We start from the raw sequence: 266,286 nt of genomic DNA, 5'->3' as shown, positions 1-266,286 counted from the left end.
AAGAGTGCTTTAAATGTTCATTTTAAATTGTGCAACTTCTGATGGACTCAACAATATCTGGGGCGGGTATTGACAATGGTGTCTTCCTGGACTAGCTCCGTGGAATGGGAATTGGGAGGCCCTGTGCTAGAGTCTCACACAGAGACATTTTTTCCAGCAGTTTTTACAGCCTGGCACCGGGGTTTTTTTTGAGCAGGAGCTGCTGGAACTGCACCCCACCGGCAGCTGCCTCATATCAATTCCCTTCTCTCCAGAGGTCTCCTTGAGAGGAGGGGATTTCCCCCAAGAATTTTGCTCCAGACAGGCACTTCTCTAGATAGAGCTTGGTTACCATCTGTTTTGGGACTCATCCTCATTGCAGAATTCTGGCTCCTTCCCCAAGATGGAGCTTGAGCCACAGAGCGCTGTAAGGCCAGGTCGTTCTGGTCCTCATCTGATGAGGACTCCCCTTGCTGGGGAACGACACCTACAATCTTCCAGTGACAAAACAGCCCAAAAAAACTTTCATCAGCCAGTAAAGGATGCATTTCGTCAGGAGTGTGGTGTTATCAATCTTCTCAAGGATGCTGGTATCAACTGGATGGGATTTAACAAGACTAATAAGTTGAGATGGTCACTCAACTGGTATCTCATGTTCTGACAGACATTTACCCTGTTGTTTAATTGTTTTGGTATTGATGCATATGTTCTTCAGCTCAATCACAGTACCATTTTCATATTTTGCATCTTGTTGTTTATGTACTGCTTCCCTGATCTTTTAATGCTAAACAAACAGCGCTGCATTTTGCAACTCATAACCAGATTTCCCCAAGAAAATACTGAGCCAGTGGAGAATTTGAGGGGTGGTTTTTGCACTTGCAGGATTGGAAGTATGCCCTGACGCATTCAGTGGAACTTAGTCCTCCCCCACCCAAAAAAGATGCATAGGATTGTAGACTAACAGTGCAGGATCTGAGTGTCAGGACTGGACCACCTGGATCCTTAACTGACACCAGACAGCAGTTGGAGCATCAGGCCAGGACGAGGGAGCTGGGTTCGAATTTACACTCAGCCATGAAACTTCATGGGTGACCTTGGTCCTGTTGTCAGATAGCCCCTTGCTGTGATTCCTAGCCTCAAAATGGATTTACCACAGATAAATCTACCAGCCTAGCCTACCTCCAAGGACTGTTGTAAAATAGGGAGGATGGGAACCTTTGGCCCCACCAGATGTTGTCGGACTCTTAGCTCTCATCATCCCTGACCATTGGCCATGCTGACTGAGGCTGATGAAAGCTGGCACCCAACAACATCTGGATGGCTGCAGGTTCCCCATCCCTCAATAAAACTGTGCTTTGTAAATGGATAAAACTCTGGTAATACAGCGTCGCCACGACAACCTCCAAATGCACTTGCCCCATAAACAGACTAATAGGAAGCTGTTTGTCCGGATAGCATGGGGCTGCAATGATGATGAATTAACGTGGCCAGCTTCAACTCAAGTTACCACAGAGTGTCCTCGCTTATTTTATTGCAAATGGTTCGAGATACTTGCAGAATGTCATTTTTCATTTCAGCCACATCAAAGCTGGTCTCAGTCTGGGCACAAGCCACAACTGGGCTGTCCACACCCCACCCCCACCCTGGGATTAGCAGCGACCACAGCTTTTCCCTTTTGTTTGTTTTTTTTAATTAAAGAGGATAAGGGGGAGAGAAGGAAAAGAGACAAGATTCACATAATATTAAAAATAATTAAAAAATGTAACTCCCCAAATGCATATTGGGGTTAAAAATTAGAGTTTATTTCTCTGAAATGCAACCTTACTCATGTTTACTCCAATGCTTGACAGAACTTCAGAGGCCCTTACTCTCTGGTAAGTGCTCATTTTACACTGAGATATTTTTATCACGTAAAAGTGGTCTATATTTTTAAAAACGCACAACTTTTTTTTAAATGACATGTTGAGGTGAGGGGTGGAGGAGAAATTCAATTCAGTTTGCCTTTAAAGGCAAACCCACATAATTTGCACCTTCCAAGGCACACAAAAAAAAGTGAACTGAAACATAGACATCCTTCAAAATTTGCTGAGAGTTGTTAAGAGACCCCTTTCTCCCTCACAAAGCTACAGTTCTCAGTGGTTTAGCAACCCAATCTCTCTTCAGAAGCTCTGGAGATTGTAGCTGTGTGAGAGGAATAGGGGCCTCCTAGCATCTCTCAGCACCCTTAAGAAACGACAGCTCCCAGAATTCTTTGGGGGGAAGCCGTGACAGTATAAATGGATGGCATGGATGTGGCCATTATCTAACCTCCCCCCAAGCTCTGTGCAAGCGAATCGTGTTGAATGCTCAATAACCAGGTCATCTAGAAGCAACCTTAGAATATGGCCACTCAGAAAATGGTGCTTTATATGGTTTTTTTTTAATGGTTGTGTCCAGTCCATTCACAGCTACCACTTTCTGTCTTCATTTGATTCCTGTGTTACAGGCTACCATGTAGATTCTAAATTGTAGCATCAATGGCCAAATAAATGTTCGAGCTACAGCTCTTAAGGCCTCTGCATCATCTCGCGAGATATTCGATTATGTTTCTAAAACTGGAGATCAAAACATATCTGTGTTTCAACCCATCCCAGTGGGTTGGTTTCGTTTCTCATCTCTGAAGCCCATAAATTAATTAGCATTCAAACTCAGAAAACTGTCCCAAGTAATCTGCCACACCTTTTACTTAAACAAAAATTCAGCTATATTTTCCCATCTCCCTCTACCTGTCAAGTGTTGAACTTTTTGAAAATATGAATTTGCAATACATACATCAAGGCAGCGTCATGGTACCCTGGTTGGAATTTTTAATCTCCCCAATGTAAAAAGAAGCGGTTTGAAAAAAATGACTATGAATATTAAATCAACAAGAGAAAGCACAGCATATCCCATATGTAGACCAATCAACTCAACTCGCAGCTACCCAATTTAAACAGGTGATTTATGAGAGGAGGGGAAGAAAGCAGTCTCCGCTTCTTTTAACATTAGACAGATCTGTCGTGATCCAAACAAAACACTCGCTTCCTTTGACAGAACTCAAGCTCCTTTTGTTTTCTGTTTTTTCTTTCTTTCAAATGTTATTCCTTTGTTTAAAAATCCAAGAGTTCAGAGTACCCAAGTTTTGGCACAGAAGGTTAACAGTATTGCTATCAGGCCTTAATATGGGTCTGTGTTCTGCCTTAGATGGCAGAATGCAGCCCTGGAAGAATCCAAGTGTGAGCCAGTGTGGTGTAGTGGTTAAGAGCGGTAGTCACGTAATCTGGGGAACTGGGTTCGCGTCTCCGCTCCTCCACATGCAGCTGCTGGGTGACCTTGGGCCAGTCACACTTCTTTGAAGTCTCTCAGCCCCACTCACCTCACAGAGTGTTTGTTGTGGGGGAGGAAGGGAAAGGAGATTGTTAGCCGCTTTGAGACTCCTGAAGGGGAGTGAAAGGCGGGATATCAAATCCAAACTCTTCTTCTTCTTCCAAGTAACAGCAACAAGGGTGTCCCTGAGCGCGTGCAGAATGCCTCTCTCCCCAGAGCAATCACAGCCTACTCTCGGCACATCTGGAATCGAGAAGCAAGGCTTCTGGGCCGTTGTCTTGAGATCTGGCATCCTTTCCATTAAAAATTAACACACTAGCTGTTGCTACGGGTCAGCGATGTGTTCATGATTGAGCAGTAATCCAAAAGTGTCTGTTTAATAAATGCTCGCTTCAGAAGGCGAGGCAGCTTCTCAGTCAAGTCCTCCACCCCAAGCAAATGTTCTGAACGTTCTTAATTGTCGCTTTTAACTTTAAAAAACAACAAACTGGTAATTTAATTGTCTTGTTCTCTTTGTAAACCACTTTCAGGTTTTACTGTGATCAAGCAGTATATAAATCTTGTGAAATAAATATGCAATTTCTGCCTCTTGCGAGCAAAGTGTTTTTATCACTATCGATATGCTTTTTTGGGGAGGGAAGCACAAGCCACCTCCTCTTGAACAGATATCCAGGGATTTTTCCTGCATCTCTCAGAAGTCTTTTCATCCCCTCTAGCGTACTTTTAAGGAGATTTGCATATATATGTATATAGGCAATATATGTATATATGTGCATATATATGTATTTTTTTTAAAAAAAGGATTACAGGTTACATGTGCCAGAGGCTATGGAGTGATAAAAAGCCAGTAGAAAAGAAGTATTTCTAAACCCATACCACTCCCTAACTCAAATCAAGTTATATTTGTTGAACTTTTGTAATAAAAAAATGAACTGGAACAATGGCCAAATTATAACCAGGGTAGATGATTAACAGCTTCGCCTACACGCTGGTTGACCCAGCTGTCCCTGCCTGAGGCCTTCTGCTACCCCGTGAAAGGGGGGGGGCAGGATTATGAAAATGCAATGTGAAATTTTTGGGAAATTTCATCCAAGGGCAACATTATCTCACAAACACCCAGTGCCGCTGCAAGAGAACTGGGGCCGGGCGTGGGGGTGACCAGCGATCCCAATGCATTTCTTTCCCAGAATGCAAACCAGAACAGCTGTATTGCGAGGGAGGGACACATCTGTCTACGTGAAACAAAACTTTGGTGGGGTGGGGGAGCCACATGCAATGGGGAACACAAATAGGAAATGCCAGTGGAAGTGACTGTAGCTCTGTTGCCATCAGCAAGCATTCCTTGCAGGCCTCGACAGCCTTTCCTGGCCCTGCCACGCCCCCGAGGGCCATATTCACTCCCGGAAATCTCACATGTGGCCCCCCAAAGCACACCCCGAACCCCACGGCCCCCCACCTGTTGCAGGAGCCCCCCCGACAGCTGGCAGGGGACATTAGAGGTCCACAGGAGAGCCTGCCTTCCTCTCCCATGAAAATACCACCCATCCCCAGGGATATCTGGGTTGTTTGTGGCAAGAATGGTAAAAGGTGGGCGATGTCCCCCAAGCAGGGGTCCCAGGGAGGCAGCAGTGATGGATTTTATTCCCTCAGACCCTCTGCTATGTGGGGAGATGCTCTTTTTCACTCAAAGGTAGGCCATTTTGTGGAGCCTTTGAATATTCAAATTGAAACTATCGCGCAATCATTGATTGTCAAATCATTGGATTCTTGAGGTTTTAAATACTTGGCTTGCGGGGAGAAAAATTCAAACTTATATCTGTAGGTATAAAACATTAATATTGTTTGTCTCCCACTCGAGATCTCCACAAAGGGTTTGGAATGATTTTTTAACTGAAAAAACCTTGTTTTCTTCTCTGTTTTCCTCTTGAATTAGGAAGCCCAGCTGAGGATCCCTTTTTTTGTCCACAGAAGATCCCTGGGTGTAAAAGGAAAAAAAACACAACCCAGAATAAAGACTTTTTCTTCTTCTTCTTCTTCTTGCCCTGGAAAATGTCAGGTAAGTTTGATTTCATTCTCTCTCTTTGTGGGGTTTTGGTGGGGAGGGTGGATTAATTCTCACCCGTGTAGTTTGTTGGGACAGTTTGCTTTCAAATAAAACAGGGTGGAAGAGGAAAGGGTGGGGAGAGTTAAGAACAGGAGAGCACCAGTGGCTCCAAAATGCAGTGAAATCAATGTTTCTTTAAGTGCATGCAAGTTAAATCTAACCAGATGCAAACTCATATACATAATAAATATATAAATATATACACACAGGCACACACAACACATCAGAGCAACAGGGCTACAGGAAAAAGAAGCGTCTCAGCTGGGAATGTTCTGGAGTGCAGCTGCTCCAAACTTCACTGTGAAAGGCAGCATTTAAATATATATATGTATATGTATAAGTATATTTTTAAAACACATATTACTTATGTGGAATTTTCACCTCCAAAGCCAGCCTCTCTGCCCAGGCAACCAGGGGCTACGGATCTCCAAATTACAAACATTTCTCCCCCTCCATCCCCGGGGTGCAATTTAAGACTTCAGCCACGTAACTTGCCAGGTGATTAGTTGTGGATTTTAATATTCAGGGAACGATCAGAGCCCACCCACCACGACAGCGGGGCTTAGCCAGCCACCTGGCTCTCCCCACTTCCCGGGAGGAAGAGGAGAGGCTAAATGAATGCACCCCTAATACAGTAGGGTGGGGTGCGGTGGTTGGGGGGGGGGGGGAAGATGCGACTTTTTTAAAAATGGAGTGCGGCGCTCAATAAGGGTCGCTTGTGCCCACAGGTCCCCCGTGCTATTCCTTTTGAGTCCAGCGGCGGCGCTGCCGCGCAAGAAAATCCACGCGGGGAAAAAAAACCCCCGCTGCGCTCCCCACGCGCGATCGCTTTCCATTCTTCCCACGCGCAATATACGCTTTCCGTGCACGGCTTGGGGAGGCAGGCAGATATGCGAGGTGGAAGGAAATGGGTCTCTCAGGTGGGTCTCTTGCGGGTGGGGTGTAAAGTAGGGGCAGGGAGATTGTCGGTTGGGAAGAGAAGCCGGATACTTCCGAGTAAACAGACATAGGATTGCGCTGCACGCGAGTCCCCTGGATTGCGACGGCTCTTTCTCCGGAGCCAACGTGCACAAGGTTGCAATTGTTATTTTTTTGGCGGGGGGTGGAATAAATGCAAGCTATCAAAAACCGTGTATAGAGTTTGCAATTGCTGTGCACGTTGACTCCGGAGTCCCGAAGCCGGATCCGGGCCACGTTTTACTCGGAAGTAAGCCCCACCCCCCGCCGTGCTCCACGGCGCTTCCTTCTTTCCAGGTAAGTAAGGGCAGCTTGGCAGGCGAGGAATCGCCCGCCGCTTTGGCAAGGAGCCTGGCTGGAGATGGCGCGGCACCTTTACTCCCCAGCAAGAGGGCTGAAGTCCCTCCTAACCCGACCTCGGGAGCCACCCGCAGCGAGATTCCTTGGAGCGGATCCGGCCTGCCCCCACCCGCTTTCCCGTTCCCACGTGCGGGTCGTGCAGGCCTCGGAGCGCGGGCCTGTTGGCAGGCGGCGCGGACAGGAGGCAGGCGCGGAACGGAGCGCGGCGGCCCGCAGTTACTCACGGCGCTTACGAGGGAAGCCCGGACCAGGCTCCCTCCGGCGCAGCCAGCCTAGCGCAGGGCTCCGATCCGTGGCGCGCTTACTCCGGAGTAAGCCCCGTCGAACTCGGCGTGCCGTGGAATCGGTTTGCAAACGGCTTGCAGCAGCCCGCTCCCCGTCTGTCCCCCCTGCTCTTCTTTTTCTTATTTTTGAGGAGCGGGGAGGGATCAGAGCCCCCCTCTCCAAATTTCACCGCTTTCTTCTCTCTCCCCCCCCACTTCCTAGTCCTCAGATGCCTCTGCAAAGCTCCCTCACACACTCCCTCCCAAAGCAAACGCGGGATTTACTCACGAAAGCAAGGGTTCTTGGGCGAGATGTTTGCACCACCCAGAGACATGAAATGGCAGGATTCTGAGCTGCGGAGAGTGAATAGGCTTTTCCTGCAAAACTACCCTTCCTAGGCGGCCCCGCAAGCCCTGACATTTAAATCGGATTGGGGATAAACGCATTTGTGACCTAGGCGCGCCTTGTGCAAAAGGGACAGTTCAGGGAGCTGGCCAGACACCAGTTGTTCCTCTCCCTCGTGGGAATCGGCTCTAGTGTAGGTGGTTGGTGGGTGGCAGATATGGAGTAGCAGGAAAACATCATAAAGTTGGGCAGAAGAACCCATTTCATCCATACTTACCGCTGAGTTTAGAGGCCCACTACAATTTACAGAGTTGGTTTGCAAAGAATTACACAGGGTTGTACCCAGTGCTGGTCTTAAGAGTAGACCCATTGCCGTTATTGGACCTGACATACTTAGGTTCATCGATTCCAGTGGGTCAGCTCTAGCATTGAATCCAGCCCACAATAGGAAGAAAGGAAGCTGCCTTATATTCAGTCAGACCAATTGGCCCATCTTGTGTGCTGTTGTCTAGACACTGGCAGGCAGCAGCTTTCCAAGGTTGCAGGCAGAGAGTCTCCCCTAGCCCCATGCAATGCTCTAAGTTGCAGCTGCTCAAAAGCTCTTCTGAGTGCTTGCCTTGCCTACCCATCTGGGTAGCTTTTTAAAAAAACCAAGGGATGAACTTATTTACTGATTGCATTTATATCCAACCCACTTTCCTGGTAACGCCAGGTGGCAGGCACGATTCTCCACCTCCTCCTTTAACCCCCACAGCAACCCTAAGCTAAGAAGCAGTGACTAGCCCAAGGTGAACTTCATGGCTGAACGAGGATTTGAACCCAGGTCTCCTGGGTCCAAGTCCAACACACCAACAACTACTGTATACCACACTGGCTTCTGGGTATTGCTGGTCTCAGCAGCAGGGCCAATGGTAAGGGGTGATGTACATTGGAGGCCCCAGAGAATTTGGATGGGCACAGGTTCTTCACCCCTCCTTTAGACAGTGACCCTTGATTCCGGAATTCCATTCTGCATGTTTGCAACACTTTGAGCTGGCCAATCTTCTAGAAGCCATATAAGTTTTTGGTTTTTCAGAAAGGGGCGTCACGCCCAGTGGTGGGGTGGGTACCACCTGCGTAAGAGTGGGGGCTAGGACACCAGGATTGAAATTCCCTCTCCACCATGAAGCCCACTGAGTTTTCAAACTCGCAGGGTTGTTGTTGTGAAGCTAAAATGGAGAAGGGGAGAAGAAGTGTGTACTTTCTGAGCTCATCGGAGGAAAGGTGGGATATAAATGTCGCCATAACCAGATTACTACTGCTCTGTGGTGCAGCTGGGTAATTTTATACTGTACTTTGGACTTACACAGGGGCCCACCTCTTTAGATAAAAGGTATAAATTTACTCGAGTCTTACTGCACCATCGCATGTAATGCACACCTAAATTTTCAGAACCTTTGAAGCCAAAAAAGGAATTTGCTGGCGAATGTAAATGTGCTGTCGAATCTAATATGCACCTTAATTTTCGCAATGTAATTTGGCCAAAAAAGGTGAGCATTAGATTCGAGTGAATACGGTACTACTCCACCAAAATGTGGTAACGCAACCTTGCTGTGTGTGTGTGTGTGTGTGTGTGTGTGTGTGTGTGTGTGTGTAAATTTCCTAAAATCCTAGCCTGATGGCAACATTCCTACTCCCGCATAATGACTGCACTCAGTGTAAGCAAGGCTGCACAGAATCTTGAAGCAACTCAGTCTGGGGTTTTTTTGGGGGGTGGGGGGGTGGTACTTCCACCCAATAAGGCCAGCTAGCACTGAAAATAGTAGTGAGTTCCAGTAAAAGAAAGGCCTCTCGTTTTCCTTTTCCCCTGGCACAAGATACCTTCCTGAAAATTAAAAAAAAAAAAAATACTGCCACTGATTATATACATTTAGGCATTTTGCAGTGGAATGGCATGGTCTCAGATGGTGCCAGATGCACAAGAAATATCCAGCTTTCTCCCCCTGCTCTGTTTCCCAAACCTCTGCAGGGAAATAAAATCGTTGCAGCTTCTCATCTGGCAAACTCATTCTAGGAATTGTCAGTGCTGTTCGTCAGGGCAGGACACTGGACAGATGCCTGTGGTCCCCTAAGCAGAATGAGCAGGTGCCCCCACCACCAAAAATAACATATCGGGGCTCACTGACCATCCCTGGAAATCAATCTGTAACGCATTACTACCTAAGGACCCCTCTGTTCCCTGCAAACTGTCCTGCCCAGTTAAGACCATTAAATCCAGAATCTAACATTATGTAGCTGCAGCACTGAACGTTGTTGGCTGAAACTTGATGCTTCTGTTTTCTCAGGACAGGTATCACTTGTTTGGCTGTTTAATACATAGCACTTGCATAGCACTTTTTGAGCGTTGTGGAAGACCTTCACATTTGCTCTCCTAGGCAAGCTTCACAAGAGCCCTGTAATGTAGACTGGTATCATTCTTCCCACCCCATGGATGGGAGTGAGAAAGACTGAGACTAACGCTGTGTACACATCGTACATTTAAAGCACGTCTCCCACTGCCCAAGAATCCTGGGAACTGTAGATTGTTAAGGGTATCTCTCTGAGGTGTGTGCTTTCGATGTGCTTACACAGCCTCTAAGCGTGAGCTAGAGTAAGCAGGTGGAACTATGGCAAAGGTGAGGTTTGAATTAGGGACACCCCGGTTGCAAGGAATTCACAGCCAGGCAGCATAAGCACATGCAACTGGGGTAGCTCAGTCAATAGAGCACGCTACTCTTAATTTCAGGGTTGTGGGTTTGAGCCCCACATTGGGCAAAAGATTCTTGCATTGCAGGGGGTTGCAGTAGATAACCCTTTTTGTCCCTTCCAGGACTCCAGGATTCTGTCATTCTATGCATGTCTGCTAGGGACGCGGGTGGTGCTGTGGGTTAAACCACAGAGCCTAGGACTTGCTGATCAGAAGGTTGGCGGTTCAAATCCCCGCGATGGGGTGAGCTCCTGTTGCTCGGTCCCTGATCCTGCCAACCTAGCAGTTCGAAAGCACGTCAAAAGTGCAAGTAGATAAATAGGTACCGCTGCGGCGGGAAGGTAAACAGCATTTCCATGCGCTGCTCTGGTTTGCCAAAAGTGGCTTAGTTATGCTGGTCACATGACCCGGAAGCTGTACGCCGGCTCCCTCGGCCAATAAAGTGAGATGAGCACCACAACCCCAGAGTTGGCCATGACTGGACCTAATGGTCAGGGGTCCCTTTACCTTTACCTATGCATGTCTGCTAGGAAGTAGGTCTCACTTTGCTCAATGGGGCTGACTCCAAGGTAATCCCGCACAGGATTGCACCATTAATGACAACTGTCTACTGCCGGGACGAGTGCTAGTTGTATCTGTATAATTGTGCAGCGCTCACTTCCTGCTGTTTAATGACCAGCTGTATTTTGTTGTTTAATGACTGTTGGTATTTATTTATTTATCAAGGCAAATACACCGCTTAATTTTTTTTTAAAAAAATCTCTTGAGCAGTTCACATAAAATGATATAAATATTAGTTTAAAGTAGCAATAGACAGGATTTATACTGGGCTGTCCGCACGTCATTCCGCTTGGGGGAAGAACCACAAGAAGCAATGGGACATGCACTGATCTGAAATGAAGTAGTGTGCCCTGAAAGCAGGATTGTACATAACTGCCCCATCATGAGCACAAATTGTTATGAATGCAGAATTTAATAGATGTGCCCATGAAGTATAACCAAGGCTCACAGTATAACCAAGGCTCTTGGTTACTATAAGAAAAAATATGGTGCGAAATATCGGGGTGTAGCCCATGGCTGTAGCCAGGATTTTTGTTGGGGGGCAGGACTTTTGTTGTGGGAGGAGGGGCAGAACCAACGTGATTGGTCAGTTAGTTATGTATTTCTATTGTTTTACTTGATGGGGGGGGTAGCTGCCCCCCTGTCCCCTCTTGGCTACACCAATGGTGTAGCCATCGCTGGTCCCTATTCAGACTGTAAGTCAACCCATTGACATTAACGGACGTGGCGCAACTCATTTAAGGGTTATTGATTTCAGGAGGCCCACTCGGAGCAGAACTTTGTTGGAGACACCCCATTAGTTCTGCAATAAGCTTCTAGGATAATCTTCCAGCTTTAAAATTCTACTTGCATCTCCCCAGTCGTGCTGAAATGTGTTCTCCTCTCTGTCACCGCCCTCCCCGTAAGAATCAAATGGGAGGGTGCCCAAAACTGAGTTGCTGTTATATGAACGGGAACTCCTACTGGGTCACAACAGGGCCATCAGGCATGACAAAAAGATACTGAGCGCCCTCCCTGCGGTGTGTGTCGGGGGGGGGGCAGATTCTTCAGACTTACTGACCAGAATGGAATGAGACCTCCTTGAGTGTAATCTGGACTTAATAGGTTTATCGAACTCTAAACTCATGTTGGGGGAAGCTTTATTTGACAAATGTTTGACAACATGCGTTCTATCAGGAAGTGTTTACAAATTAAGGAATGGTTGCAAGGCCATCAATAATATATTCAGAGAGATATACTGACATCAAGTTTTCCTTAAAAAAAAAAAAATGCTTTCGATCATTCCACTCATCCAACAGTCTGCCATTGACCCCCTCTTTCTAAAGTATTTATATGTTATCCATGAAAGTCTGATAAAGGGTGCTATGTAAAGTGTAATAAGAATAAGAATAAATGCTATGTTGTGCTCAAGCTGATGTAAAAAATCCAATTGAAACATGCAAAGGCTCAAACCACATTTTAAGGCTTTTCCCCTTACAAGTTTATTTTGACTTCCTGTTTTGTAATTCAGCATGACTTTCAGCTCCCTGCTACCCAGAGGTAAGTAAACCCTGTAAAGGAGGAAATATTTCAAGGTAGCGTGGTCAGGATTAGAACCCAAGTCTCCTAATTCCTAAAGTGTAGAATCACTTGCTTAAGCAATTTATGACTCCGAGCTGGTAAACCCTAAACTCACTTTTTACTTTTCAGAATATAAAATCCTATTGTTAAATTGATTCTTTTAGGAAAACCAAAGGTCTATCAAGGTGTCCGAGTCAAGATTACAGTGAAGGAGCTTCTGCAGCAGAGAAGAGCCAAGCAGGCTGTGGCCGATGAAGCCGTAAGCACCTCCTCCTCTTCCCACAGTTGTGGCCCTTTTGTATCATCATAATAAACAACTTGTTATTTTCTTCCTTTCAATTAGTGACGTGGCCTGCAGCATGCCACTTGGTTGTGCAACACTTGAACGTGTGTGAACTAGAACCTGGGGTCGTGAAACAGCTGTTCCCACATTGCACCACTTCAGATTGAAGGGGCGGTGCATTTGAATCCTTTCCTACCAAACACCAAACCCTGCATGTAGAAAACTAGCTTGTCAGTGAGAAATGTGGGGCTTAGAACCCTTCTCCTTAGCATATTAGCTTTCTATTGCAAGGATTAAAATATACGCAAGAGCATTCACCATTGTCACCCTCCACTTGCAATCTGAAGTGGTGCAGCCCAGTAACAGTTTATTGCTCGTTTAGACTGGGTCTGACTATAGAAGAAACATTGCACTGGAGCTGATGCAAAGCCATATGAAAGTCTTCCTGCAGTAGTTCATTCATACATACAGTGGTACCTCAGGTTACATACGCTTCAGGTTATAGACGCTTCAGGTTACAGACTCCGCTAACCCAGAAATAGTACCTCAGGTTAATAACTTTGCTTCAGGATGAGAACAGAAATCATGCTCCGGCAGCACGGCAGCAGCAGGAGGCCCAATTAGCTAAAGTGGTGCTTCAGGTTAAGAACAGTTTCAGGTTAAGAACAGACCTCCGGAACGAATTAAGTACTTAACCTGAGGTACCACTGTACTACCAATCACCCCCAAGCATTGAACATTTATCTGTAAACCAGCTATAAGGTGCCCTCTTTGTTCTCGTAAATTAATGCATGACATTTTTGACCAGTATTTTCTGACCAATCAAGTGTCAAAGTGCAATCATCATCTGGGGACCTTCTTTGTGTGCTTCCTCCACGAGAGGTCTGGAGGGTGGCAACATGAGAACCAGCCTTCTCTGTGGTGGCTCCCTGTCTGTGGAATGCTCTCCCCAGGGAGGCTCACCTGGTGCCTTCATTAGACACCTTTAGGCATCAGGCAAAAAGGTTCCTCTTCAATTGACATTAGCATTCTATGGCCTTTAAAATGTCTTTGTGGGAGGAGGGTTATTGGTTTGTTTTTGTTTTCTTACGCCTTTTCAGTTCGCCTTTTGTATTTTTATGTTGTGGACTGCCCTGTGGTCTTCAGAGGACGGGCGGCATGCAAATTTAACAAATGATAAGAATGAAAGCCTAATCTGCTAATTTTAGCATAAGAACATGGGAAGCTGTATTATGCAGAGACCATTAGTCCATCTGACTTAGCCCTGCCTACAATAAATGGCAGTGGTCCTCCAGGTTCGCAGCTGTATCTGGAGATACAGGGAGACTTCTGCATGCAAAACTTGGGCTCTAACATCTCAACCAGAGGACCTTTCCTTTCTGTGGGTGGGTTGCAGAAAGTGGAAGTTTTTGGTCCAGAAGAAAGAGGCAGGAGGGGGTGAATTCAATGCTGAAGGACTGCTCCAGACACACCAGTCTGGATGTGGCACCACAAGCCAGCTTTTGCAATGCATAAACTGTGGAGGTGGAATTTTTCGGGACTGTGCTTCAATTTCTGCTGAGTTGCTGCTCCAAAGCATCAGGGAGGGTTATGACACAGAGACCTGGGTGTTTCTGTCACTCTCTGATGCCTCCACTCTGGATGTTAGGCCAACGCAAGATTCCAGGTTACACCCATCCCTGTGTTGCAATTTAAACCATGGCTAGTCTTACATGGTCTCTCTCTTTTTTAAAAAAAGCTACAACTCCCATTTTCTAATGGTGCGAGTAGGGTGGGGAGGCTATAGCTCAGTGCTGCAACACCTTCGCCTTCAGAAGGACCCAGGTTTTAATCCCTGGCATCACCACCCGAAAGAATCAGGCAGCAGATGATGTGAAAAGGTTTGTGTCCGAAACTCTGGAGAGGCGCTGCCAGTCAGAGTGGGCAATAGTGGGCTAGATAGGCAAATAGTTTGACCTTATATAATGTAGTTTCCTGTGTTATCATTTGTTAAATTTACAAAGCAAGAGTGCGTAGACTTTTGAGTTTCCAACATTTGTCATCTTTGGAGTAGACCCATTGAAATTAATGGACATGGGTCGTTTAGATCTGTTAATCTGATGAGAGGAATTTACTTGGGTGCAGCCTGTGATCTCTTAATAATAATAATAATTTATTATTTATACCCCGCCCATCTGGGCGGCTTCCAACAAGAGTTAAGGTGTAGCTAAAAAAGGTAAAGGGACCCCTGAAAGTTAGGTCCAGTTGTGGACGACTCTGGGGTTGCGGCACTCATCTCACTTTACTGGCCAAGGGAGCCGGTGTACAGCTTCTGGGTCATGTGGCCAGCATGACAAAACAACCAGAGCACTACACGGAAACACCGTTTACCTTCCCGCCGGAGCGGTACCTATTTATCTACTTGCACTTTAGCGTGCTTTCGAACTGCTAGGTTGGCAGGAGGAAGGACCAAGCAACGGGAGCTCACCCCATCGCGTGGATTTGAACCGCCAACCTGATCGGCAAGTCCTAGGCTCTGTGGTTTAACCCACAGCGCAACCCACGTCCCATAAGGTGTAGCTAATCGGGCTCAAATGCTGATTATGGTAACACAGAACATCCTATAGCTCAGGAATGGGGAACCTGAGGACCTCCAGATGATATTGGACTACGTGGCCCATCATCCCTGATCAATGGCTGCACCGGCTGAGCCCAGATTCCCTGCCTCTGCCATTGCAGGAAGGTGGGAAAGTGTTAACTGCTCTTTGAGAGGAGGAGTGATCAAGCAGCCACACACAGCACATTGCACTATGTGCAAAGAGCTCCCCTGGCTTTATGTTGCTTTAGTGATTTGCATAAAGAAAGAGCCAGCCAAATACTGCTTCCGGGTTCACATCACTGGAGGGCTGTTTTCCACCTTCACAGATTAACTCTAGTACCCACCTGTTGCTGTTCCTTGGAAAAGACATTTGCCCTTTGTCTAAGAAACTGGGCAATCTGGGAAGTATGTGTGTGTGAGAGAGAGAATCAATCCCTTCAGCACTGAAATGACCCTAGTGAAGATACGTCTTCTGATGACATAAAAATGTGTGAATGTAGTTTAGTTTTCTAGCTGTGCTGTAAGAAAACAACAGTCGCGTTCTTATCTACTGTAAGCGGGAGGTTTTAGAACACAAGCAAGGCAGCTGTTTAGATGATCCTGCGGGCAGCCTGCAAGGGAAGGGGAGAGAAGAGACGGCAAAAGAGATTTTATGTATTGGGGCACGAACAATATGCAGACTGAAACACAGAATCACCATTGGGAATTTGCACTTCTCCAAATTTGGCAATGCATTTCTTCTATCGAGTAATGCGTGTGCGATAAAGTGTGCATAAAAATGCATATATTACATTAAAAAAGCATACAAAAATGCTCTATGTTAGGGGAAATTGTTTGCTTGCTGATGTGGAAATGTGTGTTTAAGAGTGGAAAAATGAGAAACGGAGAAATCAAAATTGATAGATTTGCTCACCTGTCATTTCATATCATATCCTTCCTCATGCAGGAAAGAATTTAAGCTTTCCTCAGTTTCTACTGACAGTGGCTCATGATGCTGTTTCATGTTTGTTCCTGAGACTTTAATGCCATTTCATATTCCTGTTTCTGCTTTTTTTAAAAAAAATGTTTCTTAGCTGCCTTGGGAGTGTCCAAAGCACTGTGTGTCAAAAATGGAATGTTATAAATAGTTAAATAATTTTTAGTGTAAATACACAGATTAATAGCAATCCCAGAGGGACCTCTCCCCAATATTTAAAACCAGTGGGTAGAGGGTTGTTGTAACATGCAAGATCTCATCTGAGAAATTTCACTAGCTTTCTTTGTGACTCAGATGGCTTTCCTCAACATCGTTTTGGGTGTTTGAAACTGCCTTCGGATTTCACTTGAGTCGAAACCTGGCAAGGAGTGGAGGGACTGTGAAACACCCCCCCCCCTTGGGGGGAAATTTCGTTCATCTTATGGAGAACCCCTCTGTTTGTGGAAGACCCATCCCACTTGCTTTGAGCTGCCCTCGAATTCCTTTTTAGGTGAACTCTGTGTGTAGGCTCTAGACTTCTGGAGTTCAGTTGGAACAGCTGCTGTTACAGAGCCGGCCTTTATGGATTTAACTGTGATCAAACAAAGCAAGGTTGTAAATTCCAGTGGGGGAATGCTTTGCAAATAGGGGTGACCTTCCAGTAACTTTAAAAAAATATTTCCTGCTCTCGGTGGCGCTTCACCCTAAACACAGGCATGTTGATAGCAGGTTATTTTTTTTTAAAAAAGCAAAAACGTTGAGAGCCTGTCCCATGGCAAAACAGTGCGTTCTTAACAGATTTCAGGAATTGCATGTTTCTTATATGGGAGCATGCATCTTATGAGTTAGGTAACCGACTAACTAACATCTAACTAAGTTATTGTATTTTAGTGTTTTGTTGGAAGCCGCCCAGAGTGGCTGGGGAAACCCAGCCAGATGGGCGGGGTATAAATAATAAATTATTATAAATTATTATTATAACATGGCCACAACTTCAACTTACACAGATAAAAGCAGAATCAACCTGCATTGCTAACCCCCTGCATGTTCCTCTTGGAGAGAAAGGCTGGACTTACCTCCACCGTGTTAAGGGGATGAAGGAAGGGGGGAGGGAAGGAGGCAAGGAATTCCTTCTGCTTTATAAATGGAGAATCACCCAGCTGTGCTTTGCTTTATTCCTTGTGTTCTCAGGTTTCCGGAGAAGGCAGTGGCAACAATGTCCAGTTCACGGAGTCTTTCTCCCCTCCCTGTGCAGGTTGGTACAAAAAGAGAGAGAGAGAGAGCCTTTTTTCCTCTCCCCTCCCCCACCTTTCCCCTCTTCTCCCAAAACACATCCCACTTCTTTCCCAGACTTCCTAAACTTGGTATTTAATTAGGAACCTAGCCAATCAGAACTTTGCTAAATGCAGAGGAGGACACAAAGAGGGGGAAGCCAGCAAGGATGTCCTCGCCCCACCTGGCAGCCTCTTCATCTCAGTTTGGTGCTGGCCTATAGAGCAATCCTCTTCCCAAAAGGAACTAAAGGACCAAGTTTAGTGGCTTGCTTTCTCTCCCATCCCTTTCTTTCCCCCCCCCCCTCTCTCTCTCTCTTCCTGTTAATCCAGCGGGGGGGGGGGTTAATCTTTTCACATCTTACATCAGCTCCTTCCTGGTGTGCAAGAACTCTTACTGTCAGAAAGTCCTTCCTGATGTTTAGTCCTTTCTTGTAACTTGAATCCATTGGTTCGGAGCAGGAGAAAACAAGTTTTCTCCATCCTCCACGTGACAGCCCTTGAAGATGGTGGTCATATCTCCTCTCAGTCTCCTCTTTACCCTAAGGCTACCAGATCCCCCCCCCCCCAATGAATCCACTTTTCAACTTCAGTAGGAATGATAGGATTTTGTCAGGGGACTGATTTGTAAATCTGGGGACTGTCCCTGGGAAACGGGGACGTCTGGTAACCTTACTTTACCTGGCTAAATATACCCAGGTCCTTCAACTGTTCCTCATAGGACGTGGTTTCCAGACCCTTGAAGATCTTGGTGGCCCTCCTCTGCACACCTTCCAGCTTGTCAGTAATCCTTAAATTGTGGTGCCCAGAATTGGACACAGTACTCCAGGTGTGCTCTGACCAAGGCAGAATAGAGCGGTACTATTACTTCCTTTGATCTGGGCACTATCCTTCTGTTGATGCAGCCTAGAATAGCATCAGCTTTTTGCTTTTTGCTTTTTATTCTGCTACTGCTGCATTGCATTGTTGACTCATATAAAGCCTGTGGTCTGCTAAGACCCCTATATCCTTTTCACGTGTACTATTGACAATCCTGGTGTCCCCCATCTCCTATTTGTGCAGCTGATTCTTCCTGCCTTGTGTCGAACCTTACATTTGTCATGTGTTCTTCAAGAATTGTGTTATTTTAATGGATTTTTTTCCTTTTCTTATTTGCTTGCTTTCGGCTGCCCTTTGGCTTGTATACCGTATTTTTCGCTCTATAAGACGCACCAGACCACAAGACGTACCTAGCTTTTGGAGGAGAAAAACAAGGAAAAAAATATTCTGAATCTCAGAAGCCAGAACAGCAAGAGGGATCGCTGTGCAGTGAAAGCAGCAATCCCTCTTGCTGTTCTGGCTTCTGGGATAGCTGCATAGCCTGCATTCGCTCCATAAGACGCACACACATTTCCCCTTACTTTTTAGGAGGGAAAAAGTGAGTCTTATAGAGCAAAAAATACAGTAAATCATCTAAATGATGTAACGTAACTAAAATGACAGCTGTTTGTCCTTGCGTCCTACTGTCTTGTTCTCTCCTCTCCTTCCTCTCTTAGCCCCTTACGTAGACACAGAACTTGCCTCTTCTTCGTCTGGCTGCGTACAACCCTGGCAGTTCCAAAACTGCACTGCTTGCGAGGAGATCCCCAGTTACTTGGAGCAGCTGGTTGATTCCTGCCTTCAAACTGAGCTAACTTTGGATGCTACTATGGGGACTACCCAGGGCAACATGCCTTGCTCGCCCGACAGCTTCCAACTAGGCCCTCCCTACCTCAACCAAAGCCTGGTAATTGCACTTCAGTTTTTATGGGTTGGGGATCAGGATTCTACAAAGCACCCGTATGCTTGGGGGATTTATACAGCAGGAAAGTAAGAGCACGACTGCAGGATAGAAATTGCCGAAAGCTGTAAATAGCTTTGGGAGAAGCACAGCTGCTCTTATGGAGCCCTGCTGTGGGGCCTCTGTTAAAGCAATTAAAGAAAGCCAGTGTGATAGTGTGGTTAGATCATGGGTAGGCAAACTAAGGCCCAAGGGCTGGATCCGGCCCAATCGCCTTCTAAATCCGGCCCGCGGACTGTCCGGGAATCAGCGTGTTTTTACATGAGTAGAATGTGTCCTTTTATTTAAAATGCATCTCTGGGTTATTTGTGGGGCCTGCCTGGTGTTTTCATATGAGTAGAATGTGTCCTTTTATTTAAAATGCATCTCTGGGTTATTTGTGGGGTATAGGAATTCGTTCATTCTCCCCCCCCCAAAAAAAATAATAATCCGCCCCCCACAAGGTCTGAGGGACAGTGGACCAGCCCCTTGCTGAAAACGTTTGCTGACCCCTCAGTTGGATTGTGTGACTAGGGCTTGGGAGACATGGGTTCAAATCCCCACTCAGCCGTGAACCTCACCTATGCCAGTTGCTGTCTCTCAGCCTAACCAACCTCACAAGGTTGTTGTGAAGATAAAACAGAGAGGGGGAGAACAGTGTTTGCCACCTTGGGCCCCTTGGAGAAGAGGTGAAATATATAGTGGTACTTCAGGTTAAGTACTTCGTTCCGGAGGTCCGTTCTTAACCTGAAACTGTTCTCAACCTGAAGCACCACTTTAGCTAATGGGGCCTCCTGCTGCTGTCGTGCCGCCGGAGCACGATTATTGTTCTCATCCTGAAGCAAAGTTCTTAACCCGAGGTACTGTTTCTGAGTTAGCGGAGTCTGTAACCTGAAGCATCTGTAACCTGAAGCGTATGTAACCTGAGGTACCACTCTAAAGGGAATCAATAAATGAAGCCTGAAGCCTTAATTATTATTGACTTTTTCCCTTAGATGCCTCCTTTTCTCTCTCCTCTCCCTTCTCTGTAGGGTCCTGGATCCCCGGATTCCTCTGACCCCTCCAGCTCATTTGATTACAGCTACTCTCCACCGCAGCCTCCTCCTTTCACCCCACTCTCTTACAGCTCCCCTTCCCCTCTGGATGCCAAGAGCTGCATGTATCCATCGTCGGAAGGAAGCCCCTATCACCAGCAGTCCCAGTTACAGTACAACCACGCCCCTTCTGCCTGCTGCTGTACGTCTTGCGGCTCCCAGCACTTGGACGCTTTCAGAGTACCGGAATATTTCCCCTACGCAAACACGGACTGCAGGGACTATGCCCCTTCCGTCTCCGTAGCAGATGACTTCTTCCGGAGAGATCGGAGCTGGGATACATGCTACAGCTAATGGGGGAGTGTCTGGTTGGCGGCCGCTTTCCTAAACGCAGGAGATCAGCATAGACTCTGGTTGCCATTCTGGTTGGAGGAGGGTGCAAGCATCCCAGCTTCACAGAGTTCTTCATCAGGTGTAATGGAAAAGGGGTGACATTATTAGACTGTTTGTTCTCTGCGCTAAAACACACAAACCGGAGAATCAACATTCTTCTGCACAGAGAAAAGCTGAATCCTGCAAGCGACTTAATTGATGTGAATGTCACTTATTTTGCCTAATTTGCTTTGCCTCTGCTGGTTGTGGGGAGGATCAAAGGGGCTAGGCAGGGCGCTGCCGTTGTACTCCTGGCCCACTGGGTATCTTACTCAGCACCATGTCTTATTTCATCAAGCACTGCCTGTATACTTGCAAGCACATCTCTGTAATCAAAAGTACTAGAAACTTCTTTTTTTAAAAAAGGCTTGAGCTAAATTGTGCATCCAGCAACACATTTTGCAGTTCTTCTGTACCCGATTGGAATTGTGGCATGTGCACAGCCCGTTGTTTAACACCCTGGATTAGTGGCATGTTTTACTCTCGCAACCCGGCGTGCTCAATATATTTAAAACTTTAGTCCCCTCCAGATGAAGGGTTCTGTGAAACGCAAAAGCTTGCATACGCCTATCCATAGAATATATATTCTGTTTCCTTCATCTCTTTCATAAATACAGCATGTATATATGTTTGTGCTCGGATCAGATAAGCCAGTATATTGCCTCCACGAACATAACCCAACCTTTTCCTTCTTCTGGTGGTGTTTTCTGTAGGGTTCATTTAAGGGTGCGCACAACGTTTTAAACCACATCACAGCATTTCTTCCGCCATCCTGTCATTCTTGTATCTTTGATTCCATTAAACAAACGTCAGCCAATTTGCCGCAGATGGGTGTGTTTCCCCCCCTTTCATTCTCGCAGCACAAACTGATAGCTGGAGGCGTATTTCAATGCATTGCGTTCACACAGAATGAAATAATTGTAGAGTGGGCTGGGACCTCGGTGGCTATCTAGTCTGACCCACTCTTCAGTGCAGAATATGCAATTACAGCACCCCTGACAACTGCTTAAATGCCTCCAGTGAAGGAGAGAGGCCAGCATTTCCACTGTTGAACAGGTCTTGCCATTAGGAAATCCCTCCTAACACTTAGCTGAAATCTGCTTCCCTGTAGTTTCCAGGTTCTAGATTTTTGTCCTGATAAAATTTTGATTTTTGTCGTGGGAGAGATACTTTCCATTTCCATTAAAGGCTGAGTGGGGAGGTTTCTTGGATAGTCCAGGGTAGTCCTATAGACTTTGTCTGTATATGGGTGTAATCTACCATTGGGGGTCAGTTAGTCAAACCACCCCATCTTTCCTCACTTATGGCTAGCAGCATGCAAAGCCTGCAGAAACAAAAATTCACCAATAAGCCAGAATTTGAAGTCCCAAGTACAGTAATTATTCTGTCTTTGCTCATCAACATGAAGCACTTTGGACGTCGGAAGTGTGGCTCAGTCTTCTGAGATCTGAACCACACATTTTGAAGCCTATGTCTACAAGGACCGTAAGAGGCAGACCCACATAGAATTCATTACAGTAATCAAATCTAAAGGTTACCAGAGCGTAGATGACAGAAGTTAGGCTATCCCTGTCCAGATAGGGGAACAGCTGAGCCACCAGCCAAAACTGATGGAACAATAAAACAACAGGGTGGCGATACAATGACTACTGCAGTCGAAGCAAGCTAATATCTCCAACTGTCTGTAAACAAACAATAAACATCCATAAAAATGGCAAAAGTAGTTTCCCCCCCAAATAGATTTTATCTTTATCAGTAAATAAAGAGTTCACTTGTATTATACCAGTGGTTCAGTGCTCATTTCTTCTCTTTCCAAAATAGATTTTATCTTGAACAATTGCAAACACAGTAATAAAGAGTCCACTTGTGATATACCAGTGGTTCAGTGCTCAGACGGTGTTCCGGTAATCAGACGTTTCGTCACTAAAGAGCTTAGTCATCGAGCTGTCAGAATCAGTTGTATCAGAACTGCACAGAATTAACAAGTAGAATAAGGAAAATTAAAAATACACTGAGAATGCATAATTAAGACATACCTTTGTAGTAAATAATATACAAGGTAAGACAGTATGTATACAACTTAAAGCAGGGGTATATCTACAAGCATAAAGGCGAGACAATAACTAGTCCATTCACACATACATAGTTAATACCCTTAGTCTCACTAATACAAAAAATCTCTGGAAACTTACCTGTCCCCATCTGTATGTTTCCATAGGGAGGAAATGTATTTAAATTTGTGAGCCCTACCCATGTTTCTGAAGGGGGCTTAACAAACTGAAGGACACTGTCCTCTTTCTATGCTCCTCCTGATATAATTGGTTTTGACAGTTTGATGACTAATCTCTGTAATGATGAAACACCTGATTACCAGAATCTTTATTTACTTTTTCCCCCTTCAATTTTTTTTATTGATTTTCCAAATTTATAAACAAACGCACATAAATCCTAACTGTAATTATTCCACTATTATTAACATTGTTAGGTGACTTCCTCAAATCCCCCTGGCTGAGTTTCAATGTATATCATTGTAACGGATTTCCTAAACTAATTTCTCATAAAATTTACTTAGTCTCATAACATCTTTCTTTCTTTTCATATTAACTTTAAATGTATTATTCTATAAGATCACATATTTAAATCCTAAGCCAATCTGGTACTTGCAAGTATTTCTGTTTAAGTTATCTTAGCATATTTAGTTAAATAGTCTTTGAATTTCATCCATTCCTCCTGGTACTCCTCCTCCTGGAACTCTTTATTTACTGTGTTCACAATGGTTTAAGATAAAAGCTGATGGAAGGCACTCCTCATCGCTGAGGCCGCCTGAGCCTCAAAGTGGTTGCAAGGGATCCAAAAGTACCACCAAGCTACGTACCGCTCCTCCAGAGGAAGTGTAATCCCATCAAGAGCAGGCAACCTCCCAGCCCTCCGGTCTAGGGAACCATTCACTAACAGTGCCTTTATCTGGATTGAGTTTCAGTTTGTTAGCTCTCATTCAGTCCATTACCAAGGCAAGGCTGGTCCAGCGCTTCCACTTCTGCACCTGCACTTGTAAAGGAGAAGTAGAGCTTTGTGTCATCAATATATTGCTGACGCCATACTGCAAAACTCTGGATAACGCCAGTAAGCAGTTTCATGTCGATGTTAAACGGCACAGAGGATAAAATTGAAGCCCGAGGAACTCCACATTAAAGGTTCCACAGGGCTGAAGAGCACTCCCCAAGCATCATCCTCTGGAAACGACCGTCCAAGTAGGACCAGAACCACTGCAATGTGGTGCCACCTACCCCTAACTCGGTAGCCAGAAGGCTACCATGACCAATGGTATTGAAAGCCACTGAGAAGTCGAGGAGAATTAACAGGGACACATTTCCCCTGTCTCTCTCCCAACAGAGGTGACCAAAGCAATTTCTGTTCCAAAACCACACCTAAACCCTGATTGGAATGGTTCTGAAAATTCATTTCCTCCAAGAGTGCTTGGATCTAGTCTGCACTCACCCACTCCAGAACCTTGACTAAGGAAGGGAGATTAGCAACAGGCTGGTAGTTACTTAGATTTTCTGAATTCAGGGAGGGTTTATTAAGAATGGTGTGGTTTACAGCTGGCTCCTTCAAGCAGGCAGGGACCACCTGCTCTCAAAAGGAGGCATGTATCGCCTCCCTGGCCCAGCCAGCTGTTTCCTCCCTACTAATTTTTATCAGCCAAGAGGGCCAAGGGTCTAGAACACAAGTGGTGGCCCTGACCAATCCAAGCAGCTTGTCCACATCCTTAAGCCTTACTAACTAAAACTCCTCCAACACAACAGGACTAGACAGTGCTCTGAACACCCCTTGAGAGTCATCTGCTGTAATAGCGGAGTCAAGATCCCAGGGGACGCAAGTGATTTTGTCCTCAAAATGCTTCACAACAAAGCACAGCGAGCTACTGTTGGTTCTTTGGGGCAGCCTGTAAGAGGCCCCATACTACCCAGAAAAGCTCTGGCACAATGAGGATGCAATGGAGGCAGCAAAGTACAGTGGTACCTTAGTTTATGAACTTAATCCGTTCCGGAAGTCCGTTCTTAAACCGAAACTGAGGAACGCTTTCCCTAATGAGGCTTCCCGCTGCCGGTGCCCTTCCACCATTCGACTTCTGTTCTTAGACCGAGGTAAAGTTCGCAAACCGGGACACTACTTCTGGTTTTGCGGAGTTCATAAACCGAATAGTTCGTAAACAGGGCTGTTCTTAAACTGAGGTACCACTGTGTGCCTTCATTACTGCCTTCGCTGCCACATGGTAGACTAGATGATAAGCCCTCTCCAGGGTTTGATTGCATTCAACTGGACTTTTCCTCCACTTGCGTTCCAGCTGTCTCCCAGCTTGTTTCCTTGCCCTAAGCTCTGGAGTATACCAGGGTTGAGACGAAGTGGGCTCCACAAAGTGGGAGAGGCCGCTCAGGGGCGCTCATATCAACGGCCTGAGCCATTTGGATGTTCCAGAGGTGGGTCAAGGCTTTGACAGACATGCCAGTCAAATCAGCCAGAAAACACCCCAGAGTCATCTGAAAGCCCATTGGATCTATCAAGTTGGATCATCCGACTTGGTTCTTCACCTCTATAAGGTGCTGAAAGCCTAAATCTCAGCAGGAAGTGATCTGATCATGACAAGTGACCGATGTCAATATTTCACACTTTTCCTGCCCAGTTGAGAAAATAAGGTCCAGAATGCGGCCTGCCACATGTGTTATGTATTTGCATATTAACATCTGGATTTGAAGGAATCTTGTATTTCCACCTCTAGAAGCCCATAGTGACCCCTGCTGGGCGTTTGTTAAATGTTCCACTTTCCCCCATGGCCTAATAGTAAAAAAATGCAGTGCCTTTGAGGATATGTTCCTGTTATTCCATTTAACAGAACATGCGTTTGGTTCAAAAAAGAGCTTTTTCCTTAGGTGAAGAGCATGGGGTGATTTTTGTTCAGCTTGTGGCTGCGGGCAGGGGGAGGCTAACCCTAAAACTACTGCTATTGGTGTCATTATTTTAAAACTGCCCTGCTTAGTTTGCTTCTGACAAATAAGCTTCCGAAAGGAAGTCTGTCTTTGCACAATGCAAAAAAACTTAATTCTGTGCTTGCGCTATGCATTCAGAGCTACTAAAAACCAGTGGCGTAGCGTGGGTTGTCAGCACCCGGGGCAAGTAATTTGCGCCCCCTAACCCGTGGATTTGCGCCCCCAGCCCCCAGATGTTGTGCCCGGTGCGGCCGGCCCCCCCTGCACCCCCCACGCTACGCCACTGCTAAAAACAGCTATGGCTTCTTCTCCCAAAGAATTCTGGGAGCTGAAGCTTGTTAAGGGTGCTGAGAGTTGCTAGGAGGCCCATATTCCTCTCACGGAGCTGCAATTCTCAGAGTGGTTTAGCAGTCAATCCCTCTTGACATCAGTCTCTGGGAGTTGTAGGGAACTGGTAATTACAGAGTTAAACATTGTTTCCGATTACTATGGGTTGGAGCTTAGGTGCCATGCTTTAGCTTTTTTAAATTGTGGTTACTTTCATTTTCCTCTGCAGTTGTGCCTTAGCCTGTTCCTCAGCAAAGAGCCTCTTTTGTCCTGGGTCTCCAAAGTGAGTAATCTTGCTTTATATTCACAACACCTGTCATCTCCATCGAAAAGTATTCTGGGCAGCAGGCGATGGGCAAGATCCTCTCTGCCTGAGGCTCTTCAGGAACCCCACACTGTCTGAACAGACCAGAGGTAGTCAGTGTGGCGCTCTCTGGATATGGTGAGATGACAGCTCCCACCATCCCTGCCCACTTGCCATGCTGTCTGGAGCGGATGGGAGTTGTAGTCCACTAACACCAACACCGCTGGAGGAGACACTACTTGGCAAGAGGGATGAATAGTCTGACCTTGGGGAAGGGTCGTAGCTCTGTGGTGAAACATCCACCTTGTATGCAGAAGGCCTCGGGTTCAATACCCAGTTGCACCTTCAGGTGGGGTTGGGAGAGACTCACTGCCCAAACCCCTGGAGAGCTGCTGCCAGTCTGTGCAGACAATACTGAGTGGACCAAAGCTCTGACTCTGTGAAAGGCAGCTTCCTGTGGACCTGCGACCTGGAAGGAGGTTGCTTTCTCATGTATGGCCCGAAAAAAAGCAGGATTTGTGTTGCCTTTTGTGCCCCCTGCAAACACTGGCGGAGGAAGGGGTGGGTGGTGGATGCGGCCCAACCCGGGTGTCATCCCTGAGGGGGGTGACATCGCTGCATGGCCCCCCTGGGATGCTTGCCCTGCCCCTGCGGGCAGCTAGCCCCGCCCCCAGGTGCACAGCATGTGTGCCGCTCAGGGTGCAAGAGCAGCTAGCTCCGCCTCTGCCTGCAAACAGTGCGCCTGCCAAAAGTTCCTTTTGTAGCGCAAGAAGCCATGATTTATAGACCCAGATAGAAGAAGCCCCATTCCTCGCCTGTTGTTCCAAGGCCAAGCCTTAACAGACGGAAATGAGATTAATCTTTATGGGTGTTTTGTCTTTACGTACCTGCAATCAGTTGGCCGCATAAAGCAGTTGCCTCGCCATAACAACTTGCCATAATTTCTCTGATTCCACCGCTAGCAATATGGTTTTCAGAAGAGCTGTTGTACATGGGAATTCTTTTTCTGTGTTGTTGTTTTTTTAAAGTCCTCATGAAAATCCATCAGCATTTTACTGGAAATTTCTCCCAAGATTCACATTTATTTATTTTTTTGCAAGCAAGTTCCTCTGAGAGAAGGCATTTTATATTTTCACCAATTGCACCACCCAACTCGGCGAGGTGCAAATTTTGAGGGACAGCTGTGCAGAGATTGGTGTATTGTTTTCAGAAAGTGTGAACTGGATGGGGAGGGTCCTGGATTAAAATCCTAACTGGATTTATCCTCCATTCCTAATTCAAACTCAGCGCCCTCCCTATGTGTTAAGGAAACAGGAATTAAATGTGTGAACTCTAAACCTCCCGCCCAACTCCTGCCCCACAAAAGCTGGACCAAATAAGGAGAGCCAGATGCTGGTTCAGAAATTATTCAAATTCTTCTACTGGAAAAGAAAGATTGTATTTTCCTTGAGGGGGGTTGGTGGGGGCAGGAAGGATGGTCCAGAGACACTTCAGAGATAAACTAATAATTTGCAGGCGACTCTATCAATGTCAACAGTGAACTTATGGAATTATCAGGAGACAGTGGCAGGAATGTTTTTTTAAAATGGAAGACTATTGCCCCATACAGTGGCTCCGGAAAGATAAAGGGAAAATTACAGGGTGGAGGTGGCAGATGAGCTTCGAGACTGAGCTATCTTGGATGAGTGATGTGAAGTGAAGATAACTGTTTTTGGCCCATTTTTGCAAAGCGCAAAGCACAGACGCTGTCCACAATCAACCTGACTTCGGAAGAAAATGCCTTTTAGAATTTTTGGCTCACATACCTGTGGTTTTGGGAAAGACGGATGGCCAGAGAGATGTTCAGATTACTATTTTCCAAAGATTGTGGCAACATGTTTTACACAGAGAGGCAAAAGAAAGAGAGAGGGCCGAAGCTTGAAATGTTGACCGTGTGCACTGAATTTTAAAAATTCCGAGCATGATAATTTGGGAGAGAGCAGATTATTTGTGATAAAGATGTTGAAAGTTTTGTGGCATCCAGAGGTCACAATGTATAACTTGGATTGTAGGGTAATGCAAGTACATGCATTGATTTCAAAAATCCTTTGGTGGACTCAGCTTTTGAACCCAAAGGAAATAGTTTGCTGTTTAAGCTTGCTCACTTTCAAAACATGGACGTAATTTTAATAGAAACGTTACATTTACCTGTGAAATTTTAATAGTAGAGTCACTCAACAGTCTGGGGCCCATGGGCTCATTTGTGAGCATCTTATGCACACTGTCACAGTGCACAGACTGCAGTCACAGATGTGCATGTACACTTCAACCACGCATACTAACTCTTCCTTGCCCCCACCAACAATTAGCCATGAAAATGGCCCTTCTCCTGGCAGCAATAGAAGGCTTCTTTCAAACCTCATTTCAGTAGGGGAGGGATATGTGTTCAAGGGCTGCTTATGTCTTTAGGACCATAGGCCACCTTCCCTTGCTTTACAAGATGCATCTTCCTGGGTCAGACCAAAAAAAAAGGACCCCTGGACGGTTAAGTCCAGTCAAAAGGCGACTATGGGGTTGCGGCACTCATCTTGCTTTCAGGCCATGGAAGCCAGTAATTGTCCACAGACAGCTTTCCAGGTCATGTGGCCAACAGAACTAAACTACTTCTGATGCAATGGAACACTGTGATGAAAACCAGAGCGCACGGAAATGCCGTTTACCTTCCTGCTGCAGCGGTACCTATTTATCTACTTGCGCTATTGTGCTTTCGAACTGCTAGGTTAGCAGGATCTGGGACAGAGCAGCGGGAGCTCATCCCATTGTGAGGATTCAAACCGCCAACCTTCTGATTGGCAAGCCCCAAAAGCTCAGTGGTTTAGACCACAGCGCCACCAGCCCATCTGGTCCAGCATCAGAAGCAATCAGCAGGAAACAACACCTTCCACCGTGGTTTGCCCTCAACACCTGTCACTCAGAATCTCTGTACACTGAAGTTATTGGTTCAGTATTGCAGCTCATGTCATCACCATCACCATTTTATTTGTATGTCCATTCATAGCCTTGTCCTTCATGAATTTGTCCTATTTATTTATTTTTAAAATCTAAGCCAGCCCGTCCATCACTGCTTCAGTATAGTGTTAGTTCAACAACCAAGCCCCAAGCAAACAAGTTCACGGCTGCTTCGCAGACCTGCTGTCTCCATGGTCAGGAACCAGGTGTTATCCCTATCAACAGCTGCAAGGGCTGGTAGGTAACCATCTGCAAAACCATTTTTCAAAAAAGAAAATTGGGGGGAGAGACAAGAATCTTGCCTCCAGCCTGGTGATTTTCTTGTACCTCTTGTAAAATGTGACTTGAGGCCACACGTTGCTTTCAACCGCTCACCTCCCTATCTTACTCTTTTCCTACTTAAATTGCTTGTCTTTATAGCTCTCAGGTTCCGGAGCAATTCAGTAAATATTTGTATGCTCCGGGTCCACGGATCAAACACTTTGATTAGCAGTGGCATTTACTGGGGGACAGAATACACACACCTGGCTTTTCTTGAGTGGAAGAGAGAATCTGCAGTAAGGGTAAGGACGCGGCTAAACCCACAGATCTGATTTCTGGTTTTACACAGAGCAATAACTAGCGATATAGGAAGCTGCCTTATCCTTGGGCCAGGTAGCTCAATACTGTCTACATTGGCTGGAATTCCAGGATTTTCAGCAAGGGACATTCCCAGGACTCTGGAGTTGCCGGGGATTGAACTTTCGACTGTCTGCATGCAAAGCAGGTACTCTGCCACTGAGCTACAGCCCTTCCCTTAATACACAGGAACATAGAAAGATGCCTTATACTGAGCCAGACCATTGGCCCATCTAGCTCAATATTCTTTAAGCTGAGGGACCAAAGGCAGACAGAATTTCAGGCAGAGTTTTCTCCCAGCCCTGTCTGGGATTGAGCGTGGCACCTTCTGCATGCAAAACAGATGCTGTTGACCATAGTCCAGTCACAGCAGAATGAAAGTCTGTCTAGCATCCTGCTTTTGACAGTGGCCAGCCAAATGCCTTCAGGAAGCCTACGCTCCCATGCAGTGCTATTTTTCTAGAAAAAGAGGTGCCAGAACTCACAATGAACACCTCCTTCATTCTCTTAGAATAGCAATGATGCCCACCTGAGAAGGGCTGGAACTGAGTTCCTCCTGTTTGCATGGCATGTCTGTATTGCATTGTTTTGCTCCATATATTAATTGGTGACATTTCATCTTTGATGCCTACCCAGATCAAACCTGCCAAGACATGGCAACAAGTCTAAAACACTTATACCAAGTTAAATCCTACATTAAGAGTTCATGCTCCAAAACGGAAACAAACCCAAATGTGAAAGATCTGCATTTACCACTGGCAGGGCAAAATTGGAACGTTTGCCAGGTGTGGGATATTTAATTTTGACAGTGATGAAAGTGAATTCTACCATCCTGTAGGCAACCCAACGCCCCTTGCACTCTTCAGGAACCTGAAAGCTCTGCATTGCAATTCTAAGTATGGGGTGAAAAAGAGGCTCCCATCCTGTAGGGCAAAGCTCAACATCACTTTGCTGCTCTTTCACATCCTGTTAATACAGACATCAAAGCTTTTGCAACACAGCTGTCCTGGTACGAGTGTGCACAAAGGCACATACCCAGAGTTGGAACACTGGTTTACTTGTGAACAGCTCTACTAGCTTCGGCCAGAAATAATATTTCCCCTCTGTTTGAAGTCCATGTTCAGAGTTCAGCAGATATGAATTTTGCTTTACAGTGGTGGTGGGAAACCTGGCAATAGAAACAGATGCCATTGGACTCCATTTCCCATCAGCCCCAGTCAGCACAGCTAATTGTCATGGGATCATGGGTGTTGTAGTCCAGCCATATCTGGAAGGCCACAGGCCCTCCACTACTGCATTGCAACTTAGGACCAAGGTAGCTGGAGGATTGCCTTTCATATTGCTTGTGGATAAAGCTTGGGGCAAAGGAAGGAAGGAGAAAAGAAACACACAGAGAAGAAAACTGGCAAATGCAATCGCTGAAAATAGCATGATGCTTCCACTGGTAGGGTAGAAGGCAGGGAGGCCAACAGTAGGTGGCGCCAGAGCTAACGGCAGGCAGAGGCAACTGATTATAGTTTTGTCTCCATCCTCCTCCCTACTGAGTGCCACAAGGGCAACTCTAGGGGGATGGTGACAGGTACTACCACTCCCTGGACTAATTGTTAAGTAAGAAGGCAAGCGGGTGGGGGCTGGGTTTTGCTGAATAATGTTGGTAAGGCAGTGCTCTGTTCCTCCCAATAAAGTGGCCTTCACTGTGTAAGGGGTGCCAAAAGAGAGTAGGTTTTAGACGGCTGAAAAAGATTTGGGCAGGTGAGGGTGTCAGGCTTGAAGGAGCAAAGGCCATAGGGTTACGACTGCGTGAGCATGCTGGATAATTCAGGTTCTGCCCTACAGAACTAGACCTGACTGCTTCCATTTAGTCTCCCAGGCTTTGTTGATCTTTTAGATGAAGAATTGCTACACACAGCATTCAGTTAAAGCAACGTTTTCCCCGTTCCCAGACAAAGAGTCAGTTGTTTCTCTGGCAGTCGAAATCCAAGCCAAAAGAAGGGGAAAGGTGCAGAGGTGTGTGTATCGGGGGTGGGGAGAGAGTCTTAAATTGCCTTTTTTTTTTAACTGCTCCGCTTGGCCCTCGGATCCTGCAGACAATATTTGTCCCCAGATTGTTATACTGTACACACGATAAAAACTTTATAGCACTGAGTGCTCAGAATGTTGACAGTCCTTTCGGAAATGAAGCAATGCCATTTGCCAAGATAATGTTGAGTGTACATTGGAAAAGTGTCCTTTCTTTAACAGGGTTTGGCTTTAAAAGGTGCTCTCTGCAGCATCTTTCACAGGAGGGATATTCCTTGCATGGGAAATCATTCTTAGGAAAATGCGTATGCAAGCAGAGCCATTGGAACACTGGGAATGTGCTACATCAATGCTAAGTTTTATTATGATTTTTGCCTAAAGAAATAACAGCATCCAGCACGAATCCCTTCTTTAAAATATAACAACAAGCCAGATTTCAAAAACAGCAGAGACCCAGCTTGCCTTTCCGTTATCTTCATTGGTTTATCCTGACTATTACTGTATATACAAAGAACTGGGAGAGCTCCTCCAGACAACTCTGTGCATACTTTACTGAGCATACTTTCTGATTTGTTTACAGGGTGGTTATACGGCAGTAAACTTTCATCCTGCATTCATCCTTATTTGCTTGTGGGCTGTTTGCTGTGAGTCAGCCACCCATCCCACATTTGCCTGTCACTTTCCAAGCTGCAAAAAGTCTTTTTTTAAAAATGTGGATTTGGGGTGCTAGGACAACACTTTTAATTACACAAACCCATGTGCTTAAATCTCTCCTGGAAAATAGTGACATTCTGGGGGGGGGCACTCTGAGTATCTTGGAGCTATAAAACACAGAAGGTACACTCTTCATTCAAACATTGCATTATTATTTTTAAAAGTGTATCCAATGCTATTCCTACTCAGAGTAGGCCTATTGAAGTTAATAAGGTAAAGGTAAAGGTACCCCTGCCCATACGGGCCAGTCTTGACAGACTCTAGGGTTGTGCGCCCATCTCACTCTAGAGGCCGGGAGCCAGCGCTGTCCGCAGACACTTCCGGGTCACGTGGCCAGCGTGATGAAGCTACTCTGGCGAGCCAGAGCCGCACACGGAAACGCTGTTTACCTTCCCGCTAGTAAGCGGTCCCTATTTATCTACTTGAACCCGGGGGTGCTTTCAAACTGCTAGGTTGGCAGGCGCTGGGACCGAGCAACGGGAGTGCACCCCGCCGCGGGGATTCGAACCGCTGACCATGCAATTGGCAAGTCCTAGGTGCTGAGGTTTAACCCACAGCGCCACCCGCGCCACCATTGAAGTTAATAGACATGCCTAATTTGGGTTTGTAATTTTTTATTGGCTCTACCCTGAATAGCTTGTGATAATCCAGTGTTTCAAGAGATAATTGACAAAAGACACTTAATATGACAGGATATTTCTAAATATGTTTCGTAAGGGCTGAGCGAATCTCAGAAGAATGTGCGTCTTTAACGGATTGAGGGAAAGGAATGTAATGAGCCTTTCTCAATGTGGCACCCTCTACATGTTTTGGACTACAACTTCCATCATCCTGAGTCAACACAGCCCAATGGTCACAGATGAAGGGAGTTATAGTGGAGGGTGCCAGGTTGTGAATGGCTGGTGTGAGCACTTGGGGCTCTGTTTGTGCCATGATTTCTAGGCACAGGTCCGAACAATTTTGGGGGTTTATTATCTTGCTGCTTCCCCCTGGAAAACCAATGCTTTACTGCTGAATTGGAACAAACGTCAGGTTTTCCATGAACTTCTGTTTGTTCTGATCCAGTGATAAACAGTGGTTTTGCTCGGGGAACACAAAGGTGTGACCAAAACAAAAAACCACCCATGCCTACAAATCATGGACCTATAGAAATTGTAGCGCAGATGAAAGTGTGGATAAGCCCTTGATCTACAGGTGAGGGACTTCCATCCTGGGAGTCAAATACGGCCTTCCAGGCCTCTTTGTCTGCCCCTTGAGACTCCGCCCAGACCACAACTTCTCCTTAGGCTAGCAACACTCCACACCTTCCTTGAGCACTTCTTCTTAGAGTGTGACAACTGTCACCTGCTTGCCTGGAGGGAGGGGGTGTGAGTGGGAATGGGCACAGAACCCCAATTGTATTCAGCCTATGGTACATTCCTTGCAAGGGAGTTGTGACCCCGTCTGCTTCTTGCCCCCTTGAAAGATTTTTCTAGAGGAGCCCATTAGCAGCACCTATTCAATTCATGAGTTCCAGGCAGCCTCCTGAGCCACTCATGGAACTGGGTGGGCTAAGCCATACAAATTAAGGTGCTGTGGGGTTCCCTGGGTTGTACTTAAGCTGAAATAGGGTTGTTGTGGCCTGCCTTACCACTGTTCCCCTGTTTCCGCACTTTATTCCACCATCTAGAAGGAAAGAGCCTATTCACAGTGTGGTATTCCTACTTGTGGGGCTGGGCTGCTGTATTTCTTTTGCCAAAACACGGGTGCTGAAGAACTGCCCCGATAAACCGCCATTTCTCTGCATACACAATATGGAAAGGGGCTCAGCACACAGAAGACAAACCAGGTTTTCACACCCAAAGGAAAGACACACAGAGAGAGAGCTGGGTTGTCCTTGAGCCACAAAGACTTGAGACGTTTCACACTATCCCTGTATGCCGAAACTCTGGCTTTAAAGGCCTTCAACTGGGAGGCTGTTGCTCAGATCGTATGTGCCGTTGTTTTCATCCTGCAGAAGAAGCTTCTCGATGGTCAGGGGGCCCATTTCCTTCCTTGAGTCCTCCAGCTCCTCGGGGACCGGATCTGGGATTGAAACGGGAAGAGGTAGAAACTGGGGTGCAGGGAGGGTGGTTGAAGCTGGTTGGTACTGCAGGGACGGCGCTGGTAATGTTGAGATTGGCTGAGTCCATGGGAAGTAGCTCAGAGGAGCTTGCTGGTCCATGACATCCAAGTGAGGCACAACAGCTGGTGTGGAAGTGGGTCTTGCCTGCTTGATTAAAAGGAAAAAAAAACAGATTGACCCATCACTTGTGTTTCTCTGGAGCAGGAGAGGCTAAACTTTGGGGGCCCCCAGATGTTGTGGGTCTCCAGATCTTACCAGCTCCAGCCATGATGCCTCCATTCATTTATTAAAAATAAATAAGTCAAAAACAATGGTCAAGATTTAAATCCTCCAGACAAAAAACTGCAAGACTAGCAATGAACCATTACAAATAATGAAGGATACAGTATGGAAGTGAGAGCTGGACCACAAAGAAGGCTGATCGCCAAAGAATTGATGCTTTTGAATTATAGTGTTGGAGGAGACTCTTGAGAGTCCCATGGACTGCAAGAAGATCAAACGTATCTATTCTTAAGGAAATCAGTCCTGAGTGCTCACTGGAAGGACAGATCGTGAAGCTGAGGCTCCAATACTTTGGCCACCTCATGAGAAGAAAAGACTCCCTGGAAAAGACCCTGATGTTGGGAAAGATGGAGGGCACAAGGAGAAGGGGACGACAGAGGATGAGCTGGTTGGACAGTGTTCTCGAAGCTACAAACATGAGTCTGATCAAACTGCGGGAGACAGTGAAAGACAGGAGTGCCTGGCGTGCTCTGGTCCATGGGGTCACGAAGAGTCGGACATGACTAAACGACTAAACAACAACAACAACAGTGTGGTTGAGTAACTGGCCACAGATGGGGAACGTGGGTGTTGTTGAGCTCCAACTCCCTTAGGCCCATCCAGGAGGGCCAGTAGTCGAGGTTGATGGGAGCTCTAACATCTGGAGGCCCTTGGGTTTTGCACCCCTGCAGTACAGTGTTGGCCTAGGATTGGGAAGACCCAGGTTCAAATCTCCAATCAGCCATTAAGCTCCCTAGGCAACCTTTGGCTAGGAATCTGGGAGGATACCATCAGAAATGGAAATTGCCACAATTTGCTTGCTCACCCACAGTCCAGGAGCAGAAATTGCACAAGCGAATAAGAGCAGAATCTGCTATCACTGGATTATTTTTTTTAGTCTGCAAGGGTCATATAAATAATTCTGTCATGCCAATGTGTCCACATGGCTCCAACCTCACTGCCACTCTGCTAAAGAAGCAGCAGCCTGCCTGAGCCTCGTCCATATAAACAGTAATGCCGCTCGCGTCAGGAAGGGTCCTGCGACTTTGCCCCACACCCCACCAACTGCTGCTGGGCCAATCACTCACTCTCAACCTCACCAGCTTCATGGGGGGCATTGCCGGAGGAGAAAATGGGAGTTGGCAAAAAACCATGGCAGCTGCCCAGGGCTAATGAATAAATAAATTCTGCTAACTGATGCCATGAAATACCTGGGAGGAGAGGGAAACAACAACAATGGCAGAGCACTTGCTTTGCATGCAGAAGGTTTCGCATTCAATCCCCGGCAGCTCCAGTTTTAGAAAAGGTCAAGTAAGTGTTGACAGGAAAGATCTCTGCTGGTGTGTCACTGCCAGCCAGTGTGGTCGACTCTGGGCTGGAAGGACAAAGAGTCTGACCTTGGTATGAAACAGCTTCCTTTGAGCCTACAGCCTACTCCCAATTAACTCTCCTTGCATTACTTTCTTAGGTTCTCAACTTCTGGACATGCCAAGAGAGACGGCAGAGAAATCTGAGGATTTCCAAACTGTACCAGAAACTACCTCAGTTTGTGTGTTCATTCCCAACCCAGAACAGAAAACCTTCCTCTTCCCCACGCATACGAATGGGAGAGTTATGTACAGTGGTACCTCAGGTTAAGTACTTAATTCGTTCCAGAGGTCCGTTCTTAACCTGAAACTGTTCTTAACCTGAAGCACCACTTTAGCTAATGGGGCCTCTTGCTGCCGCTGCGCCGCCGGAGCACAATTTCTGTTCTCATCCTGAAGCAACCTGAAGCACTATTTTAGGGTTAGCGGAGTCTGTAACCTGAAGCGTATGTAACCCAAGGTACCACAGTATTTGTTAACTTGCATGGTGGGAAATAGGCTGGATTCCTTAACACGGCTGGTGGGGTGAGAAGCCCACCTGCTACTAGGCACCCTTGGAATAACAGGGTCCTTGCTGTGGGGCAATGAGATTCCTCCCTCCCCTCAGCTGTTTCTGTTTCTAGCTGCCTCTTCCTTCCCCATATAGAAATTAATGGAGGCATTGTGGCATTAACTTGGATCAATCATTTGTGGAGGTGTGCATACCCATAGCTGAGTAAAACAACTACAACAGAAGAACAGAACATGTGATCTAAGTTCCTCCCATTTTTGATGGCACATAGCATGAGGCAGTACTGATCTCTGACAGCAACAACTACATTTGCAAGAAATTCCAGCCCCGTGGGCTTCAGTGTGGAAGACAGCCCAGTATCTGCAGACTGTCCCTCTTGATCGTGTCTGAAATCAATGGGTGATCAGGTCTTTGGTTGGGAAATAGGCCTCACTGCTTCTTTTGATATACAGTTGGTCTTGTGCAAAGTGTTGTTTTTTTAAAAAAAAAAACGTAAAACACCCTGAAAGCCATCAAATCAAATAATTATTCATAGCATTTGAAATATAGCTACAAACAATGTTGTAAAAATATTGTATGGAAACATACCAGGAAGAAAAGGCTCCAGGTGCTCCCTGCGAATATTCAGATCCGATATTTGATATTTTGGGTAGCAAGACAGAACAATGCAATTTATGGCACTCTTCAGTTACAGCAATTCAGACGCTGCCAGTCGGAGCAATGAGATTCCTTGCTAGTCAAAGCCAATACTAAGCTGATGACTATACTCTCACTTTCTCTCTCATTTTTCCCCCCTGAGGTGCACACAATGATCTTAATTTTTTACTTCTCACATGAGGAAACTTAATTCTATAACAGCCTGTGCTTAAATTAGAGTCGAAGAGGATTTGCATCAGGAAAATAATCCCTTTGTGATGGTCTTCTGAGAATTGTGATGTCAAACATTCACTGTATATTTAAATATCTGATGAATGCTTACTGGATATTGCATACAATGTGCATTTGTCACCCAATGATACTTGATTTCAACAATACTTAATGTGCAATCTTGAGGGAAATATTTCACCAAGCCATCAGCAGCCTGACACCAGCTTGCTTGAAGGACCACCTTATCCCACTTGACCACTTTGATCTATGAAACTGGCATTCTTGCAACTGCCACACACTGTTTGCTCTGCACTTGTAAAAATAGAATTGCCCCTTCAAAGTAGCAGCATCTTCTATTTGGAACTCCCTGCCCCTTGATATGAAGCAGGTGCCTTTGTTGCACCCTTTGCTACAACTGCTAAAAGCTTCATTGCTTAGCCTAACCAAAAATGTAATTTTACTATGTGTATTTGTATTTAAAACTGTTGCTTTTCATCAGTATTTTGATCATTTTATTGTCTCTGTGTTTTAAAAGTTTGCTGATTTTATCTGTGTCATCTTATGAATGGCTGATATTGTTTTAAGTTAAACCACCTAGAGGCTGTTGTGGTTGTTAAAGGTAAAGGGATCCCTGACTATTAGGTCCAGTCGTGCACGGAAACGCTGTTTACCTTCCCACCAGAGCGGTACCTATTTATCTACTTGCGCTTTGATGTGCTTTCGAACTGCTAGGTTGGCAGGAGCAGGGACTGAGCAACGGGAGCTCACCCCATCGCGGGGATTCAAACCACCGACCTTCTGATCGGCAAGCCCTAGGCTCTGTGGTTTAACCCAGAGCACCACCCACGTCCCAGTGTTGTTAGGAGGTATATAAATCATGTTCAATAAAAATGTAAAAATTAGTAGAACTGGTCCATACCAGTGACCCAGCCAGACTCACCGCAAAGTTTGTGATCAGTGGCTGAGATGCATAAGTGAGCACAGAAGACGTTCCGACGAGTGTGTAACTTGGGCACACAGGCTGGACATACATGTCTGCTGAATAAGGACAGCTGACAGCTTCATGGGAGACATAATCTGGGTAGGTGGTCCACTGGGTCAAAGGCTGCAGAGAGGCTGGAGAAGGTTGTGTTAACCACCCGGAATACAGCGACCCATCATCCATCACTGGCAGTGCAGAAGTGACAAAATCCGAATCTGTGCAGACTTGGCCTGTGAAGAGAGGAGAGTCTTGAAGGTAGGGAGAGGCAAATCTGTTAGTTTCAGCTTCTCATTTTTTCCAATCTTAAGTCATTTCCACTTAGGGTTGTTTTTTTTTAAAGGTCCTCAGAATTCATCAGCATTTTAGTGCAAAGGTTTAACATACAGATTTTCCTATGCAATTTTGCCTGATAGACACATTATTTTTTTTCAAACCGGTTGAGTTTCCCCTGCATATATTTTGTACACTGTTTTCGCCAAAATATTCATTTTTAGAAACACATTACTTGACTGGGAGATCTGCATAGCACAAAGCGGAAAGGTGCAAATTTCAAACGATGGTTGTGTTTTGGCTCACAGCTAGCTTTGGGAAAAGGCCAGTTAGGAAGGTTCGCTTCTAAATACGAACCAAATAGAATTTCTCCCCCAGCTGTACTTGAGAGTTAAGCTGTGAGAAGGTGAGCAAAGAAGGAGAAACAAAAGCAAAAACTAGAATAGAACAGAATACTAAGACACTTACCAGTGGGTGAATAGGAAGGGACAGGCTGATGGGGGAAAAATACCTAAAGGAAAATAATAGTTTGACATCAGCTATTTAAGAAAACGAAATACCAGAGAAAATATTACTCAGAGGCCAACTAGGAAACTCATTTCAGTGATATTTACACTGCGATCAAACTTCAAGGGCAGCTAATGAGCTTTCAGGAACAGCATATGGACAGGGCACTAGGGTGCTCTCTTAGGCCACCCATACACCTTACATTTAAAGCACTATGATGTCACTTCTCCCAAAGAATTCTGGTAGCTGTAGTTTGTTAAGGGTGCTGAGAGTTGTTAGGAAGCCACCTCTCCCCCCGCCCATTCCCCAGAGCTCCTTGTGAAGAGGAGTTGATTATTAAACCACTCTGAGAATTGTAATCGCTCTTAACAAGATGCATCTCCCAGAATTCTTTGGGGGAAGCCATGGCTGTTCAAAGTGGTACCACGATGCTTTAAGCGCAGGGCGTGAATGTGGCCTTGGTTATTCTGCTACCCTCAGAAGAGCAGGGAATGACAACCTGGGAGAAGGCTTTCTCTGTGGCAGGACCTCAGTTGTGGAACTCCTTTCTGGCAGAAGTTTGTCTACCATCTTTGTTGTACAGCTTACCACAACAGTTGAAAATGCACCTCTTTACCCTGGCCTTTGACAATTAAGGTGTTGTGTTTTGCGGGACACACCTCATCAGTTTTGATTAATAATAATAATAATAATAATAATAATTATTATTAATAATAATAATAATAATAATAATAATAATAATAATAATAATGGTTTTACTTGCTCTTGTAACTGTATTATATTGTGAGAACACGTCCCAGGTCCTGATGGTGAAGGGTGGGTAAGAAATCTTATGACCAAACCAAATAAAGGCTTTTGTTTGGAGAACAAAAGGGCAGAAGGAGTGGGGTGGGAATTCCACAAGCCACGCTGCCCCACAACTGGCCACCTTTCATTTCAGCTGTTTGCAAGTGCTGCTTCTCCTGGCTCAGTTTTTAAAATCAGATTTTTGCCACGTGAGCTTTGTACAAAGCTCGATTTCAGGTCTGCTTAGCCTGCCAGCTCCGAGCATAAGACACCAAGCTTGGCGTAGGTGACATCATGATGGAAACCCATATGAATCAACAAGGAGATTCAGAGAGGAAGAGGATCTTGCCCACAAATTGTGGTTTTGCCCACAGCTCTTCTTACCGTCGTCGCTGCCCCAGCAGTGGCCACGTTTGCATTCTGAACACTGCCACGCTTTCGCTTTAGGAGTTCCTTTACGGGCTCTTTGACACGGACACCTTGATAGGGGCGGGTTGGGGGCGGGGGCTGCTCGGGTGCAGAACCTGGGAGGGGAAGATGATAATTATTTCTCTCTCTCAGTGCTTCAAATATTGGATGAGTGGAACACCTTCCACTTATGCAATAGATTTTCTGCTTGCTCCCTTCCACACGCCCCCCCTACACCCAGTTTGAAGTTGGATAATATGTGCAGTGTAGACATACCCTGACCATTCCTTCCTCTCTCTTTTCTAGCGAACTAAAACAATTGCAAATCGTGAGGTCTGAGCCCATGGCTTGCTATAAAACCTCCTCTGAATAATCAACCCGGCAGTCAGCCAAGAAGCCACTCTGAAGCCTTGCGATAGTGTGAGTCACAAGGAAACACAACTCACTTCTGTATCTGAAACAGGTAAGCTTTATCACATGCAAAGTATTTGGCGGCAATGACTTGACACCGTATCAAAGCTTACGGGCGTAAGGAAATATTGATAAATCCATTGACGGCAGTAATTTCCGCGGCACAGGGCTTTGACTGCAATCGGTAGGCATACCTGAGCTGATAACCAGTGCTTCCTTCCCAAGCAAGTTCTAACTAACCAAACAGGTAACAGTCCCGTTCCTTTTCAGAGGAGTCCAGCTTCACCCTCTCTCATTAAAGCCATATCAAAACATAAACAACTTGAATGGTTGGATGCAGGAAGCAATCTGATTTATACATATTCTGGCCCATCTAGTTCAATACTGTCCATACTGACTGGCAGCTGCTCTCCAGGGTTTCAAGCAGGGGTCTCGCCCAGGTCTTTCTGGAGATGCAGGGGATGGAACCAGGAACCTTCTGCATGGAAAGCAGGTGCTCTACCACTGAGCCACAGACCCAGAGGGTAGTGAGCAGAAATGGGGAAACACAGATATGTGCCATTCCACATAAAAATGCTGCTTATTGCCTTTTAACAGAATATGCGCAGCTTGCAGACTTAACATATAGAATAAAAGAATAAGAAGAACATAACATTTAAAGAAGATTGGAAAAGGTTTGTTGAATATATGGGAAATTACTGTGTACAGCTGAAAATGTTGGAAGCATTAAGATAAATCCAACAGTGTAAGTAAGTTTTGATGGATGTAATGATGGAATACTGAACAGTATAGTTTTTGTAAAATATGCAGGGATTTATGATATGTAAAATGAATCATGGAAAGAGCAGAAGGGAAGTCCATGATATCTTAAGATGCACTTTAAATTGTAAAACAGAAAATTTAATAAAAGTTATATTAAAACAAATAAAAGGATCTTTGCCTTTAGCAGGTATAAGGAAGATCTCTAATGGTAGCTAATTTTTAACAAAGGCCTCCACTGCCAGAGGTGGCACCTTGTTTATGAATTGCCCCCTTCAGAGAGTTCCACCCAGCACCTTCAATCCTGAGGGGAGGGTATGTCACCCAGTGGTCAAACACCAACATTGCACACAGAAGGGCTTGGGTTCAATTCATGGCATGTCCAGTTTAAAGGGCCTCAGGTACCAGGCAACAGGAAAGAGCTGGGGTTGATGGCTATGCTGCATAATATCTGGATGGTACCAGGTTGCTGGTGGCTGATAGAAGGCAACATATGAGTTTAAGTTATTGGGTTAAGACCTTTCCACCTGCCAGTTGTATTGCGAGAGAGGCCAATTTAATAGGCTGTTTAATTTTAACTTATTATAGTACCTTTATGCACCGTTTGCCACAAAATATCTGTCTACAGTACAGCCCTTCAGATATCAATGGAGTAAGCTGACCAGAGACAGCTTTTTGAGAAGTAATTGTGTGTGGTCTGAAACATGAGAATGGTCCAAGGATGCATTGCACTCCCATAATGGCTTCCTTGCTGGATAGTCCCGGCTTTACAGCAGGGCTGGAGAGCTATTTTCAGCCCAAAGACACCATTCCCTCATAGGAAACCTTCCCGAGGGGCTGAATGCCAGCTGTGGGTGTGGCCAGAGGCAACATTAGGCACAGCCAGAGCCACAGATCTGACTCTTAAAAAGGTAAAGGTAAAGGGACCCCTGACCATTAGGTCCAGTCGCGACCGACTCTGGGGTTGCGGTGCTCATCTCACTTTATTGGCCGAGGGAGCCGGTGTACAACTTCCAGGTCATGTGGCCAGCATGACTAAGCCACTTCTGGCGAACCAGAGAAGCGCACGGAAACGCTGCTTACCTTCCCGCCGGAGCGGGACCTATTTATCTACTTGCACTTTGATGTGCTTTTGAACTGCTAGGTTGGCAGGAGCAGGGACCAGGCAACGGGAGCTCACCCTGTCGTGGGGATTCGAACCGCCGACCTTCTGATCGGCAAATCCTAGGCTCTGTGGTTTAACCCACAGCACCACCCTTACTTTTGCACAATAGACCAGTGTTTTTCAACCTTTTTTGGGCAAAGGAACACTTGTTTCATGAAAAAAATCACGAGGCACACCACCATTAGAAAATGTTAAAAAATTTAACTCTGTGCCTATATTGACTATATATAAAGTAATTCTCTTGAATAGGAATCAAATAAACACAAAGAAAGTATTTTATAATTACTTTATTATGAAATAGTAAGTAAACAGAAATATGAAAAATTTTAAAATACTTTATTCAGTGCGCAACCTGGGCCTGTTTGGCTGAACACAAAGCTAATATTCTGGCTGAAATCGAACGTTGCGGACCGTTCTCTGCTCAGCGGGGATTGATCCGCTGATCCCCGCTGAGCCGGCGGATGACAGCTCTGTCTCCGCACTGTGTGCGGAGAGGGAGATGTCAGAGCCCCGCTGCTCTCTATGGGGAATCGGATGAGAGCGGATCGCCTGTCTGCTCTCATCCGATCCCATCCGATCTGATCCCCACCCGGATGGATGGAAAATAGGGTGGACACAGTCCGGCGCCCGCCTAGTGGGCGAAAATTTGACTTTTTAAAAAAAAATCTTTCGAATTTTTCAATTTTCTCCACGGCACACCAGGCAACATCTCGCGGCACACTAGTGTGTCACGGAACAGTGGTTGAAAAACACTGCAATAGACTATCTGCCAACTGCACAAGATCAGATGGTTCTACATCGAGCAGCCCCACCCACCCACCTGTCCATCTTTCATCCAGGCAAGCCAAAAGCATAATCACAGCCGGAAGACAGTTTCCACCAAGGCAAAGCATTCAAAGTGTAAGGAACATGGCCTGGGAGAGGTGTAGCTTCAGTAGAGATGTGGCCTGGAAAGTACGCTATAGACTGGGGAGCATCCTCAGGGCCAGGCAGAAGTCTTTGGAGAGCACATTCAACCCCAAGGCCTGTGGTCTTCCAATTCCTGCTTTACAGCCTCAATTCAAAGCCCATTTGAGTTGAAAGCGGCGTTTCAAGTCATAACTTTGAATCTGGACCACCAGCAAAAGCTTTGCAAAACACTAATCTACCAATCTGCTACACACTGTTACCTTTCACCCTCATCTGTTCTAAACGCAAGCACCAGGAAACCGCCTTGTCTTTGCCAGAGATTGTTCTGTAAATATTTCTACTGACCCACACATATTTTAAACATTTTGCAACTGACGACAAATACCTGGCTGGAGGAAATAAAACCATCTGCCAGTTTCAAAGCCATCCAGCGAAAAGCCTGTTAAGGCAATGTGGTTGGCTCACTAATCCTTGGACAAAAATTATATCCAATGAGCATTATTTTATACTTGTCTGAAGATTCATTCCCCTGAGGTTTGGGTACAGTTTTACAAGGTGCTGCTGTGGTCTGTCATCCAGTCCTTGATGGAGCCTGCCCATGGGCTTGTGCCCAAGTCCATATTAACCCCATGCATTTCACCGCATCAGACTCTTGTGTTGCTGGCCAATTCCAGGCAGATGGAGTTTTGATAAAGATATCTTGTTTTAAGCTGTTTCTGTCCAGCAATGTGTTCATTGTAACCCATGCCAAGACTAGCAACACAAGGAAATAGCCAGCGCCTCCCCCCCCCCCAATGAATGGAGTAAATATTTCAGGAGTAAACAAAGTGTGCATCTAGACAACCCACCAGAGATATATGAAGTTTTTGGACCAGCACTTACTCCACATCCCCAACAAAAACATAGGAAAAGTATATATGACTCTACTTGCTCACAAATATTCCCTGTCACTCAACCCACCCCATATCTTCTATTGACCATCAACTTCCCTGTGTCCCCCCATTGATCCTCAGTTTTCCCGTGCCTCGACACTGACCCTCTACTTTCCCACAGCCTCTCATCTCTCTCCCTCCTCTTCACACCTTTGTCAAAAATCACATTGTAAGTTCTATAGGGCAAGAAACTGTTGCTTTATCTTATGTTCTTCTGCAAAATGCCGTAAACATTGATGCCTGACTGCACAAATAGTGTGATCTTCTGATAGATAAACAGACAAGCACTGCCAGAGAATGAATGAATCACACTCTTGCACGCCACAAAACAGAAGCTTGGCTGGCAGGTAGGAGAGGCCAGGTTCTTAGTTCCTGCGGTCACCATTCGTGACTAGAATTCATTTATACGGGGAAGGCTATAGTCTGGCCAGGGCAAATTGTGTCCTATGCCCCTGTCATTGACAGGCTCCCATAACAGGGATCCTTGGAGAGGCTGTACACCCAGGAAACCATGAAAAACACAAGCCCCATCTCTACAAAACACCTCATCTTAGCAAAACACCGTTTGCTAAGTCTGTGATGACAACTTTAGGAACTGGGTCCCATCATCAGAAAAAAATTGAGACAGAGAGGAAGGGGCTGTATTCATATTATTGCTGAGTAACACATCTCATCAGCAAAAGGATTTCCACTTGTGCAATGGGACTTCTCCACTCTCCTCCCCCACCCCCATAAATCTGCTGCAGGGGTTCCTCCAATTCTCCAGAGCAGATCTGGGGACAGTGCAGGGCACATGGCAGGGAGAAGAGTGCAGGAAGACCCATTGCACAAGTGGAAATTCTTGCACTAATGGGATGCATTAGTTGCATACCACCCATAGCCCCCCAAAATATGGAAAAACAACAACAGACAAAGTCACATTAAAAAAACCCCTGGTGAAATTGGTATGAAAGAAATTTATTAATTGACAAAACAAGACTGCATGTAAAATGAAAATATATGCACATATGTGGTAGCTACTGTTGGGAAACAATTACAACAATTTCTCCAAACACAGCAAATGATCTCCTGGGTTGCACCTCTTTTCATGCTCCATCAGAACAAGTAGAGAGTTTCTCACAGATGGCCGCTGAAGACCACTCCCTTAAAATGTCTGGTTGATCTTTTCAAAACTATGTTGATCTTTGTGCTTTTCAAAACTAAATTCATCTGAGCCAGGGGTCAGCAAACTTTTTCAGCAGGGGGCCAGTCCACTGTCCCTCAGACCTTGTGGGGGGGCCAGACTATATTTTGAAAATAAAATAAAAAAAATGAAGTCCTATGCCCCACAAATAACCCAGAGATGCATTTTAAATAAAAGCACACATTCTACTCATGTAAAAACACCAGGCAGGCCCCACAAATAACCCAGAGATGCATTTTAAATAAAAGGACACATTCTACTCATGTAAAAACACGCTGGTTCCCGGACTGTCTGTGGGCTGGATTGAGAAGGCGATTGGGCCGTATCTGGCCCCTGGGCCTTAGGTTGCCTACCCATGCTCTAAGCTAAGCTCTTCCTCAAGAACTTCATAGATGGAGCTACTAACAATGGATGTATTGTTCTCCAAAACTGTAGTTTGTGGGGACTCGGGGAGAGAGTGCCAGCCTATATTGTCTCCTTAGGGAAAGATGAAAATCAGTGAACAACCACATGCCCAATTATTGACTAGAATGTCGTCACAGAAAATGGCAAAGCTTATGTAAGCAAGAAAGGGTAGACACAGATAAAGAGCGAGAAACAAAAGCAGAATTGCAACTCAGGATTTTAAAAAAGACAGAAATAAAAACGGGGTTGTGTTTTGCTGAAAAAGGAAAAAAGAAATAAGTTGGAAGATTACTGGGAGAAAGATATTTAAAAAGTTGTTAAGGCAACATTTGAAAACTCGCCAGTCTTTGTAATGACAAATGTTTCTGGGGAAATGAGCAAGACAGGACACTGAAACATACTAAAGCTGCTGGTGGTGTGAAGGGAAAGAGAGGAGGAAACCCAGAACCAAAAAGGTTCCTCAGATGGTGATGTTGCAAAGAATGTGGCAGAGTTCAGCGCAGATAACGAAAAAGAATAAAGAACCAGGAAATTCTCAAAGGTGGTGGAAAATGCTGCCCAGGTGTATGGATGGTGGTGTTTGAACTGGTTGGAGAAAGACTGAACATGCACCACAGGAAGATATGTGAGATCAGTTTCAGAAGCTATTATAAGATGCACAGGTTGGGAAGCAGAGAGGGGGAATCCTCAGCAACCTCACAAGCTTATTTTTTTTAACTTAGTACCAACTTCATGGGCACAGAAAATTTCCCAAAGATGAAACCAAGCTATGACACCACAAAGAAGGATATAGGCATGTTGGAATGTTAGTAATTCAGGGGCATTGTGGAAAGGGGAAATACTCTTGCAGGAAATGTTGGCAGACTAAGGAATTTGGAGTTTATGGGAGAGGGCCACATGGAACCATAATTAAGACATTTGTGGGGAACTGTAAGTAAGAGGTGAGAATGTTCTTACTCAGGGAAGTATCTGAGAATGTACTAAGGAAATCTGGGAGCATAACATGATAGATAATATATCTATTCAACTTGTTTTGCTATGTTGTTTAATGCTCTTTTGCTTCAGTATGTTTCATAAGGCCAGTTGTTTGGGGAAACAGGGAAGAAATAGAAATGTAACAAGTGGGGTTGAGGGTAGGGATGCAGGAGAAGTTCAATTCAGTTTGCGTTTAAAGGCAAATCCAATTCTCACACTATACAAATGGAAACACCCACCTTTTGAAATTTGCACTCTGAATTTTGCGATGCAGTTCTTCAGCCAAGCGATTTGTACACAAATGATTATATTAAGCAGTGCATATGATGTATATATTATAAGAAATAACATACAAACATGCATTATCTTAGGGGGAAACTAAGTATTAAGGAAAATATACTTTCAAGAAATCGTGTATTAGGCAAAAATGAATACAAAAATGTGTATATTAGGAGAAATTAGCACTAACACACTGGATAATTTTCATGAGGATTTTGCTTAAAACAAACCAACCACAAACTGTTGTAGAAATGTGAAAAAGCTGGATTTAAAATTGGAAAAATGAGAGAACCAAGGTTGACAAATCCTTCCACCCCTGCTCACAACAGTTTCACACATGAGCCCGTAGGTCCCAAAACATGGGTGACCCATGTCCTGGCGTTTCACATATAATAAAAAGGTTTCTTTTAAAACAGCATGGCTGTTATGGCAGTGAGTAAGCTTCACCAGTAAGCTCTCTGTCTGATGCTTTAGCCCACCAAATAATTTTTGAAATCAATGCTTGTGCTCTCATCACTCTGCAGTCCAAGCATTCTCACAACTGGATGTCACAAATAATTTCCTCTGCCTATTTTCTCTCTCTGCCTCTCAATTTCGCTTCTGTCTCTGCATATGTAAAACATGTTGCCACAATCTTGTGAAATAGTAATCCGTGCCTCTCTCTGGCCAGCCACCTTTCCCCAGCCTGCAGATATGTGAAGCAGAAATTCTAAAAGGTATTCTCTTACAGAGTCCTGTTGATCACAGATGGCGTCTGTACCTTTCACCTTGCAGAAATGGGCCAGAAGCATTTATCTTCACTTAACATCACTTGCTCATCCTCACACAGTCTCCCGCCACAGCCCCCCCCCCCCATTTCTTCATTTATCTTTCTGGAGCCACTGTATGAGGCAATGGCCTCTTCTGTTAAAGAATTTGTGTCTCCAGAGAATTACCTGTATGTAAGTTCACAGTTGACATTGACAGAATCACCTGCAAATTGTGCATTTATCTCTGAACTGTCTTTGGAACATCGGGGAGTAGCATGGGATGTAGGGATGGTGGTGGGGAGAGAGAAATATGATTCAGACCACATTTAAAATGAATCTATCTAATTTGTACTTTCTGAAACAATATGAGACCAAGACACAGCCATCCTTCAAAATCCCCTCTTCTCTTAATTTTTCAGTGCAGTTTTCAGCCAAGCACAAAAGTGCATTTGCTAGGGTACAGTATGCATGCAATTGCATATATTGGTGAAAATAACATACAAAATGCATTCTGTTAGGAAGAAAATGTGGATATTAAGCAGAACTGCATGCAAGCATTAATATTAGGAGAAATGTTGATGAATGTTCATGAGGACTTAGAAGAAAGTGCAAGCTGATGTTTAAACATGAGCTGAACTTTTTTTTGGGGGGGGGGAGGAGAAATGGGGAGAAGCAAAAACTGTCAGATTTGGCCATCCTTGCTCAGAAGAACACTTGGGCAACTCCGTATTATCAGCAGGGACAAGGAAAAAGAGACAGCAGTGTTGATTCATCTCTCCAGAAAAGAATACTGCTTTGTAGGGGAGGGGTTATATTCTGGGGAAACGGATCCTTTCCCCCATTTATAATAAACACAATTTAACCAAACTGTTGTGTAGTCAGCTCTTCCCAAATGGCATACTGGGAGTGTAGCTTTCCACCTGGCACAGACTCAAGGGACCCCTGATGTCTTACTTGCAAGCGCAATTGCAGAGGGGAAATGCATTTAAATCTTACAAGGAAAATCAGCATGCCCTAGAGGATCTGAGATTATGAGAACCTTAAGAACAGACGAGGGAAATTAATGCCAAGCAGATTGATGGCACAGCCAGAGGACATTCTCTCTCTCTCTCTCTCTCTCTCTCTCTCTCTCTCTCTCTCTCTCTCCAGAACCTTGGCTCCTGAAGCAACTGAGATGCAACTCCTTCCAGCTCTCTTGGCTTCCTCCACCACAGAAACATGCTTATCGCTGTTCTGTGTGTTGCACCAAGCACCACGGCAGTCATAGGAATGATAGACAGCCAGGAGGAATCTTGCTTTGGGAGGTTCAAATTAGTGTGAGGTCTTTCTCCTCCCTGCTCTGCATCTTGTCAGGGGCTGATTCTTACCATGAGATAAGAAATGTTGGCACATGCCTTCCAGAACTGAGGAAGGGAGCATGTATTATTATTATTATTATTATTATTATTATTATTATTATTATTATTTTGTTTTTAAAGAGAAGTGATTTAAACGCAAGCCAGATTTCATTCTTCACCTCCAGCGCATTCACGGTCTCACCTGCCGACAAGCTTCAAGGGCAATTAATGGTTATCGAGGAAAGATAACGTGCCCAGTAATTTTAATGTCCACAATTGTCAGAAGTCTTCATAAACACGCCTGCCCGATTTTAACCTGTTATTTCATGTCTCTCTCCCTGGGTCTGATGCTGAAAACTGATTGCAAATATGACCTCTGACACTGGCCTGGTCTATCCTTGCGACAGAATGAGGTGGTGTTAGTTGTCAGAATGTATTCAGAAATATGATACCTGTGGGATGTTAGCATCCAGAATGCATATGCAAAGAATTGATTGCAAGGGCTACAGAACTCTATGATGTCAAACACTCTGTGGCAGTTATTTTCAGTTGGTACAGTTATGGCAGTTAATAGAACAGTCTTAACAGTTGTGCTCTGCTGCTTCCGTCTACCTCAGAGTTAGTCTGCAACAGTTTAATCCAGGCATAGGCAAACTCCGGCCCTCCAGATGCTTAGGACTACAATTCCCATCATCCCTAGCTAACAGGACCAGTGGTCAGGGATGATGGGAATTGTAGTCCCAAACATCTGGAGGGCTGGAGTTTGCCTATGCCTGGCAATCTATGTAAGGCATATTAGCATCTTAAGAAACATCCACCTGCATTGTATATATTTTATCTGCCACTGAAAGTACAGTAAGTAAAAACTATATGTTATTTAAACTTTAGAAGAGAGTGTCTTGCATAGTTTTCATAAGATGAAAAAAGAGAACTAATTAAAGAGTCAAACAACCCAGGGCTGTCTTCCACATTCTCTGCAAATGGGAACTAGAGTCTAATTCCCACCATTCTACTTAAAAATAATAAAAACTTTACTTAAACCTAGGAAACGGCCTCCCACCAGGTCAGAACATTGGTCTATCCAACCCAGTATTGGACTTCCCAGTTGGCAGTCTCTGAGGCACAGCGTGATCCACCTGATCCCTTTAACGATAAACACCAAGGACTGAATTTGGGGTCCCCTGCATGCAAATTCTATGCCCTGACACTGAGCTATGGCTCCTACCCTGTTGTTCACCTTTATTTATTTCCTTACATTTGTATTGTGCTTTTCTTCTCTCATGGGACACAAGGCAGCAGACATGTGGTTCTGTCAGGGACTGGACAGAGGAGAAGAAGACAGTTCAGAATTACAAGAGGGGTCAATTTGAGGGAGATCACAGCTCAGAGGAAGATGAGGAGGAAAGCTTGGAAATAATGGGAGAGGAGGAGGCGGCAGAGCCGGAGCAGCTGGCTGACATGTTATCACTATTTTATTTTATTTTATTTTACTTTATTTTGGTAATAATATTTATTAAATTTTCCATTTTAACAATCCAATAAAAACCACATTAAAAACATTCCAAATTATAAAATAATAAAACAATCCAAATTTAATGCCAAATTATAAGTCTTTGGTTGGCTTCCCATGCTCTGAGGTTGAGGGGTGAGGCTGACATGTTATCTCTAGAAAGCATTCCAGACCCACCAGCTCCCAGAATCCTGGTGAACCTTAAAAGTTGGAGACCAAAGGACCCAGAGACCCTAAGCGGCAACCATAGCGGGGTGGTGCTGTTGATGAAAGGAGAAGTGGAAGAGAAGGGTGTGTGTGGAGATTACTCGGGACAACGCCATTATTCCAAGCGGCTGCATTCCCAAGGCTCTCTCTGTAAATATTGAATAAATAAAGTAAGGCAGCTGCCTCCTGTACCATCTTCAGACCAGCCTTCCCCAACCTGGTGCCCTCCAAGATGTTGTTGGGCTCCAACTCCCATCAGATGCCCCCAGCTGGAACCGCCAGTGCTTAGAGGATGGTGGGAATTGTAGTCCAGCAACATCTCATGGGCACGGCGTTGAAGGTGGCTATTTCAGGTGGCTATTTCAGACCTTGGATAAACTTCAGAGGCACCCAAGGTTTCTTCAAAAGCCACAGTGAAAGGCAACGTTAACCAAGGAGAAATGTCCAAGGGCCCCCGAGAGTTTGCTGAGGGATTTTGAAAGGGTTTATTGGCAACAGCCCGTCACGGATATTCAGCTCACAAAGGAGCTGAGCCCTCTTTTGAGAGCATGCCAAGCTTCACTCACACTACCTCACACTACCTCTCCAAGTTAGTTGGAAAGGACTTTTTTTAGATGAGTCACTAGGACTGTCCACTGAGCCAACTTTCCACTGAAAAGAGTTTGTCACCCTGCAAAGGTTTGCATGGCTGACTGGTTGCCTTTCAACCCCCAAAGTGCACACTTTCCGCTAGGCCTTTCCTTTCCCCACCCCCTCCGACACTCTGGCAGGTGAGAAATCTATCAATTCAGAGGCGCAAACCAGAACACACAACTGTTCTCCTTCCCTCCCCCCGCTTGCATTTCTGGTATAATCACAAACACACACAGTAAAATAATAAGCTCTTGAGGAGATACAATGGAAATCCTTTTCTGTTTGCAGAAGTATGGAAAGCAAACATTCGCTTGATAACAGAAACCCCAAGGAGCATAATTGTTATGATTCAGAAAGTGTTTCCTTCTCAAGGCAGTTGGGGATCTTGGCTTGTATCTCAAAAAATGAATTACACAAAATATTTTCTCACACTTTGGCACACACTGTGCACATATTTTTTTTTTAAAGAAAAGAAACCATTCGAAACTTTGTACTCATGCAGGCCTGATTCCTTGTGCACTACAATAACGTACAGTGGTACCTCAGGTTAAGTACTTAGTTCGTTCCGGAGGTCCGTTCTTAACCTGAAACTGTTCTTAACCTGAAGCACCACTTTAGCTAATGGGGCCTCCTGCTGATGCCGCGCCCCGGAGCACGATTTCTGTTCTCATCCTGAAGTAAAGTTCTTAACCCGAGGTACTATTTCTGGGTTAGCGGAGTCTGTAACCTGAAGTGTATGTAACCTGAAGCGTATGTAAACCGAGGTACCACTGTACACTGTGCATACACCAGGACAGCAGGAGCTTTCTTGAATAGCACTCACAGGCATGCTCACATTACAGACCACCACCTCCTCTTCCCAGAGAACCATAGGAACTTAAGAGCCCTGATGGATCAGGCCAACGGCTCATTTAGTTAAGCGTCCTGTTCTCACAATGGACAACAAAATGCCTATGGAATGCCTATGGAAAGCAGGACCCTGGGAATTGTAGGTCTGTGGAAAACACCTTGCCAAACTACAGCTCCCAGGATGCCCTGCGGGAAGCCAAACTGCTTAAAGTGGTATAAAACCACTGTGCATTTGTAATTTAGATGAAATCTTAGCGTAGGCAGTGATTGTGCTATGCCCTCTGTACAGTCAAAGAGGAAGTATCAGAAGGCGAAATCGTTTGCATGTGTGATTTGAGGTCAGAGCGCAGACTACCCTGTGGTGTGGTAAACGGAAGCCCCTTAGCATTTGACAAACACAGAAGCAAAACTGAGACCCTGGACTTTAGACAATCATGCATATTATTTCAGTTGTGACACACAGTTCACACTTATTCTGCCTTCTCTCGCCGCCATTCCAGCTTGCTTCTACGTTATTCCCTTTTTAAACTCATTTAAATCAGAGCACCATCACAACTGCAGGAATAAAACAGAGTTTGCACCTGCTGAGCACATTTACTCCGGAATAAGCGGCAGTTTGCTGTTGAAAATGGTGTTTCAAAAGTAATAAAAGGAGCACCTGTCATCAAACCTGAGTTTCAGGTGAAGCATCCTTTTGCGGTTAGGCTCATTTACATGCAGGGGTGGGTGGGTCCCAATACATCTGGCTGCAAGAAGTCAAGGACAAAAATGGTGTCTTCCTCCGATGGTGCATTCAGAAGCAAATTGGACCAGCAGCTGAATCTTAACATCAGCAGGGGCAGTGGGACAATGTGTCTCCTCCACACTTCCTTTGTTGCTGCATTTTTAGCCACAGGCTGGCACTTTAAAACTCCTTGTCGTGTGTGTGTGTGTGTGTGTGTGTGTGTGTGTGTGTGTGTGTTTGCCCTGGTACTTTCCCCATAAAAACTCACCCTTTTGCCACTGAATCAGACCAAACTCAAATTGCTGTTTGTTCTGATTCAGAATGGGTTTTCATGGGGAAAATGCCAGAAGAAGAAGAGTTTGGATTTGATATCCCGCTTTATCACTACCCTAAGGAGTCTCAAAGCGGCTAACATTCTCCTTTCCCTTCCTCCCCCACAACAAACACTCTGTGAGGTGAGTGGGGCTGAGAGACTTCAGAGAAGTGTGACTAGCCCAAGGTCACCTAGCAGCTGCATGTGGAGGAGCGGGGAAGTGAACCCGGTTCACCAGATTACGAGTCCATTGCTCCTAACCACTACACCACACTGGCCAGGAGGAAGAAAATTGCTTTAAAGTGCAGACTTGTGCCTAGGAAGCATGGGGCAAAAACAAGTGTGGATGAGCCCAATGTCTTCCTGCTGACAGCAGCAGGCTCGTTGAGGGGTATGCAGAGCATGTGCAGGCCATGTAATAATAATAATAATAATAATAATAATAATAATAATAATAATAATTTATTATTTATACGCCACCCTTCTGGCTGGTTTTCCCCAGGCACTCTGGGTGGCTTCCAACCGAATATTAAAAACAATACAGCGTCAGACATTAAAAACTTCCAATAATAATAATTTATTATTGGCCCATATGGCTCTGTCATCCTCCAGCATCTCACTGTCATTCCCCATTTCCCAGAACCAGCTGCTTGAGGAAGCTTCCTCACTCTGGCTAATGGTAGGACTGGCCCTATTTATATGCACTTAGGGTGGGGAGAATGAGCCTGATTGAGTCTGGGCTTCATGTTGATCTTGGGAAGGAGGATAAGGACAGGGACTTGGGAACACCAGGAACAGAAAGTAAAAGAGGCAAGCAGGCTGGGATCAGGAGGACCACAGGATGGAAAGAAATTGGGAGCCAGAAGAAAGCGGGTCTAGGAATCAAGACCTCCAGCTGAACCATACATGCTGGAAGCAAGTGCAAGAGGAAGCAATGAGTATGGGGGCAAAAAGGGGAATATCTGGTAGACATGAATGCGAGGAGGAAACCTATAAAGCTGGCAGTGTGAGGAAGAAGCTGTTAAGCTGCTCTATCTTCCTTCCTCTTGGAGAGACTAACTGGAAGCCGGAGCTGATCAGACAAGATCACAGCTGGGACTATTTTGGGTAGGTAATCTCAGAGCAGGTGGCTGGGTTGAGGAGGCGCAGAAGGACATCTGGAGGCAGAACAGCCTCTGCTTTGAAATGCTATTTTAGATGGTTTTGAGTGTGGGAGGGAAACGGTAATATATTTCATATTAGCAAGGGAAAAAATAACTAATTGCCAGTCTGCATGACAGGTTATTTACCCATCGAGCCCAGTACTCTGACTGGTAGCAGCTTTCCAGGCTCTCAGGGAGGGGCTCTTTCCAATTCCCTGTTAAGTTCATCTTCTCTCAGCTTTCCAGTTTTCCAGTCTTCAGTCACACCCATAGCACACTTTTAAAGTGCTCCCTTGAATCCTGGGAACTAGAGTTTACCCCATCACAGGGCTATAATTGCCAGCACTTTGAACAAACGACAGTTTCCAGGATTATTTTTTTTTTGGGGGGGGGGCGAGCAATGTGCTTTAAATGTACTTATGGTGTGGATGAAGCCTGCATTGGGTTTGTGGTCTACCATATTTTTCGCGCTATAAGATGCACCAGACCATAAGACGCACCTAGTTTTTGGAGGAGGAAAACAAGAAAAAACAATATTCTGAATCTCAGAAGCCAGAACAGCAAGAGGGATCACTGCACAGCAATCCCTCTTGCTGTTCTGGCTTCTGGGATAGCTGCACAGCCTATATTCGCTCCATAAGACACACACACATTTCCCCTTACTTTTTGGGAGGGAAAAAGTCTTATAGAGCAAAAATACGGTATTTATTTTTTAAATTTGTAAGCATTTTAGTGCAAATCTCTCCTAATACACACATCTTCATATGTAACGTTACCTACTAGAAACATGTTTGCTAGCTGTTTCCCTAATATGCGTTCTGCATGTTATATTTTCACTAATTAAATGCATTAATAAGCACACATTACTCTGGTATATGCATTTTTATACACATTATTTGGCTGCAGAACTGCGGTGCAAATTTTGGAGAAGTGTGAATTTCAAAGAATGACTGCTTTCCTTCACGTATTCTTCCAGAAAGTGTGCGTTAAGCATGTGTGCATTAAAATGTGAACCAAACATAATTGCTCCCCCATGTCTACCTACTACCCCCAACCCTTTTAACTTGAGATGCCAGGGGTGTAATGCAGGGCCTTTGACACCTAAAGTGTGTCACTGAAAGATAGCCCATTCGCATCAAGGAGGGCCCTGCCAAGCAGAATTGCCTGGGATCAAACCAGGGGGCCTTCAGATTTCTAGTCTAATGCTCTCCCAGCTGAGCTACTTTGGCTCCTGTGTTCACAAGGACGTTGCCACATCAATGCCCTCTCCACACCTTCCTGTGCCATCAGGGTAAGACTTGGGGGCAGACATTCAGGGTCCTACTCAGCATAATGAGCAGAGATGAGGGGCCCAAATGCAGTATGATGGGCTCTGCCACTTGTTGCACTAGGTGAATTAATATTACACATTATCATCGAGAGAGAGAGAGAAATGCCACACAAAAACTCTGCAGTCTAGGACTCTGCAGTCCCAGAGGATGTCTTTGACTCTAGTAAGTACCGTATTTTTCCGTGTATAAGAGGCCCCCATGTATAAGACGCTCCCTATTTTGGGGGACTCAGATTCAAGAAAATGGGGGATGTATCAGTGTATAAGGTGTCCTCTAATTTTTGACATTATTTTTAAGGGGGAAAACCTAGTCTTATACATGGAAAAGTACGGTACAGTGGTACCTCGGGTTAAGAACTTAATTTATTCCGGAGGTCAGTTCTTAACCTGAAACTGTTCTTAACCTGAAGCACCACTTTATCTAATGGAGCCTCCTGCTGCTGCTGCGCCGCCAGAACACGATTTCTGTTCTCATTCTGAAGCAAAGTTCTTAACCCGAGGTAATATTTCTGGGTTAGCAGCGTCTGTAACCTGAAGCATCTGTAACCTGAAGCGTATGTAACCCGAGGTACCACTGTATAGGCTTCCTACAACTTCATGCTCTGTGATTCTCCTCAGTTGGTGGGAAAGTGGGGACACAAGAAGAGCCAGGTGCATCCTGGGACTCGAAGTCAACAGCCCTCTTCCATTGCTTGCCTCTCCCCCGCCCCCAGCAACCAGTAGTAAGTGGCGCAGGCTGTCCCTGAACATGGAGGTTCTACTTTGCCATCATCGTGAATTTGACAGTTTGCATGAACAATAACATGGAAGCCACACAGCCGTCGTCCCCCCCGCCGCCGCCCTCAAAGAGCTATGCTGCCATGTTTGTCCCTGCAGCCCTCAGAATCTCAAGAGGAGCGCCAAAAAATGACACTACCTTGGAAGGGGTCCTGAAGAGGGATCTCTCTGTGACCTCAAGAGTACCTTTTTCCTCCTTGGCTGCTGCGCAGTTGTGTAAGAGGTAGCTGGCCTGTGGGAATGCCTTGTGCTTCCTACTGCGGTTGTCAACTCAGTGCTGGGTCAACACGCAGAAGACAACCCTTGTTTTCCTGATTGTCAATTGCTCCCATCGCCCTGTCAGTGAGCTCGTGGCCTCAATTTGACGCTGTGTGTGTCACCACGATCCCCCAACAGTGTCAATTATCCAGCAACGCTCACCCACCCACCCTTGGTGCATGCTGAGGCCTGTTTGTTGGAGAGACTCTTGCAGGCTCCCTTCTGAAATTGACACGGGTCTAGCTTTTTCCCAGGGTGGCATTTGATTTTCTAGAGCGAAGCTGTCACTTAAAGCTGGCAAGGAATGGATCCAACCCCCACCCCCACCCCCGCGCCCTCCCCATCTCTGGTCACATCTGGGTCAGGATGTTTCAATAAACATTTAACCCTGCGCAAAGATATTAAGCAAACACCAGGCTGGGAGTGTTTACTCAGTGATCAAAAGCCCTTGAGCAAAAGTAGAGCTGGTTATAGCACTGGAGAATTCAGAGTATATGGCTGACAGAGCATGTGGGAAAGCGTTTTGCACGGGCCTTATTGGCGCATGTGGCAGAAAAGAAAAACCCCACCAAGACAAAGCAGTAGTGGCCTATGTCCAGTGCTTAGCTCTCAGTGCTGGAACGGTTAGGTTGCAACAACCAGAAAGGCTGCAGACTCCTGGATACTGAGGACTCCAGCCATGATGGTGTTTGCACAGAGGGAATGATAGCTGTCAGTGGTAGGGATGAGCAAATCTTGTCAATTTTTGTTTCTTCCAGTCTTCACATTTCCACATCAGTTGTGATTAATTTCTGTGCAATTTTTTCATAATAGACACTTTCTTTTCTGTGCAATTATGCCTGATACGCATATTTTTTGCAAAACAGCTTCCTCTAACATACTGCGTTTATGGATGCTATTTTCATTTATGCACCTTTTTAGGCATGCAGTTCCTTAGTTTGTGCGTTTTTGTACACATCGCTTGGTTAGAGAACTGCACTGCAAAATCTGGTGTGCAAATGGAGGTGTGCAAAATGCCGAAGGCGGCTGCATTTTGGTTCTTGCACTGTTTCAGAAAGTGCAAATTAAATATTAACTGAATTGGATTTGTCTGCCAGAAGGTCCCAGATTCAGTCCCTGGCATCTCCAGTCATAAGGACCAGGTAACAGATAATGGGAAAGCCCTCTGCTGTAGATCCTAGAGAGCCATTGTCTGGCCAAGTATGCAAAGATACTTGCCTTTGTAGAAGGCTAATACCTCAATGGCAGAAGTCCCCGCTTCAGTCCCTGACATCTCCAGGTAGGGCTGGGACAGATTCCCTGTCCGAAACCTTAGAGAGCTGCTGCCAGTCAGTGTAAGCAACACTGAGCTAGATGAACAGGTGAGCTGCCTCAATAGATTGCAACTTCCAGTTTTGTGACAAGATTGGCCTAAATGGGCAAGGTGTCTCTTAAAGCAGGGTCTTTGCTTATATGTATATCCTAGACATGTTAAGACAGCATCTCAGTTCATGGACTTGAGCTTCCTGGCCAGGGAATTGATGAAGAGGCAGGTTTGAGAGGCAACAAGGGGTTGGGCAGCAGCCAAGAAGTATAGCTCCAACAAATATACAGTGGTACCTCGGGTTAAGTACTTAATTCATTCCAGAGGTCTGTTCTTAACCTGAAACTGTTCTTAACCTGAAGCACCACTTTAGCTAATGGGCCTCCCACTGCCCCACACCACAAGCGCATGATTTCTGTTCTCATCCTGAAGCAAAGTTCTTAACCTGAGGTACTATTTCTGGGTTAGCAGAGTCTGTAACCTGAAGCGTATGTAACCCGAGGTACCACTGTACGCCACCCTGAGGGAATGCGAGTCACTGATGCAATATAGTGGGCCGTGACCTGGGATTGGCTCTTCAGGATCACATGACATACTCCCAGGACCAAGAGGTCTCTGGTCCATGATATGATTTTATCCTGGTTTAAGCTACAGTTTTAAAAATAAGGAGAAGGAAGTTGGGATCCAGAGGATGCCAAACTCCGCTCCAGGCATCACATGGTTTGGTCACTCTGCCATGATGGCAAATACACATGAAGTGAGAAAATGTCACGCTTCATGATGGGCTCTTTCTGCTACCAATCATAAGAGTGTATGAAGAGCCTACCGGATCAGGCCAATGGGCCATCTAGCCCAGCGTCCTATTCTCACAATGGCCAACCTGTGGGGAAATCGCAAGCAGGACCTGAGCACAAGAGAACTCTCTCTATAACAACAACCACAACAATTTATTATTTATACCCCACCCATCTGGCTGGGTTTCCCCACCCACTCTGGGCAGCTTCCAGCAAAATATTAAAATGCAACAATTCATCAAATATTAAAAGCTTCCCTAAACAGAGACTGACCAGTTAAAGATTTGCTTCACTACAGAGAATGGGGCCGGTGCCAGACCTGAGTCGGGGGGGGGGGGACTTTGGTAATATGGCACCTTGAGCGAGGACAAAATTTGGGGGCCCTTCCAATATTTCTTATTTTTACAGTAATTCATTTTTGTACAGTTGCTTTTTTATGAAGCTTATCAATAGGTACTGTATAAATATTATTATTATTATTATTATTATTATTATTATTATTATTATTATTATTATTTTGCGCCCTCTTGGATTGGTGCCCTGTGTGGAGGAACCACCTCCGCCACCCTAAATCCAGTGTTTAATAATAATAATAACAACAACAATACCCCACCCATCTATTAAATATACAATACAGAATTAAACATTAAAAACCTCCCTAAACAGGGATGCCTTCAGATGTCTTCTAAATGTCAGGTAGTTGTTTATTTCTTTGACATCTGATGGGAGGGCGTTCCACAGGGCGGGCATCACTACTGAGAAGGCCCTCTGCCTGGTTCCCTGTAACTACGCTTCTCGCAGTAAGGGAACCGCCAGAAGGCCCTCAGAGCTGGACCTCAGTGTCCAGGTAGAACGATGGGGGTGGAGACACTCCTTCTAGCAGCTGGTATTCAAAAGCATTACTGGATCTGACCATGAAGGCAGAGCATAGCCACCCCCTGTGCTACAGTTAGATATGGGGCAGAAATTTGATTCAGTTCACAATTTAAAGACAAACACATCAAATCTACGCTTTCTGAAGCGGTATGTAAATTGAAACACAGCTGTCTTTCAAAATTCAAACGTCTCTGAATTTTGCAGTGTGGTTCTCCAGCCAAGCTACGTGTTCAAAAATGCACATGCTAGAATAAAGTCTGCATATATTAGTGAAAAGAACATGCAAAGATTCCTTATATTAGGGGAAATTGATTTGCAAAACTGTGCATGGTAGGCAATATTGCATATAAACTGGGAGAAGCCGAAATTGACAGATTTGCCCATCCTTAGCTGCATTTTACCTTTCAAGGTGGGGAAATCTATTAAGAACCCTGCTGATGTTGTTAGCAGTCAAGCAGCTGCCTTACGAAGCCTCGCTGAAGTTCGTTCCCCCCACCAACTTTTCCCAAGGTGGCTTCGCCTGAACGGAGGCGCACATGATGGAACACATCACACACGACGGTTTCATCTTTCAGTCTTACTTCTCAAGAACTCTTAGAGCTGGGTTCTTAACCCTCACCTGCTGCAGAATCAGTGAAGGATAAACATTTGACACCCACCTTTTCATTTCAACTGGCTGTGCTCGGGATGTGCAAGTATTTGGTGTCCTGAATTTCCGAGAGGACTCATTTGCACAGTGGCAGTTTAAGAACTGCGCTAAATGGATCCGTGATCCTGCATCCTTTCCTCAGCAGTCACCAACAAGATGCTTCTGGGAAAGCCCCAAACCAGGGTGTGAAGGACAGAACCCCCCCTCCTACTGTTTGTCCCCAGCACCTGGTACTCAGAGTTTTAAGTTGTGGGTGAACATATCAGACGACACAGCGATTCTTCAAGCAGCTCTTGTTTATTCACAGACCCAGAACAGAACTGAACTGAAGGGTTCAGCCAGCCTGCTTATATAGAGCTCCACTACAAAGCAACAGTAACCACTTTCTGTAACTATCCAATCACTGAATGCCACTTTCAATCCCTTATTTGCATATGTGGACCTGAGTGAAAACTATCTACAGTATCCCCCTGCTGGCCCAGGGTGAGAACTTCAGTACATAACACAGAGGGACACTGCTTTTGAACCTGGGGTTCTATTTTGTGTCCTTTGATAGGACTCCATGAATTTGTTTAATGCTTTTTAAAATCTCCCTAAGCCAGTGGCCATCTTGTGGCAGCAGATTCCATAAATTAACTGTTGGTGGTCCGTTGGGCATTTCCACAAATGCCCCAAATAAGAAAACACTTCCAAGTGTGTGTTGGTTCACAGCCAGAATGTGGCTGGTTAAAAGTTCGTTTTTTTAAAAAAAGCATTCGCAGTAATGGCAAACCAAATGGAGTAGCAGCCTCCAGTTCCAGTTGGGATGGAGGAGAAATTCAGATAGCTTAATTCATACTTTTCAAAACAACACATGGTCCAAAACACCACTATCCTTTGAAATTCACACTTCTCCGAATTTTGCAGTGAAGTTCTCCAGCTAAACAAGGCATACAGAAATACATGTATTTGTATAAGATAGGGTTGCCATACATCTGGAATTTCCAGGACATAGCCAGGATTCGGTCGTTGGAAACGGTGTCCAGGCAGAAATCTCTGAAATGTCTGGGGAAATTCAGAGGAATGGCAACCCATGTCAGAAGTGTAGATTTTGGCGAATTTCCTTAAAAATAGCTCAAAAGCTTCATATATATATTTTTCAGATTTTTCCATAAAAAGCTAAATAACTTTTGCGTCTGGATTTTCACTTTTAGAAATATGGCATCCCTAATATAAAACGTGCCTATAAAGGCATATATTAGTGAAAAATAACAAAAGTACAGTAACATTTATTAAAGGAGAATTGCATACAAACATGAGTTTAATAGGCAAAATTTAAGTGCGCTTAAATGGCACTTAAAGTTCATGAGAACTTTAAAAATAAATAAACATAATAAACGAACAGAAATGAGGAGAACTGTGCTTAAGATTTGGGAAAGTAAGAAACAGAGAGAACCAAAGCTGAAAGCTTCATCTGTCCCTGTTGATGGATGTACATACTATACTTTTACCTGCTTTTTCTGATTTGTCAGCCACTTTGAATTTATGCTATATAGAAAAGAAGGAGTGAAAGAAATAAAGGTGGTTGGGTACCCTGTAGTTACTCTGTGTTAACAGGCATTCTGCACATGCTCAAATGCAATAGCCCAACAGCAGCTGCCAGTGGCCTGATCGATGCCATTCCCCTTAACTCTTTGCTGATTATTTGACATTTTTTGAAGGCAGATGCAAAAGATAAGATTCACTTTCTAAAATGGAAATTGTTTGGTTGGCAACCACTGTTGTCATTAAAAAAAAAAAAATAGCATTGCTGCAATTGTGAATCATTCAGTGACATTTGATTCATGGTGACTAATCTGACAAAAGCATTGGAAATATTCTCTCTGCATTATACATGCTGGAAATTTGCTTGCTCCACAGAAAGTAAATCGACTCGCCAAAAAAGGTGAGTAAAAAAGGGACGTGACAGAGGTAAATGATATTATGCATTGTCTAGAGAAAGCGGACAGTCTTTATCCCTCTCTCAAAGAAGCTGAATGTTGGAAGAAGGTTCAGGACAGACCAAAGCAGGTGTTATCTCACATAGTGCATAGTTAACCCATGACATTTGCTCCCACTGCCTGCAGTTACAGCCACCAACTTGGATGGCTTTAAAAGAAGGTTGCATAAGCTCCTGGTGAAGAAGGCTACTCCTGGCTACTAGCCTGCTGTCTATACTCTACTTGCTCTGTCAGAGGCAACATGTCTCTGAATAGCAGTTGGTGGGATTCACAGTTGGGGAGTGTTGCTGTTGCACTCAGGTTTTGCTTTTGTTGTTATTGTTTACATTGAAGAAAATTAGGGTCACATTAGATTTGATGGCACATTAGATTTGCATAAATACGGCAGGTCTTGCAAGCCTGAAGCCTGTCAACCCCGGCAGTAAAGGACGGCACTGTTATTCTCTAAAAACCAAGGTACATGGAATCCCAGGAAATGTCATAACATCGTGTTATCTGCCTGCAGCCGAGCAAGCTTTCCATTAGGAGCATACAGAGGGTTCCCATTTCTCATATGAGGAACTGAGGCTAAGAATGAATACAGTGGTACCTCGGGTTAAGTACTTAATTCGTTCCGGAGGTCCGTTCTTAACCTGAAACTGTTCTTAACCTGAAGCACCACTTTAGCTAATGGGGCCTCCCGCTGCTGCTGCGCCGCCGAAGCATGATTTCTGTTCTCATCCTGAAGCAAAGTTCTTAACTCGAGGTACTATTTCTGGGTTAGCGGAGTCTGTAACCTGAAGCGTCTGTAACCTGAGGTACCACTGTAACTTACCTAAGGCTTCCAAGGATAGTGGTGAAGTTAAAGCACTGTTTTACAGAGATGGAGGATGAAAGAATGTTACGAACGTAATGATCTAAGAAGAGCCCTGTTGGATCAGACCAAAGTCCCCTCTAGTTCAGCATGTTGTTCTCAGAGTAGTCAATTATGAAGCCCTAATGGTGCTGGAGGAGACTGTTGAGAGTCCCATAGACTGCAAGAAGATCAAACCTCTCCATTCTTAAGGAAATCAGCCCTGAGGGCTCACTGGAAGGACAGATCCTGAAGCTGAGACTCCAATACTTTGGCCACCTCATGAGAAGAGAAGACTCCCTGGAAAAGACCCTGATGTTGGGAAAGATGGAGGGCACAAGGAGAAGGGGACAACAGAGGACGAGATGGTTGGACAGTGTTCTCGAAGCTACTAACATGAGTCTGACCAAACTGCGGGAGGCAGTAGAAGACAGGAGTGCCTGGCGTGCTCTGGTCCATGGGGTCACGAAGAGTCGGACATGACTAAACGACTAAACAACAACAAAAACAACTTAGCAGGACTGGCTTCTAAGTAAACCTATGCAGGATTGTGCTTTAAATCGCACTGTGAATTTGTATGTGTGCCAGAAAACAAGTGATGGTTCAGATAATTTGCCTTTCCAGTACACAAAAGCCAAACGTCTTCTCTGAAGGCATTGCCACAGATCTGTCAGCCTCAGATCTGTGGATTCTTAGCAGGCACACTTGAAGCAAAGCTGAACGGTACCAAGGTGAGAGTTAAAAGAGTAAGAAGAGTTAATTCTATTCTGTTGGTTGCCAGCCAGGATTCAGTGACAAAACGTTGCAAGGTAGTTCTAGAGAGCAGTGTTCATCTGAGCATATGCAAAGTGCTCACCATTTATCACCCGGTAAGCACTGCTTGTTCCAAATATGCCAGAGGGCAAGAGGAAAAGGCTTCAGCCTTGCACCTCCTTCTTTTTATGCTGTGAATGATTTAATCTGGAAGAGCTCCAGGGCCATCTCTGCTTAAGTCACAAACTCTCAGCTTCAGTCGCCCCCCCCCCCCAGCTGCAAAATGTGAATAAGAATAAAGACCTACCTCAGAGCGGTTCCAATACAATAAAAACTGAGAAGCACTTTGGAAAATCCAAAAGTATAATTAAAATTAGCAGTTCTTCCTCTATAGTTTTGCTACAGTACTGTTCAACAGTGCAATCCTAACAATGTCTACTCAGCAATGCATCCTATTGAATTCAGTAGGGCTTACTCCCAGAGCCTATCTTTGCATTCTAGTTATTATAATTATTTTAAAAAAAGAAGAGTCCAGAACTCACATTTTTGCCAGTGCATATTCTGGGGCAGGAGGGGGTCCTTTCCACCCCTCTTGGGCTTATTAGCTGCTCTTTGCACCTTGATGTGATAACAGGCCGTCAAGATGTTCCTTTCAGCTTTTTTTTTAAAGACCAGGTTCCCGCTGAACGGCGTGACGATGTCACATCCTCTAACCACAAGCACTTAAAAAAAAATCCCTCCCTTTTGCACAGTGCTGTTCTTCACCACAACATACAGTTCCTCCAAAGTTACTGTAATGTGAAAGATGTTGGGCACAAACGGCACAAATTTCTTATCTGAGCGTTAAAAACAACAATCACCCCACACAAAGAACTTCGCATATTTTAAGCCTAATAAAGTGAGCTGTTATTTATGGGAGGAAGGCACTGTTGTAGGATTCTTAAGGCCAGTCAACCCTTTTATTAGGGGAACTTCAGACCCAGGAACTAAATGTGGCCCTCTGGACCTCTCTGTCTGGTCCTCGGAATGCTCCCCTGGCCACACCCACTTTCCCTAGGCAACATATCCCACAGGCCCTGCTGTGTGGTCTGAGTGCTTTTTGCCTGACTGGAAAGTATCCTTGAACTCTGATAAAGCATTTTGCTTGTCTGAATGGAGGATAGTGTCGAAACTAGTCTGTAGTACAAGACTAAAATTTACATAGGTCACTCCACCCACTTTTGCCTCTGGCTCCACCCACCAGTCGGATGTGGCCCTTGGAAGCTTGCCCAGAAGGGAATGTGGCCCTCTGACTGAACCCATCACTTAGATAACCTTGTGAGTGCCTGTTCACAAAGTGGAAATTAGCCGGGTGAGTCATGAGGAGCCCGTCCGCTCATATTCTGATGTGAGCTAGGGGATTTGGGTGAAGAATTGCAGCTCAGAAGTGGCTGCTCCTTTGAGTGCATCAGCTCCTGGGTTCAGTCCTTGGTGATTCCAGTAAAAAAGGACCAGGCGACAGGACCTTGCCTGAGACCCTGCCAGGCAGTGGACAAAATCTGATGCTGGAGACTGGGTCTGTTTTAAGGTAGCTTCCAGGATACTTTAAATTCTCTGCTAAAACCAGTTGGCGGTTCTCCTCATTTATTTACACCAAATGAAGGACTTGTCTCAGTAACAATTCTCAATAATGTAAAAAGAAAGGTGGCTGGTGCTCATGTGTGCACCCTCTCTCCAGTTTCTTTACAAGAATCTGAAGTCCCTGGGGTCCCTATGTCAGAAATTGGGAGGAAACACCTGTAAGACTGTCATGCCTCATCGGACAAAGGCGACCGATTCCTTTCGGGTTCATGCATGTGAAAATATAACATTTCCTATAAGGGTCAGAGCACGGTTAGTCATTTTAAAATCAAAAATGCCACTTTAAAGTGGATAAAGACTGACAGATGAAACAGCCCCAGCCGTTTCAGTGAAGTCTTGTTTTTAGAACATCAGGGCAGCCTGGCTGCTGGAGCAGACCAAAGGCCTATCTAGATAGCAGCCTGTTTTTGACAGTGGCTGACCAGATGCCCGAAATGCAAAGCCCATGGGCAGGAGATGAGCCTAAGAGCCCCTTCTTTCTGGAGGTGGTCTAGAGGAGAAATTCAATTCAGTTCGCATTTAAAAGTGAACCTGCCAAATTCTCGCTTTCCGAACCAAAACACAGCCGTCTTTCAAAATCTGTTCTTCTCTGAATTCTGCAGCGCAGTTCTCCAGCTACATAATGTGTACAGAAATTAATATATAGGGGTAAAAAGAGTGCATAAAATGTGCATATTAGTGAAATATAAGCCTTGGGGTTGTAAGTTCTGCTCAGAGTAAACCCACCTAAATTAATGAGCTTAAATTAGTCATGACCAAGAATGACTATGAGTCTCCTTAGAGTAGGAGCAGCATTTGAAAGAGGCCCTGGGAGTGTTGACACTGGGCATTCCATGTTTGCTGTTGCAAAATGGTGATTGACAGCCATTGATGGGGTCCATTCCAAAGTGCCACCAGTGAGAAGACATGCCCAGGGAGGGGAGGGGAGGTGGGTGACTGGCGGCCGTAGAAACATTCTTCAGTAGATGCAACACAAGGGGGTGAAGCAATGCCAAGCAATGGTTCAGGTTGTTGCAGCTCCAAGCTGTGAGTCCACTCAGGGAACAATTCAAAGTGTTGGTGCTGACCTTGAAAGCCCTAAACGGCCTCGGTCCTGTATACCTGAAGGAGCGTCTCCACCCCCATCGTTCAGCCCGAACACTGAGGTCCAGCTCCAAGGGCCTTCTGGCGGTTCCCTCACTGTGAGAAGTGAGGTTACAGGGAACCAGGCAGAGGGCCTTCTCGGCGGTGGCACCTGCCCTGTGGAATGCCCTCCCATCAGATGTCAAGGAAATAAGCAACTATCCTACTTTTAGAAGACATCTGAAGACAGCCCTGTTTAGGGAAGTTTTTTATGTTTAATTCTGTATTGTATTTTTAATATTTGATTGGGAGCTGCCCAGAGTGGCTGGGGCAGCCCAGTCAGATGGGGGGGGGTATAAAATTATTTATTATTTTTATTAATAATAATTTTAATTATTATTATTATTATTATTATTATTAAACACTGGATTTAGGGTGGCGGAGGCGGTTCCTCCACACAGGGCACCAATCCGAGAGGGCACAAAATAACAACAGCAACAGCAACAATAACAATAATATCTATATTTATACAGTACTTATTGAGAAGATTCATAAAAAAGCAACTGGACAAAATTGAATTACTGTAAAAATAAGAAATATTGGAGCCCCCCCCCCAATTTTGTCCTCACTCAAGGTGTCATATTACCAAAGCCCCCCCCCCCCGACTCAGGTCTGGCACCGGCACCATTTTCTGTAGTGAAGCAAATCTTTAACTGGTCAGTCTCTAGATGGGATATTGGTGGGCAACCGGCCCTGAGTTCCATACAAGAGAGGATATGCAAATGTAATGAAATAAATGAGTAGTCATGCAGCACAAACCTACGCCTGCTTCATTAGAAACCAGCCCCCCCCCCGTGTTTGGTGGGTGTTACTCGCAGGAAAGTGTGCATAGGGATTGCAGTCTTGGTCCGTTCATTGGTGCCCTTGACTGAAGTGATGGCTTTCACCGCAGCTCGAGAGAGTCTTACAACTGACAAATGTAAATAATGCCAAACTCCTCGTGGTATTTCATTAACAAGTCTGAGTGCATTTGAAGATGAATGGGAAGACATCAGTTTGACTAACAAAATAGTATTGTTTTTATAAAGATCGCTTCGTTACCAGGTTATGACCAATTTGAATGTTAAATCTCATATAGAGGCTAATATTCCGGCTTCTGCACATGTATGCAGAAACGTGCCTTTATTTAATAATACCTTTTTCTCCAAGGAGCTTTTTCTCACAACCCTGTGAGGTACGTTAGGCTGAGAGGACAGTGACTGGCTCAAGGTCACCCAACAAGCTTCATGGCTGAGTAGGAATTTGAATCCTGGACTCTCAGGTCCTTTTCAGACACTGTAACTGCTACACTAACACACTGACCCTACACTATGTGTGCTTTTAACTCTTGTGTGTCCATTGATGATTTCAATTTATTAAGATTTGTATACTGCTTAGTTTAAAAAAAATGAAGTTTACATAAAATAAACAATTACATAAATTGGGATAAAATCAGAGATAAAACAATAATAAAAAGACCAAAATAAAGATAAAATCTATCATCTATCTATCTATCTATCTATCTATCATCTATCTATCTATCATCTATCTGTCTGTCTGTCTATCTATCTGCCTAATGTTGTTGTTGTTTAGTCGTTTAGTCGTGTCGGACTCTTCGTGACCCCATGGTCCAGAGCACGCCAGGCACTCCTGTCTTCCACTGCCTCCCGCAGTTTGGTCAAGCTCATGTTAGTAGCTTCGAGAACACTGTCCAACCATCTCGTCCTCTGTTGTCCCCTTCTCCTTGTGCCCTCCATCTTTCCCAACATCAGGGTCTTTTCCAGGGAGTCTTCTCTTCTCATGAGGTGGCCAAAGTATTGGAGCCTCAGCTTCACAATCTGTCCTTCCAGTGAGCACTCAGGGCTAATTTCCTTCAGAATGGATAGGTTTGATCTTCTTGCAGTCCACGGGACTCTCAAGAGTCTCCTCCAGCACCAGAATTCAAAATATCTATCTAATACCAAGCACCAAATTTCATATCCCAAACAGATCAGAGATGGATGAAAAGGAATTTTTATGCATGTGAGGCTCCAAAACTGGGGCATTTTCTTAGAGATGGTGTATGGGTTTTTTCCTTTGTGCCCCCACAAAAAGCCACTTTAGAAAGTCAGAGGAAATGCAAAATCTGTGTGTGTTATGGTGCGTGGGAGGTCCTGTTCAAAGAGAAAACTCAAAAGCTCATCCCAGGCACCCTTTAGGGTTTGGGGTGGATAAATTTGTCTGCTTCCATTTCTCCTTTGCCAATCTTAAACTCAGTTTGCCCCAATTTGCCAACTTTCTTCTCTTGCACATTAAAATTCACGTGCACTTTGACATACTTCCCCCCTGAATATGTGCATTTTCACAAGCTAAATTCCCATATAGAATCTGTACATTATTTTCAGAAATACACACCTGTTTGTGTACCACCTTTATTCCCTGTCTGCATCTTTATTGGATTTGAAATCTTTTGTTAAAATATGAAATTGCTTTAGTATATATGGAATTTATATATGGAATTGTCATAGCAGCTTTTAATAACATCAGTATATTTTATAGGAAATGATTTCAAGTGGAATGAAAATAGATTATATATGCCTTGGAGAACTGGCACCACAACCCCACACCCCAAGAAGGGTGAATTCCCATCAGACCAAAAAGAAGACTCAAGACAAATAATATCATGCACCAAATCATATGCACAATATTTTATTCAAGTTGGCACCCCTGGCCAATAGCTCCATTTTGGTTCTGGAATTAAACTGCTGGTTAGGTTTGTATTAAAATGCCAAATGGACAACTTTTCCCCCATTCCTGCTTCAGGAAGACCTTTGAATCCTGGATGAGATACTGTATATATCATCAATAGTGTTGAAATGATGGCTGTAGTTCAGTTTGGACTCTTCTAGTGCACTTTGGAAAGGAGGAAGTTTGCAAAGGGCATGTTATCTGCAGCAGCACAAAGCAGTCCATGCTTCTTCTTCTTTTCTGGCAGCTGACGGTCAGTCATCCATTTCTATGCTGTAAACACAGCGATAAGATAAGCCCTGAGGTAGAATGCTAAACAGAACGTCTCCCCACCCCACAAACACAGGCCTGTAACCGCTCTGCAACGCTCATTTAAAAAAGAAAAGGGAAAAAATGTTTGATGGAACAGGAACTAAAAGTTTGCTCTTCTCTCCCATGAAAGGAACACTGGCTCCCCTCAAATGCATTAGGGGTTTATCCGATGTTTGGCAGAGAATATGGTCAAAATAAAAAAATTCCTTCCAGTAGCACCTTAAAGACCAACTAAGTTAGTTCTTGGTATGAGCTTTCGTGTGCATGCACACTTCTTCAGAGAAGAATGTGGTGCGAGAGATGAGACAGGCTGGTACACTTTGGAATTGGCTAGGCTGCTGCTCACATTGTGTGTTCAGAGCCAATGGTTCGTTGTCCACTTGACATCACACAAAACAGCTGCTGGCCGGAAGCAGCTTGAAATGGCAACGTGCCCTGGCTTACTCATGCTGGCAAGGCGTTTGTGTGCAGCACACTGTGTCGTCTCCTGAACCTCAAATACTGTTTCATGTTTCACACAGGTGCTGGGAGCACATACAACATTGAACGGGGCTTTATACCGCTCCCAGGCAGGGCTCTGTAGCAGGCCTAGAGCAAGCTGTCCCCTGGTGCTCCATTTACAGGGGGGCAGAGCAAGTCTAACCCCACCCATTAGCTTTTCAGGCATCCCCTTTGGCGACTGCAAGATGATGATGATGATGATGATCTGCTGCTCTGCCTTCAAACTTTTCTGGATTTTTACTTCCCAGTTTTGTGTGCAGAGAGAAAACACACCTCCAGATACATATTTAGAGAGAAAATGTGCACTTACCTGCACACTGATATTCTCTTATTAGAAGAATTTTAAAATGTGAAATAAATGTGGAAATGAAACAGAATTACAGTGGTGCCTCGCAAGATGAAATTAATCCGTTCCGCGAGTCTCTTCGGCTTGCGTTTTTTTCGTCTTGCGAAGCACGGCTATTAGCGGCTTAGTGGCTTAGCGGCTATTAACGGCTTAGCGGCTTTAAGAAAAAGGAAACAAATTCGCAAGAACTCGCAAGACGTTTCGTCTTGTGAAGCAAGCCCATAGGGAAATTTGTCTTGTGGAACGACTCAAAAAACAGAAAACTCTTTCGTCTTGCACATTTTTCGTCTTGCGAGGCATTTGTCTTGCGAGGTACCACTGTATGGATTAAAAACAAACATTGTCCAGGCCAGAAATATTAATTCATCCTTCATACAAGGCCAGCCTATTTGTCCTTCGAACCTAGTACTGTTGACTCTGAATGACAACAGTCTTCTCAGGATCTTTCCCATCACTTGCTGCCTGGTTCATTTAGTGCTGATGCTAGAATTTGAGCCTGAGACCCCCCCCCCGTGCCTTGCCATTGAGTTGTGGTCTCATCCAGGTGCAGACAAGGTGGTGAAATAGTGCCACAAAACCACTCTCCTGACACTATCATTGCTGCCACGTATTTGGATAATGTGGTGTTGACATAAAGCAGCAACAAGGTCAGGGCTGCACAGGTACCACATTTTGATTTGTTTTAATTTGATTTCGACCATTGTAACCCACCTTTCCAACAACAATGTTGAGCTCAAAGCAGCATCAAGAATTAGCAAACATAGCATTCACTATCATCATATCGAAAACATCCGTCTGTCTCGGGAGGCACTGGAAAAGTGCACCTTTGGGGGTTAAGTCAAACTGTCAGAGAGTTACAGCGACCTGTATAAGGCAAAAAAACAAAAAAACAACCCCCCCCCCACAAATTCAGCAGACGATTCATGCAATTCATTGCAAATGCATAGTGATTCGAAATATGGTGGTACCTCGGGTTACAAACACCTCAGGTTACAAACTCCGCTAACCCAGAAGTAGTACCTCGGGTTACGAACTTTGCCCCAAGATGAGAACGGAAATTGCCCGGCGGTGGCGGCAGCAGGAGGCCCAATTAGCAAAAGCGCGCCTCAGGTTAAGAACAGTTTGGGGTTAAGAACGGACCTCCAGAACGAATTACCGTATTTTTTGCACCATAACACTCACTTTTTTCCTCCTAGAAAGTAAGGGGAAATGTCTGTGCGTGTTATGGAGCGAATGCCTGCGGGTGGCAGGGGGATCTGCTGCAGTCGTGAGCAGAGGATCCATGGTTCCCCTTCCTTCCCTCCTCCATGGTTACAAAGCATGGATCCACATGGATCCTCAGGATTTTTGCATTGGGCTACTCCAAACTCACTGTCAGATCACATGTCTGTGGCCACAGCATGAACCACAAAAATCATATATCCACTATTTCGTTTAGAATATTTTTTTTCTTGTTTTCCTCTTCTAAAAACTACATGCGTGTTATGGTCTGGTGCGTGTTATAGAGCGAAAAATACGGTAAGTTCGTAACCCGAGGTACCACTGTATCAGAAATGGCTGCTGAGCAGCAGCCCTCTGCATCAGGTGACAACCTCCCTTTGGGAAGGGGCTTCTTCACTCCCAGGCTGGAGGACCTTTCATAGTTTTCCAGCTTGACTTCTTTTTCGCCCTCAGAAAGGGAAGTGATCACTTCTATGTTGTTTTCGGAGGGATGGGGAAACAGGCTCCACAGAAGATCCAGATTGGCGCCATCAGAGTCCTTACAGAGCCCTGACTTTGGTTGCCCCCTCCCTAGGGTGGCTCTGCAACGTTGTCCCACCTCATCAGGTGCCCCTCATCCCTTCTGCTCAATATATGCTGTTTATCAGTTAAATATTCCCTTTACTCTGCGGAGGGTTGAAAACATTATGTTGAACTTAAAACTGGTAACGCTCTGAGATGTGTCTGCGTAAGAGAAAGTCTTTGTGTGAGAGAATGTGTTTTTTGGGGGGGAGGGAGAAGAAGGCTTCTGTTTTATTTCCACACCAGCACTAAATTTTGGAATCTTCCCTCCCTCTGACTTAGGAATGAAACAGCCAAAGTCAATTTGTAGCTTTGGTGAAAATTCAATTTCTGGCCACTCCCTCAGTGGAAGGAGAGGTGCAGACAGCTGAGAATTAATGTCTCCTGTTGGAATGGGATTTCTCTCCCTCATGAAAATGAAGCCACTTATCGGGCCAGCTGGTTTAAAAAATAATATGCAAACCTCTGTGTTACACAGAACTCTTCAGCAGGATAGATGGAAAAGCTGAAAATGAAAAATTAAAAGCTGCACAATCCAATGCAAGTCTCCCTGCTTTCGATGGTGCTTACTGTCCCGGTAAGTGTGTGCTTTGGACAGCAGCCTCCAGTGCTTCATTGCATGTGGAAAAAGTCAGATACAGTATTCAAACATCCCAGCTGTCATTTACCGTTCATTGTAACACCTTTGGAGGTTGATTGTATTCTTATTACAAGTTAGCAAAGACGTCGGTTAAGAGCTGAGATAATAGGCAATGTCTTTCTTTAAAAAGGAGCAATGCTGTGGACAGGTGTCTATTTCTACAACAAGCACATGTCCAAATATGGAAAAACATTACTCTCTTTTTTTGATGATGTTACTCTCTGTACAACAATGGTGCCTTGGGAAGAGGAGGAGGAGGAGGAGGAATACTGGAGTGCTTAGTTAATTAAGGCTGTAATCCCATAGTCCCCTACCTGGGAGCAAGTCCCTTCAAACTACGTCTGGCTTACTTATGAGTAGACGTGGATTATGTCAAAGCTCCAGTCTATGAACTTGATGGACCACTGATCTGATTTGGTGCAAGGCAGTTTCCTATGCTCTTATTCTGTCTCTATAACCAAATTTATGCAGATGCAATTAACTGGCCCCTTAATCATCTCGATGTTGGGAACCTGAAGTGTGATACCCATGTAAGTGGAAGTTCCAGTCACCACACAGAGGCACCAAAATAAGGTTCAAAAAAGTTTACTGCTGCAGAAGATCAGGCTTCACTAATACCATTCCAGATGTTTATATACACATACAGCTTGTAGGCTTTGCAGATACAGATACGGATATATGCAAGCAGAAAGTATATCTGTTGCTTCTAGCAATTCAAGACATAACACAGACTCCGACTCACAGACAGACTCGCGGACTGACTAATAAGCCGACATGCCTTAATCATTTATATAGGCCGTTGCCATAGCAACTTGCTTGGCTGACCTTATACCTGTTGGCTTGTCTCATACATGGGGTGATTTGTGCCCATGAAAGAAATTAACCCCTCTCTCCATGTCCAGCTCCTCTAACAACCAACACATATGATCAATCAAAGAAGATTTCTTTAATTGGATGACTGGTACCCCTTATAACAACAGCAACAAATGAGTACCGTAATCATTTTTACCGCCCAAAGTCTTTGCAAGTCTTAAGAAATCTTGTTCTTTATGTTGCTATGAAACTACCATTTTCTCACACCATCTCCAGGTTTATGTAGGGGACAGAAAAAGCTGTTCTTCCTTTCTTTCTTTTAGTTTTCTAGAGTAATATGCTCCCCCCCCCATGCCCCCAATCATGGTTAATGCTATGGCACATTAGGGATTTGCCACCTTAACCATTCAATGACTGTCTGTTAGCAGAGTGAGGAAAGTCAAGAATTTTACGTCAGCGTATCTCAGTTTGTTTCAAAACACATCCTTTCCCCCCACATGTTTCTACAGGAGCAAGGCATTTACTTTGTTTCCATGGCAGGGAACAATTTTTATTTTTAGAAAGAAAGAAAGAAAGAAAGAAAGAAAGAAAGAAAGAAAGAAAGAAAGAAAGAAAGAAAGTTATATACATCTCCTTTCTGGAAATAGATAGTCTTTAAATGCACAGAGGCGAATATACAGAAGCAAGACGCATTACTGAAGGCCGTGTAGGGAAGTTTTTAATGTCTGATGTTTTATTATGCTTTTATATTTGTTGGAAGCTGCCCAGGGTGGCTGAGGCAATCAATCAATCATTCATTCAATCAATCAATCAATCAATCAATCAATCAATAATAAATTTAGCTGCTGCACATGGCCAACCTAAGACATTTGCTGTTTGCAGCAAAATAAAACATGGAAGCTCCATTCCACGGATGAGACTGGAAGTTGAATCTGATGTTAATATTGGCAATTGGACACTGTCCTCCATTGCCCCTGATGGTATTAGGCTAGCTAAGGAAATTCAGGATAGGCTCTATGGCATATACAGCTCTGACCTCCAGCACCTTGCCATCACTCCAGCATCTGCTACCTCACTCTGCCTAACGGTAGGGTCGGCCCCACTGCTGATTTTGTACCACCTGAAATTTCTGAGTAGTCTTCCTAGTGTGTGCATGAGACTTTTCCACACATCCTTCTAAATTGCACATTCATGGTCATTTGTGCTTGTGATACTATCGGAGCATTAGCACCTGATTGTGCTTGTGAAAGTTTGGGTGCTGTTCAGTTCCAATAAGTGCATATCCTGTAACCCGTTGAAATCCCATAATTTTTTATACCGCAACTCTTCTGGGTTTTGGTTTTTTTTGTCCTGCTTTTCATTTGTGCTATAACCTCTCTGGACAGCAATAAAGCAGTAACGTCAGGGAATCAAAACAACCTGAAGCAGAATAAATCAAATATATAAAAGGATGTCACATAGAGGAGGGAGAAAAGTTGTTTTCTGCTGCTCCAGAGAAGCGGACACGGAGCAATGGATCCAAACTATAAGAAAGAAGATTCCACCTAAACATTAGGAAGAACTTCCTGACAGTAAGAGCTGTTTGACAGTGGAATTTGCTGCCAAGGAGTGTGGTGGAGTCTCCTACTTTGGAGGTCTTTAAGCAGAGGCTTGACAACCATATGTCAGGAGTGCTCTGATGGTGCTTCCTGCTTGGCAGGGGGTTGGACTCGATGGCCCTTGTGGTCTCTTCCAACTCTATGATTCTATGATTCTATGAACTCCATCGCTAATGCACTCTTACTGTTGTTAAGAGCATGTTGCAGAATCTGCCTGTGAGAAAACACCAGGCTAGAGGGGCCTTATATGTCTAGCAAGCTGCTTTCCTTCATCCGGCCTACTTACCTGGCTTCCATGCAAACTTCCTCCTGTCCTCTCCCCAGAAAGTGATGGATGATTCACCTCTTCAAATGGAGGGAGTGCGGAAGAATGCATTGCGTGAGAAACTTTGCATAATGCTCTGGCATCTTTGGCAAGAGGAAGCAGCATCCAGGGCTCACACCAATTCATCAGCAGTAATAATCATGCTTTTTTTTTTTTAAAAAAAGGAGCAAACCCATTGTGAGGGTCAGAACGCCAAGGTGTTCCCACAGGGCGAATAAATACCTAGTAGAGATTGCAATTATTTGCTCTTTGAATTGCAGCAGATCTGCATACCATAATAAGACAAGGTTCATAAAGCCTTCGGCAGTTTCAGAAGTGGCGTTTCATGCAGCATCGAGAAGGAGCTGTTAAAGAAAGAAAAGTCCTCCTCTGCTTCGGCAGACACAGAATGAATTGTTTGGGTTCTGAGCATCCTGGCCTCGCCTAAGCTGCTTTGGTTTTTTGCGGGGTGGGGAAGATTTTTGCCATCTTTGTTTCTATTTCTTTGGTATTTTTCTTGATTTACAAACGTATCCATGCAGTGCTGAGGGCCAGAATCCTTTTGGTAGCAGGATTCCAATGGCCTCAAGATCACACCGAACCTCTCTTCTTAGCTTTTGCCTTCCACCCCCAAGAGAGCTCAGGACTGCAAGAACTCAAGGACCGCCTCTCCCTGTATGAACCAACCCAGATTCTGCAACCATCATCTGAGACCCTTCTTCCTGTGCCCCCTCTGTGAGAGGCTTGGAGGGTGGCAACACGAGAGTGGCAACACGAGAACAGGCCTTTTTTGTGGTGGCTCCCCAACTGTGGACTGATCTCCCCAGGGACCTGGCACCTTTGTAACATATCTGTAGGTTCCAGGGGAAAACGTCCCTCTTCTTATTAGCCTTTGGCTAATAAACAACCTATGGACTTTTAAACTGTTTGGGGCGGGGCGGGGGGAATATCATTTTCGTTTGTTACCATGCTACGCATTTTTGTGTTTTTTATATTGTAAATCCCCCTGCGATCCTCAGGTGAGGGGCAGTATAGAAACGTAATAAATAAATAATTTAAATGCTAAAGTATTTGGCAAAAAAACCAAAGGCTGCACTGTTTCTTGGGATGAATCTGCCACCTGCTGGCCATCTCTTCCCTTGACTTCACAGTCAGGAATGTGAGGCTGGCTGGCTGGCCCAACTGCACAGGGTGTTGCTCTTGGTGGCACCGAACTCAAGAAACCCCTGGCCGCTGGATCAGGCCCAAGGTCCAATTAGTCCAGCATCCTGTTTTCACAGTAGCCAACCAGATGCCTCAGGGAAGTCTGGCAGCAGGATTCCTGAGCACGATAATCATCTCTTTGCTTGCGATTCTTCGTTTCTGGTATTCAGAAGCCATTGAGAAAGATAGCCATTGTGGCTAGTAGCTGATGACTGACTTTGACTGACCATCTGGTTGGCTAGATGGTCCATTGGCCTGATCCATCAGCGGATCCCAGTGCCTTTTGGCTAGCGGAAGAGGTGGTGGGGCACCCGGGGGGGGGGGAACCACCTTGAGGTCTTCCTCTGTCCAAGGTGGCTATTTCACCCTGCCTCATGGATGAGCTGACCCAACTCCCTCATGAAGTTGCTGTTCCCCTGCAGGGCGCCATTGAGAAATCTTGACCATGCCTTCTAGGGTCAATATGTGACTGAGCCGATCCTGCAACATTGCCTCCCAGGATTAATACCAAACTCAAGACTTTTGGGTTACTCAGACCCCATCTGCAGTTGCCAGCTTCAGATACAGCTCCTCTAGCCTGTTATGCAGACTTTAGCGGGTGGCGATGTTCAAAAGATTTCTGCAGATCAAGTTGTCATGTTTAAGAAGTCACAGCAGCCGTGTCCAGGCCAGTTGTTCCCCCCCCCCCCGTTAAGCCGGCTGCCTTATCTATTGCTTCCAGGTCGTTCTTTCCGGTTTCTTTCTGTCTGATTTTGTTGTTGTTGTTGTTGCTGCTGCTGCTGCTGTTTCTATCTCTGTCTTTACTGGCAATGTGGAGCGCAAGTTCTGATTTCAGTAGTGAAAACTTGGGGGCAGGGGCTGCGGGGGAAGAGAGAAAGATATTTTAGTAGAAAGGGTACATCTTTCAGTACGACCCAAAAGACCTCTGGAATCATTCAAGGTTAAATTGCAAATGAACAAAAAGAGCAACAACAAAAAAAGGAGTGCATTTTTTAAGAAGACTCAATATAAGGCAGGGTTTTGTTTTGTTTTGTTTATACCTGAATAACTCAGCCTTTCATTCAGAACCATGAAGATTGGAGTTCTTTATTTTTAGATGCAGGACAATGGCCTAACAGCAGAGGACAAACCTTGCAAGCAGATGGTCAGATTCATTCCTTGGAGTCTCCAGGCATGGCTGGTAGAGAGCCTTTTCTGAAACCCTGGAAAACCTCTGTCAGTCAGTTTAGATGATTCAGAGCTAGATAGATCAGTGCTTTGACTCTGTTTCCTAAGAATCTCCTAAATATTGGGGTGTTTGCTTATGATACCACCACAGAAGAAACACACCTCTTTTCTTTCATACAGAGGAGGAAATGCCTCTGCTATGACATGGGAACGTATCTAAAAACAAATAGTCTATTGTTTTCATGGACATGTAAATTTATGCAGGGTTAATCAATCTATTTATCAATGAATCAAATGCAATTTATATGATGCATCCGTTATAGAATTCACCTGGCTGAGTGCAGAACAAGAAATCACCCCACGGAATTTTGAATGATATGGGTGAAATTGGATGTGCGTGGGAACGATGATGTTGCATTCATTAGGATTCTGTCCATTAAAAAAACCTGCAACAACCTTGTAAAATGAATTTGCCAGCCTTCTCAGCCTCGCAGGAAACCTGTGAGAAAGCTTTTTTTTTTTTACATATTATAGTTTGATGTGGGTACGCATGCTGGGAACGGCGCGGACAGAGAATTCACAAAAGCATCCAACCCTCTCTTGTGGAAGACCTCAGACCACAACTCTTCCAACTCACCCCGCCCCTCCAAGGCACTAAAGTGCTTTTCATTAAGTCTTGGTACCGTGTCTGCCAAAAAACCTTCAGGGGAAACAGTGATTCTTCATGCCCTCTCTGAAATACCCAAAGTCTTGGAATGACCCCAAAGTATGAATCTGTTGAGGGTAAACTTTTTAAAAAAGAAAAGGTGCTATCCCAGGGACAGAGTGCTGTGCCCGTTAAAGATTTAGAGCTGCCCTGCCTGTTTAGGAGGAAGATTTGCAACAAAGGCTGTCATTGAATGCTTTGTAGAACCTGAGCCCTCGGAGAAACCTTCGCTGACTGGGTGTCCCGTTCGGCATAGCTGTGTGTAGCCCACACCCCTTGGAGGGCACCAGGTTGGCAACGTCTGCCTTAAACTTTCTCCAGATTTGAATGTTGGCAATTCAGGCAGTGGCGTAGCATGGTAAGGGGGGCCCGTGGCCGCAGGGGCAAAATTCTGAAGGGGTGCAACCACAGGTGCTGGCTTCTGCAGGGATCCCCACTCCAGTGATGGCGAACAGGCACAGATGGAGGGAGGGAGGTGGTCAAGGGGCGACCCCAGTGCAACCCAGCCCAGTGCTCCTCTCTGCAGGCATCGGGAGGATTCGCCCATTAAGGGCCTCATCAGGCGGCTGAGCTCCCTCCGTGAGGGTGGGCAGATGGTGCAGTGTGGACTTGCTTGGCTCCAGTGGAGGGAGAACTCTGGTGGCATTGGCAACTTGCTTGTCCCGGGCTCTGGCAACCCACGCTATGAACTCAGGGTCCTACCAAAAGGGATGTGAACATGGCTGTGAGCAGAGTGGCCAGCTTCCAACAACCCACAGAACAACCTGTTGACACACCTACCAAGCAGAAGATGAGGTGGCCATGGCTGTTTCTCTCTCCAGAGGGCAGCAAGGTCCAAGCATCTCCTCAGTCCCCCAAGATCGGTAAATAGCCTGTTTGCCTCAGAAGTGCCACCACCCCCACATTGCATGAGGAAGTATAGGAGGGGATGTAGCAAAAGAATAGAGCATTTTCTTTTTGTGCATGTTCAATTCCTGGTATCTTCAGGTAGACCCCAGCCTGAAACCCTGGAGAGCTACTGCCAGTCAGTGCAGACAGTACTAGATGGACCATTGATCTGATGCAGTATAATGCAGCTTCCTCTATTTAAACCGGTTCTTTATTCGGGGTCATGAGGACTAGCACCTTACTTCACATTTAGGAGAAGGACCATCTGCTTTCAGGCACAAGGTTCCAGCTTCAATTCATGACATCTCCAGGTAGGGCTGGGAGGAAACCCTGCCTGAAACCTTGGACAGCTGCTGCCAGTCAGAGTAGACATTACTGCACCAGATGGACCATTGGTCTGGCTCAGTGTCAGGCAGCTTCCTATGTTCCTATGAGGTGTGCGTGTTTCTTCCCCAGCATTAGGGCAGACCAGGTGATTTTCAAAGGAAGAACGTTTTTTAAGCAGCTCTGATGTTTACCCAAAGGCAGGATTTCCATACTGGGCACTGCCCAGCACGGTTTGGATTACACGTTAAACAGTGTCACAATAATTCATGCTCCACAATCCAAAGTGTGGAGGTTTTTGCCGCACCCGGGTTCCCAGGAAGGTCAGATATGCCTGTTCAGAAATGTGAAATTAGCAAGTGGAGGAAAACTCATGCAGGCTGTGGGGGGAAAGATGCAAGATTTCCTTCTCCTGAGCACTGCTCTCAGCCAATCGAGTAGAGAGCTGGTGAAGTAGCATCATTTCTAACCACGGCTGTGAGTAATTTGGGTTTCTGCACATGTGCAGAATTCAGGGGCGCAATTCAGGGGTGCCGAAGAATTGATGCTTTTGAATTATGGTGCTGGAGGAGACTCTTGAGAGTCCCATGGACTGCAAGAAGATCAAACCTATCCATTCCGAAGGAAATCAGCCCTGAGTGCTCACTGGAAGGACAGATCCTGAAGCTGAGGCTCCAGTACTTTGGCCACCTCATGAGAAGAGAAGACTCCCTGGAAAAGACCCTGATGTTGGGAAAGATGGAGGGCACAAGGAGAAGGGGACGACAGAGGACGAGATGGTTGGACAGTGTTCTCGAAGCTACCAGCATGAGTTTGACCAAACTGCGGGAGGTAGTGGAAGACAGGAATGCCTGGCGTGCTCTGGTCCATGGGGTCACGAAGAGTCGGACATGACTAAATGACTAAGCAACAACAAAAAGGAGTTTTTTTCTTAAAGAGCCAGTGATCAAGGTTTGAAGTTTGGCAGTGCATGGGGCTCTGCCCAGGGCCATCTCAGGAGCTAGAAAATAGTGGCAGACTGTGAGGTAGAGCCAGGTTTAAATTCCCATGCAGTCTTGAAGCTCAGGGGGCAGCTTTCTGCCAGTTCTCAGCCTAACCTACCTCTGGTGATTGGGTGGAAAGATGCTGTATTTGGCGTGCCTTTTACGACCAGCCTACCAAATCCACACTTTCTGAACCAGTGCTCATTGAGGCACACGGCTCGTCTCCTTTGAAATGCGTACTTCTGCTAATTTTGGAATGCAGCTGTTCAGCCAAGGAATGTGTAGAAAAAATATAATAAATGCACACATCATTGAAAAGTATGCATGCAAAAACACATATATCCATGAAAACAGCACCCCAAAATTCATTCTATTAGGAGGAAATTGCTTGAAAAATGGACACGCACTCAGCAAAATTGTATGATACGCTCATATTACGAATGTTCACGTGGACTTAAAACTTGTTTGTTTGTTTGTCAATTTTACACAGAAATAGAACAAACTAAACTTAGCACTGGTAAAATATGAGAAAGTGAGAGAAACTGAAGTTGGCACATCTGCTCATCCATCTCCACCTCACAGTGTTCTTGCGATTGCCACATCCACATGTATATTTAAAGCATTTTTATGCCGCGGGTGGCGCTGTGGGTTAAACCACAGAGCCTAGGACTTGCCTAGGATCAGAAGGCTGGAGGTTCAAATCCCTGCGACGGGGTGAGCTCCCGTTGCTCGGTCTCTGCTCCTGCCAACCTAGGAGTTCGAAAGCATGTCAAAGTGCAAGTAGATAAATAGGTACCACTCCGGCGGGAAGGTAAACGGTGTTTCCGTGCGTTGCTCTGGTTTGCCAGAAGCGGCTTAGTCATGCTGGCCACATGACCCGGAAGCTGTACGCCGGCTCCCTCGGCCACTAAAGCGAGATGAGCACCGCAACCCCAGAGTCGGCCACGACTGGACCTAATGGTCAGGGGTCCCTTTACCTTTAAGAGCCACGGAGAATCCTGGGAACTGTAGTTTGTTAAGAGTGCTGGGAATTGTGCCTCTGTGGGGTCAGCTCTCTTAACAAGCTACAGTTCCCAGAATTCTTGCAGGCAGGGATGCCATGACTATTGAGTGTGTGGGTTGTGGTGGATGTGACCGGAAATGGGGAAGGCGAACCATCAAGCTCTTTGGAGGAAAAGTAGGATAATATCAGTAACAATAGCAACAATATTTTTGTTGCAATAATAAAAAAGTACAGCGGTACCTTGGGTTAAGTACTTAACTCATTCCGGCGGTCCGTTCTTAACGTGAAACTGTTCTTAACCTGAAGCACCGCTTTAGCTAATGGGGCCTCCTGCTGCCGCCGCGCCGCCGGACCACAATTTCTGTTCTCATCCTGAAGCAAAGTTCTTAACCTGAAGCACTATTTCTGGGTTAGTGGAGTCTGTAACCTGAAGCATATGTAACCTGAAGCATATGTAACCTGAGGTACCACTGTACTGAGACAGGATCCCTTCCAAGGGTATGGAGCCCTTTGCTGCTGCCTCATATTCAGCTAAGGGCTGCATTAAGCAAGCCGAACATTTTGCTAGCTCCTAGACAGGATGGGACATGTTTTATGGGGGCACCAAAGGTACTGTGTCCCGGTTGCTTTATCTGCCAGCTGCTCCCAAGGCATGAAAGGCGCCCAGCAATGAGTGCTCCTCGCCATAGCTCTCTGTTGACTTATGATTGGAATGTGATTCTCCAAGCCCTCAAAAGGCGGCTGTGGGTTCATAACTCCATTTGCAAATTCCAACCTCCCTCCTGCACTGTAAAAAAACTTTTTGTGTCTCATTTAAAACACAACCAGTTAAATATTTGAGTTCCAAAACACCGCTTTGACTGGGGCCAGTTCAAGACAGCTTGCTGTGCCTGCGTGAGGCTAGGCAGCAAACGGCGCCCCGTCCTCTAAAGCACCCAAGGGCGTAGCATAGCACCCAAGGGTGGTAAATTTTCGTTTTGTAGCTGTGAACCAGAATATCTCACAAGCTCCTCTCCCCACCCCCACCCCCCGTTGTAAAATACAAGGATAACTTAAATAATCAATAGTTATTTTCGCTAATGCGTGCATTTTTATGTTCATTTTACCCAAGTGTGTGCATTATTGTACAGTTTGCTTGGGTGGGGAATTGCATTGCAAAATTCAGATGCATGCGAATTCCTAAGGGTAGCTGTGTTTCCATTCATGTATTGTTTTAGAAAGTGAAAACTGGATAGGTGCGCCCTTAAATGGAAACTGAATTGAATTTCTCTCCATCCCTAGTAGAGGCTCACATTCCATTTGGCTGACCACTGTGAGAACAGGATGCTGGACTGGGCGGACTATTGGAGTGATCTAGTAGCTCTCACTGTGTGTGTGTGTTTATGTTCTTAAATTCACACCTACCCTGCATGCAAACACCTGGGGAGAGTCAGCGCCAGCTGCTTCAAGAATGGATGAAAACCTTTAAGCGTGGTTTTGCAAAAACCTTGAGTCCTCCCTGCTCAGCTCCATAGCTGGCAAAGAAGAGACTGAGAGGAGATATGACAGCCATCTTCAAATATCTAAAGGGCTGTCCCTATGGAGGGTGCAGCAAGCTTGTTTTCTCCCGCTGTGGAAACTAGGACCCAAACCAATGGATCCAAGTTGCAAGAAAGGAGATTCCAACTAAACAGGAGGAGGAACTTTCTGATTGTAAGAACTGTTTGACAGTGGAACGGTCTCCCTTGGGAGCTGATGGACTCTCCTTCCTTGGAGGTTTTTAAGCTGAGGTTGGATGGGCGTTTGCCATGTATCATCTAGCTGTGATTCCTGCATTGCAGGGGGTTGGTTTGGATGACCCTTGGGGTCCCTTTCAGCTCTACAGTTCTATGATTCTGCAATTCCTGCTTGAAGCTATTGTGTGAAAAATCAGATATACAATTTCTATCTAATCACAAATCATGCCTTTGGCTGCATTCTTCCCCCTCCATCATATATTTCATGGCCAAACGCAGTTGGCTGTGTTAGGCTGCAGACACAGGGCAAAAAGGAACCTGCCCCCGTGCTCCCCTGCCCAGCCAGCTGCCCCTAGCAAGCCTCTGATACCTGCCTTTCCATCTACTGCATTGAAAATATGGTAGATGTAAGGAAAAGAGGCCTTAATTGAGAGTGTCTTCATAGCTGTGATCTAGTATCTCTCGGACGCCCATTTTCTGCTCCTCTCTAGGTTGTGTTTAGGGATGGTGCCTTGCCACCCCACCCAAAAAAGGCTCTCCTGTCCCGTGGTTTGCACTTTCTTCCTTTTCTTTTATAGCAGTACAAACAAACTGCAGGTGCTGTGCATCTCCCTGTAAACCGCAAGAGCCAGAGTCCTGCCCTGGATACAAAAGGCCTTCATTGCAGACACTGGGTGACCCTGTTGTGTTTTTTCAGCCCATGATTAAAAGGGCAATTATTCACCCAGTGTTGATAGTTGGGGCAGCTTATTGATCAAATGCAAGAGACAACTTTGATGGAGGGAAGACTGAACTTCAAACTTGACCGCAGAATCTCCCTGAATTCAATGCGCCTTCATTTTTCTTTAGAATTGGGTGGACTTGCATGCAAATCATACCCTCCACGCTGAAATGACAAGGGGAGGGGGGCTGCTGCTGGGGGCTCTTGAACTGGAGGCAGCTGGTGGTATGGAGGTGGGTGAAACTGAGCAAAGTAAAGCACGATGCAGAACAAGATGGAGATACTGTGTGTGGAAAACATAGGAAGCTACCTTGGGTCCATCCAGGCCAGTGTTGTTTACACTTAACTGGCAGCAGTTCTTCAAGGTTTCAGGCAAAGGTCACTCTCAGCTCTAACTGGGAGACACCAGGGACTGAGCCTGGGACCATCTGCATCCAAAGCAGATGCTGTACCACTGAGCTACAGCCCTTAAGATCCAGGATTGGACCATTGGTCCATCCAGGTCAGCATCATCTACACTAACCAGCAGTGGCTGTCCAGGCTTTCAGGAAAGGTACATCCCCAGCTTTACTTGGGAGATGCCAAGGACTGGAGCTGGGATCTAAAGCAGATGATCTCCACTGAACTAGAGACCTTCTCTCAAGGCACAGGAACATAGGGAAGCTGTCAGACCATTGGTCCGTCTCACTTAGTATTGTCTACTGGGATGGACAGTGGCTCTCCCAGATTTCAGGCAGAGACCTCTCCCTGCCCTGCCAGTGCCATTGGGGAACGAACCTGTGATCTTCTCAAGAGAAAGCAGATGCTGAACCACTGAGATGTGGCCTTACCAACCACTGTAGACTGAAGTTTTTTTTTATTATTATTTAATTTTTATTGGAATTTTATTTACATCATAACATAAACCCCCAGCCCCCAACACACAAATCCACCCTCATTAAACGTGAACATAACATACACTGAGCATAACATACAACAATACAAAAAACCAAATAAAAGACTTCCTTTATCCTGTATCTGGCCTCCTTATTTACTTCTTATAAACTGTTTCCTTTATGAATAATTATTAAGATTTTTCAAATGATAACTTAAATATCCACAAATTCTCCTGCAGACATTAATCGAAACAAGTCCAGGTATGTATTTTAGGGCACTGTTTTGTGAATGTAGACTGAAGTTTTGAAACCATTCAGGATAAAGGGCACTGAGAGTTCTTCTGGACTCTGCGCTGCGTGGGGAAACTCAGGTGGCTGTGGTGGTGTTTTTTAACAGCATAAGATGATATGTCAACTGTTGACCCATTCTGTAGAGTGTAGACCTTGCCTCAGTTACCAAGACTCTAGTGTAGGGGGTGGGGAACTTGTGGCCTTCCAGATGTTGGTGGACTGCAACACCCATCTTTCCAAACCACTGACCATACTGGCTGAGGCTAATAGGTGCTGTTAATAATGATAGCTCAATGAAACCCTCCCAAATCTCTGAGCATCAGTTTCTCAGGAGGGCAAACCAATAAGGGAGGGCTGTTGCTTTCCTTCTCTGCTTTTCAGATTCTCCAAGGTACAGTGGTACCTCAGGTTACAGACGCTTCAGGTTACAGATTCCGCTAACTCAGGAATAGTACCTCGGGTTAAGAACTTTGCTTCAGGATGAGAACAGAAATCGTGCGGTGGCAGTAGGAGGCCCCATTAGCTAAAGTGGTACCTCAGGTTAAGAACAGTTTCAGGTTAAGAACGGACCTCCAGAACGAATTAAGTTCTTAACCCGAGGTACCACTGTAGCTAGTCGCTGTATAAAGTGGGATTCTTGAAGAGGCTTGCCAGGTCAGAGAAGCCTCCCACACCCTGAGATTGCAGGACCCAGACCTGAGACCTAGTGGCAGCTCCTGGTGATGTCACAGGGGCGGGCCTGAGTGATGTCACAGGGGGCGGGCCACAATAATGTTATTACGCATGACACATCGCACATTAACAACAGTCACTGAGAGCATGTCGTTCAAATACATAACAGGAAGACTAACAAATGAGCAAATGTGTTACTGGTTGGAAATCAAGACAGAAGCCTTAAGCTAAATGGATGTTCCCAGGTCCAGCTGGTTCTTTCTCACCTGCTTAGGGAGCCTGGGTAGGGAAGGCACTTTCAACCACCTGGAGAGTCAAGACTTTTCTCTGCCATCTGGGGGGCAGCAGGCAAACCTGGAGACTTCAAGTCAGCCCTGGTGGTCTGGCAACCTTAGAAGAGAGAGACCTTTGGTCTGATCCTGCAGGGCTCTTGTTTATGTTCTAGTGGGAGATTTCACCTGCAGCATTCTGTCTGGCCAGGCAAATCTGTACCCTGCTTGCCACCTTGTGTTTTGGAAACAGAGCAATGGGGTTGAGGAACCCCATTTGAAAGTGGTCAGACAGGGCTTCACTGGAACCCAGTTCAGGAACCCCTGGTACCCGCTCTTAATGCCTGGGCTCAGCGATGATGAACCACATGAACGATAAATAAAGAACAGTCAAGGAAACGATTCAGCCAGCATTCCATCTTCCTGTAAAGGATTGGTGCGCCAGACGGTTCACGCGTGTGGCATGCCTGCCAGGATGGACTCTTTCCCCCCCGGGGATAAAATGGCTTTTGTTCCAGGCAGCTGATACAATCGCCCCAGGCTGGGTGCGATAACTCCACACAGCCTCCGCCGGCTGCCTTGTTTGTTCTTCCCATGGAGGGAACGGCTCATTTCACGGGGACAGAAGTGGGCCGCAATTGTGCAGCTTAATAAGAGGCTCTCGCTCGTTCTCAGTTTACAAATAAAAACAAAAGCCACATGCAATGCGATCAGAGGCATCGCTCCAATCAACACACAAACACTCTTTCTTTCTTTCTTTCTTTCTTTCTTTCTTTCTTTCTTTCTTTCTTTCTCAGATGTCAGTGCAATGCAGCCACTTCCTTTAGAAATCGCCATGGGCATTTTAGTGTGTGCTTACCTCTCCAAAGTGCTTGTGCCTTTTTAGGCTTCTGCAAGTGAAGAACTGCACTGCAAAATTTGGAGACCTTTAAAAGTGAATTGAATCATATTCCCCCCCCCCATCCCTATCTGTGGCTAAGCTGATCTTTCCTCTTCTTGTTCAATTTCTAACTACAAAATTTTAGCTTTCTCTGATCACAAAGTTCCCTCCCAGAGAGTAAATGTTGCAGGTGTGCTTTTAGCACATGCTTGGTGTGCAGACAGTAGCATTATTGTGCTTTCACTGAATGTCGCACAGAGCTGATTCCTGCATCCCAGTCTCCTACGGTAGGCACAGAACACAGGTGTGTTTTTTCTCCTGGTTAGTTGGCAACCCCATTTCCATACAGTTGCCCTTTCTTGCTCCATTCCTGGTTTTCCCCCTACTCAGATGGCAAGGAGCCATCCCTGGGTTATGAAAATCCCTTCAGCTCTCTTAAAAAAAAAGTCCTCCATGCATTGGCAAACATGTGGACAATGGCTTGTTGTAGGTCAGACCAGCTTTATTCTTCCAATATCCACATGTTGAGTGTAAGGTAAAGGGACCCCTGACCATTAGGTCCAGTCGAAGACGACTCTGGGGTTGTGGCGCTCATCTCACTTTATTGGCTGAGGGAGCCGGCATACAGCTTCCAGGTCATGTGGCCAGCATGACTAAGCCACTTCTGGCGAACTAGAGCAGTGCACGGAAACGCCGTTTACCTTCCCGCCAGAGCAGTACCTATTTATCTACTTGCACTTTGACGTGCTTTCGAACTGCTAGGTTGGCAGGAGCAGGGACCGAGCAACGGGAGCTCACCCCGTCTCGGGGATTCGAACTGCCAACCTTCTGATTGGCAAATTCTAGGCTCTGTGGTTTAATCCACAGCGCCACCCGCGTCCCCATGATAAGTGCAGATGTCTGCAAAAGAGTGGCTGTGTATGAACATCTGCCCTGGGCTAGTACTTCATATGTCTTGGACCCCTGTATGATTTAGTGGGATTGAGAAATAGCTTGCTTGCTTCCAACCAACCCATATATATATTATTGATGCGTTTCCTGAGTTATCATATCATTGTTGTTTATTGAATTGTAAACTGCTTTGGTGAAAGGCACTATAGAGTTTATAAATAAATGCACAGAGAAACCCACAACCTTGTGTGTGTGTGTGTGTGTGTGTGTGTGTGTGTGTGTGTGTGTTATGGTTCATATGTCCACTTTGCACAGGTGTGGAGCTGCAACCAGATTTTGAGTGCCCCTTCTGGCTGGGGTGATAAGGAAGGACAAATGGTATGTTGACTCTGTAGTCCTGCATTTCTTTGGCTGAGTAAATATTTGATGGTACAGCATCGGGAGGGGTACCTCCCCCCTACACTGCCAACTTTTTGCTTTGAGCTGAGCTGCAATGAGCCACTTAGGCCTGGGTAAAAAAGAAGCAGACTCCAAGGAACACCTGTGCATGCCACTGGCTCTCATTTCCCTATGCAAACTCAGCTCTGGTAAAGTTAAATAGTCTAGCGTTGGTGGTGGCGGCGGCAGCATCCTTAAGCCACAGACACACTTGTGAAAAGCATCCAAAATTCTCCAGGAGCAACTGTGGGGAATACAGATAAAAGAAAACCCAGACTATGATGGGGAAGGTTTGGGTGTGAATTTAGGCTATGGGAGAAAAATAGGGACGTGGGTGGCGCTGTGGTCTAAACCACTGAGCCTCTTGGGTTTACCGATCAGAAGGTCGGCAGTTTGAATCCTCGTGACAGGGTGAGCTCCCGTTGCTCAGTCCCAGCTCCTGCCAACCTAGCAGTTCGAAAGCACACCAGTGCAAGTAGATAAATAGGTACTGCTGCAGCAGGAAGGCATTTATGTGTGCTGTGGTTTCTGTCAGTGTCAGCTCAGCTCAGGTAAAACTCATGAAATAAAAATGTGTGTTTTACATGTGAACTGTTCTTCTTTATTTGTTCTGCTCTCTCTTTAAGTGAGAGAGAACATCCAGGCATAGGGCCTTCTGGGTGGTGGCGCCCACCTTGTGGAATGCCCTCCCATCAGCTGTCAAGGAAATAAACAACTATCTGACTTTTAGAAGACATCTGAAGGCAGCCCTGTTTAGGGAAGTTTTTAATGTTTGATGTTTTATTCAATTTTTAATATTCTGTTGGGAGCCACCTAGAGTGGCTGGGGAAACCCAGCCAGATGGGCGTGGTATAAATAGTACATTATTATTATTATTATCCATGCAATTTGAGGGTTTTGGGCTTTGCATCTTTTAAATTTGGCCATTTTCTTTCTTCCCCCCAGCTCCTTGAGCTAAATGGAGGATTGACACATTTGACAGTGGAGGAGACAGAGATGCTGTGAATGCTAAAGGACCAGTGGCGTAGCGTGGGTTGTCAGCACCCGGGGCAAGGCAAGTAATTTGCGCCCCCTAACCCGTGGATTTTAGCACTCGAGTGCGAGCGCCCCCCCCAGATGTTGCGCCCGGCCCCGCTGCACCCCCCACGCTACGCCACTGGGGCTGGGGGCAAGCGAAGGAGCCAAGGACCCCCCCCAAAGGCTCAGCAGGAATTTATTAAATTTATTATTTGCGGAGCCCTCGCGGGCCAAGGCAGCCAAAGCCCCCTCCCCACGGGCGCCTCCCCGCCCCCTCCTCTCCTTGGGCTGTAGGGGTGGAGCTCCAGATCCGGGCTTGGCCAGCGCCTCTCCTCCTCCCGGCTGGGTCCGGGGGCTTCCAGCCGTGCTCCGTCCTCCCCCCCCCCCGCGGCTGAGAGCCGGAGCCAGCGGCGCCCCCTTCTGCCGGGAGACCCTCGCCCGCCCGCCGGCTTCCTCTCGGAGGGTTTTGGGGAGCGCAGGGCCCCTCGGAGCTCTCCTCCCTCCCAGTCTGCAGAAGCAGCCGCCGCCTGTGGCTGGGCCGAGGGGATGGCGGCGGCGGCGGGGTGCGGAGGCTGCCCGTGCCCGGCCAGGCGTCGGTGGCGGCGTCGGCGCTGCTGCAGCGGCTGCTCCTCCTGCGAGCAGTGAGCGGAGCGCAGCCGCAGCGGCGGCGGGGGGCGCGCGTGCGCTAGGGTGCAAGGCTGGCGGTGGTGGCGGGGAGCCCAGCGGAGGAAGGAACTTGTCCCTTCCCTCTGGACTCGCGCCCCCCCCAGATGTTGCGCCCGGTGCGGCCGGCACCCCTGGCACCCCCACGCTACGCCACTGTAAAGGATTATAAAAAATTAAGAGCAGGATTTCTAATGAAATTGGGGAGTGCAAAATGCTCTGCCATAAGTAACAAATAAAACCCCACCTTGATATCAGAGTGAAGACTTCAGCAGGTGCTCTGAATCATTTAGGATAATGAAGTTTCCCATTTATCGCAACTGAGTTGGGATTTTCTCGTGTGAACTCATTGTTTAAGACAAAGCAAGGTGGCAAGAAGCCAGTTCCAGAAGTTACCAGGAGAAACTGGTTCCAACTTGGAATCTGCTCTCCTGAAGTCATAGATCAGCTTCTTATCAATGCATCTAGCCAATGGTATGACTAGAGAGAGAGAAAGAACGAAAGATCTAGGTGAAATGGCAAGTCTGCAAGTGTTGACAAGCAGTGAATCGATACACAGTGCGTGAAGAAGAGGAACAACGTTCAGATTTGACCCAGGGAATCAAAGTACTTGCATTCAGGTTGCTTAAACCGAAAGTGACAGATCTGACCATCGCCGTCTCACCCATCCACTCAATGTGGTTTCTCACACAGTCCGCTATTAGTCTTCAAGTCATTGTGAAAAATCAAAGGAAGCAAATTTATATATGAACAGAAACAGCCCTTTTCCAGTACAGTCTATCCTAAAAAAAAACCCCATTTCAGGCAAGTCTCCTTTGGGATGCTGAAGAAACCAAGGCCTGTGATTTACCCTCGAAATTGCCATCTTCTTTGCCTGGAACAGCTCTTGTGCCTTTTGGCAGCTGGCATGACAGACAGGAAATATGCACAGCAACTATTCTCATTGGGGGAAGTCATACCACTTGTGGAACTTCTGCCTAACTTGTAGCTGCTAAAGGCACAGGAGCTCCCAGCCCTACAAAAGGAGTGGGTATTACTTTTCCATCTTGCTGCAGTTTCACGTTTTGGAATTTTCTTACCCAATCCTCCTCCTCTGATTCCACCTCCCCCTATCAACCAACCACCTCCTTAGGGAAATCTACCGTGGAATCTGCCAGCTTCTGTGTGTTCTTTTGTAAAGGTGTTTTCACCAGAGAAAGGAATCGCATGCCTCTAGCACAAGATGAGGGCCACTGTCTGTTCTGCACAACCTTCCAGGGGCCACATGCTGTTGGTGGGCAGGGCCAGAGGCAAAAATGGGTGGAGCAACAAATGTAAATTTTACCTTTGTGCAGTGGGCTAGTTTCTCCATACACTCTCACACATCCCTTCCTCCTCCCCCATTCTCATGCCATCCAAAAAATTTCCCATTGAAACAGGGATGCTCCATTTTTGGTCTCAAGCTTCCACTCATGTTCAAGAGCATGAGACTAAAAAATGCTCGTTCTTTGGTCTTGTGAGACCATTTGTATATGTTGGAAGCCACCCAGAGTGTCTGGGGTACAAATAAATTGTTGTTGTTGTCATTATTATTATTATTATTATTATTATTATTATTATTATTATTATTAATCTTGCACTCCTGGTGCAAATCAGGAGGGTCACACCAGATTGTTGAGCTGCAAGATGCTCCCTTCTCAATCTGATGCTCTGGCGCAGCCCTGCTGATTCACAGAGCGCTGGACTGGGGAAAAACCCGAGCTTCTTTCAATCCCACACTCTGGCACACCGCTGCACGCCCTCCCCTCACTGTCGCCCACCATGCATGAAACCTGGGACGAAGGCAGAGCCTGGAACATTCTCAGAGAAAGTGGTGCCATCCTACTGAAAACGGGGTGCTCGGCAGATATGCATTCTCAGTGTTCGAGGACACATTCCAGCCATTATTTGAGGAGGCTGTGAAGGAAGGGGTAAGTTTCAGACAGAAGTTCAGCAAGCTAGATTTGGCCCCTGGGCCTGAAGCTCCCCACCTTTGCTCTGATATGTTTGTAACTGCTGCTAGCACTAGATAGCGGGAAGCCATTTCTGTTTCTGCAGCTTAAACAGGTTGTCTTAAAGTCAAGGTAAAGGGACCCCTGACTGTTAGGTCCAGTTGCGGACGACTCTGGAGTTGTGGCGCTCATCTTGCTTTATTGGCTGAGGGAGCCGGCGTACAGCTTCCAGGTCATGTGGCCAGCATGACTAAGCTGCTTCTGGTGAACCAGAGCAGCGCACGGAAACACCGTTTACCTTCCCGCCGAAAGCTTTGACATGCTTTCGAACTGCTAGGTTAGCAGGAGCAGGGACCGAGCAACGGGAGCTCACCCCGTCGCAGGGATTTGAACCGCTGACCTTCTGATTGGCAAGTCTTAGGCTCTGTGGTTTAACACACAGCACCACCCGTGTCCCTTCAAACAGGTTGTCTTACTTATGTGTTTATTTGCTTTCATTTTTTGTATTATAGTGCTGGTGGGCATTGCTCTGAAGCTGAGTTGCTGTACGCCACGCAGGAATCCCTTGCAACGAAAGGGTGGGCGAAAGATACTCAAAATAAATCAAGAAGATGCTTCAACGATGTGGCAGAAGCGAGCGTGAAATACGCGGCGTCTCAGCCAAGCTTTGCATACTTGGTGCGCTTGGGAATGGGTTTAATCGGCTGTAAAAAAACGAAAGGCAGCTGGACACATTTCTCAACCTTGCCAATTAATTAGGCTTTAACAATACTCCCCCTTTTTTTAGATAAATAGCAGATGTCACAATTATTTGGGACTGTACCACAGCCTTAAGTAAAGAAAGAATTTGGCATCCCTCCACGAAATCTTATGCAGATGGCTTTTCAGGGCGGTGCTGGTAGCCTTTCTCTATTAGAAGACAAAGGAAATGTTGGCAACCTGTCATGTGCTCATGACTCAGTCTCAAGCTAAATGGGCAAGGAGTCTCTCAACCCCTCACTCCCCTCTGCAGTACCTCTGGGAACTACCTTTGCGCATAATGACTGCATTTTGCTTGCAGCTTCTGCTTTTGAATCTTGGGGAAACATTATTCTGCAGGCTAAGATTGCCAGCTCATTGACCTCTGCTTTTTTGAGTAGCTGTTAGCAGGTAACACACACATACACACACACAGAGAGAGAGAGAGAGAGAGAGAGAGAGAGAGAGAGAGAGAGCGCACAGCACAGCACAGCACAGCAATGCAGCAATGGAAAAAGTTTCACCTGATGAATTTTAAACTTTTAAACTTAAATTTTAAACTGCTGCCAGCTTTTAAAGCAGTCCCTGAACCCCAGCTTTTAGCAACAGCTAGATCTGCAAGACATGAGGGAAATGATTAGCAAACACACTTTCTCCTGTCCCAGATACCTACCTCAGTTTTCTCCTGTGGGGGCGGGGAGCACAATCTAGTTTCAAAACAGGTGAGGGGTGCGTGACTTGCCTTTTAAACCTAATTATCTAGCTAGGATACCCAAAGCAAGAATCGCTGCCCATTTTGAGAATAAAATGGTAATCTCCACTGGTGGGAACCAAGCTGTGAAATCGAACCCTGGATTATGAGCCATTGTCTCTCAGTCCCATGGCTCTCAGTATTTCCTGCACAGCCTTTAACACATGCATTGTTGATGGGCTTGTTGTCGCTAACATTATGGATGGATTTCTTTCCTGATTATTCTCAAATAGGCACCGACTAATTTAAGAGCACACACCATCCAAAGACACACACACACCCTAGAAGCTCATTTTAATTGTTTTGTTGCATTCGTTGGAATGCTTTTGTAGTTCTTTGCAGCAAAGATAAAGTGGTAAGGAAATAAAGGGGATTAACTATTCCGGGTTGCGAGGTGGGCCAGCATTGTTCCACCGAAAGCAACATGCACAAGGCTGGTGCAGATGCATTAGATGTAGTTTAGATTACCAAGCACGAGTGGGGGCTGGTCCATTATTTGGGCAAGTGGGGCACTGCCCCACCAACCTCCACTTGCCCTGATCCAACTCTCTTCCTTCTTATGTACAACCAGTCGAGGGTGGGTTGGGTAAAGGTAAAGGTAAAGGGACGCCTGACCATTAGGTCCAGTCGTGGCCGACTCTGGGGTTGCGGCGCTCATCTCGCTTTATTGGCCAAGGGAGCCTGCGTACAGCTTCCGGGTCATGTGGCCAGCATGACTAAGCCACTTCTGGCGAACCAGAGCAGCACATGGAAACATGGTTTACCTTCCCGCCAGAGCGGTACCTATTTATCTACTTGCACTTTGACACGCTTTCGAACTGCTAGGTTGGCAGGAGCTGGGACCGAACAACGGGCGCTCACCCCATCGTGGGGATTCGAACCGCCGACCTTCTGATCGGCAAGTCCTAGGCTCTGTGGTTTAACCCACAGTAGAAAGTACTAGTTTTCACCTTCCCCTTCCTTAGTCTTGACCCTTGTAGAACTCAGTAGGGAGGATGGCGAGGGGGCAAGACCAGAAATCTTTCACTCTACCTGCCATTGGCCTGAACTGTTCACCTCTTGTTTCAGTTACCTGAATTCCTCCCCACCAATCTCTATGGGGTACCAGCCACCACTGCCAAGCATGATTTGTGCTCCAGACATCCAAGCCAGCCATGTTTTGTGTGATTATCTTCCTGCCTCCATGGGAATCACCAGCTGCCACCCCCAAAAGTGGCCTCCAAGGATGGAGCAACACTAGCAAACGGCACATTGCTAGCTTGCATGTCATGCTGAATGATAGGTTGCTGGATCCGTCCAAAGACTCATCTGGTTCAGCATCCTTTTCTCACAATGCCCAGTCAGATGCCTCATCTGGGAAGTCCACAAGCAGAAACTGAGTGAAACAGCGCTTACATCACCTGCCACTTCCAGCAACCAGTATTCAGAGACATGATGTTTCAGTCTACAGTGGAAGTAAAGCATAGTCCATTCTGACTGGTAGCTTTATTCTCCATGTTGTCCAATCCATTTTTATAGCCATCCAAGTTGGTGTCCATCAGCTTCACAACAACTGCATCTCTGAGCTGTACAGACGTTGCAATAATCTGCTTTTCTTTCCGTTGAAATAAATTTAAAAGATATTTCCTGCTTGGTTTTAGATCCTAGCATTCATGCTTGGTTTGACACAACTGGTCAATAATTTCTGTGCCAAATTGTAAAGGCATGAGAGATGCTGTTAGAAGCTCAGCGGGTTTGCCCGGCCTTTTTAAAGGGCTTTGCTAAACATGGACAGAGCGCATTTTGCTCCAACTTGTTCTAAAGATTCCTTGGCTCCTAAATCCTGTTTCTGCTGCCATATATTCAAGTCTTGGAATTAACTCCACTTGAGGGAGAAAAACATGTCCCCTGCCAACTGAAGCTGGCAGGAAGCCTCTGAACACAAGTTGCTGGAAATTGCAGGTGTTGCCCTCAGGTCCAGCTTACTGGCTTCCCACAGGCATCTGGTCAGCCATGACGAGAGCACATGCCCTCCAACGAAAATAGGGATGTCTTATTCTCCTTCTTCTTCTTCTTCTTCTTCTTCTCCTCCTCCTCCTCCTCCTCCTCCTCCTCCTCCTCCTCCTCCTCCCCCTCCCCATCTGACTGAGTTACTCCAGCCACTCTGGGCAGCTTCCAATGTATATAAAACATTAAACATTTAAAAGTCCCTTTACAGGGCTACCTTCATATGGTCTTCTAAAGGTTGTATAGTTACTTATCTCCTTAGCTTGGGGTGTCACATAACTCCATACTCTCCAACATTTCTCCGATGAAAAAAAGAGACGTCCTAAGGAAAAGCAGGACATTCTGGGATCGAATGAGAAACCAGGACGGCTTCTGTAAATCCAGGGCTGTCCCTGGAAAATAGGGACACTTGGAGGGTCTGAGAGCAGGACACGGAAATTGATGGGCCACCAGAAGGCTTCTCCTTGTGCTCTTATGAGTAACAGTAAAGGAGGGCTATTGCATTCATGCCCTGCCTGGGAGCTCACCAGAGCCACCTGCTTGGCGGACCAGATGGGCTTTGCACCCCATTTCAGCACTTTTTTAAAAAAATCGTTTTTATTGATTTTCCAATAAAAAACATCCAATTAAATATCCAATCATAATACTTCAATTAAAATAAAAAAACTAAAATAAAAAAGATCAAATTATAGTCCAAATTATATTTATTAATTTCTTAGGGCTCCCCACAGTCTGGATCTCCACATCTTAGTCCTGCTTGTCCTGTTGTTTCCATATTTCCCACATCTCGATTTTAACGCTTCATAATTCTTTGTTCCTGGGTCCAGGATTCTCACTCATGTCAAATGTCATATACTTACTTTCTTTCTTTTTTTTGAAAAGTTTTTATTGTTAAAATAATTCAGCATTAATACGCACATATTACGAATATACAAGCATACAAACATACATTTCATACAATCCTTAAATATATTCAAACATACCTACATTCAGTCCCACAGATAATTCCTTTTCCCATCACCATCCACCACCCCTAACCCCACCATGTCATATACTTATATGATATATACAAATGTCATATACTTTCATCCGCCGAATACAGCTTTAATATATATTTTTCCAACTGCCTTTTTATCAGCTCAGCTGAGCACCCCATTTCAGCACTTGAGGTGAAACAGGAAGATCATACGATCTTGTGATATCTTGGCAAGTTCTCATTGGAAATCTGCATCAGTGCCGACACCACACCGCTGCTGGTAGCAGAGAGTTCTGCTGCGTGAGGTGGCTGCTTCACCCCACCTCATGGAGTGGCGTGACCCTTTGGTCTGACCCAACAGGGCTCCCTACTTCTTCCTTTAAGTTCTTTTTTTATTACATCAGTCTATTAGAGGGGAACTTCTGGCCAAAATTTGAGTCTGAAGGGACCCACTGACCCTCTAAAAGTGCCTGTTGTTTCCCTGCCTGCTAGCTCTCCGCCGCAGAATGCAATAACGCCAGGGAATGTTCACAAGCATTCCAACTTTGGGGGCAAGGAGGGAAACATGTCAGCAAAAGAACAAGGGTAAACCCCAAGAAAAGAACAGTGGCAAGAAAAACTGATGGACTATGTGGAACTGGCAAAATTGTTGCATAAACTACGGGACAAGGACAACTGTGACTTTAAGAAGAATGGGAACCCTTTACAAAGTACTTAAAGAAACAGCAAAACGAATTGGACTCCTTGGCAGGTTTTGAATAAACATACACAAATTTATTTCTTAACATAATAGATGCATAGTTCAGAGATCTTTACATTTTTACATTATGCAGAGAACAGTATGTGTTGATAAATCAGAGAGAGGAACTGAGGGAAGTCGTAGGGGAGGGAGGGGGGTATGTGGGGGTGGGAGGAGGGAATGGGGGAAAAATATAATTGCTGAAATAATTTGTTGTGTGAAAATAATCAATAAAAATTTCTTTAAAAAAAAAGAAGAAGCAAAAGAACAAGGGCAAATAGTGCGGCTTCCGGGAGGGAAGTGAAAGGTTTGAAAGAAGAGGGAGAAAATGCATAAAGGGAACATAGACAAGATACGGCGTTGGCAGGATCTGGGGTTAAGAGAGGCACTGGAAAGAGGCCTGAGGCCTGGAAAATTGTGTGGGAAGAGGACCCAAGCATTAAATAGCTTAAGGATGGGGCTGCAATGGGCAACAGTCATGGAAGGAACAAGCAGGGCATCCTAGTTCATCTTGCTGCAAGAGGAGCAGAAATCTTTGATTTTTGACCTTAAAATGAAGGGTGAGCCGATTTAAAAGTAAGTAACATGGGGTACAGCTAAGTAACGGAACTACTCCAAAATATATTATGTTAAGATTCCGAACTTTCCCCTTTTCTTGCGAGGAATCCTATTCGGAATAAGGGAATTTCCCTTTCAAAAAGGGAAACATTGACAGCTATGATTCTGAGCTGTATGTTTTCTAATGTAGAGCAAATATTTCTCCAAACCTATTCTGCAAATATATATATATATGCGCAGTGCTATTTTCTGGGTGTACGCATACCCCTAAACATTTTGTGAATCTACGTTTAGCCTCATTGAGAGGCAGTATTTCAATATGAATAGGAAAATGAGAATACCCCTAAACACTTTTTTAAGGGAAAAAACACTCTATATATGTCTTAACCAATTGTCCTGCATATATATATACCCCCCCCAGCATCTTGTACAGTATATATAGGTTTCCTTGATTCCACAGCACCATCTTGTGGTTGGTGTGAATAGGGCATCCTCCTTTGGCACCAGCCCCATAGCTCTGCTCAGCAAAAAGGTGCTGCACTTGGGGAAAGGAGTGGGTTTGTAACCCCGTGCTGCCCAAGCTCCATGGAATGTTTCCCTGATACAAGCCCTGTGCCATAGAAATGAGCGGCAAAGGACAAAAGCAACTACAATGACATGGAATGTTCATAAATATTCTAACTTCTGAAGGAGAAGGGTCAAGCGCAGAATATCCATATGAAGCACAACTACTGTGAGGGGAGAGGTCAGCTTGGAGAGTGGGGGGGGGGACACAGACAGGGCCTGGGAATTGGAGATATGATGTACTGTTGGCAGGGTGGAGGGACACAAGCAGGACTTTGGTCCATCATAGCAGCAGTGGGCTGGATAGGTGATAGGACAGCCATTGTATGTGTGTGAATCTCTTTACATACTGGAGTGAAATATAAATGTGAATTCCTGGGGCTGGGGTGGAGAGGGAGTTTTAAAAATGGGGAGGGAAACAGTTCCCCTCCTTAGGACTCCCCCGCTTTTTCCATTGGAAAAATTGGAAGGATTTGGGAACACTGAAAAACTCATTACGGAGTGTGTATAGTGCTTTGGAAAACGAGGCTTTGCATACTCAAAATGTAGTATGGATAACTTTATACAAGACAATCTGCAGCACTGGCAAAAAATACTGTATTTTTCCGTTTATAAGACATGGTTGGTTTTTTTTAACCAAAAAAATAGGTTTAAAATTGGGGCTCATCTTATACACGGGTAGTGCTGAGGGGTGTTTTCTTAATTTAGAGTCCCCCAAAATAGGGGGCATCTTATACATGGGGGCGTCTTATACACAGAAAAATACGGCAATTCCTGTGTGTACTGCAGCCATATATAACATGCATATTTTCATTGTTGTTATAAAGTTTGCTTCCATGTCCAAATATGCTGCTACTCCTTAATACAGTGGTACCTCGGGTTAAATACTTAATTCGTTCCGGAGGTCTGTTCTTAACCTGAAACTGTTCTTAACCTGAAGCACCACTTTATCTAATGGGGCCTCCCGCTGCTGCTGTGCTGCCGAAGCATGATTTCTGTTCTCATCCTGAAGCAAAGTTCTTAACCCGAGGTAATATTTCTGGGTTAGCGGAGTCTTTAACCTGAAGCATATGTAACCCAAGGTACCACTGTACTGTTTCTGTGCAAATAATGCACTTCCCCCCTTGCTTATTATAAAAGTTGCTGTTTTATATTTTCAACTTTTATTTTTCCTGCTTCTCAGGGAACAAAACCTAAAATGCAGCTACTTAAAAGCGGCCCTTTTTTGCAGTAGTTTGCATCTCTCTAGAAGTGGGTTTTGTTTTTTTACAGCTTTGATTATACAAAACTATTGTGCCCTAAGTTGTGAGTGTTATTATATGTTGCTAAAGTAGAAAAACAAGTTGGATAAGCAAGCTAGCACTGCACTGATTTTCTCCAGAATCTCTATCTTCCACCAATTCACACTTAAAAAGGTCTCCCCACCATCTCTCTGGGATAGCGCAGTCAGTAGAGCATGGGACTTAAACTCAATGTCTTGGCTTCGAGCCCCATGTCAGGCAAAAGGTCCCTGCATTGTAGGGGCTTGGACTGAATGACTCTCATGGTCCCTCTCCACTCTGCAATTCTATGAATCCCAGCTTCCAGGAATGCAGGCGCTTCAAATGTCCCAACTTTCCAGGGATGTCCCTGATTTAGAGAAGCCATCCCAGTTTCTGATTTGATCCTGGAATGTCCCACTTTTCCTTTGTTGTTGTTGTTTAGCCGTTTAGTCGTGTCCGACTCTTCGTGACCCCATGGACCAGAGCACGCCAGGCACTCCTGTCTTCCACTGCCTCCCGCAGTTTGGTCAAATGTTAAGGATTTTAGGAAAGGATATATTGAATAAATATTATCCTTCCTTGTCTCGCATTAGTGAGTGATGTAGCAGAGCAAATTCCCCCTAATATAGCTGGAAACTAATTTGCAGATTTGTTTCAATCTCTTGTTGTTGTTGTTGTTTAGTTGTTTAGTCATGTCCGACTCTTCGTGACCCCATGGACCAGAGCACGCCAGGCACTCCTGTCTTCCACTGCCTCCCGCAGTTTGGTCAAACTCATGCTGGTAGCTTCAAGAACGCTGTCCAACCATCTCGTCCTCTGTCGTCCCCTTCTCCTTGTGCCCTCAATCTTTCCCAACATCAGGGTCTTTTCCAGGGAGTCTTCTCTTCTCATGAGGTGGCCAAAGTACTGGAGTCTCAGCTTCAGGATCTGTCCTTCCAGTGAGCACTCAGGGCTGATTTCCTTAAGAATGGAGAGGTTTGATCTTCTTGCAGTCCATGGGACTCTCAAGAGTCTCCTCCAGCACCATAATTCAAAAACATCAATTCTTCGGCGATCAGCCTTCTTTATGGTCCAGCTCTCACTTCCATACATCCACTTTTCCTTTTCCTTAGGATGTCCCTATTTTCACTGGAGAAATGTTGGAGGGTATGGAAATGTTATGCCTCTATAGTATGAAATTGCCAATTCATCAGTTGAAAAGTAATTAAATGGTGGGAACTCTGCTAAACCGCTGGGTGTCAGTAGAGAGTCTTACAAAAACAGCACCAGCCTCTTGACTTCTTATGGAAGGCTTTACAGCTGCTTAATGGAGAAGTACAAGACAGACAAGCTCATTGCCTGGCGATTGACTGACACACAAAAATGCAGCTGAGGGAGCTTCTTCCATCACTTTCTCTTCATGCATGCCATGAAAATCTCCACCTGCTTAATTTCTGCCTCTTGGGCTGCTGTGAAAGGCACATAAACAAGGCCAATCATAATAAGAGATTGCAATCCTAATATATGGTGCCCTGAAGGTGCACTCGGAGCTTTTTGAAAACATTGGCTTCATTAGGCTTATGCTGCAGCAATTACAAACGTGGGGTGTGTGTGTGTGTAAGATTTTCTACCCAGTTCTTCCTCCAATCTCCCTTGTTCTCTGTGCTTGTCTTTGCCCATTGTTATCCCTGATGAATGTGAAATAGCTGCTCTGGAGAGGATGAACGTGAGCATAAAAATTAGTAGAGGTTTGCCTGACCTTAGCAAATAGACCAGGCACCCCCAAATTCGGCCTGCCAGATGATTTGGGACTACAACTCCCATCATCCCTGGCCACTGGTCCTGTTAGCTAGGGATGATGGGAGTTGTAGTCCCAAAACATCTGGAGGACCGAGTTTGGGGATGCCTGAAATAGACCCTCCCTGAGTGTTCCTGACTGGCCAGAGTGTTTCCTGGAGCTCTGATGATACTTTTTTCTTGCCTGGACGGAGGAAAGAGAGGAATGTGTGAGTAAACATTTCTTGCTCTTCACACTGTTGCTGGTGGTCCTGCCCATCACTGGCAGAGTGGCCCCTGAAACATTGCCTAGAAGGGAATGTGGCCCTTAGGTATATCATGAGAAATATGCACTGAAATGCTGATGAATTTTCATATGGACTTTTAAAAAAAAATTGCAAAGGGGTGCAGAAATTTCAGGGGAAACAAAAGAAGACACCGATCTGCATGCAATGCACATGTATTGGTATGCTAATTTATGCGTACAGGTGCAGATTTAGAAATATTGATTAGAATGCAAATAGAAATCTCTATATCCTTCCAGTGTCTTTGTGTTCTCCCCCCCCCCCTGAAAACTTGGTCCATCAGAGCTCTGGCTTCTTGTATTTGAACAGTTGCTGTCAAGAAAGGATCGTGATGTTGGCTTAAATGGCTGAGATGGATTTAGAGGGGTCCTAGTGCAGCTACCAGCATGAGTTTGAGCAAACTGCGGGAGGCAGTGGAAGACAGGAGTGCCTGGCGTGCTCTGGTCCATGGGGTCACGAAGAGTCGGACACAACTAAACGACTAAACAACAACAACAAAGTGCAGAATTCAGCAGCCAGGTTGCTCACTAGGGCAAGATGGTTTGAGCATATTGCACCGATCCTGGTCTGACTGCATTGGCTACAAATTAGTTTCTGGGCCCATTCAGAATGTCGTTTTTGACCTATAAAGCCTTAAACAGCTCAGGACCGCGATACATCAAGAACCGCCTTTCTCCATATGAACCTGCCTAGTTCCTTTGAGGCTTTTCTTTGTGTACCTCCTCCATGCGAGGTCCGAAAGGTGACAACACGAGAAAGGGCCTTTTCTGCAGTGGTTCCTGTTTGTGGAATGCTCTCCCCAGGGAGGTTCACCAGGCGACTTCATTGTACACCTTTAGGCGCCAGGTGAAAACATCCCTGTTTAGCCAGGCCTTTGGCTGATTGACATCTGGTGCCCTTTTAAATGTGTTGTGGAAAGGGGTTGTCTTTGTTTTTATTATGTATTCTGTGTTTTTATATTGTAATTTTATGTTGTGAACTGCCCTGAGATCTACCAGTATAGGGCACCATACAGAATAAATAAATGTAATATCAATGATGATGATGATGATGATGATGATGATTAAAGAAAGCTGGTTGCATTTAAAGAGAGGTTTTCTACATCTCTTGATCTTCCATTTCATTGGACCTCTGACACAGACCTTGGTTTTTCACTAGGGCTTACCTTTAGCTAGTACAAAAACAATTAGTGAATGCCTCTTGAACTCTAGCTTGAAGTCAACTCACTAGACCCAGAAAGGTTTGAACATGTTTCTGTTGATGAGACCTGACTCTTCGCCTCTGGGCAAAATGGGTGCCGCTGTCTTTCCCGAAAGAAGCCAAGAGAACACCCTGTGTCTTACTTTCGTGCCTGTCTGATGAAAGCCAGGGAAAACATTTAGGATTTTCCCAGTGAGTCATTCATACTCCCACAAATCTTTTTCTCCTGGCACTTGAGCTGGAGTTTGTAAAAATCATAGTGTTTTTCTGGGTCGGAGAGAGGAGCAGGTGAAAGATGAACTGGAAGTCTTGGTGGGTTGAGATTCTAATCATTAAAATGGTCTCATTCCTGTTGTTTTACCTTTCTCTTGGATTATATCCTGTGATCGTTGTTTTTCCGCAGATGACTAGCACGGCTACCCATCTGCAGATACACACAACCAGACCACAAATGGTTTCTTCCAGATGTTGTAGGACGCCAACTCCCATCAGGTGACTGGTCCGGGGTGATGGGTGTTGTATTGCCTGCAACATTATCAACATAATTCATGCTTTGTCGCATAGGAGTCAACTCTTGGGGTTGAAGTCCCTTCAGCACCCAATAAAATATTACAGCCCCCCACTCCCCCAGTTCATAGGCATTGCCATTCAAATGGGGGGGTGTCATGGCTTGTGATCAATTGTGTGGGGAGGGCTTACCTGCCCCCCACCCAATATTTTATTCAAGTTGGCACCCCTGCTTTGTTGTAACCAGTTGCAATCAGGTACCCATGCCCTGATCATATGCAATTTTTCACCCATAAGAATAACAGCAGCACATCATTTCAGAGATATGAATCAGGGGCCACTGTTACATGGGATGTTTAGAAAATATTAGGATCTGCCAATATCGGTTCTCTCTGTTCCTCATTTTTCCAGTCTTAAATCTAGTTCCCCATATTTTGCAGTAATTTGCCAAAAAAAGAGCCTCATGAAAGTTAATCAGCATTTTAGTGCAACGTTCTAACAAACAGATTTGTATATGCGATTTTGACTAATGTACACCTTTTTGCAAGCAATTTCCCACAATATTGTGCATTTTTAATGTTAATTTCACTCAGAGCTTCATTTTTATGCAGACCTTCCCCTAAAATACATGCATTTGTAAGCATAGTTTGGTTGGAGAACTCTAACAGAAAACTGTTGGAAAATGTGAATTTGAACAATTTGGATTTGAATGCATGTGGAATCAAATTTCTCCCCCATCCTTATTTCACATAGGACTTTCTCCAAATCCTCTTTCCCATGTTACTCTTTCTGTATCATAGCTGAGTGTGGGATGAGTGGAGCAATATTTCCTGGCAATATTTGCCGGCAGAAACAGTTTCATTGTGCAAAGGCTGCACATATGTCTAAATAAAGATTTTTTTGCTCGGAGAACTGGTGTTCCCATTCCTAGCCTTTGCCGTAGGCAGTATTTAAAAAACAAACATCCAAGTTAGGCATGCAGGACAAGTCCTGGAAAGTCTGAGTGGTTCGAAATGCTGAGGGATTAAAATACTCTATCTGTGCTGCTAATCTTGTGTGAAGAGCACAGAGTTGATACTAATATGATTCCTAGAAGGAGCCAGTCAGCCACGCTTGCATTTTGATACTTGCTTTCCTGGACCCTCCCCTAGGAGAGAACTGGTCTCAACTGCCACACTGGTTTGAATTAAAAATGCTTGCAATCAATTTGGCAGTTTTCTTAGAATCATAGAATCATAGAGTTGGAAGAGACCACAAGGGCCATCGAGTCCAACCCCCTGCCAAGGGAGGAAAAAAACCCTGTCTTTTGTTCTCACACTGCCACCAAATCTATCTGTGGGCACATCAATTTAAAGCAGATCCAACACAAATTTAAAATACATGACTTCCCCCAAAGAATCATGGGAACTGTAGTTTGTTAATGGTTGTGAGGAAACTACAGTTCCCAAGATTCTTTGGGAGGTGTCATATGCTTTAAACGTTTGTTAGATGTGCTTTAAATAGATGGTGCAGATGTGCACTGAGCACCTTACAGTTCTTTGAAAACACTAATGTCATACAGCACCTCAGGGCTGGGAGTATTTCCTGCCAGAAACCCTGGAGGGTTGCGGCCAGTAGTCAGTGGTGGACCTTTTTGGAGGTCCTGTTTATTCTGCTAAATCAGCATGACTATGACAGAAACTATGACAGAGTTAAATGCACGAGTTAATTAATAACAGGGGTTATCCTTTTTATTATTTTATTATTAAACAGTACTTCCTTCATGTGTGTGTACACGCAGAGAGAGAGAAGGAGAAAGGGGGGGGGGGAGAGAGGCACTTAAATGAGACCAGCGTGAGCAAGTGAAATGTTGAGGATTAGTTATCTGTGGTCTTACTTGCAAAGATACAGTAAGGTATATGGCATTTTCAAGACAGTGGCTCAATTTGTGATCTGTAAGCGGGTGGCGCTGTGGCTTAAACCACAGAGCCTAGGACTTGCCGATCAGAAGGTTGGCGGTTCAAATCCCCGCGACAGGGTGAGCTCCCGTTGCTTGGTCCCTGCTCCTGCCAACCTAGCAGTTCAAAAGAACGTCAAAGTGCAAGTAGATAAATAGGTACTGCTCCGGCAGGAAGGTAAACGGCATTTCCGTGCGCTGCTCTGGTTCGCCAGAAGCGAGTTAGTCATGCTGGCCACATGACCCGGAAGCTGTGTGCCGGCTCCCTCGGCCAATAAAGCGAGATGAGCGCCGCAACCCCAGAGTCGGTCTCGACTGGACCTAATGGTCAGTGGTTCCTTTACCTTTAACCACAATACTCAGTAATTTAGTATTGAGTCCCAGCTGCTAGAACTTTGCTGAGGGGTCCCCTTTCACCCTTGAAGCTGTTTGCTAAAGCAAAGACATGTACGATTGCACTGTTGCTTCATAAGAAGAAGAAACGATAATATTTTGTTGTGGTTGTGTCCCGATACAATGGAGGGAAATTGTTCTGGGGTTTAGCCTGCACATTTGTTCCCTGCTGCTGGCCCTCAGCTGTGTCCTAAGTGCAAATGCAATCCTGGCCTTTTTTTTTTTAACTTCCCAAGGAATGTGGGGGAGGGGGGCACATTAAAAGGGGGAAAGATTCAGGACCACATTGGGATGGAGAGGACCTTCACCTCCCATCATCCCTGCCCACTGACTGGCACAGGACCACTGGGTTACTACCACTGGTGCGGGCAATGACCAGTTGCCTGCTAGTATAAGGCACCTTCCTATATTCACACAACTGGAACTGTAGGCAGAATGTTTTATTAAATGGAGGGCAGGCTTGAGGCCTAGTTCCTTCCCTTGAGGCAGTAGTGACTGAATAGTTACCATGGTAACCCTAGGGGACTCCTGATAGCTGTGAATCTCTCTGTGCTTTTGAATGGGAAGGTTGTTCCCCTCTAGTGGAAACACTAGACTGCGGAGGGGAAGCAGTCAGAGCATGTAGTTTTTGAGGACCTTGAGCAAACTGTGAGCTGTGAGCAGTACCTTAGACTGCAAGGTTTCAGTCTGGGGTGAACGAGTTGTATAACAGAGTGCAAGATGTTTGCTTCCCCTTGCAATCTGCTAACAGGATCATTCTGTGCAGCTGTTTAATATTAGCTACCTGCCGCTGCCAATTACGTTTTTTTCATTGTTTTTCTGCCTTTTGCCGCCTACGTTATCTGTCAGTCAGCTGCTTCTACAGCTTAATTGGGAAACAGGGTGTGGTTTCTTACTGACAACTGACGTCTATCCAGAGTTACCTGGGTATAAATTATCTTTTTCTTTTTTAAAAGTAGGCAGGGAACAGGCTTTGAAACACCCAGAAACGGCTTCCAGAACCTGACAGGTTACAACCCAGATTGATTTTATCCTGTAAATATTTCCCCTCTTGCTTTCATGAGCAAGTAAAGTCAGAGGATGCTGCCTCCACCAGCTTCTACCATAGGGGAACAGACAACCTAAGCTTGGTCACCACCCAGAATTCCTCCCAGTAAGTGGGAGTTTAGTTTGGACAGTGATGGCGCTCACATGCGGAATCATGCACCCTTGGCAATGAGTAGGAAAGTGAGCCTCATCAAGGGAATGTAATCTTCTTTCTGCAGGATGGAAGCACTGGTGAAAGTAGTTCAATCGGATACCCAGCCATTGACAGCCAGCCCAGATATCTGTGCCAAGGAAGGTTATGGCTATGCAGAGGACCAGGGGTCTCCTATGCCAGGGGAAACAGCCAGTCCCAAAAGCTATTTTCAACAGAGCCCATCTTTACCAGCTTCTGGATTAACCGAACTCAGCAGTGTGGAATCCACTACCTGGAATACATCTCCAGCTAAGGTTCAGGAGCTGCCTGCCAGGAAAGGTAAGATGAAACCTTTCTGTGCATAATTGAACACTGTCGTGCAACATTATTTGCGGTCATTTCATCAGGCAAGAAAACGGACTGGTTTCTGACCTGCTTCTTGTGATATATGTTAGTGTGCAAGAGAAATTCCCTGGGGATAGTGACCTGAGTACAGTCCTACCTCGGGTTACAGACGCTTCAGGTTGCGTTTTTTTTGGGGTACAGACCTGCTGAAACCCAGAAGTACCAGAACGAGTTACTTCTGGGTTTCAGCGGTCACACATGTGCACAAGTGCTAAATCGCGCTTTGCAGACGCGCCGCTACGGGTTGCGAACGTGCGTCCCGCACGGATCATGTTTGCAACCTGAGTGTCCACTGTATATAGGAAGTGCCCTTGGTATATAAGGGAAGGGCCGTAGCTTAGGGGTTGTGCATGCAAAAGGTCCCTGGCTCAATCCCTGGCAAATCCAGGGAGAGCTTAGAGAGATTCTGTGCCAGAAATCCTTGAGAGCCACTGCAAGTCTGTGCAAACAGTACTGAGCTAGGCAGGCCGATGGTTTTATGGAGTGTAAGGCGGCTTCCTATATAAGTGTGTTGCAATCTCTATTGGCCTGCACTGTGAAGGGGATTTCCTGCAGTGTTTTTGGAAGAACACAGAAGTGAACTGTGCACATCTGCATTCTGCATTAGACTGATGGGGCGTGCAAATTGACTGCGGCTTTGTTTTGCATTCTGCCATGTGTTAATGGTGTCCACATGCGTCACGAACGACAGGAAAGAGGCTCAAAGTGGATTTTGATTGTGAAAGCACCATTATCCTAATACGTTATGTAAGCCCAGTGTTCAAAGCACTTCAGATGCACTGTATCAGTATTATTTCCAAACCTCTGGAAAGGTTTGGTCAGCCTTGGTAGCCCATATTTTTGGCAGAGGACATGAGAGTGTGGATAAGTAGCTTGCTTACGGACACCCAGGGTGTTTCCACATTTTCAAACTTTTATCTGTTTTATACCACTTTAACCATTGTGGATTCCCTCAAAGAATCCTGAGAACTGTAGTTTGACGTGAGGGACTGAGAATGTTCTGTTAGATATTCCTATTTCTCTGCAACTAAAATTCCTAGCACTCTAATATAGTATGAGGATACAGAAGTTAAACCAGTTTAATTCTGTGGTGTGCATATGTCTTGTAGAGAGCTGGATAGCAGAGGTGACGTTTGAAAGAACTCCCAGCCCAGGCTCTGGACCAATATGCTACCCCTCTTCATAAAACATTTTCACTTCAGATGTCACTGGGTGACTTTTGGTGTCACTTCCAAATTTACTGAGTTGCTGAACCTTTCAAGGCTATAACAAGAATTGAATTCCATACAGACAAGTGCAGCTAATAACTGTGAAATGAGGACCCAAACATCTAAAGAGACCGTTAGTATTACAATTGAGACATCTGGAGAGGAAAGTTGCACCTCAACTTCATGCATCTTCACTGAGAGAAACCTCAGAACCCCCACCACAAGGTCAACAGAGCTTGGTCCCAGATCCTAGGATAGGATTGAGGGAGAGAGATTCCATTTAGTTCACATTTCAAGGCTGACTTACCTAATTTGTACTTTCCTAAGCAATACCTGCACTGAAGCACAGGCATCCTTCAAAATCTGCACTTCCCCAATTTTTGCAGTGTGTTTCTGCAGCCAGGTAATATGTACAGAAATGGAGATTCTAGGGTACTGGGGGCATAAAAATGCATCAGTTGGTGAGGATAAAATTCAGGAATGTGTTCTATTAGGAAACATTGATTTGCAAAAATGTGTATTTGGGGCAAGATTATGATATAAAAAAGTGTGTATTAAGAGAAATACACCTTAAAATAGTGGTGAATTTTCATTAGAACTTTTTTTTTTAATGCAAACTGATGTGAAAATGTGGAGAACTGAACTTAAGATTGGGGAAAAATGAGAAACCCACATTGACAGATTTGCCCATCCCCAAACTGGGATTGCAATGTTCTCTTTTTTTGCAGGCAGGCTCTGGGCCCAAACATTGTTCTCCATGACCAGTTCCTAGAAGTGTTGATGGTAGTGATAGGAAGACTTGATTAATAAGATGCTTATCATTATTCATGGGAGGCCTTTTGAGTGCCAAGCATTTTGAAATTGGCAGGATTTCAAGGAATTTCCTGTTGTCAGTGAATATGCAAAGGCTGGTGGAATCCACTATGGTAGCAAAAGTATTTCAATCACCCACTCAGGTGAGAGAAATAAAAGCATATTGCAGGGCCAGTATGCTGAAATACACAGCTCCTAAACAAAACCTTCCTCCAAACAAGCGCACAAGAGTAGAAATGATTGCATTACCTGCCAAAGGGCATAGCTGGGCAACACTGAGGTCTTCTCTATACTGAAAAACCTGAATTGCTTTCATTCCCCTTTTGCCATCATGGCTTCCGTCCAAAGCATCCTAGGAATTGTACTTTAGCAAGGAGGGGAAAAACTCAGCTAAAGATTCCCAGCTTCACAGAACATCAGATGCCATTGTTTATGTTCTGGGTGGTTGTTGTTTTTTTAAAAAAACATTTTTTAATTATTTAAATTTTGATATATATATATATTAAAAATTATTGGTTTATCCAGTGGTGTTTATATACTGCTTTGGGAACACCAGCTGAGAAGCATGGATCAGGCCCTCTGTAAATGCATGTCACCACCTTTTGATTTATTTATTTTTCCAGGTTCAGCACTGACTGTGGGTGCCCCTCAGAAGCAGTATGTGGGTGTGAGGGTAAAAATGCCGGTGTGTGAACTGCTGAGAAAAATCCGTCTCTCCAAAGGGACAGAGTCCAGTGACATCAGGGTAAGATACCCATCCCATTTCCTGAGAATGAGGATAATGAAGATCAGGCTGTTTCCACTGTGAGATGCCCCTTGCACCTTCTCTTGTTTTGCTAGGCTATGGAGCCAACTCAAATTATTATGATTCCCAAGATGGAGATGCACACTTCCTTCCATTAATTAACTCCATGTTCTTCCTGCCCCGTTTACTTTCATCATTGTCATTCATTTATTAAAAACAGTGGATACCTTTAAAATAAAACTAAAACAATCCTGTGCAGGTGGAGACCATTTTAGGTGTGTGCAGTTGATGCATGACCACCGATGTGTGGGTCCTTTTGGGCCTGGAAGAGGCAGGGGTAGGAACGGAACTGGCTTATGTGTGCTCTGCCAATGCATGTGGGGGCCAGGAATGGAACGCGCCCCCATGCAAATGGATGCTGCCTGTACAAAACAGACATTCATGGCAAAGACTCATTTATTTAGCCTGTTGGAACAAAGAAAACATTTTCAGTTGTATCTGGAAAGTGCCATTCCATAGAACAGGGGTAAAGGTAAAGGGACCCCTGACCATTAGGTCCAGTTGTGACCGACTCTGGTGTTGCGGCACTCATCTCGCTTTACTGGCCGAGGGAGCCGGCGTACAGCTTCCGGGTCATGTGGCCAGCAGGACTAAGCCACTTCTGGCGAACCAGAGCAGCGCACGGAAACGCCGTTTACCTTCCCGCCGGTGCGGTACCTATTTATCTACTTGGACTTTGACATGCTTTAGAACTGCTAGGTTGGCAGGAGCAGATCTTTGCAACTTGCAGATGTTTTCCCACAGGCTACAGCAATCTTCTGGGGGTACAAGTGCTAAGGCAGCTTTCCCTTTATATGGCTTCCTCTGCTGTCACGTTATATACCGTATTTTTCGCCCCATAGGACGCACCGCCCCATAGGATGCACCTAGGTTTTTTTGGGGTGGGGGGAAATACAGAAAAAACATTTCCCCCCCAGGCGCGGGGGAAGCCTGAGCTTCCCCCGACCCCAGCCCCGAGAACAGCCTGCTATCCGCAAGCCTAGGGAGCCTGGCGGGAAGTCATGCCGGTCTCCCCAGGCTTGCGGAGAGCTGCGCAAAGCCCGGGCGCGCTCTTCAGCGTGCCCCAGGCTTCAAAATGCAGGCAGCTCTGCGCAACCCTCGGGAGACTGGCGCGACTTCCCGTCGGGCTCCCTAGTGTTGTGCAGAACTGCGCGAAGCCCGGGACTGCAGGCAGCTCTGCGCAGCCCTCAAGAGCCCGGTGCGACTTCCTGCCGGGCTCCCTAGGGCTGCGCAGAGCTGTGCAAAGCCCGGGACTGCAGGCAGCTCTGCGCAGCTCTCGGGAGCCCAGTGCGACTTCCCGCCGGGCTCCCTAGTGTTGTGCAGAGCTGGTCTCCCGAGGGTTGTGCAGAGCTTCCTGAAGCCTGGAGAGCAAGAGGGGTCGGTGCGCACCGACCCCTCTCGCTCTCCAGGCTTCAGCGAAAGCCTGCATTCGCCCCATAGGACGCACACACATTTCCCCTTCATTTTTGGAGGGGAAAAAGTGCGTCCTATAGGGCGAAAAATGCGGTATAAGCCCTTTGTCAAGCACAACATTGTCAAGAGTGCTTATTAAAGAGGATTAGCAGCTGCAGACACAGCGCAAAGGGGAGATCTCCTGCACAAGCATCATTGGAGGAAAGGCCTACAGTGCCTGCTAATCTCAGTGGTGTCTGTACAAGAGAATTTCCCCTTGGGTTCAGTCCCTTAGGTCATTCCTGTCTGTCTCCCACTCTTCCATACTTACAAATAATCGACCACATTCTCCACTAAAAGTGCCCCAAATGCTATACAGTAATAATTTTTCCTAAAAGGTGACTAATTCCTACCCTTTTATTCCTATTCCTTCCTGGTGGTATCACCTCTGATAGGATTCCATGCCAGTAATATTTCCTTTATCCTCTTGCTCATTTTGCTAAATTATTGCTTGTTGCTGTTTTTTGTAGTATTAGCTTTCAGTTAATTTACACACCACTTAATGCCAAAACTCGTTTACCAATTATGACCTTGTCTGAAAACACCCTAGTTCACTTTTCTAGTACTGGTGGGATAGTGGTCAGGGAATCAAACTTTGTGTTCGGTATTGACATCTATCCTTCCACTAAGAGTCACACACTAAAAGTGTGAGTTTCTGGGCTACTTCTCTGGAAGAGAAAAGTTGGCTACAACTGAAGCTCGATTTGTAGAAGGGATCACCTTGAGATCACAGGGCTTCCCCTGCTTGTGTCACTGCCATTTTTTCCAGCTTTTGCCCCAGTCAATGAGACATCTCAGGCAGTCTGTCTACAACTGTGCTGGCCGGGACTGATGGGAGTTATAGTCCAAAACCTCTGGAGGGCACTAGGTTGAGGCTGATCCATCTAATCAAGGTTGATAATTTCCCAAATACATTTTTTTCATTCCATAGGAAACACCTGCAAAAGCAAATACCAAAAGGTCTTCAGGAAGAGCAGGTAAAAAAAGGAGAAAAACATGTGTGCGTAGGTATGGGGCAACCCTACATGCAAAAACCCTTGCTTTAATTGTCTTGGTAAGTGAATACCTATGGATATTTATATATTTCTTTCTTCCTGTACAGGGAAAAAAAGAGCTCGCTCAGAAAGGCATGACAAGCAAGTATGTGGGACACTTTCTCTCTTCCGTAGCCAGCATTTCCCAAGCAAATCAGACCGCAGACCTCACACATTCATTTCTTTCTCTTCTTTTTAAAGAACTGCTGTCAGGCTCAGACAGCCTTAAAAAGCACGGAGGACTTGGACATCCTAGTCGAAGTACTTCAGGAAGACCTGAACAAGAGCCACTCCAAGCTAGAGCCTCAGTTGCCTACACAGTTCCCGCATGGCACGACCCAGGGATTTCCGCCTCCCTGGTGGGAAACCAACGGCAACTCACAACCAGATGGCAACTGGCTGAGAAGCGGCTGGGAGCCTGTCAGATTTCAGCCGTTGTCTGCTTCAGGCGCATTGCCTCATCCACGTGCTGAGATTTCCCATGGATTTGAGTGCAGAAAGACGCAACAACCTCTGGATCTGATCGACACGTTCCAGAATTCCTGCGTGGAAGAAAGATGCTGGCTGGGGAATGGGTCTGTTGAACATCCTGGGGAGAGTTCCCAAGGCTTTGCCAAGGAGATTAGGCCTCACTGCCACGACCCACTGGGGCAGGCTTTGCCAGCGACTTTGGAAGAGGACACTGCTGCCTTGCATGGCAGGGGATGCCTGAAGGCAAGTGCGTGGTCTTCCATGGACCAGGAGGCTCCTACTATTTCTTTCTTCCAATTCCAGCTCTGCCGCGAGGAGAGTCGGCTCAGGGGCATCACGGTGGACAAGTTGCTCATGTCGGATAGAAATGGGAACAGGTTGGTCAGTGGTTTGGTTTTGCACCTGACAATACTTTATTTTTTATTATTTTTTTCAAAAAAAATTATTGGTTTTCACAGTATTATAAACAAACAAACACATAAGACAAACAAACATAAATCATAGCCTTATTGAAAATTACACTTACTAACTTTGTTAAGTGACTTCCCTGCTTCCCCTTGGTTGAATTTCATTTCATATGCTTTTAACGGTTTCCCAAATCATAATTCTTATAAAATTTAACTTAAACATTAACATCCTTAAATCTTCACTTTATGAAATTAAACATATTAACATATTAATTCATCACTTAACATAAATAAAACCCTAAACCAATTAAGTATCTGCAAGCTGTTTTCAGTTAATTTAACTTAACATATTTAACTAAATAATCATTAAATTTAATCTACTCTTCCTGATACTCCTCCTCCTTCTGGTGACAATACTTTAAAAAGTTAAAACATCTTTTAACAAAACCCTTTGTAACTTGGGTGATGGAATGGTTATACGCCCCACGATTCTTGCTACCTTTTCCCCATGGCCTTTGTTTCATTTCATTGCGGTTCACAGATGTATCCTGAAAGCTGCTGTGAGTCTGTGTGTTTACTTTCTGACCGGTGTCCATTGCAATGTTCAGAGTAACATGTGCAAAACAAAAGTGAGGAGGGGGCAGTTCCCTGCCCCAACAAACTTGAAGCCAAATACCAATAACTAGGGAGAAAGGGAAGGGAAGAATTTGGTAATGAATTTTAGTAAATGCCATGGCTTAAAATCTCAAGTTTTATTTTTTATAAGATATTTATTAAGATTTTCAAAGTATTACAAAGTGAAAAAAATAAAATAAAAAAATACAAAATAAAAATACAAAATAAAAATGGTTAAAAACAACTCATTCTTTCCATTACTTATTTTTCATTAGCTTATTTCCCGGACCTCCTCACGCCTCCCTTTTTTGTATTCCAGTTCAGTTTGTTGGTTCAGCAAATCCTTACCCTCTTTGTTTATCCTAATCTTTAATCTTAAAATCTTAAAATATTGTAACGTTAATTTTTTACGTATTAATAATCCATTTTTCATATTCCCTTATAGTATTACAGCCGAAAACCACTTAATTTCTATCCAACATCATTCTAACATTCATTAATTTTACAATATTTCTGTAGATGGTCTTTAAATTTCTTCCAATCTTCTTCCACCAACTCTTCTCCCTGGTCTCGGATTCTGCCAGTCATTTCCGCCAATTCCATGTAGTCCATCACCTTCATCTGCCATTCTTCCAGGGTGGGTAGATCTTGTGTCTTCCAATACTTTGCAATGAGTATTCTTGCTGCTGTTGTGGCATACATAAAAAAAGTTCTGTCTTTCTTTGGCACTAATTGGCCGACTATGCCTAGGAGAAAGGCCTCTGGTTTCTTCAAGAAGGTATATTTAAATACCTTTTTCAATTCATTATATATCATCTCCCAGAAAGCCTTAATCCTTGGGCACGTCCACAAAAGGTGAAAGAATGTACCTTCAGTTTCTTTACATTTCCAACATTTATTACCGGGCAGATGATATATGATAAGCTTGACTGGGGTCATGTACCACCTGTATACCATTTTCATAATATTCTCTCTTAAGGCATTACATGCCGTAAACTTCATACCTGTGGTCCATAACTGTTCCCAGTCAGCCATCATTATGTTATGTCCAACATCTTGTGCCCATTTAATCATAGCAGATTTCACCGTTTCATCCTGAGTATTCCATTTCAACAGCAAGTTATACATCTTTGACAAAATCTTAGTTTTGGGTTCTAACAGTTCTGTTTCTAATTTTGATTTTTCCACCTGGAAACCAATTTTCTTGACCGAATTATATGCCTCCATATGCCAGACCTAGTAGTTTTTTCCTGCATCAACTCTAACTTTCCTCTTCCATCTGCCATAACACTCTCATGAGAGTCCAAGGTCGATCCCACGGCTGGAATTTGTTTTGAAATGGAAAATTCCTCTAGCCCAGTTGTTATTGTAACAATGTCAAGCCTCCTCTAGGGGGACACAGTAACAGCCAAAGCTTGCAACTTTAAAAAAAGAAAAATAGTCCTTATAGGTCCCCCAGTTCACATAAAAACAACAGTTTCAGTTGCACTTAATCAGTTACTTTAAAACCAGGAGAGGTTCAGAAACACTGTATCTCTTTTGCAGAGTTAACTGTCAAAAGTCCTCTGCTTACCGATAGGCTTTCCACAGAGCAGCATTCCTTATCTCGGGGCAGTCCGTTCCCAGGTTTTAGGCGGTGGATTTTAGCTTCCTTTCCCCCTTTTTTTTGCAGATAAATACAGTTCAAACCTTTCCCCCTTCCTCTCCTGCAATCCGGAGGGGAGATTGCTTTCCTGATGTTGAGATTTAAATCTTTTTTCAAGCGTCTTTCAGAGTTTCCGCTTACAGTCTCTTTGCTTTGATCTATTTACAAGAAAGGAAGGCAGACTTCCTGTTTATACCTTCCCGCTTCGGTGCCGAATTTACTTGTTTTTCCTTTTAAATCCAATTTAATCCTACTCACGGGTAGTTGCTTTCAAAGTCAAATTGTCCCAGGAAGACGTCAGCGCTCTCCGATAACGGCTGTGCGGCTTCACTCCGCGGAAGAAGCAGTCGACTCTCAGCACCGTGCCGCTCACCCCGTCTCGCTCCGGAGCCCTTAAAAGGGTTCCTTTCGCAATTTGGGGGGGGGCGCAAAAGGTGCCCGCTGAGTCCCCACGTTCACAGGCTTCACCCGCCTGTGATTTTTAAAGGGCCCCCGCTTCGCCGCAGCGGTCAGACCCGATCCCGCGGAGCTGGTCCCTCAGAGACTCAGAGGGAGTCCGCCATTATCGATGGCGCCAACCCGGAAGTCCTAAAATCTCAAGTTTTAAACCATCCAAGGAAGGGATTGTGGATCTGGAGGACAATGGCTTTCTTATAGATATATCATAAAGGTAAAGGGACCCCTGACCATTAGATTCAGTCGTGGCTGACTCTGGGGTTTCGGCACTCATCTCGCTTTACTGGCCGAGGGAGCCGGCATACAGTTTCCTGGTCATATGGCCAGCATGACTAAGCTGCTTCTGGCGAACCAGAGCAGCGCACGGAAACGCCGTTTACCTTCCCGCCGGAGCAGTACCTATTTATTTACTTGCACTTTGACATGCTTTTGAACTCTCTCCCAGTTTTACCAGTAGGTACCTGGGATTGAAACTGGAACCTTCTGCATTCAAAGCAGATGCTATAATACAGTTAAAGCTGGGGTTTTGTTTCTGGTGTCTGCATGCCCTTTAATCACTAGGTAATACTACTCCAGCTGGCTTCTTTTTACTCTTCAACCAGCATGTCACCTAAAAGGAATCTCCAGCACTGCTAACAGACCACCACACACCTTTTCTTTGTTTTTTACTCCTGCTCTCTGACTTACAAGGACATGGCTTGTATTCCACTTAGCACCAGAGGCAGATCTGAAGAACAGCTGCCCTTTATATTTTTTAAGGGTGAAAGGGGATCTTCCACTATGTTTCTTTGCCCCAGCAGCCCCTGGGGCAGTTGGAACTCCCTGCTACACCCAGCACGATCTAACAATTCAGTCTGAATAATATCTCCTGCACTCTATACTGCTAAAAACCACAGTCCTTGAGCACTTTTCATCACATCCAGGTTTTTCTTCCTTTTACCCTCATTTTAAAAATAAAATAGCCCGGCTTTTACCAAACTGGTGCCTTCCAGATGTTTTGGACTCCAAGTCCCATCAGCACCAGCCTGGGAGTTGTAGTCCAAAACATAGATCAGCTTGGTGAAGGCTGATCTATCTTGAAAAAGGGGTTGGGGAAACCTGGAAGCTATCTTACTGCTATATAGTTGGTCCCAGCAGGTTTATGGGTATTATTATCCCCATATTATAGATGTGTTGGGGACTAAGCCCTCTGCCTATCCTCTCAGCCACAGCACTAATTTTACTATTCCTCTTATTGCTAACTTACCAATACAGTGGTACCTCTGTACCACAAATTTGTTAATTTGTTCTGGAGGTCCGTTCTTAACCTGAAACTGTTCTTAACCTGAGGTACCACTTTAGCTAATGGGGCCTCCCAATGCCGCCGCACAATTTCTGTTCTCATCCTGAAGCAAAGTTCTTAACCTGAGGTACTATTTCTGGGTTAGCGGAGTCTGTAACCTGAAGCGTCTGTAACCCGAGGTACCACTGTATGTCATTATCATAGTTCTTGGAGTGGCAGAAGCTGATGGTGCTTCTCTGCCATCGATTTTCTTTCCTTCCTTTTTTTTCAAACATGATGGCCATAAATCTGAATGAGAAGGTTATCCAGCAGCGTCAGGTCACTGATAAGGGAACAGGGAGGAGACTTCCAGAGAACTCAGAGGGCCTATTCACTGGAACTGGAACAAAACAAAGCAACGTTTTATGAGCCATTTCAGTAGAAATGTGTATGTTTCTATTTCAAATATTTGCTTCTAAATCTTAGATCTAAAATAAAGGGAAATCCCTTTCCTCTTTCAGAGCTGAGTCAAAGCGAGGCGGTGCCCCTTATTTGGAAACTGAATAACTTTGAACCAGCATACCGCTGTGATGTATAGAATCATAGAATTGTAGAGTTGGAAGGGACCCTGAGGGTCATCTAGTCCAACCCCCTGCAATGCAGGAATCTCAACTAAAGCAGCCATGACAGATGATCAAGCAACCTCTGCCTTAAAAACCTCCACGGAAGAAAGTATTGGGGCTTGGATAGATATCTGGGGATGGGGTAGGTTTCCCCCCAAAATTTGGTTTCATGTTTCGCTAGTCTTAAATCCAGTTCCCCAAAAGTTTAATCTCCACGCAGAGGAAGGCGTTTTCTCATCTGCAATCCTTGAGAGATGTTGCCAGTCAGTGTAGACAGTATTGAACTAGATTGACCAATGGGCTGACTCAGCATAAAGCCGCTTCCTATGTTACTATTTGTTAAATTTGCAAATAGCAGGGGTGGGGATTGTATCTGGGCTTTAGCTCAGTGGAAGAGCATCTGCTTTGCATGCAGAAGGTCCTAGGTTTGATCCCCGGCATCTCAGTGGGAGGCAACTTCCTATGAGCCTGTGAAAATATCCTTTTGACATTTGCCCAGCAGCAGAAGCTCTCATTTGAATTCAAGCTGCCTCTCCTTCCCTGCTGTTTCTCTGTTTTGCAGAACCACATACTCCCCAACATTTCTCCGATGAAACTAGGGCATCTTATTCAACAACAACAACTTTATTATTTATGCCCCGCTTATATGACAGCATTGCCCCAGCCACTCTCGGCAGCTTCCAACATACAGTGGTACATCGGGTTAAGTACTTAATTCGTTCTGGAGGTCCGTTCTTAACCTGAAACTGTTCTTAACCTGAAGCACCGCTTTAGCTAATGGGGCCTCCTGCTGCTGCCACACCGCCGGAGCACAATTTCTGTTCTCAACCTGAAGCAAAGTTCTTAACCCGAGGTACTATTTCTGGGTTAGCGGAGTTTGTAACCTGAAGCGTATGTAACCTGAAACGTATGTAACTTGAGGTACCACTGTATATAAAAACATAATAAAACAACATTAAACATTAAAAAAAAATCCTATACAGCTTCCTTCGGATGTCTTCCAAAGGTTGCATAGTTACTTGTCTCCTTGGCTCTGGGGTTGCATAACTCCATATCCTCCAACATTTCTTCGATGAAAATAGGGACGTCCTAAGGAAAAGAGGGACATTCCAGGATCAACCAGGGCAGCTTCTGTGTATCCAGGACTGTCCTTGGAAAATAGGGACACTAGGAGGGCCTGGAACCACCTGTGGCATTACTGAAACCAAACCAAAACTCCCCTCTTTTTCTCTCCCCTTCTGCCCAGGCTTCTTCACAATGCTGTTTCTCAGGGGAAAAGGGCGCTGGCATATGCACTGGCAAGGAGGTTTGCACATCTCAACAGACTTGATGGGAAGAATGCAGCGAAACAGGTATGAGCTGCTTTTTAGCAGAAGGCTGTTTGCAGGGCAGCTGTCGGTAATTTTATAGAAATGGACCACATGAAATAGAGCAAAAAAGGGGGTTTAGTGAAAAGTTGCAAGCTGCATTTTTTTAAAATGCAGAAACCATTTGTCCACTAATCCCCAAAAGGTCAACAGGAAAAGAGTGTTTTCACTGGTCTGTGAATGATAAGTATCTTAAGGTGCAAGGGGAGGGAGCCCATAAGGGGAAATGGAATGGCGGGTCTTACTTTTTTCTAGGCCACACTCCCTAACGCTAATTCACGTTAACTGAAAGCCAGCTTTTGATACTGCTCTTGCACTTGTTCCTCTACCAGTGGTAGAAACTCATACAGGCTCAAGCAGAGAGGAGGAATCTGTGGCTGTCAAAATATGCTAGGACTTCAACTCCAGTCAGCCCCAGTCAGTGTGGCCAGCGATCAGGAAATGGGAAATGTTGTCTAGCAGCATCCTAGAAGAGCAGGGGGGCGTGACAGGTCCTCTTCCCTTTGCATGGATGTAAAGATTATTGCTTGCTAAATTGCAGCAGTTGTGATATTAACAACACAGTGACAAGGTGCTACTCTCATTTGTGAATTGCTCAAAATTTCTATCCCTCCTTCCCCATCTTTTTTTTAATCCTTCGAAGACTGCATTGCACATAGCAGCTCAAAAGAACCATCATCTTATTGCCAGTGATCTGCTGTCTCTGGGTGCTGATGTAAACGCGAGGGACAGCTCAGAGAAGACTCCCTTGCACCTCTGTGCTGAGAAGGGTTATCTGAGAGTCTTGGAAGTAAGTAGAGTTTGAAAGTGGGGCCTGGCTGGGTTATATGTCTATTAATTTGAGGTAGAGATGGGGAAAAATTCAATCCAGGTCACCTTTAAACCCAAACCTACCTAATCTGTACAGTGGTACCTCGGGTTACAGACGCTTCAGGTTACAGAATCCGCTAACCCAGAAGTAGTACCTTGGGTTATGAACTTTGCTTCAGGATGAGAACAGAAATCGTGCTCCGGCGGCACGGTGGCACCAGGAGGCCCCATTAGCTAAAGTGGTGCTTCAGGTTAAGAACAGTTTCGGGTTAAGAACGGACCTCCGGAACGAATTAAGTACTTAACCCGAGGTACCACTGTACTTCCTGAAACAATATGCAGACTGAGGTACAGCCATGCTTCAAAATTACTACCACTCTGAATTTTGCAATGAAGTTCTCCAGCCAAGGACTGTGTACAAAAATGTGTGTGTGTGTAAGTAAAGTGTGCATATACATGCATATATTAATAAAATATTGTGGGAAGTGTACGGTATCTGGGGAAACTGCTTGCAGAAATATGTATGTATATATGTCAAAACTGCATACAAAAATGTGTTTATTATAAGAGTTTTGCACTAAATACTGGTGAATTCGTACCATTTTTTATTATTATAAAAAATCGCAACATTCTGCAGAAATGCGACCTAAATTTAAGATTAGAAAAATGAGAAACGGAGAGAAACCAACACTTGAGAGATTTGTCCATGCCTATCTTTTTGCAGCTGTTTGGTCCACTCTTACTGCGGCCTGAAGTCAGGATATTTAAAGTAGCCACGTCTCTTTTTCCATGGCAGGTCTTAAAAAGCTGTCAGGAAGTTGGCATCCACGTTGAAGTAGACGCAACCGACAATCAGGGTATGTGGAGAAGTTTGGTGAGGATAGGGAACTCTCTTCCTGCCTCTTAGGATACAATCTGTCAATCAAGGCATGCACCTAATACAGTTGTTCTCAACCTGTAGGTCCCCAGATGTTGTTGGACCACAACTCCCATCATCCCTGAGCTCTGGCCTTGCTAGCTAGGGGTGATGGGAGTTGTAGTTCAACAACATCTGGGGACCCACAGGTTGAGAAAGGCTGACCTAATACATAGAAACCAGCCACATATCTTGCTTTTCCTTAATTAACTGCAGACATGGGGGAGCCCAATGTTTACAGGGAAGGCAATGTGTGTGATGGGGGGGGGCGTATCTATTCACTCCCCCCCAATGATATTCCCTCCCTCAGTCTCCCAGTAGCACACAGGGAAAGAGATGGGATCTCTGTTCCAACCACAGTGAGAAAGTGACGATACGAGCCTCCACTCTCTGTTGTTTTCCCCACTGTGATTTGGACAGGCACATGCCTATAATTATTGAATAGAGAGCAAAACACATGCTACATGCTAAGCACACGTCTGGTTTGGCCTGCAGTGTCTAATGCTCCTTCTGCTCCTCTCTAAACAGGCTTAACGCCAATACAGTGCGCGGCTTTGGCTCACTGCGCTCTCGCGATGGACTTGGACAGCCGCCATCTCTCGGCTGAGACATGGAAGCTTCTGAACCTCCGTAAGGATCAGATACTGAGTGGTATCAAGTGCTTGATACAAATGGGAGCCAACCCATGGGAGCAAGTAAGTGCTTTGGTCTCAAACGGAAATGTAGCTTGATTTTATGAAGGGTTTTGGAGTGGGTGTAGGGTCTTTTTCTTACCAGGTCTTTCCCCTTCTGCTCACTCGTATCCTTTCTCCTATCAGAAAAGAGAGTTTTGCCAACTGTCAGAGGCTTTTCTCACTTTTTTTTTTTTAAAAAAAAAGGATTTGTGGTACAGTCGTACCTTGGTTTTCGAACAGCTTAGTTCTTGAACCTTTCTGCTCCCAAATGCCGCAAACCCAGAAGTGACTGTTCCGGTTTGCGAACTATTTTTGGAAGCTGAACGTCCGACAGGGCTTCCACAGCTTCTGATTGGCTGCAGGAGCTTCCTGAAGCCAATCAGAAGCTGTACTTTGGTTTCTGAATATTTTGGAAGTCGAGCGGACTTTCGGAACAGATTCCATTCGACTTCCAAGGTATGACTGTACTACAAAAGAGAGTGCCAACTGGCATAAAATTGGTGTCGGTAAATCATGTGCATAGATACAAATTTGGAAATAGTGGATGGTAGCTAACTAACTTCTACTCAGAGCAAACCCATTAATATTAGTGGACCTAAGTTGTTTTTATTTCTATTCCTTTCATTTCTATATTGCTTTATATTTTTAAGAAAAAAATCTGAAAGCAGTTTACTACACATTAAAGCATCAAATGAAACACTCTGGAATAAAATATTGCTGAAGGTAGTCAAATATAAAATATACATTCAAAGCAGCATAATTAACAGGAAACTTAAAATAGTAGCTTAAAGATTTCAAAATAAAATGTTGCAAAGTAAATCAAGTACAGAACGAACATTTAACACAGCAAAGTTGACAAAGCAAATTATATTAAACCTTTCAAAAGAAAGCATTACTAGAGGAAGTCAGATGTAAAATGCGCATTTAAAGCAGCTATTCTCCTAAAGCAGGACACACTGCCACTCTGCTAGGAACCCATGTATTAAATTGCTCTTGGTTCCAGAGATACCGGTAGTCTTCTTGATACATGTATGTTCTTTCGTTGACATGTTTTGCTGGGATCTCCTCTGAGCATAATGTCTACGCAAAAGCTGTATCCAAACCAGGGGACTATGACTACCCTCTTATTCTTTTCCTAGGGAACAAACTCATCAAGTCAAGTTTCAAATTATTTTGCAAAAGTCCAGCAAAATAGTGAACTGATGTGTTTTTTCCAAACTCACAGGTCCCAAAGGCAGCAGGTAATTCTATTGGGTTGGTGAAAAGGGTGGCAGGGAGACTGCAAGAGGATTGGTTGCTTTGCCAGTTTTTGTGTGTGTGGTCCTTAAGTATTATGGATGACACACAGAAAGGAAAGAGAACGAAGCATTCAGTCATAAAACCAGCCAGATGGGCGGGGCATAAATAATCAGTTGTTGTTGTTGTTACTTGGGAGTAGGAATGTGGGAGAAATTCAGTTCCAGTTTGCATCATTTAAAGGAGAACCTAGTTCTCTATTACAGTGGACGCTCGGGTTGCGAACGTGATCTGTGCGGGAGGTACGTTCGCAACCCGCAGCACCACGTCTGCGCACATGCGGGTTGCGATTCGGCGCTTCTGTGCATGTGCAAAGTGCAATTTAGTCCTTCTGCGCATGCGCAACCGTTGAAACCCGGAAGAAACCCATTCCGGTACTTCCGGCTTTTGGCGCGTCCGTAACCCAAAAAAACACAACCTGAAGCGTCTGTAACCCGAGGTATAACTGTATTATTATTATTATTATTATTATTATTATTATTATTATTACTACAATGGTACCTTGGGTTACAGACGCTTCAGGTTACATATGCTTCAGGTTACAGACTCCGCTAACCCAGAAATAGTACCTCGGGTTAAGAACTTTGCTTCAGGATGAGAACAGAAATCATGCTCTGGCAGCGTGGCGGCAGCAGCGGGAGGCCCCATTAGCTAAAGTGGTACCTCAGGTTAAGAACAGTTTCAGGTTAAGCACAGACCTCCAGAACGAATTAAGTTCTTAACCCGAGGTGCCACTGTATCTAAGTTCCCATGCTTGGTTGCAACAGTTTAAAAAACAACTTTAAACAGAGCTTAAAAACTTACAGTTAGGGGGGGAAATGCAAAAAATTGTATCCTTTAATTAAATGAAACATACACACATTGCCTCATTGTTATTTTTTTTAAGCCCAGATCACACTAATGAAGTTGCAAAATAACTCTAGGGATTGAGGGCAGGAGAGAAGGTGAATACATGGCATTACAAAGCACCAGGTAATCTGTACTTGGCATAGCCAGCTACTGTTGCAGACTTGCAGAACCCAGCCTTGGCAGTAGGCTGTAGGGGACACTGAAGTCCCACCTTTGCCCCCTGAGAGTCTTCTTCAGCAGCCCCTGGGGCTTTGGGGGTTTCATTAGTCAGTACCCGCCCCCTGCCTCGTATATCATTGCAACCTTCAAAAGTAGAAATGCCCTTCCTTTTTGTTTTGTTTTTTAAATTAAAGCTAATATCCTTAGTAAATGCAGATTCTTCCGTCAATACAGCTTTGCTGAGATTCTGTGGAAGCCTGGCTTATGCATAGCTCTTGTCCGTGTTAGGAAATGAGACTGATTGAATACTTTCGCTTTGCCCAGGATTACAGCTTGCTCTCTGGACTAGATGAAATCGCCCTTCTGTATTTGCAAGGAGAAGATGTGGAGCCACCAATGGTTTCTTTTCCAAGTTTCCTCGACCGTTCCCATGAAAGTGCAATGTAAACAGGACACTTAAGCACACCAGGAAGCAGATGTGTTTCAGGCTCTGTATACTTGATGATCTGAAGCCCGCAGATGCCTCAATGGACTTCAAGAAACCTGGAGTGCCATTTCTGCCAGGCTGTTGGCGAAAGAACAGCTTGAGAATAGACAGTAAAAGTCTTTGAACCTGTGAAGGCTTGGGCTTTGCTGGATTCATGTCCTCAGAAAAATTGTAATGGGAGAACACTGAAGATTATAGATGGGAAAGGCTGGCTCTATTTCCCCAAGCCATATGTGTCAAGATAGAGAAGCTCTGAGGTCTTCTCCCCTGCCTTAAATGACCTTGCTCTCAAAATATCAAGTGCAGGAGAAGATGCTCCTTAATGGATGGTGGTCCATGGAGCAAGTGGCCCATGGAGCAGGCACAGATTATTGCCATGCAAAAATTCAAACTGGTCCCCTACAGAGGGAGGGCTTCTGTATCTCATTGGCAGAGCACCTGCGTTTTATCTCTGGCGTTACCCTGGGGAAAACAAAGCCACCCTTGATCTGAGGATGTATTTTCAGCAAAGCCACAATGCTTTGTTTATCGATGCAATCAAGGTTTATGGAGGTTGTTTTGAGTGTGTATAAGAAATGCACAGATGAATCTGGAACCGGACAAATGGAGCTGGGCATTTCACCAGGGCTGAGTGAAAACTGCTCCCCCATAATTCTGTACACTGAATTTTTGGTGAAAGCTCTCGATACAGTATTATGTGAACAAACAAACATGCATACAAACCTCTTGTACCATCTCCAAGATGAAGACATTTAATACGGCACAAGCTTTTGTAGACTGCAGTTCAATTCAACAGGTGCAATTTCCTTTGCATCATGAATCTTTCTTTCCTTCCTTCCTTCCTTCCTCTTTAATCAGTGAAATCTAAAATCTACCTAGCATCTGCCACAATCCAGTCCAAAGTTGATTGTGCTAAAATCATTTGAGGTTGGGGCTGAATTGCATCCATTGCTCTGACATCCTATATTTATGGATCTTTTAGATTGGACCCAGCACAGGGATGGGAAACCTCCAGCCTATGGGCCAATCTTGGTCTGCCTGTCAATCAGCTGGTATCACTTTTTCCTGCTCTGTGTGTGTGTGTGTGTGAGAGAGAGAGAGAGAGAGGGAGGGAGGGAGAGAGAGAGAGAGAGAGAGAGAGAGAGAGAGAGAGAGAGAGAGAGAAGTTTCAAGAAGACTCCTGTTGGGCAATAATTTTTTAGGAGAGCTCATTTCCCATGTAGTGGAAACAGCTTTCTTTTGTTTTCTGCAAGTTAAACAGGTTTTTTGGGGGGCGAGGGAATACAACCACCTGCCAGATCTGTTTAATGATAGACAAAAGTTAGCTAGAAGATACTGTGTACAGTGATTCCACTTTGAGATTTCCCCTCCTCTCCCTCTCTGCACACCAAGACCTGCACTTTACCTCTTTGTTCAACAACTTGCTCATAGCTCTATGTCCGGTTCCAAATGTTGCCCTTTCTTTTGGTAAGCTTTGGTTCTTAAGTTAGTGGTTTCTGTGAAACTTCATTAGTTGCTACACATGGAGCAATACGATACTAATAATGTTTTTGTAATTAAAAAAAAAAGCAAATTGAATATATCCAGCAAATTGGTAAACATGGAGAATTCCCACTGATGTCAATGGGAAATGTATTTTTTCAAACAAAAGATTGTGTATAATAAGATGAACCTCATAAATGGTAAATATTTGTAAATGCACATCGATTATGGTGTTGAGAAAGTTTGGGGTTTTTTCCATGTAGTTTATTTTTCTTTGAACTGTTTTGTTGACTGAAGTTGAAGATTACTGCTGTTTTAATGATTTTTGACTTAAAAGTACACGCTCTACCATAAAATGTACAACCTACTATAAGAGAAAACATGCAAATCAATCCAATAAGTTTATGGAAAGATGGGCATTTTTTTTGTAATGTTCTGGAATAATAAGCTTAATGTACTACCCTGTGCTGTCTTTAATTTGCTGTAATGTTAATAGTTACTTTTTATGTCAGTAGTTGGAATTTTGGTTGTCAATGCTTTAATGATCTAATAAAGAATATATCTATTTTTAAAAGGTCACATTCTTCCAAATGCAGTGAAATAATCATCTTGTACATATGGCTGTGTAGTTCCTCCAGAATCAGAAAATAAAAATGGTGCATCAGGATTCCAAGACTGCAGTCCTAGGGTGCACTTGTACATAAAACTGTACATAAAGCTGCTAGTACATTTGCAAAGCTAAGCATTGGATGGGGGACCACATGTTGAAATTCCTGCATTTCAGGGGGTTGGACTAGATGACCCTCGGGAACCCTTCCAACTCTTCAATTTTATGATTTTATGTGTGCACAGTGAGGTTGTATTAGTGATGGTGAATTTGTAGTCTGGCTGTGGATGATATGTATAAAAGTCAAAAATCATCTTGGCAATGAATTCACAAAATAACTTGTACAAAATAGGCCCAGTGATACACAGTAAGAAACATTTTTTGCTCTAGTGGATTATGAAAATTTAACTTTGAATTTTGTGTGTGTGCATTATTTAATCATTGTGAAATCTATAACAAACATACTTTTTTCTGAGAATATCTGGGAGCTTAATCCATTTCCTCCATCCCTCACCTTCAATAAATATTTATAATTTTCAGCACTTGGCAGGCCTGTTGTTTCACTGCAAGGAATGTGAAAGATGGCTGTTAGGCATTGCCAAATGGCTCTAATCACAACTCACTGGTGTGTGTGTGTGTGTGTGTGTGTGTGTGTGTGTGTGTGTGTGTAACATCACTTCTGTAAAGTCAGGTTTACAGCCTAGATGAAAAATCAGCTGTTATGGGTGCTGTTAGGTTGGTTCTGCACTGGACCTCTTTAGCACAGCAAAGGCATTTCCTTTCCTGCTAGATGTGGAATTAACTAGAAGAGGAAGTGTGGTGGAGTGGTTAGAGTGTTGGACTAGGAATTGGGCAGTCCTGGGTTCAAATTTGGATCAATCATTGCCTCTTAGCCTAAGCTACGTCACAGTGTTGTTGTGAGAATAACATGCCACTTGGAGCTGCTTGAAGGCAAGGCGGGATATAAATGCAACAATAATCTTAACTAAGAATACTGTTTCTCATAGACAAGTTCTTATTATAATACCTAGTCAAAAGTAAGTTCCTTTCAATAACGGTGCCTTATAATGCTAATCAAAAGCCTCCTGCTTGTAAGTTGTGCTGTTGTGGTTTGTTTGCTTTTTAGCTTCCTGAGTCTGTACAGCTAAGAGATCAATACTGAATTCCCCATTACAGTGGTGCCTTGCAAGACGAAAAGAATCCGTTCCGTGATTCTCTTCGTCTAGCGGTTTTTTTGTCTTGCGAAGCAAGCCGATTGACGGATTAGCGGATTAGCGCTATTAGCAGCTTTTAGCGGCTTATCGGCTTATCGGATCAGCTGATAAGCGGCTTAGCGGCTTAGAAAAAGGGGGGAGGGGAAAAACCCCGCAGGAACTCGCAAGACATTTTTGTCTTGCGAAGCAAGCCCATAGGAAATTTGTTTTGCGAAGCACCTCCAAAATGGAAAACTCTTTCGTCTAGCGAGTTTTCCATCTTGCGAGGCATTCGTCTTGCGGGGCACCACTGTAATTGTTCTTTATTTAATTTTGCTTTACTATTTTTTTTATCTCTCTCTCTCTCTCTCTCTCCCTCCCTCCCTCCCTCCCTCCCTCCCTCCCTCCCTTTCCTTTCCTTTCCATTGGAGGTAAATAGTGTAATTTTGCTATCATGAAAATGGATAACAGAATGAAACAAGCATTTAAAAAAACAAAACCAATAATTTTATTAATCTAGATATCCAAGATAGCCTACAAAAGAGGCTATCTTTTTTATATTTATAAAACAAATATAAAAACAGATCAGAAACATCAGAAAGAAGTGTGCATGTACACGAAAGCTCATACCAATAACAAACGTAGTTGGTCTCTAAGGTGCTACTGGAAGGGGAAAAAAATTATCAGAAACAAAAGCAGTTATTGTAGGAACAGTAAAAATACAAAAAGCGGTAGATATAAGTAGTAGATAGGTAGCCGTGTTGGTCTGCCATAGTCAAAATAAAAAAATTTCTTCCAGTAGCACCTTAAAGACCAACTTAGTTCTTGGTATGAGCTTTCGTGTGCATGCATCTGTGTGCATGCATCTGTGCATTTCGTGTGTATCTGAAGAAGTGTGCATGCACACGAAAGCTCATACCAAGAACTAACTTAGTTGGTCTTTAAGGTGCTACTGGAAGAAATTTTTTTATTTTGACGGTAGATATAAAATCAGTTAAAATCCTGGGCAATCTCCCCCCCCCAAAAAAAGTCTAAATTTGTGGGTCATTCCAGCGCCATGCCCCGCTGCTGTCCCTTATTGATGGATGTCCCTTAAATGTCCCTTAAATGATGTCCCTTAAATTTCAAAGGAAGCAGCTCCTCTCCCTCCCTCCCTGCCGACCAGCAACTGTGTTGCTTGGCTGTGTTGCTCACCCAATAAGAAGTCTAAGAATGACTGGGGGTGGAGCTTGCATGCCTTGTGTGTGGCTAGTTAATGCAAGCTGAGGGGTTTTTTGAATGCTGGACGCCATTTTGTTGCACGTGCTGCTGCAAACTTTGCAGTGCAAAGCCAGGCTGGGGTGCCATCTTAAGTTGAGGCTGCATAGGCCTTGTGGTGCATGTGATTCAGATTCTATTCAGTTGAACCTCTGGTTACAAAGTTGGTTGGACAGTGTTCTCGAAGCTACTAGCATGAGTTTGACCAGACTGCAGGAGGACAGGAAGACTGGAGTGCCTGGAACAGGTGAGGCTGCAGGTCCCTTATTTTGGCTGCTGGTCCCTTATTTTCAAATCTGTAAGTTGACAGCTATGCTCCGGGCAGCCCAATCAGGTGGTGGCATATAAATAATAATTAATTAATTAATTAATTAATTAAATAATAATAATAATAATAATAATAATAATAATAATAATAATGAAAGTCTACAGAGTGGAAGGGTTATTGAGAGAATTACCGGTACCTCTAGTGCTAGGGTTAACAGATAGGTTCCTTTTTTAAAAAAAGAAAAGAAAAGCTAACATTTTCAATGAATATATCCCCCCCACAGACACCTCTGTGATGATGATGATGGCATTAAAATATCTTGTTCTTCAATAAAAGAGAAAAGGGGATACCAGACTGTATCAAAGGTATCTTTTTTTGAGATGCCCTTGATTAGTCACCGATGGTATGCGAGGCGTTCTGACAGAGTAATACTCCAGATATTGTTAACCCAAGCCTCTATTGGTATATTAGATGTTTCCTTCCATCGTTGGGCAATAACTAGTCTAGCTGCTGTGAACAGGAAGGATGGAGTTTGGGGCCAAATCTTGTGATAATAAAGCAAGTGCTGAATTAGGAGGGATATATTGTAAAACAAGCAATTTGACAACTCACTTGCAAGAGACAAAAGCTCAATAAATAAGGAGCAATTCAGGGGCAATTCACATATTTTTAGTACCATTTTGAGGCTTGCCTCTGTTATGTGTTTTCCCAGAGGAGGGATCAGGCTGGTTTTGTGTGAACAGGATGTTAGACTAGACGGGCCACTGGGCTGATCTGGCAGCCAGGCTCCTCTTCTTATTGAATACAAGAAACAGAACACAACACAAAGAAAGGCCTATCTTCCTGTTGATTAGAATCTGGGCACAAAAACATCAGCCAGGATTGATGGGAGAGGCGGTTTCAAATTACACTTGAAAGGCTGTGGCTCAAACACCTTGCTGGGATTAGCATTGCCTCTCCCAAGAACAAAAGAAGATGTCATGGGACTGGGGGAGATTGGCATATGTGGGAAGTAATCTCAGGAGTACAGACTCACCTTTATACTGGGAGCAGTTTCACTGAAAATAATGAGAGGGCAAGTTCACAAAGCCACTTCCGGCTTGCCCAGGAGGTGGGGTTGCGGGCTTCACGCCCACCCCACGTGAGCGGGGGCTGGTCGCAGCCCCCGCGAGAGCAGGGGAATCCTGGCCGGGCCTGCCCCCCCAGCAAGCCAATCAGCTGGCTGGGGGGGGCATGGCCTGTCCTATTTAGGGCCGGCGCTGAGGGGGCTCGCCCTCTTTTCGCCGGCTAGCCCTCACGTTTTCCCACCCTCCCTCCCTTTAAGTGGGCTTTAGGTAGGTCTTTGACTTTGCTATGGACTTCGGTCTGTCGCCGCAAGGGGCATGGTAGGAATTTTTCCCAATTGGCAATTTCTAGCCTTTTGGTTTTTCGCCTACCTCGTAGCAACTCGTCACAACTTCTCGGCATTGGCGGTAGGCATTGGTAAGAAGGGGTTAAGAGGATGTGGGGGGGGAGGAACTCCATCACCTCCTCCCAGTGAGCGAAGGGTGGTCCGTTAAAGGACTCCGGGGGGCGTGGCCCTGTCCGAAGCCTATGGAGGTGAGGGCCAAAGGCACGCCCTAGAGCGGTGACCCGGGGGAGCTCCTAGTCGACGTGCCTCGGCGGGAGACTCCCCCGATTAGTGTTAACCCTTCCCCGTGTCTCCAGCAAATGGGCTGGAGCCGGATAGTTGTTAGGACCAATGCCTAAGCCAATGCCTCTCATTCCTGAATTCAATAAAGTTGTGGCCTAATTCGCCCAATTAACCTTATATTATGGTGTCTCGTGTCTTTATTTATCCTGGTGGGGGGCGGGAACTCGCCACGCAAGAAAGCCACAAGGGCCATAGGCTAAGGTTACCAGATTTTTTTTTCAAAGAATCCGGGGACCCTTTTTTTTTTTTTTTTGGAATGCTGAAAAAGAGAAACCTGCTGGTTTGTGGCCTTCCAGCAATATATGTGTGTGTGCTTTTAAAAACTTTTTATTGATATTTTGCAAAACCAGGTAATCATGGGAACATTAAGAAACACACCAAGATAGAACAAGAACAACCCCATATTAATTATTGTATGTTGATACATTTTTAGGAATAAGTTCAAGTGATTGGGAGAGCAAAATCTGCAAAAAGATCATCCTCTTACGTTTCCTCTCCAAAACCCAAGTTTAGTACTAGACAGTGGCATAACTGAAGTATTAAATCGGGGGTTGTGCTGTTTCAGATACATCAGATTTGACTTGACCCTTAGCCCTGCGTAGATCATGAGTTAACCTTTCCATAAGATTCCCCCCCCCACACACACACCAATATCTAAATTGTGCTTTATTTTATGTACATTCCTTTTTAAAACCCTTTTGAAACTTTAAGAGGATAGGAAGAGGCATGAAAAAATGATTACAATTCTGTGAGTGTGTCACACACATACACAAAACGTGTCCAAGCAATACAAAGTGCAAACAGTAGTAGTTTGGATTGCCTTGATAACCTCCAATGACTGATTCATTAGTTTGCATGCTTGGTAAGCTTCTTTTGCAATACCTGCAGAGTGCCCAATTTTTGTATTTTTAAGAACACTGCTGCCCATACAGGTTTAATACATTTCCTTTTTCTGTTCCTGCTCAGTATGGTAGGCTTGGTTTTATATGTGATGTTTCATCTACAGAGATTCCTGAGCAATTCTTTTATATGATAGGACTGGCTCTACATCTTCATTTCTCCTAGACAAAAATGGACAGTGATGGTAGGGTTGACATATGAATTGAATTTGGTTATGTACTGAAGTTCTCACCCTGGGACAGCAGGGGGATACTGTAGATAGTTATGCAAATAAGGGATTGAAAGTGACATTCAGTGATTGGATAGTTACACAAAATGGTTACTGTTGCGTTCTAGTGGAGCTCTATATAAGCAGGCTGGCTGAACCCTTCAGTTCAGTTCTGTTCTGGCCTCGGAATAAACAAGAGCTGTTTGAAGAATCGCCGTGTCGTCTGATATGTTCACCCACAACGTAACAAATTTCTTTTCTTTTTTAATATACTCTTTCTTCGTCACGTTGTTGCCTACAAGGTCCATTCATTTCTGAACACAGTATTATAGTGGAATTTTCTGGGTGGTGCTCAAGTTCTAAAACTCAGGTGCAAATGGTGAGGGAAACCAAGCACAGAGAGGCTCTTTGACTTCATTAAAAACAAAACTGCTAGAGACAGGGTGCTTTGAATTTATATGTAAAATTCATCCTGCATTTTGCACACAAAAATATTTGTCCCACTGTGTATTTGGCCAGAACTTCTCTGTTACAACTGCTGCCTGTGACAATTGAGAAGAACCTGTGGCCCTCTTTATATTGGGCTCCAACTTACAGCTGGGGTGGTCAGTGGTCAGGAACTATAGGAGCTGTAATCCAACATCAGGTTCTTCACTATTGGCTTATAACATACTAGATAACTGTTGCAGAGCTGAACTTCTTCACACCTCTGTCCTTTGATACCCATAAGATCTAAGTGCCAAACATCCCCATGCCAATTGGTACATGAGCAGTCAGATTACATTTTCCAGCCTCCTGCTAAGGTGGACCAAGTGTTTGTGTGCCAGGTAAGGCACCAGGTGATAGACTAACCTTTGCATTAGGATGACTCACCTGTAAAGGCAGTCATGACTCTGATGTAAGTTCAGATAAAGGGATTTCTCTGGAACCCAGCAATTCCTAGTAACGTGGGTTAAGGCATGTTGCATCCTGAGCTCTTGGACAACACCCACGCAGGTAGAAAGTTCATGAGGCATAGGCAGTGCCCGCTGTTTAATGGCATGCTTCTTTTTTTTTCCATTTCATGAGCATGCAATGTTTACTGACCTGAAAGAGAAGGAGAAGAATTCCTAGTCTCTTCTTTGGCAGGCATTTTTTTTTTTTTTTAAAGCACTTCTTGTCAGGGAAAGCCTGCAGAGTCAGTGATGCAGCAGACACTTTGCATTGTAACAACACCTCTAGGCAACACACAATGTGATTAGGTGTTACACACACCTGAATCATTTACAACCCCTTCTGGAATTTGGCAATATGCCCAAGATGATGGGTTTCTGACATGTTTAAGCCAGGATGCAAGCCTCGGTACCAGAGCTGCATTACCCAAAGTCTTTGCTCATTCTTTGTGTGTGTGTGTGTGTGTGTGTGTGTGTGTGTGTCACTGCAGCACAAAAGAGCTTTCAAGCACGCACACAGTTACCTTGAAAAAAATAATTATTGGTTTTTCACAATTTTATACATTTTAACTTTAACCATTTCAAACATGAAAATAAAAGGTTCTTTTGAACCTTCGGACCTCCTCCCCTCCTTCCATGAGTTCCATAATTAAGATAAAGTTTTCTGCATCTTTTATCATTGTCCATCTGTTGTATGTCCATGGTTACCATAGTTAATCCCACATTACATTACATCCCTGCCAATGATTTTAACCTTTTATAGTGGTCTTTTAAATGAATTAGAAATTTACTCCAGTCTTTTAAAAATACTTGATCTTCCTGTTTTCGGATCTTTCTTGTCAGTTTCTCCATCTCTGCATACTCCATCAATTTCGTCTGCCATTCTTCTTTTGTTTGGCTCAAGGCATGCGCACAGTTATCAGAACAATTCCTAAAAATCTTTAAACAGTTCCCATCACCACAAACATGCAAAATACACAAATCAACAGCATTCCAAAAAGCAGTGATGAAACTTTCAAGAAGAATCTGTACAGTAATTCGGTAAACAGTCCCCATAAGCACAAACCTCACACTTTGAGGCTGGTTTCCTGCATGACTCTTTGTTTCACAAAGTTCTCAGTCCAAGTTGGTCAACAGCTGCTTTGGGGCTCAAATCACACACACAAAAATTGCTTACGGAAACGTGTATATTGGGAGAAATTTGCACTAAAATGCTGGTGAGATTTTCTTTTTTAAAAAAACAACAACAACAATCACAAACTGATGTGGAAATATGAAGAAATATGAAGAAATGAGGAAAAATAGAAAATGTTTCTTAAGCGATTCGATATCATCCTCCTGCAGGAGACCTGGCACAGCGACCCCATTCTGTTCAATGGGTATTCTTGTCACTCCCTATCTGCTACTCCATCTGTGAGGGGAGGTAGGCCTAGTGGAGGTTTAGCCAGCCTTATCTCCACAGAGCTTGAACATTCCTTAAAAGCCCTCCCAAACTGCAATTCACTAGCCACGGCAGTCCTACTCAAATTTAAGAGAGATGCACTGGTAGTGGTCAATGTCTATCTGCCCCCTGCCAAAAAAAGTCTATAGTGAAAGCTAACTGGGCAGAGTTAGAGGCATTCCTAGAGTCCATAGTATCTTCCCACCCTTCTACACCGATTATAATCGGGGGGGGGGGATTTCAACGCCCGTATGGGAATTGACGATAACAATCTTTACAGCCAATATAATCAGATTCAGGACCCGGAACGTCTAAGAGGAAGTGTGATAGACTGTATTCTGATATCAAGATTCGCCTATAACTCTGTGTCGAAGTTTCAAGTGGGACATAACACCGAAAGCGACCACCTTCCACTAATTTTAGCGCTCAATGGCCCATCGTTTAACAAACCCACGGCTAACCTTTACTACACCCCCATCGTTAATCTGGGATCACTGGCCCCCAGAAGAATTAAATGGACCCCCATGCTCAATACAGAGCTAACCCATCTCCTCCATTCGGAAGACGTGAAGACCATCTACTCAGCCATTGTATCAGCTAATACCGGGGGAAAGGCTATGGACTCGTTTATCGAGCTATTAGTAAGACTAAAGACCTTCCTAACAACCGAGATACTTAATTCTGTTACAAAGCGGGCAATGGATCAAGAGAGATGGTTTGATTTGGAGTGTGTAGAAAAATAGAAATTGACATATTAACTCATCACTACTGCACACCAAACTGAGTGGGGAGAGGGTGGGTTTGGGTACCTGTTTCTCAGCCTGCAGAATCCACAGCTCATCTTCCACAGCCAACGTTTTTAAAAGGGAGCTGGATTTAAAGCAATTTTGCACTATGGCATGCGAGGCAGGGAGTCCAAAACCTACTGGAAGTTTAAAAGGTAAAGGGACCCCTGACCATTAGGTCCAGTCGTGGCCGACTCTGGGGTTGCGGCGCTCATCTGACTTTATTGGCCGAGGGAGCTGGTGTACAGCTTCCGGGTCATGTGGCCAGCATGACTAAGCCGCTTCTGGCGAACCAGAACAGAGCACGGAAATGCCGTTTACCTTCCCACCGGAGCAGTACCTATTTATCTACTTGCACTTCAACGTGCTTTCAAAGTGCTAGGTTGGCAGGAGCAGGGACCGAGCAACGGGAGCTCACCCCGTTGCAGGGATTCGAACCACCAACCTTCTGATTGGCAAGTCCTAGGCTCTGTGGTTTAACCCACAGAGCCACCCGCATCCCTTAAACTTCCAGTTTAGGTGTGCCTAAATATCACTTTTTGGATTGCATTCAGTGTGCATAGAAAGAGAGAGGGAGGCTACAGATTACTCACTCTATGAAACATCACAGAAATCAGAGGTAGAGAAGTGCACCTTCTTATCATGCTGTTTACTTCTATGGTTGCCAGGACAGTTTTGCTTCACCTCGGCCTCAGCCCTGAAAAGCAAAGTCCCTGCCAACACCTTAAAGCCACAATGTCTAAAAATAGCCAAGAGCCATTTCTCTGGAAGAAGCAGGTGGGAGGAACCTTCAACAACACAGTGGGATTCTAGGGACAATAAACTTCTTTATGAGCCACTCCTGTATATAGATTACCTGGATAACGGCAACATTTCTTTGGAAAAGCAATTATGAAGAAAGCAGGTCAAAGGCAGGTGTGAGCATGTGCTGGATTAGTCCCACCCCTACGTCTATGGGCTCTTTGTTTTGCCCCACTCCTATGCTGGACCTTTAGCAGCTGTGCAACAGATAAAGTCAGCAAGCAAGCCTTCCTCCTAACTTTATAGAATAATGACCCAATACAAAATCCAGCAAGTAACAAAAATTCTGGCATTGTTTAATAGCAAGGGGCAAAGGTTCACCAGTTGATTTTCCCCCTCCTCATTCCTGCCTCTGTTGAAAGCTCAGTGTCTCTGTCGGGAAAAACATGAGCAACTTGGCCCTGACTGTGGGAACATCTGAGAAGGAGGTTTTTTCTCCCCACCATTTCAAACCCTCGCACCACCTTTGGTTCATTGCTGCAACACCTACTGTCTTTTTCGCTCTATAAGACGCACCTTTCCCCTCCTAAAAAGTAAGGGGAAATGTGTGTGCGTCTTATGGAGCGAATGCAGGCAGGAGGCTCTGCTCAGCGCTCCCTTTAAAGAGCCATGTGGAGCATGTGTGCGGCTCTTGGGGGCTTTTCCCAAGGAGGCTCTTGGGCTAGCCTTCCTCCCGCTGCCCGGGAGAGGCTGCGTGCGGCTATCCCAGAAGCCAGGACAGCAAGAGGGACTGCTGTGCAGTGATCCTGCTTGCTGTCCTGGCTTATGGCTTAGCTGCGCACAGCCTCTTCTGGGCAGGGGGAGCCTTCATCCCGCTACCCGGGAGAGGCTTCGCGTGGCTATCCCAGAAGCCAGATCCCTCTTGCTGTTCTGGCTTCTGGGATTCAGAATTTTTTTTTTCTTGTTTTCCTCCTCCAAAAACTAGGTGCGTCTTATGGTCTGGTATGTCTTATAGAGCGAAAAATACGGTAATTCGCAGCATGAACCTGTGCGCTATGAATGTGCATTGAGCCATTCAAAGAAATTGCCCAAAGTGTCCCTAGCTCCTCTTTGTGATCAAGAGGACCAGAAACTTGATTTCAAAAAAAAAGGAGGAGGAGGAGGCAGCGGCAGCAAAGCTTCTCAAAACGTCTGGTTTTCAGGGGGGAAACTTCACAGTAATGCTCGTCCCTCAGTCTGTTGAAAGGATGAATGGATCATTGATTTACAGCGGGTGTGGTAGTTCTGAAGAAAAGGGCCTTGGTATATTAGGTTAGTTACCACTGTCTGCTACTAACAGTCAAATCCATTTTATAACAATTATATCTTATCTTTATGGCCAAATGCCATTTGTCGACAGATGACAGTATGCAAAACAAACACCTGCAGGGAATATAATTGCCAAGGAGTTTAATTAGATAGGGAGCACACCGCAGACCACAGCAGGCAAAAATAGATCTCTAGGCAGCGCATGTAGGGAATCGGCTGTCACAAGACACAGTGAGGATGAGTGCCGGATGGCGCCACAAGTCTGCACCTCTGACCTGACCTCCCTCCAGCTGAGTTGCTGCTGCATTCAGAGGTGGCGTATGGACAGGAGGCAGGGAGAAAATGTTCCACTGGAGCCAATCCAGTGCTTTTGCCAGCATGCTTCCACCATGCCAATCTCTCTGCTTCTCTTCTCCATGCCAGCATGCAGCAGCAACTCAGCCCACAGGAGGGCAAATAAGCAGCGTACATGCCATCTCTTGCTGATGGTGACCAGTAGTTCAGATGGCTTTGAAAGGGGAATTGAGAAATGCCCAGGGATTAAAGCTCCATCGCTGGATATTAACAACAGCACATAACTGGCATTCCATGTTCAGAGGCAGTGTTAGGGGGCGGGGCAGTGGTAGCATAGGGCTCTTAGCTTTAGGGTTGCCATGCATCTGGAATACCCCACAGTCGAAAGGAGTGTCCGGGCAGAAATCACAAAAAAAGTCTTGGAAAATCCGGACATATGGCAACACATGTCAGCAGTGTTGTTTTTGGCAACGAAAGCTCAACAAATTTGGCCAAAAGGCAGCTCAACAACTTTTCTGTCTGGATTTTCACTTTTTGGAATATGATAACCATAGTTATCTTCATACTCTGTTTGTGGTCTGACTGGGAAGCAGGAATGCTGGGAGTTGCCAAGCTTTTGGGGGCCCATGACCATATTTGGAATTTTGAGAGGAAGAAGAGGAGAAGAAGAAGAGTTTGGATTTGATATCCCGCTTTATCACTGCCCTAAGGAGTCTCAAAACAGCTAACAATCTCCTTTTCCTTTCGTCCCCCACAACAAACACTCTGTGAGGTGAGTGGGGCTAAGAGACTTCAGAGAAGTGTGACTAGCCCAAGGTCACCCAGCAGCTGCATGTGGAGGAGCGGGGACGCGAACCCGGTTCCCCAGATTACGAGTCCACCGCTCTTAACCACTACACCACACTGGCTCCTTCTCACCCTTTCTGGCCATCCTCTCCTGGAGCACCCCGACCACGACCCTGAGACAGGCAGAAAGCGAGAAAGTGAAAACACGCTCACGTAGGCACTCTTTGCCATTTTGGGGTGTAGATAAAAGTTAGATCCAATGGAATAAAAACAGATTCTCTTGAATTTGCATGATTTTACACAGATCCCAAACACTATCAAATCAAAGCTTATCGTGGTAGACTGTGCTGTTATACTGAGTCAGTATAATGGTCCATCTAGCTCAGTACTGTCTGCTCTGACCGGTAGCGAACCTGCAGGATTTCAGTCAGGGGTGTCTCCCAGCCCTACTGGGAAATGCCAAGGATTGAAACTGGGACTTTCTGCATGCAAGGGCTGTGCTCAGCCACTGTACTCTACAATTCTTCCCCTAAAAATGAAACCCAATTCTAGTCCTCATGCTTCTCAGTTAAAGGCTGATGTAGGGACGCGGGTGGCGCTGTGGGTTAAACCACAGAGCCTAGGGCTTGCCGATCAGAAGGTTGTAGGTTTGAATCCCCGCGATGGGGTGAGCTCCCATTGCTCGGTCCCTGCTCCTGCCCACCTAGCAGTTCAAAAGCACGTTAAAGTACAAGTAGATAAATAGTTACCGCTCCGGCGGGAAGGTAAACGGCGTTTCCATGCGCTGCTCTGGTTCGCCAGAAGCAGGTTTCTCATGCTGGCCACATGACCTGGAAGCTGTACACCGGCTCCCTCGGCCAATAAAGCGAGATGAGCGCTGCAACCTCAGAGTCGGTCACGACTCAGAGTTGGTCACGACCCTGGTCAAGGGTCCCTTTACCTTTTTAATGCAGCTATGAGAAATTGCCTTATACCAAGTCAGACAGTGGCTTAATGTAGCTGAGTATTTTCCATGCTTCCTGGCAGCAGCTTTTCATGGTTTAGGGTAGGGGACACCCCCAACTCTACCCAGAGATGCCAAGGAAGCCTGCGTGCGAAATAGAGGCTCCATCACTGAGCTACATCCCTTTCCATGCACATCTTAGCTACACAGTTGGAATAGGTAAAGGTAAAGGGACCCCTGACCATTAGGTCCAGTCGCGGCCGACTCTGGGATTGCAGTGCTCATCTCGCTTTATTGGCCGATGGAGCTGGAGTACAGCTTCCGGGTCATGTGGCCAGCATTACTAAGCCACATCTGGCGAACCAGAACAGCGCACGGAAACGCCGTTTACCTTCCCGCCAGAGCGGTACCTATTTATCTACTTGATGTGCTTTTGAACTTCTAGGTTGGCAGGAGCAGGGACCGAGCAAGGGAGCTCACCCCGCTGCAGGGATTCGAACCGCCGACCTTCTGATCAGCAAGTCCTAGGCTCTGTGGTTTAACCCACAGCACCACCCGCATCCCTTATACAGTTGGAATAGAAAGCGTTAAAAACAAAAGGCAAGCATATGATCCCAGGATGCTATGCTTATGTATATTCAAACACACTTAGGAATTTAGTTAGGAAGGATCAGCCTTAAACTGTAGCCCCAGCTCAGAAGCTTGACCTTTTTGCACGGCACGAGAAGCATTGCTGCCACCTATTGGGAGTAGAGTACACTTTTCAAATTGAATTGACAACGCAGCAAGGGTGAATTCCCTTACCACCACAGAGCTGAGCTTTCCTGCTTTTGCAGTGGGCTAATGAATCAGTTTCCCAGCCAGGCAATGTTCAGTTGTAGCTGCACATAAGGGAGAATTCCAGTTTGCAGCACTTCTCCTAGCATAGCATAGGTCCAGTGACTCAGCAGCTCTTCAGCAGCAAATACAATGTTTTAAGTGCCTTATACAAATGTGGCACTAGATGGCAATGGTGAGCTTATGGCAAATTCAATATATTTTTCAAAACGTTTTTTAAAAAAGCGTTTTCACAGCGTTTTTTAATATATGTCTAGATTCCACCCAGGAATCAGAACAGGAAAGCATGGGAGCTTAAGACACAATGTTATAGACAGTTCTCATCCTACTCAGAGTAGACCCGTTGGGGCCTAAGTTACTCTGCACTGGAAACCTGCATATGTGAATTTCACAAACTGATTGGAAGTCAATTAGTGAGATCGCTACACCTGTCCTTGATATTCTACTGCACCCTTTCCCAATCTGATGCTCTTCAGAAATTTTGGACTTCAATTGGGTTTTGAAACATAGCTGCCTGGAGCTAATGGCACCAGGTTTGTGAAAGCTGTTCTAGTGCAACTCAGCTATGTCATCTGATCCTGAGGGATCCATTTCCACCTTGTTTAATTTACACACTCTTACTATACTGAAATATTTAAAAGTGGAAGCCCATCAATGCTGAAACAACTGAATGTTTTGAATCCACGAAATATGCTTGGCCTTATCTTTATTTTGTTTGCTTTCATTTCTGGCCACACTGGAAATTTGCAACTACAAGGAGAAGATTGTGAGAATGAGTTTAATTGCACAAGAAGACAAAGAAACCCTTCGACATGCCCAGCAGGTATAAAGTAGCCGAATAATGATTTGCCTGTTTGCTTTTTAAGCTGCACTTGTTTGTTGTGTTTGCTAGATTTTTCTTCAGCGATGCCCAACATGGTGATAACAGAATAAATGGTGTAAGGAGGGGGCTGCAGCCCAAGATAGGAAAAGAGGTAGTAAGGGAACACCTCCTTTAAATGAATTCAAATCTCCAGGGCCTGATGAGCTGCATCCAAGGGTAATGAAGGAACTTGCAGGTGTAATTCAGACCCTTTGTCTATTATCTTTGAGAATTATGGGAGAACAGTTGAGGTCGCTACAGACTGGAGGCAGGCAAATGTTGTCCCCATCTTCAAAAGGGGGGGGGGGAGGAAGACCCAGGTAACTACCAACCGGTGAGCTTATCAATACTAGGGAAGGTCCTAGAACAGATAACTCAACAATTGATCTGTGAGCATTTAGAAAAGAATGCTGTGACTACTAAGGCCCAACATGGGTTTCTCAAAAATAAGTCATGCCAGACCAATCTGATTTCTCTTCTTGATGGAATTACTGTATCTTGATTTCAGTAAGGCTTTTGACAAAGCCCCCCACTATATTCTTGAAAGGAAGCTGGTAAAATGTGGGTTGAACGAGGTAACTGTTAGGTGGATTTGTAGTTAGTTGACTGACAGAACCTAAAAAGTACTCATTAATGGTTCCTCGTCATGCTGGGGAAAAGTGACAAGTGGGGTGCCGCAGGGTTCTGTCCTGGGCCCGTTTTGTTCAACATCTTTATAAATGACTTGGATGCAGGAATTGAGGAGATGCTCATCAAATTTGCAGATGACACCAAACTGGGAGGGGTAGCTAATACCACAGAAGACAGAATCAGAATTCAAAATGACCTTAACAGATTGGAGAACTGGGGGCAAGCTAACAAAATGAATTTCAGTAGGGACAAACAAAAGATTCTGCAGTTAGGCAGGAAGAACCTGATGAACAAATATAAGATGGGGGGGGGGGACACCTGGCTTACTAGCAGTACATGTGAAAAGGATCTAGGGGTCTTGGTGGACCACAAGCTTAACATGAGTCAACAGTGTGATGCAGCAGCAAAAAAAAAAAAGCTAATGCTATTCTAGGCTGCATCAACAGAAGTATAGTGTCCAGATCAAGGGAAGTAATAGTACCACTCTATTCTGCCTTGGTCAGACCACACCTGGAACACTGTGTCCAATTCTGGGTGCCACAATGTTGACAAGCTGGAACGTGTGCTGAGGAGGAGGGCAACCAAGATGGTCAAAGGTGTGGAAACTAAGCCTTATGAGGAGCGCTTGAAGGAGCTGGGTATGTTTAGCCTGGAAAAGAGGAGATTGAGAGGAGATAGGATAGGTAAAGGGACCCCTGACCATTAGGTCCAGTCGTGGCCGACTCTGGGGTTGCGGCGCTCATCTTGCTTTACTGGCCGAGGAAGCCGGTGTACAACTTCCAGGTCATGTGGCCAGCATGACTAAGCCGCTTCTGGCGAACCAGAGCAGCACATAGAAAGGCCGTTTACCTTCCCGCCGTAGCAGTATCTATTTATCTACTTGCACTTTGACATGCTTTCGAACTGCTAGGTTGGCAGGAGCAGGGACCGAGCAACGGGAGCTCACCCGGTTGCAGGGATTTGAACCGCCAACCTTCTGATCGGCAAGTCCTAGGCTCTGCGGTTTAACCCACAGCGCCACTCACATCCCATGGAGATAGGATAGTCATCTTCAAATATCTTAAGAGCTGTCACATGGAGGAGGGAGCATGCTTGTTTTCTCCTGCTCTGGAGGGTAGGACTCGAACCCATGGCTTCAAGTTGCAAGAAAGGAGATTCCGACTAAACATTCGGAAAAACCTTCTGACAGTAAGAGCTGTTCAGCAGTGGAACAGTCTCCCACGAGAGGTGAGGGACTTTCCTTCCTTGGAAGTTTTTAAATAGAGGTTGGGTGGCCATCTGTCAAAGATGCTTTAGCTGAGATTCCTGCCTTGCAGGGGTTGCACTTCCAGCTCTAAGATTCTATAACTCTGTGAAATATTTGAATGATTGCTTAACTGAAATAAATAATTTAAAAAACAATAAAACAAAAAACCTCACCATGCCTTTAACATCTTAGTAACAACACAGATTTCTCATTATCCATGTAGGTTAAGAGCCAAACTGTGATAGCACAAAATTGCAGATAAATTGCATATTGCATTTATGGCCTTTAGGAGATGAAGGGTCTTTGTTTTGCTGCTGAGTGATTGATGTGCTGTTAACCTTATAAAGCAAGGGTGATATCCAATGCATCACAGGCAACTCAAAGTTTCCAACTGAAATCCTCATCCAGAGTCCATCCTTTGAAGGTAAGTGCTTCATAACATTACCTGTCAACATCCCTGAATTCACCCCAATTTCATATCATGCATTCTGCCTTCAGGTTTTTTCTGCCTGGGTAGCGATTCAGCCCCTCTCCCGTGCCCAGAAGGCACCTTTCGCTCAACAGGAAGGTCTCCCTCCCATTTGTGTGTGGCCTGCCCTGTGAACTTCTTCAATGCTAAGCTGGGCCAAGCAGCTTGCTTCCCATGTGGCTCGGAGGCTGTGCAGCCCAAGGAAGGTCAAAGAACGTGTGTCTGCCTTCGGGAAGGCCGAGTGTTCCAGGTAACTGCAGGCTGAATAGGTGGGTCAGCTGGAAGCGCCCTCATCCTCTATGTATTTGTCCAAGCACCTTCCAAAGTCAAGTAAAAGAGTAGCCATGACTGCATCTAAAGGTAAAGGTAAAGGGGCCCCTGACCATTAGGTCCAGTCGTGGCCGACTCTGGGGTTGCAGTGCTCATCTTGCTTTATTGGCCGAGGGAGCCGGCATACAGCTTCCGGGTCATGTGGCCACCATGACTAAGCCGCTTCTGGCAAACCAGAGCAGCGCACGGAAATGCCGTTTACCTTCCCGCTGGAGTGGTACCTATTTATCTACTTGCACTTTTGACGTACTTTTGAACTACTAGGTTGGCAGGAGCAGGGACCGAGCAAGGAAGCTCACCCCGCTGCAGGGATTTGAACCACCGACCTTCTGATCAGCAAGTCCTTTGCTCTGTGGTTTAACCCACAGCGCCACCCGCGTCCCCAATATGACTGCATCTGGTGGCCTTAAATTCCACAAACCACTTAAAAGGATGTCCTGCATTTTGCCCATCCTTGAACCTCCCACCAAATGCTTCCATTGGATGTTCCTGAATTCTAGTGCTAAGAGAACACCTTCTCCCTAGCACATTCTCCATCCTATGCATAATTTTATAAACTTTGTTGATATCCTCCCACTTCCTAGTGGAAAAGGTTCCTTTTCAAGCCAGAATACTGCTCCATAGATCATAGAATCATAGAGCTGGAAGGGACCACAAGGATCATCTAGTCCAACCCCCTGAAATGCAGGGATCTTTCACCCAATGTGGGGTTTGAACCCACGGCCCTGAGATAGGGGGTGGATCTACACACAGGGGGGAAATGCTATAAATAAGTCAGAAATTAGATTGTTATAACCAAAGGGGAGCTTTATAACCTACGGAACCTATGGAAAATCATGTACGAAAAGTTCTTGCTCTCTGATGCCATCTGGTGTTGCATCTTTATAGCGCATTCAAATCATTGCTTCTTTACTTACCGGTAACTAGCTGAGTCCTAAGAGTCTCATGCTCCATATAACTCACTATTGTCTACACTGACAGCAGCTCTACAGGGTTTCAGGCAGAGGATAGTCCTAGCCCTCCCTGGAGGTGCTGGGGATTGAACCTGGGACACCTTCTACATGCAAAACAGATGCCCTGCCCCTGAGCTATAGTCCCTCCCTTAAGCTATAGGAACATAGGAAGCTGCTTTATACCAACTCAGACCACTGGTCCATCCAGCTCAATATTGATGATGCTGACTAGCAGGCAATTCCCAGCCCTTCATGGAGATGCCATAGATTGAACCTTCCTCTAAAATAAAATGCCGCAGACTTTGTAGCCTTTCCCCATAGGGAAAGATGCCCTGTGGTTTGGGACATTTTGGTTACCTTTTTTAATTCTAGAGGAACACACCCACCTTCCTTCCTTCCTTCCTTCCTTCCTTCCTTCCTTCCTTCCTTCCTTCCTTCCTTCCTTCCTTCCTCTCCCCCTCTCTCTCTCTCTCTCTCTCTCTCTCTCTCTCTTTCTTTCTTTCAAATTAAGAATAAATCAAGAAAAGTGGTGTGAATCACTGAGCTAACAAAAACAAATAAATGCAAAACACAGGCATCGTATTCTCATTGCAGCCTAGTGATGCCCAATGCCCGTGTTCCCCTGGGTATAAAAGCCCTATAGAAGACCGGAGATGGGACTGCGTCAAGCAGATGTATGACATCTGTAGAGATGGTGCTGTCCGGAACGAAGAGGGGCAATGCTTAACTCAGGAAGGATGGCGCCACTACTGCTCAGACAAGGTACTGCAAGTTATGTCTTAACACAAGTCAGCCCGTTCCCACTGAATGGCTGTGAGTAATGCTTGGGTTTTTGTTTTTTTTTTAAAAAAGTCTAAATTCTCTTGCTTCATTTTCGGTAACTGATCCTTCCAGCTTTGCCCATTTCCAGTCAGTTTCCCTTCATCTGAAGTTTCTTAAGCAACCGTGCCCTCAGTTTCGGTAGATTTCCCAAGCGCCAAGCTTGCCAACTGCCAAAGGACACAGCCATTGCTCATGGTAAATTCTGCTGGTGCTGCAGCTTCTCAGTCACAACAATATTACAAAACCTGAAGTGCCAAACAGCTTGGATCTAAGGTCTAGCAAGGCTTTAGATTTCAGCTAGGTCGCTGCTCAGGTTTTTCAGGATTTCCTTAGCTCCTAATTAGCACCTTTGACAGCAAGCGGAGCTGGACCGGAATGTACAAAAGAGGAGAGTGTTTCAACTTCCCACCTAAAGATGAATTCAAAGCTGAAGCAGCTACTCCCACACTCATTGTCCTCTGCTCTGAGCACATCTGTCAAGCAGCAGCTCATTTTTCAGAATCTTGATTTGTGGGTGACATTTTCGCTCATGTTTGCAGTGATGTTTACAGTCATTTTTCAGAGGACTGACCAGCAGATCATCGTTCCAAGTCCTAACCTGCGGGTCATGTTTTCAGTCCTTTGTAGGCTTCCTGACCCACAGATCACATTTTCAGTCCTTTTTTTGGAGTCGTGGATCACCTTTTTGGCCAGTTTCCAGAGTCCTGACAACCAGATGTCCATTACTGAAAGTCCACAAGCAGGATTTAAGGACAACAGCCGTCTCCCACCTTGTGATTCTGAGCAGCAGATATTCTTCTCAGTGAAGGTAGAATGTAGCCTTCCAAAGTCATCCAAGTTGGTGGTCACCATGACTGCCTCCTGTGGAAGTGAATTCTGTAGTTTAATTTTGCACTGTCTAAATATACCCTTTCTTTTGTCTCCCCCAAATCTTCCAGCATTCAGCTTCATTGGATCAGCCCCACTGAGTGCCAGCCCTTACGTTCATCTCATTTTCTCTACTAGGTTTGTGCTCTCCCCAAAGATTATCAGGGATATGACAAAGTTCTTGGCCTCTGCCTTTGCCAAGCGGACAACCTGGACAGTCTGTGCAACCGCCTGTGCCGAAGACGACAAAGGAGAATTTTCCAATTTGTCAGTGAAAAAGAATCGGCCCGGTTTTCTTTGGCCTTCAGAAACGGGAGCCAGGTAAAAAACAAAAAGAACCAGAACTCATCAGCAGAAGTGTAACAGGCTAGGCTCACACGGGGTTAAAGACCCTTGGCTATTTCTGCTAACAGGTTGCCAGCAGGGTCCCTGTCTCTGGTGAAATAGAGCTGCCCAATCAGCATGAAAGGGGAGCGTTATTAGCCACTGAGAATAATAATAATAATAAATAATACATTTTTATTTATACCCTGCCCTTCCCGGTTCAGAAAACTGGGCTCAGGGTGGCTAACATCAAATTTAAAACACCTAATTGCTGCAACAAAAAAACAGCATAAAATACAGTATAAAATGTGAATAACAATAAATTCAGAATTCAAAAATCAATTTGGGCGGAAATCCATCCAATAAACATTTGATGATCACCAGGGCTAGCTGGCTAAATTAGTCCTATTTGGGCCAGCGAGGAGACCAGGGGAGAATTAGCTGTGGGATCCAGAGCGGGTAATCTTCATAAAAAGGGGAGGGGGAGGGAAGGAAGGGGAATAAAAGATCAGGCTAAGTTCAAATTGAAAGCCAGGCGGAATAGCTCTGTCTTACAGGCCCTGTGGAAGGAAGTTAAATCCTGCAGGGCCCTGGTCTCATGGGACAGAGCATTCCACCAGGTCCGAGCCATCACTGAGAAGGCCCTGGTGGAGGATAACCTGACTTTCTTAGGGCCCGGGAAGAGGGCATCCCTCCCTTTGTGCTTATTGGAGCCAATCAGAGTGAAAGGCAGTGAGTCAGCCACTGAGGATTGGCTCCTAGGGTCACTCTGGAGAAGGCACTCAGGAAGAACAACGAGGAGGAATTGTTCTTTATGCTCCAAAGCTCAGCATTTGGGAACAGGGAAAAACACAAGGTGCTACAGTTTCAAGAGAATGGTGTGCAAGTTTTGTTTCATACAATGGAACTTGGAGGAAAACCCCATTTAAGTCACTCCCAAAAAAAGGATACTGGAGCATTCTGAATCATGTGCACAGAAAATAATAGAAGTAGCTGAAAGGCAACATGTGAAGATCTGTATTGATTGTTGCAATGCATCCCTCATTATTATTATTGCATTAGGTTATTGCATAATCTTAGATTTATAATCTTAGAAGGGGGTGTGGCTCCAAGGAAGCCTAGCCATGACTATTATGGAGTGATCCTGCACTTCTGAATTTGTCAGTACACTGCTGATCATAAGCAACTTGTTTTGTTGGGAAGCTGCATTGACAAGGCAGGTGTGGGGTGGGCTAGTGGGCCAACATACTCCCACCTGCCTTCCCAATGGTCTTGTTGCTAAGGCCGTGTGCAGACTCTTGTTTGCACTGCACCCAATGTGCTCCCATCGTGGAACTGAGAAGAGATGCACAAACAACACTAGCCACAGTCCAGATCTATTCTGTCATTTCTTAGGAAACACTGTGTTCTGATGCACTTTCCCTCAAACCAACGTCAACATGAATTGAGAAAAAGAGTGACCTAGTTGCGGCTTTATAGCAGTAATGTGCAAACAGCCTTTGTCTCTCTGCCACTGATGCTGCTTGGTTGCAACCCTGCTTTTCATTGGGGTGAAGCGTCAATGGCACTCAGGCCAGATCAAGACTTTCCACTGCCTGAAGCCAACAACAAGATAGCACCCCATCCCACATCCAGGTGAACCAGCAAAGTCCAATAGCAACCAGAGGACCACAACTTATGCAGCCCTAATGTAGAGGTTCCTTTTGGCACCCCTGCATATTGATGCAAAATGTACTTTAGCTTTAGCCAGTTCCATTGTGTACATCCAAACTGATGGCCCATCAGTGCAAATACTGCCAGGATGTGAAGCCTGGGCTCTGAAGACTTCTCCTTTCAATTCTTTATAGCTTGATGTTTTATTGGAAGAGATAAGAGCGTCGCTGCAGCTGTTAGATTTCCACATGCTAAATGGGTGCACCTCAGAGGAGAACAAGAAATCGTGTCCTGTATATGTGGTAAAAACAAGTGGTAAGGGACAGGTTCTGTCCTTTTGATTTATGGATTGCATTTATAATGCCTTTTCCCTCCAAATAGCTCAAGGTAGCGTACCTGGCGACACGGGTGGCGCTGTGGGTTAAACCACAGAGCCTAGGACTTGCTGATCAGAAGGTCGGTGGTTTGAATCTCCATGACGGGGTGAGCTCCCGTTGCTCGGTCCCTGCTCCTGCCAACCTAGCAGTTCGAAAGCATGTCAAAGTGAAAGTAGATAAATAGGTACCGCTCCGGCGGGAAGGTAAACGGCAATCAAGTGAGATGAGCGCCGCAACCCCAGAGTCGGTCACGACTGGACCTAAAGGTCAGTGGTCCCTTTACCTTTACCTTTACCTTTAGTGTACCTGGCTCCATCCACCCTCTCCATTTTATCTTCAGAACAACCCTGTGAATTAGGCTGCACTGAGAGACAGTGACCAGCTGAAGGTCACCTAGTGATCTTTATGACAGGGGAAATTTGAACTCAGGTCTCCCAAATTCTAGTTGGATGCTGGAATGACAACATCACATCCGATCTCTCTTTTTCTTACAGTTTTCCAATCTTAATCCTGTTTGATTAATATTCTGCCTTCCCTATGATTACTCTCTCTGTGTGTTGTGTGTTTTCCTGTATCCTCTGTTTCCTGACAGCATAGCAGAAGACTGATTTAAGCGCACAATTTAGATATATCTGTCATTACCTAAAGAAACTCCACTGCTGTTTTTGGCTTGTACAAATAACCGTATTTGGCTTGGTGTTTGATTTCTACAGACAAATGTGGTAAATCAAAAGCAATTCATTTGCCAGTTGGCCTCGAAGCTCCAGAGATAAAGTGATTGTGTTTTATTTATTTAAAAACATTTTTAGACTGCTCGTCTTGCAAAGCACATCTAGAGAGTGGGTTCGAAGTAAAGTGTAGTAAGAACAAACATAGACAAGAACAAAAAAAAAGTAAAGAAAAAGATGAACCACAATTACTTAGGGGAGAGTTCTCATTGAAAGCCGAAATGACTTCATACTTTCCAAAACAACACAAGAACCAAAACACAGCCCATTCTTCAAAATTCACACATTTATAAATATTGCAGTGCAGGTGTCCAGCCAAGCAGTATGTACAAAAATACATATATGGTGACAAAATGTCCATAAAAATGCATAAATTGGTGAAAATAACATATACGAAAATGCATTGTTTTAATGGAAATTGTTCTGCAAAAACATATAACACAAAATTGCATACAAATGTTTATATTAGGAGGAAATTGTTAAGTTGTGGGTGAACATATCAGACAACACAGCGATTCTTCAAACAGCTCTTGTTTATTCAGAGGCCAGAACAGAACTGAGCTGAAGTGCTCAGTCAGCCTGCTTATATAGAGCTCCAGTACAACGTAACTATAACAACTTTCTGTAACTATCCAATCACTGAACGTCACTTTCGATCCCTTATTTGCATAACTATCTACAGTATCCCCCTGCTGGCCCAGGGTGAGAACTTCAGCACATAACAGAAATTATATTAAAATGCAAACTGGTGTGGAAATGTGAAGCGCTGAGATACCAGGGGTTGAACCTTCTGCATGTCAAGCAGCACTCCTCCATTGCATTAAGTGTCTTGCAATGAAATAACATTTTGCCAGGCTTACCCTGGCCCTTCAGATCAGACCCTGTTGTCGTTTTATTATTATTTGTTTGAATTATCTGAATTGCTTTTATACTGCCACTTTTACTGGCTTCATGTTGTATTTTTGTTTTGATTATATTTTAAATTGATTTTAAGTTGAACACTGCTCAGGGATTATTATTCTTTAAAATTAAGCAGTTGATTAATACTTTAAGAACAAACTAACTAACAAGACCACTCACCTTTCTTGGTGTGGCAGCATTGCTGGACGGAAGAGGTTTCACTGGGGTCCCGACGGTGGAATTCAAACAGCAGTGCCCTTCCCGATAGGTGGTGAGGGCATAAGCCCCTGCCACCTATCAGGAGCCAGATCTAGCCTGCACCCTGTATTGGCCAATGGGAATGCAGGCTGGGACATGGGTTGTGCCAGGGGGCGGAGCCAATGGAGGGATTCCCTTGAGGTTGTAATCCCCACCTGCCCCTCCAAACACTGGGGTATCCCGTTAAAGCAGCCTTTCTCAACCTGTGGGTCCCCAGATGTTGTTGGACTACAACTCCCATCACCCCTAGCTAGCAAGGCCTGAGCTCAGGGATGATGGGAGTTGTAGTCCAACAACACCTGGGGACCCACAGGTTGAGAAACGCTGTGTTAAAGGGATCTAGGGGGAGTGGCCATGTCTGCGTGCCCAGGGGGGCCAGGGCTGAAGGTTTTCCCCCAGATGGCAGTCCCTGCGTGGGTCACCCTATTAGTTGTAAGTCTTAGGAACCCCCGCCTGGATTGACCACACGTCACTTCCAGCTGGCGGGCCGGAAGTATTTAGATTGCCCCATGCCCAAACCAAATCTCTTTCATCTGTACAGTGGTACCTTGGTTCTCAAACTTAATCCGTTCCGGAAGTCTGTTCCAAAACCAAAGTCTTCCAAAACCAAGATGCGCTTCCCCATAGAAATGCAAAATGGATTAATCCGTTCCAGACCAAACAACCCCTAAAACAGCAATTTAACATGAATTTTACTATCTGATGAGACCATTGATCCATAAAATCAAAGCAATAATCAATGTACTGTACTATAAAATAAATAAGACAGTATTGTAGATGATAAAAATTAAAATTAATTACCTTCACTGATGATAGTCATTGTTTGGCTTCTATCCATTTCCACAGTAGCACAATCAATCAATCAGTAGCTGAACTGGGTTCCACACAGTCACAAAAACAAATTAACCGAAAAAGCCTCAAATACAAAAAGGCAAAATAAATCGCAAAAACAAAAGCACCAAATTTAATCCGTTCCAGAAGTCCGTTTCTCTCCTGAAATGTTCAAAACCAAGGCACAGCTTCTGATGTTCGGCTTCCAAAAAATGTTCAAAAACCGGAACACTGACTTCCGGGTTTTCAGCGTTTGAGAACCAAGGCGTTTGCGTACCAAGGCATTTGAGAACCAAGGTACCACTGTATTCAATGAAGTTGTGGCCTGTTTTGACCCAAAACCCAGTCTTACTGGTCTCTTATTTACATGGGTTGGGATATGGCAAGTCTGATGCCTGATCCTGCAAGTAAATATGCAAAGCAGTTTGTTGCTGCATTGGAAAGTGTGGATAACACTTGACTGATGCGACCTCCCTGTAAACAAACCTGGATGAATGCAGGTCACCTAGAAGAAGTCTAGGCAGAGAGAGCAGGCCTATGACCTTTGGTTTATTTGGTTTTGTTCAATGTTATTTCAGGAAGAGGATTCCTGGGGGTGTACGATCCTGAACCAGAGCTCCTGCACTACTTCCTTACCTCTAATGCGGTTATATTAGACTCCCAGAATAGATTGCGCTCCATGACATCTACAGGTATTATATACTGTGCTTTTTTTCTGGTAGTACTCAACAGTATCCTTGTACACCACCCAGTTGGAATTGCCTGTTGACACAAGCATGAGCCCACACAAGCGCTGAGCAGATTCCTAAATAATAATAATAATAATAATAATAATAATAATAATAATAATAATAATAATAATTTTTATTTGTACCCCGCCCATCTGGCTGGGCTTCCCCAGCCACTCTGGGCAGCTTCCAACAAAGATTAAAAATACATTAAAATGTCACACATTAAAAACTTCCCTGAACAGGGCTGCCTTCAGATGTCTTCTAAATGTCAGGTAGTTGTTTCTCTCTTTGACATCTGATGGGAGGGCATTCCACAGGGCAGGCGCCACTACCAAAAAGGCCCTCTGCCTGGTTCCCTGTAGCTTTGCTTCTTGCAGTGAGGGAACCGCCAGAAGGCCCTCGGCGCTGGACCTCAGTGTCCGGGCAGAACGATGGGAGTGGAGACGCTCCTTCAGGTATACTGGGCTGGGGCTGTTTAGGGCTTTAAAGGTCAACACCAACACCAACACAACTCTTTTCATGTGCTTCACTTGGTTTTTATGTTCACATAGGGCCATCTAAAGAAGATTTTGCATTTTACAAGTCCTGGCCCCAGCAACCTTCCGATTCTACCCTGAAAATGACGTTCAGTGGCATCTTCAACCCTACTACATGCCTCAAGATTCACGACATTGTCATGTTCATTGTTTCTAAGGATCATTATCCAGTTTATGATGTGTAAGTAAGCATTGCGGGGGTGGCGGCATTGTTACATTCAGTTCACACTGAATGCCAAGCTGGCCTCGTCCGTCCGTTCTGAACAACACACAAACCAAAACACAGCCATTCTTTGAAATTCACACTGAATTTTGCAATGCAATTCTCCAGTCAAATAATGTGTACAAAAATGGGTCTACTGGCATGAAGGGTGCATACAAATACATATTACTAATGAAAGGAACGTACAAAAATTGCCTCAAAATGTCTTTATTTCATAATTTTATTTCATAAAATTTATATACAGCTGGATTGTAAAAAAACAACAACAAACTCAAAGCAGAAGAACAAAACAATGCAATTATCAGTTAAAAAACAACTATATAAAACATTCAAAAAACAATTAAAATAAATGATAAGCTAAAAACCAGATCAGAGTGTGATGCTGATAATGCCAAGGTTGCAGGTTCAATCCGCGTGTGAGAAAACTGCATATTCCTGTATGTCAGGGAGTTGGACTAGATGATCCTAAGGGTCCCTTCCAACTCTACAATTCTATGATTCTATGATCATCATTCTACATGTCTGAACAGGCTTGACTAACCAAATATATTTTTATTGGGTGCCTGCCTCATGTCAATAAGGGAGTTCCGAAGTATGGGTGCTCCCACATTCTTAAGAGTTAGCCATGGGGAAACTTACTTGCACAGTTAAATATACTCCCATGGAGAAGTTAAAGCAGATGTTTTGCTGAGATGTTTTGCTGAGATGGTACATTTTCCATCAGAAGATCCCTGCTGGATTACATCAAAGACCTATCTAGCTCAGCATCCTGTTTCACAATCTCTCACCAATCAGCTTCATCGTATGACCCCCAGTTCCACGATTATGCATGGCAAATAAAAACGGCTACCCACTTTCTCAACTCCGTGCATCATTTTTAATGGCACCCTCACCCCATCCCCGGACTTCCTTTTTTCTAAACTAGAAAGTCCCAGATATTTTAACCATTACTCATATGGAAGTTGTTCCACACACCTGATCATTTTGGTTGCCATTTTCTGAGCAGGTAGTTATCAACACAAATATTGTCAACACAGAATGTCCTTCTGTTTCCTGTGATCGGTAAAACTGATATAAATGGATAGCAGCTTCCCTAATACGTAAATTCTGTTTAATCTTGCATCGCTGTCCTGTCTGTCGCGCGGAGGACGGAATCACAGTTAAAACTGCAAGTACCATTTTTGGAATCGAGATAATTTGGGCAGCCAACATGTTTGTCTTGTGTCTTTCCTTAGCAACAGCCTGTACAATACAAACCACGAGTTTGACTGGGGAGGTTTCCGCAGCCTAGCAGAAGAAGCTAAGTTGGCCTCAGGCTCCGACAACTTCCTGCTCTTCTTTTACCAGTTCCATGATCCCGGAACTTATGTCTTGAGGCTAAGTAGCAACCAGCACAAAAGAATGGTTTGTTTCAAGTTCTGGCATGTTTGCTTACAAAGGAGTTTCCAGTGAGGTGCATTCATTAGTCTGATAAACATTTGCAATGGGTGGTGTGTCTCATCTGTGGGAGGGATGGGCCATTGGTTCAGCAGCTTAATCCTTGGTTTACATAACTTTTGGGCCACCTTTCAATATAAAACTCGTGGCACAAATCATAAAAGAAAACAGCAGAACTACAAAAGCAAATATCAGAGCACAGAAACAGCGGCCCATCAAACTAACGAAGTCTAGCCCAACTCTGCCATAAAACTAAAAAGGAGCTCTAGAACAGACTGAAACACATGGGTAGATTTTTAGAAGGATCTGCTTGGCACCAAAACAATAGGATGAGCACTAGGGAAACTTCCTGAGGGGCTACAACCAAAAAGGTCATTTCTGCCATCATCACCCTCCTAATGGCCTCGGTCCAGGAGCGTCTCCACCCCCATCATTCGGCCCAGACACTGAGGTCCAGCGCCAAGGGCCTTCTGGCGGTTCCCTTGCTACGAGAAGCGAAGTTACAGGGAACCAGGCAGAGGGCCTTCTTGGTCGTGGCACCCACCCTGTGGAATGCCCTCCCACCAGATGTCAAAGAACAAAACAACTACCAGACTTTTAGAAGACATCTGAAGGCAGCCCTGTTTAGGGAAGCTTTAAATATTTAACAGACTATTGTATTTTAATATTCTGTTGAAAGCTGCCCAGAGTGGCTGGGGAAACCCAGCTAGATGGGTGGGGTATAAATAATAAAATTATTATTTATTATTATTTACATCAGATGAGGGACGCGGGTGGCGCTGTGGGTTAAACCACAGAGCCTAGGACTTGCTGATCAGAAGGTCGGCGGTTCGAATCCCCGTGGCGGGGTAAGCTCCCATTGCTCAGTCCCTGCTCCTGCCAACCTAGCAGTTCGAAAGCACGTCAAAGTTCAAGTAGATAAATAGGTACCACTCTGGTGGGAAGGTAAACGGCGTTTCCGTGCACTGCTTTGGTTTGCCAGAAGCGGCTTAGTCATGCTGGCCACATGACCCGGAAGCTGTACGCCGGCTCCCTCGGCCAATAAAGTGAGATGAGTGCCGCAACCCCACATGACTGGGCCTAATGGTCAGGGGTCCCTTTACCTTTACCTTTATGTAAGAAGTGCGTTGAAGTGGGGGTCCAGCTATGGAACTGGTCATCTCATCTTAGGACCAAACAAGATGTGGTGTTAAATACATCTTTGCATTTATTGTGCAGCGTCTTGGCCGTTTGTTTGTTTGTTTGTTTGTTTCATTTTAAGAGGAAATTATATCATGCCCAATAATTACTGGAATCCCAGCAGGTGTGGAAGGGAGAAATTAACCCCTTCTCTCCCCTGCTGAGGTCCTGAAGAAAATAATTCCTTTAAAACCGGTAACTGAATTGGGAAGAAATCCGCCAGTTTGAACTGCCCCTCCCCTCCATAACAAAATAAATTCCAGTGGGGGGGGGAGTATTTTCCTCAGCATCCTAGCAGGGAGGCAAGATTAAGTTTCCACTCCAGACTTGGTGGGATCTGAAATAATTATCGCACAGACCTAGTTTATTAAGTTTCCATTTAATAATTCCCCCCTTAAAACTCGTCCTGGTAAATGCAAGTATGTGGAGGGGGGGGGGGGAACGACAGGATTTATATGATGTTTAAAAATCAAAACCTCTTAGAGGTTTACATTAAAATTACCCATGATAAATCAGATATCAAAGCAAGCTAGCTGAAAAAAATTCACAGTGAAATCAGCAGTCTTGAAGGTAAATGTTACAAAACACAATTACATGATGTATACATCTCATCTGGTCCTTACAGACTCCCCTTTCTGCGTTTGTGGCTATGTGTGAATCTTCCTCCTTTGTGCCTCTGACCTGGGTTCCCTGTGTCTGTCTGTTCCTTTCCCGAAGTATGTCAGAGTCATGCCGTATGGTGGGCAGTGTTACGACGAGGGTCCCTTCTTCCCAACGACTCCCAGACACATGGTGCAAGTGGGGGTTGCCAGGATCCCAGACCTCATTCTGAAACCTGACTGGCGAGCAATTATTGGGATTATATTCGGAGTCGTCTTTCTCCTCATTGTTTGCCTGCTACTGATTGTGAGTAAATGAAAGACAAGGGGAGGCATTTTGTGCATTTGTAGGCCTTATTCACACATTACACTGACCACAGGTGCAAGCTGTCTCTACACATGCACAAGTCTTTGTGAGAAAGAGTGAACACTTGCTGATTTGTACAGCACAGTTATTGTATACACAGGTACACAGATTGTACACTTGTTGAATGTAATGTGTGAACAGTGTGTGTGTGTGTGTGTGTGTGTGTGTGTGTGTGTGTTTTCCTGGGAATGTGGAAATGTCCCTGCTTCCTGTAAGTACTTTTCTCATGAATTTTTCAGACTTTTTGCCAAACCTTTGGCTTGTCCAGGAAAGGAAGCCCTTCCCCACGGTTCCGAAGGTTACAGCTGAAATATAATATAGACAAATATTCCTCCAAAGAATCCACAGTCCTTACCCTCAGAAAATATCACCCTGGAATGCAGCAAGTAGGCAGTTTGGAAAAGAACTTCAGCCACATGGAGAAAAGAGAAGGTATGAATTATCTTTTACAGTATATGATACAGACACTGCACATAAATAAAGAACCAAATCGTGTTTGATGGGTGCATCCATGGAGGACTGCTTCTTCATGAGAGGTAGCATAAAATCCTTTCCTTACTGCCAACTAACCTTTGGATTAATTTAGATTTGGGGTCTGTGGGACTCTGGCCCTTCAGATGCACTGCAGAGCCCACCATCCCTTACTATTGACCATGGTGGTTGGAGCCAATGGGAGTTGGAGTCCTCCAGCAACAATTGGAGGGTCACAGGTTACTTACCCTGCCTTGATAAATATTGGTTTGCACTCGGAGGGGAGGGATATTGTGTTAAGGCATGGAGGAGGGGAGGGTTATTGTGTTAAGGCATGGAGGATGCTGTTGCAAATGCTACCCCAGAATCCGTGTGATTTACTTCTTCGCATAATACAGAATGAACTTCAACTTGTGGTGCCTTCCAGATGTTGCTGGACTACAACCTCCATCATGCTGGCTAACTGAATGATAAGAGTTGTTGCTCAACATCAGAAGGGCCACAGGATCATCCCTGTCACAGGGGATCTGCTGAGCTCATATCAGTGTGATCAACTGACTAGGTGGTGGTTGTTGTGGTTGTTGTTGTTGTTGTTGTTGTTGTTGTTGTTGTTGTTAAGAAACAAGGGATACCTACATTCAAATCCCACTACAGTCATGAATGGCTTCAGTGTTTGTTTTGTTTTGTTTTGTTTTGTTCAAAAAAATTTATTAGTTTTCCAAATTTATAACAAACATAAAAGAAAAACATTACCTTACAATAAAAAAAGAAAAAAGACAAACATTTATCCTAACTGTTAAAATCCCAATTTTGTTATCATTGTTAGATGACTTCCTCAAATCCCCCTAGCTAAGTTTCTATATAACTCATTGTAGCAGTTTTCCAATACTACTTTCAAATGAGATTAACTTAATCAATTAACATCTTTCTTTTCATATTGTCTTCTATCCATAATGTTATACAATTTAACATATTTAACTCCTAGGCCACTTTGGTATTTACAGGTAGTTCTACTTATATTATCATAGAATATTTAACTACCGGTAAATAGTCCTTAAATTTTTTCCATTCTTCTTGATACTCCTCCTCTTTCTGTTCGCGGATTCTTCCAGTCAGGTCAGCCAGCTCCAAAAAGTCCATCATCTTCATCTGCCATTCCTCCACTGTTGGTATTTCTTGTAGTTTCCAGTTTTTAGCTAACAAAATTCTCAGTGTTTTGTTTTTAACACAAATCACTATGCTTCGGCCTCAGTTTTCTGTCTGTAGAATGGGAATACAGTAGTACTCTACCTTACAGCCCAGTCTAACAATGCTTACCAGTGGATGGAACTTATCCAAGCAAGTATGTTAGCAATAATTAGTATATATTATGAATGTATTGAGCAGGATATTGTTGCTGTGCTCCTCTACTCTCCTTAACACACACGCCACCTTCACATTCCTCTGTTATTATTACTGTAGCCATCATTATTATTATTGCTATTGCTGTTTGTGCTAATATTGCAGCACTCATTTTACCTCTCTTCCTAGGCAAGTGTGAAATATGGGACACGGAAGAACAAATAGATCTGGACTCATTCAATACCAACGCCTTCTTTGAAATCCTGGTCGCGCAGTCTCTGGCAGTTACAGCTAAACTGAGCCAGTTTAAGGAAGAGGTGCCTAGTGGTTGTTTCCTCTGTTTGGATTTTCACCAGTGGAGCTGGTTTTAGAAGTCATTGTCGGGGATTGGCATCGTGGAAGCAGGAGGGTGGCTCTGCAAGGAGGGAAGCAAGAACAGGCAGTGTGTGAAGAGCTCAGCCTTCACCTGAGGGACTTAGAAGAGCAACATCTTCTAAGCGACATCTGGTGTTGCATGTTTATAACGCATTCAAAACGCTGGGTTTTTTTTTTTTTACTAATGTAGCTGTGTTCCAGGAGTATTAAAGTTCTAGCACCTTTTAGAAATCCCTTCTTTGGGGTCTAAGGGGCCAAAGGGTCCTTCCCTTATTTTAGCACAGGAATAAGGTAACAACATATCCAGATGTTGATGGACTCCAACTCCCATTAGCCCCACACTGCATATTCTATAGGAATTGTAGTCCCTCGACATCTGGAGGGCCCCTGGTTTAGCATAGCACCTGAGCCATTTTTAAGAGTACTGTTCCCTCTTCCTCAGTTCTTCCTGCTTTAGACTATTTCTAATAGATTGCTATAACAATTGCATATGTCTTATAGTTGCATGCACAGAGAATATGGGAGCATAAAATGGGAGCCAAGCCCAGCACAACCTGCTCATTTTGCGTGCTTCCTTTCCCTTTGCAGCTGAAAATCTTGTACCATAAACTTCTGGATGAAGCAGCCATGCTCAGAGATCTTTGGCTGGCCAAGCTGTGCATCCCTGACAGAGCTGATCCTTGTGATGATGTACTGATGGGGAACTATGTCAAAGCAAAACAGCAGGTAGAAGACTGAATAAATCAAATACCTCTCCAGATGATCAGTTATTTCTGATTAAAGCAGGGGTGGCTGATCTTTCTGGGATCAAGGGCTGCATTGACTTGTGGTCAGGAAACATTTTGTGGGGTTTCTGGGGGGTTGCAAAAAAAAAATTGTCATCACCCACAGAAGTTATTAGCAATTTATTTTATTTTTTTAAGCATGCTCTTTGGGCCCCTCCAGACTGGTGATTTTCAACATGCCATTGATGCAACTGTAGTATGTTACTGCTGGATTTATAATGGTAGGTACAAAGGTAAAGGACCCCTGGATGGTTAAGTCCAAAGATGACTGTGGGGTTGCGGCGCTCATCTCACTTTCAGGCCGAGGTAGCCGGCTTTTGTCCACAGACAGCTTTCCATGTCATGTGGCCAGCATGACTTAAACCGCTTCTGGCGCAATGGAAGACTGCGACAGAAGCCAGAGTGCACAGAAACACCATTTACTTTCCCACCATAGCGGTACATATTTATGTACTTGCACTGGTGTGTTTTCGAACTGCTAGGTTGGCAGGAGCTGGGACAAAGCAACGGGAGCTCACTCTGTCATGGGGATTTGAACTGCCAACCTTCTGATTGGCAAGCCCAAGAGGCTCAGTGGTTTAGACCACAGCACCACCTCTTTATAATGGACCATCCATATATCACTCCACTTTATTCATTACTTTGTGATACTCCCCCAGTGTTACCACATTATTGCTGTCTGGAGGCCTGTTCTTGTGCAATAACCCACCAGTGATACACTACAGTTGCATCAGTTTAAGTGGGACAGCAATAACAGAGCAAAGAACCTCATCAGGACCTAGGGAGGGTGGCAGCAGCTACTGGGAAAGGCTGAGCTTGAATCAGAAGGGAAGGATACAGGTGAGGTGAGATGGGACATCTTCATCTGGTCCCAAACTTCTTGACCAGCTCCTGAACTCTTGATTCCTACAGCCATGTTTGCTACTGAACCTATACTGAACAAAGCTGTCTGTCTTACAAGTAAGAGCCTCTGCCATCATGCTATGCAGGACACTGTGAAACAAAAAGAACCAATTTTGTGGATGATGGAATCCATGCCATGAGGGAGAAATTATCTGGTTTCATTTTAATGGGAACCTACAAAATTTGTTCTTCCCAACCTACTTGCAAACTGAAATGCAGGTATACTTCAAAACATTCTGTCCTGTAAAGTTTATGATGCAGTTCCCCCACAAAAAAAATGTTTATTAAAAAGCACATACATTATAGTAGGGAAATTTGCTTGCTGAAATGCATGAACCAGGAGAAATGCATACAAAATATAGCCCTGCTTTCATCTGAATTTTTTTTAAAAGAAAAAAGAAAAACACACAAACACATGAGATGGAAGGAAGAGATAACCCCAACCAGAGAAGAATGGCAAATCAAGTTGATGGACTATGCTGAAATGGCAAAACTAAGTGGGAAGCTCAGGAATCAAGAAGACAAGAAAATTTAAAAAGAATTGGAAATGTTTATAATGTATATGAAAAATCATTGTAAACAGGTCAAAACACCAGCAGGATTTTAAGCACACTTGTAATGTAACAGGACATATAGATAATTCAGGAAGATGAAAAACTGGAGAAGTACTGATATGCAGTTGAAAATAGAATCAATAGGACCCATGGAAGGGATGCGGGAAAGTCAGGAGATTCAGAGTAATCTCAGTAATTAGATTGGGAATTGTTTGAGTTGTATGTTTATATTTTGGAAAATCAAATAAAAATCTGTTTCAAAAAAAGAAAATAAAAAATGGGGTACACTGAAGCCTGGAGAAACTGGAAGAAACTGAAATTGCCTGGTTTGGCCATCCCAATTGTGAATGTGTGGATTTAATGTTTCATTAGGCGGAGGAGGAGATTTTGCTCCGAAAGCACCTGGCCACAGGATATGAAGAAAGCGTGAGCAGGCAGCTCCACTTACTGAGCCAGGACATGAAACGACGTGAGGAGCACTGGGTGGCATTTAATTCTGCTCTGCGGGAAGCCATAAGGTTGACAGAGGCCCTGGCGGAGGCTCTGTCTTCTGAGGAAGGTCAAGTCTCAGGCTCTAAATCAGCCCATCACAGGTAAGGGCCATTCTTTGCGACATGTCAAAGCTTCAGTGACATTATGACCTGGCTGTGCATTAAGACTTTATTTCAGTGTGTACTTAATGCAATCTGAGGCAGGGATGTTGAATCCTCAGGCCTGCCCCTCCCAGGACCCCCCCCCCCCACTCCTGGCCTCACATCTCATGGGCCCTGCTTCACACCCTCCTTGAGTGTTTTTGACTGGCTGGGATGCACCCTTGAACCCTGATAATAAATTTGCAGATTTATTTCAATCTCTTGTTGTTGTTTAGTCGTTTAGTCATGTCCGACTCTTCGTGACCCCATGGACCAGAGCACGCCAGGCACTCCTGTCTTCCACTGCCTCCCGCAGTTTGGTCAAACTCATGCTGGTAGCGTCAAGAACACTATCCAACCATCTTGTCCTCTGTCATCCCCTTCTCCTTGTGCCCTCAATCTTTCCCAACATCAGGGTCTTCCCTTCTCATGAGGTAGCCAAAGTATTGGAGCCTCAGCTTCACGATCTGTCCTTCCAGTGAGTACTCAGGGCTGATTTCCTTAAGAATGGATCGGTTTGGTCTTCTTACAGTCCATGGGACTCTCAGGAGTCTCCTCCAGCACCATAATTCAAAAGCATCAATTCTTCGGCGATCAGCCTTCTTTATGGTCCAGCTCTCACTTCCATAGTTGATACCCTAAGACCATTTTATTTCTGCTTTTTGCTTCTTATCATGGTGGCTTCAGGTTATTAAGCCTCATCGATGCTGCAAGCAACCAGGTGTCCAGCACTGTCATACAGGAGACTCGTAGGCTCATGGCATGGGGCATCCTGGGAGAAGGAACGGGAGCTCACCTTGTTAACAGAGAGAGAACCAGGCTACTCACCAAGGCGGAGCTTGTAGGTAAATGTAAACTCTTAGCTTCCCAGAGGGGTTTTTCTTCATTGTGCACATCTGCACAATATGTATGCATGATTGAAATTTGTTTAATTGTGATGGCTCCCTCCCCTCCACACGCACACAAAAATGATTCATGGGAAGAGGTGTTCTGTGCAGGTAGAGAATTTGTTGTCAGATATCCCAGCCCAACGATGGGGAACTTGTGGCTATCCATCTGTGGACTCCAACTCAACCAGCCCAAGCCAGCATGGCCAGTGGCCAGGAATGGTGGGAGTTGGAGTCCAACAACATCCAGAGGGTTACCCATTCCTTGGATCAGGCACCTCCAAACTCGGTCCTGCAGGTGTTTTGGGACTACAACTCCCATCATCCCTAGCTAACAAGACCAGTGGTCAGGGATGATGGGAACTGTAGTCCGGAAAACAGCTGGAGGGCCACGTTTGGGGATGCCTGCCTTAGATGAACTACAGTTGCCAGGAATGCCTGAGGGGCAGCCCCGTCTCTTAAGCAAGTATCCTTTGCAGAAAGTTACTCAGCTGCACCATTGAGTCTGTGTGTATCTTTCCATTGCTCTTCCAGGATCAGATGGCTCTGTGAAGGCGCACGATGTCCTGCACCAGGATGCTACCACTGGACTGATAATGCCCAGCCATGGTGCTGTCATGCTGCTGGCCAATCAGTCCATGGAGCCTGTATCTGCCCACCACTTCCTGCACCCCGACACAGGAAGATTGCTCCCGATAGCTGGGAATGTTGGCTTCGACCCAGTCAACTCTAAGCTGATCCCTGTGGTTGATTTAGCACCTGGTAAGAGCCACGGTTCTTCTATAACTCCATTAATCAGCCCTATGTGGAGGTGCTAGCTTGCGTACTGTTGCTGAACCACCATCACATTGTAACCTGTAACCAATCATGAACTGGTGGTTGCCCAACCCATGCACCTAGAGCTGCCATATGTAGAGGAAGATCACTGGACCATCTTGAAATATACTCAGAGTCGCAAAGTGATTTCATGCTCTTTATTCAGCTCATAGTGGTGAGGAGGAATGAATGAAAGTCCCCTCACAGTATCTGCTTTATATACATTATTTACACAATGGGCTGCACATGATTGGCTAATTCCGGAATTCTACTGTAAGCCAATCAGGTTGTGGATTCACTTCTATCTGGAGCAGGATTGGGTGGTTCCTGCCAACCAATCATACTGCTGCATTGTTCTAGGACCAATCAGACTGCTGCATTTTGGATCCTATTGTTCTAGGACCAATCAGACTGCTGCATTTTGGATCCTATTCAACTCAGTACATAACACATCTGCTCTGACTTACACCATTTCCCCAAAGATTTAGATGGGGATCTTTCCACCCAAGGTCCTGTCCTGTCTCCAGCTGGGGGCACAGAGTCCAGGGACACCAAGCCACATACCTACCAGCATCAGCCTGAGATCTAGGAAGCAAAGTCAGCTCAAACAAAGGGCATGTTGCAGCAATGGCAGGTCAGGCAAAGCAGAGAGTAAGTTCAGACCAGCAATGGCAGGCAAAGCAGAGGTCAGCATCCACATGTAGCTGATTAGAAAGGTTCTGCCTACTTTTGCCTCTGACTCCACCCACCAGTGGCACGTGGCCCCCTAAAAGGCTGCACAGAGGGAAATGAGAATTGTTACTCCCCATCCCCCAGTCTAGGCTGTGGGAATGTTAAGGATTGTAGGAAAGGATATATTGAATAGTATCCTTCCTTGTATCGCATTAGTGAGTGATGTAGCAAAGCAAATTCCCCTTAATATAGCTGGAAGCTAATTTGCAGATTTATTTCAATCTCTTGTTGTTGTTTAGTCGTTTAGTCGTGTCCGACCCTTCATGACCCCATGGACCAGAGCACGCCAGGCACTCCTGTCTTCCACTGCCTCCCACAGTTTGGTCAAACTCATGTTAGTAGCTTCGAGAACACTGGCCAACCATCTCGTCCTCTGTCGTCCCCTTCTCCTTGTGCCCTCCATCTTTCCCAACATCAGGGTCTTTTCCAGGGAGTCTTCTCTTCTCATGAGGTGGCCAGAGTATTAGAGCCTCAGCTTCAGGATCTGTCCTTCCAGTGAGTACTCAGGGCTGATTTCCTTCAGAATGGATAGGTTTGATCTTCTTGCAGTCCATGGGACTCTCAAGAGTCTCCTCCAGCACCATAATTCAAAAGCATCAATTCTTTGGCGATCAGCCTTCTTTATGGTCCAGCTCTCACTTCCATACATCACTACTGGGAAAACCATAGCTTTAACTATACGGACCTTTGTTGGTAAGGTGATGTCTCTGCTTTTTAAGATGCTGTCTAGGTTTGTCATTGCTCTTAGTTAAGATTATTTCCTGGTGTCCTGGTGTTCCTCTTCAATCTCTTAGTTAAGGTTATTTCCCGGTGTCCCCTTTTATACCTCCTAAAAGAATAAAGACATGAAAGTCTTTCTGAGTAAAGTAACAAAACGTTTACTCACATTTCAGTTCACTTTATGATCCCTGAAAGGCAGGCTTTTCTTAGTAGTTACATAAGAGACAGTGAGTTCATCTCATATGGAGATTGAACTCATGTGCTTCTGGCTGAGAGCCAGCAGACAGCAAAATTACATTAAGACAACAAAATGGCTGCAGGAGAGCAGCATGGCAGCAAAAGATAGAACAAGACAACATTGGAACAAGACAACCAACTTCAAGACTAGACTGTGACTGAGAAAATGGCTGCGTGAATCAGCTCTTTTATGGAGTCAGCCAGGGCCACGCCCATCTCCCAGGTCACATGCAGGGGGAGGATGCTCCACACCAGTGGAACAGAAAGTTACACTGACTGGATGCCCCCCTGGCTGTGCCCACTCTAGGGAAATAAGGAATGTCGCATTTGACTGCATCAATGGATTATATCCCACATAGACTGTAACCACCTTTGGTTTCTCTGCTTAGGGGAGATTCGTCACTCAGAAGTTCCCATCTTGCCCTATGTCCCATATCCCATGTGTCTCCACTCTGGCCTACCAGTGAAGACTCGCCTGCCAGTCCTACAGCCTGAGAAAGTGTTTAAACTGGGAGGCCTCATGCAAGACCCAGCGACGGGGATCGAGGTGCCAATACTTGCCGTTACCATTCACCCCCAAACTGGCCAGAAGCTGTCTTTGGGTGGGACATACCTGAATCCTCTAACAGGAACAGTGACGCCTCTTGAATTGGGGGGGCCTATGAGGTTCCCGGAAGGAGGAAGAATTGTTCCAATCCTTGGAGTCAGTTTGGATAATAACACAGGTAAGTGTTGTGTTCTGTTAACTGGGTTCTGTTCTCTTGGTTTCATCTACCTGGCTTGCTTCTGGAAGAAAGAGAAACAGCGGGGAGGATAGGTCAATGGCAGGACACCTGCTTGGCATGCAGAAGGTCACCGGTTCCATTCCCAGCATCTCCAGGTAGGCCTGGGAGAGACGCCTGCCTGGAACCCCGGGGAGCCACTGCCAGGCAGTGTAGACCATACTGAGTCAGATGGATCAATGGTCTTGATGCAGTTTGAGGAAACATCCTATGCCTTAAAGGATGGATCTTAGGTAATTTGGAGAGCATCTGCTTTCCATATAGAAGGTCACAGATCCCCAGTATTTCCTTCTAGGGGTGGGAATGTCCCACCGGGAAACTCAGAGACCCACTGCCAGTCAGAATAGGCAGCATTAGGCTAGATGGACAAACAGTCTGACTCAGTATAAGGCAGGTTCATCTGTAAGATTGGGATGTCTCTGCAGTGCAGGCAGAAGGTCACTATGCTGGGCTATGTCTCAACCACAGATGGTCATCTGGCAACCAGCAGGCAAGACCCAGCTCCCCAAAATCCCTATCCAGCCCCTAGTAGTTTTTCCTGCATTGTCCTTGTACCAGCCTTCAGGTTTATCCTACTGGCAGGTACCGTTCACTGGAACATAGGAAGCCGTCTTATACCAAGTCAAGTCCATCTAGTGCCCTACTGTCTTCACTGCCTGGCAGTAGCTCTCCTGAGTTTCAGGTAGGGAGTCCTTCTCAGGTCATTTGGGCTTGAACTCAGGATCTTCTGCAGGCAAATCAGATGCTTTGCTTCTGAGCTACAGCACCATAAAACACCGGTCCTGAAAGACCTACATTGGCTCCCACTACATTTCCGAGCACAATTCAAAGTGTTGGTGCTGACCTTTAAAGCCCTAAACAGCCTCAGCCCAGTATACCTGAAGGAGCAACTCCTCCCCCATCATTCAGTCAGGACACTGAGGTCCTCCTTTGAGGGTATTCTGCTGGTTCCTTCACCACGAGAAGTGAGGTTACAGGGAACCAGGCAGAGGGCCTTCTCGATAGTGGCACCCTCCCTGTGGAACACCCTCCCTTTGGATGTCAAGGAAATAAACAACTATCTGACTTTTAGAAGACATCTGAAGGCAGCCCTCTATCGGGAAGTTTTAAATGTTTGATGTTTAGTTTGTTCTGATATATGCTGTGAGCCACCCAGAGTGGCTGGGGAAACCCAGCCAGATGGGTGGGGTATAAATAATGAAGAATTATTGTTGTTGTTGTTGTTGTTGTTTCCCCTTCTGCTTCCTCTTCTGTCTGTGGTCAGGCCAAGACATTTTGCTGCCTGAGGCAAAGGTCAAGATAGCACCTTCCCCAATGCCATGTAGAGAAACCAAGTAGACAGGCAGCAGTGGTTGAAGGTCACATGACAGCATCCTCCACATCATGGTACCTTAGTGCAGTGTTTCCCAACCGGTGTTCCGCGGCACACTACTGTGCCGTGAGACATCGGCTGGTGTGCCGTGGGAGGGAGGCGGGCGAGTCGGGCGGCGAGAGGCGGCGGCGGCGAGGATCCGCGTCAAGCCGGGGGCGGCTCCGCGGTGGTGGTGCCGAGCGGCGGGGCAGCGCGCGCAAAAGGGAGGAGCGCGAGACAGCGGAGGAGGAGGAGGCCGGCATGTCCGGGCAGCAGAAGCAGCAGCAGCAACTCCCGGCGACGGCTCCTCAAGCCCCGCCGCCGCCCCCTCCTCCGCCCGCTATCGCCGCCACCACCACAACAGCCGCCGCCGCCGCCTCAGCTGCCGCCGTCCCTCAGTCCCTCGCTCTGCTGCCTCCTCCCACCCCGGCAAGGGGGAGGGAAAAAACTTTCACTTTTGTGCGTCCCTCCCGGCGTGACGCTGCGCGCTGACGTCACGGGGCGGGGCTTTAATGGTGGTGTGCTGCGAGATTTTTTTCCGGTAAACAGGTGTGCCGTTGCCCAAAAACGTTTGGGAAACACTGCCTTAGTGGGCACGTAGCAAGCCATGAGGCACACATAACTCTGCCCTCCTACATTTTGATGCCACCCCCAGCATCTGCCACCTGAGGCAGCTGGTTGTTTTATGGTAGGGCAAGCCCTGCCTGTGTGTTGGCGATGGTGGGTGGGCCATTAGCCCTTCAAGGTGCTGGATGTTAATGACTCCATCAAACGCCTTGGTTTCTACCACTGCCATCTTAATGTTGAATGATAAGCCACAGGTGATGGGCATGTAGAACTTAATAGGTGACACTCTCCAAATCAAAAAGTCTCTGAGAGAAACCGTTAATTTAGAAGTATTATTTCAGAAGCTAAAAAATAAAATCAATAACCACCCCAGCCTTTTGTGAAGATATTCTAGAAAGAGTGAGAGAGATGAAATTAAAGCTATGATTGATTACTCTTAAGAGGTGCTGCATTCATTAATTGAACAGCTGAGGCAAATTTGACTTTCTTGGAAGTAGTTCAGTTGATCGATTAATGTAATAAACAGTGCATTAAAATAGGTCTGTTAGAGTCTTCCAGCTCAGCTTAGTAAGCATTTTTCACTCTGTTCAGTTTTGTATCAGTGATGTTAGAAAATGAGATGAACAGATTCCTCATTTTCCTCCGGTCTCTGTCAACTCCATGGTAATGACAGGATGAAGACACCCAAAAATTGGGGAGAGGGCAGACTGAGGGCCTCCTAAGCTCCAGCTCCAACTCAGTTTATCCTAACTTATTTGTCTAAGGTAGGCTCCAGGCTCAAAGAGTTTTTTCTTCCTGGTTAGTATATGATCCACTTTGCGTCTCCTGCTTGTGTTAGTAAATGGAGCTGGTCTTTCTCTTTGACCAACCAATGTGGAGTGTTAAAATTAGGTCATGATTCTTCATTCCCTCAACTTTGGGTAACTTTTTCTGGTTCAGACAAAAAAAAGCAGAAAGAAACTGTGGGTGCTAGAAATGAGATTTATTCCAGGCCTGACATGTTTGAAACAAATCCTTCCTTGGGGCACTATAAATATACAAACCGCATACAAAGCAAATGGGATATCGAGTGCATAAGATAATAATTCAGTTCTGTGGTTGGTTGATCCTGGCTCAGAAACAAGAGTGAAGCATCACTCCAAGGCCTACCCATTTCCTGCTTTGTCTCAGTTCTGCTCCATGGGCATCCAAATATTCTTTTCTGTGACTGAGGAGAAGCCTCACGAACCTGAACCTGCCTAATCTGTATTTTCTCAAACAATATGTGATTCAAAACACAGCCATCCTTTGAAATACTCACTTCTCATAATTTGGCATTGCAATTCTTCAGCCAAGTAATTTGTACAAAAATGCATATACTAGGGCTAAAGTGAACATATGTAAGTGAAAATAGTACAGTGGTACCTCGGGTTAAGTACTTAATTTGTTCTGGAGGTCCGTACTTAACCTGAAACTGTTCTTAACCTGAAGCACGACTTTAGCTAATAGGGCCTCCTGCTGCCGCCGCGCCGCCAGACCACAATTTCTGTTCTCATCTTGAAGCAAAGTTCTTAACCTGAAGCACTATTTCTGGGTTAGCGGAGTCTGTAACCTGAAGCGTATGTAACCTGAAGTGTATGTAACCCAAGGTACCACTGTACACAAAAATGCATAAGGTTAGGGGAAATGGCTTTGCAAAAATGGGTATATTAGAATCAAGATTGTAAGGCAGAGCAACTTTCATGAGGAATTTTCTGGAAAGAAAAAAATCACAAATTGATGTGGAAATGTTGAACTTCCACATCACATTTAACTTCCTGTTCCCCTCCCCTTCCTTCCTTCCTTCCTTCCTTCCTTCCTTCCTTCCTTCCTTCCTTTCCAACTGTTTAAACCAATTCATGAACCAAGAAACCTATACATTGACCACTAATAATGAAACTTATGTTGTAGATATTTTTCCACGTTTACTATGTTATTTTTGTGATATACAAATGACACGAGAAAACTTGGTATACTTGTTTGTATAACATTATTCTTGCTTATAAAACCCAATAAAAAATAAAAATAAAAACTGTAACTTCCTGTGACAAATCTTATTGTTTACTGTGTAAGGGAGTTGAATTGAAAACTAGTTGTGTGGTAAATATCCGGCCTTTGAGTGAAAGGCCCTATTCAAATAAAGCATTGAAATGGAACATGAACCTGAACCTTATGTGGGAAGGTGAATATCCAGATTAACTCTTTTTTTCTTTCTTTGCTCATCTCTTAAATGCAGGAGACCTCATTCCAGTGGGAGGCCTTGATGGGCCCTCAGAGAACCTCCTCCTTATAGGGGATTCCTTTAAGGAGCCACTGAGCGGGAAGGTTGCCCGTGTCCAAGGCATTTGCCTTCAGCAAGACAAGATGGCCGCTCACGCAGGGGGCTATCAGGCGGTATTGGATGCCAACCTCCTTGTAGCTCAGATCCACGTGGCTCAATCACTAAGAGAGTATAAGGACGCCATTTCTGAGGATCTGTGCTCTGCTGGAGATAGGCAGAAAGCCCTCAAAGCCGCAGAAGAAGACATGAAAAGAGTACTCTCCGAGTTGCTGGATTATTTGTTGTACCAGCTAAGAACCCTAGAGAAGCAACGGGGCCATGCGTCAGTTCTCAAGAGCACTGGCGGCAAGCTGGGTAGGTGCTCTGAATTACAACTGTGTTGTTCTACATCCTTCTGTAGAAATGAATCCCTGCCAGTTACTGTTCCGTACAAATCAGTCTGTACTTGAAGTTCCACAGGTGTTAAGTTGTGGGTGAACATATCAGACGACACAGCGATTCTTCAAACAGCTCTTGTTTATTCAGAGGCCAGAACAGAACTGAACTGAAGGGTTCAGTCAGCCTGCTTATATAGAGCTCCAGTACAACGTTACTGTAGCAACTTTCTAAAACTATCCAATCACTGAACGTCACTTTCGATCCTTCATTTGCATAACTATCTACAGTATCCCCTGCTGGCCCAGGGTGAGAACTTCAGTACATAACAACAGGTGCAGCCTTTGCTCAAAGCAATCCTGTGGGGCAGTGGTTTTCAACCCTGGGGTGCCTTGAATGATGGTCAGGGGAGGCTGCGGGCAACACTGGCCTCTGTCCTTCTTTCTTCCCCTCCCTTGTCTGATGCCCTTTCTTGTCTCTGCCTCCCTAAAGCTTGCACAGTTGTTTGCAGCAGCCCTGGCTACAAACTCCCCAGATAGATGGTGCCACTGGGAGGCACCTCTCTTTGGGGTGGGGTGGGGGGCAGCTCAGGTAACAGGACAGTAGCAGTGGCTGCCCGGAGGACTCCCAAGGAGACAGGAGAAGAGAGGAGGCTGAAGGAACCCTCCACAAGGGAGGATGTTCAAAAAAAGGGTGAGAGGCTGCCAGCTCTGCAGGCAAGGGGTAACACAACTAGGCTCCTGTGCTCCACAGGGGTGCCGCAGAAAGAATGTAGTTGGTCAAGGGAGCCGTGGACCCCAAAAGTTTGAAAACCTCTGCTGTGGGGGATGTGGTGCAATGTGAGTTGTAACTACACACTGCACAACATGCTAATAGTTGACCCACTGAAATTAGCAGACATAGCTAACTTCCACTGGGTTTACTGCAAGTGCAATCCTTTTTCTATGTATGGAACACAATAAAATGCAACATGGTGCAGTGATTAGAGTATTGGGTTAAGGATGGAAAAATCTGTCCATTTGGGTTTCTTAATTTTAGAGTCAGTTTTCCAGACATCAGCATCAATTTGTGGGTTTTTTTCCTCTAAACAATTTCATTAAAATTCATCAGAATTTTTAGGGTGCGTGTCCCCTAACATACACATCTTTGCAAGCAATTTTCCATAAGAACATGCATTTTTGTATGCTCTTTCCCTGAATATACACATTCTTGGGTCAGGGAGCTGCATTGCAAAATGTGGAGGTGGGCAAATTTGGAAGAAAAGTTTCAATTTGCACATTGTTTTGGGAAGGGTAGATTAGGTACGTTTGCAAGAAAATATGTACCGAAAGAAATTTCACTCCTCAGGCTCAAATCCCTGCTCAGTTGAGAACCTCACTGGATGACCATGTACTAATAACTCTCTCTGAGCCTTGCCAACCTCACATGAGAGCCAGTGTGGTTAAGAGCGGTGGAGTTGTAATCTGGTGAACCAGGTTCGATTCCCTGCTCCTCCACATGCAGCTGCTGGGTGACCTTGGGCTAGTCACACTTCTCTGAAGTCTCTCAGCCTCACTCACCTCACAGAGTGTTTGTTGTGGGGGAGGAAGGGAAAGGAGAATGTTAGCCACTTTGAGACTCCTTAGGGTAGTGATAAAGCGGGATATCAAATCCAAACTCTTCTCTTCTAAAAGGATGAGGAGGAAGAAAAGAAACATGCACACTGCCCCTTTAAGGAGTTGTAAAATAAACGGGTAACAGAGAAATAAGCAACATACAAGTTCTCCTTCTTTCCATATACATACACCCAAATTCACCTATTGTCATGATGATGGACGTTTGCTAATACAGTATTCATACTGACTTGGCTATCCTTTCGCTGTCTCAACCAAATTAGGGATGATCAAATATCCCAGCACAGAACTCTGGATCCCTGCCCTCTTTGGGATGAAAATCCCGGATCCAGGAGGTTCTGATTTGATGGTGCCCATCCTTGGAGTTGAATGTGACTGGAAGACAGGGCAGCCAATGCCGTTAGCTGGGACCATGGAAGATGCAGATGGGAAAGGTGAGGGATAACACTTTGGACTGGAAGCTCCCCGCAGCAGGAAGGAAAGTGAGCAGGTGATGCACAGTCAGCTACAGGGCGGTGGTGTCATGCTTAGCAGCAGTATACAAGAAGACGATCTCTGATTTGTTGCTCCTAATGCTGTATTATTTTACTGTGTTCTTGGATAGCTGAAAGTTGGGGGCAGTGCTTGATTTTTCAGAGGATGGGTGCCATGGTGTTACTGTTAGCATAGGTAAAGGTAAAGGGACCCCTGACCATTAGGTCCAGTTGTGACCGACTCTGGGGTTGCGGCGCTCATCTCGCTTTATTGGCCAAGGGAGCTGGCATACAGCTTCCGGGTCATGTGGCCAGCATGACTAAGCCACTTCTGGCGAACCAGAGCAGCACACGGAAACGCCGTTTACCTTCCCGCAGGAGCGGTACCTATTTATCTACTTGCACTTTGACATGCTTTCGAACTGCTAGGTTGGCAGGAGCAGGGACTGAGCAATGGGAGCTCACCCCGTCGCGGGGATTCAAACAGCCAACCTTCTGATTGGCAAGTCCTAGGCTCTGTGGTTTAACCCACAGCACCACCTGTGTCCCTTACTGTTAGCATACAAAGCCATTTAACAGATTGGGACCAGTTTACTTAAGGGATTTCCTTACCCCACTTCATTCTGTGGAGCCGCCACTATTACAAGGGCTGCATAAAATTTGTTCCACTCTTCCAAGAAATCAATCTTTTAGTGTGGCGACACCTACACTTTGGGCCTCTCCCTCTTTCATAATACTAGAACTCAGGGCCATTCAATGAAGGTGAATATGGGAAGATTCAGGACAGACAAAAGGAAATGCTTTTTTTCATGCATTGTAGCGGTAGACTATGGAATCCCACAAGATATACCCATGGCCACCAAACTGGAAGGCTTTAAAAGAGGATTCGACAAATGCATGGCAGATACAGCTGTCAGTGACTACTAGCCCCAATGGCTATGTTCACCCTCCACTGCTTGAGACAGGATGCTGGGAATCCCAAGTTGAATTTGGGTCCTATTTGCAGGCTTTCCAGAAGCTTCCGGGAAGGATAGGATGCTGAGTTTAGATGGGTCTTTGGCCTGATGTTCTTCTGTTAAGTAGGAAATATATATGCAGTTGTCTAGTGGGGAATGTGGAATGAGTGGAGACTGTGGTCCCATAATGAAGCCCTTTGTGGTTCAAATCATGGTCTAGAATGAATGGGGTAGAATCCAGAAACATTAAGGATGTAGCAGCCCACTGCAAAAAGCAACAACACAAAAAATACTCTTCTCACAATGGTATGGGTTTAATCATGCTTCAGAGTTTTCTGACTTCATGCTCATAAAAACTCACATTAATACCCACTTAGGCTTGATGGTTTGGCTCTGACTCCTTGCAGGTCTTGTTCCACTCGCTGTTGGCTTCAGAACTGTGGATCCCATAACAGGCGAGACTGGTCCAGTCATTGGGGCTCAAATTAACCCTTGGACAAATGCTGTCATTCCTGTGGTCCAGTCCCTGGGAAACTTGCCAAGAGGAAATCCAGACCCGGAACTGGTAACTCCCATTCCAAGTTATTATTATTTTTAAGAGGAGGGGGGAGGGGGTTTGTTATTTGTCAAACTCCTTTCTGATGCTTGCAGCCTGTTATGGGAAGTCTTTGTTTTTACAGCTGGCTGCTTTGGAGAAGGAAATAAATGCCAAGCAAGCATACTGGCACTGCCAGCGGGCAAAAGAAGAGGAGCTCTTTAAAGAGCTGGATTTTATATGTCTGGATGTCTTGGATGCAGCCAAGGAGGGGAAAATGAAAAAGGTGCATGTTGGCTTTACCTGCGACACCTGCTGTGAAATTAGAAGAGTTCCCTGGCCCTCGGCCCTGTATGCATGCTGGGCTTATTCCCCTGGGCTGGGGTAGCAGTACTCCAATAGACCGTCATGTCCTTGTTAAAGACAGATTCTCCCCACCTATAGCTAGGAAGCTGCCTTAGAGCAACTCAGGCCACTAATCCCTCAAGCTCAGCATTATTGTCATGGACTAGTTGGACACAGAGGAATGTAGCAAGGAACGAGCTGGGAAATCCCCAAGGGAGGAAGGCTCAGGGCCCGGGGAGTAGCGGTGGGACCACGGTGAGTGGTCGGAGGGAGAAGACTGGGAAGAGCAAGTATTGGAAACTAAAGGGGTAACAGGGTTTAGTGAGCAGCGAGAGTCTGTGATAGAGCGAAGTTCAGAATCAGAGGAAGAAGCTGAAGCAGGAGAGTAGAGAGGCCAAGGGGCAGAGATGAGTAAGGCTGGGGAAGAGTCACAGATATCTCCCTCTCCTGCTGCGACAAGCTTCCCCCCCCCCTTGTCTTCCAGAACTAGAAGAGGCATGAAAAGGGCACAGGAGAGATTAGTGACTCACAGTCACAGTCTCCGATTGCTTGGGGAAAACCCTGGACATGAGGGAACTTAGGCTTTTGTGGGTGTTAGAGCAACCAAGAGTACCTCTTCAACTAAAGATCCCAGGCCTTAAGATTCTGCATAAAGGGCTGAATGAAACACGAATATAGGAAACCACCTTATACCGAGTCCAATAACGGTTACATCCAGTCCAGTATTTCCTGCACTGAGTGGCAGTGGCTCTGGAGGAGGCAGTCTTTCCCAGCCCTACCTGGAGATGAATTGGGATGACTTTCTGCATGCAAAGCATATTTTAGCTTAATTCTCTTTATTTCCCCTCCCCCTTGCAGTTAAGGTATAGGATCAAATTAAGACCTGCTGATGAGATCTATCACCTACTGGAAGACTCCTCTGCCCAGGAAACTCAAAGGAGAGCTAGCAGAGATCAGAACATGCTGTGGGACACAGAACAGTCTCTGAGGATGAGAGGTATGGAGGCACAGCTTCTGGATGTTGTGTTTGTGTGGCTGTCTTGAACTACAGCTGAGCTGAAGTTTCTCACAAGACAGTTCCCTTGGAAAATATCTGAGATGTTTCCTTTCCTCACCCCCTTAGAAAAAGACACATTTGCAGAATTTTCTCCACTGTTTGTTGTTGGTTGGTTGGTTGCAGTGGGCCCCCTCCCACCCCACTCAACCCCCCACCTCACAATCCCCTGGGCCTCAATTTCCCCAGCTGTGCCCTAGAGCAGCGCTGTTGCATCAAGCTCTTCTGTAAAATGTCCTTGCTGAGCTTCTAACAGTGTTACTCGTTGAGACGATTGGTTTTTGGTGACTCCAGTTGACAAGGACGAGAGAGACCAGGAAGCCAGAGTTCGGCTTTTGCTCAGGAAGATGCTGGAGAAACTGGTCCAGTTCGTCCGGAGGATGCAGCTAGAAGAAGGACGGATCCAGATGCAGTTGAAGGAAGCAGAACGGCAGTGGAGCAGAGGCTTGCACATGGAAGAGGCCATTAGAGAGAAATCCAGAAAGGTGAGATCACCACCTGTTCCCCAACATGATCTGCCATGATCTGGCTTTGATGTACTGTACATTGAAAACCCTGATTTATCTGTCTTCGGTGGTATAGTGCGGGAAGGAATGCAGGAGAGGTACAACTCCAGTACTTTTATTAGAGAAGAGGTGATCACAGCATCTGTTGGAGTGCCAGAGCAATTTAAAGAGCCTTCTTGCTCTAGCAAGTGAGGGAGGAGATAATGTGGCTTTCAAGTTGGCTTGTGATGATGAGAGATTAGCATAAGGCAAGTCAGAAAATGAAGCAAATCATCAAGCAGAGGCTGGGTACCTCTTTCCTTTTCTTTGATGGGGTCCCTTCTTCACACACCCTCAAAGATTTCTGGGAACTATGGTTGGCTAAGGGTGCTGGAATTGCAGGTGTCAGATGGTGGTGTGGTTGCTCGAGAGTAAACAGGCAAGACTCTGACCTGTCTTTTCCAGGCTTTATTCTTGGTGCAAACTATTTACAGTGAAGAGCATCGTAAGTTCATGTCTGGCTCAATCGCTAGCAGAATCTGGGAGTGGTCGGTCTTTGTACCTCCCCCAGCATAAAAGTCGCGTCACCCCCAGCCTTTTCCTTCCCTCCCTGCACCGAAGCCTACTGCGCAGAATGGGCGCTGGCAGTGGCATACTTCCTGCCTCTCCGGTTTGCTCAGGCTTGGTGTTGAGGCTCTCCCTAGCATCCCCTGGCCCCTGCGCCTCTTCTCCACTGGAGGTGGGGCTTTCCTCCTCGCCAGAGGAGGAAGTGCTTCGCAAGATTTTCAGAGGCTGCCTATAACACAACTGCCCTTCCATCTCTTGCCTCTGAGTTGATGGCAGTTCCCTGACATCCGGTCTGTAGTGAGTAAACTCCAATTCCCAGAATTCTTTGGGGGAAGCAATGTATCTGAATGTGCTTTAAATGTATGACATATATGGGTAACACTTTTTTGCCTGTCCTTTGCATTTCTGTTTGAAACCCTGAATTATCATAATAGTGTTATAGGTTTTGCGTGCCAGAGTGTGTGGGCACTAGCTAAGGATAAGCCATTAAGGAACAAAGGCTGAATTGACCAGTCATTAACCCATCAGTGCAAGTCACTGATAAAACAAAAGACTCTGCTGGGCACAGAGAGGGAGGTTGCCAGGGTTACAGTGGGAGATAATGGAGACAGAAGGGGAAGTTGCATTTTGGCAAGGTTTGGGGGGGGGAGAGAAGCAGCAGGAAGTAGGCAGAACAGGGTTGTACCCAGAGACCAGGGAGCATGGCTGTCCTCTGCTCAGGACCCAAGCTTGATGAAGTTATGGGAGAAGAAACAGGAGGCACTCTTGAGGTGTAATATACTGCACTCCCTCCATCAGTGTCTATACATGTAAATAAAACCATATATCTCAAAGACACTGCAGTCTCTACTGTGCCTAATTTTCAAGAAGGAAACACAACTTGGATAAGTGCCTGGAACCTCCTGGAATCTTGCTAACACTTAGCAGAGATTGTGGATGGCACATAACAATAATGTCTAAAGTAGCACATGATAGGAAAGCAGGTAATGAGCAACCAAGCATGGGATTGTCTCCAACTAAGTTCTACTCAGAGCAGACACAGCAAAAGCAATGGACTGGAGTTAGCCATGTTCAAGCTCAAAAACAATAATACAAAAACAAATGGTTGTGCATCATATCTGTGGCCACCAAAAGATGGGTCCCAAATTTTCTGGGAACATTTTGCCGCATGCTTCATGTTAACATTTTGCAACACAAAAATCTTGGCAGTCACATTTCGTGATGCTTAATGCTGCTCTTAAGCAAGATGGTGGGAATGGGAAGAAGGGGTTGAGATCATCCCCACTTCTCCGCCTTCTTCCAGATCACACTGCATCTTGTGGCTGGATTCCAGGAACACATTGCAAAGCAGCAGACCGGCGTGGAGAGTGCCCACTGCAGGCTGGAATATTTCCGAATATTATCAGATACGCTGGCCCTACAGACAAAGGTATGCCGTTCTTGTGAACATAGGTAGCAAATTGAAAACCAACTTACTACCAGGTATGTCTATGGGACTGTCACCATTTTGGGGTGGGATTCAATCATAGGTTGCACAGCTTAGGTCCAAGCTATCTGAAAGACCTTATTCCCTCATATGCACCTGCCTGGGTTATGAGATCTTCAGGGGAAGCCCTTCTCTTGGTCCTGACTCCCTCACAGGCTCACTTGAGCCTTCTCAGTGGCTGCTCTGACTTTGGAATCCCTCCCTATAGAATCTAGACTGACTCCCTCCTTGTTGTCGTTCCACTGGCAGGTGAAGACTTTTTTGTTCCAGTAGGTTTTTGGGAACGGACTGCTTTTAATGAAAGGGCTGGTGTCATGCTGTTTTTATTGTAATTATTGGTATGGTTTTAATAGATTTCGTATGTGTATTTGTGTTTGTGTGTGTGTGTGTGTAATTCTATCAATGTTTAATCTATTTTTAATGGTTGATTTTCTATGTTTTAAGCAATACTTATTTTTATTTGTAAGCTGCATTGAGTTTTGACTAGTGAAAAGGTGGGATATAAATAAATATATTAGTAGTAGTAGTAACAAGGGACCCGGGTGGCGCTGTGGGTTAAACCACAGAGCCTAGGACTTGCCGATCAGAGGGTCGCGGTTCGAATCCCCTCGGCGGGGTGAGCTCCCATTGCTTGGTCCCAGCTCCTGCCAACCTAGCAGTTCGAAAGCACATCAAAGTGCAAGTAGATAAATAGGTACCACTCCGGCAGGAAGCTAAACAGCGTTTCCGTGTGCTACTCTGGTTCACCAGAAGCAGCTTAGTCATGCTGGCCACATGACCCAGAAGCTATACGCCGGCTGCCTCGGCCAATAAAGCGACCCCAGAGTCAGTCACGACTGGGCCTAAAGGTCAGGGGTCCCTTTACCTTTACCTAGTAGTAGTGGTAAAAACAACAACAACAACAACGTGCATCGGGAGTTCTTGCACAACAAACCTGCTTTCCCGAAAGATCAAACTTTTTGCAATAAGAAAAGTGATGGGGAAATAAACTGGAAAGTGTGGGATAAACTTTGCTTGATGAAACGTCTTCTAATCTGTGGTGCAACCACACCTGAATACTGCACAAAGTTCAGGTTGCCTCACCCTGAAAAAAGGATACTGTAAAGCTTTTTTTTTTAAAAAAAAAAAAAGCTTCAGGGAGGGGCAACTAAGAAGATCAAGGGATGGAACAACTCCCGTATCAGGAAAGATTACAGCCCTGGGGCCTTTTTAGTTCAGAGAAAAGGCAAGTAAGAGGCAACACGTTAGGAATGTATACAGTTACATACCCACTAATATTTCTCTGGTGAAAATAGGGACATCCTATTTAAATTATTGTTGTTGTCATCGTCATCATCATCATCATCATCATCATACCCCGTCCATCTGACTGGGTTGCCCCAGCCACTCTGGGCAGCTTCCAACATATATCATAAAACATTAAACATTTAAAAAAACTTCCCTATACAGGGCTGCCTTCAGATGGCTTGGGGGTCACATAACTCCATACTCTCCAAAAAAATTCTGATGAGAAATTTCTCTGATGAAAATAGGGACATCCTAAGGAAAAGTGGGACATTCCAGGATCAAATCAGAAACCGGGACAGTTTATGTAAATCCAGGACTGTCCCTGGAAAATAGGGACACTTGAAGAATCTGCAGTTATGCTTGGTGTGGATGAAGTTGAATGCTGGAAGATTCAGTACAGAGAAAAGGAATTACTTCTTTACACAGTGCATACGGTAGATAATGATGGAATCTGCTCCCATAGGAGAAAGTGATGGCCACCAACTTTGATGGCTTTAAAAGAGGATTAGGTGAAATTATGGAGCCTAAGGTTCTCAGTAGCCACTAGCCCTGGTGGCTATTTTCTACTTCCACTCTTGGAGGCAATATGTGTCCGAATACCAGTTGCTGCATTTGGGTCCGGCTTGTGGGTTTCTCACAGGCATCTGGTTGGCTGCAGTAAGAACAGGATGCTAGATTAGATGTTCTGATGACCCTGCCAGCACCTTTCTTCATATGTTCTTAGCCTCCTTGCAAACAAATCAGAATGAATGTTCATTAAACAGCTAATATTGTCTGATCTTCCTGCAAACAAATTAGGATGAATGCTCAGTCATCTGGAAGCTTCCTAAAAGCTTAACCCAAGGATGATCACATGCTGCAAAAATAAAGGTTTTCCCTGGATTGGGTTTATTCATATTATTCACCACTCAAAGAGTTGCTTCTTTTACTGGTTCTTATAGCTGGGTTTAACCCTGTGAAAAATTCAAGTGGCAAATGTTTGCTGAGAGTTAATCTTCTTCTCTGTCTCAGGACCTTCTCTCCGGTTCATCCCAGTGCTTTCTGAACTACCCGGGCGCAAAATTCTACAGCACGGCCGGCACTGCCCATGGAAGTTGGGAAGTCATCAATCGGAAACTGATCCCGCTCCTCAAGTCTGTGGTTCAGACTCTGGAGGAGAACAAAAGGGGTCCCTTGTCTCCTGAGATGCTTCTGGGTCTGGGATCAGGAGAAGGTGTGGTCTGCTGTTTCCATGGTCTTTGCAATGCTTGTCTTTCAACCGAGCAAGAGATGAAACCATATTCTGAGCTGTGAAATAAGTGCAGTTGAGTTGCAAGGCCAGCCCTACCATTAGGTATAATGAGGCAGATGCCTCAGGTGGCAGATACTAGGAGGAACTTATGGCAGCCACCCAAGCTTTTTGTGCTGGTCCCGTGCATTATCTGAGAGGCGAGGTCCAAGTCCGGTCCGTGGTCAAAGGTGCAACATGGAGGCAGTCCATAGTAGCTGAAGCTGGGTGCAGGGCAGGGAGTCGGGTGAAGTCAGGAACAGGCATGCAAGCAGGGAGCCAGAGCGGGTCAGGAGCTCTGGCAGAAAACCAGGACCGGGTTCAGGCAGGAACTAGCAACCAACAATGTTGCTCCCACAATTTGGGACTGGGGCTGGTTGGCTTTTATCTGCCCTGAGGCATAGGGCGGCCCCGATCCTCTGGTCACTCACCTCTCCTGGCCTGGAGGCAAGCACTCCTCCTGCGGGAACTTAGTTCCCTCCGCCTCTCCACCCTGAGCCTATGCAGCTCAGGAGAGGCTAGAGGGTTACCGGACCCAGAGGCAACCTCAGCTTCCTCTGACGGGGCTGAGAGTGGAGCACCTGCAGGCAATGGGTCCTCCATCACCTCAGGAGCCAGAGCAGACTCAGCTGATGCCTGCACCTGAGGACCCAGCACAGGTGAGGACCCTTCAGGCTCATACCCCAGCTGGTTTTGGAGGTGAGGAATCCTGTGCAGGCTGGGATCCCTCAGGTTCAGCATCCGAGTCCGAATCCCAGGCCATCACACTTTTGCTCTTGAGCCATTCCCCACCATCACTTAAAAGGCCACTTTCATTCTTCTGAGCTGGTGCCCCAGTGAGGATGTCTGCTTGTTGCTGGTCTGGGACTGCTGAAGAAAGCGTCTCAGTGAGTGTGCAAAGTTCAGGCCACGAGTTTCAGCAGGCATTCTGCTTGTGCATGCATTGTTCCACTAATTCTGCATGTGTTGTTGCAGCCACCCACGGCATTGTAGCATTTTATTTTGCAATGTGGGTCTCCAGCCAAGAAACATGTAAAAAAATGAACATACCAGTGCAAAATGTGCATTGAAATGCATACACTGGTACAAAAATGCTTTCTGGAAAAAGACTTTGCAGAAAAGAAAAGAGTACATTAGAAGAAATTTACACTAAATTGCTGGGGTTTTTGTGAGGATTTTGTTTTTATTTAAAATATAAATCACAAACTGATGAGGAAATGTGTAGAACTGAAGAATGGGGAGATAACAAACTGGAAGAAAGAGAAATGAACATATTTTCCCATCCCTAGGCAGCACAGCTCCATAGCCAGTGTTGCAGTAAGATTCAGTCTTGTTGCCCCTGATGAATGGAAAAGGCATATTATATCTCCTGTAGAAGCCCAAGGAAAGCTATACGAGTACAGTGGTACCTCGGGTTAAGTACTTAATTTGTTCCGGAGGTCCGTTCTTAACCTGAAACTGTTCTTAACCTGAAGCACCACTTTAGCTAATGGGGCCTCCTGTTGCCACCGGAGCCCGATTTCTGTTCTTATCCTGAAGCAAAGTTCTTAACCTGAAGCACTATTTCTGGGTTAGCGGAGTCTGTAACCTGAAGCATATGTAACCCGAGGTACCACTGTATATAATACTCATGCCTGCTTATAAAGTCTTTGCCTATTAAGCATACAACAGTGGAATCATAAACCCATTTCATGAAGATTTAGTTTCTTTATTTGTTTACTGTTCCCATTTCTAGCCTCATTTTCCCCTCCAAAATGAAAATACCTGACAATTCTCAATGAAAAACAACCACCTGATGGTGAAACATCAAAACAGGAGAGAATCAGAGCTCAAAGAAAAGCACTAGCCGACAGAGAAGCAGACGAAATTAAAAAATCTAACCAAAAAACTTAACAGCAAGGAGATCAAAGTCTTATTCGAAAAATTAAACTTTTCAAACCGCTTGTAACACAGTAATTCAGCTGCAAGACACATTAGGATGAATGTGCCAAGCACCCTGCTGTTGGGGGTGGGCATTAATGCTGTGGGGATGCTGTCGTTCCTTTGAGGAACCTGTGAGTACCTCCAGATGTGGCTGGACTACAACTCCCATCATCCCCCAGACCATCAGCTACATTAGCGGGAGTTGAAGTCTGACCAACAATGCTTGGAGGCTTGCAGGTTCCCCACCTGCTGGACCTACAGAGCAGAATGAAATGAAGTGGCAGCACCACCCACTGGCAGCTAAAGGAATGGCTGAGCAGTGCACGTTGGAGTCATCAAAGGGGTTTCTGCAGTCGCTTCACATAACATTGTACCTTTGGGGCCTGCTAGAAAATAACCCTACAAAGTTTGGGCTGATTAGGAATGCTGTTGCACACAGGGTCTGCTTTGGGGCTTCCCATAATGGGAATCTGATTAGCCACTATGACAAGGTAAAGGTAAAGGACCCCTGGATTGTTAAGTCCAGTCAAAGGCAACTAAGGGGTTGTGGCACTCATCTCGCTTTCAGGCCAAGGGAGCCAGTGTTTTTTCGCAGACAGCTTTCTGGGTCATGTGGCTAGCAGAACTAAACTGCTTCTGGCGCAACAGAACACCGTGACAGAAGGCAGAGTGCACGGAAACGCCGTTTACCTTCCTGCCACAGCAGTACCTATTTATCTACTTGCACTGGTGTGCTTTCGCCTTTCGAACTGCTAGGTTGGCAGGTGCTGGGACAGAGCAACGGGAGCTCACTCCGTTGCGGGGATTCAAACTACCAACCTTCTGATCGGCAAGCCCAAGAGGCTCAGTGGTTTAGACCACAGTGCCACCCGTGTCCACTGTGACAACTGGATGCTAGACAAGATGGACCACTGGCCTGTCTCCTTCTGATGTGCTTATGTCTCTATGCTGCGCAGATTCCCAATTATTTGTTTTGTCTAGGAGAACTATTTTTATACACCACTTTTCAGGGGGAACCTCGCAAAGCAGTTTCCATAAAATTATCAAAACAATGAGCATCAATAATTAAAAAAGAGACAATTGCTCGGAAAAGAGCAAAAACTCTCTGCATTGAAGATGCCATTTCTGATTTTATTCCCTTTTAATTTCCAGGTTTGGGCGGGTTCAGAATCTGTCTCTGCGGATGTGCCCTTGCATTATTCAAACCCTGACCACAAGATTTTCATGTGAAGGCACTATAAACACTCTGCGTCTAAACTGCTTCCCTCTGCAGTTTATTTCCCCCCTCAATTAATTCAGCAGCATACCCAGAGTCTGTTAGCACAGGATTCCTTCTGTCCTCAACTTGGCAGCTAGTGGATGAAGTACAGAAAATCGATGGCATCCCTTTTACTCCCCACCCCCCACCCCACTCTCCTGGGAATTCAGATCTATCAATTGTGATGCAGCCAGACTCTTAGTTACACAATAGATCTAAATGGGGGGGGGTGTTGGCAGACAGTGCTAGGCTAGAGCTGGGAATATGGAGAACAGGATGGGGAAGATGTGCAGGCAGGCAGGCATTAGGGTTCTGCTGACAAGGCCAAAACAGGAGCTGAGATGCACTCAGAAAATGCTAAAGATTTTTATTTTCATCCAGTCCTTCCTCAAGCACCTGTTGATTGTGCACAGGCCTTTTACCATATCTTATGTAGACGAATTTGATTCACTTTGCATGCATTTGCTTATTATTTAAGCTACTTAGAGAGGGATCCTACTCCATTTGCACTTTTGAAGTCAACACACAGCCATCCTTTGAAATTCACACAACTCCAAATTTTGCAAGGCAGTTCTCCAGCCAAGTAAAGTTTGCGAATGCCCAGGCTAGGCTGAAGTGTTTCCCACATAAAATGTGATATGTTAAAAATCCATTTCCAATGCATTGATTAGCTCAGTCAGCAGAGAATTAAACTATTAATCTCAGGGTCGTAGGTTTGAGCCCCACATTGGGCAAAATATTCCTGCATTGCAGGAAGTTGGACTTGATTATCCTAGTGGTCCTTCCCAACTCTATAACTCTGTGATGCTATGATGCTAAGATCCCATTTGCAATACCAAGATCCCATCTAGAAGCAACTCCTGAAGTGTCTGGGATGCAATATCAGTTTGGTCAGGAAGGCAGCCACACCCGTGGGTCATGGCAGGTCCACAAGTTAGTTCAGATACTGCAGATGCGCCTTGAATTCTGCCCACTAAGTGACTACCTAGTATGAACAGAGAAATCCGTCAATTTCAGTTCCTTCTATTTCTCACTTAGGGATGCAGGTGGCGCTGTGGGTTAAACCACAGAGCCTAGGGCTTGCTGATCAGAAGGTTGGCGGTTCGAATCCCCATGACGGGGTGAGCTCCCGTTGCTCGGTCCCTGCTCCTACCCACATAGCAGTTCAAAAGCACGTCAAAGTGCAAGTAGATAAATAGGTATCGCTCGGGCAGGAAGGTAAACGGTGTTTCCATGCGCTGCTCTGGTTCGCCAGAAGCGGCTTAGTCATGGTGGCCACATGACCCGGAAGCTGTACGCCGGCTCCCTCGGCCAATAAAGCGAAATGAGCACTGCAACCCCAGAGTTGGTCATGACTGGACCTAATGGTCAGGGGTTCCTTTACTTTATTTCTCACTTTCCTAAATCCAGATCTCCACATATCCGCAGCAATATGTGGGTTGTTGTTTTGTCAAAGCTCATGGAAATTAGTCAGCATTTTAGTATGAGTCTCTCTTAAAATACTTTTTCATATATAATTTTAAGTAACACACACATTTTTGCAAGTAATTCCCCTTTGCAAATGCATTTTAATGTTTTCATTGTGCATTTTTATGCACTCTTCCCCCTAATATATGCATCAGGGTTTGTTTTTTAGAACCGCATTGCAGCATTTGAAGAAGTGGGCATTTTGAAGCTGAATTCTCCTGCGGTGCACAGATTGGTTCAAAATGTGCATATTAGGTCATTTCCCATTAACGTGCAAACAAAACACAACTTCTCCCCAGTCCAGACTGCCTGCTCTGGCTTCTGGCTTCTGTTAAGCAGCAGTGATCTGGCTTCAGCCTTAAATGTCCTACCATTAAAAATCAATAAAATAGAACCCCCATAGTTTCTCAAACTTTCTTTTAGATGTACAAAGTCTTGTCACTTGTCCGTATCTTTGGACTGAAGACTAGGGGGTGGGGGGGATACAGTTCAAGCTGGGAAGAATCCCAAAAGCCTTTAAGATTTGTCAGCAAATAGTTGGTGGTTATTTAAAAACTACCAGAACTGCATTAACGTAATTAATAGCAGGCAGGGTAAAAACCACACATTTCCTCTCGCATGTTGTTCCTTTTTGCCCCCTCCACTGGTTCCACATACAGAACCGAACGCACCTGGCTGTTGAATCTTGCTTCGCCACTGGCAATGGAAAAAAACATACCCTATCTCTTCTGGGGGCACCAGGCCAGCTTAGGGGCCCCAGAGCAGCTTAGTTCCAGGGACTGAGGGGCAGCTACCCCCCTGGCATTGGATATCTGAGGCAGCTCTCCCTCTCTCTACCTAATAGTAGGACCGGCCCTGTTTGGAAGGGATTTCCAAACTTTTGTCCCCACCACGGTTGCAATTTGCAGAAACAACCATTGGTACTAGTGGCTTATTTTTCAAGATAGCAGCTATGCAAAGGTAGAAATGCCACCTCAGATTGGGCCCTTGGCCTCTCAGCTAATTCACCAGCTAATCTAATTAACCCTCAGCCCATGCCATGGACTACTTCATCGGTTGCCTTTTCCATCCCCATTATCCAATTTTAGACCAGGAATAAAATATAGGTCCTCAGGCCCGGGGACCCTAGGTGGCCCTCTGGGCCTCTCTATGTGGCCCTTGGGGCTTTCCTTCCCAGGCCACACTCCTTCCTGGCCCCGCTTTTCTTCCTCCTTGCCCAGATGGAATGTGTCTTGCTTGAACTCTTGCTTGCCTTGACAGAGGATAGAGAGGAATGTTTGAGTGTAAGTGGAAACCAGTCTACTGTTCCAAGGTCAAATTCACCCTTATTGGTCTGCTCGATTTACCTCTGGCCCTGACCACCAGTGGCCCTCAGGTTGGAAAAGGTCCTCACTGGTGCTTTAGAATATCAGCTTTTTGGACCTGAAAGCCATCGCTTATTTGGCTTAGGGCAGCTGTCTCACTTAATGCCACTACCAAGCTGCTCCACATTTGTTTGCAGACACCCTGCTCTATGCAGTGCTTCCCCTCCCAGAGAAACGGTGAATTTGATAAGCCTTCAAAAGAAGCATCCCTTTGACACCTCTCATTCCTCCTATAGGCTACTCATCCAGAAGCACTCTGAAGGTGTCTGAAGCTGCCGGCGAAGCGTTCCGGACCGAAACGAGGCAGGAAATGGCTCTTGCTGCAGCAACTCTCTCGCCTGCGCCACCTTCTTGGTCCACACCAAACAGATCCCAGTTGTTGCAAGAAATCCAGACCAGGTGAGATGCATGGGTTTTCCTCAAGCTCCAAGGCCCAGCACAAAACACCTGGGCGCTGGGGGCCTTGGGCTACTCTCTAATGACACTCTTGCCATTGGCATAACCCTAAGATTCTCCCTCTTCTGCACAAGCATGATACAGAACAGCTGTGCAAAACAGGGAGAGCTTATTCCTTAAAGGCCATAGGATAGACAGTTTCTTTTAGGGAGGGGTCAACACACTTCTCAAGCCAATGGGAAGGCTGGGAAAGAGCTTCCGTGTTATTACAGCTCTGTGCTGCCTTAATTCTTCACGGGATTGTGGTTATGATGCTTTTTCTTCTTGGCATTCACAGTGTTTAGAATCATAGGGCTCTTGAGCTCTGGGACTACTCGATTGGTAGAGCATGAGACTTAATATCAGGGATGTGGGTTCAAGCCCTGCATTGGGCAAAAGATTCCTGCACTGCAGGGGGTACATGATCCTAGTGGTCTCTTCCAACTCTGCAATTCTATGATTCTATGATCAGAGGAGGTTCTGCTTCCCCCCTTGGCAAGTTCCAAGTCCTCCCCAGCCTCCACTGAGGCTCTTTTCTCTGCAGAAAATTGGGGGGAGAACCAGCACCCATGCTCCCTCTTCCAAAGTGGCTGAAGTCAGGGAAGATAGGGAAGATCCATTCCTCCTCCAGTCCACATTCCCACCATTCAGCCTCCTCCTTTTGCTCCTTCATCCTCCTGCATCAGTGCCTTTCAATCAACATCTGATCCCAGCAGCTCATGACAGCTCCCGCCTCTTCCTGCCACTCTTTCAGCAACTGGAGAATCAATTCATCTCTTTCTCACATGGCAGCTAATAAATCTGCCAGCGCCTCCTGACATCACCTGTGCTGTTGTTTGGGCAGGATTTTCTTGGAGAAGCACGCCAGCGAGATGGTGCACCTTGAGCTGTCCTTGATGGCTGAGGAAATCAACATGATCTCTTGCTTTTGCGAATCCTCCAAGCTGAGAAAGGACCTGGTGAGAGAGCTGTCTGTCACAGAGACGGGTGATGGGCAAGAGAAAGAATTTGCTCTATGGAGTTTCCTCCAGTAAATGAGATCTTTGAAGGTGGATGATTGGTCTTGATGCTCAGCATCCAATTATCTGGAATGGTTGCAAGAATCAAAAATGGTGCTATGGTTCCATCCCCAATATCTCCAGGTAGATTTGGAAAAGAACCCTGGAGAACAACTGTCAATCAGTGTAAAAGACTGGAAAAGGGATTGGGAGTCTGTGGCCCTCTAAATGTTGTAGGACTCCACCTTATATTATCCTTGACCAAGGGCCATGCTGATGGGAGTGGGAGTCCAACAAGATCTGGAGAGACAAAGCTTCGTTTCTGAGCACAATTCAAAGTGTTGGTGCTGACCTTTAAAGCCCTAAACGGCCTCAGCCCAGTATACCTGAAGGAGCATCTCCTCCCTCATCATTCAGCCAGGACACTGAGGTCCAGCTCCGAGGGCCTTCTGGCAGTTTCCTCCCCACAAGAAGTGAGATTACAGGGAACCAGGCAGAGGGCCTTCTTGGTAGTGGCACCCTCCCATCAGATGTCAAGGAAATAAACACCTACCTGACTTTTAGAAGACATCTGAAGGCAGCCCTGTTTAGGGAAGTTTTTAATGTTTGGTGTTTTATTGTATTTCTCATATTCTGTTAGGAGCAGCTGGGAAAACCCAGCCAGATGGGCAGAGTATAAATAAATTATTATTATTATTATTATTATTATTATTATTATTATTATTATTATTATTATTATTATTCCCAACCCCCGGTGGTTCCCCCACCCCAACAGCCTGACCCTGAATAAGGCAGCTCCCTACATCCTGATGTCTTTACTGAAACCTAAAAGCATGAAATCCAATTTCCTGATAAAGTCTAATTTACCAGTTGAGCCTTGTTGAGCAATAGTGACTTCTCCAGGTTAGCAGCAAAGGCTGAAGAAGGTTCTTCCACTGCCACCCGAACGTTGACATTTTTAATATCTGTTTTGTGCTCATTGATCCCTTTGCATCAAGAAATTGACCTTATTGCCCTGTGCTTCCCATATCCCTATATTTCCAGGGAACGACACAAAGGCATAACTTGGGAGCCGCCAACGACTGGGACAGCCTCCTGAAGGAGCTGGCTGAGTATCACCAGCATGCTGAAGAAGAGCTTAGGCAGCAGCACTGGGAAGAAATTAAATGTGCCGGGCTCAGCCCCGAGGAAAGAACCCTCAAAGACGGGGCTTTATTCTCTCTGGAAGAAATCCTGCAGAATCTTGCGTCGCTGGGTGCCAACCTGCAAAAAGCAGGGCCCCCCTCTAGATTAGGCCTTGCAAAAGCAAACAGTGTGAGTTGCAACTCCCGGAGTCCTGTGCTTAGCAGACTCCTGTCTTCATTCCCTTTTTCTGTAACCTGTGTTATTCAATGACAGGCCGGTGTGGATGCATTTGGCAGAGAGGTGGGTTGGGTTCGATCGGTGCACGGATATTATGGGGAGAGGGAAAGGTACAGAGACTTTGGGGAAAGGGCCGTAGCTTAGCTGTAGAGCACATATATAAACAAATGCTCATCCCTACTGGGTTTCCCATTGTCGTAGCTCTAGATCCAGCACAGAGAGCAAGACAAGCCTCAGTGCCTCTTCTTCTCAACCCAATTTTCTAGGCTGCTAGTTCTTTGTTCTCCTTCACTGGTCCACAGAGCTTGATAACACCACCTCCAGCCAACAGTAGGGGAAAGGTCCAATTTGGACCACACTTCACAAAACAAGGCAGATCCCTTGCAGACTTCACGGGAATCATCAACTTAGCAAAGAGATTGGTTGACCACTTTAGCAGTCCTTTATTCTTTGCAGAAACCCCATTCCAGGGGGACAAAAGCGCAGGCTTGGTGGGGACCCCAAGGATGACGTCTAAACTAAAAAATATGTTTTTATATACAGTGGTACCTCGGGTTAAGTACCGTATTTTTTGCACCATAACACTCACTTTTTTCCTCCTAAAAAGTAAGGGGAAATGTCTGTGCGTGTTATGGAGGGAATGCCTACGGGTGGCATGCCTACGGATTTTCCTCCTCTAAAAACTACGTGCGTGTTATGGTCGGGTGCGTGTTATAGAGCGAAAAATACGGTACTTAATTTGTTCTGGAGGTCCGTACTTAACCTGAAACTGTTCTTAACCTGAAGCACCACTTTAGCTAATGGGGCCTCCTGCTGCTGCCGCGCCACCAGAGCATGATTTCTGTTCTCATCCTGAAGCAAAGTTCTTAAGCTGAAGAACTATTTCTGGGTTAGCGGAGTCTGTAACCTGAAGCATATGTAACCCGAGGTACCACTGTATACTGAAAGCCATCCAGAGTGGCTGCTGAAGGCCAACCAGATGGGCAGGGTATAAATTGTTGTTGTTGTTATCCCCCTGGCAAAAAACAATGCCCTTACAGCAACGTTATCTGTTGCTCTGCAGGAAACTCAAACTTTGGAGAGCAAGCTGGACAGAGGCTCAGTGGCTCAAAAACTGCGAGCCATGGCAAGCAAGATAGTGAAGCAAGAAGCTATGAAGCAAATATGGATACACAGAGTTCTGGATTGTTACAACCAACTCCAGGTACAGCCCAGCCTCTTGTTTCAGAGGAAGGGCCATAGCTCAGTGACAGAGCACCTGCCTTGCATGCAGAAGGTCCCAGGTTCAATGGCTGACAGCTCCAAGTAGGGCTGGGAGGGAACCGTCTCTGAAAATCTGGCTGCCTGCCAGTGTAGAGAATACTGAGCTAGATGGACCAAGTGTCTGACTCAGGCCAAGACAGCTTCCTATGTTCCTTCACCTCAGTTCTCCTAATTTTAATGGGTAACTATATCCTGCATAGGGACGCGGGTGGCGCTGTGGGTTAAAGCCTCAGCGCCTAGGGCTTGCCGATCGAAAGGTCAGCAGTTCGAATCCCCGCGGCGGGGTGCGCTCCCGCTGCTCAGTCCCAGCGCCTGCCAACCTAGCAGTTCGAAAGCACCCCCGGGGGCAAGTAGATAAATAGGTACCGCTTACCAGCGGGAAGGTAAACGGCGTTCCGTGTGCTGTGCTGGCTCGCCAGATGCAGCTTTGTCACGCTGGCCACGTGACCCGGAAGTGTCTCCGGACAGCGCTGGCCCCCGGCCAATAGATGTGAGATGGGCGCACAAACCCCAGAGTCTGTCAAGACTGGCCCGTTCGGGCAGGGGTACCTTTACCTTTACCTATATCCTGCATGGGGACGCAGGTGACGCTGTGAGTTAAACCACAGAGCCTAGGGCTTGCCGATCAGAAGGTTGGTGGTTCGAATCCCCACGGCGGGGTGAGCTCCCATTGCTTGGTCCCTGCTCCTGCCAACCTAGCAGTTCGAAAGCATGTCAAAGTTCAAGTAGATAAATAGGTACCACTCTGGCGGGAAGGTAAACGGCGTTTCCGTGTGCTGCTCTGGTTGGCCAGAAGCAGCTTAGTCATGCTGGCCACATGACCCGGAAGCTGTACGCCGGCTCCCTCAGCCAATAAAGCGAGATGAGCGCCGCAACCCCAGAGTCGGTCATGACTGGACCTAATGGTCAGGGGTCCCTTAACTTTACCTTTATATCCTGCTTGTACTATCTTCATGAGTTGTTCTAACTTTGCTCGGTTGCAGCTCCTCCCATGGAGCCGCCACTGCTAACATTGGTGTGAATTTCTCTACCTTCTGCCCTAAGAGATGGAGCTGTCCGGAAGATGTATTACAGGTTCTGGACAACTTATGCTACATAGCTGCAGGGGAAACGGTGGCCCGTGAGGTGGCCCAGTCAGCTGAGCAACATCAGGTGGAGAGAGTGATGACCTTTCTCCAAAAGTCCTCTAAGGAAGGGAAAATACTTGTCTCTTTCAAAGAAATGGATGAAGCTGAGCTGAGGAAGCTACAGGCACCGATCCAAATGGAACTGCAAGCACAGATAGAGGAAAAGGTACAGAAACTGCGCTCCATTGGCCTGGCTGCATCCAGATGTGCCTGTCAGGCTTTGGGGAAACAGCTTCCTCCCTCCCTTTGGCTGTGGATAAGCAGAACAAAGCAAAAATAGCCTCTTGCTGTTTAAAGAGATTTTAATGATCGCAGCAAAAGAACAGAGTCCATTCTTGGAGTGAAGGTGCTCCCTATTAAGGTTTCCACCCACTCCACCCCAAGTCACCCAAGTCACTTCCTCGTCTTGCAATCTGATCTCGCAACCACTGTGCCTTCTGTGCAGCTACCTTATCTAATTTCCTTGACCTTGGACTGATCAGCTGGATACTTTCCAGCGAACCAGAATCTGTTCTCTCTCTCTCTCTCTCTCTCTCTCTCTCTCTCTCTCTCTCTCCTGGTTCTTTTTCTCCCAGCTATTCACTACCCAGTTCTTCCCAACTTTTATCTTCAGAACTCTGCCCCTCTGCAAACCACTGTTCCAAATCTATACTGTCCCACTGCTCCTGAGAAGATTCAGGTTCCTGATCTGTAGCAGGGGGGGAAGGGGGAGGCTCCATCCATTCCTCATCTGTGCAGCCCTCCTCACGTGGTCCCTGACAGTGCCCCAAACTCAGGATTCATCTGTCAGGAAAAGGCAACAGCTGGAAGTAGAACACCGACTCTGCATGCATAAGGTCTGCATGCAATGGTCTGACTCTGCAATTATCCACACTTGCCTTTCATCCACTCTTCCCTTCAACCTTTTAAAAATGGTTCTACAAGGGTTTCTCATTGTTTCCTCCAGCTGGAAGCCAAAGAAATGGAAGTGATTCAGGAGGTGGGCAAGCAGACCCCAGGCTCCGCTGCTGCTGAACAACTGGCATATTTTCTCCTGACTCAGAGGCATCTACGGCAAACAGTCCTAGTATCAGAAGGTATCTCGAGGCTTCAAAAAGCAGGCCCCAGAACACCAGGCGATCAGAGCTCCACAGAAGACCCTGCTCAGGAGGTAGGGACAAGTGTTCCTGCCAACGGACATCTCTAAGATATTTTTGATAGTGGAGAAGAATGTCTGTCAAAATTGCAGCATTGTGCAGATGCTACAAGTCAGCAACTCTGAGTGCTGGAAGATTGACAGGATGTAAAGCTGTCTTATATTTAGCCTCAGCCTGCTTTCAGCAGCCTTTTGCTCTACAATTGTTTTGGACTGCAACTCCCATACATTTCAGCCAGGGGGCAGCCACTGGGAAGGCCCTGTCCCTCATTTGATTCAGCGGGGGCACCCAGAGCAGGGCCTCCAAAGGGGATCTTGAGGTTCAGGTAGGTACGTACAGGAGAAGGTGATCTTTCAGGTAGCCTGGCTCCAAGCAGGTACCTTTGAATGTCAGTTGCAGGGCAGCAGAAAGCAGGGGAGGTCTGTTTGCTTGTCAGCTTCCCAGAGGCTGAGCACAGTCGAAGGCAACATTCTGTGCTAGATAGAATGCACACAGAAAAGCTCTTCTATTGCTCTTTTTAAACAAAATAAAAGAGGGTGGTCTTGATCATATTGAATCTGGCCCTTTCTGTGTTTCAGGAGCTGTTTGTGGATGAAGAGATGAAGGGCATTGCTCAGCTGCTGAAGGGGAAAAAGGAGTATGAGGACTCTGTGCTGGAGCTGCAACACACAGCACAGTTGCTGCAGTTGAGGGAGAGGCAATTTCAAGAGACGGTCCAAATGCTGAAGGCTCACTCCTCAGACAAGGTGACAATGAACTGACATTATTATGATGCATTGAAATTACATTCTGCTCTTCCTCCCCAAGCAGCCCAGGGTAGCAAACAGACACTTTAGAAACCAAAAAGAAAGCAAAAAAGTAAAAAAAAAAATATATCTAAAAACCATTACAGTGGTACCTCGGGTTAAGAACTTGATTCATTCTGGGGGTCCGTTCTTAACCTGAAACTGTTCTTAACCTGAGGTACCACTTTAGCTAATGGGGCCTCCCACTGCTACCGTACCACCAGAGCACGATTTCTGTTCTCATCCTGAAGCAAAGTTCTTAATCCAAGGTCCTATTTCTGGGTTAGCAAAGTCTGTAACCTGAAGCTTCTGTAGCCCAAGGTACCACTGTAGAAGGTTTGCTGTTGCAGCTCAATTCCTGTTTGCACTGGCTTGTCCTCTGCTACCTCCCAAAGCAGCCAATTTGTGTTATGCCTCATGGCAGCCATTTTGAATGCTGCTCACAGCGTTTCCTCAAAATTCCGAGTGTGCCCCCTGACCTGCAAAGACTCACAAGCCCTACATTAACAGTGGCTATTTTTGCTGACTCCTCTGCTATTGTGCAACCTAACCACTGCCTGTATTTCCTATCCTTCTCTCTCGCTGTTTCAATGGGGCCTTCAAACAGCAGCGCCTGGAGGATGCTCGCCAGATAGCCAGTGGACTGCAGGACTTCAGGAAGCAGAAAACCAGAGAGCTGGCAGAGCTGCTGAGAACTTACCTGCTGGGCAGCCAGAAGGCAAAAGAGGGAACCTCAGGCAATCCCAGTCCGCCCCAGGTAGAATTGCCATGGAAGCCTTTGGTTTTCTGCAGGGAAGATTCAAATGAGGTTGCCAGATGAGAAGAAGTAAATCACTTCTTGTTTCTTAAAAAAAAATTAATTGAAAGTCATGGTTTCTTTCTGCCCTGCAGAGTGAAAGTCCTCCTCTAGAAAAAAAAGGTAAAGGAGGAAAAGGAAAAGAGAAATGGGTGGATTCCCAAGAAGCTCGGTTGGTGGAGCTGGAGGAATCTTACCGGGAGCAAATATTGGAAGAGAAAGCCAAACTAGAGGATCAGCTGGAAAGAGGGGAAATGAAGAAGTGGTCAAAGCAGGTGGGAGCAGGAGCATTGTCATTCAAATGGTGTTCATGCACCACATCATGTGATCGATTATGTGGGGCGGGGCTTACCTGGGCACTCCAATATTATTATTATTTTTTTAAAAAATGATATTTATTACTTTTTTAACATTTCCAGCACAACATTACAAACAAAAAAAGAGAAAACAAAAAACAAAAAACAATGCAAATACAATACAAAAACGCTACATGGACTAACAAAACAAACAAAAACAAGCAAAAACAATTTAAAAACACCTCAGATATTTTCAATATCTTATATTTCATTCACTTATTTCCAGCGACCTCCTCCCACCTCCCTTTTTGTATTCCACTTCTATTATTTGTTTCAGCAATTCCTTTCCATCTTACTCTGTTTTCTGTTCTATAATTATCTTAACACATTCTTGCCATACTTTTCCTTTAATTTTCTATTGGTCTATTTATACTTAATTCCTTATGACATTTCTGCTAAAGCCATATATTTTCATTCCAACATTTTTCTAACATTCCTTAAGTTTACAATATTTCTATAAATAATCTTTAAACTTTTTCCAATCTTCTTCCACCGACTCTTCACCCTGGTCTCGGATCTTGCCAGTCATTTCCGCCAATTCCATATAGTCCATCAACTTCATCTGCCATTGTCCAACACTTTAGTGCTTTCAAGAAGCAGCCATTCTCTCAACCAGCAAAAAGCAGATGGTTCACAGCAAAGTTTAAAGGTCTGGCAGGGCAGGTCCCCCTCCTTCTTTGGCATCCATCAATATCTTAAATTTTACTCGAGGCTTCCTGCCCTGCCAAACAACTCTGGGAGCATCCCTCTGCCACCTCCTGAGACCCTCCATCCCATCCAAAGCTTGCAATGTTTGAAACAAAAGCAACATCCCCAGCAAAACAGCAGCCCTCATCCCCACCACAATAACTCGGCCCAACAGTAACAACTTCTGATTTGTCCATATTTCCAAATCCCCCTTCTCTTCAATCCAACATCCTTCACAATTATCCTTAAGCAGATTCACATTTTTGGCGGTCATACTAACCCCCAAATACCTCTCTTTCTCAACCAATGTTAGTATCACCTCCTGAAACTCTGTCAAGCTTTCCTTTTCCAATTCAGATAGGGCTCTGGTCCTCAAATTCATCTGTTCTTCTTTAAGTTCAATCATAACGAATGTCAACTTATGCTCGTCAAGTTGTCTTTGTATGGATGGGACTCTCCTCTCCTGTTGTATTGCTTTAGATTCAGCAGCAAGGGTTTTTCCCCTAACTTCATCTGCAGTTTGCCATATCAAAGTAGATTCCTGTGTCAGTTTCTGGGTGGTTTCTGAATTGGTATTCACCTTTTGTCCCAAGTTATTTAAAATTTCTACAGTTGAATCAATTTCAATATTTGCAACATCCAATTTCACATTTATCGCATCTGTTTTCTTGTGGAGTTGTTCCAGCGAATCGTTTATTTTCAATAATGCAGCCACTAAGGCCTCCTCTGTCGACATCCCGTCTGTTTTTTCCTTTCCTTTGCCATAACACTTGAGAGATTCAAGGTCAATTCCAAAGTCTCACACTTTTTTATCTTGCATCTGGAAATTCCCCTAGCCCAGCTCCTATAAAGTAACCAATTTCAAAAGCTTCCACTAGGGGAAAGCAAGTTGTATTTGTATCGGTCAGTATGTCCTCTTTTAAACACAGTTTCAATAATCCACAGTTAGTTTCAATTTTCAGTTACTTTCCTCCTTTTTTAATAAAGTTCAATAAGGTTGTTTCAGTTTTCCGTTACTTTTACTCCTTTATAAGTGCAGACGAAAACAATGGAAACAATGTATCTCTCTTATGCTAGCTGTCACCGAACGTTCTATTTGCTGTCAATGAACCTTCCAAGACACGTGGGTCTTACTAGCAGCCCGTTTCCAGGTTTGGAACGGTGGTATTTTAACTTCCTTCACTCACTCCTGCAGGGATACACAATCCAAAGCCTCCCCCCTCTTCTCCTGCTTCCAAGGGGGGTTTAATATTTTTTACTGATGAGAATTTAGTCCTTTACAATAGGCTTTCCAAGACTTTAGCTTGCAACCTCTTTGCCTCAGTCTTATTTACAAAAAGGGGAGGCTTCCGGGTTAGCACCACCGGCAATGGCGGAATTCCTCTGATCATGAGGAATTTGCCTCGTGGAAATTCGGGTCTGGCCACCACGGCGAAGGCGGAGACCCACTAAAAATCACAGGCGGGTGAAGCCTGTGAACGTGGGATTCGGCGGGCACCTTTTGCGCCTCCCCTACTCGCGGGGAAACCTGGTTTCGGGGATCCGGAGCGACGTGGGGTGAGCGGTGCGGTGCTTCGGATTGACTGCTTTTTCCACGGAGCGAAGCCACATAGCTGTTGCCGGAGAGCGCTGACTTTTTCCTGTGGACAATTTGATCTTAAAGTAACTACCCGTGAGTAGAATGAAGAATTGGATTTTTAAACGTCTTAATTTGGCACCGAAACGGGGAGGCTCAAAACAAGCACTCCAATATTTTTTTCCAAGTTGGCACCCCTACATGACTTCTACACACACAAAATGTAGTTCTATGTCACTGAAGGAGATACTGTAGTTCCTGGCTTCTGCAGTTTCCAGTATTGTGAGGTCTATTAAAGAGGCTCAGAGCATTATGCAGAAATGTCTCTAGTCTGCCCCAGCTGGACTCCAGGAGGTAGAGGGTCAGGACTCACAGATATTTAGAGGGAATGCAGATAGCAACTCAGGGCTTAACCCTTATTCTTGTTAGAAACTGATCAGAGAACATGATGAGACGGTGACCTTTCTGGACAAGGTGTTTCGCCAAGATGTGCACAAGCTCAGAGGGAGGATGGAGAAAGATCAAAGGAGAAAATACTCAGGTCAAGAAGACGGAAATTCTCTGACGTCTGAAGCTGCCTCTTTGCCGGGACAAAACCAACCCAGCCTGGCTGAAGACAGAGTTCTCTCCCTCTTGGCAGAAAGTAAGTCTCCTTGGCTGCTAACAGAAAGTTAAGCCAGCCTTGTCACTCATCCATGGCTCAGTGAGCACTTTCAAAATAAAGTGAGTGACACTCAGTGATGGAAGCTGAGGCTTCAATCACATAAATGGAGAGACCTTCATTGGTTGCTAGCAAAGCTGATGATTTCGGAGTTGTTGTCTCAGACCAATAGCCCAATCTGAAGTTTGTTTACTTGGGTCATGTTAATGCCATGCATTTTAAACACTATTATACCACTTTAACAGCCATTTAAAGACAATTATGGGAGCTGTAGTTTGCTAAGGGTGCTGAGAGCTGCTAAGAGGTGTCTAATCGCTGTCGTCATCGTCCCAGCTACAATTTCCAGAGAGGTTTAAAAAGAACCCCTCAGGGATCTCTGGAAATTGCAGCTCTGTGAAAGGACTAGGTTGTTGTTGTTGTTTAGTCGTTTAGTCATGTCCGACTCTCCATGACCCCATGGACCAGAGCACGCCAGGCACTCCTGTCTTCCACTGCCTCCCGCAGTTTGGTCAAACTCATGCTGGTAGCTTCGAGAACACTGTCCAACCATCTCGTCCTCTATCATCCCCTTCTCCTTGTGCCCTCCATCTTTCCTAACGTCAGAGTCTTTTCCAGGGAGTCTTCTCTTCTCATGAGGTGGCCAAAATATTGGAGCCTCAGCTTCACGATCTGTCCTTCCAGTGAGCACTCAGGGCTGATTTCCTTAAGAATGGATACGTTTGATCTTCTTGCAGTCCATGGGACTCTCAAGAGTCTCCTCCAGCACCAGAATTCAAAAGCATCAATTCTTTGGCGATCAGCCTTCTTTATGGTCCAGCTCTCACTTTCATACATCACTACTGGGAAAACCATAGCTAGGTACCAAAGGACTAGGTACCTCCTAGCAACTCTCAGCACCCTTAGCAAACTACAGCTCCCATAATTCTTAGGGGAAGTCATGTCTATTTGAATGTATGGTGTAAATGTGGCATTGGTCAACGAATCCCATGGGGTCATAGCCATTTCCAGAGCAGCATGCGGAGCCCTCTCCAGAACTACTTTCTCTCACTCTCAATTTTGGTTTCTCCCACTTTTTCCTTTCTTAAGTTCAGTTCACCTCATTTATGCATCAGTATGCAAATTATCAAGCAAAAAATCTGCATGAAAATACAAGTGCGTTTTCGGGCACATTTTTTAGCAACATAAGTTGTTTAGCTCAGCATTACCTACACTGACAGGCATCCAGGATTTCAGGCAAGAAGCGTTTCCAGCAATACATGGAGATGCTGGGATTGAATTTGGGATCTTCTGCATGCAAAACCAGTGCTCTACTACTAAGCTACAGCCCTTCCCCTGACAGTTTTTTCCTAATATATAGGTACATGCTTTTCCCGTGATATCAGCCTTACACAAGCTTTTTGATGCTGTTTTTGATTGAGAAATGGCATCATCAAGTTTGGAGGAGTGTGAATCTCAAGGATAGTTGCATTAAGAAGAGAAATGAACTATTTTCTCTCCCACCCCACAGACAGGAGGGGTGGCAGGGATATGAATGTGTCTACACCATTCTTTGTCTTAGATCACACTAGCTAGATTAATAATAATAATAAATAATAATAATAATAATAATAATAATAATAATAATAATAATAATAATAATTTATTTATATCCGGCCCTTCCCAGCCGAAGCCGGGCTCAGAGCGGCTAACAACAGTAAAATAATACAGCATTCTAAAATCAGTGCTCTTCCCTTGCAGATATCAAGGTCTTGAAGCAAACTGAACTCCTAGTGAGTTTACGAACCACCCTGCTGAATCCTCAGTTCACAGCTCTTCTGTCTGGTAAGGCTTCCAAAGTGATTGTTGTCACATCATCTGATGCTATGTCTCACTTTTGCAAAGGATTGAAGGCTCCTGTGCACTCCGGAACGAGCTATATTGCATGTTAGTTATGAAATGCGCCCTGTGAGTAGCCAAACTTGGCCAAAAAAACCGCCTGCCAACAAGCAATGTGAATTCTCTTCCCGTTTGTGTAGATAGCAATGGATCTGGTGGTATGACATCTTCCAAGCTCCTTGCTCTTCTGAAGGATGTGAATTGCCAAATCCAAAAGTGTGCAGCGGCAGTTGGACTGCTGGATGTCCATCGTCCGGAATATGGTAATTCCTTTGCATTGCACTCTCTGTTCTGCTTTCAGTAGACAAAGGCTTCAGCACCATGGACAGGTTCTTTTCTGGGGGGAGGCTACTGGATCAACAGCTTGATTGGGGCCTTGGTTCATTGCCTTTGAAGATATAACAGCTGTTCTTGCTCTCTGCCCCACCCAACCCCTCTGTCTGTCTCTCTCTCTCTCTCTCTCTCTCTCTCTCTCTCTCTCTCACACACACACACACACACACAAACACACACACACACACACATACAATATAGCTACACCCCTTTTACTCTTGTGTCTTATCTCTGTGGCCTTCTCCTTCTCCTCTCTGCTGCCCACTTCCTTCTCAAATCATCCCAAATTCTTTTAAGAATTGACACATCAGTACAAATCAAGTACCGTATTTTTCACTCTATAAGATGCACCAGACCACAAGACACACCTAGTTTTTGGAGGAGGAAAACAAGGGGAAAAAATATACTGAATCTCAGAAGCCAGAACAGCAAGAGGGATCGCTGCACAGTGAAAGCAGCAATCCCTCTTGCTTTTCTGGCTTCTGGGATAGCTGCGCAGCCAGCATTCACTCCATAAGATGCACACACATTTCCCCTTACTTTTTAGGAGAGAAAAAGTGAGTCTTATAGAGCAAAAAATATGGTAATTCATGAACACTTGATATGCATCCTTTTATCCTTAAAAGAAGTATTTTATTTTTGTCTCTGTTGCTTTAATTGAGGGACTTTGAAATGCATCAGCCTATACTGTACAAACAAGCAAAAGTAGTTAAAATGAAATACCCAAGAGAACAAATGTATTTTGGTTCATGTTTGTATTTCCTTGCAGATAAAGTAAATTCTTTTCAGGATATAATGGACACTCAGGTGGTCCCTAAATCCAGAGATCTTGTCCCTCTGCTCACATCAACCCTTTCTGCGAGGGAATTTGTTGTGTACCAATACGGAATGGTGATCCTGAAATTCCTCAGGCCTCATATTGGCGTAAGTGTTCACAATGTTTTTCAGGGAAACAGTCCCGTGGTGTGTACGATGGTACGCTTTGCATGGAACCCAGCAATTTGAGCAGAATCTTGAAAAAAAGATTGAGTTTTAATGGCTCTGGACTGAAACATATGCAGAGGAATACAGTGGTACCTCGGGTTAAGAACTTTAGTCGTTCTGGAGGTCCATTCTTAACTTGAAACTGTTCTTAACCGGAGGTACCACTTTAGCTAATGGGGTCTCCCGCTGTTGCCGTGCCACCGCTGCATGATTTCTGTTCTCATCCTGAAGCAAAGTTCTTAACCCGAGGTACTACTTCCGGGTTAGCGGAGTCTGTAACCTGAAGCATCTGTAACCTGAAGCATCTGTAATCTGAAGCGTCTGTAACCCAAGGTACACTGTAATGCCATCTTCTACTCATGCTACTTTTGTGCCATCCCGCCCCAAGAATTCCAAAAGCAAGAGAAGAGCAACAATGGTGCTATTCATTTAAAGCACTGAGAGACAGTATTTCTTCTCTTAACACAGCCTTCGCAAACATGGTGCCCTCCAGATGTTGTTTGACTACAATGCCCTTCATCCCTGACCATTGGCCATGCTCCTGCTGGTTCTGCTGAGCGCTGGAGTCCAACATCATCTGCAGCACCGGGAAGACGAAGGCTGTCTTAGCTGTCCATCCACATGGCTCCCAGTTCATATCACTCTCTCCCTAAAGACTTTATTCCTTTTCATCTGCAAGTTCTGTGAGCTTCAGCCCTTCTGTGATGTATTGCAACAATGGAAAACCTCCCCGAAAGAAATGGCCAAGTTAGCCCTCCAAAACATTGAGCAAAGTGGTTTGATTTCATGTCTGTAATTAAAGAACAGGCAGATTGAACGTGAGGGATGTTTTGTATTTGAGAAAGTGGCAGTCTTATTCTAAATTTTGATCAGATGTGGCTTGTGCTTTGGACGTACAGTGCACCAGAGAGGCAAGGCATATCCATAACAGATGGTTTTCTTTCAATGTTAGGCACCAGAGATTGATCTGTGTGTTGCTTCCAGCATTCCTTCCAGCAACACACCAGGAAATGCCTTCCGGAACTCTTTCCATTATCAGGTACGTCCTCTTGACAGAGGGAATCTTCTCCAAAACAAAATGAAGAACAAATGTCCCACGTAAATGAATGTATGGACCTTCCTTACATCATGTCAGGCCTTTGGTCCATCTGGGGGAGGTGTGGGGAACCTCAGACCCAAAGGATAAGTGTCCAAGCCTCTCCATCTGGCCATGGGACTCTAGTTGCCAGGTACTTGGAAGCATCCCACAATGAATTTTGACATGTGGGAGGGACAACTGGCCTGTCAATCATGTGGTGTCACATTATTGATATACTGTAGTTGACATGTGGGTTGTTCTGCCCATCTGTCAAAGGTGGCCCTTAGGATGGGACCAAATACCAGGTGCAGGTCCCAGCACCAAAAAGTTTCTCCACTCCTTAAAGTATGGAATTCACTCGCACTAGACGTAATGTTAGCCAGCAACTTAGAAAGCTTTAAAAGGGTATTCGAAAATCCCTGGGTGATATCACTGGTTGCTAGTTGTAGTGGCGGTGTCCTCCTGTGAGGCTTTGGGGAATCAGATCCCTCTCCTGGTGGCAGTAAATAAGCAGATCAAACGAAAGGAGCGTTCTTACCAGGTAAGTTCTTTAATAATCACAGCGAGATACAAAGGAATGCTTCTCTCTCTAAAAAAGGGCATTGCTCCCAGTAAAGGTTCACCCTCTCCATCCCCATTAATCTACGTCACTCCTATGTTGGGTAATCTGAGCTTGTTGGCACTGCGCTTTCTGTTCTATCACTCTCATAGCCTGTCTAGTCTTAGGTGAAGGGAGGTCAAGAAAGCATTCTAAAGACAGTGAATCTGCCAGCTGTCTCTCTCCTGCTGTTTCCTCTTCTAGCTGTTCCTCACCCAGTATTTCCCAGCTTTCCCCCTCTGGACTATGCCCCTCTGCAAACCGCTGTTCTAAATCAATACTGCCCTCCTGCCATTGGGAAGGTTCAGAAAAGGGGGAGTGCAGCTCCCACCATTCCTCCTCAGTCCAGTCCCTGACACCTCCTCTGCTATTGGAGACAGTGTGCCTCTGAAAACCAGTCACCGGGAGACACAGGTGAGACAGTGCAATTGTGGTCACCTCCTGCTTGCAGGCTTCCCATAATGGGCATCTGGTCGGCCACTGGGAGGACAGAGCACTGAGCCAGATGGGCCTTTGAGTCAGGCTCTTCTTGTGAATTCTGAGAAAGGAAAGAGGGAGAGAAAGAGGGAGAGAGAGAGAGAGGCACAGAAGATTGGAGAGCTTTATAAGTATCAAAAGCCTGAAGGCGAAGGACCTTGAGCTAAAAGCATCAGTCCTCAGTCTCTCTCATGTGTTCAGTATTTACCTATTTATTTAAATGTTGCCTTTTCGCCTTCCTTAGACCTCTGGCAACAAACTGTTCGTTCTAAGGGAGTGCCTGAGTTGCGTGGGCAGTTTTATCCTGCTTCTCGTTCACTGCCTGGCCCACATCGCTGCCGAAGACCTCAGCCAGGATTCCAGCCCAGCTTTTCGGAGGCTCTTTTACCAGGTACAAAGCAGTCATAACCGCGCTGTAAATCTGTGGACACTTAAAGGGCATAGTAGTTAAAGGCTGGGACACGGGTGGCGCTGTGGGTTAAACCACAGAGCCTAGGACTTGCCGATCAGAAGGTCAGCAGTTCGAATCCCCGCGACAGGGTGAGCTCCCATTGCTCGGTCCCTGCTCCTGCCAACCTAACAGTTCGGAAGCACATCAAAGTGCAAGTAGATAAATACTGTATTTTTCACTCTATAACACGCACCTGACCATAACACACACATAGTTTTTAGAGGAGGAAAATCCGTAGGCATGCCACCCGTAGGCATTCCCTCCATAACACGCACAGAAATTTCCCCTTACTTTCTAGGAGGAAAAAAGTGAGTGTTATGGTGCAAAAAATACGGTAGGTTCCGCTCCAGCGGGAAGGTAAACGGCGTTTCTGTGCGCTGCTCTGGTTCGCCAGAAGTGGCTTAGTCATGCTGGCCACATGAGCCGGAAGCTGTATGTCGGCTCCCTCGGCCAATAAAGCGAGATGAGCGCTGCAACCTCAGAGTCGGCCACGACTGAACCTAATGGTCAGGGGCCCCTTTACCTTTACTAGTTAAGGGTTGGCGGCCTCCTGGGTGAGACTCCAGGTGTGAGCAGACTGGGAAAGAGCAATGTGGCATCCATCTGTGAATTCCTGTCATGGAGAAGCTAGTAAAAGTGTTCCCTGGACCCACGCAAAGAAAACAGGGACCAGAACCTCACATAACTATACTGCTGAGCTGCTGTGCCCAGGGTCAGTGTGTCATTTCTGTTAATATATATAGTTTATATGCAGCAGCAGTTAATATTAGTTAAATGAATCCTTTACTTGGAGCACACCCTCAGTTGAACAGTATTCAGATTGACACTTTGTATAAAATAAGGAAGTTTGTGTTTATTAAAGGAAGTACATTCTGGATAGGAAAGAATTCTATAGCTCTAGCTAACTGTCTGTTTGGAGAAGCAAAGCAGCCATGCTTGCCCCTTTGTTCTCAGAAGATAGATCCAAGATGACCTCTTGTCTTGAGGTCCAGAGAAAGAATGGGAGGAGGAGCAGGAAGCTATAAACAGGATGCAACCTAAGACATATCAGTCTAAACATCGGAGAGATAAAGAAAAGTCATTGCAGGGATAGTCACAGGGATGGTTTGGGGTCTTCACCCATGCAAACCCCTCCCAGCAAGCTGAATTGCACCCAAACTTCCAACAATTTCTATGTGCATCTGTATGAAAATCAGCAAGGATTTTGGTGTGCTGCTTCCTTCCTAGCTCCTCTCTGTGTTTCATTAAAAAAGCAGAGATAGGAATTTAGAAAACCAAGCAGGGTTGCTGTTAATCTGGGCCCTGCCAGGCCTGTACAGGCAAACCTCATTTTATTGTGTTTCGCTTTACTGTAGTTTGCAGATGCTGCTTCTTACAAGGATGTGGGTGCAGCTGCAGGTCGCCTGCCTTGTGTCGTGGGTCCACACACACACCCGCCCCGCCCCCTACTACTCCTCTTCTCCAGTGGATCTGTAGCCAGGTTTTTCCCTTTCCACCCCTATAGACTACAGTAAAGTGTAAACATAACTTTTATATGCATTGGGAAACACAAAAATGTGTGAGACTCACTCTACAGCCATACCTCAGGTTACAGCCACTTCAGGTTGCATTTTTTCAGGTTACACACCTGCCAAAACCCGGAAGTACTGGAACGGGTTGCTTCCAGGTTTCGGCAGTTGCGCATGCGCAGAAGCGCTAAATCGCGTTTTGTGCGTGCGCAGAAGCACCAAATTGCAACCTGCGTGTGCGCAGATGCGCCGCTGTGGGTTGCAAACATGCATCCCGCACGGATCATGTTTAAAACCCGAGCATCCAATGTATTGCAAAATTCAGTTCATTGCAGTGGAGCCAAGCCCACAATATCTCTGAGGTATATGCATCACACCCAGGGGTTATGGTGTGCTTTGTGCACACAGTAGAACAGCCATGATGGGTGAAAATGGATTGTGTGTGTCTCTTCTGCAGAAGCTACTTGGATCTTTATGCACCTATTATGCCCAGCAGTGGAAGTTGTAGGGGCTGCTTTTACATACTCTGTTGTGCACATTCCCTTTAGCCTGCGCCACAATTCACTGTGCCTTTCAGTGCCAGCCACCTGAATATGTTTTTTTTAACACTTTAAAATATCTGCACTTCCTCTGCCACTGTTAGGAAATCAAGCCTTATCAGGAGAAACTGGCCACTCTCCAGGCACCCGGCTTGAATCCCGGTTGACCTCCCTTGTCTGCATTCCTGAGCAGGATCCAGGCTAGGTCACGATCGGCGATCCTCCTCAAGCGTGAGAAGAACACACCATTCTTCCCTGCCCCCAGGCAGGGGAAAGAGATAGACAGAAATGTATTTATATGCCTTTATTTCTGTCTTTGCAGCATTACAGAGAAACGCGTCTGCTCTCTTCAAACTCCAACAGCAGAGAGACAAACTCCACCTCCTGTACTTCCTGTACAGGTCAAATTACACTCTGAGCTAAATCCGGTGCTCAGCACTGTGAATAGACTGTCCCTTTGTTCCCACGGTACAGTCCCAACATTCCCATCATGTTTTGCTTTCCAGCTAGCTGCCGCTCGCTGCCGCATTGCATCCATATCGTAACACTCTGGTCCCTGACCTGGACCAGGTTCCAGCCCAGCTCAGCCAAGGAGCAAAATATTTGAAATCTGCAAGCCCACTACTGAGATTGGTCACGTTGATGATGTGTCATTGATTCACCAGAATCTAAGGGCCCTAATCAACCTGGACCCAATGAGGTGTCTGGGTTAATTTTCTAGGCAACTAGAAGTCCATCCAGGAATTTGCTTCCAGCTCTGCTATGCTCCGATGAGTGACTTGCCTGCACCATGAAAATAGCTCCAAGGGATTCTTTGAGACCAACAGATTCAGCTTGCCATGAACTCATCTGAAAAGTTATTCTGATAATTTTTCTTTCTTTACCCCTACCCTTCCTTCATATTTCTCTTAACTTTTGCTACCTTGAAATAATGTGCATTAAGCATACTTAAGCAGAGGGTGCAATATAGATATATTTATATATTAACTATATTATTTATCATTGCATCTAAGGCACTCAAGGCTTGCCTGGGTGAAATGTTCTCTCTCAGGCTTCAGACGTCAGCAGTTCTGGAGGACAGTAAATCTGCAGCTATGATGATTAACGAGGCTTTTCTGAAGGGAGAGGGGCTCGCAGATGAGAAAATCAATCTCCTCTCAGGGCTCTTGGATGCCAAAGTGAAGCCTTCTGAAGACTTAGAGGAGGTAATTCTTCACACACACACACACACACCAGTCCACTCTCCACCCCTTCCCAGGGTCCCTTGTGCCACCCCAGAGAGAAAGACTGGTTGCTTCTCAGTCAAGAGTGAAGAAGGCTGGGATGGCCCCGGACAGCTTCACTATATGCTTATGAATTTGCAAGGGGGGTTGCAAAAAAATATATATACCGTATTTTTCCATGTATAAGACTAGGTTTTTCCCCCTAAAAAATAATGTCAAAAATCAGGGGGCGTTTTATACATGGATACATCTCCCCCCATTTTCTTAAATCTGAGTCCCCCAAAATAGGGGCTGTCTTATAGACAGAAAAATACGGTATGTTGCAGCATGGAAAAATTCCTGTTCAAGCTTCCAGCTAGCTGTGTCCTTTTCTAGGATATTCCATTCCCCCTTTTCCCCTCCCCAGTTTTCTGTGCCATCCCCAAAGCAGCAGGTCAGCATACTACTTTTAAATGATCACAAAGTATTAAAAAGCAAAAGTCACACACAAAGCCACTAATATCTAGCAAAGCTACAAAACAGAAGGTGGGAGACTTATTGCCCTGCAGTTGCTGTAGTTGATCTCCAACTCCCATCAGTATCCAACAGGTCAGTCAGGGATGATGGAGGTTATAGTTCAACAATACCTGGCCATGGCTCCCTGTCCTTGACATACAACCAGCACAGAAGTTCCCACCTGCCTGCATAACCCATCAGATGTACCCAATAGCACCTACTGCTTTGTCAAATTCTAGGGTTGGAAGGTCCACCAAAGGTCACCTAACCCCCTGGATGCAACGCTAGAGAAGCAAATTCATTAATGGTCACCTTGCCTTTCTTTGCAAGCATGAGAGCCTCTTGCATGATGTGGATTTTGACGACTCGCTCAGAAGCAAACTGGCCGGAAAGAAGGAGGAATGTTACTCCCACATCTTGCCCAGCGGCCAGGAGATTCTCCCATCGACAAGGTGAGAGTGGTCCAAGTCACAAGTGGTAGTTGATGACAATGTACTGAAAACAGGTGGGTAGTCAGCCTGGGGCCCTCCAGACGTTGATGGGTTGCAGACGCCATCATCCTTGACCATTGGGCATGCTGGCACAAGCTGATGGGTGTTGGAGTCCAACAGGAACATCAGGGAGGCACCGTATTGGCTGTAGTTAAAGAACCGAATTGTGTGTTGCTGCTTGCCTCCATCGCAACCCTGTCCTGCTCGCTTTCAGCTCATACAAGGTCTTGCTCTGTGGCAGTGCAACAGATTTCCCACTTTGCCACTCTGAAACTATGCACTTTGTACCTTGCTCAGTCTAGAATCCCAGAACTAGTAGCACGAGGCGGGTGGAGCACTGTGGCATGCAGCCTGTGGCGCTTTTCTCAAGTGCTTCAGATGTTGCACGCATTATTATTGCTAAAATAAAAAAATTCCTTCCAGTAGCACCTTAAAGACCAACTAGGTTAGTTCTTGGTATGAGCTTTCGTGTGCATGCACACTTCTTCAGATACACTGAAACAGAAGTTGCCAGATCCTTCTATATAGAGAGAAGGTGGGGAGGGGTATTACTCAGAAGGGTGGTGGGAATGGGAGATTGGCAGATAGCTGAGATGAGCCTGTTGACGACTCTACAGTGTATCTGAAGAAGTGTGCATGCACACGAAAGCTCATACCAAGAACTAACTTAGTTGGTCTTTAAGGTGCTACTGGAAGGAATTATTATTGCTATTATTTATTAAATTCATATACTGACCTTCATCCAAAGATCACAGGGTGACTGAAAACATAAACATAAAAACACAAAATATATAGCATAGCAACACAAAACAATGCCCCCACCCCTAAAAAAAAGACATTTTAAAAGTCCATAGATTTTTTAATCATCTAAAGGCCTGGTTGAAGAGTTCACCTGGCACCCAAGGATATGTATTGAAGATGCCAGGTCAGCCTCCCTGGAGAGAGCATTCCACAAACTGGGAGCCACCACAGAAAAGCCCCTTTCTCATGTTGCCACCCTCCAGGCGCATGAAGAAGGGCTTCACAAGAAGGGCTTCATTACCTGCAATATTGGCTACCTTCGAAGGTTGCTGTACAGATGACTGAGACAATGAATACACTGACACATAATTTATAATTTATTATTTATACCCCGCCCATCTGGCTGAGTTTCCCCAGCCACTCTGGGCAGCTCCCAATCAGTGTTAAAAACAGTACAGCGTTACATATTAAAAACTTCCCTGAACAGGGCTGCCTTAAGATGTCTTCTGAATGTCAGGTAATTATTTATCTCTTTGACATCTGATGGGAGGGCGTTCCACAGGGCGGGCGCCACTACCGAGAAGGCCCTCTGTCTGGTTCCCTGTAGCCTCACTTCTCGCAATGAGGGAACCGCCAGATGGCCAGTTGGTTTGTATGGAGAGGTGTGGTCCCTGAGGTATTGCAGTCCTGGGCAACTTAAGGCTTTATAAGTCAAAACCTGCACTTTGAATTAGATCCACAAACTAATCGGAAGCCAATGCAGTGCAGCGTAGACACTTAAGGTCTAGTTTGTTCAGCGAAACTGGGTTTTGTGAAGATGTCCAAACCCAGCCCAGCAGATTGTGAAACAGTTGTTGTTGCCATTTTAGCTATAGTTTGACATTACGTCTTACCCCAACTTCCTTGCATAGCCATAGTTCATTTGTCCACTCCATCTCCAATGCTCACCAAGTTGCTTGTCTGTGAGACAAGCCATAGTTCATTGAACAAAATGCTTAAAGCAAACCATGGCTTAGTGTTATGTGTCAGTGTATTCATTGTCTCAGTCATCTGTACAGCAACCTTCGAAGGTAGCCAATATTGCAGGTAATGAGGGCTGGAAGAGAGCAGTTGAGCACTGGCAACCAAAGACTAATGGAAAGTGTGAAGTCGGGGGAAGATAAATCTCCGAAGTCACATCCACAACATACATTTATATCTTGTGGCTTCCCATAGAGTCTTGGGAACTGTAGTTTGTCAATGGTGTTGGAAACTGTAGCTCTGCAAGAGGTAGACTACAATTCCCATGATTCTTTAGAGGGCAACCATGACTATAAAAGTATTGTAAATGTGCTTTAAATGTATGGGTGTGGATATGGGCTCAATTACTACACAGGATGCACCAAGGCCTGTCAGGAACGTGCCCCCCCCCCAGCACACCGGGAGAGTCAGCCTTGGAAATTGAGCTGAGCAAGGAAGAGGCTGACTCTGTAGATGAGAGTTGTCTGTCTGATTTTAGAGAGAACAGCCTGGGGCCCCTCCTCTCCAGGGAAGAAGTGATTAGTTCCCAAGGAGAGGAGGAGTTGGATGTCGGCCAAGGCATTGCCAGGCAACCAGCAGATAAGACAGTATTGGAAGCTGAGTTCTGAGGAAGAGGTAGCTCAGCCCTGCGGTCCTAAAATTAGAGAGGCTGTGAGAGCAACGGAAGGGAAGGAGACGAAAGGCGGGATTTTGGCATTCTTCCTGTTGGGGAAGGAACAATGAGTCAGACTGAGCAACTAGATTAATGAGAGCAGGCAGATTGCCATGCTCTGAATGTGTTTTTCTTTCAAATAAACTTGTATAAAACTGATGGAGAGTCTTTGCTGCTTTATCGGGCTGCTCGCTTGGCCAGAGATCATTATAAGGCCTGACCTGTCCCTTCCTCCCTTTCCTTAGCTCACAGGCCAGCAGTTACCCCCACACCACCCCCGAAGCAGCAGCAGACAAGCTGGATGTGCTCAACGAGAAGCTGGTGACACTCCTGCAAGAGGAGGAAGAGTGCATCTCCAGGAGTGGAGATGATGGAGCTTCACTGTTTGATGAGCTCAAGGCCATCGGCTTGGAGAAAGACTCTCTGCTGAAGGAAATAAAAGCCCTGGAAAGGAAAGTGGCAGAAGCCAAAAAGGGGAGGCTGGAATGAATCCGTGGAGTCTTAGAAAAGCAATGGGGGCAGGAGTGAAAGAGGCAACAAGTTAGGATTGTGCCTCTCAGATGGGCACATTGCCATTTTTAGAGAGCGAGGTTCATGGTGAGTTCCGGCATCCTTTTTTTCTAGAAAAAGAGCATTGGAGACGCCTAATCGCCCCCAAATGCTTGACTTGACATAGCTGCCTGTTTTCTCTCCCTCTACCCCAATGTACATCTGCAACAAGTGTAATGTCATCTTGCAGCTTAAGCCAAGGATGGCAAGAGTCAGTCACCAGGACATGATTAGCAAAGGATTCCAGTTCTCAATATAATTGGTTAGTTATGGCGAGGCCCACACAAACATAGTAAGGCTGGTAAAGACCATTCCCAAGGCAATGCGTACATGTTGTTGTTGTTTAGTTGTTTAGTCATGTCCGCTTCTTCGTGACCCCATGGACCAGAACACGCCAGGCACTCCTGTCTTCCACTGCCTCCCACAGTTTGGTCAAACTCATGCTGGTAGCTTCGAGAACACTGTCCAACCATCTTGTCCTCCGTTGTCCCCTTCTCCTTGTGCCCTCCATCTTTCCCAACATCAGGGTCTTTTCCAGGGAGTCTTCTCTTCTCATGAGGTGGCCAGAGTATTGGAGCCTCAGCTTCAGGATCTGTCCTTCCAGTGAGCACTCAGGGCTAATTTCCTTAAGAATGGATACATTTGATCTTCTTGCAGTCCATGGGACTCTCAAGAGTCTCCTCCAGCACCAGAATTCAAAAGCATCAATTCTTCGGCGATCAGCCTTCTTTATGGTCCAGCTCTCACTTCCATACATCACTACTGGGGAAACCATGGCTTTAACTATACAGACCTTTGTTGGCAAGGTGATGTCTCTGCTTTTTAAGATGCTGTCTAGGTTTGCCATCGCCTTTCTCCCAAGGAGCAGTCTTTTAATTTCGTGACTGCTTTCACCATCTGCAGTGATCAATGCTTACATACCCTACAATATTTCTCCAATGAAAATAGGGACATCCTAAATAATAAATAATAATAATAATAATAATAATAATAATAATAATAATAATAATAATAATAATAATACCCTGCACATTTCACTGGGTTGCCCCAGCCACTCTGGGTGGCTTCCAACGCATATAAAAACGTAACAAAAGATTGAACATTAAAAAAAAAAACCTTCCCTATACAGGGCTGCCTTCAGAGGTCTTCTAAAAGTTGTATAGTTACTCCTTGGCTCACAAGGTCGCACAACTCCATACTCTCCAACATTTGTCTGATGAAAATAGGGACATCCTAAGGAAAAGCAGTACATTCCAGGATCAAATCACGAAACCAGGATGGCTTCTGTAAATTCGGGACTGTCCCTGGGAAATAGGGACACTTGGAGGGTCTGTGCTTAGTGGGAATCTGAGATTAAAAGGGAGATCGGAGGGAGGCCCCATCCTTTGCCATTTACAGGTGAAAACACTGAGCACAGGAAACTGCCTTATAGCTAGTGAGGCCATCGGTCCAACTAGCTCAGTATTGGCAAAACTGATCGCACCAGCTCAGCTCTCCAAGTATGGAGTATGGGGAATTCTCAGCCCTACCTGAAGTTGCTGAGGATTGAACCTGTGACCTTTCGCATGCAAGGTAGATGCTCTACCATTGAGCAATTCCCCCTGAAGAGTCTCTGATTACATCATGCCAGATACTTCCTTCCCTAGCCCATCTTCCTGTTGCTTCCACTTGAAAATGCTATCAACATTAAGCTAGAAGGAAATACCAAATATATATTTAGTGGCTGACCTCATCTCTGAGGGTTTATTCACGTTGGCTTTGGGAAAAAGTAACATTTGCCACAGCTTGGCATTCGGATCGTTGCATTTTTAGAACAAGGGAGTGAGGAGGATGTGGAGAGGAGACCTTGTTGATGGGGTAGGGGGACAGAGGTCATTTGTCCTCGTGTCTGCCTGCGGAGACAAGCAACCTATGAAGATAAGCAGGGATAAACTGGGGAGTTGCAAATGAAATTAGTACAAGGCTAACCTTGGGCAAAGGGCCTCAAAGCCCACTGCAAAAACTTTGCTTTCCTAAACTTTGTGTTCCGTTACTACTTCGCCACCACTTGTTCAGGATGAGGAGATTTCACCCCTCCCATATCCAAGAATCTGCTGATGTTCTCTGCTGATTCTCCAGAGAGGAGGGGGCGGTTTCTGCTCTCTACTTATTCCGCTCCAGCCTCACATCAAAGAGAGAAAGAGAGACTGAGTGTTAGAGAGAGATCGTGTGTATAGATAAGGTTGCTGCTAAGAGCAGCTGCAGACACTCAGTGCAGTTCAGCATTTTTGTTTAGACCTCATTTAGCTCTGTATATAGTTGTGTATTATAGTTGTAGATAGAATAAAGAAGATATTCCACAGAGCTGCTCTCCTGGTCGTTAATGCTCTGCTATACTCTGCTATGTGCTGACTGTCTTCTTGTTGGAGTGAATCCGGTGCTCACAACTCTAAGCTGTGAGTCCACAGCACTTTGACCTGTTCCTGTGCAGAAGGTGGTCTCTGGAAGTGCTACCCAGCTCACCTAGCCCAGTCGGGGCTGAAGTGTATGAGTCCAGTTGTTGGCACTGTCTCAAGGGCGATGCTGACACGGACATGTCCCTGCCACAGTAACGGTTTCCCCAATAAAGTTAAAACCAAATCTGAAAAGGACTTGATTGTCCAGTGGGATGATTCATGCCCTGCAGGAGGAATTTGCAACAAGGCAGTGTGCACACACTCCAAACTGGCAGGCATTTTGCTCCCCACCTGCCCCACACTTTATCAGCAGGTTTTTGTGGTTTTGTTTTTTTTTGTCCATTAGGAACTAATGGCCCACTCCCAAACGCTCACTTTAAACATCTATTTCAAATCAAGTAAACATATCTAGCATTGTGCCACAACAGCAGAATTCATACCAAGCCAACAAACAGATAAAGCTTTCCTTCTCGCTGAGAGTAAGCCGTGTTTATATTCCCTGCCTGGGAGGAACGATTTACATCGGCCTTTTAACTTGGCAAGGGATGGGCACTTTCCAAGAAAGCATTTCTCATGTTAATAGCCTCAAGAGTACAGTTATGGGCAGCTGTGGTGCCAGGCCAAGAAATTTTGCTGCTGAGTCAAGAAGCAAGATTCTGTACGTGTTCCCCACGCAGCAGGAGTCACCAACCTTTTTAGACTTGTGGGCACATTTGGATTCTTGAGAGAGTGCTGTGGGAACCAACCCCTCTGGTCATTTCCCCCCTGCGCCCCCCTGCATCAACTAGAGACAGGGGTCTACGCAGTGTTTTTCTGGTGGTGGTAATCACCAGTATGGTACACCATCACGTCTAATTTTTTTTTGCTGCCAATGGCAGCCATTTTGTCCCAGCCTCCACAGCACTTTTATGAAGATATGAGTACTAGCACCTCATTCTTTTTAACAAACAAACAAAAAAAGCACTGCGTATATATGAGTACACAAACTTCTGTTTCACAAGGGATCTGTGTAAACATCAAGGGCCAACAGAAATAATCTGAGCTTTACAAAGCATATACAGCTTAGGCCCAGGCTATCTGCAGGACTGCAGTGCAATGCCATTCTCTGGCCAAGTTATGTCTACAAAAATGCACGTACAGTTTTCAAACGTAATCCATTCCAGAAGACTTCCAAAATGTTCGAAAACCAAAATCTGAAAGCGGAAGCCTCAGTACAATAGGGAAACTCAAAACTGAAGCCACATGGCATGTTTGGCTTCCGAAAATGGTTCGAAAACCAAAGCAGTTGCTTCCAGGTTTTCGGCATTCGGAAGTTGAAATGTTCGACTTCCGAGACGTTCAGAAACCAAGGTTCCACTGTACTGTAAACTATACATAAAATGCATTGTTTTAGGGGAAATTGCCTTGCAGAAGTATCAGAATCAACATTGCATAAAAACACATGCATATTAAGGAAATTTGCTTTAAAATGCTAATGAATTATCATGAGGCCTTTAAAAAGTAATAATAACTACACACCAGCTTGGAAACATGGAAAGCTGGAACTTAAAAAGAGTGGGGGGCAGGGAATGAGAAACCAAAATTGACAGATTCATCCACTCTTGGTCTTGAGCCAACCTAAGCAAATCAAAAACAAAAGCAGGTGTTTGGGGTTTTTTTTTTAATAAAACAAGCACATTTTATTAGTAATTAATTTCCTTTTTAAGATTTCCACAAAGTTGTCATTAGGCAGTTCCATTTTCAGTCTTGCCATAAAAATACATTAAAAGCATTCAATTAAAAGTTATCTTTAGCCTTCAGGTGTATCAGTTTAAAAGGTTTTACAAACACAAACGAAGTAAGAAAAGAAGTAGCTGGCAACAGTGACAGGCAAGAGTTGAAATAAATGCTTCGAAAGAAGACCTTTATTTGAACATCCTGGTATAGCTTCCAGCTTCCTCCCACATATTGTCCAAAGAGTTATTCTTCCCCAGTGCCTTAGTGGGGAGGTGCTGTCCATCATTATCGATTGGCGTTGACCCAGTGGTATCTGTCTACTCGTGGACCAGTGAAGGTGGATGACGGCCGACAGACTTTGTAGCCCTTGCACTGAAGGCAGCATGTACTGGTGGGATGCTGGTGGGATCCATCAGGTACATGAAGCTTTCGCCGAGGATACTGGGACCATAGCTGAAATGGCTCATGGCACTGAGATTAAATCAAGAGGGAGGACCAGGAGTGGGGAGGGGTTTTGGAGAGAGAAGGTATATTTTGTGCTTGTGTATAGTCTGAAATAGCACAGCAACTCAATCCAGCCTTACTGTGAAGTTCAACTGAATCAAGAAATTCAATCCTACTACAGCAGGCATCCCCAAACTCAGCCCTCCAGATGTTTTTGGACTACAACTCCCATCATCCCTAGCTAACAGGACCAGTGGTCAGGGATGATGGGAATTGTAGTCCCAAAACTTGGCGGGCGAGTTTGGGGGTGCCTGCTGTAGTAGGATTGAATTTCTTGACCTAGTGACATGACAACTGGGCAAGTTATTAAACACAAGACTATCCTTGTCTCATTTTATCCCATTTCTGCAGCAGTCTTAAGCTCTTTTGCCAGACATAATTTCTTTTCCATCAACAACCTCCTTCCCCAGGCTGCTAGATGGGAACCTGGTCATCAGCTCTGCAGAGACCAGCTCTTCCCAAACACTTTCCGTTCAAGCTGGTTATCCTAAGAACTTTGTAGCATTAAGAAATGGTGCCCACACTTGTTTGTTTTCTTCCTCTATTCTCATCCTCCTTCCCTTATACAGTGGTACCTCGGGTTACAAACACCTTGGGTTACAAACACTTTGGGTTACAGACTCCGCTAACCTGGAAGTAGTACCTTGGGTTGAGAACTTTACCTCGGGATGAGAACAGAAATCGTGCACGGTTTTAGATTAAGAACGGACCTCCGGAACAAATTAAGTTTGTAACCAGAGGTACCACTGTATGTTAGTCCCCTGCAAGAACCATCTTGTTTAATCATCATCATCATCATTTGTGGGCCATAGCAAACAACAGCTTGGATCATTCAATTTGAACCTTGAGGGTTAATTCTGTTAGGGTTAGGTTAACTACCCAAGAGGGGGAAAGGGTGGGTGTGTTCCTTAGCAACCAAGGTGGATGGCAAGATAGTTAGTGACACAGACCATGATCTGATTGGCTGTGTAGTTCCAAGGTAGTTTCCTCTGTATGTTTTGTTTAGTGTCTCCCTGATATGTACAAGGCCTGAACTAAGAAAGACAAAACATATGTTTAATGCAGTTTTCCTCAATAAATTGTTATCGGGATTTCTTTCATCTCTGGATTTCACCTGTGTTGTTTAAGTTACTTTGCTAACTTGGTTTGCATGCGAAAAGTCCTAGGTTTAATCCCTGCCATCTCTAGGTAGCCCTGAGACACTTCTGTCTGAAACCCTGGAGAGCAGCTACCAGTCAGTGTAGGCATTACTGAGCTAGATGGGCCAAGGGCCTGATTCGGTATAAGAGTTTCGTATGGAAACCATTCTAAGAGCCCATTGGTTCCAGGAACATCTATATTTTAAAATGGTCTCATTCTGGCCGCTTCCCTGCTATTCCCCCTTTAATATGAGTTTAACAGGTTTGTTCCCTTCCATATATATATTCTTTAAAACTGTAGGGCAGGGATGGGAAACCTTTTTCAGCCTAAGGTCTGGATCAAGAACTGGCCTACAGGTGAGCAGAACAGCTTGTCTTGAAAGGGGCTCACTGCCCATGCTAATCAGCTGACAGCAAGCCCAGCCTTCTCTCTCTCCAGGTACCCTTTGAATTCAAATGGGTGTATCCTTGCAAGCTCTGCTCACCAAAATTAATGGGTGCAGCTGATTTAGGTGCATTACTTCCAGCAGGTCTACTCTGAGCGGAACTTGGTTGGAAAGAACCCAAACAGCACCTTAAAAGGCACATTTCCCCAACAAAGGTGTCTGCCAAGAAACAGCATCTGCTTGCGGGTCAGGATTATTTCAAAGGGCATTCACTGCTGGCACATGCCAAGGAACTACCGTAAGGACCCTTTCAGCTCCCAGCTGTTCCTTTGCAGTTGCATCTTTACCCGCCCTCTACCCCTGATGTCGCACGTGGTGGTAAGTGGATATGGCTTGCAGGCAGGGAAACTACTGCAATGCGCTCTACGTGGGGCTACCTTTGAAGGTGACCCGGAAACTACAACTAATCCAGAATGCAGCAGCCAGACTGGTGACTGGGAGCGGCCGCCGAGACCATATAACACCGGTCTTGAAAGAGCTACATTGGCTCCCAGTACGTTTCCGAGCACAATTCAAAGTGTTGGTGCTGACCTTTAAAGCCCTAAATGGCCTCGGTCCAGTATACCTGAAGGAGCGTCTCCACCTCCATCGTTCTACCCGGACACTGAGGTCCAGCACCGAGGGCCTTCTGGTGGTTCCCTCACTGCGAGAAGCCAAGTTACAGGGAACCAGGCAGAGGGCCTTCTCGGTAGTGGCGCCCTCCCTGTGGAACGCCCTCCCACCAGATGTCAAAGAGAACAACAACTACCAGACTTTTAGAAGACATCTGAAGGCAGCCCTGTTTAGGGAAGCTTTTAATGTTTGATGTATCATAGTATTTTAATATTCTTTTGGAAGCTGCCCAGAGTGGCTGGGGAAACCCAGCCAGATGGGCGGGGTATAAATAATAAATTATTATTATTATTATTATTATTATTATTATTATTATTATTATTTAGGGAAATAGCCTCACAGGCCAAATGAGGCTGACAGTGGAAGAGATGGGAAGCTGAGGATATTCCATCAGCTCTGCTGTGACAGGTCCATCAGGCCTCCTCTCTCCCCTCCATCACCTGGGGGCAGCTAGTCCATCACACCACCATATTGGGAGAGATGAAAAGCTCATTCCATCAGCTTGAAGGACCAGCTTCACCAGGAAAAAAACCCCGAGCTGGTCGTTATGATAACAACTGCTTAAGAATTGGTGTCAGAGTTTGATTTTCCCCCTCTCCTTGCTTGCCATGTTTTATTTTATTTTAGAATGTCACCCTGCAGGCAGGGATTGTCTTGTTTCAATTGTACGTTGTCACTCTGAAGGCCTTTTTAGCAGAAGAGCAGGGCACACACACTCTAAATCAGTGTTCCAGCTGTTGTTGGACTACAGCTCCCATCATCCCAAGCTAGCAGGACCAGTGGTCAGGAATGATGGGAATTGTAGTCCAAAGGCAACTAACTTGGGAAATCCTGCTCTAAAAAAGAAATAAACAAGGAGCTGAGACTAATTAAGCTTGCAGGATGGAGGTTCCCCCTAGACAGGCACGCCAGGAAACCCAGCCAGATGGGTGGGGTATAAATAATAAAATTATTATTATCATTATATTCCGCCATGCCCCAGTCAGTCCTAGCAGCAAAAGCATTGAGAGAAAGCAGACGAAAGCTACTCACTACTCATCCATGGCGAGCTGCTCTCTCACCTGGTAGACGCTGTTTGGGTTGCTCACGGTGGGGATGTTTTGGGGCTCGACAGTGGCGCCCTCCTCATCAGAGCAGATGCTGGAGGGGCAGTCCAGGGCCTCTGCCTTATCCACAGCCTGCCTGATTTGCTGAGGGACATCGTGGTCCTTTTTGTCCTCTTCAAAGTGAGCCACTGTAAAAGGCTGGTTATTCTCCCCATATCTAGACATAGAGAAGGACAGAGAGAAGGTCAAGGCTCACCAAGCAGTTCTAGGCAGAGAAGCCAAAACATCTTCCTTATGGGATTCATCCAGTCCAAGTTTGCATGGGATGGCTCTAATTGCAGGCTAAAAAAAGGAAAAGGGACCCCTGACCATTAGGTCCAGTCGTGACCGACTCTGGGTTGCGGCGCTCATCTCGCTTTATTGGCCGACGGAGCCGGCGTACAGCTTCCGGGTCATGTGGCCAGCATGTCTAAGCCACTTCTGGCAAACCAGAGCAGCGCACGGAAATGCCGTTTACCTTCCTGCTGGAGTGGTACCTATTTATCTACTTGCACTTTGACGTGCTTTCGAACTGCTAGGTTGGCAGGAGCAGGGACCGAGCAACGGGAGCTCACCCCGTCACGGGGATTCGAACCACCAACCTTCTGATCAGCAAGTCCTAGGCTCTGTGGTAAACCCACAGTGCCACCCGCGTCCCCAATTGCAGGCTACATCAATACTAAAGGTGGAGTCCTAGCATTGACTGGCAGCCAGAGCATTCAAAGTGTTAGCCTATGGGGCTAAATTGGAAGGGATTTAGACTGAGAACTGGTATAAAATAAGAAAGCTTATGCTCTTTAAGGGGAGTGCATTCTTGATAAGAATCAGTTCCATAGTCCTAGCTAACTAACAAGCTGGAGAAACAAGGAAGCCACACTTGACCTCTGTTCTCAGAAGAGACCCAGATAAAAGTGTGAGAAGGTAGGCATACATGAAAGAGGATGCAATTTTACACACATCACTTTGATTTCAAGGGATACATCAGCAGAGGTGGGGGGGGCGCAAAGGGGCCATGGCTCTGGGTTTATGATTTTGAGAGGGTGCAATGAGGTGCCCCCACAACAGGATCCCTCACCCCACCTCCTTCTCACGGCCAGTGAAGGGAAGCCTGTGTGTGCCCCGTCCTTGGGTCGTCCAAAAAAGAGGGGGCAGGCCCCACCAGCACCCACCAAGGAGTGCAATGGTAATAGCACCGTGCCACTCCTCTGCTGGGCTCTGGCGTGCGAGGGAGCTGCAGAGGCAGCTTCCTTGGCGACGGCCCAGCACCGCCGGGCTACCCTTTCCCCACCCTGGGCACCAGCAACCTGTCCTATGCCACTGTACAGAGATCCAAGGACAGAGACAGTCTAGGAATATGGAGGTCTCCCACTCCATCTGTCTTAACCTCCTGTAGACCCATCTAAGCAAGCCAAGTTGCAGCTCCACTTCCAACACAAAGTACTTCAGTTTACTTGTTTTCTATCTAGTAGTGATCCTTACAATAGCCCTATAAGTAGGGCTATCTCTTCCTTGAGGTAGAATGAGGCAACTGCCTCAGCAGGCTCTTGGTGCTGGGTTACAGCAGCCACCCCGGCTATTTCTTCTAAGCTTCCCACTCCATCCATTCCCCTTTGTTGTCCTACAGGCTCTCTTAAGCCCCCTCATCTAACCTGACACCCCTGGCATACCAAGGGACAGTGTTCCATCATCAGTGCTGAGGCAGTGCTTAGCAATGTTGCTGCATCAGCCTTCAGAATCCACTGGGCATGGAGCTTTTGGGGCCCCACAACTATGAATCCAATGGAAAGCGAGAGGTGGGAGGGCTGCTGGATTTTAGCGTCGCCCAGGGCACCAATGAAATTTGAAGTGCCAGGGTCTGCCACTCCCCTATATCACATTTCCCCCCTCTCTGCAAAAGTAGAGTTTAATGCAAGGAGGAAACAGCTGTGCCAAAGAGGAGAGCCAAGGACTCTGTCAGCCAGCAAGTACGAAAGACAAACACACAGAACCCCAGATGCGTTGAGCAGGGACTACCGTATTTTTCGCTCCGTAAGACGCACTTTTCCCCTCCTAAAAAGTAAGGGGAAATGTGTGTGCGTCTTATGGAGCGAATGCAGGCGGGAGGCAGGCAGGAAAAGCCTCCATGGGGGCTTTTCCCTGTGTCAGTCCCTTCTGCCTCCTCGGGAAAAAGCACTCTTGGGGGCTTTTGCGGGAATTTCCCCACCTCGTAGAAAAGCCTGCAAGAGCCGCACGCTCTTTAAAGGGTGTGCAGCTCCTGGGGGCTTTTGCGGGAGGTGGGGGAAGGGACAGAGGGCAGCCCCTCAGTCCCTTCCCCTACCTCCCGGAAAAGCCTGCAAGAGCCGCACTCCCTTTCACGAGCCGCGTGGAGCGTGTGTGCGGCTCTTGGGGGCTTTTCCCTCCTAGGGAAAATCCTGCAAGCGTCGCACACACGCTCCACACGGCTCATGAAAGGGAGCGCTGAGCAGAGCCTGGGATGGATACAGGCTCTGCTCAGCGCTCCCTTAAAAAAAAAATTCTTGCATTCCCCCTCTAAAAACTAGGTGCTTCTTATGGTCAGGTGTGTCTTATGGAGCGAAAAATATGGTACATTCCACCGCCTTCTTTGCTTTGTGACACATCGCACAGTCCTGCGCTCAAGGCTTAGCAGTTGGCCAGACTATCGCTCAGTGATAGAACATCTGCTCTACGTGCAGAAGGTCCCAGGTGCAATCCTCAGCACCAACAGATTCTGTCTGAAACTCTGGGGAACCTTTTGCCAAGGTACTGAGAAGGAGTGGGCAATGGACAGAAGGCAATTTTCTTATCCAAAGATGTCCCGCTCCATCAGTTCTTTTTAGTAAGGCCCTTCAAACACACCAAGAGCTCACCTGCAGCATACATCAAATGGGTCGACCCAAATGGTCATCTCCTTTGGTAATCCAAGGCTGCTGAAGTCCACGTTGCTCTCCAAACATGCCCGCTCCAGCAGAGGGTCTCTTGGGTTGAACTGGTTTATCCTTATACACCTGGACAAGCAGAAGAGAATAGAAGAGGTATCCTGGATGGCCCATCGTACCTCCTCTTCTATAGTCCACACACTACAATAATATCAACTTAGCACTGGGGACACAAGTGCTGTGCAATCCACCCTCAGCCCAAATTAGCCCCACCTGAACTAGGGAAGGACGCAGTGGCTCATGATTCCCATTATGCAACGGGAACAGGCTGCACGCCCATCCCTTGGCACCTGCTGTGCATATTTTACATGGGGGAGAAGATGGCACAACTTTTTGGGTGCAAAAGACAGCCATGACCCAAGGCTTATATGCTCCCAGCTCATACACCAGACAAAAGCAGGATGGCACCAATTCAGTACATAAAATGCTAATGATTATCTGCTTGTGATGGCATAGAGGTGATCTCTTTCATGGTGGCATCCGTGTTACAGGATGCACACCCTGCTGAAATACAAGGTGCCTCATCTGTATGGGCATGCCGTGGGCTTTCAAAGACACACCTGTTTACACACGCATCCCCTGAGTCTCTGAACCCAAGTCTTAATTACTATGATGTTTTCATGGGGTTATTTTACTGTGCATTTATGGATCTTTGTATTTTAATGCTTGTGTGATTGGTTTTTATACCTGTAAACGGCTTGGAAGACAATTTCAGCATTGAGCAGCACATAAATTATAAATAGCAATACTGCTAGGGCTGTTGTAAAGTCAGAATAATATACACCTAGGCATTCTTTGTTGAAAATTTCAGTGCAAACAAGTTGACACATCCCTGAATATTCAGTTACTTGACACCAGGTGCTTGGGTTTGTGATTTGGCACCTGCATTTGACAGCCCAACATTTCATATTTGACAGCTTGTAAGACTTCCTCTCTCTTGACACCTGGCAGGCATCAAATATCATCAAAGTCCAATACAAAGGTTTAGAGGCGGAATTTCACATTTGAGGTGTTGCATGTCTAAGTGTGAAAATTTCAGGATGTTTTGACTCACACTCTCTCTCTCTCTCTCTCTCTCTCTCTATATATATATATATATATATACACACACACACACACACACCCTAACCGTACAATCTTCGGGCAGTATTCAATCACATACTGGCAAATTCAGGTTGTGCAGTTATAGCTGATTTGGAGGTCTTGCACAACAAACCCACCTCCCCTAAAAGATCAGGGGGTTTATTCCCCATAAAGAAATTGTTGGGGGAAATGCAGTCAGAAGTGTGGGATAATATTTGCTTGGTGTGATGTCATCTAACTTCCCCTCAAACAAATTGTTTATTCCTATTCTTATTTATTAAACTTGTATACTGCTCTACATCCATAGATCTCAGGTCGGTTCACAAATTTGAATGAATGCTCAGCAGGTTGTCTGGAAGCACCCCAGGTATTGTGTTTCAGTTGAACACCATCTCAGAGAGAACCCCTAAGCAACACACAGAGAGTGCAAAAGCCATACTTCAAAGACGCTGCTGGAGTTATGAAGCCCTGGAGAAATTACGTAGGCTGGTAGGGCAGACAGGACCATTAGGGAAGACAGGACCCACCAATCTCAGTTTCCCTCAGCCAGCCCCCACATGCTTGCCTTCTCACTTACAGCTCATCCAGGGAATGGCACTGCTTGTCAGCTTCCTTCTCCCTGAGTCTCAGCATTGCCCTTGCAAGACTTAGCAGAGAGAGGGAGGATGGGGACAAAACCTGAAATTAGGGGCTCTGCTTGTCATGGGCTCTAGCGCCACCTACTGTTGGGCTCCCTGCCTTCTGCCCTACCAATCACAATGAGCACCAGCCACCACTGGAGACATGCAAGCCCCCCCATTTTGCACAAGAGCTAGGCAAGGGATGCTTGAAGGTCGCATAGGGGCTACTCACCTAAAGGCTTGCCCTTTTGAAGGCTTGTCTGGGTACCAGTGGCTCTTGTACATCTCAAACATAGCTGCCATCAACTTGGACGCAAACTTCTCCATTTGCTGCTTAGTCAGCACGTTGTGCTTCTTCACTAAGCGTGTGATGAAGAAGACCGTGGCAGCTATTTCATCCTTCATGTCTAGATAAGCCTCTGGATTGAAAGTACAGCTGGAGAAAAAGGAAATGTGGGAGAAGTGAGTTCTGATGACACATTTAAGGGTATCCTTGCCAATAGTCATTATTTCCTTGCCATCATGCGAGGCTTCCACCTTTTTGAAGAAGCCCTTTCACCAACCAACCAGGTTGTGGCTTCTTCCACTGAAAAATGGGTGCGCTGGCCCTGCTACAAGTTCATACAATATACAATGCAAGTGTTTATACAATGCAAGTGTTTCCCACTTTGCTTGCAATCCCGTTTTCTCCCACACAGTGCCACACCCCATTAAATTTAGACACTTTCACAGCCATTTTGTATAGTGGGCCAATTCTCTTTCCTGGGAGACGTGGGTAATGGTTTACTCCTCACTCTAATGTGATCATTATACATAGTAACAGTACTTCAACCCTGGGTGAATGGGAAAGAGTAACACACAAAATAAAACCTTCAGGAACAGATGCTGTCAGAGGAGAACAGTCAAACCTCTAGCTATATTTAGTATTGATTCATCATTATTTATATATTAACAATAATAATAATTTTTATACCCTGCCCTCCCCAGCCAAGGCCAGGCTCAGGGCAGCTAACAAGCAATAATAAAAACAAGTTGAATGAATACAACTTAAAAACAAGATTAAAATACAACATTAAAATATTGAAACATTAAAACATTAAAATGCAGTCTCATCACAGGAGGAGAAAGGAAAAAGAAAGAGGGGGAGGGAATCAAACTGGCTCCAAGCCAAAGCCCAGGAGGAACAACTCTGTCTTACAGGCCCTGCAGAAAGAGATCAGATCCCACAGGGCCCTGGTCTCATGAGACAGAGTGTTCCACCAGGCTGGAGCCAGTGTTGAAAAGGCCCTGGCTCTGGTTGAAGCTAATCTAACTTCCTTAGGGCCCAGGACCACTATTGCTATTTATGGACATTAAGGTCCTCTGTGGGGCATGCCGGGAGAGGTGGTCCCGTAGGTACGAGGGTCCTAAGCCTTTATCCCACCTTTCACTCCAAGAAGCTCAAGGCAGCATGCATAGGTGTCCCTGCCCTCATTAATTCTCACAACAACCCTGAGTTGCGGTGACATGCCCAAGGTCACCCAGGGACTTTCACAGCTAAGCAGGGGTTTGAACCTTCCTCTCACAGGTGCTAGTCTGACACTTTAAGCCAAACCTTTCATATTGGGGATACACTTTTTCAGCATGCATCATTTTGTGACATGGAAATTCAGATTTATTACCAAACTGGACCCCAAACTAACCCCTTTCCAGCCCCAGGAGGAGCGTGGGGAGCATTCACTCAACACACCTACCCCCTGCAGCCAACACACTAATGCGTCGCAACACACAGTTTGCAAAGCTCTGCTTTAAGCACTGTCCTGCTCTGGCCAAATGTAATTCTATTGCAAGCCTCAATACTCACCAACTTCACTCTCAGAGGAAAGAGACTCCAGTAAGAAAGAAGGGGAGAAGCTATTAAACTTTGAGGCCAGTTCAATAGCTGTAGTGCTTTTCCTTTTTGCTCTTACAGCTAACCCTCTTAACCACCTGCAGCTCTTTTGCTAGCTAAACAACTACTGCTACCTTCCTTCTGGCTTTTATAAGCAGGATTTAGAGTAGCTAAGGTTGGCTTTCAAAGGAGGTGTGTGCACATAAAGCAAGGATAGGGCCTGTTTCTGAAGAAATCTCCATCTCAGGTCCTGATACCTCAAAACCCTCTCTCTTGAGAGGCTTGAAGGCAGTGAGGAAGCAGAATTATTTCCCCACATGCAACCCAATCATATTGTGTGCATTTACTCAGAAGCAAGCCCGGCTGAATCCAGGAGGACTTGCTCCCAAGTAAGTGCACACTGGATTGCAGTTTTTAGGATTCTGCCCCCCCCACCTACTGATCATGTTCCTGTAAGTTTAACAGCAACCTGACATGCAGAAATTAAACAGGCAATGTTCTTCCTGGTATGGCTATATCAGCATTGGGAAAAGCTTCCAGCCTCAGCTTCTGCGTGTTCACGGCCTCTCCAGAGATTTTATATTCTGCTTTCTGCTCATGATCTCACTGTTTGCACTTGGATGAGTTTCAGGGAGGACATACTACCTTTTAATTTTTGCTATTAGTGCATGTGCTGCAACTTCCTGCTGAAATCCTGTACCTTTTCATAAGGCAAATGTTCCAGATCCCCCTTCCACTCCCATTTTTGCAGCTCAGGAGTGCCCCTCTGGATGGCAATAATGCAGTAATAACAGGGAAGCATCACAGAACACAAAATAAAGCAGGGTGATGTGTGCAGATGGTCCAGTATAAATCTACCAGCAATGCTCTATAACTGTGTCAATGGCATGTTGCAGAAATATACCTGCAAAGAGCCTCACCTAACCGGTGGGTCCCTCTGACAAGTCACCCCCACTGTGTTCAAGGGAACTTTTTAAATTTTCCTTCTTTTTATTTAACCCATAAGATTTATACACTATACCACTTGACTGTAATAAAACCCAAGCCCTAGGATCTCAGCCTTCTTCAGATGCTCCTTTCATTCAGTGTTATGTACTGAAGTTCTCACCCTGGCCACCAGGAGTATTGTGTATGTAGTTTTCACTCAGGTCCACGTCAGTTATTTTAGGCGGAAAACCCTGGGTTGTTGTTGCTACAATGTTGACAGCCGGCTGCCTATAAAAGCAGGCCGGCTGAGCTGTATGCGGTTCAGTTCTGTCCAGCTTACAAATAAAGAGCAGCTTTGGAGAAATCACTGTGTCGTCTGCTATGTCTACCCACTATTCAACACTGGCGATGAAGGAGGGATCGATGGACAACAGAGCACAGCCAGATGCGGCCACCCTCTGAGATGAGCTGAATCACGGAGCTGAAACACTGAGCAAAATCACGGAGCAGAACCAATTCAGAGCTGACCGTTCTGGCTAGAGCACTGTGTTCCATCCATCGCCTCCACGTCGGCATGGGAACAATGGCTTCACTTGTGCCTCTACCGCCATTTGCCCCAGCCTCTGAATCATGGGACTCCTACCTCGCTCGGTTTGGCTCCTTCCTCCAAGCAAATGAGCTGACAAGAGGGTCTGTAGAGCAGAAGCGGGGCCTCTCCTCAGCCTTTGTGGCCCCGAAGTGTTCGCGACGGTCCGAGCATTGGTTGCGCCTCTAGCAGTCCAGGCAGCACCTTGGGACACAATTAAAGAGAAGCTCCGCAACCACTACGCGCCAAAGCCGTCCAAGATTGCTGCTCGCCATGCGTTCTACCACCGGAACCAGGCAGAGGGGGAGTCAATCAACAACTACACCACCGCCCTCCGACAGGCTGCAATGCACTGCGAGTTCCGAGACTTAGATGATGCCCTGATGGATCAAATTGTCTGCGGGGTCCGGGACATCCGTCTGCAATGGCATCTCCTCGCCAAGCCAGTCCTCACGCTGCAGAAAGCCACTGAGGAGGCCGTGGCCTCAGAAGCTGTTGAACTCTCCGCCCAGGAAATCCACAAGGCCAGTAGACCGTATTTAAAGGACTATGTTGTTGGACATGTAACACTGTTGGTCTAATGGAAATATGTGAAATGTAACCAATATGCTTTGTGCCCAATTGAACCATTACGTGTAGTGCTGTATATAAGGAAACCATTACGATTGTAACTAACGCCTTATCTCGGTGGGGAGGGGTGTTATGTATTGAAGTTCTCACCCTGGCCACCAGGAGTATTGTGTATGTAGTTTTCACTCAGGTCCACGTCAGTTATTTTAGGCGGAAAACCCTGGGTTGTTGTTGCTACAATGTTGACAGCCGGCTGCCTATAAAAGCAGGCCGGCTGAGCTGTTTGCTGTTCAGTTCTGTCCAGCTTACAAATAAAGAGCAGCTTTGGAGAAATCACTGTGCCGTCTGCTATGTCTACCCACTATTCAACATTCAGTATACCTAAAGGAGCGTCTCCACCCCTATCACTCTGCCTGGACACTGAGATCCAGTGCCAAGGGCCTTCTGGCGGTTCCCTCACTGCGAGAAGCCAAGTTACAGGGAACCAGGCAGAGGGCCTTTTCAGTAGTGGTGCCCACCCTCTGGAACGCCCTACCATCAGATGTCAAAGAAATAAACAACTATCTGATGTTTAGACGAGGGACACAGGTGGCACTGTGGGTTAAACCGCAGAGCCTAGGACTTGCCGATCAGAAGTTCGGCGGTTCAAATCCCCGCGACGGGGTGAGCTCCCGCTGCTCGGTCCCTGCTCCTGCCAACCTAGCAGTTCGAAAGCACGTCAAAGTGTAAGTAGATCAATAGGTACCGCTCCGGCGGGGAGGTAAACGGTGTTTCCATGCGCTGCTCTGGTTCGCCAGAAGCGGCTTAGTCATGCTGGCCACATGACCCGGAAGCTGTACGCCGGCTCCCTCGGCCAATAAAGCGAGATGAGCGCTGCAACCCCAGAGTCAGTCACGACTGGACCTAATGGTCAGGGGTCCCTTTACCTTACATTTAGACGACATCTGAATGCAGCCCTGTTTAGGGAAGTTTTTAATGACTGATGTTTTATTGTATTTTTAATCTTTGTTGGAAGCCGCCCAGAGTGGCTGGGGAAACCTAGCCAGATGGGCGGGGTATAAATATTATTATTATTATTATTATTATTATTATTATTATTATTATTATTATGCATATTAGGCTTACAGGATCAGAGGCAATTAAAAAAAGCCATGGAAATCCTTCTACAGCAATGTTTCTGTAGAAAGATGCCCCGAGTTGGACATTTGCATGTGTTACAGTGGTCAAGAAGAGGGAAAGAGACAGGGCTCCTGTCCTTTTAATATTTGAGCAGGATAGGCTATTTCATCAGCTGTAGCTCTGGCCATGCAATTCACACCTGTTGACATCTCCTTGTCTGCACATCTATTAAAGGGGCAGGAGGGCCTTGTCTCCTTTTGGAGGAGTCAAAGAGTTGTGGCCCATGTGATATAGCTGGCCTCCCAGGGCCGGATTGGTGCCACCGATCCGTGTGTCTATTAAGGCAAATGGAACACTGCCCCATCAGCTTGGCCATCCTCCACTTAAAAGTGCACTGCCTGTTGGCTTCCCCCGCCATGGTCTCTGTGTTGCTGTCTGTAGAACCCAGCAGAGAAGAGGTTGGCCCCAGCACTAGGCTGAGTTGACGCTGCATGTCATTGCCTCTGGAACCACCTGGCGTGGGTCTCCCTGGCATTGGCCCTGCCAGGACCCATCTGCACCAGCAGCAACTGCTGTCAGCACAGCCCTGGTCTCACCATTACTTGGCCCTATTCTGGTAAGTTTCAGCAACATCAGTGTTGGAAAGCTGGTGATGAGTAGACCCATTGAAATTAATGTCATTCATATATATATATATAGAGAGAGAGAGAGAGAGAGAGAGAGAGAGTTTTCATTTTTCTACATTTCAAAATACAGTGGTACCTCGGTTTACAACTGCTTCAGGTTACATACGCTTCAGGTTACAGACTCTGCTAACTCAGAAATTTTACCTCGGGTTAAGAACTTTGCTTCAGGATGAGAACAGAAATCGTGCTCCGGTGGCACAGCTGCAACAGGAGGCCCCATTAGCTAAAGTGGTGCTTCAGGTTAAGAACAGTTTCAGGTTAAGAACGGACCTCCAGAACGAATTAAGTACTTAACCCGAGGTGCCACTGTAAACATTTTACAAACTTTAAAATATCCAGTGACTTCCCCCCTTCTCCTTCCATTGTTCATATTACTTATCATACTTTCCTGCATATTTTGCTATAACCATTCAAATCAATTTGCCACGTTTACATCAATTGAATATTGTTTACTCTGTTGAATTTATCTGCTATTATCATCAAAATGGCATTGTGATCAGATAATGTCTTTGGTTGTATCTCAACCTTTTTTACCCTGGTTATTGGTTCTTTTGAGGCCCAAAGAAGATCTTTTCTACTTGAAGAATTATTAGCGTTTGAGAAAAAAGTGGATTTGCATTCTAATGGAGGCTTAACACGCCGTAATCAATTAAATCAAAATTGGACACCATGTTAAAAAAAAACCATTTGGTAATTTCCCTTCTTTTGCATCTGTTTTCCAAATACAGTGGTACCTCGGGTTAAGTACTTAATTCGTTCCGGAGGTCCGCACTTAACCTGAAACTGTTCTTAACCTGAAGCACCACTTTAGCTAATGGGGCCTCCTGCTGCAGCTGTGCCGCCAGAGCACAATTTCTGTTCTCATCCTGAAGCAAAGGTCTTAACCTGAAGCACTATTTCTGGGTTAGCGGACTCTGTAACCTGAAGCGTATGTAACCTGAAACGTATGTAACCTGAGGTACCACTGTAGTTCTGTCTAGATCGAGGGAAACAACCCCATTAAAGGGCCCTGAGCTAATTACGCCTGTTAGTTTCAATGAGTCTACTCTGCTGCTGTTTCGGAGAGTCACTTTTTTATTAGTGGTGATCCTAAGGGGTTTTAACATTGGTGGGGGAGACAGAAGTTAAAAGGGAGAAATCTAATGGAGGGGCAACAGGAGGGACGCTTCACCTGTTGCATGTCTGCCTGCCAATGCTGGCAAATCCTGTATAATGGTGTCTCTTCCACACAGCTAAATTTCAGTACACAAAAGTCAGGGGCAGAGTGAACTACGAAAGCTCCACCTCCTGAGGATGGTATTTTCTCTGTGTTTATTTCCTTCTTCAATCTCCGGGTGAGGAGACAGGAGAGGGAACAGCATAGGTTTGAGGACAGCACAGTTTCTTCAGCTGTCAGGAGCTTTTGCCCAAGCCTGACTGTCATTGCAAGAAGCTATAATCAAATGTATTTTGTATCCCACAGAAGCGCGTCAAGCTGTTTGCTGAAACAGGTTCACCTTTTCCTGCTCTACACTTTGGAGAACTACCCTGGGCTGCTGGCTAGTGAAGCCATAAATAAACCGTCCGGAGTCTCCCTGGTGACGAAGGACACACAGTGCTGCTGGAGACTCACAGGGCATTCCTTGAATCCGGAGAGGCATGGAGGACAAGGCTTTCAATGGCTACCACCCCCAATAGCTGTGTGCTTCCTGGGCTGAGCCAGTGTGGTGTAGTGGTTAAGAGCGATAGACTTGTAATCTGGTGAACTGGGTTCGCTTCCCCGCTCCTCCACATGCAGCTGCTGGGTGACCTTGGGCTAGTCACACTTCTCTGAGGTCTCTCAGCCCCACTCACCTCACAGAGGAAGTGGGGGAGGAAGCGAAAGGAGAATGTTAGTCGCTTTGAGACTCCTTAAAGGGAGTGAAAGGCGGAATATCAAATCCAAACTCCTCCTCCTCCTCCTCCTCTTCTTCTTCTTCTTCTTCTTCTTCTTCTTCTTCTTCTTCTTCTTCCTCCTCCTCCTCCTCCTCCTCCTCCTCCTCCTCCTCCTCCTCCTCCTGAATTGAAGGAGGCATGCTTCTGAATGCCCTAGTTAGTGGGGACCACAAGTGGGAGGGGGTCATTGTGCTCAGGTCCTCCTTGCCAACTTCCCATTGTGAGACCAAGGCACTGCTAGCAGCAGTGGCGTAGCGTGGGTTGTCAGCACCCGGGGCAAGGCAAGTAATTTGCGCCCCCTAACCCATGGATTTGCGCCCCCTAACCCTAACCCCCAGATGTTGCGCCCGGTGCGGCCGCCCCCCCCCCTGCACCACCCACGCTACGCCACTGGCTAGCAGAACAAGCTCTGCTCCATTTTGTCCAATCCAAAAGAGCATCAGACCAATTCATGGGAGATAAGGCTGTCAATAGCTATGCTTTGCTTCCACAGTCACAGACAGCAATGCTTCTGTGCTGGGAACCCTAGGAAGGGAGAGGGGTCTTGTGTCCAGATCCTGCTTTTGGGTTTTCTATGGACATTTGGTTGACCACTGTGAGAACAGGATGCTGGACTCGATGGGCCAATGGCCTGATCCAGCATGCACTTCTGGTGTCCTTGGGCTAACCATGTTCTTTGTAGCCCACAAGGCATACTACTTGCCCTGGATGTCAAATGCAGTTTTTGTTTAATTTGCAATTTATTTGGGCACTTTTGTACAATGACATGGTTCAGGTGGTTCCTCCCTCTGCTGACCCCTTAAGCCTCTTTTGCACCAGTCTTTCAACTTCTCTCATCTAGACACTTGTCTCTTTGCATAGTTGTTGGCTATGTGCTAAGTCTCTAAGGACTTATTTTCTTTTTATATATATAATTTTTATTCATTTTAAAACATATTAATTATCATACATTCCACAAAATTTCACATCTTATACAATCTTTTGGACTTCCATCAGCACCTCTGGTGATCCCCCATTTTTATGATTTCTTCTGCATTTCTTAAATTCATATTGCCTTTAATTATCTTAACTAACGTCTTCCTTTTCGTCCAATAGTGCAATAATTCAAATTATTCCCCTCACAAAACTTCCTGCAAACCTACAAATGTAATCTGATCACCACAATTTCTTTTCAAATAGTCCGTAAATTTACGCCAATCTTCTGTGAATCTCTGGTCCCGCCAGTTTCGAATTATTCCCATTAGTTTATCTAATTCTGCATAGTCCATCAATTTCATCCTCCAACCTTCTTTTGTCGGTAATTCTTGTTGCTTCCATTTTTGTGCCAGTAATATTCTTGCTGCCGTCATTGCATATAAAAACAGCTTACAATCATTTCTATTTATATCATCTCCTACAATGGCTAGTAAAAATGCTTCTGGTTTTTTAATAAATGTATATTTCAACATTTTTTTCATCTCATTATATATCATTTCCCAGAAGTTTTTCACCTTTTTACATTCCCACCACATATGGTAAAATGTTCCTTCTTTTTCTTTACATTTCCAACATTTATTGCTTACCTTATACATCTAAGGACTTATTTTCAAGTGACATGAGTGTTAATGGAGAGTTCTTTCACAACAACAAACCTGCTTCCCAGATAAGGTCAGACATTTGCTCCTAAGGAAAGTGACCGGAAAATGCCCTGGGAAGTGCGGGATAGTACTTGCTTTGCTGCAGCAGTTTCTAACCTTTCCACAAACGAATCAGAATGAATGCTCAAGAAGCAGCTGGTGTCAGGCACTTCCAGACTGGTGCTGTTTTCGGGTAGCGTTCAATCACAACCTGGCAAATTTGGGCTGTGTGATTAAATTTGGCGCTCTTGCAGTGCAAACCTGCTTCCCCTGAAGATTGGACCTTCTGCGTTAAAAGTTTCAGGAAAACGCAGTGGAAAGTGTAGCGTAACAATAGTTTGATGCATCAACACTTAACCTCCCCAAAACCAATCAGGCTGATTGATCAATAAACAGGCCTTCCAGAAGGGCCAGAGAACTTGCACTGCTGTACAGTGGTACCTTGGTTCTCGAACATAATCTGTTCCAGGAGTCTGTTCGACTCCCGAAAGTGTTCGAAAACCAAGGCGCGGCTTCCAATTGGCTGCAGAAGCTTCCTGCACTCAAGTGGAAGCCACGCTGGATGTTTGGCTTCTGAAAAACATTCGCAAACCAGAACACTTACTTCCGGGTTTGCGGCATTTGGGAGCTGATTTGTTTGGCAACTAAGCCGTTCGGAAACCAAAGTTTTGACTGTATTGAGTTGAACTGTGGAGTAGAGGTAAGCTGAAGAAAATAATGTTTTTACACTGTGCATCTCTTTTCTCATGGCTTTGGAGGTTACTCAGTGAAGAACTCCAGGAAGTCACTTCCAGATCTTCTGGAAGTTTGTGGGTTTTTTGCAGTTTCCCATACAGGATTCTCATGACATCCCTATGTGTGTTCTTTCTAAACATCAGCCAACCTTATGTAGAATCCGAGTGAAGGTCTCCATCCTTATCCAAAGGTTTTGGATGGGGTCCCAACCTCAGCCCATGCATTCCTACTTGAATTAAATTATGGGTCTCCCTGCTCTCTGGGCAAGCCCAGGCATGCCAAAAGGGGGGAAAAAGTCGTCCATCAGTTCTCTAGCAACTGCAGGCCTAATCTTGAGCAAACATTGCTCTCCTAAATGCATTCTGAAGATGGTGGTTGCAAATTCTGCAGGGACTTCTTGGGGTAAAGGCATCTGGAGGTCTCTTGACCACCCTATGGAAATGACCCCTGGTCGAAATCTTATTGCTGCCTGGCCTTAGATGTTCCAGAAACCTGAAAGGTGCATTACTTTTGCATGGAAGAAAAATCCTCATGTGTGTGTAGATGCAGATGAGGCAGAGTGTGAGAGACTGATTCAACCCTGGAGGTAAGTTGGGGGTGTACGGGACAGGAAGGGCTTTTCAGAGAATTGTGTTCAGGGGGCGAGGATGCCACAAGTTTTCATTTTGAACCAAGTAGCACCTGCCTCCCATGGAGTCACAGCTATCCAAATGAATGAATAACTTTTAATTTATTTACAGTGGTACCCCGCAAGACGAATGCCTCGCTAAACGAAAAACCCGCAAGACGAAAGGGTTTTCCGATTTTTAGAGGCTTCGCAAGACGAATTTCCCTATGGGCTTGCTTCGCAAGACGAAAGCCCATAGGGAAATCTCCTGGGACAGCGGGGAAGCGCAGCGCACCTTCTCCTCTGTTCCCAGACCTGTCCTGAAGGCTTGTGGTGGGAGGTCCGGGAACAGAGGAGAAGGCGCGCAGCGCTTCTCCTCTGTTCCCGGGGCTTGCGGTGGGAGGAGGGTTTTTCCTCCCCACCACCAACATTCAGAACAGCATTCTGAATGTTGGCGGTGGGGAGGAAAGCCCTCCTCCCACCGCAAGCCTTCAGGACAGGTCCGGGAACAGAGGGGAAGGCGCGCAGCGCTTCTCCTCTGTTCCCGGACCTGTTTTGAAGATTTGCGGTGGGAGGAAGGTTTTCCTCCCCACCGCCAACATTCAGAAGGCTGTTCTGAAGGCTGGCGGTGGGAAGAAAAGCCCTTCTCCCCCGCCAGCCTTCAGAAGAGTTCCCGGAGGGCTGCCTAGGCTGCGGATAGCAGCATGCTGCCCCGCGCAAGGGGCGCTCTTAAGCAGAGCGCCCCTCGCGCGGGGCAGACATTCGCAGCTTGGGGAGCCCTGCAGGACTTCCCCGCAGGGCTCTCCAAGCTGCGGATAGCAGCCTGCTGCCCTGCAGGAGGGGCGCTCTTTAGCAGAGCGCCCTTCGCGCGGGGCAGACACCTGCAGCTTGGGGAGCCCTGCAGGACTTCCCTGCAGGGCTCTCCAAGCTGCGGATAGCAGCCTGCTGCCCCGCACGAGGGGCGCTCTTTAGCAGAGCACCCTTCACGCGGGGCAGACACCTGCAGCTTGGGGAGCCCTGCAGGACTTCTCTGCAGGGCTCTCCAAGCTGCGGATAGCAGCCTGCTGCCCCGCACGAGGGGCGCTGTTAAGCAGAGCGCCCTTCGCGTGGGGCAGACATTCGCAGCTTGGGGAGCCCTGCAGGACTTCCCTGCAGGGCTCTCCAAGCTGCGGATAGCAGCCTGCTGCCCCGCACGAGGGGCGCTCTTTAGCAGAGCACCCTTCACGCGGGGCAGACACCTGCAGCTTGGGGAGCCCTGCAGGACTTCTCTGCAGGGCTTTCCAAGCTGCGGATAGCAGCCTGCTGCCCCGCACGAGGGGCGCTGTTAAGCAGAGCGCCCTTCGCGTGGGGCAGACATTCGCAGCTTGGGGAGCCCTGCAGGACTTCCCTGCAGGGCTCTCCAAGCTGCGGATAGCAGCCTGCTGCGCCTATCCGCAGCTTGGAGAGCCCTGCGGGGAAGTCCTGCTGGGCACCCCAAGCTGCAGATGTCTGCCTCGCACCGGGCAGCAGGCTGCTATCCGCAGCCTAGGCAGCCCTCCGGGAACTCTTCTGAAGGCTGGCGGCGGGACAAGGGCTTTTCTTCCCACCGCCAGCCTTCAGAAGGCTGTTCTGAAGGCTGGCGGTGGGGAGAAAAGTCCTTCTTCCCCCGCCAGCCTTCAGAAGAGGTCTGGGGACAGACTCCATAGGAACGCATTAATTGATTTTCAATGCATTCCTATGGGAAACCGTGCTTCGCAAGACGAAAAACTCGCAAGAAGAAAAAACTTGCGGAACGAATTAATTTCGTCTTGCGAGGCACCACTGTACAACTATAGTGCACCTTTTCTCCAAGGAGGTTCTCCTCCTCCGCATTTTATCTTCACAACAACCCTGTGAGGTAGGTTAGGCTGAAAGACAGTGAGTGGGCCAACGTTGTCCAGTGAACCTCATGACTGTGTCTCCCACTTTTGAGCATGGTCCACAACCTGTGCCAATGTCCCCGTCCCCCCTGCAGTACAAATATTGTACTGTTTATCAAATTTGATATGGGGGTGGGGCCTGGGGCAATTCCTCCCCCCCCCCTTCATGAAAGGGTCTGGTACTCAACTCTCCAGAGCAAGGTCTATATTTTCATGGAAGAGTCCTTTGCTGAAGAGGCTCGCCAATCTTTCAGACAAGTCTAAACTTAATTCTCTCCTCTTAGGCAAAGATCATAAGACGACCTGGCTGGTAGCCAGATTCTGCACCCAGATTTGTAGGCATAGATCATCCTCTAGAATAAAATAACTTACTAGGGAAATGCTGAAGTCCCCCGTTGGGGCGCCTCAGGGTCAATTTTTATGGTAGCCCAAATCTCAGTTGTATGGGTGTATGTATATATCTCAATTTTAACTCATGAGCTATTGCTGCAATCTGCTCTGATTGTATATTTTATCTCTATGAACACTGTTTTTATTGTGTTATGCAAGCTGGTCTTTGACCGTAATAAATTATCTTGATCTTGATCGTCATGGAAGAGACAAACTGAGGCATTTTCCTGTCTATGGCAATGGACCTCCCCATTCCATGTATAAAAAACTGACCAGCCTTGCAGGTGATTCTGTCTTCAACACTGACTCCCACTGCACCTGAGGGCAACAGGCTAGTGCAAAGGATGCACACAGAGTGCTGTCTTCCAATATACCTCAATGATGATCCCTGCCCACCCTGCTATGCCTGCCACCAAAGTCTCTGCCTAATGATAGGGGGAGCTCTATGCTGATGCTGCTTCCTGGTCCAGCCACGTTCTTTATAAATGACTTGGATGAAGGAACTGAGGGGATGCTCATCAAATTTGCAGATGACACCAAACTGGGAGGGGTAGCTAATGCTGCAGGAGACAGAATCAGAATTGACCTTAACAGAACTGGGCCCAAGCTAACAAAAAGAATTTCAATAGGGACAAATGTAAGGTTCTGCCCTTAGGCAGGAAGAACCTGATGAACAAATATAAGATGGGGGGGGGGGACACCTGGCTTACTAGCAGTACTTGTGAAAAGGATCTAGGGGTCTTGATGGACCACAAGCTTAACATGAGTCAACAGTGTGATGCAGCAGAAAAAAAGGTAATGTCATTTTAGGTTGCATCAACAGAAGTATAGTGTCCAGATCAAGGGAAGGAATAAAAGGTAAAGGTACCCCTGCCCGTACGGGCCAGTCTTGCCAGACTCTAGGGTTGTGCGCTCATCTCACTCTATAGGCCGGGGGCCAGCGCTGTCCGCAGACACTTCTGGGTCACATGGCCAGCGTGACAAGCTGCATCTGGCGAGCCAGCGCAGCACACGGAACGCCGTTTACCTTCCTGCTAGTAAGCAGTCCCTATTTATGTACTTGCACCCAGAGGTGCTTTCGAACTGCTAGGTTGGCAGGCGCTGGGACCGAACGACGGGAGCGCACCCCGCCGCGGGGATTCGAACCGTCGACCATGCAATCGGCAAGTCCTAGGCGCTGAGGTTTTACCCACAGCGCCACCCGCGTCCCTAGGGAAGGAATAGTACCACTCTATTCTGCCTTAGTCAGGCCACACCTGGAATACTGTGCCCAATTCTGGGTGCCACAATTTAAGAAGGACAAGCTGGAATGTGTGCAGAGGAGGGCAACCAAGATGATCAAGGGACTGGAAACTAAGCCTTACGAGAAGTGCTTGAAAGAGCTGAGTATGTTTAGCCTGGAAAAGAGGAGATTGAGAGGAGATAGGATAGCCATCTTCAAATATCTTAAGAGCTGTCACATGGAAGAGGGAGCATGCTTGTTTTCTCCTGCTCTGGAGGGTAGGACTCGAATCAATGGCTTCAAGTTACAAGAAAGGAGATTCTGACTAAACATACGGAAAAACTTTCTGACAGCAAGAGCTGTTCAGCAGTAGAACAGTCTCCCTCAGGAGGCTGTGGACTTTCCTTCCTCGGAGGTTTTTAAGCAGAGGTTGGATGGCCATCTGTCAGGGATGCTATAGAATCATAGAATCATAGAGTTGGAAGAGACCACAAGGGCCATCGAGTCCAACCCCCTGCCAAGCAGGAAACACCATCAGAGCACTCCTGACATATGGTTGTCAAGCCTCTGCTTAAAGACCTCCAAAGTAGGAGACTCCACCACACTCCTTGGCAGCAAATTCCACTGTGGAACAGCTCTTACTGTCAGGAAGTTCTTCCTAATGTTTAGGTGGAATCTTCTTTCTTGTAGATTGGATCCATTGCTCCGTGTCCGCTTCTCTGGAGCAGCAGAAAACAACCTTTCTCCCTCCTCTATATGACATCCTTTTATATATTTGAACATGGTTATCATATCACCCCCTAACCTCCTCTTCTCCAGGCTAAACATGCCCAGCTCCCTTAGCCGTTCCTCATAAGGCATCGTTTCCAGGCCTTTGACCATTTTGGTTGCCCTCCTCTGGACACGTTCCAGTTTGTCAGTGTCCTTCTTGAACTGTGGTGCCCAGAACTGGACACAGTACTCCAGGTGAGGTCTGACCAGAGCAGAATACAGTGGCACTATTACTTCCCTTGATCTAGATGCTATACTCCTATTGATGCAGCCCAGAATTGCATTGGCTTTTTTAGCTGCCACGTCACACTGTTGGCTCATGTCAAGTTTGTGGTCAACCAAGACTCCTAGATCCTTTTCACATGTACTGCTCTCAAGCCAGGTGTCACCCATCTTGTATTTGTGCCTCTCGTTTTTTTTTCCCCAAGTGCAATACTTTACATTTCTCCCTGTTAAAGTTCATCTTGTTTGTTTTGGCCCAGTTCTCTAATCTGTCAAGGTCGTTTTGAAGTGTGATCCTGTCCTCTGGGGTGTTAGCCACCCCTCCCAGTTTGGTGTCATCTGCAAATTTGATCAGGATGCCCTTGAGTCCATCATCCAAGTCGTTGATAAAGATGTTGAATAAGACCGGGCCCAAGACAGAACCCTGTGGCACCCCACTAGTCACTCTTCTCCAGGATGAAGAGGAACCATTGATGAGCACCCTTTGGGTTCAGTCAGTCAGCCAGTTACAAATCCACTGAGTGGTAGCATAGTCAAGACCACATTTTACCAGCTTCTTTACAAGAATATCATGGGGCACCTTGTCGAATGCCTTGCTGAAATCAAGGTAGGCTACATCCACTGGGTTCCCTTCATCTACCAGGTTTGTAATTCTGTCAAAAAACGAGATCAGGTTAGTCTGACATGACTTATTTTTCAGAAATCCATGCTGACTATTGGTGATCCCAGCATTCTTTTCTAGGTGCTCACAGACTGTTTGCTTAATGATCTGCTCCAGAATCTTCCCTGGTATTGATGTCAGACTGACTGGGCGATAATTATTTGGGTCCTCTCTTTTCCCCTTTTTGAAAATAGGGACAACATTTGCCCTATAGCTGAGATTCCTTCATTGCAGGGGGTGGACTGGACCTTGGGTTCCTTCCAACTCTTATGATTCTATGACCCATGGAAACGTTGCACAATGCAACCACCACAATAGCAAAGTCAATCCACCCCCTTCAGAGAGCTAATCTGTAGTCACACCTGTGCCACACCTGAGCATCCATGACAACAGAGTATACACAAACGTCGGGCCTGGGACTGCCCCATGTCTTGTTTGAGGCCAGTCTGGTGCAAAGGCTGTTGAGAGCAGGGACGAAACAGGTGGGATATCTTGCTTATGGAGCATCTTATTTCGATCAGAATCAAACTTTGCCCTCTTGTGCAAAAGATTCCTGAATTGCAGGGGGTTGGACTAGATGGCCCTTGCGGTCCCTTCCAACTCTTCAGTTCTGTGATTCAGGTTTAGAAATTGATAGATTGAGGTGGGCAGGTTATTTTTCAGGTTGATCTTTCCTTTCTTTTTCTTTTTTTCCACCAAAAGAAGTCCCTCTTTCATCAACAGGATTTGCGGCTTTAAGAAACTAAAAAGCAGGTTAAGGAGGAGATTATCCATTAGGGAAAAGAAATTCAAAGGCGTTGTTGATTGCCCCCGCTTCCTAGCTCAAGTTTTGAACCGATTCCAGGCTGTTGTAATTAATTATAAAGTTGGCGGGATTACTGCAAGGTAAGCTTCTTAAAGGCAACTGCTACAGTTTCTTTTATGTAACTTGTACCAGAGGAGGTGTATTGGAGATACTATGTTCAGAGGCAAATGAGACTTTTGAGATATATGAGGAATGTTTGTTTTCCCACCCACCCGGCCTTATTCCTGATGCTGATGCTGCTAATTTGTCTCTGGTAGAGGTCTACAAGGGATTGGACTATGGCCAATATGTGGTGGTACAGAGGATCAGGTGCAGGATCATAGCTCAGTGGTACAGCAGCTGCCCTCTCTGCAGTGAGGTCCCAGCTTCAGTTCCTAGCATCTCCAAGTAGGGCTGGGGAAGATTCCTGCCTGAAACCCCAGAGAGCCACTGCCAGTCAGAGTAGACAATATTGAGCTACATGGACCAATGGTCTGATTTGGTATAAGGCAGCTCTCTATGTTCTCTGAGAGCCAGTGTGGTGTGGTGGTTAAGAGCAGTAGACTCGTAATCTGGTGAACCGGGTTCACGTCTCCGCTCCTCCACATGCAGCTGCTGGGTGACCTTGGGCTAGTCACACTTCTCTGAAGTCTCTCAGCCCCACTCACCTCACAGAGTGTTTGTTGTGGGGGAGGAAGGGAAAGGAGAATGTTAGCCACTTTGAGACTCCTTAGGGTAGTGATAAAGCGGGATATCAACTCCAAACTCCTCCTCCTCCTCCTCTTCCTTCTTCTTCTTCTTCTTCTTCTTCTTGTGTTCCTTGTTTGGGAAAGCAACACTCAGCATTGCTGAGCCCCCTGATACCTTGTATGCTCGGAGGGGAGATGCGCTTGTTTCCTGAGGCTGGAAAAGAGTGGAAGCTAGGCTTTGCCCCACCCATTACAACACTGCCACCAAATAATGGGTCCCTTTTACTCATCCCTATCAGGAGAGGTTTAAGGGCACCATTGGGCTGGGGCTAGATTTGCCCCCTGCAAATCTCCAAGATTGTGGCCCCATAAGAGTGAATGGGAGCCAAGGAAAAATCCTGTTTCTCTCCATAGTCCCCCAACGCATTCTTCGGGTTTGTTTCTCAGCCACACTAAAGCATGAGGGAACTCTGGGGACTGCTACAGTGAGGAGTCACAACCAGGTGTACTCCATGCTGAGGAAAAGACCCGTGCCTATAGCATATATATATATATATATATATATATATATATATATATATATATATATTGGTAGTCGTGCAAAAAGACCAAAATAAAAATTGTGAAGGGCACTGCACCGTTCTCTCTGACCACCAGAACACTATCCAGTCACCTCTAGCTTTTGAGAGTTTACCACGTATTGCTTTCAGACTTTCAAGGCTCTTTGTGGCCATCTTAGACTAGAAACTTGATTTTTTTAAAAATATATATATATGGAAAATGAGGATTCACAGCAGATTGAATTCTGCTTTCATTACCTAACTTTATGCCAGCAGCTGGAAAATGAGAATACACACAGCCCTGGCGCAGCATGCAAAATACAGTGCTCTTTATTATTTCAAAGCAAAGGAATGAGCAAACGGGAGGTGTAATTGCTGGAAACGTTTTGTCTTTTTCAGGCACGGATGCTGCAGAAGTAGCATTTGGTTTGTAGGCAGTGTAGTTAGCTGATTGTATCCGTTTCCCCGAGCAATCACTAGCTTCACTGTTATCAAAACAAGGCGCAGAATTCCCCCAATGGCAGACCTCACCAGCGCTGCAGAAAACATCCGGAAAGCTGGTTCTCGGCTTGAACCCAAAGAATTACTATCTGTCTCTGTTCATAATATCCTGTTTCTTCGTAGAAGCCACCAGCTCACCAGCAAGCAAGACAAAGGGGCTTTTAAGAGATGATGCTGACTCAAGGAAGTACGCTGGATGGTCGCCAAGAATCCGTGTTGCTGCGTGACCCGCAACATTAGGAACACACTGGCAGCCTTGTTACGATTTTAGCACTGGTTGGGCATGATCCTGTCACAGCAGAATTTGGCCAGGGTTGAATGGGGTGGGGTGGAAGGATCAGAGCCCTGGGATCAGGAAGAAGCAAAGCACCAGGGGTGAAGTGGGAGAGAGAAGCAGACAGAGGCCAAGTGCCAGTCTAAGGCAGGCAAAAAAGGCAAGGTTCCCAAAGCAGCCGTGTGCCTGAGGAAGCGGAACCTGCCAAATAACTCTCTGCAGGAAGGAAGAGCATATGGGACATGCCATTTATAGAGCATGGTGGAGCTACATTGGTTTTCTGGGTCACCTGACTGGGTAGTGATGGAGTCAGTGGGTGAAGTTTCGTAACGCTGCTCAGGGGTCACCTCTGGACGCTCCTTCTGCCTAAATGGTGTAGGAAGCAAGGCCCTGGCATCCTAGTCTGAGGGACCTAGCCTTTCACAGCCTTTGCCAACCCGGTGCCCTCCTGGACTGCAGCCCCAGCCAGCACACCGGCACCAGGTTGGCAAAGGCTGCCTTACAAATCCAGTGTTAGTGGTCACCTGGCCTGAATTTGCTGCTGGAGGACAGATATCCTGCAACCGTGTATTTAAGGTCTAGTTTTCCTATTATGCTACATAAACCACAGAGTAGGGGAGCTCACTCTGCATACGCAACTCCTTTTAATATCCCCCACTTCTTGTGTCTCTCCCCTTTATCACAAGAGGAGAGAGCAGTATCATAGGAACCTGGTTAGCATGGGATGCTCTCTTTGCAATCAAGAGTTGACAGAAGTGAAGCAAGTTGTATGTGGTTGCATCTGATTCTAGCTTTTGTCCATATGCAATGCTCAAAGTCATTATCGATCACACATTTGGGAACACTGAAGGCTCCTCCATCCTTTCAGCCAGCCTTGACTTTTTTCCAACAGCTAAACCAATGTATTGGTTTTGAAATGGAGCATGAATTACTATGCTTTGGGGGCAGAAAGAGTTGGCCAGAGTGGCCTTTTTCAAAGATAGTGCTCGTTTTCTTCCTTACGCCATGTAAGGGAATAGGAGACAGGTGATGTTTCTTCTCCTTGACATGCCTGGGGAGCAGAGCAAAAAGGAGCACCAGCAGTTTGATCCCTGCTGAAAGAACTATGTGCAAACAGTAGATAGAAGTGAAATACTGCTGAAATTTTGGGGGGAGTAAATGGTGGCTGCCTGGAAAAGTATTGTTGTTATTTTATGCCCTCTTCACCCTAAGGAAGTGCAAACATATCCAGAAGCTAAAGGAGGGATGGGGAACCTGCCATCCTCCAGATGTTGTTGGACTCCAACTCCCTTCAGCCCCAACCAGCATGGGATGATGGGAATTGTAGTCCAATGAAGCCTGGAGGGCCACAGGTTGAAGAACACTTAACTAGATTTATATGGGTCCTTTCCAACTCTGTGATTCTATAATAGCAATTGCAAGACCACCATCACTTTTTTCCACTTTTTTAATGTAAAGGGTATTGTGCCCTATTTAATGTAAAGGGTATTGTGTATTCTGTTAAAACACAGGTGTAACATACATAATGCAGAGGAAGCATCCTGCCCCATTCTGTGCAAACATACCATTTTGTCTTCAGCGCAGGGTTCAAACTGAGCCCTCTTTTTGAAAATTAACCGTTGAGTTGGATGTATTTTCTGGAAGATCTAACTACAAAATGTAGGCTTAAATCTAATTGCTGTCATTTAAGATAATGTGGGAGGCTTGCAGAGTTAAGGAGGAAATTAGGCTGCTGGAAAGAGTCTAAACACCAGCCTTGTTACCAGGCAGTGTAGTTAGCTGACTGACAAGGGCAACAGTCACTAACAACACGGCCAGGTAAAATGGTCTGTCTCACCTCTGGCTAGGAAACACGGCTGTTTGCATGGAAGCTTTGGCAACTGAGGCCTGGAAGTAGCATTCTTTGAAGAAAAATCAATACAGAAGGTAAAGAGCTGAAGAGGTCCCCTCCAGAAGATGGCATCTATGTACCTCATATGTACCTGCTAGACCACATAGATCTGGGAACTGGCGCTTGTAAGCGCCACGGTTTGTTCCACACTTGCAAGGAATCAATTCTTCAGTGTGGCAGCCATGGAACACCCTGCCCCACTGATACTACCTTTGCTGCATTATTATCAGTGCCTACTAAAAATGTTTATCTTTCAGCACACCTAACAAGACATGTAACTTTAGTATACAATTGTGATATGATTTTCTGTGTAATGTGATTTTAGTAAGCATAATTGCTTCTAAATTACTGGTTTTATCACACACAGAGAGACACACATATATATGTAAACACTTTTAAAATGTTTTTAAACATAATATTTCAGAATGTTTTTAAACATAATTAATATTTCAGATTGTCTTTTGCAAATCGCTTAGAGGTCTTTTGAATCCGTGTTGCATACATTTTGTTAAATAAAAAGTTAAACCTGCCTGCCATTCTGCTAAACTATCAAGATGGTTATTCTGACTCTCCATTATGATTTATTAGCTTATTGTTAATTTACAAGGCCCCATGTATGTGTTGCCCAGCCTATACTCATATTATGCGTGGGCCAGAGATGCACTGCCCCTATCCCTGCAGAACGGCTACTGTATCCAATGCATACTCAGCTCACATGGGAGGAAAGACACTACACCAGAAAACAGCAGGAAAATGACAGACACCTCCACACACACAACCCTCCAAGCATTCCTGAAAATTCTGCAAATACCCACCAATTGGGCATCCTGTCAACAGTGGCCCTCACGAGCTGCCCACCTACAAATGCAGGAAGTGAGTTCAGTGATGGTGATACAGCCTCAATGAATCAGTGAGCCCTAGCTCAGTGGTAGATCATCTGCTTTGGATGCAAAAAAGGTTTCTGGCTCAACCCCCAGCCTCTCCAGGTAGGACTGGGTGAGAACTCTGCTTGAAACCCTGCAGAGCTGCCACCAGTTAGTGTCAACAACACTGTGATTGACAGACGAAGACAGCCAATTCGATGCAAAGCAGCCGTCATGTTCCCCTGAACACAGACAACACGCAAGATGCCACATTGTGGACTACAATTCCCACCAGCCCCTTCCATTATGGTCAATGGTGAGAGATTACGGCACTTGCAATCCAACGTTTGGAGAGCATCATGTTGGTTACGCTTTTTCTGGAGCAACCTTTGCCAACCTGGTGCCCTTGAGATGTTGTTGGGCTACAACTCCCATCAGTCCCAGGTAGAATATTGTGCTGGCTGGGACTGATGGGAGTTGTTTTCCTGCAACATCTCGATGATGCCCAGTGCTATTCTGCTACGAAAAAATGGTGCCAATACTCACCAGTTGTTAGAGTAAGTGCCACATTTTTAACCAGTACTTTTCTTCCAGAAAAAGGTGCCCTGTGTACCTGATGATGCCCATTAAAAGTGGGCTCTTTGGGGGGGGGAGGTTGCAATCTTTTTGTTGTGAACCACCCTGAGACCTGCGGGTAAAGGGCAGACCCCCCAAGTGTCCCTATTTTCCAGGGACAGCCCTGATTTTACAATAACCCATCCCGGTTTCTGGTTTGATAATAATAATAATAATTTATTATTTGTACCCCGCCCATCTGGCTGGGCTTCCCCAGCCACTCTGGGCGGCTTCCACAGAAACCAAAAAACACTAAAATATCATACATTAAAAGCTTCCCTGAATAGGGCCGCCTTAAGATGTCTTCTGAATGTCAGGTAGTTGACATCTGATGGGAGGGCATTCCACAGGGCGGGCGCCACCACCGAAAAGGCCCTCTGCCTGGTTCCCTGTAGCTTTGCTTCTCGCAATGAGGGAACCGCCAGAAGGCCCTCGGCGCTGGACCTCAGTGTCCGGGCAGAACGATGGGGGTGGAGACGCTCCTTCAGGTATACTTGATCCCAGAATGTCCCCTTTTCCTTTGGACGCCCCTATTTTCATCAGAGAAGTGTTGGGAGGGTGTTGAGTTATCCAACCCCCGAGCCAACATTTTAAATCATGTTTTTATATGTGTTGGAAGCCGCCCAGAGTGGCTGGGGCAACGTGGTCCGATGAGAGGAGTACAAATGGTAAAGTTATTATTATGGAATGGGACATCCCTATTTTCATCAGAGAAACATTGGAGGGTATGGAATTTAATAAATAGGAAACAATGAAATAATTACAGACCCTGAGGGTTTTTCTTTACAGTGGAGGCGGTACAGAAATGAATGTTATGAAATATTATGTCTCTCTTTTCCCGGTTGTTGCTGTTCTCCATCATAATATTTTACAAGGACAGGAAGGAACATCACGGACAGAATAATTGCCACACACAGGAAGAACAAGGATATATAGTTTGAGTGCCTCACCTGTAGTTTTATCAATCATTTAATGTGTCAATACGAATGGAAGTTGTTAATATTGCAGTTGTTGTATACGGGATTGTTACTTTGACTGGAGTGTGATTGAAATTAGTAAGATTTTGGAACGCAGAAATAAAGTAAATCATCAATCCATCAATTCTAGCATGCGGGCGGGGGGGGGGGGTACTTATATTCATAGCTGTCAACTTTTCCCTTTTTTAAAGGGAAATTCCCTTATTCTGAATAGGATTCCTCTCAAGAAAAGGGAAAAGTTGACAGCTATGCTTATATTATAATTTGGTATATGAATGACTGGTATTGGTAATTGTATTTGGCGTTGTTATAATGAGACTATTACTGGATTGCAATGGAAAACTAATACAAATTATGATATATATAAAAGAAATGAATGTTATGAAACGAATAGGAGACACATAGTAATATCCCGAGGCCCAGGCCGCGCCACCTTTCCTCGGCCACCCCGCTTTCTGCCTCTACTCCGAATCCCCCTTCATCCGGGGCAGAGGGAGGCCCAGAGCGACGGTTGCCAGCGGGAGGCAGGTGAGCCGCCGGAGCGCAAGGGCGGGAAGGAGAGCGCGAGGCCTCCTCCTCCTCCGGGCGCCATGGAAACGCCGAGGCCGGAGACGCCGAAGCCTGAGACGCCGAGGCCTGAGGCCCCTCCGACGACGGCAGACGCGGCCGCCATGGCTTCTCCGACGCCGCTGCCTTCTCCCGCCTTCCTGGCCTTCACGGGCTCCTCCGAGCAGGACGTGACGCTGGCCAAGTCCTTCTGGAACTCCGTCACCCTCCAGCCGCCGCTCGAGTCCCGCCTGGAGTCGCGAAGGGACTCGGCCAGCGGCTCCAGCTCCAGGAAGAACTCCCGGACGAGCGGCACCAGCCTGCAAATCCCCCGCACCCCCGGCAACAGTGAGGAGAAGCAGCAGTGCCCCTGGTTCCCTCGGCTTCCCTCCCCTCGCCCCCCTTCTTTTCCCCTGGCAGGGCTTCCTCCTCCCCGCTGGCTGCGAGCGAGGGGAAAGTCAGGGTGCCCCGGGGCACGTGCAGAGTGCATGTCCTTTCTCCCCTGGGAAAAAGGGGCGTGCCCTGCGTACGCATCCTCAGCCCTGGGCCTGTTTTGTTGTGTGTACTATACAGGGACGCGGGTGGCGCTGTGGGTTAGCCCACGGAATGGGTCCACGGTTCGAATCCCCAAGGGTCCGTGCTCCTGCCCACCTAGCAGTTTGAAAGCACGTCAAAGTGCAAGTAGATAAATAGGGACCGCTCCACCAGGAAGGTAAACGGCGTTTCCATGCGCTGCTCTGGTTCGCCAGAAGCAGCTTAGTCATGCTGGCCACATGACCTGTATGCCGGCTCCCTCGGCCAATAAAGTGAAATGAGCGCCGCAACCCCAGATTTGGTCACAACTGGACCTAATGGTCAGGGGTCCCTTTAATTTTACCTTTTACTGTACAGTGGTACCTTGGTTCTCAAACTTAATCCGTTCCAGAAGTCCGTTCCAAAACCAAATGAACAAAGTAATGCAAAATAGATTAATCCATTCCAGACTCTTAAAACTAACCCCTAAAACAGCAATTTAACATGAATTTTACTATCTAACGAAACCAATTTGATCCATAAAATGAAAGAGATAAACAATGTACTGCAGTCACACAGTCAATCAGTAGCTGAACTGGGTTCCACACGGTCACAGAAACGAAACAAAAAGCCGCAAAATAGCAAAAACGGACAGACCTCCGCATAACACTCAAAACAGAAGTGCAGCACTCAAATCAGAAACAACACTCAAAACGGAGCACATTCGGCTTCCAAAAAATGTTCACAAACCGGAACACTTCCGGGTTTGCAGTGTTTGGGTTCCAAGTTGTTTGAATACCAAGGCGTTTGAGAACCAAGGTACCACTGTATTGTTTTATTGCACTTCCCTCCAAGGAGCTCAATGTGGTCTATATGGTTCTCTCCATCTTACCCTCCCAGCAGCCCTGTGGGGTAGGTTAGGCTGAGAGAGGCTTGAGTGGGGATTCGAACCCTGGTCTTGCAGGTCCTAAGTCCAGCAAACTGCTACTAGGAGTGTATATTTAATTGGTTCTCACAACAACCCTGCAGGGTAGGATAGTCTGAGAGAGGGACAGATCCCCACAAGTCACCCAGGGAGCTTCGTGGCTATGTGGGCCTCGCAGGTCCTCATCCAACATTTTAACCACACTTGTTCAACAGTCTCCACTTCTATTAGTCGAAGTTACTACCATACACCGCCATCTCCCCATCTTCTGGGGTGTTACTGTTCTATTCATGGGGTCTGGGCATAGCTGTCAACCTTCCCGTTTTTTGCAGGAAATTCCCTTATTCCAGTGCCATTTCCCACTGCTATCCCGGATTTTTAGATAGCCCGTAGACTGTCCCTAGGACAAGCGAGGCTGCTGATCCCTTCTTTTCAAGGCTACTGATCCCTTATTTTCAAATCTGAAAGTTGACAGCTATGGGTCTGGGTGAGCATCCTCTGTTACATCTAAGGCCATCCCTTCAAGCTTATCTACCTTTTAATCATTAGGAGCCCCCATCTGCCTGCAGAGTAATCAGGTGGGATACCAGAGGCATCCCTTTGTTAAACTGGAGAAGACACTGTGCAGGGGGGGGGGTGGAGGTGCAGGAAGGAATCACTGTTTTTCTCATTACCAAACTTAAAACCATGGAGAGATCTTCAACTTCTGTTTCAGTGTATCTGAAGAAGTGTGCATGCACACAAAAGCTCATACCAAGAACTAACTTAGTTGGTCTTTAAGGTGCTACTGGAAGGAATTTTTTTATTTTGACTATGGCAGACCAACACGGCTACCTATCTGTAACTGTTTTTCTCCTCTTACTGATAATTGCCCGTGGGTTGCCACCCCAGTTTCCTGAGGGCATCGGATAGCCCCCTTTGCCTGTAAGTCCTGACACCAGCCCACATATTCTCCAGTCAACCTGCAGTTCACTTTGCAGGACTGATTTGAAATGAATGCAGGGTCTCTTTGCCCTAGGAAATGATTTTCCATTTCTTCTCCAGATCACCCCACTATTTAATGTGCCTCCTCTTGGCCACAGGAGTACCCAAAATTTTTATTTCTTTAAAAAAGAAAACCACTTTTCAGCAGATTTAGAAGTAGCTCCTTTTAGGTTTGCCTGCAGTGGGTAGGAATTGTCTGCAGGAGACTAGACGAGAGATCTTTGGGGAAATTGGCTCTATTCTGACTAAAAATGGACAGCTGTTCCTTTTGGGGGGAGTCTACCTTAACCATTCACCCTCCTCATCTTGCTATATGCCTTCATTCTATCTTACCATTGTTTGCTTACGTATTAGTGGCTATTGCTCCATACAGTTTTGAATTATTCCATAAATGGGGCTTATTCCCAGGTAAATGGAATTAGGACTGCAACCTCACTGTTTTACTTTCATTTGTTTTATTTAGAAAAAGAAGATGACAAAGGCATGGAAAATAGTGTTGCTGGGGAAAGTGATTTGAAGGGACATTATATTAAGAAGGTAAGATTCCTTCCTTCTCAGAATAATAATAATAGTAACATGTTTGTGTTTTATTTTTCAGTGTCTTTCCTGAAAAATGATTAGAATTCAAGTAGATAATTATATACATGTAGATATTTCTATATTGTTTGTACAGGTTAGCCCCTCCACTCCAGAAGCCTTTCTATCTGATTATCTCTTTTACTGAAGAAATTGAGATAATTAAATTGCATTGTAAATCTGAGAGAGAGGAAGACATGCAAGCAAATTGGATTAGAAACATAAATTTGAAAAGATTGAAATGGCCTTTCTTCAAGATTTGCGCTGCACCAGTGATTGGGCAGAAAAATAAGCAAGCTTTTTATTTCTGCATCAAAGAGAGAGAGAGAACTGTATTCTTGGGCACCCCCTGTTCTCCAGTCAATAGTTTGAGCCCAGAAATGCATTTTACCAGACAAACCCAATGCCACTTAGCAACAGGTACTTAATTATGGACAGGGCTGTATTAAAATAATCATAAATTCTGTATCCGCGTCTAGAGACTTAGTAAGAAAAGCTGGCTTTGGTAACCTGTATAATTTATGTGCAAATCTTACTCAGCTGCTCCTCTGGCTTTGGAGATTTTAGCAGCCATAGCCAATGAATGTTCAAGCATATCTTTGCAGCCGTGAGGGATACAAACTTGATTTCAAAAGAAATGAAAGCTAAGATTCTCAGCTGGATTCTTTGCTCACTAAAGCACCTTGTTTTTGTGGCTGTTCAATTTAGCGTGCTCCTGGCCCTGTATATGGAAAAGGTGTTTCTGTGTATGGGTACATGACAGGGGCATTGCACAGAAATCTCTTCTTTTTCTCCTTTTTGCGCACAATTCTTGAAAGCATTTTGTATTCCTAGTGAGTGAAATGGAGGGCAAACCATTTCCAACCCTTGATTAAAGTTTGGGTGGCTTGCCTTGGGCCATACAAAATTGCTTTGTGAGACAGATCCTGCCCACCAGCTGTAAACTTGCCATTCCTGCTGCACACTGAGTATATCCTGACTGCAACACAACCTTGGTATGGGCCAGTGGATATTGATTTGGATTTAGGTGTAAGGAAAGGGCAGTGGTTCAGTGGCAGAGGGACATCTGCTTTGTGTGCAGAAGCTCCCAGATTCAATCTCCAGCATCTCCAGGTAGGGCTGAGAAGGATTCCTGCCTGAAACCCTGGAGAGCTGCTGCCAGTCAGTGCAGACAATACTGAGCTACATGGTCCAATTTGGTCCTCCCTGGGATGCCAGGGAGCAGAAATTGCTGGTGTTCGTTTATTCATCTCATGTCTGCAATAGAAAACAGCGTTTACTGCTGTTGTTGCTTTCAGTCCACAAGGATACACAGTAGATTAAGTTTCTTCCCTATTTGCATTCAACTTCCTCTGCACTGAAATGGGTGGGGTGAAATAATGTTAAGACAGCGTAAATTACATTACTAATTACAGCAGGACGAAAACAGGGCTGCATGCGGCAAATACAGAATGGAATGGGAAAGTGATGCCTTCTTACAGCTATACTGATTCAGTTTAAAGCAGATTCCTTGTGGGATACCTGCATTCCAAAACCCATCTTCGTCCCCAAATTACTGAAATTTACGTAGACTTAACTTGAGAATAATGGTGATTTTCCTCACAGAGCTTTGGAAGAGATTAAAAAAAAAATTATAAGGTTTTCTAAGAAGAAGGATGCTGTTGGTCTAATTCAAGTTTTGGTTCTGGAAATCAAGTTCAAACATAAAAACAAAGCCAGGCAGAACAGAGAAAAGCAGCCAGTAGTTCTTAGTTACAATAGTGACAACTCTGTGGCTGTCAGAGGAGACATTTATAGCCAGCATTGTAGAATATGGGGAACCAGTCTGGCAGTACAGTCCATTAGACTCCATCAATCAAGGAAAATTCCAGGTAAGTTGCTGTCAGAGGATGTAGGAAGCGCAGGCTCCAGGAGCAACAGTTATGTCAGTTCTAGACTTGTTGGGACCACATCATTTATGATGCTGCAGCAGATGTAACGGGAAATTGACCACTGTTCTATATATCTTGATGGGGAAACACCATGTTGGCTCTTTGCTAATTAACTCCTGAAGCACACTGTGGAACTAAGCATCTTTTGTCTCCTGGCTCACTGTGCACATTTATCATTAAGCTAATTGAAAGTGTAAGTAACATTACTGTAAACCATATAACGTTGCAGTATTGTGCTATGGCTGCTAGTGCTAGCCTGTAATTTGAGGATATTTCCCTAATTTTAGTCTAATTTTAGAAGGCTTCCCTCCCCCTCTTTTTATATTAAATGAAAAGCTTTATATCTCAGGGCTGGGAAGGAAGCCAGATTCAAGCAGTCGTTAGGAGGAGCTGAAAAGTGCTGAGGTCTGCAGCTGTTTCTTACAAGCCTGCATTCCTACTTATTGCAATTAATAACCATATAATGGATTTCATCTAGCAACATCCATTAAACCTACCTAGTAGAAATTGGATTAAGAGGAGAAGTGAGCCTGTTCAACGTTCCCCCCTCCCCCGTTATTTTGTCAAATACTTTAGCCACAGAAAGATGTGAGCTCAAGATTGCTCAATTTTGCGTATCATAAGGTCATCAGCAAGTCTGGTTGGTTTTGGCTAGGAAATTATTCTGTAGAGCCATATGGTTTTATTTTTTCAGTTTATTAGTCACTTGCTACAGAAAGTCTCTAAATTACTTTTAAAAATTTAAGAACATAATCCAAATCAGAAGGCAGGGGAAACAATACGTTACAATTAAAAACCATACTAAAATCCAAAAAAGAGACTCAGTAAAGCAGCAGCAAGAACTGTATAATCCATCCAGCAACGTCTTCTTAACCAACCAACTTCTCAAGGTTGTTGCACTGAAAATGCATCATAAGCTGCCCAGAAGCTCAGATAGGGTGGTTGTAATTCTTATATTGGGACGCGGGTGGCGCTGTGGGTAAAAGCCTCAGCGCCTAGGGCTTGCCGATCGAAAAGTCGGCGGTTCGAATCCCCGCGGCGGGGTGCGCTCCCGCTGCTCGGTCCCAGCGCCTGCCAACCTAGCAGTTCGAAAGCACCCCTGGGTGCAAGTAGATAAAATAGGTACCGCTTACCAGCGAGAAGGTAAACGGCGTTCCGTGTGCTGCGCTGGCTCGCCAGATGCAGCTTTGTCACGCTGGCCACGTGACCCGGAAGTGTCTCCGGACAGCGCTGGCCCACGGCCTATAGAGTGAGATGGGCGCACAAACCCCAGAGTCTGTCAAGACTGGCCCGTAACGGGCAGGGGTACCTTTACCTTTACCTTTAATTCTTATATAATATGTATGTAGTATGTAACTTTTGATAGTTTGATGCGTATATGCTTTTAAATGGTTTGCGAATTTTACCCATGTTTTATTTGTGTTTATTTGTGCACTGCTAGGATAATTTTTTGATGAAGCAGTTTATACATTTTCTAAATAAATCAATAATCTTTAGAGGTCTTGGTTAAACCAGAGAAATTAAATATAGTAAAGGACCAAACTAACTCCGATGTGTAACCATCTCATTTGGAAGCGGCTTTTTCAAAAGCAGAAGTTTCACAAAAGCTATGACTGATTGAAAGACTAAGAATCTAAATTTGTTGACAAAACATAACAAGAATGAATTCATTTCCCCTTTTCTTGCACTTGAGAATTTTCAAGGCTATTTTGTTTTATCCAAGCAACTCCCACAACAAAAGATGCAACATTCTGACTCACTATATCCCTCTTTTCTGCTTTTGAAACACAACTGGGAGAACTATCAAGTCCACGTGCATCCTGCAAAATATAGATCATCAGGCCAGAATAGCGCTCCAGGAGACGTCTAAATTCCATCTCATCAAGAACAAAACTAATTTGTTGTCTTGCAGGAGGAATGGAGATTTTTCAGAGTAGCAAATCACATTCTGTTTTCCTTTGCTTGAACTTGAGGTTTGCTGTTTAGGGTGTGGTAGCTTACAGATCAAGTGTTTGGCATCAGCCTCTCCTGATGTGCTTAGCATTTCAACCCATTGGGTTGGATCCAGAGTGAGTTAGTTGTCCTTCATTTCCAATTAAATCAGTAAGTCATGCCTAGGGATGCACAGTAGCATTGGTTTCCATTATGTCCCGTGTACATCACAATCAGCACTGTTTCCATTCTGCTACAGTTTAGCTTCTTCTAGAAGCTATGTTATTCTCACTAGCTGCTATGGCTAATACTGACATAATTAATTACTGTACTTGATTAATTTCAGTGGAAGGGAAACCTCAAGTAATGCAGAAAATAACATAATTATTTATGTAATGTTTGCAGACTAAAACACACACACAATGAAGTGAATACTGCTTGTAATTGCATATATTCCTGATTAATTTCTGCTCCTCTTTCCATTTCCAATGGAATTCTCCAATATCTCTAGTCATGGCTGACTTGTCCTGTTGAATTTAATGAGACTTCAGTTCAGCTAAGTTAGCCTGAAACCGATCCATTATCTTGTGAACTGCCAGATTAAGGGCAGTATATACATTTAATAAATAAAATTTAAAAATAATCCTTAAGAGCAACTCTATAAGTGTACAAGCTGACATGGAGAGAGTATGTGACTTGTGAGTTCGTAGCAGAGAATGAGACTTGAACAAAGTAGTCTTGATTGTGTAAGCCAGTACATGGTTGAAGTTCTCTATCAGTTGGGTGAGCTTGAGGCAGGTGGATCTCCAAAATTAATTTGGCTCATCTGTTAGCATACGATGTGTGGAATTGAAAGGTTGGCTATACAAACATTTCTTCTCTACAGGGTCACTTTACGACTCACCCAGGTTGAACAAGTTTGTGTGAAGTGTCCCAGAGTCATTTCTCTGCACTCAATTATTGCAAGTATATTTTCTTTCAGAGCAAGAAGAGAGAAGAAATAATAGCATTATTGAAGAAACAAAGGGAAGAGAGGATTGCGGTAAAATGGAGTATTATTCTTTTCTTAATGCAGGCCAAAACTTTGGGAGGTTGGATTTTTGTATTTATGTTTTGCATGCCATAGTAACAAGAAATGTTACATATTTGATGTGCCAGTAGTGATAATGATACTTGGTTTTGTTGGTGCCTACAGTGTGACTATAAACCTTTTTGAAGTAAACGATATTTATCTGCTTTGGATCCATTCCAGTCCGGCTTCCGCGCTGGTCATGGGACCGAGACGGCTCTGGTCGCCCTAACAGATGATCTCCGCAGGCAGCTGGATCGAGGCGGGTCGGGGCTGCTGATTCTTCTAGATCTGTCAGCAGCCTTTGACATGGTCGATCACGAACTCCTGGACCACCGCCTTGCCGACGTGGGGATCCAGGACACAGTCCTTCAATGGCTGCGCTCGTTTCTCTCTGGTCGGGGACAGAGGGTGGCGCTTGGGGGGGAATTGTCATCGCGCCACTCCTTGGTGTGTGGAGTGCCTCAGGGTGCGATTCTCTCCCCGATGCTTTTTAACATCTTTATGCGCCCCCTCACCCAGCTTGTCCGGAGTTTTGGGCTGGGTTGCCATCAGTATGCTGATGACACCCAACTCTATCTGTTGATGGATGGCCATCCTGACTCGGCCCCAGACACACTGACCAGATGTCTGGAAGCTGTGGCTGGATGGTTACGTGGGAACCGGTTGAAGTTAAATCCTTCGAAGCCAGAGGTCCTCTGGCTGGGGCGGGACGATATGGGATCGAGGGGGCAACTCCCATCTCTTGCGGGGGTGCAATTAGTGCCAGCACCGTCCGTTAAGAGTTTGGGTGTAATCTTCGATACCTCCCTCTCTATGGAGGCGCAGATTACAGCTATAACAAAGGCGGCATTTTTTCATCTTCGCCAAGCTAAGCAGTTGGCCCCTTATCTCTCTCGCCCTGACCTAGCCACTGTGATCCATGCGACGGTCACCTCCAGACTGGATTATTGTAACTCGCTCTACGTGGGGCTGCCCTTGAGACTGACCCAGAAACTCCAGCGGGTGCAGAATGCCGCGGCGAGACTCCTTATGGGGTCTTCGCTGCGAGATCACATTCATCCGGTACTATACCAGCTGCACTGGCTCCCGGTGGAGTACAGGATCAGGTTTAAGGTGCTGGTTTTAACCTTTAAAGCCCTATACGACCTAGGACCCTCGTACCTACGGGACCGCCTCTCCTGGTATGCCCCACAGAGAAACCTACGGTCTGCAAATAATAACATCCTCAAGGTCCCAGGCCTCAGAGAGGTTAGGCTGGCCTCAACTAGAGCCAGGGCCTTCTCGGCTGCGGCTCCAATCTGGTGGAATGCTCTGTCACAAGAGACTAGGGCCCTGACATCTTTCCGCAGGGCCTGCAAGACAGAGTTGTTCCGCCAGGCACAGAATTTTGTTTAATTGGTTGCCATCAATTTGATTTAATTAATTTTTATAATGAAATATTTTTAGATTGTGTGACTATTTAAATGATTATTTGATTGTTGTTAGCCGCCCTGAGCCCGGCTTCGGTTGGGGAGGGCGGGATATAAATAAAATTTATTATTATTATTATTATTTATCAGAAAGAAATGGTATCTGATCCATATAAGACAAAGACCAGACCTTGTGAAAGGTAATATTGCTTTATTTCTTGTTTGTCTCTAATCATTTTTATAATTTTTGAAATGTGAAACCTCCAGTTTTCTTTGCACCATTGCAACTTATCACACATTTTTACAGGATGTTGTTGTTGTTTAGTCATGTCTGACTCTTCGTGACTCCATGGACCAGAGCACGCCAGGCACTTCTGTCTTCCACTGCCTCCCGCAGTTTAGTCAAACTCATGCTGGTAGCTTCGAGAACACTATCCAACCATCTCGTCCTCTGTCGTCCCCTTCTCCTTGTGCCCTCCATCTTTCCCAACATCAGGGTCTTTTCCAGGGAGTTTTCTCTTCTCATGAGGTGCCCAAAGTATTGGCGTCTCAGCTTCAGGATCTGTCCTTCCAGTGAGCACTCAGGGCTGATTTCCTTAAGAATGGATAGGTTTGATCTTCTTGCAGTCCGTGGGACTCTCAAGAGTCTCCTCCAGCACCAGAATTCAAAAGCATCAATTCTTCAGCGATCAGCCTTCTTTATGGTCCAGCTCTCCCAGCTCTCACTTCCATACATCACTACTGGATACTAATGATGAAAAAGCCAGAGTTTGGGTGATGTGCACTCATAATTGTCAGTAGGAATTTCTCTAGACCAGGGGTGGGAAGTAAATACTCAAAAGCATAATTAGCACAAGAGAGCAGGCTTTTTATTTCTGGTAGGTCTGGTGACTAAATGATGGCAAGTTCTTGGTAGACCTGGTCTCTGAGAAACTTGTATTCCAAGTCTCTCCACATAAAGTCAAAATCCTCCATCCCCCCCCCCAGCCCTCTTTACGCCCTCCAACCCTCAGGTTATTGCACTGCTTCTACAGCCAATTCCCCACACACTCCTCATTTCCTTGGGAAGAAACCAAACATGCCAGAAAAACAACTGTGGACTACACTTCAGGGTTGCCATATACTACTTTAATTCCCTGCTTCCTCCAGCAAAATGGATAAAACAACACTGGCTTACTTTCCAGGGCTGGCTTAATCCACACTTTCTCAGGCACATCCCTGCCAACGTGCGTATAAACAATGATGGAGTAGATCTGCATTGGCAAAGTAATTTCATTTTACTATGAAGATCTATTTTTTTCTTTTAGTCTTAAAATGATGGGTTGGGGGAAGGATTATTTATGTGCCCAATGGGCAGGCTGAATAGGACTGGGGAGATCATTGAGGCACACACTTCATAGTAAAATGAAATTATTTTCTCCAACACTGACTAAAACATGTAAAACCTGGCAGCATAAAGTAGCAGGTCTTATTAATTATTATTGGCATGGTTTAGATTCAGCAATGGGGGGGGGGGGATAAAGCCATAAGAAATTAAAAGCCACATCTTTTAAAAAACTACCCCTCTGGAAGAGCTGACTTGGCATCTCACACACTCCTTCACTCAGCAAATTCTTCCCTTTTATTGTGTTAATTGATAGAATTTTTCTCAGCCAGGGCAGCTTATGACCCGCAAGAAAGTAGAATTCAAACCCCCAGCTTGTTACAGTTTTGTAATGAGCTTGGGGGTTAGACTAAATGGGTTTCTGGAGTCCCCTCAAATTCTAGGATTTCCTGTGGATTCTGCAAAAAGAAAAAAGAGGCTGCTAAAAGCCTGCTGCCGCTACATGGGAGACAGACTGAAGAAAAGGAAATAGAAATTGGCTCCGCCCCATAGGGCTTTAAGGTTTCCAGCTATGAAGTTGCATGCATTTGCACGAGGGCCCTTCCGAGCTGCCCTAGCTATCCGCCTGAATCCAAGAAAATGAGGGAGGTTTGGGTGCATTTATTTGACCTGCACCAAAACCAGGGGCGACCCTCAAACAAGCTATGGGGCAGCTTGCCATAGCTTTTAGCACCTCCGCGGGCAGTGAACACAGCTGTTGTCAAACAGGCTGCCCCGAGTTCAGGGCTGCCCTGAGTCACCCGGCAACTTACTGTAACAACTTCATGGTGAGTTCCAGCACACATTTTTTTGGGGGGGCGGGGAGCATTTCATTAGAATGGCTGCAGGTCCACCTCCCGCTTTGTTGGGTTTCCTGGTACCTTTCCCCGAGAAATCCCACGGCAACTTCAGTTTCTGAAAAGCCTCTTGATAAGTGCTTCTTCTATTGACACTTCATCTTTCTGATATAATTTTTTATAATATTTTTCAAATTCTTTTTTAATTTCTGTAATGTCCCTTATTGCCCTCTCTTCTACTTTTATCTTATTTATTAATTTTTAATTTCTTTGTTTCTTTAATTGCCAGGCAAGGATCTTGCCTGGTTTATTTGCCCATTCAAAATTTTTATATTTCCAAAATTTGATTTGTTGTTCTACCTCCTGTTCTATAATTTTATTGTATTCTACTCTCAGTAATTTAATTTCTTGATTTAATCTCTCTTTATTTTTGCTTGCATGGGCCAATTTTTCCTTCCTTTTAATTTCTTCTAAAAGCTCCCTCCCCCCCCCCTTTATTCTTATATGCTGTAATGGGTTTAGGGGTTGCTCGTGCGTAAGTTGCCGCCACTCCTGGCTAGGTTACCTGGTTGAACCCTTTCTGACTGAACAGCCTCTAGCATTGTGACTGTCTCAGTCGCTGGCAGAATCCGTCAGTGGGCGTTTCTTGAACTTCTTCCAGCACAAAAATTCTTTGACGCCTAGTCTCCGCCTAGTCTCCCTGCACGGAAGCCTTCTGCACAGGGAGGGTGTGGGCAGCGGAGGACCCGTACTCTCTCCGCTGGTCTCCGGCGAGGAGTCTTGGAGCCTCCTCTCCGATTCCCCCATCTGCCCCCCTTCTCCACTGGTGTTACGCTGATTTCCTTCCCTAGCAAATGGGCTGCCCCTCTCCCTACCGGGACCCTCTCCGGCATCCCTCTGGAGCCTTCCCTCCGCCTCTAGCTCCGATGGCAGTTCCCTGACATATGCTGTTGAGTTTTATTGTACGAAATATCCCCTAACAACTGCCTTCCCAGCATCCCACACTGTTTTTACATCTGTCCCTTTCCTCCAATTGTTTTCAAAATATTCCTTCATCAACTTTCTGGCTCCTTGTTTTACTTTTTGGTTTTTTAATAGGAAAACGTTCATTCTCCACCTTTTTTCCCCTTTCTCCTCTTTTCCTTTAAGAGTTGGTTGTTCTGGCTGCAGCGGTTCCTACTAGAAATGACAGCTAAGATGGATGGTGGAGAATGCCTTATTTGTTCCAGCTGACTTTTTTGGAGTTCATCAGGGCTTTACTGTGCTGTCTTTCTGCAAGACATTCTTCTAAGATCAATCTCCTCCTCCTCCTTTCCCTGCCTGCACATGCTGCATCCATTTCAGTGGTGCTTTTGCTGGGAATCCCAAGCTGCTCCCATGAAATGATCTGAAACAATTCCTTCTACTTGCTTGTTCTTACTCCCGGGTCCTCTCTGCCCACCCCCAGTCCGGTTTTTCATCCAGTGTGGTTTCCTTACTATGTAGAGAGAGATCTGCCTCTCACTGGATCAGTGAATTCCCAGGTAGAATTTCCAGGCCCATCAATGTGCCATAGGAGGTCCGCTAGCATGGTCGGCACAGTGGTTAAAGGCACACAATCCCTGAACAAAGACACCATTATTTGGGCCCATCCTCTTACTAAAGTATTTGGGGGCTACTCTCGTATATCTCACTGGGAGAAAGTGAGAATGGGTGTTCTTGTTCAAAAGCCTTGGCAGTTTTCAACGATTCATAGACTGGTGACTCCCCTCTTTCTTCTTTCTCTCTCACTGATTAGTCTTCATACTCATTTAGCCATGTCTTCAAACTAAATATAGCCGCGAGGTAGAAAAATTCACTTCCTGTAAAGCCCTTTCCCTCCCTTTCACCACTCACAGAAACAGCTTCCACTTCTTCTCTTTATCGTTCCAACTCCATAGCAAGGCAAAATTTAACTGTCCTGCATGAGGTAGGAATGGGAGAATCTGTCAGTTTCAGCTTCCCTCAGTTTCTAGTTTTTCTGGTCAAGTTCAGTTCTTTACATTTCCGCATCAGTTTGGAATTTGTTTAAGAATACAGTGGTACCTCGGGTTAAGTACTTAATTCGTTCTGGAGGTCCGTTCTTAACCTGAAACTGTTCTTAACCTGAAGCACCACTTTAGCCAATGGGGCCTCCTGCTGCGGCCGCACCGCTGGAGCACGATTTCTGTTCTCATCCTGAAGCAAAGTTCTTAACCCGAGGTACTATTTCTGGATTAGCGGAGTCTGTAACCTAAAGCGTATGTAACCTGAAGCGTATGTAACCCGAGGTACCACTGTAAAAAGTTCTCATGAAATTCATCAGCACTTGCATGCAGAATTCAACTACTATACACATTTCTATACACTTTTGTCTAATATAATGCATTTTTGTGTGCTATTTTCACTAATATATGCAGTTATTTTCACACTTTGATATACAGTGGTACCTTGCTACTTGAATGGCTTGGCTCCCAAATGACGGAAACCCATAATAACTGTTCCAGTTTGCAAACGTTTTTTGGAAGCCGAACATCTGCTGCAGCTTTCACTTGAGTGCAGGAAACTCCTGCAGCTAATCGGAAGCCACACCTTGGTTTTCGAACAGTTTCAGATGTCGAACGGACTCTGAGAGCCAATGTGGTATAGTGATTAAGAGCAGTGGACTCGTAATCTGGTGAACCGGTTCTCTTGCCTGCTCCTCCACATGCAGCTGCTGGGTGACCTTGGGCTAGTCACACTTCTCTGAAGTCTCTCAGCCTCACTCACCTCACAGAGTGTTTGTTGTGGGGGAGGAAGGGAAAGGAGAATGTGAGCCGCCTTGAGACTCCTTCGGGTAGTGATAAAGCAGGATATCAAATCCAAACTCCTCCTCCTCCTCCTCTTCTTCTTCTTCTTCTTCAGAACAGATTAAGTTCGAGAACCAAGGTACCATGCAATACTTGGCTGGAGAACTGAATTGCAAAATTTGTATGAGGGAGATTTTCAAATAATAGTTGTGTTTCAGTTCATATATCGTTTCAAAAAGTGTGGCAGCTACTAACTTGTATTCTTAGTGCATTTTCTTGATTGGTTTCAGCGAAATTAAAAAAAAGGTATCAGATTCCGACCTTGAGGATAAACAAAGTGTAAGTGCTTTACCTTGAGCGTTTTGGTCAACGTGAACAACTTGGAGAGCGATGTCTTTGTCCATTCGGAAATCCTGCCCTGTTCTTCATCGTATTCTGCCTTGGGCTGTTCGGATGCTGAGCCCTTGTGGGATTCCCTGGCTAACTTTCTTCCTAAAGAGTTTGAGAAGAGTGCCCTATGTCAGAAGCTAATAAATTCTTCAATCTGACTAGTAAATTTATTAGTTTGTCATGCCAGGCAACAAGGCATGTTTAGAAATGCTAAATACAATAAACGGGCTTTGAAACACCAGCTTGTATTATGCATGTTGAAAAGTTAATCTTTCAGTGGTCTTAAGAGTGATATTTCTATCATTTTCTGGTTTGGCAGAGGCCATTCCCCCAAGATTCAAACCCAGATATGATGTTTCTCTGTGACAAAAATGGTGATCAGGAACATGTAATGTACATTTTTAAGAAAATGTCTCTCCACAGAAACATGTCCACTGAAATACAATACTCTAGTTTTCAGGGTTTCGTTGATGTCCTATTGTATTACGTCTCTAAGGCTGCAATCCCGTGCTCACTTCTTGGGGAATAAGCTCCATTGGGACTTAACTTCAGAGTAAACCTACATAGGATTTCGTTGCATAGTAACCACTTTTCTCTGGCAGAAAATTGTCTAGTGAATTTTGCCTAGAATCCCTACTTCAGTACTGTCTCTTCCCTGGTCTCTGGTATTAATACATGGAGATAAATTAGCAAGAGCTAAATCTACCACCTTGTTTTCAGTGTGCACAAATTGACACTGTTGAGTTGTGGGGACAAGAGTTTTTGTTCTATTATATGACTTTAACAATACTTTACACTCTTAAAACCATGAAGAAAATAGTTGAGATGGGTACAGCTGTGTCAATATTGAAGAAGAAACTTTTTTTGTCCATCCGTATAGAGCTTTGCAAAATATAAATGCATTTTTTTATAAATGTATGTATTTCAGATCTCTCAGAGACTTGCCTTTATTCTTTCCAGTTCATAGATAAGCAATTGAGTCTGAGAGCATGCATTGCAGAGGATGCTTAGAAGATTACATTCTCTACATTCGATAAAAGGATGTAATGCAGAATGCTTTTTCCTCCCTACACTAATCTGCTAAGATCTATTACAAGGTCTGTGTTAATGTAATAAGTTTACATTTTTCTATATCTTTAAGCCTGATGGCTTTGCAACACACACTCTTTTTGCTTTGTCAAAATCAGCAGAAATTTAATTAACATTTCTTTGCGTCAGCTTCTGCAGCAAGATTTCAGGTCAGGTTCACACATGGTTTAGCAGGGGCTCATGATGAGTGAGTGGCATACATACATATATATATGTGTGTGTGTGTATATATATATATATCCTGCTAATAATTCAGGGTCCTACTTAGAAAATTGCTGACACTTCTTCCAGAGAAAACGTAGTGTCAGGGAACTGCCATCAGAAGGAAGGGAGGTGGAAGGGCTCACACAGGTTGGGAGAGACTCAGCAGCTGAAGAGGGAACCAGTAGGGGGAGAGGAGCTGAGCTGAGGGAAAGTGAGCAGGAGGGATGGCTCCGAGACACTTCCAGCGAGGGCAGTGGGGAGGTTTCAGGACCTCCCGTAGGGACACCCACTCCTCGCCGGAAACTGTCACGCAGAGAGTCCAGAAGACGTGTTTCCGTTAAGGAGCTTTTATGTTGGAAGCGATTCCAAAAGCAACCACTGTCGGAATCTGCCAGCGACTGAGGGAGCCATGTTTAAGGGGCTCCGTTACAGACAGAGGTTTGCAAACTTGATCAAACTCTGAGGGACTTGGATTTTACGCACAAGCAGCTCATCGTCCCATCACAGCATTCCGACAGTCTCTGTGAGCAGTTTGTGCAGGAGAAGGCATCATGAGCAACCCAGCCGGAACCAGAGAAGCAGGAGCTGGAGCGGGTCCAAGCCTGGAAGAAAGGTACCGGGCGTTGGAGATCCAGCTAGCGCTGCAGACGGCGAGGCTCGAGGAGAGGAGGGCTCAAGATGCAGAGAAGGGGAAAACCGCCCCGCTCGCCAGAAAGTTGCCAGGATTGGTGCAGAAGTTTGGGGGGGAGCCCAAGGACTATCATGCCTTTAGGACAGAGATGCAATATGCCCTTAACCTGCAGTTTGATGACTTTCCCGACGAGGAATCGCGGGTGGCTTTTGTGATTGGGCATCTCGAAAAGGGGGCGAAAGACTGGGTGAGGCCCCTGATGGCAACAAACAACGACATCCTGAAGGACACAAGGAAGTTTTTTCGTGCCATGGATTTGATGTATTCCAGCGATATTGAGCAGGGAGTGGTACGCAGACAGTTAATGGCGTGCAAACAGGGGAGCCGATCTGTTCGTGAGTACTGGACTGAGTTTACCATGTTGATCCATAAATTGGGGTGGGATTTATCGGCGGAACCCATTCAAATGCTCTTTGAAGAAGGGCTTGCTTCGGCGGTAAAGGATGAACTTTCCCGGGCGCCCAGGGCGGAGTCTATGGACCAGCTGACCAAATCAGCGCTGACCATAGGAGCGCGCCAAGAGGCGAGAGCCTTGGAGAGGCGGGAAGGGAAGGGGGAACGTTGGAGGGAGCTTCGCATTCCAGAGATTCCAGAGCCACCGTTCCCGCCGGGAGAGCCGATGGAAATTGGAACAGCGCGCGCAATTTCAAAGCCCAGTGAAGAGCGGAAGAAGGAGGGGAAGGGCGCCAAGAAATGTTATCTCTGCCAACAGCCAGGTCATTTTGCCAGAGTCTGCCCCCAAAGAAAGGAATGGCAAGGAATGGCCGGAGCTGTTGGGGAGAGGGAGGAAAAGGTACCGGAGCAAGTAAAAGCCAACGCCTGGCTGCCACCGTCGGGGCACAGCAGCCAGGCCAAAGAGCAGTGAAAGTGCCCACGCCGGAACCTCCTAAACCCGCCCTAGTGATAGAGGTGTTCCTAGAGCTGCCTAACGGACACCCACTAAAGATAAAGGCGCTATTGGACTCAGGCAGCTCCTGCAATTTCATGAGTAAGGAGTTTGCTGCTGAGCACCAGATACAGACTATCCCTTTAAGTAACCCTTTGCAGGTGACCACGATCGATGGAAGGGAGCTGCTGGGAGGAGAAGTCAGCCAGCAGACCGTCCCAATGATAATGAGGGTAGCAAGACACACTGAGCTAATAGTGTTTAATGTGGCTACCTTGGGAGGAGCTCCCATTATTTTGGGGATGAGCTGGCTAGCGTTACATGATCCGCTAGTGGGCTGGCATCAGAGAGTGGTCTCCTTTGGGTCAGCGCATTGTCTAGAACACTGCAAAGAGCGGGAGGCTCAAGGAGGGGCCAGAGCCACTCTAGCAGGGACAGAAGTAAGGGAGAAGGGGAAGGTTCCCCAACAGTACGCCGACCTGAGCAACGTTTTCAGCGAGAGGGAGGCAGACAAACTACCCCCCCACAGACCCTTTGACTGTCAAATCAATTTACTACCTGGGGCACAGCTCCCTGTAGGCAAGCTGTATGCCATGTCAGACAGAGAGATGCAGGAGCTAAGGGAGTTCATTGACAAGAACCTGAAAAGAGGGTTCATCAGAGAGTCCAGGGCGGTGGGGGGCAGCCCAGTGTTTTTTGTGGACACAAAAAAAACACGGACAAACCCAGGCTTGTAGTGGACTTCAGGGCCTTGAATGCAGTGTCAGAACCAGTGACTTTCCCGATGCCCAGAATTGATGACATTTTGACAAGGGTCAGGCAGGGAAAGATTTTTACTAAACTGGACCTGAGGGGGGCGTACAACCTGATACGAATAAGGAAGGGGGATGAATGGAAAACCACCATGTTCACCCCTTTGGGGGCATTTGAATATTTAGTT

The 266,286-nt window shown here is 45.5% G+C and overlaps 7 protein-coding genes and 2 long non-coding RNA genes across 13 annotated transcripts; 6 read left to right on the top strand and 3 right to left on the bottom strand.

Moving 5' to 3' along the window:
• The first annotated feature begins 5,358 nt into the window (after positions 1-5,358).
• Positions 5,359-21,377, top strand: POU2AF3 (POU class 2 homeobox associating factor 3). Of its 3 annotated transcripts, none has more exons than XM_081172719.1 (5): positions 5,359-5,380; positions 12,365-12,459; positions 17,208-17,271; positions 18,823-19,052; positions 20,117-21,377. In XM_081172719.1, exons 1-5 carry the CDS (start codon positions 5,374-5,376, stop codon positions 20,471-20,473), a joined length of 753 nt encoding a protein of 250 aa, XP_081028845.1. In that variant the 5' UTR covers positions 5,359-5,373; the 3' UTR covers positions 20,474-21,377. The 3 variants fall into 3 exon arrangements, with proteins under 3 accessions (XP_081028845.1, XP_081028844.1, XP_081028843.1); XM_081172718.1 differs by lacking the exon at positions 5,359-5,380 and adding an exon at positions 6,116-6,348; XM_081172717.1 differs by lacking the exon at positions 5,359-5,380 and adding an exon at positions 6,690-7,056.
• A 10,755-nt stretch (positions 21,378-32,132) lies between these two features.
• On the bottom strand, positions 32,133-65,178 carry POU2AF1 (POU class 2 homeobox associating factor 1). Its single transcript, XM_081172751.1, has 5 exons — positions 65,148-65,178; positions 40,549-40,688; positions 39,340-39,382; positions 38,560-38,831; positions 32,133-34,757 (listed from the first exon to the last, which is right to left on the bottom strand). Exons 1-5 carry the CDS (start codon positions 65,161-65,163, stop codon positions 34,443-34,445), a joined length of 786 nt encoding a protein of 261 aa, XP_081028877.1. The 5' UTR covers positions 65,164-65,178; the 3' UTR covers positions 32,133-34,442.
• Positions 65,179-107,000: 41,822 nt separating this feature from the next.
• On the top strand, positions 107,001-127,684 carry LOC308574588 (uncharacterized protein). 3 transcript variants are annotated; one of them, XM_081172587.1, is made up of 12 exons: positions 107,001-107,057; positions 107,961-108,214; positions 110,925-111,046; positions 113,490-113,535; positions 113,661-113,698; positions 113,794-114,440; positions 120,317-120,422; positions 121,081-121,227; positions 122,044-122,104; positions 122,692-122,858; positions 123,977-124,078; positions 125,466-127,684. In XM_081172587.1, the coding sequence occupies exons 2-12, from the start codon at positions 107,962-107,964 to the stop codon at positions 125,586-125,588; spliced, it is 1,812 nt and encodes a 603-aa protein (XP_081028713.1). In that variant the 5' UTR covers positions 107,001-107,057; position 107,961; the 3' UTR covers positions 125,589-127,684. The 3 variants fall into 3 exon arrangements, with proteins under 3 accessions (XP_081028713.1, XP_081028712.1, XP_081028714.1); XM_081172586.1 differs by lacking the exon at positions 107,001-107,057 and adding an exon at positions 107,639-107,848; XM_081172588.1 differs by lacking the exons at positions 107,001-107,057; positions 123,977-124,078.
• A 14,210-nt stretch (positions 127,685-141,894) lies between these two features.
• On the top strand, positions 141,895-155,418 carry LOC308574730 (uncharacterized protein; the record flags this gene model as incomplete). Its single annotated transcript, XM_081172814.1, has 8 exons — positions 141,895-142,126; positions 144,540-144,760; positions 146,388-146,555; positions 147,621-147,803; positions 149,654-149,774; positions 153,132-153,245; positions 153,836-154,001; positions 155,391-155,418. The coding sequence occupies exons 1-8, from the start codon at positions 141,958-141,960 to the stop codon at positions 155,416-155,418; spliced, it is 1,170 nt and encodes a 389-aa protein (XP_081028940.1). The 5' UTR covers positions 141,895-141,957.
• Positions 155,419-156,873: 1,455 nt separating this feature from the next.
• Positions 156,874-212,623, top strand: LOC308574541 (uncharacterized protein). The gene is made up of 34 exons (XM_081172440.1): positions 156,874-157,565; positions 157,865-158,057; positions 159,627-159,754; positions 160,401-160,538; positions 162,427-162,647; positions 163,374-163,531; positions 164,108-164,335; positions 166,468-166,803; positions 171,033-171,431; positions 173,329-173,499; positions 174,902-175,059; positions 175,175-175,315; positions 176,233-176,371; positions 176,723-176,913; positions 178,784-178,909; positions 181,265-181,466; positions 187,769-187,931; positions 188,812-188,926; positions 190,010-190,279; positions 191,391-191,531; positions 192,635-192,883; positions 193,664-193,867; positions 194,432-194,599; positions 195,246-195,395; positions 195,530-195,709; positions 198,483-198,696; positions 200,452-200,535; positions 200,730-200,852; positions 201,692-201,846; positions 202,859-202,945; positions 204,304-204,450; positions 207,571-207,762; positions 208,606-208,727; positions 211,425-212,623. Exons 1-34 carry the CDS (start codon positions 157,389-157,391, stop codon positions 211,666-211,668), a joined length of 6,114 nt encoding a protein of 2,037 aa, XP_081028566.1. The 5' UTR covers positions 156,874-157,388; the 3' UTR covers positions 211,669-212,623.
• On the bottom strand, positions 182,684-184,827 carry LOC308574716. The gene is made up of 2 exons (XR_014002567.1): positions 184,751-184,827; positions 182,684-182,859 (listed from the first exon to the last, which is right to left on the bottom strand). It is a non-coding gene; the product is annotated as an uncharacterized lncRNA (long non-coding RNA).
• Positions 212,624-215,537: 2,914 nt separating the features above from the next.
• On the bottom strand, positions 215,538-234,880 carry BTG4 (BTG anti-proliferation factor 4). The gene is made up of 5 exons (XM_081172762.1): positions 234,836-234,880; positions 224,537-224,740; positions 222,533-222,670; positions 219,642-219,843; positions 215,538-216,350 (listed from the first exon to the last, which is right to left on the bottom strand). The coding sequence occupies exons 1-5, from the start codon at positions 234,841-234,843 to the stop codon at positions 216,165-216,167; spliced, it is 738 nt and encodes a 245-aa protein (XP_081028888.1). The 5' UTR covers positions 234,844-234,880; the 3' UTR covers positions 215,538-216,164.
• Positions 234,881-247,786: 12,906 nt separating this feature from the next.
• On the top strand, positions 247,787-262,935 carry HOATZ (HOATZ cilia and flagella associated protein). The gene is made up of 5 exons (XM_081172784.1): positions 247,787-248,146; positions 250,684-250,757; positions 255,642-255,701; positions 257,291-257,340; positions 262,377-262,935. Exons 1-5 carry the CDS (start codon positions 247,843-247,845, stop codon positions 262,441-262,443), a joined length of 555 nt encoding a protein of 184 aa, XP_081028910.1. The 5' UTR covers positions 247,787-247,842; the 3' UTR covers positions 262,444-262,935.
• LOC308574709 lies at positions 257,347-261,951 on the top strand. The gene is made up of 3 exons (XR_014002560.1): positions 257,347-258,406; positions 260,450-261,344; positions 261,589-261,951. It is a non-coding gene; the product is annotated as an uncharacterized lncRNA (long non-coding RNA).
• Positions 262,936-266,286: the final 3,351 nt, after the last annotated feature.

Source organism: Podarcis bocagei (assembly GCF_964188305.1).
Source record: "Podarcis bocagei genome assembly, chromosome: 15".
NCBI classification, from domain to species: Eukaryota; Metazoa; Chordata; class Lepidosauria; order Squamata; family Lacertidae; genus Podarcis; species Podarcis bocagei.
The sequence above is the reverse complement of the archived record's forward strand: the minus strand, read 5'-3'. Positions and strand labels throughout refer to the sequence as shown.

Coding starts and splice junctions, on each gene's coding strand:
- POU2AF3 (XM_081172717.1), top strand. CDS start 6,747: ATGGCGCGGCACCTTTACTCCCCAGCAAGAGGGCTGAAGTCCCTCCTA. Junction 7,057..12,364: donor CGTGGCGCGCTTACTCCGGA/GTAAGCCCCGTC, acceptor TGATTCTTTTAG/GAAAACCAAAGGTCTATCAA. Junction 17,272..18,822: donor TTTCTCCCCTCCCTGTGCAG/GTTGGTACAAAA, acceptor TTCCTCTCTTAG/CCCCTTACGTAGACACAGAA.
- POU2AF1 (XM_081172751.1), bottom strand. Junction 39,383..40,548: donor CTGCTGGGGCAGCGACGACG/GTAAGAAGAGCT, acceptor ATTTTCCTTTAG/GTATTTTTCCCCCATCAGCC. Junction 34,758..38,559: donor CACTGATCACAAACTTTGCG/GTGAGTCTGGCT, acceptor TTAATCAAGCAG/GCAAGACCCACTTCCACACC.
- LOC308574588 (XM_081172587.1), top strand. CDS start 107,962: ATGGAAGCACTGGTGAAAGTAGTTCAATCGGATACCCAGCCATTGACA. Junction 122,105..122,691: donor AGACGCAACCGACAATCAGG/GTATGTGGAGAA, acceptor CTCTCTAAACAG/GCTTAACGCCAATACAGTGC. Junction 122,859..123,976: donor GAGCCAACCCATGGGAGCAA/GTAAGTGCTTTG, acceptor TTCTTTTCCTAG/GGAACAAACTCATCAAGTCA.
- LOC308574541 (XM_081172440.1), top strand. CDS start 157,389: ATGCCGTATGGTGGGCAGTGTTACGACGAGGGTCCCTTCTTCCCAACG. Junction 160,539..162,426: donor ATGTCAAAGCAAAACAGCAG/GTAGAAGACTGA, acceptor ATGTTTCATTAG/GCGGAGGAGGAGATTTTGCT. Junction 193,868..194,431: donor CAGAAGACCCTGCTCAGGAG/GTAGGGACAAGT, acceptor TCTGTGTTTCAG/GAGCTGTTTGTGGATGAAGA.
- BTG4 (XM_081172762.1), bottom strand. Junction 219,844..222,532: donor CCATTTGATGTATGCTGCAG/GTGAGCTCTTGG, acceptor CTCTATGTCTAG/ATATGGGGAGAATAACCAGC. Junction 216,351..219,641: donor ACCCAAACAGCGTCTACCAG/GTGAGAGAGCAG, acceptor ATTTAATCTCAG/TGCCATGAGCCATTTCAGCT.
- HOATZ (XM_081172784.1), top strand. CDS start 247,843: ATGGAAACGCCGAGGCCGGAGACGCCGAAGCCTGAGACGCCGAGGCCT. Junction 255,702..257,290: donor AAAGGGAAGAGAGGATTGCG/GTAAAATGGAGT, acceptor ATTATTTATCAG/AAAGAAATGGTATCTGATCC. Junction 257,341..262,376: donor AAGACCAGACCTTGTGAAAG/GTAATATTGCTT, acceptor GATTGGTTTCAG/CGAAATTAAAAAAAAGGTAT.